The sequence below is a fragment of the Caloenas nicobarica genome, chromosome 3 (assembly GCF_036013445.1).
Source record: "Caloenas nicobarica isolate bCalNic1 chromosome 3, bCalNic1.hap1, whole genome shotgun sequence".
Taxonomy (NCBI): domain Eukaryota; kingdom Metazoa; phylum Chordata; class Aves; order Columbiformes; family Columbidae; genus Caloenas; species Caloenas nicobarica.
Genome location: NC_088247.1, coordinates 49,857,035 through 50,145,392, shown reverse-complemented (window position 1 = coordinate 50,145,392; position 288,358 = coordinate 49,857,035). Strand labels below are relative to the sequence as shown.

The window sequence follows — 288,358 nt, the reverse complement described above, 5'->3', positions numbered from 1 at the left end:
ACTTCTGTTAGCCTGCTCCTTATTGCTCATGTACAGAGGTGTACAAATATAACATCACTTGCAAGAATTGCAAGGAGTCCACAGACCTCCCTAATCCAGTTCATGGGCCTCCAGGTTGTCTAACTCTTCTGGTTTACTGCTTATTCACCCCTATAAAGCTGCTAGATCTCTTCTGGGCACCTTCCGAGCTTAGTCAGCTCCTTGTCTTTGAAAGAGACTGGCCTCAGCTAGCAGAAACTACTTTGGGCAGGCAGTACAGATAGGGACTGTCTTGATTTGGGACCATCAGTCCATGACAGCCCCAAACAGTTTCCTGGAGAGACTTCTGCCTCCAGCATCCCAACTTGTCTTCATTCCAGGTACCTCAGGATGTGAGAGACATTTCATGCCAAAAACATCACAGTTTTGGTGGACTGCAACATATTTCATTGTTCTGGATACTTTGAACTGAAAAGAAAAACACACAGTTATTAAAAGTTAATGGCCACTCTATGGGTCCTGACCCCCAAGAAGGATAATATGAGTGTGGCCAGTATGTACCAGAAGGGTCAGCAGTGTATGTGCAAGCCACTCTCCATACCTACACACCTACAAAGGAATCCTTAAATATGCCAAAATATGCCAAAAATATTAGTAAATGTAAGGTCCAAAGATCTCCCTTTTGTCACCTGCAAAGACAATGGAAATGAGGCATTTACACAGGGACTAGGTAAGTCACCTTAGAAAAGCCTACAGGAGGATACAGAAAATATATTTGAGCTACAGTAAGTTTGAGATTGCTTGAGAAAAATAAACCTGGCATTTAAATTACAGAAACTGATGAATTTTTAGGTGGTAACAGACCATCACTTCTGGTCTCCAAATATAGATTTCTTGAAAAAGCTATGCCTTGACTGGCTAACTTACAGATCAGAATATCCACTAGACAAGACGACCCTATTTTATTTGGGGAACAATATATGCCTTGTTACCCAGAATCCCTCTCCTCTGCAATAAACATATATTCACTACAAATCAAAATTTGATATTTTTCCACAATAAATTCATGTTTTTCTCACAGTCTTCTATTTCTGAACTGAGCAGAGCAGTCCCACAAATAAATGGTTCCGTATGAATGTTTCAAAAACATTACAAAAACAGCTTAATGTCTTTGAAAGCTTGAGGAGTCCATGCCAGAACCACTGTTACACAGCCGCCCCTTCATGCTGCAAAATAGTTTCAGTATCCTTCCCAGCACCTAGTACAAACAGTTACGGTTACAGTGCTGTTCACAGTCCTCCCACACCCTCATCTGATGTGTTTTCTCTGCAGGAGGGTTGCGATGCTCATTATGGTACAATAGATACTTGTGGAGGGCTCATCATGTTGTAATGGACATCTGGACAGATGTGGGGAGAGGCATGCATTCTTGCTGCATGGGGGCAGTGCTGGGGGAAGGTTACACTTCAAGTTGTTGGCACTGCTGTTGATACTGTTGATAGCACTTTCAATGGAAACACTGTAATTAATAAAATATTTTCTCCACCCTTCTTTATTTTTTAGGACTCAAGAGAGCTGGCAGTGAAACGAGGGAATTCCATTGCTCACATATTTTAAATGGTAAGAGAGAGAATGTTTACAAATGACCTTTTTGTAACACATTTTGAGAAGTTTGCCTCATGCTTCTTTGCAGAGTTTGCATTTTTTAAAGACTGTATCAATGTACTTTGGATTGTCAAGAAAATTTCTCCCTAGTGCAGTAGCTTTAAAAGACTTGTTTGTTTGCAAGTCTGTGTTCCAGTATTAGTCAGTATTTTCCTCCAGTACTAAGAAGTTCAAGCATGATTGCATCTACCAACTTAGTATTAAGTAAAAGACAGTAAAGAGAGAACTTTGAAATGAGAGTAGTGCATTAAATGGACCACTGCAGTTCTGCACAATAGAAAATGCCATTTTAACTGACTGACATCTGTAACCCAAGTTGCCTTGTCATCCATCTCTAAGATAGAAAAACATTTCTTACATCTGGCCTCAAAAAGGACATTCCAACCCAAGAAAAGTACTAATGAGTCTAGCCCAATATTAATGAAAAGATTTATCTCAAACAAAAAGAATATTTTTTTTCTAAAATTGTAGATAACTATCCTTTTAAAAATACATGCAGCATTCATTTTTAAAAGCCTGTGATGGCCACCTTTAGAATTCCCTTGCTGGCTGAGCTGACAAAACAAATAAAGGTTAGGAGAGAACCTAGCCATGTATCATGTTCTTTTCTAACACAATAATCTCTGACATGTCTCACTCTTTTAGTGGTCTGCACAGTTTATAGACAGCTCTAATCTGGACCTGAAGGGAAGATGCCCTATTATCATTATACCCAGTCTTCATTTAATCCAGAAGAGAGGATGTGCACCCAAAACACCATTCCACAGTTTTTCTTGTAAAGGCTGTGCCGCAATCGTCACATTGCAGCCACAATCATCATTAAAACCTCCTCTCAGAGTTACTGTTAAATGAATACCCAAAATGATTATCTGGTTAACTGTCCTTAGACTGCTTATTTCAATAATCACACAGTCTCCTGCAGTTGCTTGCAGCCTAATGCTGCATCAGGGTGGGATATAATTGTGTAGCTGGTAAACATATCATACCCTTTTATAATAACATCAGAGGTGTTTTAGAAGCACATTAGCAACTAATCTGGATGCCTTTGTTTTGAAATTCTGCCATCACTCCCTGTTGAAAACAGGATATAAAAGTCTGATCTGGTACTGAAAGTGGATTGCGATGGTTTAGCAGAGCAACTTAACAAGTAACTGAGTCTGTGCAACTGAAATTAAATGTAACTCATCACCAGTATATCTCATTATTGTATTACAATTTCACCAGAAATATGAATAGATATCTGCTATTTTATTAGATATTTCTCATAAAAGAATGGAGCAACTTGGATTCTTTTATAATCAACTTTACCCTGAGATTTTACTGTTTTTATAGAAGATTACAGGCCAAGAAAAAAAAAAAAAAAGACCCAGACCCACACTCCCATACACGACCCAAAGTTAGGCTGAAATACTCTGAAATACTCTGATCAAGGTACTGCACAAAGAGTACTGCTAATTACATCTCTAAAGATCTTATTTTCTTAGCTGCCCTCCTTCATCATAAAGTCAGTCTTACTAATGTAGGATGCTGGCACTGATCCTGACCATGTTATTTAACAAATACCAGAGTAAAAGAAAAGGGAGAATCTCTGGCATTTTGCTCAGCTCCAACTGCAGTTTTGCAAGAATCTGTAATGCTGTTATTCCTCAAGAATCATATTACCACACTTACAGCTGTTTGTGAAAGCATTCTTACTCTCCATTTGCTATTTTTGTGTTTAAATAACCATGCGTGTATACGTATGTGAATGTATGCATGTGTGTACCCATGTTTATACAAAACCATTTGCAGCAATATAAATGTTGGAGTTAGAAGTATCCTAGCATTTGTAATATTGCCAAGTTTTGCAATGTTGTTAAAATCACATCCATTCATACATAAGCTTTTCAAACTAAGCATCTATCTCGAGTTTCTTTATTTGCAAAAAATTTTGTGGCTTTTGCTACAGGGATCTTTCTTTGTTGTTTTGGTGATAATGAAATATAGTGAATAAACAGATGAAAAACAGAGCCTTCAAAAATAATAAAGATGCTGACCTACTTAGCACAACACAGAGAAGTTTGAATGCAGTCCCAGGATAGAGTACAGCTATTACTTTTTGTCAGGGAAGACAACCAAGATGTCTGAGTATTGTGAACAAAAATAAACTTCAGTTCTGTTGAATGCATGCTATGGGGGCCAGAGCCAAGAATCAAAGCTCACTGACTCGGTTGTCACTGTTGCAACAACCCCCACACGCTCTCTGATGGGCAGCACCCCCAGCAAGTTGGGGGATTTCCAGATATCTGGCAAAGGCAGCATGAGCTTGAGGGGAAGAGCAGAAATCTCATTCCCTACAGCTTGATGCCCCAGGCAGCTACTTACTTTGCTTATGTTCAGACCAGTTGTGCAGTATAAAGGGGAAAAGAAGGACATGGACATCCTGACAAATTCATTAGATCTGTTGTGCTCTTCAGGACCTGCAAGTAAGAAAGCCTTGCCTGAGGCGTAGCACTGAGTGGGAGACAGAGATATTGACAGTGCCGTATAACAGTAGAAAGATCAAAAAAAGTAGAAGGTTATGCTAAACTGATTTGTTGTTGGGCACTGTTATTTATTAACAGAAACATTAAAGGCATAGCATTGCAAGGTAATACTCCCAGTTTGACTGAAGGCATAGAAAACAAATATAGCAGGACACAGGCAGTCCAGCATTCTTGGAATGCATTACAGACCTTTTTTTTTTCCATTCTTTTTTTTTTCCAGAAGGCTAGAAGAGCAGTTGTGCAGGCACTTTTTCTATAATTGATTCTTGATGGGAGAGAGAAATGAGTTGAAAACATAGGTGGCAGAAGGCAACTTGTGTTATAGAAGCCTCTCACCTCTCCTAGGAGGAGAAACAGCAGAGTAAACACCACAAACTTCAAGTAAATGGACTTGCCAGCAATGATGTGTGTGCTTCTATTTGCTTATAAGGAAGATAAAATAAGGCAGAGAGACGGGAGTTTCCAATTTTCTGCCTAATACAAAACAGGGAAGCAACTCCATTGACAAAATCATCATCTCCAGCCTCTGCCTGCTGGGCACAGCCGCTGGGACCAAGCAATGAAGGTGGAGTCTTTCATGTGGAAACCGAGGTGCCTCATGCCATGTGACCCAGAAGACAGCCAAAAGCTGCCTCATATTCAAAGGCTCATCTGTAATTGCAAATCAGAACAGATCTATTTTGTAATCTTGGAAAATAAGCACTTTTTCTCCTGTCCTGGAGAGCAAGTTTTTTACAAGAAAACTTTACAGTCTTGTTTGAAGCTGAACTGGTCTTTCCTTTGCAATAAGAGTAATTGAGTAGAAGAAACAAAGACATCAATTTATTCTTATGCCTCCTGTTAGGTTTTTTGTTTGACTAGTCAGTTGTCTAAGTGTTAATGACATAGATGGCCCACGACTACTGCCAAGAATTTTCTAAATATTTTCGACAAGTTGAAGGGCAACATGTTGTGTGGATAGTGGGTCAGACTTAGAGAAACTCAATTCCAGGTTTCCAATGCATGTCTGCATTACGAGTGTCAAGTTTTGTAATTCAAGTTTGCCATTTATGAGTAACAAAATAACAAACATGATTTATGAAAGAAATGATAAACAGAATCATTTTGGATCTTGAATAATGATGATGAGAACTTCATGGAAATTAGACTTCAAGAACCAAAATCAACCACTATTTTTGGAAGAGATAAAAAATAAAACCTTTCTTTCTGTACTAAGGGGCAGGAGGTACAGGGGCTTATGCACAAAATGCGAGAAGTTATGTATTTTAAATATGGCATCTAACCAGCTTTTTTACCTTCAGCTACAACTTCCACAAATTATCCTTTGTTGTCTTCTTTCCCAAGTGGAGTTTTTCAGCAGTTGCAATAAGATAACCAGATAACACAAATCATACACTACCTCAAGAGCTTAAAAATTTTAAATATTTTCTTTTCCTTCCTTCCTCTCCCCCAAATGAACCATTCCTTTAAACTTATTAAAATCTGATTATTTTGTTGTTCCATAACAAGAAATGAAATTGGGTGAAAGACAGGTAACCAATATTTTGATCACCTAGATGTGAAAAAAAACTGTTTCTTTTTTTGAAGGGTCCATTTGTGAGGAGCTTCCTATACATCTATTACCAGAGTTGCAAGGGTCTGCTACCTTTTCCATGACTTCACCGGATTATAAAATTTGGAACACAAATGTGAGACCGGTACCAACGATTCATGTAGCAACTTGTCAAACTCCACCTTTTCATCAAAAGTTCGTTCAGGAGCCTGAACTGTGACCTGAGGCAAAATAAATCTGTCATAGAATATCTCCTGTAAAATCCACTCTAAATATGTCTTCCAAATAGAAATAAATGTTGATTCTCTCTTGCCCCACACTGGTGGGGGAAAGAATCATCATTCTTGGGAACTAGGACAAAAGAGGATAGTAAATGGTATAACCTGGATATTGAGACAGTCCCAGCAGAAAGTATAAGATATTGAGAAAATGCAAGGAAGTTAGCACTATGCACTGTTATATTTGGTGAATAAAAAGACTGAGGGCAGTCAGAGGACAATGGAGATGCAGAAAGAGAAGGAATTTTAATAGCTTATGAATAGACTAGGAAATGATGAGAGCTATCAAAAGCTGGCTGCACTGAGCAAGGAACAATGAAGATACAGGTTTGTATAAACCCAGAAGTCTGTCCGAACTTTACACCAGAGCAGTAGCACACAGTGCATAATAGCAGACGACTCTCTCATTTTTGCCCTTACACAGTACTGAGAGTGCAATCCACAGTGGTGGAAATCCACCATACTGTGAGTGGATGAAGGCCCTTCCTCACTTGGTAAAACTGCTCTGTGTGCCCTCAGGCAGACTCTCAACTTCTAGAACATACACCCAAGAACTCAAAGAAGCATCACCAAGTTTCTTTGTGCATTTCTGCAAAGGAGAGATAGAGGTAAATAAGAAGCCATTTATTCACTTTTAACTTCATTGTTAACATACAATGAACACGGTTAACCTGACCACACCAGGTGAACATGATGTGGTTGCAGATCAACAGAGTCACATCACACAAAAGCAGGGCTGGTCATGCCAAACACCTTTCCATGACACCACATGTTTGTGCATACCACATCACCCAGGCCATCTCAGCAGATAAATGCATTTTGTGTTGCATTAGCACTACTTTCACACTTTTCTCTTTGAAAATTCACACTGTCCCAGCACCATAGACTGCCTCTGTTTCATCCAAGAAAAGACAAAACTAAAGAAATCCAGAAGATATTAAAAGACTGTTGTGACTTGAATGCTTTGGATCTCCAGTTCAGAAACACAGGTTGCCTGTCTCACTTGTAAGATGGAAGAAAACACATATGTGCAGAGAATCACAGATATGATACTAAGCCTGAATCACAAAGAAATCTTGCCAATATTGGCTTCAGAACTGTGTAGTTTTTGTAGGGATACTGAAACAGAGTATTTTGCATGCAGATGCCTTTATTGAGAAGGTCCATCTTGTAATACATAGAGGATCACAGTATAATCATAGGTTTGTGTCCATTTAAAAATATATGGAGAATTCCCTAGCTCCATGGTATTTCCATAGACTTACACAGGCTCAGGAAAAAAACCTCCGTGTTTTGAGGAAAGAGAAAGGGTTTTCCTCTCTCCTTCTTTAGAGCATAATTTGTAGCTCTTTGAAGCTATTTAGGGGTTTGATATGTTACCAGTTAGCAGAACCAGTTACTGGTGCCACACTATAAAAGTAAGATAAAGAGAACCAAGGAAGTAAAACCTGTCACTTAAAAATTTCTTTCCGAAGATATGACAGGTAGGAGTAGACAAATGTATCTTTTAGATTGTGCACGAAAGAGAGTGATGAGTTCCTTCTACTAGTCATATCTTGCCAGAAAATGTGTCTTTCCCCCCCACAAAAAAAAAAATCCATCCAATCTGCCCATCAACATTTGTATTTTACTGTTTTCCTATTATTGTAGGAATAGAAGAGCTGGTCAAATAATAAACTGTTTGAACATCATTGTAGTTGTTTGCCAAATAAGACAGTTGATCCACAGCACTCACCCACTGAAACCAAAATGTTGCAATTGCAAAATTCGGTAAAAGCTAATTTAACCATGAAAATTAATGATGGTATTATGCCTGTTAATATTTGAAGCATTGCAACACAAAAATGAAAATCCTTTGAAGAAGTCCATGTTTACAAAACAAGTGCACAGAAAATGTTATTTTGTTGGCCCCAAAGCAATCTAATGAACAAGGCTAAGGCTTGCTTTGGCAGTTTCTTACGGTACACAGTGACTGACCAAAAAGCCCTCCAGGTTTGGGGTTTTTTGCATGCTCATGTTTTCTGCACTCTAGTGTGTCTATGAGTGCTCAGTGTCATGAACCAGAAAGATGCTCTAACTGGAAGAGGTATCATGAGATCTCTACCCTCTCAAACTACTCTGCCACAGTTCATTTGAAGTGAACAGGACCAGGTTGGATTTGGACTGGACCTGGGCTGACCTGCTAAAAGTCCACTCCCATGAATAGTAACACCAAACAACTTCCAGTCATTTCTAAGTGAGCATTCTGCTCTAGCAGAGATGTTGCATTGGGGCTTGAGGCTCCCCCCTTGCATTTACTGGACTCCAGCTATTTTCTCAGAGTGATTTCCTGTCAACATCTAGTCTAACTACCTATCCGACTTTCAATGCCCTGAATATATATCCTTCCAGAGGCAGATGCAGAGAGGTAGCCCTCTTAAAAGTCTGTAGCCACTGGAGCTGAGCAAATGCATTAATCCTTGCAGAGCTGGTTACATGACTACTTCCACAAGCAGTGGAGCATGGAAAGAGTTCTCTCCCACCGAGGAATCCCACTGAAGCCAGACAAAGTGCGAGTGTGAAAAGCTTCTGGCAGAGGGGAGACAGCTTTCAAACATCTTTTGTGAAGCCATCTGGTTTTTACTGATATCTATCAGAGAATTTATATGCCTAAAAGAAAAGATATTGCAAATAAACCAACAGGTTTCATACTACTTTGCAACAGTGAAGTAATTAATCATGCCTTGAGAAAAAATTATGAATACATATTTTACATATACTCACACAGAAAAACAAATTTATAAACTATCTCCTAAAAATACCAGTCCAGTAGTTCTTCCTTAATGAGTTAATCTTCTGCAGCCATGCATGATCAGAGGGACTTAGAATGCTTTCAAAAAACCCCAGGATTGTATCTTGAAAGTCAAGATATTTTTTTTTTCTTCTTGTTATTTATTTGATGGATTCAAGGACTTTAAGTTTCATATTTTCAAACCAAGATCATTAAAGTTTCTTAAAAAAAATAAAGCAAGTATTTTCATGCAATCTTATGATTCCCGTAGACTGGGCTTAAAAGAAAGTGTCAAATATCACAAATTTCAGATGAAATCATCTTATTTAACATTAAAGAAAGAAAATCTTGACATGTTTTCTAGGGCAATCACTGGAATGGGGCTTGATGAGTCCAGCACATACAGGAGAAATCAGAATTGAAGGCCTATTACTAAAAAAGTCCAGGTAAAGTTGCTCCTGAAGAAGTCACTTCTGTTGTGAGATGAAGTCTTGGCTCAAAAGAGAGGTAAAGACCATGATATCTGCAAGCCATGTGAAGTTGCTCACATTCCTGCCTGCAGCTTGGCTGCATTTTAGGCTCAGAGCAGCCACCTTGACCTTGGGAGTAACTGAGGTGGCCTTTGGCGGTGTACCCCAGCTTCACCTGTGCCTGGTTCTTCCAGACTGTACAAGAAGCTTGGACGTACCCCGTCAGACCTGAAACGATGGGAATAGTGGACTAGTAAGCAGTTCTGGACTTCTGACTGGGCTTTGGCATGTGCTTAGTTGGAAGACTAAAATTATAACCAGTAAGGCGTTTTGAGCATATTCGTTTTGGAGGGTTTTTTTAATGTTTTAAGGTGATTCCTCACTAACAGATGAAACCTAAAATTAAGATACATCTCTTAAAATGAGATAATTCTCCTCTAAATCACTTCAGGCACGAAGGCATTCATGAATTCTATATAAAAATACAATTTTGTTGTTATTCGTAAGGAACTTCGATGTATATGCTTACTGTTATTCACTTTTGTCATTGCAAAACCTGAGAGCCTCAGGATTAAGGCCCTGTTTGTATGGAAGGCAGTAATAAACAAAAAGGCAGAGTCCTACAGAGTATATGCACATGCCCTTGGAACGTATTATAGTCAAAGGAATTGTCTGAGATACTAAAAGGAGCTTTGTTTGCATTTAGATTTCTCTCTTTTCTTAAGCCGTTTGTTTAGAAATAGGTCACTTAGCCTAGCAGATGTTTCCTCAACATAACATATTTGTGTTATATATGAAGAAAACTTTCCAACCAACTCCCTTGTTTTAGTAATTATAATTTAATAATCCATTTTATTTATTTTTAGAACAGACAGAGCAATTAGCTAAAAATTCCCATTTTTCCTGTGTTTTTTCCCCACCTCAATTTGTATAGACAAACTGCTATAGAGAGTTTTAGTTCTGTCCTAATAAAATAATATAAACTCCACATGAATGTGCAGTTTCAAGCCACCAGAAATTATTCAGGAAACATCACTTAGCCGGTTTATGCACCAGAATGTAAATGAGGTCTCCTTTTTTCCCTGCTACCAGTAAAGCTGAGGCATTCACCGCTTTCATTTCACTATACTTCTTTTTTTTGGTTGCCATAGCAACCAGGGTGCCAGTCAGTCTGCAGAAGAGGCTGCCATTGCAGGTGGTTTGCAGATACTGTATTAATAAATGAAGAAATAAACAAATAAATAGGACCCACATTTTCCTCAAAAAGACAGCAGGAAAAAGCACATCACTTTGCATTCATGTTGCTGGCTTGTGTGATTTGGCTGTTGCGACTTTATAGAAAACATTTACTGCCTTAGAAAATAAGCATGCATGTATTTCTTGTACCTGGCAAGGCCATTGTGTATATTTACTGCCTTCTCTATAGCAATCAACTAAAATATTGAAACAACATAAAAGAATTGAGTTGAACAGAGTGAATCCTATAAAGAAAGGGAGAATAAGAGGCAGAGTGTGCGTGCACACACATGCAGCTTTTGACTTATTCATGTGCATGTTCAGGTTATATACCTGGGATTAATAACAACTTTGGATCCTATTTGTACAATGATCCTGCTGTTCCGAATAGATTAAAATTAATATAGCCTTGATCTAAGAAGTAAAAATCAAGCAACGACAACCAAAAGAAAAAAAAAAAAGAGTTGGTTTAGCCTGATTTTAAACATGAGGAAAACGGCCTTAAGGGATCCCTTCACCAGTCCACCTGAGAATTGGTCGTAACCTCAGAAACCTCAACCAAATCTTAAAAACAGGTAGAATTTTGCAGGTAATTATTAATGTGAAATAATTTGTAACCACTAACAACTGGAGGGGAGATCAGTGCCTCCAAAAGGGAAAGGGAAGAACTCCTTTTCACGTTTCATTGAAACAAAAATCAAGTACACAAAGAAGTGTCACTTCAATTCTCTTCACCAAAAAAGTCACATTTTACTAGCTGTAGGAAGTGGAGGGACAGTGCGGTTTACAGTTGTACCTATGATGTGTCCTAAGCCTTTCCAGTGTAGAGAAAGCTCTACAGTTATTGCTGATTTAGGTGTTCGTAACCTTTTAATAAAATGTATACATCTTTTGTCTTTTATCTCAACAAAATTGATATTAGTGTTAGTCTTCTGGGGAATGAATCATCTGTCGGAGCTCTCCCAGTAGACTATTTGTCAAACCCATAGATTTGGCGTTTCAACTCCAGCAGATTCAAGAAGATTTAAAACCAAAAACCTCAAACATGAATGACCCACGTTGCAGACCAGTAGGAGTCTGAAGCTTTGCAAATACTTACATTCCAGTGAATGTCCTTGGCCTTCGCTGGTGCTGCTCTGGTGCCGGCAACCTAGCTATTGTCCAAACCACCACATGAAGTGTTGCTTTTTGTTGTAGTTATTTGTTACATATATAACAACGGTAGTGAGAGAGGCTTCAGCCTCATTGTTTTAAGGACACCAGAATAGTGGAGAGAAGCAAATGTCATTCCTATCTTCAAGAAAAGCAAGAAGGAGGACCAAGTAATTAGAAGCCTGTCAGCATCACCTTGATCCCTGGGAAGGCAGTGGAGCAGCTAATCCTGGAAACCATTTCTAGGCACATGAAGGACATGAAAGTCATTAGGAATAGTCAGCATGGTTTTACTAAAGGGAAGCCATGCTTGATCAACCTGGTAAGCTTCTGTGATTAAATGACTGACATGTTAGATGAGGACAGCAGTGGATATTGTCTACCTTGACTTAAGTAAGGCTTTTGACACTGTATCCCATAAGATCCTCATAGAAAAGCTGTTTAACTACTGGCTGCATGAGCAGATAGAGAGGTGGATTAAAATCTGGCTGACCAGCCAGGCCCAGAGTGTGGTAATGTGTCACAAAGCCTAGCTGGAGGCTAGCAATGAGCAGTGTACCTCAAGGGTCAGTATTCAGTCCAGCTCTGTTAAAAATTTTCATTGACAATCTGGACTATGGGGCTTAGTGTACCCTCAGCAAGTTTGCTGATGACACACAACTGAGAGGAGTGGCTGAAATGCCAGAGGGTCATGCTGCCATCCAGAAGGACCCAACAGGCTGGGAAAATGGACAGGAATCTCTTGAAGTTTAACAAGAAGAAATGCAAGGTCCCACACCTGGGGAGTAAAAACCCCATGCATCACTATATTCTGGGGGCCACCGAGCTGGAAAGCAGACATGGACAGAAGGACATGGGTGTTCTGGTGGGCACCAAGTTGAAGATATGCCACCAATGTGCCTTTGTGGCAAGAAGACCAGTAGTATCCTGGGTTGCTTTAGGCAAAGTGTTGTCAGTGGGTCGAATGAGGTGATTCTTCCCTTTTACTAAGCACTGGTGAGACCACACCTGGAGTGCTGGGTCCAGTTCTGGGCTCCTCAGTACAAGAAAGACATGGACATGCTCAAGAGAATCCTTAACAAAGGACCACAAGATGATGAAGATACTGAAGCATCTGTCTTATGAGGAAAGGCTGAGAGACCTGGGCCTGTTTAGCCTGGAGAAGAGGAGGCTCAGTGGGAGATCTTATTCATGTGTATAAATACCTGAAGGGAGGGTGCAAAGAGGAAGGAACCAAGCTCTTTTCAATGATATCCAGCGACAGGGCCAGAGCCAATGGGCGCAAACTGAAACACAGGAGGGTCCCTCTTGAACATCAGGACACACTTTTTTACTGTGAGGTTGACTAAGCCCTGGCACAGGTTCCCTAAAGAGGTGATGAAGTCTCCATCCTTGGAGATCTTCAAAAGCCATCTGGACATCGTCTTGGGCAGCTGTCGCTAGGTGTCCCTGCTTGAGCTGGGGAGTCGGACCAGATGGTCCTTCCAGCATTTATCATTCTGTAATTTTGTGACTGTAACAAGCATAAAATCAAGACCTCTCCCTGAAGAGTTAATAATTTCGGGCTTCAATCCAACAAAGTGAAATAGCCATTGCCATTAGAATCAGTGGCATTCAGCATCTCCTACAAAATTGGACCTATTAGGTAAAAAAAAATGATTGAGAGAATGTCTCTTAAGTTTTCATTGCTAGGATATGGGACATCTTTGTCATCTCCTGTAACCCAATACATCAGCAAATTTATGAAATTGCATCAAATAATTTTTGTGACTATTAAATCAGTAAAATTATAGTTATATGCCTCAATCACTTCTTAACTACTATTATTCCAGAAATTCTCCTGGATTTTACTCTACCATTCTGAAAAGGAGGAAAATAAATCTTTTCTACTGTGCTACACATGAAATGGTTTGAAATCCTGCACCAGCTCATGTGAACAATTCAAACCACAGTAGCTGGAGAACACTATCATCAGTCTGGAATGATCACAGCTTTTTGCTCAGAAGATGAATGGAAATTTCAGCAGGGGTTTGACTGGATAAGGCAACTTTTCTTCCTCTTACTCTTCTTCTTTTATTACCTTCCAGCCTGTTCCAGTTCATGCTCCTGAGACTCCCATTGAAAAATGATTAACAGGGAAAGTAAATAGGGGAAGGTTTGCTGCACACGTGTCCTTGTTCTCAGAATTGGTTCATAGTTTATCAATAGCACAAGCATTATATTTTCTTGTCCTGAAGCTTAAAAAAAACCAAAACAAAACAAAAAAACCCCAAAACAAAACAAACAAGAAAAAAAAACAGAACCTCTTACTTATCTGCACCCCTGAGGCACAAAGGAGAAAGGAGGCCAATGGAGATCAGAATATTGCAGGGATTATAGATATCATGCAACTCTGTGCAGAGTTAGGGGATCCCTCTGTCTCTTGCTCTCTCTTTCGTTATTCACTGAATCCCCAGGGCAATAGGAAATGCTTTCAGCCCACCTCACTCCTAAGGTGTCCACTCCTGAATTACAGGAGCACAAGTCTCATTCTTCCTCTCACCGTACTGCCCTTTGTAGGCAGCTTCCTCCTCTGCTAGTCTGCTGCCTAGAGCAATAGCCTATTTAGCTTATGATTTCTTATTTTCTTTATATTTGGTCCCTAAGCAATACATTGACAACTGTTAACATAGGATAATGAATTTCATGGACTTCAGTTATGACCCAGCATGGATCTTCTCATGTCAATAATATATTTATTAGAAAATTTTTAGAAGGAGAAGCACTGGGTTTAGGGTGGGGTTTTTTTAGGAACTCATTAACCAGAAGTCGATTTTCAGAGCTCTAGTATAACCTGCTTAGCAAAAAATAGAGCATACAAGAAAAGCAGTGGAAACTATGAATATCTCTCTCTATATATAATTAACTGCACACCACAAGCTGTGCCCATGCATGGATTTTCTACCTTCTTATTCCAGAACTTATCCAAGACTCACTACTTTTAAGGGCATCTACAGACTCCTGTGTACAGGAGATAACCCAACGTGGCTACAGAACTAGATGAAGAAATGCAATGAACCTTCTATAAATACATGGTCTTTCATAACTCCAACCATTAGAGAAGAGATTTGACATCACTAGTTGTAAAATACATCCTAGAAATGGCCATATATATATCTGAGATAGTTAAATAGGTAATTTGTCTTAGCAAATTTCCAGAAGTAATATTTACATTCTAGTGAGGAAAAAGAAAAAAAATTTGTAAATTGAATCAAATTACATAAATAAAAATGTTGACCTTGTATTACTTTTACATAAGACTTTTTTTTTTTTAAAGCTCTGATTTGGAGTTGCCAATGGAGGGCTTCTGGAAAAGGGAAACAAACTGTTGTTTCTGTTTTCATTATTTCTACCTCATTTCAGTCTGGAATTTCACTTGGATGCTGAGATCATTGCACAGTATGAATTCTGCAGAAATCCCCTCATTTCTGTAAGATAAATGTACTGTTATATTTTTAAGCAGGCAAGCACCTACAAAATTTGTACATGTACATGGAAAAACACTTATGCTGGTGGAGAAATCGAAACCACATCCTTTTGTACTCTAACCATCTAGCCACTAAGAGAGAAGAGTTGTCAGAGAAGTATTTTAACTCTTAGACTGTCTGAAGTTTCAAAATAAACCGTTCTTTTTCTCCTCTAGTGACCCCATATATAAGCAGAATATAGGAATTCTTGGAAAGAAACCTCTACTGTGCACTGCTATCTAGGCACAAGTTGAATTAAAAGAATGTCATGTTGCTAAAAAGAATGAGCGCCAGGAACATCTAGAAAAAAAATTGAGACAGTGCTGAGTGGCTCTGAAATATATTCGTGTTGTGTTCTAATACTTTCTTTTTAGCCATAAGAAAAGCCTGAGCACTTGGAGCAAGGTAATCCAAACTTTGATTTAATTTAGATTTGGATTCTCTTCAAGTCCATCTGTACTTCATGTAAATGTTAAAGAATCCAGAAACAAATATGGATTAGAATTGGCAATCCTCATCTGGGCAAAGCTCCCCTGAAATCAGTGTAAATGCGCCTCAATTAAGTTTCCAGGCTGAAACTTACTTGGAATTAGAGATCACAAACATCTGCTGAATGTTCTGTAATATTTGTCCGTATAATTTTCTCAAGGGACAATCTTGAATATGTAGTGCATGTCTTAATGAGAAGAGAGGAAAACTTGGTTTTGATTTGTTTTTATGGTAGTAAGAATACTGAAGTCATAGCCTAAAATGGAAAAATATTCTGTTATGTTATATAGCATTATATCGCATAATTTAACCTCTTGCTGAGATGGAGCAGAAGATACAAGGGGCCCTTGGTGGTAGTTACTGCACTATTATATTTTCATGACTTGTTTTCTAAGCCTGGTAGAACTCTGGAAAACAGATGGAAGGGGACTGTGTAGTTCTGCAATTTCCAGGAAGCCTGGTTATGTAATTTATATGAGTCCACCAAAAAGCCAATTGCTACTGAAGACCAAAACAATACAGAAGAACCTTCTGAGCATGTGAAGGCAGAGGAAATGCTCAAAGGGACACGATAGCTGGTCAAGGGTGGGGGTAGCTATGGAGAAGTGAGATAACTGAGTAGCAGCCACCGTGGGACTAAAGGCTCTTTACTTTCACTGCCTCACACCTGGAAGCTTTAAAAATTAGCTCCAGCAGAGAATCTGCTATTTTGGAAATGCTAAATCTTGATTTAGCAAGTGGGAAACACATATAGTTCCCTGGGATTTCCAGCAGGAGAATGTCTGCTCACTGAGCAAGACCAGTTGAGGAGATACAGAGAGAACACTTGGTCATATCAGCTGGCTGTGGGTACAGCATCAGGCCTCAGCAGAGGTGTACTGTGGTTTGATTTCTCTTCAGAGCTAGTGTTTTGAAACTGTCAGCCTTGTGTTTTGATTGCTCTTCTAACATTTCTTGCCTGTACTTTTTAGTGGGCATTTCCAAAGGCAGCTTTGAGGGTAGTAGGGTAACTTGATGCTCCCTTCCTACAGTCCCCAGGAGGAAAGACTGTTCTCCAGAGGAAGCACCAGATCCTACTGTACCTAATCTGAATCACCCTCTGGAGAAGTCTGCTTTCCCCATGGGCTATCAGGAGACCTCAGGGACATTTATCTCATTAGTAGTCTACAGTGGCCTTTCTGAGAATTTCCCTTCTGTGTTTCCATATTTCTCTCATGGATTTGTAAGTTAAATAGAAACCGTGGGATAAACGGACTCCTGCTCTAAGCTGACTGATGCCAGTAGAGTTTTCTTCCAGAGGGAAACTCAATCCAATTACTTGTATTTACTCTAACTCTGGAATAAGTTTATTTATTTGTTTTCATCACCATGCCATGTCAGTAGCTGTGTTCTTACAAAACATGCTTGGGGCCTTTTCCTTTCTAAAAGAAAGAGGCTGTGTGTTTTTGTCAGAAACATCCAAGTCACTTAGAAGTTGAAGTCTCACTGAAAATCAGTGGCTTCTGAAATTCAAAATAATGACCCCTTGTCTGGTAGTTAAAAGGAACATCAAATACCCACAGCCTCTACATTCAATAGGCAGAATGATGTCAGTCACCATATCGCTGAAGCCCTCCCTAGGCAGGTAATATATTCAGGAGCCAATTTGATGTATTTTAATTACAGATCATAATAATTTATTAAAGTCTAATGTTGGTTTCTGTGAAGAGGCAGGTGAAAATCTTTGGAGGTCCCTTCTAATCCCTAGCATTCTGTGATTCTGTGTGATTCTGTGAAAATGGCAACACAGCAAAACTGGAACACAGTAATCCTGTTTGCTGCGTCTGCCACCTACTTTTACAGCCAGCTGTGAAATATATTTTTGGCAACTTAGCTGCACCATTTCACTTACATTTGATGTTCTTTGAAATAAGTGCTAAATGACTTCAGTATTTCCTGGAAACGCAGCAGCGGTGAGCATGGATGGCTCCTCACATGCAGTAGATGGCACAGGACCATGAATATCAGTGGGAGTGTCTGTATGGCCTTCCATAGGCTTTGGATAGTACCTACAACAGGCGCATACATTTGGAAAAACCTTTCCATGGCTAACTGGGATTCACATGAAACACAACAGGAAGAGAAAACAAGACGTGTCTGAGTCTGTGTTTGAGGATGGAGGAGACCACCAGCCTTCTGCATTGTGGGGGCCTGGGAAGTCTCTTCCACCCTTCCGCTGGGAATCCATCTGAAAGAAAGCAGGATGCAGAACTTGACTGTGTATGTGGAGCAGAAAAACTGAAAGAGAGGCTGCAAGAGCAGAGCACCATTTTGATATTTTAGAGAGAAACCACAGGAATCAGTGTATTTTTCCTTTCATGAACTCAAGTATGAATGAAATTTACAATCTCTGTTGGAGAAAAACCCTATAAAAGCAAGACTGTTAATTTGAGCATGTACAGAAGCAGCAGATTTCTGCAGGCCTTGCTGCCTTGTCCCCAGAAAACACCTTTTTCTTAGTAGCAAATGGGCAGCCACGGCCATACCCAGCTTGATTTTAATTATGTGCTGCTTACAGTGGTTTGACAACAACTTTGTTTCATTTATTCCTGGATTCCAAAGTGAAATAATAATTTCTTCTTCCCACTGAAGCAATTCTTATTCTGCTTCTACAGCTACAAGTAGAGAAAAAAAAAAAATGAAAACACATAAGCCTCAGTGTTACATGTAAAAATGTTACAAACCAGATTTGCCACGGCTAAACCATATGAAAAAAAAATCATCATAAACAAATACAATAACAAAAGACTGGAACTGAAGCATAGTGCTGATTGAGCCTCTAAAAGTGGTGCATCAGCCAGGCTCAAAAGAAAAACTCATAGCCACATGGATTACTTATATTTTGTCAGAGTTAACAAGGGTCTTTACCTCCTGGATGCTTTTATGTGCAGGATGAGGCAAGTCTCCCCACACACAAAATAGCACATGCTGCAGAAAAATGCTGTTGTCTGCTGTCACTGGCCACAGGGGATGTGCATGCTGCAGGGTCTCAGAGAAGTCTGGTGCATTGAACCGGACTGGCTGAGGTTCATCTTCTGTTTGTCAAAGACATTACACACCTCTGTAGCCATGAGCACTTAATAAGGAAAAGAACCAAAAGGACTTTAACAGCCTGTTCAGACACACTACAAACCTTGTAGTTAAGTTAGGGTCAGATAGTCAGAGGACCACAGAGAACATGCATATGCTAGGTAAACAATCATACCAGAGCCTATGTTTTTAAGTGAAATATGCATACTTTCTGTGACAGCTTTGCAACACCAATTATCATGTTTGCATTGAGAGTATGTTTTGAAAGCTAGTGAACTGGCTCCCAGTTTCAGGAGAAAACCTAACACTACACAAATGAAAATAAGAAAGGAAAATCTATTGCAAATGTTTCATGTACCACCAACTGACTGCTGTGCTCAGAAAGGCATGAAGGACAGGCAAAATCTGCAAGTGCAATTGCCACTTATTGCGTATTATTTGAGTGAGTGAATTGTGAACGGTTCAAGGATGTGTTTCATGTGCAATTAATGTCAAAAGGTTTCATTTCTTATTTTAACATCTTAAAATTAAGAAATCTATCAAGGATCTAGATTTCTTGTGACATTCCTGATACAAAACTCTAATAGTTGCAGCTGATTCAAGGATGTTTTTACAATGCTATTTCTTTTCAGTCCTGCACATGGGCAAAAATGGAAAGTAACAGTGTTTTCTGTAAAGTGAAATAAATGTATTTATTCCTTCAGCACTACATACGTAAAATACGTTTCTATATAAATGCCTATTCTTTAATGTGACATTATTGCTGTTATTAATCTCTTATTTGCATTCATTGATTATAAAACCACAAATGACCACTATATTATTTTGTACAATTAATCATGAACTCTGGAACACAAAGTGAATAGAGGTCAGAAAAGGTTTACTACAAAACTTAATAAGTTAATCATATACAACTTAATAATGTAAATAGGCACTAATTTGTGTTGCACTTGCAGAGTAACTGTCTGCCTTGAGGAAAAATTAATTTCTCTTCAGTGCCATACAGCGAAAAACAAACACTACCAAAATATCTTTCATTTCAAACATAAATTCAATATCTCTACACTTCAGTACTTCTGAAACTACCTTTTGTATCCTAATAATTCCCCTGCAAAAGACTTCTGAGTTTTGACCCTGCTTGTTGTCATAAGACAGCATGGCATATAATTGTTGAGATGAATTGTGTGTCTGCCTATGAGTCTATCCTACTCGTAACTCTTGAAGGTTTAAACAGAATCACAGAAGGGTCCCCATAGGAGGGGCCTCCAGGTGTCATGTGGTCCAACATCCCTGCTCAAGCAGGGTCACCCAGACGTGATTGCTCAGGACCATGTCCAGATGGCTTTTGAAGATCTCCAAGGACGAAGACTCCACCACCTCTCCGAGCAACCTGTGCCAGTGCTCCATCACTTTCACAGTGAAAAAGCGTTTCCTCATCTTCAGAAGGAACCTCTTGTGTTTCATTCAGTTTGTGCCATTTTACCTCGCTTCAGTCCCTTGTGGAAGGGGAGAAGTCTGCAGGCTTCTTGAAGCTAGCCAGGAGAAGGGACAGCTCAGGTGAGGGCAGTCAACCTGTGAACATAAGCCAGAGCGTGCATACTAGATGTCCAAGAAGGATGTGCACAGGTGGCTGCCAGCACTCACCCTGGCTCCTGATGAGTAGAAGTACCATTCAGAGGCATTGGGAAGAGCTGGGTTTATACTGTGAGTGGGAGGCTTAGAGGTCCCAGGACATTAACTTATAGGAAAGAAAATTTATTCCACTCCACTGCTCAAAGAAAAAAATTGCTTTCTGTGGGCAGCTTAGTTTGTTCTCTGCAGTAGCTGAATATTGCAAATAAAATCTGTGTCCTCAGTGGCTTTGGAGGACCCAGTCCTGTAGGGCAAAAGGTATCTCCATCTATGATTGAACCCAGTCTTGACAAGATCTATAAGTATATATTTATGTATACAAATTTTACTAGGACAAGGTTGATTTCTTTCAGTGGAAGGCAAGTGTGTAACATAAACATCTTTATTCTTCACCAAAGTGGAAGCTTTCTTCATTCCTTTTGGTCTCAACATCTCACAAGGAAACAATAACTATTTCAAGAACTATTATAAATGTTACAGGATCATGATCCACCAGGTAACTATGCAATGAACAGCCTTCCAAGTCCTGAGAAAGTGAGCAGGCTTTGAGTCTTGGGAATTTGTGTTTTTCTTAGTTTTGGTTAGAGCAGGAGTTAATGCAGAGACAACTTTGACAGTCAAGTTGAAGGGAACTTTATTCCTGTTAAAGTCATATCTCAATGCAGCCTTGCTCCGTTGGAACTAGACAATGATAATGTGCTAAGATTGTTCGTATGAACCCTGACCATCACATTTCGGGGCTTGTATAAACTGAGAAAGTTACATGACCAGAGCTCCAACGCCACTGATTTCTTCTCAGTAGAAATCAGCCTGAAAGATATTTGCAATAGCTTAGCAGAGAAGCAAGGGTGGTCTCTGAGTACAAATTTGTCTAAAAAGTAAATGAGTACCTGTAGTTATAAGATGGTTCACTTGTACCCTTCAATATTGCTGGTTTGGTTAAAATGAGTAGGTGGACTGCAATTCGTATTCTGTTGCACTTGAATAATTATTCTTTGCACTGTGCATATGCACAGAGAACAGCATGATTAGGAGCTGTCAGATACAGTTTTTACTTTCTATCATCCTCTATCTGAATATTGGCACTCAGGTTGCACAGGCAAGCTGAGGTTGCCCCTGTATTTTTTTGGCAAAAAATTGTGCCTACCTTTCTTGCTTAGTGATTAGGACAGACGACGAGTTCACGAGAGCCTCAGGTTTGTGCCTCTAGTCCAATGAATGTTCACTTATTCAGGAAGGAGACTGAGAGACACAAACTCAGGAATTATCATTGAATGATTTCACATTATCGGATGGGTGGGAAATTTATCTGTGTAGTGGGAAAAAAATGGAGAGAATTTGAATGTGTCTCCAATCCAGGGGAGTCTCCTATTGCCATGCTATTGTCAATTTGGAGTTGGTTTTCTGTTTTTTAAAGAAAAAAATGTGAAAATTCTTGGGCTTGTCACAGTGGAGAGTAGGCATATATATATATTTTTTTTAAATCCCAGATTCTCTGGAGACATGAAATCACTACTGGCAGCCATTAATCGGACAAACAGAGCACCGCTCTATTTTTTAATCTCTTGATCATTCAGCCCAGCCTTTTGTGGAGACTACTTGGTGTTAGGATGCACTGATGGACTTTTCAGATGCTCCACTTGGAACATGTAAGGCAAAAAAAAATTAAACCAGCAATGATATCACTTTCCATTAAGGAAAGTTCACTGCTACATGCAGTGAAAAAGTCCAGAAGTCAGAAAGATCCAAGAGTTCAACAAAACCACCGTTCTGTGACACAATCAGATTTAAAGAACCTTTTAAATAAAAAACACATGTATTTATTTATTCCTTTGTTCACTCTGTCTTTGGGACAAAAACGCTTTCGGGACCAGGCATCTGATGACCTCCATGGGAGCCACTGAGGACCACAGGCCAGCAGTAACAGTTAGTCCTCTTTCCTAACAGCATCTCCACACAGATTTAGTGGAGACATCCAGTCTATAATAAATACAGTCCAGAGAAACAGATGCCTAGAACTGTCTACCGGCTCATTATTAATACATTGGGATAGTCTGGACCTGTGACTTCTTTACTGAATCTTCCTCCCTCCCACACCTTTTTCCATCTGTGCCCACAGCAGGAGCCCTCCTGGACTTTGCACGAAGACAATCACAGCCACAGTGTCCCACCTTACACTGTCTTTGTCACCTGTGCCCCAGAGTCCCTCGCCACAGAGACAGCACCCTCCAACAAGACAGAGCGGGCAAGAGAAACGAGCCTGTGTGTGCCCAGCATGCAAACACTATCCCCAAACAGAAGAGATATGATTTCATCTGGTACGTAGCGCCAACTACGTGTGGCTTAATAACAAACCAAAAATGCAAGAAAACTGTATCAATCATGCAGACACAGCAGGGAAAAAAAGGAAAGTGGAGTACATTGGATCTTTTTATTATTTTTTTTTTCCCCTGTTACTTACAGCCACTAAGCAAAAGACCGGCAGATTTAAGTGCTATATAAAAATGAGTAGCAAGGCAAGTCCAGTGAACAATACATCTGAAGGAAAAGGAGTTCCAGAAGCAGACTCAGGGTTTTTTTGTGTGAGGTCTGCAAGCAGTTAATCTCTGCTGAGTAAAGATAGCCATTCAACTCAGATCAGTCGACTATGCTGCCGGAGGAGGAAAACCAGGGAATCGTTTCATTGTCGTTACTGGGGAGCCACCAGATGCTTGGGATTCCATATATTTGGGGGATAAACCTTTCAAAAGCTCCATTGACACTGGGGTATGTCAATAATTCAATGTATTAGTTGGATGCAAATACTGCACAATAAGGTATGGAAAGAAAACTGTAATTGGGAATGCCAGGGCAAAGGGGGCTCTATCTTCTGACTGAGCCCATTGTTGAACTGCAGCCTGAACCTCCGACCCTTTACTTTGGAGGTACACAATAGGCTTTGATATGAGATGGTGGGAAACGGGCTTGGAGGCTCATTTCACATTCAGCTGCAATTCATCAGCTTGGCTGGGACTTCTAGCAGCTTTAATGACCACTGCAATTGATGGTTAAATCAATTTGTGACGGTGACAGCATGGCTGGCCCCTAGACTGTAACAATCCAGGATTACAACAGGCAGAAAGGGCCCCGTTATTCAGACATGCGTGGTTTCTGCTCGGCTCAGACTGGGGACAACAGTGGGACAAAGTCTCACAAAACGAGGCCTGGAGAATGTACACATTCACTCCAGTTGACTACACACCACCACAGCTTCTTTGTAGCACGATGAGGCGGTTAAAAAAAAAAAAAAAAAAGCATTGTTACACATAAAAATATACAGTAGGGCACAAAAGACCCTGATATCTAACTATATCTTTAGGGAAGGTGGCAACCCGGAATTTCAGCTTCGTTCCTCCGGAGACAAAGTGGGTGGTCTGTTCCCCCTCCACCCTCGACCCCAAACTCTTTTGCCGCTTGCCCCCACAGTAAAACCCAGCCGTGTCTGGATTATGATCGAACAGGTTTGCATTTGGCAAGAGGGGCATAGGCAAGGGGGATGGGGGCCAAATGTATCTCTCAGAAAATGAGAAGGAAGAACTGCTCCCTCTTCTGTTACTGAAGAAAAAATGCATTTGAAACATGCTACGATTTATTTTTCTTGTTTGCATTATTATAATTACCTCTTATGCCGAACAGATATTACAGGCAAAGAAGAAGAACAAAGATCACTCTGGTGGTCTTGCACTTGATGATTATGTTACAGGAGATTCCATTGTTTTGGACAAGGGTCTGCAAGTTCAGTGCTTCCTGACAGAAAAGGAAAAATGCACTTTCAAATCATCTTTGCTCTCCCTTCTCTTGCATTTTGCTGGCGTAATATGATATTTGCACCCAAAGGCTATGGTGTATGTTAGAAATAGACAGTATTTCTGGGAAATATGTGGTCGTGATTCTGGTTTTCAGTATAAAATTTTACATAAAGTAACAGTGGCTAAAAACTCTCAAACAGATGTATATACCTGTGTTGTAGTGTAGATATGACCTAATGTTATGTGTGTTTTGTTTAAGTCAAATTACACTTAAAATACGTCAGATGATTCAATGAAAAGCTATGTTCTCTGTCATGTTAATTGAAATAATTTATTCAGCCTAAATAGAAAATTGATAAAATTAATGTACAATGTTGTGTATCTAACCAAGCATAGATTCATTTAAAAAATCAATATGATATGTAGTCAGAGAATCAAAATACTTAAAAATGTATATGAGGAAGTTGTTAATGTGAGCATTGCAAATGATGACAATCAATAACTTGGAAATTATATAGTAATTAATTACGTCTTTCTTTGTGGTTAGGCGTAATCAAGTAATTTCTGTGTATACTAAAGAAATATTTTGAAAATGAGTACTAAAAAAAAATGAAAATGTGAGACACAGTACACTGACCTGTTACATAAATCCCTTCATTCACGTTCTGAGTTGAAGTCTACAATCAATAACCAATTCTGGCATCTTCCTTACAAAATGTCATGGTCTAAATGTTGCAAAAGAAAGAGCTGTCTAGCTCCTTTAAGTATGTGAATCAATTGGTTGATGTTAATACCTGAAAATTTGTATCCTGAAATAAAGTATCACATCTTGAAAATGTAAACAACAGATTTTTTTTTCTAAAAAAATCTGTCCAAATATTGAAAAAATATTATTGCTAACAGTAAAGAGGTCTGGCACTAGGTCCAAACCCTGACAAGGGAGAAGGGGGAAAAAAAAAAAAAATCACTTGGTTTCTATGGTAACAGTGCTAGTAGAAATAGTTGTGTGAGCATACTGAACGTGCACAAAAGCCTTCCCAAGGGAGGCCAGAGGATTTGAAGAAAGGAAAAAAAATGGCAGCCTCTGCAGAAAGCACAGAAACACAGAGACCTTTTATGCTGAATAAGTGTTTCGCATTTTTATGTGATCAATAACAAAATGTTGTTGTTAAAAGAATATTCAAAAATGTGTAATATCTATCCAGTTATACTCACATCATGTGTTTGTGCATGCTTGTTACTATATGAGACATATACATATGCAAATTTGCTTCTGCACACGTGTGTATAGAAATCAGTATGTGAATAAATAGTACATCATCCTACACAATGGAAATATAACGTTAGACTATAAAAGACTCTGTAATATGTGCATTATCATATATAAAGCATCACATATGGATGACTTTATCAGATACATTAAATGTATCTGTGCACATTCAAAGAATAAAATATAAATATCAGTCTGAAATATTTGACAATGATTATCCTTGAGAAAATCAGCATACGAAGTAACTCACGAGGAGCAACAAGAAGCATCTAGTGTTATTTCTGGGTGAGCTGTTTAGTTTTGGCAATTAAAGCATTTTAATTAAATTTAATTTTATTAGTGATGATCAAAAAGACAGGAATTAGTCAGAGTCGGTTGTACAACAAGCACACTATTTGTGCCAACTAGGCTCTGCGATTCAGCCTGTTTAGAAACCAAGTGATTACGGTTCATTCTTTTGAGCTAAAAATGTTCTCTAGCCCTTTATTTACATCTGCTTCAATCCTCTCTGTTCATTGTTGGTTACTACAAATTCACTCCATGGGGGATGGATTGGCACAGAACGAAAACGTGACGGAGGCTCCCATGCAGAGAATGAGCCATCACTGCAAGTGAAATCCCGTATCCATAAAGCCAGTGAGAGGGGGAGAATTCCCAGTTACAATCAAAAGCTTCATTTTTGCAAGCATGAAGGCAGAATATTTTTGGCAGTGCACGGTGTGTAAAGCAGGTTTGGAAACATGTGCATCGTTCTCATGAATTTGCAGAGCAGTACAATGCACTAAAATTTCCAACCAATGCACTAAAATTTCCAACCAATAGATAACCTTCTGCGATATGGTGGGAGAAGACTTTTATCCAGAAAAGATGGCTACTGAAAGTGAGGAGGGTCTATATCCATTGCTGTATCTTTACAATTCAGTAGAAGCAGCACATTATCTGGGACCAATGCTCGCAGAGACAAAAGTGACACCTAAGTCTCCCTTTCCTCTCTCGACCCCCTTTCCTCCCTCTCCTCTACAATCTCTGCCCGCCCCCCACCCAAACAACCATCAAAGGGGGCCCCAGGAGGAGAAAGTGGCTTTCTCCTGCACCAGCCACATGGCCAACCTCTCTCCTTCCCTACGTCTGGTAACCACTATTATTCACTCGCAGCATGTGGGGTGTGGCGTGGGCACATAGCCAGCAAGGACTTTGCCTTGGGGACCTCCCCGGCAAACTTGGAAGCAAGACAAAAGATGCACTTCGGACACCAGCTGCTAACATGGGCTCAGCCTGTCTGATGTCGGGTGGAGGCAACGTGCTGTTCTGGAGGACAGGAGCTTTTGTAAAAGGTGTGTGTGTGTATGAGGGAGCTCTAATGTCGCCAAGCTTCCTAGCTTGTTTACAAAATCACAACACTGGCCACACTGGCCCTTTTGAAAATCTGAGGCAGCACCACTACCAGTTTCAGTGTGAAAATGCATTTTAAGGAAGATAGTTTCAGTCTCCCCTATATGAGGATTGTGCTGTTCACATTAGAGAAAAACTGAAATTTAATCGTATCATGATCATACTTCAGCCAGTTTCTTAAATTTCTCTTGCAAGTCAAAAGTACCTTGTTAGTCATTAATTTTCCTTCATTAGACCTCAGGTTAACATTTTCCTGAAATGAACAATGATTCTCTGCACTTCTCAAAGCTAATATTTCTATCTGCCCTTGGAAATTCACTTAGGTCACGCCTGACTGGCACCTAATTAGCAAATGTCCTTGTTATTGCCAGAGCTTGGGTGGGAAGAGGAGGGAACAAACAAACAAAACAAAACAAACAAAACAAAACAAAACAGAAGAAAAAATAAAATCAACAACAACAAAAAAGGCAGACTATTAAAAAAAAAAAAAAAAAGACAAAATCAAAGTATGACCCAGCCAAAACAAATAGATCCTTGCATTATGGTTAGGGAAGACCTCACTGCTGGGTTCTACAGCACTGGTGTGACAAACATGAAGCTATAGTAATCGTATGAATTATCCAGAAATGTCACAAAGTCAGCTGCCCAAAAGGGTTGAACTCAAGATTCTCTGTGTGCTTATTTTCTTCCTGTTCTCAACTGGTAGCACCCCTGTCTTGAGAACTGGCAGGATTGTACCACGCTCTCTATTTTGACAATGACCATGACTTTCTCACATAAACTCCAGTTCTTTCCAGAAGCCCTGGTGGGCCTGACTGCATTTGACTCCAGGACTTGGGTTCACGCAATTCAAATACGCATTTCACTTGTCGTCTGGAACTGGACAGCCACCAATCCAGCATTATTTTCTTGTATCTGCAATGACTTAGACCCAAGATGCTGAATCTCAACCCATATTCATGAACACATATCCTACCCACTCCCTTCACTGTTCAGCAAACCTGCTCTTTTGTCTTCTGTCATATGAATGCTTTCATTTGCAGTCCACGAACATTAATACCAAAACTCCTATCCTCATTCTGCATGCTAGCTTGCCCTCTTGCCTGAATTTGCTATGTAATAACTCTGCTTTTTACTCAGCAAGCTATGTGAGTGAGAAAATTTCCATCTGGCTATATGATGTAATGGTATGATTGCACCAATTTATTCTACTCATGGTGTATCCCCACCAACATTACTGTTTTTTGGTATTTTTTAACCTCTTCATGATAACTTTAGCAGGTATTCCCAGCTTAGCAGCCAAGTCTTGTCAATACAAAGGCAACATTGATGTGCTTTTGTACTGATGGACCAATATGGATGATTTTAGTATAAATGATAGCCAAACAGTTAAGGCAATGACTACATAGCAATCAAAGAAGTGACAGCTGTATGAAGTTCAGATACACTCTTAAATCAACTTGTTGCCCAAACTATATTATGGAGGTTGACTGATTTTACCTCTAGCCTATCCAGCTTAAAGCTAGTTCAGAAATCACTACAGTACACTGTAGCAAACTCTGTGACTGTACATTAAACACTCCTTAAATCAATCCTGAGTAAAGATTTTGAATAGCACATATCTTTCAACATGTGTGTAAATTCTAATGGGGTAACAGCTGCCTAAGGAGTTGTTCGTTTGTTTTTATCAGCCTTATAAACTGCAAGTCTAAACTTCACTTGCTGTTGTATAACCCTTCATCAAACAAGCTGTCCTCTCAGCATCAATGAGCAAACATTGGTCTTTGTTGGAAGGAGATGTTGAATTAGATTGTAGTAAACACACAAAACCAGCATTGACACGAAGTATGTCCTGTTTTTTATACATGTTTTGATGAGTTTATTTTTGTTGTTGTTTGCCTTATCTATCTAAAGAGTGACCAGCAGAATATTTAATAGTTCTAATATTTACAGCACTCTGGTCATTTGTGCTTCTTTGGTGGCCACAAATTGCTAGACATACACTTTTGTCTTACTCTGCTCCTTTGTAGAAATTCACAAAATTCTCCGTTGGTGTCCCTTTACAGTCTTAAGTGCCTATACAACCCCTTCAGAAAATTTAACATGTAACCGTGATGTCCCCATACATGTCCACCTGACTGCCTTCTGTGCATCAATAAAGCTGGCCACCCATACACACTACCTGGTGGAGATGCCCTTCGTCTCATCAGAGTGGCTGCAATTGTGGCCTAAGCTCAAAGCCAGGCACTAGGAGAGTAGTGACTGCCTGAGTTGGATTAGGACAAACCGCAACACTTGTGTGTAACAGGTAAAGTACATTAAAGTGTTTCTTGTCAGACTCTCATCATCAGCTGAAAACTCATATTCAACTACTGAATAATCCTGTTTATAGGTATATGGTATCCAAGGAAACAAGTGTACTGGCTAGGTGGGCTATGGCAGATAGCCAGCCGAATCACTTATATCGGCTCTCTGTAAAGGCCTATATTACAGTTCAGATCAAATGGTCTTTTAAACCTGTATAAAAAAAAAATCCACTGTGACTTCATTAGAAGAATTTACAGTATCAAGGAGAGTGTGATAGTCAAAATGTAACAGTTGAAAAAGATCCAGGTCTAGAAAATTACTTTCTTTCTATGCACAATCAATAAGAATGTAAAATCACAAATGCTTTAGATATGCTTAGGTCAGTCTGTACTCTTAAATGAAACAAAACCCTATGAGGCTTGAACCTTGGAACAAAAGCACTCAAGTCTCTACAATGGTATAGCACATTTAGGTATTAGTTACTGGTCACTGCAGGGATGACACTGCCAATACTATGCTGTTATCTTGGATATTAATATGCTACCGCACTATAAATCTGGTGTCACAAGAACAGTGTCTCAGGGTTTCTTGCCCTTTCTTACTGGTCGATTTGCTCAAATAGACATGCAAAAGATCTGATCATGCATTGCTCTAGAGTTGAGACCACAAGCCAAAAATGCTGAAGACTGTGGAAATTGCATGAGCTCAATCTATTACATTCAGCCTGAGCAATTTGCTGAAAAATTATCTTTTTGCTCATGCTGAACCTGTTCACAATAGTAAAATAATAAGTATCATGTCTTAAGTACATATGTGACCTGAAATCATTGCATAACTTCCAAACAGCAAGCCGCAGTCTTACTGACAGACACAAATGTAAAGTGAAAGTGAAATGAATTCACAGAATTATCACCAAACTTCAGAAACAGCACTAATTTTTTCTTTGAATGATCACTGACTTCAGAGTTACTGTAAACTGTGCAAATTCGCACATAGTATGGGCTTTGTATGGCTTTTCCATGAAAAACATTGTTTACTTTGGGCCAGATTCTGACACTCTGAATAGTAATTCTCTCTTCGAGTAACCAAACTGAATTCAACATACCTGGATACAATAGACGACTTTGCTTCTTGGCGCAGAAAACGATGTTCATTCCACTTTTATCAGCTTTCAGGCTTCTTCTACTTCACCAAAGTCTTAGGAAATCATTCATGAAGATTAAAATCTGCTCCACTGGGCTGCTTGCAAAGATTCTGCTCAGCACAAGCAAACATGCCATGATTTGGTTCTTCGTGTAAGTCTAAAAAATTACAGTGGCTATAAAACAATGATATTTGTGTAATGAGAATTATATGCTGATTTTGTCACATGCAGTTTCCCATGGTGGTTAAGTAAATAAAAGGTTTACTTTGCATACGTTCATTAGAAATTGTAAATCTTAGATCATAAAAACACCCCTAACAAATGCAGTGTTGCACTAGCCAAGGAATGCAGAAAATAGCATCTCATTAGCTGTAACTCTTGGCAGAAAAGAGAAACAGAGCCCAGGAGTCCTAACAACAGCTTCTGTGCACCAGCTATTAGATCATACTGAAAAACACAACAGGTCTAAAATTTAGTTGCATGATTGCCCATATAAACATTTTGGTATTATACGATCATTTAAGTACTCAGAAATCTATGTTTATAGGCTTATGCCAGCCTTTAAAAGATTAAAGGTTGCATTTTAGACTAATGAATTCCACTTACTTTTATTTTTGAAAACTTTATTAATCTGTTTTAACGGGTGATATTGTACTTATTCAGACTTTCATTGCTTCCATGTTTGGCATGTTTTTGGTATGATATATGCTAAGTAGGCATAGTAAGCATTTTGATATGTGACTGAGAACAAGATCCAGGCTGGTTTATGAAATTCCCTACATACCTCATCTTGGACACCTGCAAGTACATAAAGGCAGCCTTGTCTGAGTTGCTAGGTTGCCTCACTCCTGCCAAAGTTCTCTCATGACTGACTGACGTGGCATGGAAGGACCTTGTGTTTTTCCCATAGCTACTTAAAAGAAACGTAAGCACAGCAGGCAAATGCCTACCCTTCTATGAAACTCAGCACCCTGCATACCATATGATGCGAATCATGCAATACGCAGCTCTGATTCAATCTCATGAGCTCCAGAGAGCTGCAGCTACTCTGACGCTACCCTGTCCTATTCCTCTGGTGAGCACACACATCAATCTAGAGTATCTGGAACCATCTGTCAAGGCTGGAGGCCCTTTTTTCAGGCATTAAAACGTCTGACCAGAGCACCTAAAGTAAGCTGTCCAAACCTAGTCCTAAAAGGCAAAAACTGTGGTGAAATTTTTGGGTTTCCTTCTTGCTTCTGTATTTCTTGAAACCTTCTTCTGTAGCAGTGCCTCCTCATTCCAGAGAATGAGAAAATTAAAACCAGACAGGACACTTGTTTTATTGTAATAAAATGGAGACGGTTGAAAATAGCAAGCATTAAACCGACAGTATGAGGTAGCACCATTTGTTTTGCATAAAAATACTCTGGAACTTGTAACTCCAGAAGGCTCTCACCATAAGCTTTCCTGCTTTTTGCTTATGTCGCTCTGAGACCTCCTTCAGCTGCTGAAGATGTGCTAAATAGTAGTCAAGGGAAACGTCTGGATCTTCTTTATGAAGCGGTCTGGGCAAGAAAAGAGGGATTTCTTTCCTATATAATGAAAAAGGCAAAGAAGTAAGGCTCAGAGAAAATCACCAGAAAACAAGATGTTAAGTCTCCTCCAATCCCTATGTTAGTGGTCTGCATTTGCCATATGCCTTCATCTTAACCTGTGGAATAACTTCAAGTACTGTCAGCTGGGGTGTTAACATACTGCTTTTTCTCATGACTGGTTTCTACATGCTTGGAAAGGCCCACCAGTAGAATCAGCTGGAAAATGAGCAGACAAGAGACAACAACATGAGGAAACAATACCATCTAGGTCATATTTCCCAAAGTAAATCTTAGTAAATTCTGACTAAGTAAATTGCACCACACAGATTCACATCAGATTGGGAACTAGACCAATTTTTTAAACTTTTATACAGACTCTTCCATATATATTTTTCTCACAAAAGCGTTCTGAATAATCAGTTAGTTCCTTATTACTGTTACCCTACATGCAAGTTTTCGTTCTGAAGTGATTAAACATCTTTCCTTATCTAAGGGATACCAAAGTAGCGTCATGAATCTTAGCATTCGTTCACCAGGGTCACACACACATAGATAGTATGGTGCTCAAGATAGTTGTTAATTATTTTTTTCTGCCAAGAAATGTAACTAGTCAACTGCATTTGCTATAAAGAAAAAAATAATATACCCTATAATTAGCTCTCAAGTAGCATTTTTCAATAAATGTGTCCTCAGCTTTGCCATCAACATAAAGCAATTCAAAACACTTGGGAAAAAAGCATATTCAGAAATCAAACGCATGAAAGATAATTAAAACCAATCAGGAATGTGGTTGATGGGATTCTGAAGCAGCAATAACCTAAAGACAGAAGCAGATTCAATCCCACGAGGGAAAACAAACATGTCTGGTGTCTTTATAACAAATGATAGATAAAAGCGATAGCCAAGGTTTGGACTAGGTCATACATTTTATTAAAAACCTGTATGGCATGACGAAAATACATATAGTGGTGGTTTATTGCTGTGGTTTGTAAACTGACAAAATTTTCATTTACCCAAATATCTTCCATCATATTTAGCACAATAAAGTATTTATAACAATCTCCTGTTAGTCATTATTTTGGCATTATGATATTTGATTTAAAAAGCAGCTCAGTACAGCTGAAGTAATGTAATTTAATAAGATGTTCTACCTGATGTTTGGTTTAGGACAGGTGATCCTTACCCCCTGCTAAATATCAGCATACCTCATACTGGACAGTTGGAAAATTTGACTGGTTGGCCAATGCAAAGTCCATTCTCAAAGCAGTATCAAATGTGCTACTGTTCTGGGGCAAAGTGGCAGCAAATATGTTAAGTAATAAAGAAGTAATTTTCTTCTACTTTTATGGGTGCTAGTGGGATCTGGGTAAGAGGGTTGGACCAAAAAATCCACATTTCCACATCATGTGATGAGGAAGATGCAAGTTGCATGGGTATTTATGAGTCTGCGCCTGTCCTTCATACAGAAAGTTCACGGTGCTCTGGGGATGAAACCAGGGAAAGTTTACAGATCAGCAGCTTGTCAGCCCTGACCTCCAGCTGAAATTAAATGCAGATAAAACAAACAGAATGTTTTAAGGAAATGGAAATACCAAGTGCTGGAATTTCCTGGCTATATACAGCTGGATTTACTTCAAGCTCTGTGGACATGGAAAAAAATATGAGCTCATACTCCCCATATGGGAAATGTGATGTTGGTAAGGGAAGAAAACAGAGTTATAGTCCCTGTTCTATGGCAACTGCATGATTATCCAGGCCAAAGACAAGAAAATAGTCCCATCAAGAATAGCTGCCCAGTCATAGCTTGAAGGATAATGTGGGCAAGAGTATGCACCCAGCAAGCAATATGGAAGAGGCTTTCTGGGGATGCTGGAAGGGATGGAGGGAGAAAATTAAGACAAGTGAAAGCAAATTGTTCTATGACCCTTGCCCTGGCTGTGTGTAGTTTCCTAATATAGGGGTAGATGATGTGATTATTCTGCTGTACTTGGTGCTGGTGAGGCCCCACCTTGAAGACTGTGTTTAGTTTTGGGCCTCTCACTACAAGAAAGACATTGAGGTACTAGAGAGAGTTCAGAGAAGGGCAACGAAGCTGGTGAGGGGCCTGGAGCACAAGTCTGATGAGGAGCAGCTGAGGGAGCTGGGGCTGTTTAGCCTGGAGAAAAGGAGGCTGAGGGGAGACCTTGTTGCTGTCTACAACTACCTGAAAGGAGGTTGTAGCATGGAGGGGGTTGGTCTCTACTCAAGTAGCAAGTGATAAGACAAGAGGAAATGGCCTCAAGTTGTACCAGGGGGGTTCAGATTAGATATTAGGAAAAAATTCTTCATGGAAAGAGCTGTCAGGCATTGGAACAGGCTGCCCAGAGAAGTGGTAGAGTCACCATCCCTGGAGGTGTTTAAAATGCACTTAGATGAGGCTCTTAGGGACATAGTTTAGTGCTAGAGTTAGGTTATGGTTGGACTCAATAATCTTGAGGGTCTCTTCCAACCAAAATGATTCTATGATTCTATGATTCTATTCTATTTACTAATTCTAGTGTGCAGTGAGGGGTCAGCGTAAATTACAACAGGAATGAAATGCTAAAACAGGAAAATATCAGGTCCACAGAGTCTGTGACTGCAGCAAAATACTGTCAGAGAGAGGATTAGAGAAGGGACTGCTGGAAGTGATAAGTCTAAAGGGACTAAGTTCTTTGTATCTCACATTTAGCACTCAAAATTAGTCAATGCATTTTGCTGTAACCTCCTTGCGCGTGGTTCCTCCATCTGTAAACCAGATGGTCTTCTCACAGGATGTGCCTACCATAGCCTCTTAGGTCTGATCTGCAGCATGTTTTTGAAGAGAATCTCCTTGTCATCCCCAGTCACCATGCTTCAGTTTGCATTCCTGAGGCCTCCTGGGGCACATAGGTCGGGTTTCTTTGGGTGCAATTAAACTAGACATTGTTCTGCAGGCACCTCCACCTAATGCACTCCAACTGCTCACAGGTGTTCAAAATATGCTGCCAGGATTTGCAGCAAAACCCCTGCAGCGTGAGAATCAGGCCCTCAGCACCTCTCTTCCATGGAGTAGAGATGGTCCTGCAGGGCCTCACCACTTGCTAACACAGACACAGACTTCTGCAAAAATGATGCTACAAGGTGCTCAGTTGCAGTAGTGATGAGCAAGAGAAAACTATCCACAAGGAAATAAACAATTTTTTCTTCAGAGCAAGGTTTGTATGGTGCAGAGTAAAAGCATCACATGCTGTACATGAGAAAGAAAATATGTCTTGTATAACTGTTCCTTAAATGGGCAACTTGCATTTTCTGTACATTGACTGAGGTGGGCATCTTGGAGAGAAATCATATACATTCATGTAACTAAAGAGTGTCTTGAGGCATACGTTCGTGAGGTCAAATTAAAGTTGCACAGACCACCTTAATTCTGGCATTTCCTAAGTCTCAAGTGTTTGACTTTACAACCTTCATAATGTTCTTTTAACATAGTTTTTTTATGTGTAATAAATTATATACACTTCTCACTTTCAGTGCTCTTCTCACCAGTAATGCTATTGGACTCTGGTTCTTCGTTATGAAAACAAATATTGGAAATTATTGTTGTTATTGAAACCAGATGTGCTGCTCTCTGTGGCATTTATTTGTATAGTGTCAGACTCTGGCACATTCAATTTCGGGGTAGTTATTGAATTAAAATGAGTAATATAGCTGATAGCGAAATGTAAGTGCTGGGAAGGCCGTAGAAGATGTCTCTTTTCAGGAAAGTTTATAATTTTCATTTCATATGCAAACATTCACACAAATGAGTATGAGCAAAAGTGACAAAATCACATACTTACATCAACATAGAGTAATGAAAAGTAACAGAAAGTGAAGATGAAAGAATCTGGGCCTGAATATGTGAAGCACTAAATCAGCCCTAAAGAAGGAGGTCTCCTTTGCCTCATGGGAAAGAAAAAAAAAAAAAAAAGTTATGCCCCTGGTAAACTCAAATGATAAACATGAAGCAGAGACCTCACCCTCTTTTCATCATATATCTCAGACAAAAGGCACCCAAAAGACAACATTTCTTCCTGTCTGCTTCCAAGGCTATGCATGATTCAGCTTTAGAGGTCTAGCTTTTGGATATGAAGCATTAGGCAAGAAATACCTCATCTTGTCTTTTCTGTGCTCTCACTGTGCCTTCTGACCCCACCTCAGAGGAGCAAGCTGCTTGACTGTAGTAGAAACTGCTGGGTGGAGAAAATGTGCCTGATCACCTTACAGTTTTCCTATAGGATTTCTACCTGAGTTAATGCACATGGCAGGTCATGTTCTGAGAAGGAATCTGGGCTGTGCTGCTAATTAGGCTTTATTAAAGGGTTAGATATGCAGAATTACTGAGCAATCATAGCTGTAACTGCAGTCAAGGAATGTCTGTGTCCTGGATGTGTATCATGACAAGCTAAAGACTCTGTAAATTAGTCCATGGGCTTCTCAGATTGAATGATTTGTCTCATACAGCATGAGCTTTAACTTATAAGTCACTTAGATGATATATCACACAAGCCTGGATACTAGTATGCTTTTGTCTCGGAGAGCTGTCAAGAAAATCAATTTATTCGCAGTTGTATCTCCGTTATGCACTGTAGTAAGAATGATGCAGTAAAAACAATTGAAAGATTAAACACACATGGAAGACATGGAAAAGTAGATGCAGAGTAATATAGTTCCATGCTCTGCATGAAGACCAAGAAAAACCTGTTTTACTGAGAGGTTTTGCAACTTTGACACTTCTCTTACATAGGTTCTTTTGCAACGCAACTATCTGTGTAATTCCCAGGCTCATGCAAAGCACCTGCAAGTACTAAAAATCTTCCAGTTTAAATAAACAATATGCGTAAGGAAGGCTGAACAAAGCTTTATATGTATGGATCAGCATTTTTTCAGTTAATGTATGTTAGCTATTGCTACAAAACTACTCCCAACTTCATTATTCTTTAATACCTACCGATCATTTTTACAGACTTTGCTGTTCCTGGCCAGGGCTCTGCCAACCAGTCTAATCAGAAGATTCACTGACCAGCCTCCCACATTGTGCCAAGGCAGCAGTGTTCGATGCCTCTCCTGCATGCTTTCCTTATTTTGTCAGCTTTCCATCTCATTCAGGAGAGCAAGGGCAACCTATTGATTGAATGATATCATTTCCATTCTCCTGACATTCTTGCAGCGAAAATCAGGCACCCCTTCAGAAAGCAATTTGGAATTTTAACAAGACTTCAGAGAGAGACAAGCTCAAAATGGCATGGACTTCTACCAGCAAACTGATCCCTGAATACTTCTGTCAACTGTAAGTGGAGGCAACATTTGAAACAGGGAAGAATGACCAGTTATTTTTTCAAGAAAAATGTAATCTTCATGGCCATTTCAAAAGCATTTTACTATAACCTAAAATGTTCAGCTGTGGGAAGGTTTGGGAAAAAAAATAGCTTTTTGAATACAGGCATAAGAAAAATGTGCTTTGTTAGTTTATAGAGTTTTTGACAGTATTGTGATTAATCAGATTTATGCTGCATATATAGTATATGGCCTAGAGTTACAGTATGGGGGGAACCCTCGTAACAAAACACAGTGATTTTTTTTTTTTTAGTATTGCAAAATGATACTATTTTTACTGCAATACGCAACTGTGCCAATGGAAAATAGAAGGAAGAAAAAATATATTGTCTGGCACTGGTTGCCATAGCAACAAGCTGAAGTTCAAGGAGAAGTGGAGAATCTGAATTCTGTGGCAAGGTAATGAATTTAGCATCTACAGGAACAGAAATGGATTTACTGTCACAGCCTGTAAATCAACTGCAGGAAACCAACATGCAGGAGATATTTTGGAATGCTTTAGATCTGCTTCTGATGTATGAAAAGTGCATCAAATTAGTTCTCAGGGCTTTGTCTTTCATGGTCTTCCCTTTCTTTCTGTTCAGACTAATGCACTTAAAAACATACTCAATGAAGCTGATGTTCGCTATTGAGACAAAGGCAAAACTCTTGCAGTTTTCTCAGCAGCCCCCTGAAGTCAGCAGGCATCTCCCTTCTTCAAGACAGCTGTTTTAACACATTCATTTTTTGCAACGCACCAGTGTTTCATAGGTCAACCACGAGTCGCATCTTTGGGGAAAGAGACGAAAAAGTTCTACTAAATTTAAAAAAAAAAAAACACACACCATAACAATACATTACAGTTAATTATCTGTAATGGGCTTCATTCCCAGTAAATCATACCCATGTAGCTCAGATGTAATTCTTCCAAAGTCAGTGAAGATAAAGCAGTGTAAAATCACTGTGAGCAGAGAATATAGATCAAAATACACTGAAAAACATAAAAAGGTAAGAGAAAATGATATTAGACAAAACCCAAGCAATTTCTTATTTGGATATCTTCTGCATAAGACAAAGGAATGTACTCTGTCCCTGTTATTGTAGAGGCTACATATAGAAGATCAATTACCTCTATATATTCTCTTTGCCTACCGGCCATTCAACTGAATGCTTACTAAACATGGAATACCAGTTCAGGAGTTAAAAGATTTCAGACAACTTTGTATAATTTGCTGATCTTAACTAGTTTTTGTTCAAATCTTCATTTGCTTCTAGAGTAAAAGCATAATCATGGACAACATAAATTTCCCTGGATGTGTATTTTTAACTTTCTCTGAACAAAATATCTCGAAAATTGTGAATTAAAACACTTATTATCAGAGCTATTTTTTTAACTTTTTTTTCATTTAGATTGCAAATTCCAAAAGGTAAGCCCACCTTCAACCATCTGAAAGAAAATAAATAGTATTTCCATTCGAACTGCCACATGCTTTATTCTGTTTCTCCAGATTCCTGTTCCATTACAACTGTGTAATTTTGGCTCATCAGTTGAATTTAAGTGCACCTCCCAAGTGAAAAGTCTAAACTCACACTTAACTGTTGAGAGCCTTGAGCTTAAATGTAAATGGTTCCAAGTCTTTTGGTGATCTGTGGACATTTGGAAAAGAAGAGGGGAAACACAAAGATACAAATTTCAAAAGCACTTCAGTGCTGGTTTGGAGATCTGTAGAATTCAAGATGTGTTAAATCTCATAGCCACAGTTATTCTTTTCTTATTCTTCTGATAAAGATCTCTCAGAAACTTCAGGCTTCTTGTCCTTTAATAAATATTTGAATAGCTGGTAGCTTAAGCTTCAACTCTGTCATCTTTCATTTAAAACTGGAGTCCCTCTGGGCTACAGAACAGGACAGCATTGCCCAGCATGTGCTTTCGTACACCAAGCAGGTTTTTGCTCAGGAGTCCTTGGGGAGAAAGTCACTTTGCTATTGAGATGAACGACTCGAGTAACAGCTTGAAGTTTGTGGGATTTCCTTACAAAAATCAGGCATTTGTTTCCCTTTAAAGAAGAGAGTCTTCTAATCCAAGAGACTGCTTTTATGCGATAATGCAGTACCATGTTTCTGTGGATATTGTTTGAAACTGTCAATAAATAGGAAGATAGTAGGAAATCATTATTTCAATTACTACTCCTGCCGTGAATATAAGGCGCTCTCTGAGAAATAGTGCATGCTTTTCATTTATATAAGCTTCTCTCAGAGTGGAAAATAATAAATCAATACAGATAAAGAGACTTTTGATTAGGGTTGAGGTTGTGAAGTATTAATTACCAATAAAATCCGTTCAATCTTTCTTGCTGTCTCTTCACCTAGGTGTGCTGTGAACCACTGTAATAAACCCATCTGTACAAGCTGAAAAAAACAACCAGGTACATTTTTTTGTCAAGTCATTTTTCTGCAAAAGCCATTCTTGATGCAGATCACAGTATGACTGTAGAAATTGGCTTGGGTCAACTGCTGGAGCAGTCGAAAGGCTGGCAACATGTGCAATATTGTCACCAAACCCACTGTAATGTCAAATCGTAGCCTCAAGCAAAAGAGTGGAAGATCTGATTGCGACCCAGATCTCATCATGGTTGAGATTTCCAAGAAGTGTGGAGGAGGCTACATGCCTTCCTCCAGCAGCTTTGTGAATTGAGCCCAGGATATTCTTTACATATCTGTGACAATAAAAAAGAAATAGTTTTGTCTGGTTTGGGGTGGGATTTTTTTTTTAATTATGTACATTCCTATCAGTCTTAACTGAAGGTTTTATCACTTTTTTTTTACTTCAGTTACCAAAGAAAAAGTCTTGTTTATAGTACCTAAAAGATATGTGACCTCTTCACTGAAAAATCTGTCTTTGACTAGCTCTACGACAGTTTCCACAGCTCATTAAATCTTCTGTGCAAATTTATTTATGAGCACAAACTATTCCCCCTCCCTATGAGTTCTCTCCAGAAAGTAGGGTAAGAGAGACTAGCACTGGAAGGACTCATTGGATGAATGATTGGGCTCTATTTACAGTTTGCAGAAATATAACCTGCATGTTTGTGCTGTCCTCATTCATCTGAGAAATCTTCATTTGCGCTAGTAATTCCATTGAAGTAATTACTGTCTGAGGAGCCAGAGCATGTTATCTAGCCAATTCCCCTCGCAAGCCACAATGCACAGCTGCAAAGCTCCAGGAGAGTGCTGAAAGGCATCCTGAAACTTCATGCTAGTGGCAGCAGGGAAAAGGAGGACACCTGGCCCTTCTGGCATTCACCGAGGAATGACTGGTTATGTGCAGAGAGTGAGGAAGGAGGAGGAGAAACAGGGTTGCAGTCAGCTTGTTTATCCTTCCATTTAATCTTCAGTCACCTCAAAGGAATATTCATGATCTGTTGATTTTTTGAGCTGTTGGAGATGGTAAGGAAGCCATGAGTGACTAGTTTTCTGTGTTCCTTTAATGGATTCTGGATGTCAAAGAAAAAGTCTGCTTTCCTTGCTCCTTTCCATGGCTAATTCCTCTCCTCTGAAAGAAGTCTTCTCTACAAGCAGACCAGTTTATCTCACTTTCCATCAAGACTGTTCCCACTACACAAAATAGTTAAGGCAGAGGTAGTTCAGCTGCATAAAACACAGCACTGTAGTCTGCAGCAGGAGCCAATCTTGCTCCTGAAGATCTCAAAGCCATGCACTTCTTGCCATTCCTAGAATGGCAGAAGCAGATTGGAAAAGCTCGATGGAGCTTTATCCCAGAAATTCCTTCTAAAAAGAGTCTGTCCACACCAAGTTTGCCCTAAACTTAAGCAGAGCTGCATTAGCCTGGCAGAGCCACATCTCTGCAGAACTCATTATCAGCAGTACCACTTGTGACTAGTTAGGACTGGCTTATAATCATTCCCTTATTTGTCAAGGACTGTATAGGACCATGGCACACAAGAAGGGGATAGAGACCCAGAGAGGTGGTAGATCCCCTGTCCCTTGAAACATTCAAGGCCGGGCTGGACGGGGCTCTGAGCAACCTGATCTAGTTGAAGACGTCCCTGCTCATTGCAGGGGGATTGGACTAGATGACCTTTAGAGGTCCCTTCCAACCCAAACTATTAATCTAATATTCTACGACCCCAGTGCTACCCCTATGGGTTCAGTTCTCCCCAGAGAAGCTGAAGAAGGTGATCCAAGAGATGCTGTTCAGGTTGTACAAGACCAACAATCAGAGAGGGCAGATAACCCTGACCTACAGACTGGAGAATAAGGGACAGGAAATGTGTGCAGAGGTAAAAAGCTGAACACGCAGCTTCGGTGTTGGCATTTCCTAACATTTTAGTATATGGCTTTGAAATATAACAGTCATTTTATCTAATTCATGTACACAAAGTAAATTGTTGAAGATAACAACACTGGTTTGAGGTTTTTTTGGGTTTTCTTTAAGCATCTTCTGTCATAGTTTTAAACAGCATCTTTTAGAAAACAACATAAATACACCTTAAAATGAGCTTCAACTTCCTAACTCCTGAACTATTGACAACCACATATAATTCAATGAGAAAACAGATCTCTGACCAGGTTCCCCCTGTAGCACTCTCTGGATGGGACGACCTCTTGAAGGAAGGCTGTTCAATACACTATACCCGAAAGCATCAAAAAACAGTAGTCCAGAGACCTCTGCTCAGGAAGCAGCATTGACACTCTCTCATACAAACCCAAAGCAAGCCATGTAGTGAGCAGACGTAGTAAACAACATCAGATGATTAAACCATTGCATTAGAGGAGAAACAAGGCAAGATCCAGGGTATCTCAATCTCTACTTGACAGGGAAAGCAAGAGCTATTAGTTTAATCTACTAGCATAAATCTGGAGCACGTCTGCTCGCTTACTGCTCTATAGACTAATGGACTACAGCTGTTATCATGTTCTAGGGGAGCCCTGGGCAGAGATCAGAGAGTATGTGTAGTCCCACCAGTACAGATGTTGTGTGCAGTCAGCTGAAACTCGGTCAAATACGTTGTAATTGCTAAAGTAATTAAAGCTCATTACTGAAAGTAAACATAACCGCCAAAGTTACTGCTCCTGAAGGAGTGACGTGCCTCTTTCGTTCACACTGGAACCAAAAGAGGTCATTAGGGCACAGAAGAACTTCAGGCTGACTGGGGAAGAGCACTTGAAGAGAAAGTAGTTACAAAGTAGTTACTATATAGGTAAATTGTGAAAATAATTTTTAAAAAAATACATTACTGGAAATCGAATGCATTTCCAGTAATGGGAAGAGAGGGTAACAGAGGAGAGGAGAGGAGAGGAGAGGAGAGGAGAGGAGAGGAGAGGAGAGGAGAGGAGAGGAGAGGAGAGGAGAGGAGAGAGGGCTATCAGCCTGGACATGTATACAGAGCAGGCGATCTGTTACTGCATGAACTCATTAACTATGATTTCCTTCCCGCGTTCTGGACTTCTGATTTGTTTTCTTGAGGAGTGCTAAAGTTACTATCTCTTGTTCACTCTGTAGAGGACATGCCATCCCCTTCCCATCTCTGATCACTACAGCTTCTCACCAAAAAGGAAGGGGGAAGCTTTAGACACTCTTGAAAACCTCTTGACCAATGAACTGCTCCAGAGGGCTGTTGCACACTTGCAACTCCATTGTGATCAACAGTGGCTGTGTGACCCTCACTGAAGACTTTAGTTTAAAATAGTTTTGGGAGAGGTCTACTTTCTTTCATGGTAGCAGATATGATGTGATATTGTAGTGTAATACATAGAGTCCAACTGAACTGCCCACTCTCACTGCAAACCTAACATACTAATGTGGAGAGCAGGGAAAGAAGTCTGATGGATCTGCAAGGTACCGAGCAGCAAGGAGCTGGGCTGCCAGTTTCAAAACTGTGAATTCATACCAGTCAATATTAGTAGTGGCCTCAAAGTAGTTTAGCTCAAAGTCTTCTTACTGTTAGACCAGAATTTCCCTGTGCTGTAGCTTTTTGGCCAGTCCCACTGTTACCTAGTGAGAAAAGTGAGATATTAGGTGGAATTTTCTCACTGTACTAAACATGCTTCATTGAAAGAAAAAAACCAGCCATTTAGGATAAAGACACATAAATTTAATCTGTCCGTGTAAAGGTATATTAGTATATGTACACATATAAGTACATATAGGTTCACATACATGTACAAGTTTATACTTCAAATCTACAACACATACAGAGAAAAACCTATGTATATACATACACGTCTACATGTATCTATATCTATAATTATGCCTATCCATACCTATATACACATCTCTATTTTATGCTACGTGCATAAAGACCTGTATGTGAAAGGATGTGTGGGGGTATGTACATGATGTGAGGTGTATGTCTAAGTTCCTATTGTGATCAATGAAGTTAGGACAGGTGCCTAAACATAGCTGTCCACAATGACCTGAGATATTCACTGGTATCCAAGACAACAGCACAGATCTGGCAGATGTAACACAGGATCTCTGGGAGATTCATGACCTTGTGAATTGATCCTTCTGGAGGTCATAGACGATTATTTTCATAAGTCTCAAATGGCATCAGATGCATATGTTAGACAACTAAATCCAGCTCCTAGTTGATTGATTCTTCAAAGCTGCTCAGCTGAGCTCAGAGCAAGCACCATTTATTCACCTGATGAGCTCATGAAACTCCATTGACCATACTGACTAAATTGCCATTGATTGGTAAGGAAGCCTAGGGAGCCAGCATACATATTGACACCTGTATGAAAACAGTCTTAACCTGGAGCGGAATCCCAGCTGTTAATGCAGGTGTATGAATTCTATCGTAACTCTAACTTGGAAAAGGCTGTAATCATTTGCCCAGCTGCTGACATTGAAAACAGCAGAAGTGGAGACCACTTTAGTTCTGCAAAAACTGTGCCTGCTAAAGATCTAAGTAGAAAAACAATTTCAGCTATTTTTACATGTTTTTCAGTGATCGACCAGTTGCATACCATGGCTGATTTATGTTTACGTATTATGACATGCAGGCAAAAGGCAATCATCTTGTCACAGCTGAATTTATCCCACTATTGCCCTATTCTGGATTACTAGTTCTTTCACATCTGTCACATTTTTCACCTCACTATGTCTCAGAGAAAGAACCATTTTTGTTTCTAAGAGAAAATTAAGTGTTTTCTGAATACTTTATTTACGGTAGTCAGTGAAGTTGTTGACATTTTCGGATTGAATATTTTCTTGTATGCAAATTCCCTCTCAACCTCAGAAAGCTCTCTTTTAAAAACAAAGAAAATTCATCTGAAATCAGTCCATTCAAACCATTTATCAAATTTACCACTTAGCATTTGGTGTGGTTAATGCACTAACAGAGGGCAGGGGTGCACTGTCCCTACACCACTTGGAAATGCAGGGCCCGCTTTGGCAGCCCTTCCTGGGGGACGCAATCCTCGCTGCCCCAGAGGCCGGGCTGACCGTAGAGGCTGCACAGCACACCTCCACAAGGAGACATGAATTCCTAGTGCTGAAAAGTCACTGTTGCACCTCTGGAATGAGCATTCTGCGCACTGCCATTTTGCTACTTGTAATATAAAAAAATATGCCATCGGTGCAGACAGTTGTTTATTCAAAAAGCAAACCTGAAAAATCACATAATCCTCATGCAATTAAGCTGAATCTGCTTTCATGATTCAACAATGTAAATGTAAATTTTGTACTTGCTACTTATCTTGCATAGCTGAGTCTGAACATTGTCACAGGCTTGTTATAGGCTTTCTTTTGCACCAAGTGGCTGGTCGGTTGTGATATCAGTCCTACTGATTTCCACCTGCTTTTAAAGCTTACGTTTAAGCACATAGACAAAATTAAGAATTAGTATAGTTTTTGTGTAAAAAAGAGCATTACCATGCTATATTCTGCAAGATAACATGCTGAGAAATGCTGTGTTCCTGTTGACAGCCTGGCAATGCCAATGTCAGCAACAGAGTCACAGCTGGAAGCCTGCCCAGATTTTCCATCAGGAGACAAGCCACGAGCTTGGTGGCACCTGTGGATCAGAAACAGGTGCAGTCCTGTGTGAGCCATTAATTTAGCAAAGCAGGATGTTTTCATTTACTGTGTTTGTCAGCTCTGTAGTTTGGCATCACAGAGACAAGAACTAGGGGTAAGATAATGTGTTCGAGGAGAGTATCTACAGAAATCACCCACCAGAAATTCCTATTTTAAGGTGGGGGAGATATCTTTCAGAGTGAATGATAACAGATTAGTAGTTTTTCTTTCCTAGTCACTGTGTTTTTTTCACTACAGGCAGAATTCCTTTATCTGGTAACTGCAAACTCAAGGAACTTTTCTACTGTAAAAGCAGTGCTGGAAATAAATAGTTTAGTTGAATCACTGGATCACCTCAATGGCTGAGCAACAAAGAGAAGATTAAATAAATGCATGAATAATTAATTATCCCTTTTTTGGGCTGCTATTTCAGCTTTTTAATTATTCTTATATAAATTGAAAACCAAAACAAGTCATTACCCATCCTTGCTCAGATGAGATAAGGAAGTGGTCAGCAAAACACAAGGAAAAAGAGATTGTAAGCCATTTAATCAGCCCTTTCAGCATTTTTTTCTAAATATGTAGCTCCTCAGCAAACCGCGGTTTTGCAATTGAATCACACTGAATTGAGATATTGCCCAAGAAGGACAGCAGACATGAGGGAGGGTGACATAATCTTGTTTTTACCCATAGCCAGGGTGTCAGAGCTGAGTGCCATAGGCGAGGACTGTTTGCATCCCAGGTTAGCAAGGGGCTTAGGGACTGTGAAGTATTTAACTGCAAAATATGCTGTACTCACAGATTCTGTAAAAACATGTAATGTATGAAAACAATGTCTCCTCCCTGCCTGCTAGTCTAGCTATCTGGTCACTTTTTTCTTTTTAGATGAAGAATGGCCTTATGATGCATTGAATTCAGGTCATAAGTCAAAGCAAAGATTTTAAAGCAGTTAGTTATTATGCTCAAGAAAAGGGCTTGGGTTTAGAAGGAAAATATGGAAAAGGGGCATGAGAGGCATGAGATCAAATCTCACTGATTTCAGTGGAAGTACAGACAGCAAATAACTCCAAGCATTCAGGGTTTTTTTCTATGCACCCTCTTACTATCTGCATGCTTCCACTCTAGAGCTGCTCTGGAGACAGGAAAAGCAGCACAAAACCTTGTAGCACATTTAGGAGGTGGGAAGCAGAGACATCGCAGAGAGTGAACCACATCCTCAAATCCCAGAACCTCGGCACTGTCTCTGGCCCATCTGCATGTCCCTCCTTATGGTATTTTTCCCAAGCATCTCCTCTGGGAACCACACTCCTGCTGGCTGACTTGGTTTGCAGCTGCAGAAACACAGCCCTGGGAAGGGGTTTTGGCAAATTATCAGCTTCTGGGCTTTCCTGTTCTTGATTCCCAGGGTAGCTAAGGGGCTGTCCACAATGACCTGAGTTGAATAGTCCATGAGCAGCATCTGTTCTCTCCTTCTGCAATCTGGAATACCCAGGGAAGAACAGATAGGATAGAGGTGGGATGGGGAGGATTAGGGAAACCAAGCGGAGCAGACAGGCTCAGTTGCAGGCAGTGTTTGTAAAACTCATACGGTTGAGTCCCATCCTACATGCCCTGAAAGTAGGCCTGTACCTCACCCACAGTATAGTCACAGGGCTTCTCTCTGTGACAACACAGAGAAGTCATGATCTGCTGACTCGTTCTACTTTGAAGCTGGGGGTCACAGAGCAAAGTGGGTCACTGATTTTCAGAGATGCTAGGGATGAGCCACCTCTCATGTCTCCCATAGGTGACCTTCCAGGTGTTACACTTCCCTTGCACCCCTTCCACTCTCATGTACCCATACCTGCTCCTGTCCTTCCTGGAGTGTCCTGCCAGCATGGTCCCAGGCATAGGAAAATATTTTCTTTGAGTGATCTGCCTGTGAATGCTGATTTCTATTTTTTTTTTCAGAGAATGAGAGTAAAGCAAGGATGACAAATGCAGGGGATTTCTCATTGCATGTTGAAACACAGTTAAGATATTTTTAGTCTCCCTGATGATGAGCCACATTGTCAATTGGTTCATTTGTTTAAAAAGTAGCAATAACAAAATCTCATCTGAGAAAGCAATTTGGCATCAAAATCTTAGAAAGCAGAAGGAGACAGAAGAAAATGCACCAGAACACATTTCATCTTTCTCCATTGACTTTAGTGATTGTAGTTGCAATACCCAATTCTGATGCAGAGCTTTTTACCCACATAGCTAAAGCATCTTATGAAAATAGGTCCATACATAAGATGAATTGAATTTCTCTTCTGGTGGTAGATGGCTTAAAACCCAGGTGATTCCCATCCAAAAGACCTATTCTCTGGCACTCAGTCTAACAGAAGTCAGTCTTGCCCACATCTCAGTGAAGATGAAAACAACTTTACCCAGACTGACTAGCAAATCCGTGCTCGGTTTTGTACAAGACCTGATTCATTTTGCCCAAAGTAATCAGGCATTGCAGTTGCCTATCATTGCCTGGCCAGGCAGGATGTGCTCAGCTATGCATTTGGAGCATTGTACAGATCTGAATTTTTCTGCATTGAAAACAGACTTTCTTGTGATCTGAGGGGCGGACTGACCCTAGAAAAGTTGGATGATCTTCTTTATTTATATAGAAATATAGTAAGCCGCTTACCAGATGGACTTGTTTGCAAGCTTGCCCAATTCTGACACGAATCAATTAATTTACAGGGAGATTTTCTGGAAGCTAGTAAACCCCCCAAAAAGAACCTATGTGATACCAGTACTGCCACCTTGTGTAGGCTCTGACCACTGCCGGTGTTTCATACAGGAGCTTCACATTTTAGTAGCACGGAGTATCACAAGACTTATTAAGAAAGCAAATACTTCAAATGGTTGCACACTAACATGACACAAAGGATACTACTATCCTGTTACCTTTCCAGAGTCCATCTTTTGATCTAAACCTATGCAGGAACAGAAATACTCTTCAATCTGATTTATAAGTGGACTCTCATATTGCATAGCCACGATTTCAATGCTAGGTATTGGAAATGAAGGAATAAAACACTGCAGGAAAATGGGGAAGAAAAGGAGCTTTAGAGAGTGAGTGTTGCCCCTGGAGGAGAATGACCCAGGCAAAAGGAGCAGAAAGCTAAAGCAGCAGGCAAAATCACCAAGTAAATGTGTAAGAAAGATCAGCAAGTCCAAAACAAATAAAATATCATACAAAAAGGAAATGGTAAAGGCTTAAAAATTGATTCATATTACTTTTTGTCACCTTGGGGGTCCTCCTAGGCATTGTTTTCTGCAGTCAAGTAGCACCCTTATATTCTTATTAGGAAATACTAACACCATTGCGTCTAAAAGCAGAGATGGTGAATAGACTGCTGATCTTCCAAATAAATGTCTGAAGACTTGTTTGCAGGGCTGAGCACTGCTGAGGGAGACAAGAGGGCTGTGTCATTGTGTGACCAGGGACATGCAATCCACATTACTGCAAAGGTCTGCAACCCTCCCACCCTATTCCTTCCCTCTTCCCCTATCCCACACGCTCACAGGGGTGGGGAGAACCATGAGCTCATTGAACCAAGGCTTGTTGCCAGCCTGGCGTGCTCTGGAGTACTGCTAGAACAGTGCAATCCTCTGTTTTGAAAGGATCGCACCAAAAATTCAAGCAGGCATAATGAATTCAAGAAGTAGAGAGCATCAGACCATGTTAGTAGGATCGGTGAAAGCAGAAACCAAGGAATAAGATAGCAACTAATTGCTCTGTCAATGGATATTCAAAGTTTATGGACGTTTGAGGGCAGACTGGATACATATGATAAAGGAAAGCCCTAGAAATGACCAGATACACACAAAACATGCAGGACACATCAAAATTAGCAAAGCAAACTACCACATTCTCCATGCTGGCCAGTCTGACACCTTGACTCCAGCATTGTATAGATGCTTTAAGCATAGCTCTCTGAAATCCCAGCAGAAACCTGCAAACAGAGTGGAGCTAGTCAGTCCTCTGAAAAATTAAGATAGATATACATTTCTTCCACATAACAGAGACATGTTTTGGTCATGGGCCAATCTTTTCCATAAAATTTGGAATAACCATCATCTTAGAAGAATTGTTTTTACTAGTTTTGAATAGAAAGATTGAATATTTTTTCAGAAAATGAACCACTATACCACAATTTCACAAAGCCTATTTTGGATCATGCCTCCCAAGGCTTCACACAGGTTGTGCCTGGAACCTTCTCACCTCCTCTCTTTCCTTCTTTTGCTTCCTCCCTCCCGGTAACATTACACACAGACAGCTGCCCTTCTACCTCTTACCATCCATCAGTCAAACAGGAGTGACACAGTCTGGGCAGAAGCTGCCTCCCATTGCAGCCATAAATGTAGTGCAATGATCCTGCTGGCTGTGAGAATGACAACATAAAAAGAAAGAGTGAGAATCGTGACACCTGCAGTCATGCATAACACTCAGAATCCTGACAGTCACTATTCTGCATGTTCCCGGACAACAGCAAAAATGCTAGGGGAAGCCCACTGTTACCAGGGGTTCAGCTTTCAAACATCCTTTTCATCCTGTCATTGTGAAACAAATTGTTTTCTCTTTCACTTTGGGACTTTTTTTTTTTCTTACTACATTTTGCATAATAATGATCCCCATTACTTCAGTTTTGATTGATTGATGTCTACATATCACACTGCAGAATTTAATTTAAGCAAAGTTGTCACATTATGTTTGTCAGTATAATACATGGGGACAAGGCTAACCGCTTGGCAAGTCTTAAAGCAGGTTCTTCCAAAAATTTTGCTTTACCGTGCTTTTCTACAGAAAGCAAGGGAAATATTTTATCAGATAATGCATGGAAAATAGAAACTTGAGTACAGAGAAAAACAGAGAGACCTACTAAATATAAGTAAGTGGTTTTGACCACAGTTCTTAAATTGTGTTCATCTATATTGTCTATGTGTCTGTCATTGCTGTTTAAGAATAAAAGAAAAAAAATATTCTGGAAATATATGAAAAATCATGCTTCAAGTATAAACAAGTGTAATTGATAAAACATGGAAGTGCTGTCCAGGGACACATATTTGAATGACTCTTTGAAATTATAGAATTATGGGCATTGACATATTTATTGCAAATGCTTATTTGTTGAGTGCTATTTGACATGTAGAGTTCCAGTTCAGATCAATTTGTTCAACATCACTAATGTGTCCTGCATATACATTTCCTACAGAGCTCCTAGATCCATATAATGTGGCTGCATTGATGGGAAGCGGATTAAGGAAACAAGGTTAGCATGATGCTAATTCCCAGTGTCTAAATAAATGACTTCAGCTTCAAGACATCAGATGAGATAACAGCCCAGCCAAATTACATCATGCTACAGTATATGTTAGGCTTTTCAGTTTAGGATATAAAAGGAAACAGATGAATGTAGTAATGTAATCTAAAAATCTCTGAACATTTATGCTTTAAAAATTAAATTACTATCTCATTTTCCCATTAATCAGTATGCCATGTCTCTTTCTGATCTTATAAATCAGACGTACAGTGAGACACATTTCCAGATATCTCTAGCAAAAACACCTTATTCTGTGGGAAATGCAGAAACATTTTTCTCTCCATCACAGTCTCTTTTTAGAGATACCCTCGCACTATGTGAAATTACTTTTGTTTGAATTAGACACGCCAGTGCAGGGTAACACAAACACTACAAGCATCTGCTGTGTAGGAGCTAAATCTGCTTCAATCATTGCAATCAAAAAGAGAAAGATATCCTGTACGGGTCTCCATGACGTAAATTGGAAACATCTTTAGGGGCATATCTAAAAGTAAGAGCTTCACAAAGCCAGTGCAGACTGAAGTATAATATAAAGGATCTCTCACGTTCTTTGTTGTTCCATCCAATGAGCTAAGACCACTACAAAAAGAAGTAAAATGCAATCATTAGAGTACCAGGCTTGCAATATTTTTTAATCTCTCTATCTCCAGTTCTCAGGCACCTTTTGTGCCTCCTCACACAATTTAAAACCCTATTAACACAAACAATTGCTGCAGCTTTATCCTAGGAGGACGGCATGTGGCTGTGAAGCAGCTGCTGCACCTGTATTATAATCAGCAAGCCAGTAGGCTGTGACTTAAGCCAGTCCCCTGAGAAAAGGGTTTGAGTGCGGGTCTGTAGCCCACGGCTTCTAGCAGGAGCAACTGGAGCTCTGTGCCCCTGCAGCCAGGATGGAGAGTGCTTTGACCACTCTTCCTCTTGCCTAATTTAGGTTGTCCAAAAGGGAGACATCTAGCCTGAAATCACTTTCCTAAGCTGCTTCTATAACCAGCGGAGAAGGACAGACACCACCAGAGGATACCTCACCTCATCCTAAAGTGGAAGTCTGCTACATCTGGCATCAAACACTCTTAGGAGGTTGTAAGTCTGACTATGGAGGAAGCTGAAGGATTGCCTCAGATCAAACCTCTAAGCATTAAGAGATAAGAAGATGAGATACATCTTCTTTCCCCTGCTCAACTACCTCCCAGAACCTGCTCCTCCTGAATAGAAAAGTTATCTGCAAAGCAGTAGACTAAAAATAATTATAAACCTACCAGAACTGCAGAGCCTAATAGCTTCCATTAGTAAGACTGTATTGATTTACTCTAGCTAAGCCTTGGTGATATATGCCTGACTGAGAAATGGCATTACATCACAGGACTGTTTAAAAATTACTGTATGAGCATTATCTGTCAATCTGCCTTTTGTTTCCCTTTGGAATTGCTTATTTATTTAGGCACTGCAAAACCCTGCCCCACGGATGGAAATACAGACTCCCAAGTCCAAGCCCACAAAACATGCCAAGAGATGTCATAGTTTCCTGAAGTACTGTAGCCACATCAATGCAGTTCTGCTCTGAATTAATTTTCTCCATGGAATACCAGGTCTTGTTAGGCGAGAAAGAGTGGCAGACAGAAACAACTATTTTGTATTTTGGATTGAGATAACATCTCTCTGTATTGCACTGGATGGTTGTGCACACACAGCTCATGTTAGCTCTGGTATGAGTACGTTTTCCTTTATCATAGTCCTTGGACTTGTCCTTTGAAAGCCAGGGTTTCCAAGGCGAGGGGAGGGGGGGAAGACAAAACAAAAACAAACTAACAAAAATAAATAAAAACACAGAACTTGAGGACAAGCACTGCCATATTTAAAGTCCCGCATTTCTCTTTATACTAGAAATACTGACATAAAAATAACAAAATTGTGAAGAAGGGAATAGAAGAATTTTGGTAGCTCACAGCAAACACTTTCTGGGTTCAGTCATCTCACTGTGCTTAAACATGTGCTTTAATTTTTAACAAACTATGCAAAACTAAATGCAGATTCACGGCAGGGAAAACAGATTAATGTCTCTACAAGAAGGCAGGGAGGCAAAGGAGAGGACAGGGAAGCAATGCATTATGGCAAGCCAAGACATCACAAAGGCACTGCTGTGTTACCTAGCTGCCAAATGTCACAAGGGAAAAGCCAAGGGGAGAGGCTGTTTATGATCTATCAAGCCACCAAGAAGGAGCATAATTAGTGACAACTACAGAATTAATTGCTCTCCTTTTTCAGCCCCATGCTAGGCAGCACTGGATAGGTTGCTGTGACTGAGCAGATGCAGGGCCAATGAAGAATAAATATATCAGTGGTTGAAGTCTTTGAATAATCAACACTTCAGGAGTTCACACTTGGAGTTGAAGCCTATGTTTATATGTGATAGTCTTGTGACAGTAATGTCTATAGTTTAATTCAAAGGATTCAGCCCAGATCTCCCAATATATTTAAGTATCTAACTCCTCTTATCATTCAAAATTCCAGACTTCGTCCCTCTACCTGTCTGCTCTAAGAAACGCAACAACATCCAGTGTGGACCTCTTAGAATGAGAGGGCAAAGCCTAATACTCCCTTTGCACAACATGCATGAAACAGTTTGTGAGAGCACAGGATTTGAAAAATACCAGGGAAAGGCACCAAGTGGTCATTTGGCTCACAGAGCAAATCTTCCTGGCTTATGGACTCCACGTTTTGCAAATGTAGGCTGTCCAGTAGATTTGAAAAAACAGCCCTTGGTTTTGTACACTCTCCTGCTACTCAGACAAATACTAGAGTAGCTTTGCGAAATGTTAAGCACCATATAGCCAAAAAAACAGTTTCTGAATTACCCCATCTGCTCTTGTTAAATCTCCTGTTTCACTGAAGTAAATACGGTTATTCCACGGGTGGTACCCACACACTGATCTACTGAAGCAGATCTTACTGTTTGAGGCTGAAGTAGAAAGTAGTACATCTGTACACATGTCGCACTTTCATCAGGTGAAGGTTGCCACAGAAACAGCAGCACAAAAATGCATATGACTTACTAATATCACTAATTAATATAGATATTAGTAAGGTCTAGTAAAGTAATAGTAAATCATGATATCAGGACATAATCAAACCTTCCAAAGTTACCTCAGCCTTTGGCACACAAATTTTAAATTTTAAATTTTAATTACATCCCACAGAACATACAACAAATTAAAAAATCAATAGGCATGTGCATTATGCGTGTCTGGGAAGGAGAGAGTGAATTTCCCTTCAAGCTGTGCTAATGCTGCTCAGGTTCTGTTATTCAGATTGTGTTGTCTCTTAATGTTAGCAGCACAATCCTTTTGTGTTGGATTATAATATTTTTAACTTCTTTTGACTCTTTAGCCTCCTCTTCACCCTCGTTTCCATCTGTTATTCAACAAGCATGTCTGAGTTAGAACTGCCCTGGAGATGACAGAGGGAGGAACACAGCAGACTGGAGAGATGCTTCCCTGGTGGGAGCAGAGCTGTGCTGGTCCTGGAACTGTCACGCAGAGTTCTGGCACTGCCTCTGCCTGGCAGTGTTACATAGCCACAGTTACATAGGCATTACATAGCCACAGCGACATAAGCATTACATAGCCACAGTTAAATAGGCATTACATAGACACTGTTTTGGTGTCCAATCCATAGGCTAAAATAGAATAAAAAACACCTAGCCAAGAGTACTCCAAGGGCAAAGAAGACTTGCTCCTGTGAAATGCTGAGAGAATCAAAATTCCAGTAGACAGGTTAGAATCATAAGTGACGTAAAAAATGATGGTGAAGAGGTCATTAATCACAACAAGAATTTGTATGAAACTGTTACCTCATGCTATTTCACAGAGAGAAAGAGGATGAAGCTCAGCTGCTTTTGAATGAACACTTTCAAATTTTGGTGCATTTCTGTTATACATTAGTAAAAAGACTCAAGGATTTATTCATTATGCTTGCTTCAAACTTAGTTGCATTCATCTGCCCTGAACTTCTTCACCAGAATGCAAGAGCTTTGATCTCCAGATTGTTTCTAAATCCTGAAATGGGGGAACTGAAGTCAAATCACAGCAAAAAGGCAAAGGTGTGAGTACCACTTTGGCAAATACCATGGATGACCTTTCTTTGGTTTTTGTACATTTTGATTGAAGATGTAGGTCATCTATGAATTTAGTATTGTTCTTTCTAGAAAGCTTTTCAGTGCAGAAGAGTGTGTGTATCCTCTAGAAAATGCTCCCTGTGACTGTTTTCTTAGTCATTAGTTTAGCTGTGGATTCTTCATTAAATTCAAGTTTCCTCAGTCATTAATTTGCAATACTTTCAAAAATGCACAAAATGGATTCTTGCACGCAACTGCACCAATCTTATGTCTTCTGAAAGATCAAAGATAATTTTACATAGTAGGTTTGCAACTAAATTGCTTCCCTTCCAAAGTCATGTTTATGTCCTTCACACTATTCTGATCAGTTTAAATATGATAGATATAAATTTTCCTTTCTTCTCACTTTATGATCAGAGGGAAAAAATGCCCTTGGAAAAGATGTAATTCAAGAAGCATGTAGACTGCACTACTAAGCAGCTAGAAATACAGATACAGACATCCTATAATTATAAACTAGAAATGATACAGGAGTTATTTTTTACCTAAAACACAACCTAAATTCAAGAAGAAATATTGTGTCTAAATATACACTTTATACATCCATACAATCTAGCAAAATCTAAGTTCCTTGTCTGGATATCAACACTGCAGAAGTAATGAAGGGTTCTTACATAGCCTGCAGCATGCTGAATCCCAGTAAATTTTACTTTTTTCCTAAGAGGAATATACCTTGACTTGGCAGTGAACAGGTGCTTTTAACACCTGCTCTGAAACAGAGCCTACACACTGTAAAATTAAAAAGTCGTTTCTCAGCTAGAATTGCAGTGACATTTTTGGAAACTTACAGAAGGTCAGCTTGGGCCTTTTTACAGAGTCCAGCAGCTCCTAGCCCATCCCAGCACCCACAATACTTTTTACCTCATCTTTTTTTACCCCATCTTAGTAAGAGCTGTGGCTCTCAGCTCCTAAACACCTTTTTCTGCAGTTCCTGGTGAGAGCACCCGTGACTACACAGTTTGGGGTAGAATTATTCCATTGATTGTATTGTAGAATATAAATAGACTTGTTATCATGTGAAACCATAATGTCTTTGCAAATATACCTTAGTTCTGTTCTTCAGGGTTTGGAGGGATCTCAGCTGCCATAAGGGAGACAAAAGGTGGAACCAGGTATTTCTAGAGGATATTTTTGAAGGCATTTTAAGGTAAGCACTAAGACGAAGGAAGGTTCAGAGGGGTTACAGGGAATTTCTGTAGGCACTAGCAATATGTGAAGAGGCTCAAGTCCGTTTTGCATGCAGCAGATCTTCCTTACTTTGTTATGAATTTCAAACTGTAATACTGTGCAGAGATGCCTTGCACAAGAGAAGGGGGAAGGGACGAGTGTCTTGGCTGAGAGAAACTCTCTTTAAACTGCCCTGGACCTGCACAATTGTGAGTTGTACGGCTGTATTTATGTATGTTTACTTTGTCTGACACCACATTGTAAAGAGGTAGCTCAGTCAAGAAGAAATGAAATGCCATCAAAAGACGTACAGTAAATTTGCAAGCAATGAACACAGTCTTTTCCAAGTCTGGATGTTAGTGATATTTCTCAGATTCATATTATATTTGGAATATATTGTCTAAACCTACCTAAATTTCCTTTTTACAGTGGTCATGGGAGAAAGACTGAATGAGCTTTGGCTTAATCTGCCTGTGTACTAATTACCAAATGTGTCAGGCTTCTAGTTTTTCCTCGATATAAAATGTTTTATGGTTGAGAGAATACGGACTGATTATTTTTCTTTTTGCTGTTTAGCTGACTAATATAGAGTGGGAATATGGCATTTTTTTCTTTTATTTTTATAAAATTAAAAAGAAACACTGATGGTCCTTCTGACATGTTTGCTTCTTTTAATGATGTAAAATCCATTCAGCACCAGTTAAATTCTGTGACCTCATATCATGTTTGAAGTACCTTCCCACTGCTGGTTAATAAATCTCATGATGAAAGAAAAGTACTAGTCATATCGTTATCATGGAAAAAGCAGGGGAACAATGACAAATAAAACATCAGATATTATCAGTCATAGTCTTTATTTTCCATCGATAGAGCTGAATGCCTCAATCTGTATGATCCTATGGGTGTCTGCCTATGATTCTACTCCCATCATTCTTTATTGCCATTGCTGGAAAATAGGGATTCACAGCCTGAATCACAGATCCTGATTCAGCACAGCAAGTAAACACATTAGCAAATTGGAGTGAGTCTCTTTTAAAAATGACCCTTTGCAAGAAAGTATGGGCTTAAGTCATATGGTAAGCAGCAGGGCTGCATGCTTAAAATCAGACTTTTGCACAAAGTACAACAAAACTGATAAACTAGTGCCAAAGATCACAGCTCTCCTTACTTTTTCCCAGGTGTCCATGGCACAAGAAACTTGATGTCCTAAATGACAGGGAAAGAGTAAGGGTTACATCTCAATGGAATAGTTGTTCCAATCCATTTACAAAAAAACACCTAAAAGTCAGTGACATTTTTCAAACATAATTTTTATTCCTGTTCTCAAATGAATGTAACATTGAAAGAATTTAGCAGAGCACTAAGTTGTTATCTAACACATTTCTCTTTCTTCCACCTCCAAAAATTCGCTATGAAGGAAGCAGCAGAGAAAGAGAAACATCTTCTAAAAACATTCAGTCCCAACAAATACAGGTTGTAGATGTGCTAAATATTAGTGAAATACTAAAAGAGTGCCTGTGAGTTTTATTTTAGGAAATAGAAATTGCAAATAAAATACATATGTTAGGCTAAAATTGCAAAGCTTGAAAATACTCATAAAAGGAAGTGTGATACCAACACTGGGGAACTGAAAAGCCACTGAATTTAGGTTCTTCTCAGCTCATTAATCATTCACAGATTATTTCTAACTAAGTGAAGAACTTGGAGCCTTACAGGAGGAAGATACTAATTCGTCAAGTATCTTGGATGGGTGCTTGTCAGCCAGCAGCCCAGCAGGGGTTGTGGTGCATATTTGGTCATGGGACACGGTCTCTGTTCCTCAGCTGGAAAACTGACACTGTAATGGGCGTGAGGAATTTCAAAGAAAAAAGAAACACTCGCAAATTTTACCATTGCTTCAGTGGATCAAATGCAGACCCCTTACAGGGTTCAGTGCTGTTGTGCCTGGTTCATTTGCGACCTTTCCAGTCTCACCTCCCTGGAGCATCTGCCATTCAGCCTGTTCTGATGTCGTCAAAGTATCCAAGGTGGGAAAATTAGTACATGGAGAAAAATAATTCCTCATTCTGGATTTGACAAGAGTAACATACTGCAGGCTAGTGATGAAAAATATGTTTATCTCTCTCACATCCTAGGAAAACTTCTTTGTCAGTAAAGTTGGTGGAACATTTTGACTAATGATGTAGCTGTGGCACAGGCATTCTGTATCTTTAAGGAAAGGTTAGATGAACACAATGAACTGAGTACTACAGAGCCCTTCCCTCCTCAACGCAAGGGGCTGGATCCAAGTAGTGCCTTGATCCTTTCAATCCCATCATCAGTGATTTATCACTAAAAAGTCTTCCTCCCAGAAAGCTGACAGAAGTCCAGTTTTGTATGCAGGGGGAGCTGCAGGGACCAAGCTGTTATTGTTCTGTTATTGTCTAAGAAGCCTCTGTGTGTCAGTAGATATTTATAATCTGGTATGTTTTAGAATAAGTGTGTTATCTCCTAGAGAACAGCATGTTTGATATAATTCTAGTGGGATACATGAAACACAAGTTTCACGTGAATGGCAGAGCCACCAGGGAAGGTACGTGACAAGTTGCGTTTGCTATGCTCAGTCTGTTCAGGAACACACTAGAGAAAATAACCAAACCGCCACCTTGATTGGTTCTCCCCCTGCTAACAAATTAAACAAATAAAAATGAGAACATTAAACAAAGCCTTCTGGATGCCATGAATTGTGAGAGAACTATTGTGCCTGCACATGCACGTAAGTATTTGCAGTAGCAAAATCAAGGCAGTTTAGTCAGTGCAGTGCCAGTTGCCCTATATAAATTTAATTTGGTCAGGATCACATAACACATTGAGCTATCAAGAGGGCATAAAAATATTCCTTTGAGATCATTTTCCTACAACACAAGATTTGCTTTGGCTTTGCATATGCACTGCCACAATCTCACTAGGAGCAAAATGTCACACAATGCACAGGAGAAAATTATCTGTTTACAGCATAATCCAAGGAATTATAAACCTTGTGAAAAGGGAATCTTTCTCTTTCCTTCCTCACTCCTTCCCCTGAATTCCTTTCTGTTTCATGCCATGATATATATGTAAGATTTTTTTTTAAAGCCATCTGTATATTTCTTCCAATAAACAAATGAGAGAACATGCTGTGTTGCTGGAAACATGATAATTAGCTTTGTTGCAATATGAGAGCCTGCGGTGATGCCGTGATAGATTAGGGCACACACACCATTTCTCTTTTCAGCATTCAGATGTGGAAATTATGAAATAAAATACTTCTTCATAGCTCTCTCATTGCAACCAGAGCTCTGTGTGTTTTACTGTACAGTGATGGTATATTTCCTTTTTCCTGCTGCTGAAATGAGTGGCTCCTTGATGTTACAGTTGGAGATTCCTCTTGAAACATTTCTATTTCAGTTAAAGCACATTAACACTTTCAGATAAAGAGAGATAGACACAGCAGCGAGCAACAGCAAAATGTTCATTGAATATTTGAGCAAATGTTGAAGTATTGTACTAGACCTACTTCACCACTTCAGTATCAGTTTTCTTGCAGGTCAGCAGAAGAAACAAAGACAGCACTGAATCAAAACATACAGTTCAGAGCAGCTGGAAGCCAAAAAAAATAAAACACAGAAAAGAACAGGAAGAGACATTTCTCCATTTAGCTTTGATAGTGAAAGGAAGTATCTTCTCTATCATAGTTTATTAGCTTCTGCAGAGCTAGCTTATTAAAACATATAACAATGAAGAGGTATGGGGCACTATTTTATTTTCTTGAAAGGTCGTGTTAGACCCCTATTAAAATATCATTTATTATAACATTAGATCCCCATGAGGGATTCACAAAGGCCTTTTCAGAGTGGAGATGGATGTGGGTAAACTTTTGGCTAACAAAATCAATGGCATCATGCCATAGTCCAGAGATTGGGACAGTAAATTGCATAGGTCTAGCGTGATAAATTCATTATAAAATATCAGTATTTCCTAGTATATCCTAGAAGAACATGCACAAAATTACCTTCAGGGAATACTGACCCTCATGATACCTTCTCATCTTGTACCCAGGTAACAACAGACCTATCTGTCAGTGTGCAGTTTTAGGAGATATACAAACTGTTGGCTAATACAGAAAAGTTAAGAATTTCAGAGCACATTCACAGGATGAATTATTCAGCTTCTAAAAAAAAGTGTTGACCCTTCACTGAAGCCAACAGGCTTTGCAAAGTGACACTCAAGCGAAATATAAACTGAGATAAAACCAAAGGTATAATCACCATTATTCACTGACTTCTCAAAATGAAACATGCTGGAACACCATTATGCCTTCTGTGGAGTGTTTCCTCACTCAAGAAGGACAAACCACACTTTTATGTTTGCTTCGTGGAGCTCTCACCAATTGAGTCTAGTCAACTTTGAAAACAAACTAAGTCTTGTAATTTTATTGACTAAAATGTATGCACGGTTTGATATCAGCAGTAGCCTTCAAAGTGCTGTACTTATACTTTTGAGAATGGTTAGGTTATGGGTTCATGACAAGCAATTAAAAAAACTAAGTGTGCTCTGAATGGAATCTATTTGATCAACATCCCCAGTGAAAATATTTAAAGAAAAGTAAAGAAGGGAAGGGAAGGGAAGGGAAGGGAAGGGAAGGGAAGGGAAGGGAAGGGAAGGGAAGGGAAGGGAAGGGAAGGGAAGGGAAGGGAAGGGAAGGGAAGGGAAGGGAAGGGAAGGAAAGGAAAGGAAAGGAAAGGAAAGGAAAGGAAAGGAAAGGAAAGGAAAGGAAAGGAAAGGAAAGGAAAGGAAAGGAAAGGAAAGGAAAGGAAAGGAAAGGAAAGGAAAGGAAAGGAAAGGAAAGGAAAGGAAAGGAAAGGAAAGGAAAGGAAAGGAAAGGAACAAGAGGAAAAGAACAAGAACAAGAACAAGAACAAGAGGGAAAGGGAAATGGAAAGGGAAAGGGAAAGGGAAAGCAAAGAAAAACAAAGAAAAGCAAAGAAAAGTGAAAAAGAAAAGTGAAAAAGAAAAGCGAAAAAGAAAAGCGAAAAAGAAAAAGACCCATGAAACTCATAAGCCTGCAATAAAATATATTTTGGAAGAATGCAGTGAAGAAGCCTGTTCCTAACTTGTTCCAAGAAACCACTTCCTTTCATTAAACTCTGGATATCCCTGAACATATCTGACAGGTGTATGCTTTCCAGCACATGCATCTTCTCCAGTATGTATCCAGTGTAATCTCAAGGTATTTGTTGATCTCAGTGAACACATAGATGAGGTTCAGCAGTCTTTCTGCATTATATATTCTCTTATACATATATGTCTTCTCAGAGCTTTCAGGGTTTTTGAGAGGATGAGGAGAAAGAGAAAAAAGTGGAAGGATATACCTTGGTTTTATATTATCTTGTGAAACCTTTTTTTGGATGGAAATTTTATAATTTCCTTTATAATTTTTTCATCACAAACACAGGAGTGTGAAAGAAACTCAGCCTACCCAGAGTGACATTCACATGGATGTTCCATCTACCACCAATTCTCTCTCTCCCACTAACTCGGTCTCTCTCTGTCACTGTCCTAGAACTGAGCACTCTTAGCAGCAAAAGTTTTAAGTTAATATATACTGCAGTGATACTCCTCATCAAGAAGGAAAAAAAGAAAAAGACGTTGCAAACTTTTTGAGCATCCCTTGTTCTTTACTACTGAGAATATATTGTCATGTCATTCTGGAAAATAAGATGTTTCTTTCTTGGAGAAAGTTGCAAAGATGCAGTTTCATTTGTATATACAGAAGTCTTTCTGGAGGTGCTAGCTTTAATTTATTCTTTTAGCCCAGGCGTTATATTCACAACATTGTTGATGCATGACTTCTCTGGTGCACAATACAGTAACCCTGACATGTTACGCCTCTGCCTGTGTAGGCTGAAGTATTTTCACAAAATCAAAAATCATGGATTTTTTTTACAAAATTAGATAGTTTCTGAAATCATTTAATATCTTCTGGCATGGGCTTTGCTATATTTTCTGGATTGAATGACAGCCCGGTGCAGGCCAATAGGTGTCTCATGGAAGGTACTTTAGAACCATTTCTCTTTATTTCTATTCGAATCTGTTTCCCTGAGTCTTTCAAGTTGACAGGGCAGGACATGGTTGCAGCACATCTGCCAGGCCGGTTGCATGTCCCTACAACCGGAGACATTCATTTTGATGCAGATCTTTGCAAACCTGATTACTTCTTTCTGGCACTGTTAATACTGTTGTGCAACTGGTTTGATCCCCAAAAGTTTGCCAAGACACCTCTACTTGCTTGAGAAACCAAAGGTGCCTAGAAAATACTTCTTTATGCAGCAGCACTTGCCAAGATCCATCTTCAGCATAGGACACCACTCTTGCCAAGTCAAATAATTACAAGCATTGGACAAAGAGTTCTCTTATTCAGTGCTTTACTGAAGTTGTTTGGGACCACGTAAATGACTAGTCACTTTCTCATGCTTTTACCTAATGTACTCAGAGATATTTTTCTGCATTGTGTTGGTTTCTTCTCCTTTGTTGTTTTGAGTTTGGTTTTGCATAGTGCTGATGTTGGGGTGTCTGTGCTGTCATTATTACCAATGGTTTACCTCTGAGACTGCTCCCCTTCTGCTCTGCATTTACATATGAACTTTCAATTTGCTTTATCTGCCAACAACTTTTGACAGAGTTAGCGTGGGATGTCTAAGTATTTCTCATTTAAATACCTGCATTTTGCATTCCATTTACTAACCTATCATGAATCAGTTTCAAAATGTGTTAACTGCATGAGCCAGGTCACCAAAACACGCATCCATTGTTTCTTCAGTTCTTTATTAGACTCACAAAATAGGCACTTCTCTGACTGCTAGTTGAAAATACTTTTAGACTACTTTTAGCACTTTACATATACCCCCCTTATCTGCTCCACACATGGACAAACACTCTTGAAATAGGGAATATATTAAACTGAAAAATATAAGAATCTGGTTGGGGTCTTTTTGCTTCTTTCCCTCACACATATACTTTTCTCCCCTTTTTTTTCCCCTTCTTTTATTCTTTTTTTAAAATTTATTTTAGTTTAGTTTAATAACCCCATTAGTGTAGCATCATTTATCCAGAGTTATCTAAAGGAAGGCCAGCCCACAGACAACTTCAGCTCTGCCTCCCTATATTCATTTAAAGATATGCAGGCATCAAGACCTGACCAACCAACCATGTAACAGGAGCCCTCTCTCTCAAGTGGGGCAGCTCCTGCCACTGCTATGGCCTGGGGGAAGAGAAGGGTGACAACCAGAAGTGAGGCAGAGCCTTCTGCTCTGGCATGGGGAGACACAGAAGGACAGAAGGGTGGGGACAGCTCTGAAGCAACGTGTAAGCTCTACCACATCTGCACGTGGCGGCAGAAAGGGGCAGCACACCTCAAAGTGTGACAGGTACACTGGCATCCAGCTCTCATTGCTGCTGACTTCTCCCTGCTGTGAGCTAGAGCACTGAATGCATCACCACCATCTGCTCAGGGTCAAGAATGTGATGTGTTGTTCAAACAGTCTGCTTTGATGAGATAATTTTTGTTTTCCTGCTTGCTTTTTTTTTAAATCAGCTTTTTGGTGGGGAGGGTTGGAGAAGTTTGGAAATACTCATCGTTTGTGATTTTACAAGTCTGCAAGAGTCAACTGACTTCTGATATCAGTCAGTGAAAGGAAGCACCTAGACAACATCACATCCCAAGACAACACCTTCATAGACCTTTCTCCATGTGCCATATTCTTTCCTATCAAATCCTGTCCATTGCTTTCCCAGTCAATGGCTCCATGGAAAGCTTTGTGTGCCAGTCAGCTGGAATGTGGGTGTTAAAGCGTTCTGCTTCCCTTCAGAGAAAGCAACCTGGGCATGAGATCGGAGAGGGGAAACGAAGCTGTCAAGCAAGGCAGAAATAGCTGAGCTGCTCTTCCATGGTTTGCAGCGAAATCCTTCCCCTTGCGCTGCAGAGATAGCTGCCTGGGCTGGGTGGAAGAAGGACAGCCAGATGCTGCAGAGAACACAGGCAAAAGGCTGGACATTGTACATGTCTTCTCTGTGTAGACTATAAACATTATTAATGCAGTTACTGCTTAGCTGCCAAGATCTGCATCGCATGTAGCACATGGCCTAAAAAGCAGCCCGTATACACAAAGGTATTTCCTAATGTCACTGGTAAAAATATTTACATGCAGTGGGTATCTTCATACATTAAAAGCAACCTCAGTAAAACTTGGGCAAATTCCTGAGAACCTCAGGCACAGGCAGCCTGCAGAAAGGAAGCAGCTAAAGCACCAGTATAGGAAAGGGGTGACCGTGGCTTGGATCCAAACTTAGTCACTGCCACCTTCCTCGGCTTGCAGCTTCAGTAGAACTGCATTTGGCCTGGGCCTCTGAAGAGCTAAGGAAAATAAGGGCAAAGTTTACCAGTTCCTAAACATGAAAAAATAAGAAGTGGCTAGAGCATATAATTTGAATCTTTTTGATCCATTGGAAATCTATCTTCTTCCTCTTTAATAATGGGAACAATATTCAGTTTCTATTAAATATGGTATATACACCTTATTTAAAATAAGTAATGCAAACTTGGACAGAAACAATTCTGTTACAAAAACTAAGCATAACCTAAAAAAGAAAGTTTGTCTTCCTTTTCTGTTTCAGCTTTCTGTCAAAACCATTCCATTGTATTCCTTATTTCACACTCCTCAAAGCTAAGCAGGGATGAAATACCTAGTGCGAGAGCCTGGAAGACGTAAGGACAAACACAGCCCACTCCACAGAGGTTTACTCAGCCTGCCTGCTCCTGGCCTCAGTCCAGTCTCAGCTGTGCGGGGCAGCTAAAACATCAGCTGCGCCTTTGCAGTCACACTGACAGGTCCCAAATCCCTGTACAGAGAGACTGACCCCTCATCCGTACTTGGATTGAAGGCACGGAGTTCCTCTTTCATGTCTTCCTCCTGTCGTAACTACTGCAGGACAGGACAGGTATCTATCCCCGCCACCAGTGCACCGAGGAGACATGTTACCAGAAGGAGAAAGACTGAAAAGGGTGTGTTCCTATCTCCATCAGGGAGCCCATCTCCTGGCCCAACTCTCCTCCATCTCCTCCCATCCACTCAGTTGCTCCCACTTCCCTCCCATTCCACTCCCAACTGGAAAAGTGCTGATCACTCTTTTTCCCAAAGGGGCAGTGGCACCAACCGACTGTGAAGGAAAGTATTATTAGGAAAATATTAATGGAGTTTAACTTCTTCTAACGCAATTTAGAGCTGGAAACAGTGAAGCAAGCCTGAATGAAGCTCTCTGCCAGCTCCCCATGAACAAGCAGCCAGTGCTCCCAGGAGCCCTGTTCAGGAACCAGTGTCCTAAGGACAGGAGAGAGAAGGAGGGAGATGGAAAGGGCTTTGGAAAACATTACAGCATGCACAGGAACCGACTTCCCGGCCTGAGAGCAGCCTTAACCGATGCCAAAGGAAGAAGTAATGAAAGGCATTTGTATTGACAGAAAGAGAAAGGAGCTGACAAAATGACATTTGGAATCTAACCCTGAGGAAAGTGTTTAATGAAAAAAACAAAAAGATGTGCTGAGAGACCGAAAGGCCAAACTGAGAATGCTGAATGGGTCTATCATGTCCAAATCCTCAGTACTCCCAGAGGCTTTGGTAATGTTAGTTAGAGAAACAGGAGACATTAGTAACTTACACGAGATCTCTATGAACATAAATGAAGTGCATTTGGCCCTATACATTGACAAGCATACAGCTGGAATTCAGATTCATTAAAAATGTCGGGTCAGAAATACCTTTATAAATACTGCCACAATTAGCAGAAGGAGGTACAGATGAAAAGAGAGACAGTACTAAGGATTCGGTACTAGAGAGCACATAATACTTGGTCGGTGATAACTAAAAAGCTAAGTGACTCTGGACTTGGTCATGGAAAAACCCTCAGGTGAAGAAAGATAGGCCTGGGCACTGTTTTTCTGTGCCTTTTCTTCAAGTTATCATCAGAAAAGCGTGAAAAAACCATTTTGGTAAACTCTTTTTTTTTTTCTTTTCAGGTTCTGTGGCCAGCAGAAGTCATGGACATACGTTATCTCAGATGACCTTTAGGAAAACACTTCTCTGTAATGCCAGTGTATGCCTTCAGTCAGTAACTAAAAGCACTTGTAAAATCAGGTAATTTCCCCTTGCAAGATTTTAATATCAGCCAGCTACTGAGAGGTCATAACCATAAAAGCAGTACTGCTCATAATTGCTGTAGCCTTGACAAAAGTAGTGGATCATATATACCAGACAGTCCTTTCCTGTTGCAAGCTGTTGCAAGGCTAAAGTATGGAGTTATTTCCCATGAAACGACAATGCTTTCTGTGATAGATTATCTACATTTCATAGCCAGGGCTTGTGCTTCCAACATTGAGTGGAAACATTAGAAGTAAAACTTTGAAAAAAATAGTTGAAATACATATGCCATTGGATTAGATGCTCTTGAAGGTCTTTTCCAACCTTAAATGATTCCATAACTATTTTTTTTGTTTGATTGGTTGTTTTTTTCCCTGAGAGGAAGAGAAGCTGAAGACGTTGATTTCTACCCCTAAACATGTAACTGAGATGCATGTCAAGATTAACCCCTGAGTTCTTACTGAGACATATGAAGTCAGATTTACTGTGGCAGATATTGAATAGGAAAAGTTGAGATAAGTCTAGAAGTTCATCAATATTTTTATTTTTCTCTTTACAAAGTTGGACAAAAAGATGAGTTTTCCCCTCCATACAGGTTTCTTTCATGGTACATTTAATATCAGTGGAAACGTTAGTCATCTCCAGTACAAACAGCTAGACCACTCTTGTTACCCCAAAAACAGACTTGCCCTTTTAGGTATCTCCAGCTTCCTCCCCTCAGCCTCGCTTCTATACATGCATTTTATCACCAGGCTGTTACTGGAGGTGGTGCTGCTGCGGGAGACATGGCACATAGTAACAAGAAACTCAGCATCACAAAGTATTTATTGGTAGAAAGTCCTGCTTCCTTTGCCTCCCTTGCCACTGCCCAGAGGCAGCTGTCCCAAGGCCTGTCATCTAAAGAGAGAACAGGGGGATGGTTATAGCAGAAACCTGTGCTGTGTTGTCACCAAACAGGGGACGGGCCAGCCAAACAGGATTCCAGTCTTCAGCTCACAATTTTATGTAAATGCACTGATAAGTGATATTAACTCTGACAACCTGTTCTGGTAGGGAATTTGGTGACAGATATACACTGATACAGCTCAGGAGCCACCCTAAGTGACTACAGATATTTTTATTTTTTCAAAATCAATTCAAATCACTTTAAACCTCTTTATCATTATTTCGGGCCTGATGCTAGTCAGTTCTATATATTCTTTGCATAGGAACAACAATTTTTTGACATTCATAAATATCATTGCAAATATGCACTGAACATTCATTTATCATACTGTAGTAGTAGAAATGTATGATTGGAAGCAGGATGAGCTGTAGTAACTTCTGAATATGTTCCATGTTTTGACATTCCTTTTTTGTCAATTTACATTTGCTATACTGGAACTGGAATTTATTAAGGTAGATCAGGAACAAGATGGAGATTCATATTTCAGATTTTTGTGCCATTCTCCCATGTGAAATCAGAATATAAGTGTGTAATTGGAGCTGATTATTCCCACCACTGCTTTCTTCAGTTTCACTGATTTCCCGTCCAGCTGAGAAAATATTTTGCTGTGAAACATCTGGCTAAGGAATGCTGGAAGATCTGAAATGGCTAGTGCATCCTCTGAAGTAGACAGCTTTGAAGCAAAGTAACATAATTTTAAACAATTCCAATAGACTGAAAAATATTTAACAAAAACTCGCCAGAGACTATCCAAGATTCTGTAGCTATTGTCATAGACTTCTCTGAATATGTTGCCCTGGCCCATGAAGATATGACTGCGACTGCGGAGATATTATGGGCATAAAAGTACAACCCCAGCAGAAAAGCTGTGAAAGAATGCACACTGGAGCAAAGAAGGGATTGTAAAAATAAAGGGAGGTGGAAAATCAAAAGCAAAGAAAATCTGTTTTGTCCAGCTTGCAGTTTTTCTCTCATGAATGTTTCTCAGAGGTGAGAATTACCCAGGTTTAGTGCAGTTACACCAAAAAATGATAGAAAATTGTCAGAGAAGTAGAAAATAATGACCTCTATACCACTTCTGTGTCTAAGTAAAAAAATAAATCAATGAAAACAGAAAATAAGTAATCGAAGATAAGTCCAGAATTTATTTCATTAAGGACAGTCTTGGAGCAAAAGTTAGGGCAGAATTCAGCCCAGCGCTTAACCATACATATGATTACAGCATCATCATCCAGGGATGCTGTTGAACTTCAGCTGTCTGAGCAGCCCCTTCCTGCCCTGTCCCTAGTTAGTTGGGCCTGGCTGAAAGAGAATATTCATCCTTTCTTGAACTCAAGATTGTGATTCTGATTGTTATTCAGAAAATAAATGAAGTTTTTCTGCTGTTGTTCTAACACAGGTGCCATTAATAGGAAGGATCAATCATTGTAGCAACTGATCATTTAGAAGCACTTGCAATACAGTGGAATGATCACAGACAAACTCCAAAGTCAACAAAGGAAGTAAAAAAACTGTCATGTGAGGTTTCATGAGAGAATAGGTTAAGAAGGAAAGGGATTCCTGGAAAAGGGCACCAACATAAATTACACCACCAAGAAAGAAAGACATAAACTGTTGCAAGGAATTAACTTGGCTAAGTGAGGCATCCTTCGTGTATCCTACACATCACAACAAAGTATGAAGACAGGAGAAATAGGGTCAGGTTACTAAAGACAAGATTAAAAGTACAACATGTTGAGGCAAGACTAGCATGTAGGGACATGGAAGATGTTCTATTAATTGTCAAGTTTATAAATATGTTCACAGATAAGAGGAAGGGCAAAGAAGAGCTTGATCCACTAAGCAACTGATGCGACAAGTTATTGAGACATTGCTCTAAGAAGGTACGAAAGTCATCTGCAATTGGACAGAGAGTATAATTAGTCCTAATAAACAAGAAAACACATCTCCCTTTGGTAGGGCAAGAATAGGTTAAAAAGCATTTTTAGAAGACAGATTTTTTTCAAATTGACCAGTCTTGACACAATGCCATCGTAGAGAATTTTAAAGAGCTGGTTGATTGCATCTCCAAGTCATTAGCAGTTATGTTTGAAAAGTAATGGAAAAAGGTGAGATGTCTGAAAACAAGAAGAGGTCAGATATGGCATCTGCTTTCAAGGAAGAGAAAAAAAAGTAATCAGGGAACTACAGACATATCTAGTTAGTTCCTTTTCCAGGAAAAATAATGGAATGCCTAAATGAATAAATGATTACAGGCATGTGAATGGAAACAAAATTTTCAATAATAACTCATATGGATTTTTCAGAAGCAAATTCTGTCAAACCAATCTCATTTATTTCTTTGACAGGACAGCAGGTCTGGTAAAGGAGAAACAATAGATGTGATGTAACTTGACATTAGTTAGTAGTTTGACTACTTTATACAACTTTTTTCCTAAGCAGACTAGGGAAATATAGCTGAAAAAGCTTCATTCTGATGGTACTTTTATGCACTGAAGACTAAAATATACAGTCAGCCGTTGATGTGATCAAACCAGTGGATCAAGGGACCAATGGTTCTATCCCAGGTATAAAAGTGGTCAGAGATGAATCCCTGGGAAGGAATGGAAGAAAAAGGAATAAATACTGTAATGCTTTACCAGAATATTTTCCTTCATTCAACGAGCTTGTGGCTCAGGAACTGTCTAAGCAGAGAGCAATCTCTTTATACTTTTTCCTTGTGAACTGTTTGGTTGCTTTTCTGAACCAGCATGTTTTTATGATCCTCAAAGCATCCTGCGGCAGGAAATACTAGGAACTTAACTTTGCAGCGTATGGCAAACCATGTCCAGTAGTTTTGAATCTGATTCTTGCTATTTAATTTGATTTCCTCTAGTTCTTATGTTGGAAAAGATAAAAAAAAAATCAGTTTTCCCCTTTTCTATGGTATTTGTGATATGACAGACCTCTATTGTATGCCTGCTTACCTGCTCTTATCCTACCTGAAGTTTCCTAATAGGATCAGTCGATTTTCACACAGAACCCACTTTTGATCATCTTCTCTCAAACTTCTCCAGTTGTGACATACCTTTGCTTTGATGGGAGATTAAATCTACTCTCAATGCATAGAAGTACTATCAGAATTTCTGCTGTTCTGAAGGAAAGCATTTGGGTCATTGTTAATCAGAAACTGGGGATGAGTCAAACAGGACCTGTTATTGCAGAGAAAGCAAACCCATACAATATGTATAAACAGAGATGTAGCTTGCAAATCATGTGAAGTTGTCTACCCATTCTGCTCTGTTCTGGTCAGGATGTAGCTGCAGCACTCCATGCAGCACTAGTCAATGATATCGGTGATGGAGAAAAACAAGAGGAAAATATGAATTTGCTGGACAAGACTGAGAAGAACTCAGCAAGAATGATTAGAGTCTACACAAGTAAACAAGTTGGGAGGAAAGTCTAGGGAAACTGCACTCGGTTTTACTACTAAGCATAGACCAGGAGGTAGGCAGGACAAAATGTCTTCAAACAGACATAGTAAGGAAGTATTCTTGTATCCATTTCTGTGACAGGCAGGACAAGAGGTAACCCGCTTGCCTTAGAGCAAGGACAAGTCCAGAGACGCTAGGAAAAGTTGGTGGGTTGTAAGGAGAATGAAGCACTAGTGCCTGGAGAGCCTGTGGGACTGCATGAAGAAAGACCACAAAAATAAGGTGAGAATAAGAAACCTGATCCTGCTCTGGGACAAGTGGATGGATGGAGAAGATAAGCACTCCAAATTCCTCCCATCTCTGGAATTTTCTGAAGCCATGAAAAGTAGGAAATTCAGAGAACAGCTAATACTTGAAAGTCTTTTTCTTTAAAACATTGCTAAATTACCTTTACATAAAGTTTGTCTGTTTTATGCAGCTTATGTGTTGAGAGTTCGTTTACATCTCAGCAAAGATCACTGAAAAACTCGCTCACTTAACTAGACACTTCCCATATTCCAGACAACAAAGCCAAATACAGTCTTTCAAGGTAAGGAATATTGCTCCCCTTACCATTTGCTCTCTTGGAAGTCGTTAATCTGGGTTAGATTATATACCTTAATCAGCACTATTTATAGGATTTCGTATGACTTGTGGCTTCTGTATGTAACAATTGGGAATGATCCCACTCTGATATCATGGCTAGCAAAGCTGTCAGGCTTTGCAGAGAAGGCTCAAAAGCTCATCCTCAGATTTTCAGCTCATATCCTTCTCTAATAATGCATAATTGTTGTTATTGTTTAGCCACCGAAGAGATAAAACAGTTTAGAGCTATCTAGTAAATCTGTTCATATTTTTATTTTTATCTTCCTCTCCTGACTTTAGTTTTCCCTGGGGAAATCTGGTACAGGATATGCATATGCTTTCTTTTCACTCTTCAGACTGCTCAGCAAATGAGTGTGTTTTTTTTGTTTGTGGTGTTTTTTTTTTTTTCTACAAGATTCCCCACCCAGTGTATAATCCATTAATAAGTTTTTTTAAGAAACAGGAAAAAAACCCAATTTTTGACACTTAAATCCAGCAGTTTCTGCAGAGTAAGGATTAATAATACAACCTGTCTTAACATTTATTTTTTAGAACTTGCAAGTCCTTGACTGGGGAACATTACAGCTTCATCCAGAAAATAAACACCCTTTGTTTTTATATAATATTTTATATATTCCAGTGTCAAGTGGTATTAAAATGAAGCACTAGGTGATGGCACAAAGGGGTTAATGGCCTTTCTTGGGGAAAGTGTTGCCTGGGACTTTTCCCACAGCATTTGCCAACAGTGACAAATTTGGAGGAAAGGGCCTTCCTGTGGGATGAAGGAGGGGAGCGGAGAGAACAGAGAATAAAGACCAGGAGGCAGGAGAAGTGTCAGAAAGGAGTTGGAGACTTTTCTGGTTTAAGTGGCTACATGAATAGCAGTGGGAGTGTAAGCAAACCTGTCCACATGCCCACATAGCCTTATCTCTGGTGTACAATAATGACCCTGAACAGCAGCAGCTGTGCCCTATCACACCTGCCAGATTAACTGACAGACAGGAAACCTCTGGTTTTAAACCCGCTTTATCTGGTTCAGCATTTACTTCTAAGAATTTGTAAAACTAGTCACAGTCCCTTCAGGCATATTTTTGTCTTCTGAAAAAACAGTAGTGGGGGAAGCATTTAACCCGCTCCTTGGATTTATCATCCTCACAGGCATGTGTCAATAAAGCGTTTGCCTCCGCACCAGCCAACATAGCACCAGTAGCTGCCACTGATCCAGCTGAGATCCTCAGAAAGGATTGATGCGCTTTCCTCCTCAGGGTCCTGTGCAGCAGGGAGCTTGAGTTAAGCACAGATAAACACTATCTACCTTTTTTTTTTTTTTCATTTGGGAAGGAAAGCGTCTACCCTTTTCTCAGCAGCTGATTTGCCTGGATTGATAAACACCTCTACACCTGCCCCGACCTGCAGGCAGGGCCAAACCGTAATGCCTGTGTAGACAGATCCTTAATGAAATTTTCCAAAGTATGTTCTCATGACTTGCCCATTGTGCTTTGTAAGATAGGCTTAACATGCTCCACAGCTAAGGCAGGATCTTGATGAGGTATGTGTGTACAGCTTTCAGCCAGGAGTGAGGAAGCTAAAGGAGGAATTACCTGCCTGTTATTCAATTACACCACATCACTGCAAAACTCATCCACTACACAGGATTCATCCAAACCACCTTCAATTTTCATCAGATATTCACTGTACTTCATGAATATTCGAACACAGTCCTTAAAGGAAGAAGGGGAAGCTTATAAGACTAATACTCAAATTTTTAAAACAGCTTGCCATAGAGTCTTTTTGCAAGTACTAAAGGAAATGAGAGTCTTTCTGCACCAGGAGATTATATTTCTGCTTTTCACGGTTAAATTTGAAATGACTGGCTCCAAGTAAACATCTGAACTTCATATGGGTTTGTACTAAAAAAAAAAAAAAAAATGTGGATTCATTTAGGCAATAAAGAACAAGTAAATTGTGCTCTTGCTAAAGGTTACAGGTTTGGACTAATGTGTGAATTTGAAATGATCAGCTTTCTCACCACAAATAATGTATTTTGAAAAATTAAGGGTATTTTTCTTTTGATTCCTTCAAGTCAATTTAGCTCTGGTGAAACCTGCTTGATCGACAGCCATGGAAACCAGCATTCTGTGCTCATAAGCAGTCTGGGCAGAAGGATATAACATGCATAGCAGCACCACAAATTTTCACAAATTGCTTGTACACTTCAAAATGGACTGCAAGCATCTGGCTCCATGGGACATGGCCAGACTGCTCAGGCAGATGTTGGCTTTTCAGGCCTGAAAACAATGGTGCCAGTCAAGTAACTCCCATTTTGAAGGATTTCTGTGAGAAGTCCTGAAAGCAGCCCTGAGGAGAAGGACTTGGGTGTGTTGGTTGATGAGAAGCTCAACGTGACCCAGCAATGTGCTCTTGCAGCCCAGAAAGCCGAAGGTATCCTGGGATGCATAAGAAGAAGCATGACCAGCAGGTCAAGGGAGGTGATTCTCCCCCTCTACTCCACTCTGGTGATACCCCACCTGGAGTAATGCATCCACCTGTGGGACCTCCAACATAAGAAGGACATGGACCTGTTCGAGTGAGTCCAGAGGAGAGCCAAGAAGATGGCCAGAGGTCTGTAGCACCTCTCCTATGAAGACAGGCTGAGAGAGTTGGGGTCTCCAAGGAGACCTTAAAGCAACCTTCCACTACCTACAAGAAAGCTGAGGAAAGTCTTTTTCACAAGGGCATGTAGTGATGGACATAGTGTAATGGTTTAGAACTAAAAGAAGGTAGATTTAGATTAGATGTAAGGAAGAAATTCTTAACTGTGAGGGTGGTGAGGCACTGGAACAGGCTGCCCAGAGAAGCTGTAGATGCTCCATCCCTGGAAGTGTTCAAGGCCAGGTTGGATGGGGTTTTGAGCAACATGGTGTTCCTGCTTATGGCAGAGGGGGTTGAACTAGATGATCTTTAATGTCCTTCCAACCCAAACCATTCTATGATTCTAAGTCACATGGAAATACTGCTGAGAAATTTGCCCTTCCAGGGATCAGAGAAGAAAAAGAAGCAAAACTAACCCTGAACAATTTTTCAAAAGCTCTCCAAATTCCACTTCGTGCAAACTAGTGACAATTTTCAACTCTGTCCACTCACCAGTATTTTCTGTTTTGCAGAAGAGTGGAGGGAAGGGTAAGAGAGGCAAGGGTTATTTCCCATTCGCATCACTAGTGAAAAAATATTCCTGCCGCTTTTATTATTATCATCTGTGCCTGCTGTATAACTCAAAGGCAGATTCATCTCTTCCATCAAATTTAATTTACAAAGCTGTACTACATCAACACACAAATGGAAGTAGGAGTGGGCACTCAACAGCTCCCACATTATGGTATTTCCTATAGCTGCCAAACCTTTCTGAAGAAATTTCCCTGTGACAGTGCCCCAGTAAGCATTGCACTGGCCAAAACAGTGCAGGAAGGAGATTCTTTACATGTCCAAATTTCTATACCTGTCCAAAAGGTGAAGCCACCTTCATCGGGGTCACTACAAGTGGATTAGTCAATGGGAACCATTGTATCCCCTCTCCCCAATCCACCAGTGATCTTCCAAAGCGTATGAAAAAAAGTTTTCTTCAGTGCAATGGGCAACCTAAAAAAAATAGAAATAATAATAATTTCAAGACAAATTATATGTTTTGTTGCCCATAGAGGTACATATACCATTTTGTTTTCATAAAATTTAACATTTAAAAGCAATAAACAGGAGGAAAATTTCAAAATAGGATTATTGTCTCAAAAAGTTCTATTTGAAAAATTTTGAAATCAATATTTTCAAGCAACTTTTTCTTCCAGATTAATCACCAAGTTCAAGCCAACACGATATATGTTACAATAAATCTTCTGAAGTTCCTTTGCCTGTTTTTCCATTCATATTAGCAACTATCTTAGATTTTTTTCTGTGTTACCATTGATAGATGAAGCATGTTCTTCAAAAAGATCTGTACACTGGCCCCATCAATATCTACTTTTATACTGATGCTTTTAAGAAACTGGCAGTCAGGAATAAGAAGATTCTCTGATAAGCAAAGTGGAGACTGATGAAATTCTACCATAATTAAGTCAGTGCCAACGCTTTCATTAACTTCAACACATTTAGAATTTCGCCCATGACATTTCTCTCATTTCTGATGCATCAGTATATGCTTTTATCATTGGCTCCCTTCTCATCGGTTTTGTATTTTAGTCATTCACTGTACTTATTTTTCTGCTTTTTGCTTAGAGATGGGTTGTGTGCCAGTAGTGTCTTTAGAGTCCTGTTGGAACCCTGAAGACATCAGGACAAATGCATTTGCAGGGTGAGTCTTTGACCTGAAGGCAATTCAGAATGGGAAACTCTTTTCATCTGTTCCTGTACAGCACTCGGTGTTAAGGTTGCCAGACCTCATCAGGACTTGGTTACTACACAAGAATTCATTTATCATAACTACTCCAAACAGAAGAATAGTGCAACTCATAATGCATAGCACATAGCACCTCTCTAAAACGTCCAATGGGTAGTAGGGATGGGAGGTATGTAAAAAAAGGGCAGGGACTTAATCAAAGTGAGTTTATAGAATCATAGGATGATAGAATCATTTTGATTGGAAGAGACCCTCAAGATCATCGATTCCAACCACAACCTAACTCTGCACTAAACCATGTCCCTAAGAACCTCATCTACACATATTTTAAATACCTCCGGGGACAGTGACTCAACCACTTCCCCGGGCTGCCTGTTCCAATGTCTGATAGCCCTTTCCGTGAAGAAATTTTTCCTAATATCCAATCTGAACCTCATCTGGTGCAACCTGAGGCCATTTCCTCTTGTTCCATCACTTACTACTTGGGAGAAGAGACCAACACCCTCCATGCTACAACCTCCTTTCAGATAGTTGTAGAGACTGGTAAGGTTTCCCCTCAGCCTCCTTGTGTCCAGGCTAAACAGCCCCAGGTCCCTCAGCCGTTCCTCATAAGACTTGTGCTCCAGGCCCCTCACCAGCTTTGTCGCCCTCCTCTGAACTCCCTCCTGTACCTCAATGTCTTTCTTGTAGTGAGGGTCCCAAAACTGAATACAGTATTCAAGGTGGGCCCTCACCAGCACCAAGTACAGGGAGACCATCGCTTCCCTAGTCCTGCTAGTTACACTATTCCTGATACAAGCCAGGATTCTGTTGACCTTTTTAGCCACCTGGGCACACTGCCGGCTCATATTCAGTTGGCTGTCAACCAATACACCCAGGTCCTTTTCCACCAGGCAGCTTTCCAGCCACTCTTCCCCAGGCCTGTAGTGCTGCCTGGGGTTGTTGTGACCTGGCACTTGGCCTTGTTGAAACTTATACAATTGGCCTAAGCCCAGTGATCCAGCCTGTCCAGATCCCTCTGTAGAGCCTTTTTACTCTCAAACAGATCAACACTCCCACCCAACTTGTGTTGTCTGCAAACTTACTTAGGGTGCACTCAATTCCCTCATCCAGATCATTGATAAAGATATTGAACAGAACTGGCCCCCATACTGAGCCCTGGGGAACATCACCCGTGACCTGTCACCAATTGGATTTTACTCCATTCGCCACAACTCTTTGGGCCCAGCCATCCAGCCAGTTCTTTACCTAGCAAAGAGTAAGCCACACACTTACTGGGAATTCCTCATTCACGGGAAATAATTGCAGTTCCCCAGTCCCCATCACAAATGCACGTGACATGTAATGCACGATGCATTATCTCTCATTTTATCCAAATCCCCTACAAATTAGACTCCTTGCAGTATAGTATCCAACTTGTTAGCACAAATGGCCTGAATGCTTTTCAGTTATGTCTGTTGTCACTAGCATATTCTGCTGATAAAACTGTTCTGTTATACAATTAACCACTTTAACTGTCAGATCAAACAAGCGAAAGGAAAGAACAGTTCTAGATCATCTAATGCTTATATATCTCGCTATTGCTTTGCTTGCTTCTCCTTATAACACTTTTTAAGTTGGCTCTCATTTTTCACTAGGAGACTACTTAATAGGTTTGTTTTCCTCTGCAATATTGAGCTTCAATGTAAAATATTTTCCCATTCACTTGTGATCTCCACCTGACACCTCAGCTCTTGTTGCCAGCAAGGCTCGGGTGCTGGGCTATGTACCAGAACATATTCTCACAGGGGCAGATGGGAGAGAAAGGGATCATCGAGTCTGATTTCAGAAATTATTCTCTATTCCTTTTAAAGTAAATAATAGATTCAGCCATCATTTCAGGCTTGCCTGTCTGAGACTTAACTGGTTCTCAAGTGAGCAGGAGTTATAACCATTAAGAAAGAAGACAGTTTCATGTCTGTTGAACCTTGCCGAGGTTCGGTAGAGAGAAGCTTAATTAGTAGCAGTAGCAGATCATTTTACTTTGATCAAGAGCTAATCTTCCAGAAACACTTCACTGATTTCAGTGGGATGACTTGCTCCAATGAGGTGAAAAGGATTAGGTCCTAGAACTGTAAAACAGACTTAAATTGACAGACACTTCTGTATTTGCTTTCTGCCTTAATGAAAGCTAAATGATACTTTAATGAGATCACAATAGGGCAGGTCCAGGGGGATGGCATGTAGACAGTCAGCACAATTTATTTGTAAGGTTACTTGCCTTCAGATACGTACGTATCCACCATACATTATGCAAACAGCAATGAATCTTGGCTCCACATGCATTTCCATAAGAGATACTCTCAATTTTCAAAATCCAGGAGGGAAAACAGGTGTCTTCCACCAACTACTATTCATCCTACGCTCGCCTCATTGTAAAAGGACTAGTGTAATAACCTAATCTGAGATGCTTATTTTCTGGGGCCAGACCATAATGAAATAAGCAAATCTAAGCTATTACATGGGAAGGTCAGGCATTCTCTATGAAACATGAAGCAAACAGAGGCCTGCCTGAGGACAGGGCAGACTGTAAAAACTTAGAGTGGCACATGGAAACTAAAATGCAGCTGGATTCTGCGCTCATCATGCACTGACATGGAGCAATTTGCTAAGGATCTCTTTTGGAGCATCTCCAAACAGATAACATACCTGAAAATCAGACAGTGTCAGAAACAAGGCATTTGGAAGCCATCTGCCTCAGTATAGTGATGATGCAGTGTAAAAACCAGTGCTACTGCAAATTAACTGCTTCTTACTGAGCTTGTCATAGCTCAGTGCTGTTCTTCAGGGCCTGCTGTGGAAAAGCAGAATTGCTATCTCAGCTTCGCATCTTCTCTGACAAGATGATACCAGCCTGAAATGTGTAAGGAAAGCAAACCTCACCTGTATTCCACCTCTGCCCTGACATGTGCTTCCAGGGTTCATTTTCTCACTCCTATAAGTGAATTGACAAGACGCAACCTGTGAATCAGCAGAAAAAAATGTCTAAAATATCAATAACTAACTAGATTTGAAGCCAAGGGTTGGCACAGTGTGCTGGTTTGGAGGTTAATAGGTGCCTCTTTCCCATATAGTCCCTTTTTCCTCTATCAAGCCATGCCATTGCAAGTACTCACAAGTTCTCTCTATCTGAAATGGCTAATATTTTATATGAAAAGAGCCACCTTTCTTGGGATATGGAACCCTCCTTAGTTCTCTCTGAAATCTATTTCTCAGTATTAATTTCCTCTGCCTTTGTATTTGAATATTTTCTTTAGATCTTCTATTTCATATCAAGCACAATGATCAGCTCCCCCTGAAAACCGCTTCTCTCTTTCCAGCCTTTTAAAATCATCAAGTTCACCACAACTGGTTACTTTCAATACCTCACAAAGAAAGCCCTTTCTCTGCCTATTAATTTTGCCATCAGCAACTTCTACCTTTCCTCTGTTCAACTGGCTTCAAACCTGTAATTTGCCTCCAGGCATTTCTTATTGGTAGGTGCTTTCTTGCACAACTGGGTGAGATATTCTGCTTGTAGCCTCAATAATACTTTTTTTCTTTTCCTACTGACCCTTTTTCAGCCCTTCCAGTCTAAAACAGAAATTGATTTCTCATCTCAATTTAGCAGACTTTTTCCATTAGTCAAAGAAAAATTTTGAAGTAAAAAATGCCTATATAAAAAAGTTGCAGGTCAGTAGAAAGATATCTCTTATTTTCCATGGGGAAAAAAAAAAAAAAGAAAAATTAACTTAAGAAAAAACATCTATGTATGTATCTGGTTTTTGTCTTCTCTGGTTTTGTTTTTTGTTTTGGGCTTTTTTGTTGGTTTTTTGGGGGTTTTTTTGGTGGGGGAAAGTGATTTTTTAACTTACTGTATCCTCAGCAAAAGAAGGTAAATTTTCTAAAACTACCTTGGATATTCCAAGAAATGAACACTTTCATTGTGTGGAGTTTCATACTTGACAATAGTCCATATCTTTTTAACAAAAGAAAATCACCCGGGATTGCCAAGACACAGCCATTCCCACCTCTCTATTTAGAGTTGCTGTGCCAGGCAATGGAATGACAGTCCCCATATTCTTACCTGCAAGCGCTGTTCAGCTCCTCACAGCTATCAGTGGGAGATGTCACATAACTGTACAGACGTTTCTACTCACCTGTAAATTTTACTCTTCTGTCCTGAAGCACCAAAGCTTTTTAGAGCAGAGGTTGTGCTTTTTCTATGCATTTGGACAATGTTTAATATCACCAATAAAGCACATAATTTTCTACATTTCAGAAGACAACAGGTTAACCTGACATTTTTTGCGGTCTAAATTTCACTCTCAAATTCCCAACAAACACTTCTGTCGTTGCAAAGATTGTCTTCAGCCAAATCCCATGCCACTTGAGGAAAACACAAGGAAATTGCATTGAAATAATAATGTAATATTCCTTACTAGGTAGCTTTCAAATTTGTACCTTTCTTAAAATAGAGGGCAGAAGTTCATAGAACAACGCTTCCAGGCTTTACAGAGATCAGAAACTACACTGATGTCGCTCAGAAAATGCTGCACTCTAGGGCAATCTGTGGACCACTGCATTCACAAGCTTAGGGCTTTAATTTACATCCCTGTTTGAGTACAGAGCTTGGTGACCACAGAGTTCAAACTGAGACTTGCTGACAAGATAGTCTGAGGAAGTTTGACTGCAGACCTTCACAGTCCCTTTTTCCCACTACTCAAAACTAACAGCTGCGTTTCCCCATCTTCTATGAGGAAAACAATGACAAACAAAAAAAAGTCTACTAATTGATTCAGTCTAGCCTGAACTCCTGCAATGAGATCTATGGGCTGTTCTGTCTCAGCGCTATGCTATGTAGTAGCCAACACTCAAGTAAGTGCATTGGAGTACCATTGGCTAATTTAAAAGGTAGAACCTGCTTTGTATAAATGTATAATCTTTATTTTTTGACTCCATTTGAGCACAAACTCTTCTTTCAGATCCAGAGTCGGCTTTGAGGAAAGAGAGGAAAAAGAAGCAGTACTGGTCACACCGATTCGTATTGCCCTGGTCTTGACTAGGATAGAGTGAATTTGCTTCCTAGTAGCTGGTATAGTGCTGTGTTTTGGATTTAGTATGAGAATAATGTTGATAAGACACTGATGTTTTAGTTGTTGCTAAGCAGTCAAGGACTTTTCAGCTCTTCACACCACCCCACCAGTGACTAGGCTGTGAGTGCACAAGAATTTGAGAGGGGACACAGCCAGGACAGCTGAACCCAACTAAACAAAGGGGTATTCCATAGCATATGACATCATGCTCAGCATATAAAAATGGGGGAAGAAAGAAAGGGAGGACATTCAGAGTGATAGTGTTTGTCTTCCCAAGTAACTATTACATGTGATGGAGCCCAGCTTTCCTGGAGATGGCTGAATAAACACTTGCCTGCCAATGGGAAGTAGTGATTGAATTCCTTGATTTGCTTTGCTTGCATGCATGGCTTTTGCTTCACCTATTAAACTGGCTCTATTTCAACCCACAAGTTTTCTCACTTTTAGTCTTCTGATCCTCTTCCCTATCACAGCTGAGGGAAGTGAGTGAGTGGTTGCATGGTGCTTAGTTGCCAGCTCAGGTTAAACCACAAGAACTATCTTCCCACAACTGGATTATAGATACTGTTCTCATGAGTTTTAAGTAGGGAGCTTGCTATATTTGTCACCTTTCTCTCACCTTGCATTTGCTACTTCACATGCTTCTGTCCAATTTCTATCTGGCCTTGGTCTACAATGAGCCCAAGATCATGCATTTCTGGGTAGGGTCCTGGAACTGGCCCTTTTGCAAACCCCCTTCCCAAAACAGTCATGTTTTCTTTTTCTCTTCCATTATAGTCCAAAAAGATAGCCATTTCCCAAGCCAAACGTCAATGCCAGCTTCCCTGTAATCTGAGGAATTTCCCTCTTTGTGGCAACAAATACCTCCTACAGCATGATCCCCTCCCTCTCACTCTTCCATAATCCAGCAAACACATTTATTTCCCAAGATAATACAGCACAATCCTGGGCAGGATATCCCACCAAGAACCATTCATTCCAGCCCTTGCATATTGGAGGTCTGTGGCCAAGGGGTCTGGTGGGACATAGGCAGCTTCATAGAATCATACAAACATTTTGGCTGGAAAAGACCTTTAAGATCACCAAGTCCAACTGTTAACCTCGCACTTGAATGCATTTGCCTCCCTGAAATGGCAGAATTCACATTAACCCCTAAATCTGTTCACAAAACCTACAAAGCTAAAAGTATACCTGATACTCTCTCTTTTTTTTTTTTTCTCCCTAAAATTCCTGGAAGCTCCAGGTTTGTGATATGAGTACAGTATCCTTCTACATACTTTCCAGCAGATATCTTGCTTCTGCCTACATAATCCAATAGAATTATTGAGGAGAACAGTGACTCCTTCCATTTCTTCTAGATGAGACTCATAGAAAATATCTGCTATCAGACCCCAAGTTCTTACACTACTTCAAAAAGCAGGTCTTCTCGCGGCCTCTGCCTCCTTCAGTACCATATACTCATCATGGCACTATGAATCTGCCTATTAAGTGACAGAAATTAGCTGCTCAGGAAGCGAAGAGCAGGCTCCTATGTCATTTTTAGCTCCCATTTGTTTCATATCTTCCAGAACTTGTTTCTGGTGCTCTTTCAGTCGTTTCAGTACATACTGCATATTGCCTGCCAGGGCAGAATAAGCACAGCCCTCTACATACGCATGTAGCACTCCCAGCCAGCTCTGAGCAGAATGTACACATTCGCTCTTCTCCATATGTCTCCTTGTCGCATTTGTTTTCACTGTGAAAGCAAATAATAACGAACTGTAAACCAAAGTGTCGAGCAAAACATGGAGGTTCCTGCCATTCCTCTAAAAAGACCATATTGTTCCCATTCTATTTTCAGCTGAAAAGAGACACTCTAGTCTGTACTATAACCTACAGGTGGTAGGACACAAAACTGAATAAGAAAAAAAGTAATAAGATTTCTACTCAGTGTGCAAGAATATTCCTTCTGAAACAGGAGAAAAATCTAGTTGCAATTACTTTGTATCAGTAGATGGGGCCAGAACTAGACAGCATACCTCCAATTGGCTTGAGCTCTTAACTGAAAAACTAATCCAGGAGAAACCATATCTTTAAAAGTCTATAGCACTATTTTCACTTAAACAATCCTTCTTATTAATAAGCTGAGTTAACATTTGAGATTTACACATGCTGAACGGCAGGAACGTTTTTTAATGATCCCAGCTAGATACAGCTGCAATGTGGTCAGAGATGGGCAGTAGTGAATCATGTTGTCCCTATTGAGTATCACTTTGTACAAAACAAAAACCTCCATGTTTTGCTTATACACTCACTGTTAGCAGAAATACTGCAAAATAACTAACCTGCTTATGTTTAAGATACTGTGTTGTGGCCATTATTAATAAAGTAAAAAACCACATGCTCTTCATGACCCACAGCTGCACAAAATATTGGTGTGTAGATAACAAAGTTTACTTCTGGTTCAAAAATACCAAGCCCTTTTTTGTCGTTTTCTTTCTGCCTATGTATTTTACTTTGATTTGTTGCTCTGACATATTCTGGCTAATTGTTGTGCTTGTACCTGAATGGAATATAAAGTTACAAATACAACTAAATTATTTTTACATGTATTACATGACAAATACTGTATATTTGTTTTTAGCAACTATGTCAGAGAATTCTTCATCCACCTAATTCATTACCAGTGATATCACTCCAAAATCATTTCTAAGAAAAAAAAAAAAAAAGGCACTCTAAAATTGCATATAAATTGCAGCCACAATTGACAAAACATATATTTCAGAGACAGACTGTATCTCTCGTTAAAATATACTCATAACTGCGATGATGTACGCTAGTAAATCAAACTCAGAAACGTGTGTGCTAAGATTTGAAATGCTTCCATGAATAAATCTATATTCTGTCTGTCTCCACAGTCTAGCTGCCTTTAAAAAATACTTCAGTGAGCTGAATGTATCTCCTTAGGATCAATTTGCTTAGGGGGTAAAGGCCTTGGCCACTGCATTGCAGCCACTGAAACAAGTCAGTGCATCCCACGCATTCATGAGCAGTGAATGAATGCAAGGAGGTGCCTAAGGGAAACAAAAACCTGGAAAGTTTTCTTTACATGTGATGCCATTGTGCCCAGTTCTATCTAGACAGAATGGTAGATCTGGGAAACAAGACTTGATGGAGATTTCAAGATGCAAGTTTCTGATCTATCTTATAAAGTGATGTGCAGTCAAAGTATTTAGCTTAGTATACAAACTTTCACTAAGGTCAAAAGTTTCTGCATAGAAGATTTTGAGTTTGACTAACATACATTTATTGCTGCTTTTCATTTAGTTAATTTTCATAAATAAATTACAGATATGAGTGCCTTGAAAATCATTTATAGTAAGTGCTTGCTAGCATGTTGAGGGAAATGATGGTTAGTGGACTATCACTGCAAGTGGATCAGAAGCATAAACTTCCCAATAAAGGTGTGATTTTGCTAAAATCAAAGCAGAAAGAGAGTTGATTTAGTCCTGCAAGCAGGCTGGGCCAAGTTTGGGCATGTAGCGGGCTGCTGAGAGCAGTGAAACAGCGGCTGCTTATTTCTGCCAGTGCCGGAGCCCCAGGAAGCCAGGCTGGCAGGGTCTGTCCCTGCCCCACGCTGCTCCATGAGGGGTAAGGCAGCCTGGAGCAAGCAAGACAGGATGAGAAACCCTGCAGCCCCAAGCGGGTAGCATCTCTGCCTCCTCCTCATGGCCTCTAGCCTACACTTTGGAGAAATTTGGAGCCACATTTGTGATGTGACAATGGCCATGAAAACAGCTCGTCTTTCAGATCTGAAAGTTCCTAAAGATCTAAGAAAGCTCTAAAGTCCCAAATAATATAGATCTGTAGTCACTCTCGCATGACATTCATGTCAAGTCAGCCCATTTTTCCATTTGAAATTAACAATCTGTAGCAGTTCTAAATAGCAGCTAGACAGCCTCCATCTCAGGAAAAGCCAAATGTCTTTTAGGTTTCATATCCCATCAGGCACTAAGGTTGGAAACACTTATTAACAGCAGTGTGATAACAATCAGAATGGCTTGGTTAATTAAAGGGATTTAGAGAAAGACCGTCCAGCAGCTGACTCTTAACAGAACTAGGGTGTTTCTTCAAAGGTGAAAGAGGCTATTTTGAGTACAGTTCTTTAAATACATAGAGTAACTCCTTGTTTGCAGTTAAATAGACTCAGTGTAGTCATAAGCAGGAGCACAAGATTTAAGAATGGTTTTCGTGATGTTAATGAGAATTCATGACTCAGATAGCCTGAGGTCCAGATATAGTCCTGGCTGCCACTGCCATGGTTTCTGGGACTGTACCTATACAGGGGTCCTCACTTTGTACATGTCCAACGTGGCCTTAAGTGCAAAGCTGTGTAACCTCAGTTTTCAGGGGTGGACATATGTAAGGGGAGCTTGAGTTATCTGAAAAGTCTCTCTTTTTGTACCATCTCAAAACAAAGCAACCTGAGTCTCTAGCTGTCTGGGGAAATGGCGACTCCTAGATGATCTGACAGATTCTTGAGCAAACGCCCAAGGAGTGAGGACACGTGTAAACAGTTGGCTTAGACAAATGAGAATCTCTTAATGAGGCATCATCACTCACTTTAAATTCTGTACTGGGAAAGCATTTAGAAACTCAGCACTGCAGCTCAGCGAGGTCCACAGTGAATCATGCCTGACAATTTTTATTTCTTTTCTCGCATAGCTTCTCCACACAGATCCTCACTTTCTCCAGTGTATTTGTTATACTGAATGGTTTATTTTTTGCCTTATACCTGATCCTATAGAGGAGGAATCTCTGCTTCATTGTTTTGCTCTGGTTGTCTATGCTCTCTAGTTCAAATAAAACCCCATTTATTCTTAGATTTTAGGAAACATTGCATTTAATAAGTAAGCTCATTTTCCCTAAGTCACATAAGTCATGTTTTCCCTATGATCACAGCAGCATAAAACTTGGTTTCTATGATCATTCATGCTCATAAAATTCAATCACAAAATTCTTGAAAGTAGCAAATACTAAATGAGTGGAGAAAAAGTCCCTATGAACTCTCATTTACTTTCAAACAACTATTGGCAAAAATGCCTTGTGCTACAACTTCCATCATAATGTGAGTATAAATTACCAGAATTGAACATATTTTAATTGAATTTGCTTTTGACCATGGCTGTGCCTTTATTATGTTCACATGAACCTGTAAAATGAGAGTTTGTGTGAGTACATATAGGCCCTGTGAGCACAAAATTCTCATGCATGTGTTGCAAAAGCTGAGAGAAAACATTAACACATGTTGTGATGAACACAAGTAAAAATTTTCAGGTCTGTTTTTTACTGATTTTTTTGACTACTGAGTTTCCATAGAGATACCAACCTCTGCAAGACATTATGCCGTAGTCAAACTGTCACTAATTAACTTGGAAATGTTTGGGCTCCAGAATCTCAATTTGAAGGTTGAAACAATACAATATTTGACTGTACGATTCTTAAATACAATTCTTAAATGTATCAGAAATTTACTGCTCTTCTGCACTTGTTAAATCAGTTCCTACTGAGAAAACAAGAAATATGCCTCTCCAGCAAATCACTGCAAGGAAAAATCCAATACTTGGCTTATAAAATGGTATCACTTATTGATTCCTCTCTGACTTGTCTTGATCTAATTTACTGTTCTGCATTCAGGTCTAACTGCCTTCAGACATTAAACATATTTATAGAAAAAAGAAGGCTACAGATTTGTCTTATCATTTGATTGCGTTAACTGCACATTAATAGATGAAGAGCAAAACACCCCCCACCCTGTGTGCATGCGAGGAAACAACCAATTGTGAGCTGCCTCTGGGCTCAGTGACCTAGAAATCAGGAATAAGGCTCATAAAAGTCAGATGCTGAAGAACAGCATCAGGGACAGCCTCAGAAAGGGGAGGATAAATCATTTGACAAGGCTGAAAGATGTAAGTGCTTCTGAAATTAAAAAAAGATAACTCTTCAAAAATATTTTCCAGCTCTATTTTTTTTCTGTCATCATTGGCTCTTTGAACATTCTCAGAGATCCCATCCTGTGCACAAAAACACAGTGAATTTCACATTTTTCATTGCAGAATTAGACTTTTTACTCCTCCTAACTCATCTTCTTTCATTCACACTACCAGGAATAGCAGTTGTTAATGCACAAAATCCATGAGAAAATCAAGATTGTGGAAGTACACAGAAGAAAGACACTTAGCTGTTTTGATTCAAGACAGCATAAGTGGTTCACAAGACAGTTTTCAATCAGTGAGAGTTTCAAGGATGGAAATGGACATACTCCTGTCAGAGACCCTGGAAAACAGAGAAACTAATTAATTTGAATACAAGCAACCAGATTTTAGCATCCACATAAAATCCTGCTGCTCTTAACCAGTTTGGTCCTCTGAGCTGGGTCAATGAGACAGATGGTGTCCATAGGAAACGATCTATAGCAGCTGAACAGTCATGAACCTCACCTAAACTAAACTAAAACAGAAAAATGATGTCATTTTGCTTTGTAATTCAGAAAGATGCATTTCTACAAATACACAGGAAACCTGAGGAGATTGATTTGGAGTTTTGAGATAGTTAGAACTCTGACAAAGACTTATTTCTAGGCTGGTCTGGCATTTTTGCAGGTGGGAGGTATCTTGTGATTCCAAAATTTTACGCTATTTTAGATGAAAGACCAAGAAAGAATGAAGTAAAGGAATTATGTCAATATGTTGTGTGGGTACTTACTGCTAATGGATTATCTCTTCACTGTAAATTGCTTAGACCTGTTATGCATGGATCATCGTTAGTACTGTTGAAATCTAAAAAATAACAGCTAACTGACAGGACAAAAATGATGTGGTAATGACAACAGCATTACTTGAAAAAGAGAAACACCAAGCAGGCACACTTGATAATGTTTTAGATGCTTCACACACAGTGGTAGCGATGGTGCTCGTTACCAGAAACCCCAGGCATAACTCAGGACCTCACTGCGCTGAGTGCTGCACAAGCACAGAATAAAACAAATTAAGTCATTCTCACGCAGGAGGCAAATCATAAGAAAGCCAGTTTTATATCAGATCATAGCTATACACATGTGTCTTTTCACATATATGCATGCAAAAAAATACAGGTAAGAAAAATCCAAGGATCTGACGCTTTCAATTCTAACAGCTTAACGAGCCAATTAAGTAGGAGCAAACCTCGGGCTTCTGGCGTTTTCTCAGTGTGATTCACATTTCTCACCAGCATGTGCTGCCCTTAACCTGAGAGAATCAAGTACATTCTAAAATGTCCTCTTTCATGGCTTTTTCCTGTGTGCTTTGTTTCTGTCCTACCCAAGACAACTTTGCACCACAGGAGGTAAGTAGATAAAAGCTCCGACAAGGTACTGGATAAAGGCTCCAGCTGTCCCAGGAGATTTGCTTTCTTCATCTCATATCACCTTCATCTGAGAAGGTCTCAACAACAGAAACACAACCAGCACTTGTCACCATCCCCTGCCATCTTTGTGATTCACACTTTCATCTGCTTCATAGTTAAATTTCCATTTTCTGGAATTTTCTAATGTAGACACTACTGTCTGTGAACAGGATGGAGTAGGAATGCACCCTAGAACCCAAACTTATGTCACCTTGCCTTGGCCATATCAAATTTAAAATAAATAAATGAAAACAGGAGGAAATAGGTGACAATTGTACCTATCTTCTCTTGTTTACAGTAGTTGTTTTAATTGTAACTGTTCTGCAGCTCATCCTGCAGTGTAGCTGTCTGCCATCAGTTCCATGACGGTGGCTGAGAAGGAAAACTAAGAAGATCAGACCTGCCTCTCCAACCCAGTGCAGACAAGAAGTAGGTCTCTGGAAGGAAACCCAGAATTTCTCAGCTGACATATTGGCTTTGTAACTAGTAATGACATGAAGAACGAGGGGAAAGCAGGAGGGAGAACTGGAAGAAGGGCCTTTTCTTCTCCACTTTTTTCTGCATCTCCTGGCTTCTGTAACATGACATACAGAATTGTTTCCATTTCATGGAAGGGTTTGCCATGTGTTATTGCTTTCTTGACCAAAATCAGCAAGTGTTCAGAGTTTTCAGAAGCAAATTGTTTCAGATTTTTCAGCTTGTTTTGCAGACAAAGAATCAAAATCATTTGAAAGGAGGTCAATAGGAGTTAAGTATATAATCCGTTTAGGATTTAGCAAAGCCTACATAGTCCTTTTTGCATTTCTAGGAACCTAACTACCTCTGCAAAATGGACCCTATACAAATTTCTGAAATTTGGGTGCTGAAGAGAATCACACCATTGACTCACCGAGGTTTATTTCTCTGCTCCTGCAACTGTGGAAAATGTCCCAAGAGACTGGGATGTCTACTGGGGGAGAAGTCAAGGAGAGGGAAAGCCTACAGAGACTATGTTGTTTTTGATGAAGAAGCTGAAGTGTCTGTTTCATTCTGCATATGTAGGATAGCAGTGGCTGTAGAAGAGTGTCATAACGTAAATGAAAGAAGGATTTTGCGAGAGACGCTAAAGAAATGGGATGCTGTCATCAGTTTTACTGATCTCACAGTGTCCTCAGATCTTTCCATAAGATGTTGGACTTGGTCAATGTATTCGAAGGAAATAAACATCTGGTCAAAATAACAGCAGTTTGCTATGTAAGAATTACTAAGGCACACTGCTGACAGCTGTTAAATGCAGATGGCACTATCGTAACAGCTATGACAATATGACAGTAAGTTATGACAGTAGCTTAGCAGTTATGACAGCACAAATAGGCAAGCCTTTAATCACATTAAAGAAAATACCGGATGGAAAAAAAAAGTAGTGATTCCAGGCCAAAGTGAAAACATTTCCATGTGTTTTCTAAAAAACAAAGTCACTTATACAGACAAGTTAACTAATAGAAATTATTCTAGTTGTGAAACGGCAGCCCACCCCCAGAGTGCTGATGAAATCACAGCCCCTGAACCAAGGCACAGGTTGCTGCAGAGGGCTATTGGGGTCTGCTTTTTAAGTAATCAGCATCTCTTTCTCTTAGATGAAAAAAGATTAGCATCAGCCCCTAGTTGCAGATATCCGTAGCTCAGCTTTCAAGGTATAAGAGGAAGGTGCCCATTTCTTCAGAACCCAGGTGAATAGGCGGGTGTACAGCAAGTCCTTTCTTTTCTCTTAGGGCCATATCCATGCACACACCGAGCAGCTCCAAGTTGCTCCCAAATGAATGAAGGGACCCTTCCAGTAGGTGAAGGCAGAGCAGAGATGGAAAAGAGCCATAGCTACTCCTGTTCTGCTGCTCCTCCCACTGGCTGAGTGCCATGTCTTTATGCTTGGCAGATACCTTCAGTCCCCCACAAAGGCTTGTGTTTTATCAGAGTATAGCAAAGAAAACCTCTGTAAAGTGGGGTTTGGGGGTTTGGGGGTTTTTTGTTTGTTTGTTTGTTTGTTTTTGGTTTGGTTTGGTTTTTTGATGGAGGCTTAGCAGAGCTACAAATCCAAAGCTTGGGTTGGTGGGACACTGCAGCCTGGTGAAGGTCCACCCACAGCAAGTCAGAGATTTGAGATCCCAGCCTGACTGCCATCCTTGTCTCCGAGGAGCTGCAGTTTATAACACACAAACAAAATGAGTCACTTGATAACTTCGGCTGCAGGTTACAAAATTATAGTCTGTGAGGGTTCTTGCTCATGTGAGATTAAAATGTGTAAATTCAGTGAAATGTCAATCAGAAGATGAAAATATTGTTAAAATGGGTTTTCACTGTACACTGAAATTACCTTGAAGAGTGATTTATATTTCATTTCATCCTCCTTCCCTCCAGCCCTCAAATAAATCAAGTTTCTGTTATTTAAAGCTGCTTTTAATATTATATATGTAAAGTACACATAGAAAGTTCACCCTGCTTGTTGCTTGCACACAGATAAAAGCATATAATTCAATATACACTTGACAGTTTTGAATGAAAGACAACCCAGACAACTGAAACAGGTCAGAGAGGAATCACAATTATTTTGAGCAGCGCCTCCATAGCATCTGACTGAATGAGCATGGCTACCTTTAACAACGTCTTTCTTTGCAATATTCTACCCAGAAAAACAATCCCAGCTTTTAGCTGGTCCCATAATACTCTATAATTGACCACTGTTTGGGTCAAAGAGCAAAGATTAGGGTGAATGCAATATGAACACAAGCTTGTAATTTGTTTGGTTCATTTTTTCTTTCTGCGTGGAAACACTGAATGAAACTCTGTGGCCTGTCACACCTTCCTTGTTTTCTGGAGATTTGCCATCATCTATCCTTAGTTATTGCTATGAAGTGAGAACAGGAGCCACAGTGGCCAGTGCATGCCAGGGAAAACATTTCCCATCTTTTGACTTTGCTGGGGGCTCCAGGCTTTGCTATGGACCCAGGAGCTTCACCATTTGCCTGTTAAGAGAACAAGATTTTCTCTTTGATAGCTATCAACTCCTAATTTAGCCCAGACATATTTCTGCTTTTAAGTCCTTCTCAGAAGTTTGTGCTAGCCTGATGATAACCAGAGTCTGGTGGCCAAAAGGTCCAAATTTCTACCATGTCAGCATAGCAACTTGACTTCAGGTTGCCCCTGATTGTGTTTAAGTTGAATGGCAGCAAAATATTAGCAGCTGCTTATGCTTTGGATTTGGCATCCCTTGAAAAAAAACACTTTATAAATGGATAAAGAAACTATGTAACCCAATGCTGGTGACATTTCTTTTTTTCCATGTATATTGTATTTACAGCCTAATTAAAAAGACTACCCTCAGGCCACGCTTTGTCAGCACCCGTTCCTTCAGACATAAGTTCACCACAATAATAGTGAGTTAAAGCTCACGGGTAACACAGGGAGCAGTCCTGGTAGAGTGAAAGGGTTTTATCTTCAACAAAAGAAACAGAGACACAAACATTTCTCTTGCCACCAGCAACTAATCAGATAAACTTTCTAGTAATAAGTTTTGAAAGGAAAAATACTATTTTAAAAGTTTGCCAGAAAGCAAGGGCAAGCACAGCAGTTGAATTAGCTATCTACCTGTGTCTTTGCACAAAATTTCTACTGAATTTGAATGTTATTTGTCATTCCTGTTGTTGTTAGCTTCTGTATGGTGGGTTTGTATTTTTCCTATGAATATATGCATAAAATTGTCTTAATTAATGTTCATGTAAATGTTTAGTATGGGAAGGGAGAAACTGTTTATACTGTATTTCTAATGCAGCTAAACCAAATTTCGGGCATCTTTCAAACAGAAAAAAAAAAAAAATCAAACATTTTAGTCCCCAAAATTTTAGAATTGTTTTGAGTAAACACATTATGTGATCTTGAGGATTACAGTCACAAGGCTACCTAAAAGTTGTTTGACACCTTTGCAAAAAATTATTGTTTTTGACATGGGAATCGACAAATAAATTTGGTCAACATTAGAAACACTTGTAAACATTTAACCAACTCTTTTAAGGCTGCAATAGTATGAACAGGAGAGAACTTTTCTGGGAGCCTGAAGAGTTCTATATATTCTGCTTCTTTAAAAATAATAAGAAGAGCAAATTCTGTTTATTTAGACCCCTAATATTGAAAAAGTTTTGATATTAAATTTTTTTAGGCATTTAAGTGGCATGGGAAACTATTCAGATTTCAAAAGTGAGATGGAGAGTTTGTGTGTTTTTACAATATTTTGTCTGAAACCCTCATTTATATGTAAGCTGTTTTGACTTGAGACTACACACAGATATTACCACTTACTAACTTCTATTTTTTTCCTGCTGCATCTTGCCAACAAAGTGCTTTACCTATAAGAGACACTGTGTAGCTCACACTGTGACCTGAATTCAAAAAAGCAGTGTTGCACTGTCTATAATTAAACATTTATTAAAGTTTTAATCCAAGTTAAAAGTAATACTTTATAAAATCTCAGACAAAACATTTGTATCACATCTGAAAGAAATAATTGCTCTGCTGGTTTAATGGAAAGGAAAATATCTCATGTTAATTTAGTCATTAAGAAGCTATTCAACAAGCTTAAAGAATAAAAATGTTAATTTTAAACTAAATATTAAGTTAGTGTTTCCAGCATCTGGAGCACATTTAAAGACTGCAATGAGGCTAACCAAGTGAACAATTTAATTCCTTCTGATATATTCAATTTGATTATGGATTTAAGAGGCAATAAATATATAGTTCACATTACCTCCATAAAACTGTTCTTTTCAGCTGAACAAGAAAGTAATAAAGTTCAGAGTTATTCAGTTTAGCACTATTGAATAAACATTTATGCTCATATAAGAGGACAGATGATGAAAAAGGAAAAGAAATATTCCTTTCATCATTCCCTAAAATGGACATGATGATCACTTTAAAACATTTCTGGTTTTACCTGAGATGCATCTATTGCCTGGGAAAACACATATGTTAGTTGCAAGTATTAATAGCCATATTCACTGTCTTCATAGAAGCTATTAGCATTAAGTAATTCTGTTGCTCCTCTGGTGCTATCATGAGGAAAAAACGAACAAACAAACAAACTTATTTATTTTTGTCCTCATATTTGTAGAGGAGTCTTTTTAAAATAAATGTTGTTAAGACAAAGATACAGAGTAATATGCATCAAGACACTGCACACAACATTTCTAGGCAGCATTTGGAGGTAGTTTAGCAAAAGCTTTAAACCTGCCCTTGAGTCTTATTCCACTTTGTCATCCAATGTCAGGAATAAGACAAAACCCAAGAACACACTAGGGGAAGGAGCACAGAGCAGGCCATGTGAGCCTGTGCCCCATGGTGGCTGGAGCTCATCATTGGGTCCCCTCCATGGGCCAGAGCAGAGCCGGAGCTGGAGACCCTTCCCAGTTTGCTCTGAAACCACCACAGCACTCAGCTACAGCGGTACGTGGGTTTTATTACTTTTCCATAACTTCAATGCTTTAGGTAGGTGTCTGGCCCAAACGCACAGTTTGGTCTGTGTCTGACATCAAAAGTAAGAAATAAGGACACGAGGGGGCAAAAACAGAGCTGTGATGCCAAGCAGCTGCTTTAGGTTGGACAACTTGTGCAGGATGGAAAGACTTGCTGAAGCCGTCAGCAGCATTTGATGGTCCCTTATCTGCCACCTCCTAACTAGTAGGGCCAGTGGAGTAGCCAGGTCATGTACAGGTAAACAGCATTAACCCATTTCTATGTAAAATGGCATAACATTCATCTACTTTCCTTACTTGCCATCTGATGGGTTTATTTGCTGCTCTCCAAGTCAGTGCAATTAAAAGGAGATAGGGCAATGTCTTGGCATTTTATCATTTTGCAATGAATCTCTACACCACTGGCAAAGATAATAATGTTCTGTTGCTTCTAGTCACGTCAGCCCTGGTAGATCACCATGTGTGGCCACTCTGCAGTTCTGTCATCTAAACAAAGCATCTTGCTCTGCCAAAACCAAGCTTTTCAGGCACAGAATCGGCTGTGGATTCAATCCTATTCTACTGAAGCCTCAGGAGTTGTCAAGCAGCTCCCATCCTGCCTGCAGACTTCAAAATACTTATGTGTAGATAGACCAATATACAAATATAGGCCAATAAATGGGGATCTATAAGCAAAGAGTTGTGCACTAGGAGTTGACCAGTATATAACCAAGGAAGCTGGCTGCAGCCCAGCCAACAATCTAGAAAGAGGTCCTCTCTGATGCTATATCAAATCCTGGATCCAGACCGAGGTGCACACCATAGCCGTGTGCCCACCATATGCATGGGATCAACTCAGGCAGAGATCTGTCTTGTTCCCTCTTGCACTGTCCCTGCTAAATTGCTTTCATAGCAGGGACTTGGACACCTGGATCAGAAAGGAGCCATGGCATATTCCAGCCATACCCCCAGTTCAGAGCACCAGGACAGTCGGGTGAGCTCAAGCACGCTGTTGCCACACATTCTAGATGTAATCTCCTGGGCCACGTCTGGAGCACCAAAAGAAGACTAGTCATCTCTCAGATGTGCTGGATAAAGGAGCCACCATTCCTGTCCTCAGAATGAAAGTCAGTAAGGCAGTAGCTTGCACTCTGGGAGCACTAACAATAAAGTCAACCAAATGTTTTAACTACCTTGAAGAGAATGTGAAAAATTTTCCAGCCCTTCAACTCCTTAACTTGGGAGCATGTGTCTTCCTGAAGGGACAGCTCTTGTTCTCATTTCACACCGTTCCTCGGTAACATTTTGAGTGGGACTCTATGAACCACATAAGGCAAAACGTCAGGTCCTGCCTGGTCCCACATTTATAAACTAATATATCATTCTCAAGGATAATGTTCAGCCACAGGAGAAAGAGACTGTCGATTTTAAAAGATAAAATAGTAAAGTTGTTGATTTTTTTAACTGCTATTTCCTTTCCTCTCCACCTCCTGAGGTATCCCAGAATGCTACATATGGTTCAAGCAGATGATACATTTCATCAGGAGAGATGACAGAAATGAAAAACACACCTAGACTCTTCAGAGCTGCAGGAAAAAAAAAATCAAGCTCATTCCATAAATTTCCCTTCTAGAAGACACCTCTATTAAAATGCAGAAGTGAAGCCATGAAATATTGAGGAAAAGGCAATGAAATGTGGAGGTTATCATAAACTGAGGGATATAAAAATCTTGGAAATACATAGTGGAAGCAAAGTTCAAAATGTATTAATGCTTCCATTATGTTTTACTGTACATTACGAAGTCTGATTTGAAAAATGCACAACTCCAAACCTATTTCTGTGAAGGACTTAAAGACTGTCTTGGTAAATACGATTCTCAGATATTATGCAAAATGGTTTGCACAGTAACAAATATAATTTTACATGTATTTAGTCAAACCCTGGTATAAAGATAATAACAGTCACACGATAATTTCATTTGTCTGGATATATGGAAGTAAATAAATATTTGGAAGTAACTACTATTCCTTCAATTAATGCAGAATAATTCTTCCTTTTCAATACTTTAGTGAATGATTAATATGTAACTGACGAGAGAAGTCAATCCTTCAGAAAACCCAGGTACTAATGGAAACACTTGTTATTTTGTTTAAATTCTAAGACAGTACCACAAAGGGCAAAAACCAAATACATTATATTTGTTCAGGTTGTGCTCAGGCAATTCCCTCATCACAATTACCTCTCTCCAAGTTGTCACTGAGGCTGGTTGCATGGGAACCATCCATGCAAGACTCGTCCCTTCACGACAGTAAAAGCACAGGGAAACTGCAGGGGCTAAAATAGCCGGGGTGCGGGGGGAGGCACCACTTTTGTTATCAAGCCTGTGTGCTCCCCCACTAATAATATCATGTAGCAATTAAACAGATTGATACCAGGCACTATTACCAGTACAACAGCTAACCTTTCCTTTTACAATTACCTTCCATTTGCTTTTTGCATTAAGCCTTCCCTTACGTGATCTTACATGATTTCCCTTATAAAAACATGACAAGTCATTGTTTGGAATTAGCCATTGTGCTATAAATCACAGATTTTATCTTTTCTGATATTTTGACTACCTGAGCCTTCTCTAAATAACATTTAAGATTTCTCATCTCCTGGTGACACATATTTGTGAAATGTCAGAGTTTCAAACATTTGATCACGTTGTGAGAGGGGTCGTCTTGACAGGGACTTGATCTCATCAGTCACTAAGGGTGTCAGCTAACATCTCTCAGCATCATTATTTCTATTTCATCTGAAATTCTATGGTAACAAGTCCTTAAATACTGGCAGTGGGGAGGCAGAATAATGTAATTTGTAATTTAAAAACTATGTAAAATAGGACAAGTTGTAGAGTATTTGAGGGGATATTCTGATCTCAGTGCACTGGGCTAAAGCAGGTCTTTAGTTAACGCAGGGGAATGAAGAACGCATGGGGCTGAAAATGCAGCATTTGTATAATGCAGCCATTCTCAGGTGAAAGCCACAGGGCACCAGAAAGGCTTGAAAGCGGAAGACAGTGACATCCTCGCTGGTGGCACTACTCAGTGTTGCAGTGATGTCAGCATGTCCTGCCAACAGGTCACAAGCCTAGAGAGACCCCAGAAAAAGCAAGTGTTGGTGGCTTTTGGACTGGGCTGCAAGGTTCCTACCTCCAGGCTCGTCCCACTGTGCTCCACCTCTGGAACTGTTAAGTGAGGATGGACTGCGAATCTGAAGCAAATTTAGCTACATCACACCAGCCAGCTTCAGCAGTCATAGAACGTCAACCCATCACAAACCTACTGTTTCTGAGTTCTGAAAGTATTTGTTGTTTGTGTTTTCATGTTAAACAGCTTGCCAGTTGAGATGGTCAAAATAGTCATAATTCGTTTGACATAAAATTAGTGAGGAGGAAATGCCATCAAAAAAGTTGTGGTTTTGATAAAAATGTCAAAACTGAAAAAATAATATTAGAAATTTCCATAACAAAACCACATTTTCCAGTTCTAACTGGTAGTGATCGTAGGCATGCAGTGTAAGCTCTTGAATCATCTTCAATTAAAATAAAAAACAAATGGAAAAAATTCTGATTAGCAGTAAATGTATTCCACAGATGTCCATTTAGGAATAATCATAGTGATGAGGCTATTAAATAGTCTCTTATGAACTCATTGATTCCAGATATATGAAATATATTGACAAAGCATCATGGTAAACTGAAATGCACTTTTCTGCTGTGTCCTTTTATCTGTTTATTGTGAATATTAGATGAAACAATAGATGTGAAATCTTCACCTCAAACCATGTAGCTAAGGAAACATTTAATTATGTGGTGTTTTAGTTTGGACTTGCCTTATTGTGTCATTGTTAAAGCACCATACAACTTACTATTCATTAGTATTCATGCATTGTTATCTCTTAAGGTTTATGAATATTTCAGCAATGCATTCTGAATGCCTATTATAAATGAAGGAGATTGTGGGACAAACATCTGTTCTGTTTTGGATGCCCTTGCTCAAGAAAGATATAGTCAAGATTAAAAAAAACCTCCAGACAGGCACAACTAAAACAGTGATTTAAGTTGCAATTACTTAGTCAAAAAAAAAAAAATTAGGCTGTTCTAATCTATAAATGGGAGAATACTTGACACCCCTCTTCTTCTCTGAATGAACCCTCAAAACTTGGAGTAAAAGAATGAAATAAAAAATGGTGCAGTGCTTGAAAATAGGTCAGTGCAAGAAGGAATTGTAAAGACTAGTGAGGCAAACCTGGAAACCCAGGTCCCTGTTTGTAGAGAATTACCACCTCCCTTACTTTTACTAAGTCTATTTGTATGCTAGGCAGTAGGACCAGGCAAGACATTCTTGGAGAGGTAATGTACACAGGCTAGCAGATCTACACTTCCAGTTTCACAGTAAATCAATAGAGATGGGAAATTCACTTTTTCCTTTTTATTTCACTTTTCTCCAGAGTGACTATTCATCATAATAATTAACCAGTGCCCAGAGTACAGGAACAAACCATTAGTAGACAAACAGTAACCAATAGCAGCATGTTCCAGGAAAACCAGGGAACTTTCAGATGTTCCTTGGCTCAGTTTGGAAGGAAAATCACAGCTTTCTGTGACGGCTGCAGTGGAAAACCAGGACTCTGAAAGAATTTATCTGGCCTGAAGGTCACAAAGCAGCAAACTCAAGGCAGAGTGAATCAGAAGGGAAGAGAGTCAGAGCAGAAAAGAAAAAGCAGCTCAGCTAAGCAGGAGAAAATTTTGGATTTCCTACTGTACCTCAGCTGCAGTGCAATGTTTCAGGCTTGCAGGAGTTCTGTTTCTCTCACTATAAGATACTCTGTTTTGTGACACTGTCAGTCAAGGTCTTTTCTTCTGGTTACCTTATTTTCAAATGAGTTTAAGCAGCCTGTCTTACTGGCAAAGGAATCCCACTCAGTTTCAAAGCCTGCAGACTTGGTGTCAGGGGTATTAAACTGTGTCAAACAAAGTCAGGCCTCATTGAAATTTAAGAACTCTATGAGGGATATTCTTGTGACTTCGCAGAGATTTCTCACTGATACTGTTTTGTTTCTTAAGCATGAGAACTAGTGACTGTCCTGGAAAATACACAAGGGTGTGGTGATATGGTTGGTGATATGAGGACTGCTGAAAGTTATCTGTGTTGCTTAATAGCAGTTCTCCTTCTAAGACAAGCAGTAGAAAGATTACAGTCAAAATTTGCTCTTAGTTTCTAAAAAAAGATGGGGGTCTCTGAAGTGCTAATGTTATACATTATAAAATCCTAAGCTAATTCTATAAAGAGAATTTGAAACGGACATCAGTTGCAGGATCCTTGTTTCCCAAATCAATTACTCCAACTGATGAGCTTCTTCAACAGTTCACAGATGTGCAAATGTCCCTACAGTGCTTTTTACAGTTCCAACCATTCAAGCCTCTCCTGGATCAATAGCACCCAGGGAAAAAGAAAAATCCAGTCTTTTTGCTTGTTAATCTTTTGGCCTTTCCAATGTGAAAGTCAGAGCCATGTTGTAAGTGGATGGTCATGACGTGGACATCTGTCCACCAGGAATATTGTCTCAATAACACTTTGGGGAGCACAGGGTAGCTTTTGCTGCACGCATCACTTCCTGGAGGGATTCCTAACCTATTTCCCAACCAGCAGTCCCTGCAGAGACCTGTTTGAAAACAGGCTTTTCCTCTTATTTAGTCATTCCCGAAAGAAAGCACAGACTTTATTAAGTAGATCCTAAATTAATCTTCTTGTCCTTTAATAGAAAGATCCTAAAGTAATCATCTTGTCTTGTAACATTAAGAATCAAAATTTTCTTCTACACCTTCCAGTACGAAATGATCCAGGTTAGAGGGTGAACAGTCCATGCTGAATAACACCCTGAAAAAAAATAATTCCACATACTTCCACACACGGATTCCTATATGTTAGTCATGTCTTTGCTTTTAAAAAAAAAAAAAAAAAAAGTGACTCTTTCAAGAGGATTAATAACACAGTTACAGATTTTTTAATTTTCATTAAAAGATTCTGTTAGCATATCAGTTTATTGAAAACAAATGCTATTTTTTCCCAGATTGCTATTCTAAGTAGCACTTTTAGTAATTAAATTTTTTCCCATGTTTTAGAATTTTTGGGTTTGGATAATTAGAATATTCATCACATTAAGAGAAAGAAATTTCTGTGTCTCTTGGTTGAACAGAAAGAAAAGACAGTCAATACAAACAGAATAAGATTTTTCTTTCATTTGAATTCCAGGTAATGCAAGAATGATGTTACTTGACTGCTACTTGCCCAGGTGCAAAATTGGTAATAAACAGAAGAGACAACGTCCTGTATTTTCCTAGCATTTTGTCACTTCACGATTCATTTGAAAAACATAATTCTGAAAAAAATAACAATCAGCATATTTGCTGAGGTCTTTTGGAAAATAACACTAGAGTGGCAACTTGAGGGGCTCAGGAAATCCTCTGAAATTTGAATACTGAGACCACGTTGGACATTGGCTAACACTAGTTTTCCAAGTGTAACTCCAGATATTGATTTTATCTGATAATGTTTAAAATAGTTTTCAATGAAAAATCTGACATTAGAAGGCACCATAACATAACAGTACAGCTACCGACTCCAGAAGTCCAGGAGTTGGTATCCATTTGGGTTCACAGAATTACAGAATGAGTGAAGCTGGAAGGGACCTCTGCAGGTCATCTTGTCCAATCCTCCTGCTCAAACAGGGCCACCAAGAGCCACTTGACCAGGACTGTGTCCAGACGGTTTTTGAAGATCTCCAAGGATGGAGACTCTGGAGCCTCCCTGGACAGCCTGTGTCAGTGCTTTTTCACTCTCACAGTGAAAAAGTGTTCCCTGATATTCAGAGGGAACCTCCACTGTTTCAGTTTGTGTCCATTGCTTGGCCTATTGCCTCTGGGCACCATTGAAAAGATTCTGGCTCCATCCTTTTTCCACTCTCCCTTTAGGTATTTATATAAATTTGTAACATCCCCCTGAGTTTTCTCTTTTCCAGGCTATACAGTCCCAACTTTCTCAGCATCTTCTCCTCAAGGAGATGATCCAGTCACTTCATCATCTTAGTGTCGCTCCACTGGGCTCTCCCTAGTAGCTCCATAATTAAATGTTTTGATTGAAAAAAAATGCTTTCCATTTAAAGCTCTCAAATTCAAGGATTTCTTGTTTTGCCAGTACTTGTTAGCAAAGTAGTCCTGCATTTATTTCCTACACATTCAGAGAAGTCCCGTTTCCTCTCTTCTCCCTCCATCCTCCTTTTTCTCCAACTTCAGATGGTCCCTTGCACCAGCTGAAATTGATGAAATACATCACGACCTGGTAAGGGATCTTTCATTTAATGTCATTATTTTTATACCAGATACTAGCTCAAATGTCACAAAGTACCAAGAATGAGCACTAACATTTACCCAAAAACAGAACTATGAGGATAAATAGCAAAAAAAAAAAAAAAAAAAAAAAAAAAAAAAAAAAAAAAATTCAACATGCAAATTGTCTAGATTTTGAAGCAGCAAAGCTATTATGAACATAAATCAAGGTGTGGGAGACAAAAACATGGGTGAAAACAAAAATATCCTGGGACTGCCTTCTGCTGAAAGCTTCAGTCTGTCGGGACGTAGGAGGCCTTCAGAGTCTCCTACCAGTGCTTAAATGGGGGACAGTTTCCTTTGCCGATTCAGCAGTCTTGATCCGCCGAGCAAAAGTGATGCTTCAGTGTGTGCTGCTCTGCAGAAGCCTCCTCCTTTCCTCCGCAGGGAGCAGGAGGTGCCCTCCCGCGTAATCTCATCGGCTCCAGACAATTACCGCTGGGAACAGGAGTGTGCAGCAGAGGTAATTTGTGTTATGCACTGCCATCTACTGTGTCTCTGCTCGAACTACGACGTGAAACTCAAGCCTGGAAAATGTGGAACTTCAAACAAAATTGTCCCTGCATGTGATTCTCGTCGTGCTTCAAGAGGGGACTGCATAAGGGTACTGAAAACAAATCCAGACCAATGCGCAAATAAATACACGTGGCATATATGGCCACTAAAGGTCCCAAGTTGTGCACAGTGAAGGAGACTGCCCATATTTTTTCATTGTGAAAAGTAAGAATTTGATGTGTATTATCACATTAACAGCTGATAGCATACAGAAATAAACTAGAACAATCTTCAGTGTCATAACATGTTTGTAAGAATATTTGGATGTCTTGCTGACTTTTATCCTATATTAAAATTTATGTTAACCCCCAAGAGTCTCAGAAAACCTGTCAAATATATTAGTTTATATTCCAGCTCAGAATCTCCCCAGGGCAGTAGCTATACTGTATTTATAGATAACCAGCTGAAAATCTGAAGGAGCAGCTGGCCTTTTGAAGTGCTAAGAGCAGACCACAAAGTGTTATATGGCAATAGCAGAGTGAGAAAATACATAGAATCAGCACAGTGCAGGACTTTGTGAAAGAAACATGAGATTTTTCCAGGAAACTTTGGGGATATTGGCAGCCCTGTCATACTCCTGACAGCTTAAGCAGAACAAGTCATGGCATCATATTCTTCTCTCTGCAAAACAAGTATAATCCAGTGGTACTTTGGTGCATTACATTGTAGATCTCATCTGGAAAAAAAAAAAAAAAAAGATCTGTTCATTTAAAAAACTGGTCTGTTTTCCATCCAAGTACTGTATCCTCTCCATGCATACCAACATGTATCTATTCCATAACGTGATCTATAGCCTCGTCTGGTTTTGTTGTGGTTTTTCGTTGTTGTTTTGTTTGGGGTTTTTTGTTTTGTTTTGTTTTCTTCTTCATGGTATTTTTCTTGACCTGAACACTGTAATGCTATATAAAGAGGAAGAATTTATACTAGAAACCAAAATTTCCTTACCCACACTACCTACTCTGCCTGATTCTAGCAGTTCTCAACCTTTTTTTTTTGCTTCAAGGCAGGAGAGTGCTGAAAGTTGTTTCATCACATGTCCACATTAGAGATGAATAACTACACATTCAGCAACACATGAAGTTAGAAAGAATTATAATTTTATGCCCATTTTAGTTTCATGATTCTTTGTAATATCTCTTCATTATGCCTTGGTACCTCACTACCTGAAGTTTTCTACAGTTTTACATTATTTGCCACTCTTATCAGGGGTATAGCTTAATAGAGGTGGGTTGTTTTTCCTTCCCTTCAGTGCAACTCCTATGACCCTGTATGCAATAATATTTCCTATGATGTTTGTACTTTTTTCAGATTGTGGCACATGACGCAATTAACCTAGAGAAATAAGAACACATGAAACTACAATCCAAGACTTTAAAATGAACTGGCAAACCAGTTATATGCAGCCACTATCAGGATGGAGTTATGTATCATACACAGTCCCATAAGGTGTACCTAGAGTCTAGTGAAACACAGGATTTTCACAATTGCTCTGGGTGATGGAACAGAGAGTGGGCTTACCACACTTGCAGTCATGGAAATACACTGCAAGATATATATATATAATTCAAAATTATCATCACAAGATGCACAGTCCAACAGAAATACAATATTATTTAAAGGAGATGTGTACAATTTGGTGCAGTTAGGTAAGGACAGTCAGCTGCACAGGTGCTGGATGGTGGATTACTAAGCAGCAATTCTGAAGAAAAGGTGCTGGCGGTTACTATGGATCACGAGCTGAAAATGAGTCAACAACATCATGCTACTGCAAAAAAGAGAAAAATCACACTGAGGTGAATAAATAGAAATGTAGTCTGCAGCACTGGCAGGATCATCTCTCCATCCTACGCAGCAATGGTCAGACTTCAGCTCGAGAACTGCACTGGGTGCTGCTCTTAAAGAAAATTTTGAATTTGTTGGTAAGAGTCCAGGGGAGACTCGTGATTGAATGAGGTCTGAAAAACAATGTGGGAGGAAGGAACGAGGGTATTTGACCTGTTCAGCCTGTAGCAGAGAAGACTGAGAAGGAACATGAGAACAGCCTGCACATGTAAAAGACTGCTTTTTAGAAGGGACAAATTTGTTCTTTGTACCCATGTTGGAGGAAACAGGAGGTAAGGGTATAAAATTTCAATGAGAAAGATTAACATTGCACACTAGAAAATTATTTCTGACAGTAAAAAATAATGAAGTGCTGCAGAATTCTGGAGTCTCCATCCTCAGAGATCTTCAAAAATGCATTAGGCAAATCTCAGAGAGATGGCAGTGGTATAGCAGATGCTGATTTATTAGGTCAACGTGACACTTTGAAGCTCCTTTGAGACCTTCTCTGCAGTGGTCGCTCCAGAGAAAAGATCATTTCAAGAAAATTATTGAGAAGTAGTTGAAGGTAACACTAGCCACTACTAGAAAAGAGAAAACAAGAAAATGTATACAGTCACTCTCATCGGAATGCAATCCTTCCAATATAATGGAGGAACAAACACTGCTGACCTTAGAAAAATTTGCCTTTAAGGAACAGTGAACAAAATGGGGTGGTTTTGTTGTTAGGGTTGTTTTCCGAGTTTGTTTTTTGTTTTGTTTGGGGGTTTGTTATTTTGGTTTTTAATTCAGGATGAGGCAAGCTGCTTCTGATGGATGACTGGAGCACATGATATACAAGGAGTGGCTGAGGGAACTGAGTCTGCATAAGCCTGGAGAGAAGGGAGCTGTTGGGTGACCTAACTGCAGCCTTTCTGCAGCTTAAATAGGGTTGTAGAGAATATGAAGAGAGATGATTTAGAGGTACCTGGTAAAAGCAACGAACACAAGCTGCAACAAAGGAAAGGTTTCACAGTGATAATGGTTAAGCACAGCAACAGGTGCTCAGGAAAACTGTGAAATATCCACCCTTCAAGATTTTCAACACTTGATCAAATGAGGCTGTGAGTCAGCAGGCAGTCCAAACAACTTTAAAATCCTGCAGGATTTTGGGAGGAACAGCTTGGTTTCTCTGAGTTTTGCAGTTGTTTGTTTTAATTTATTTTGGCAAGGTAGAGGAGTGTTTGGTTTTTGATTGCTAAAGAAGAGCTCTGGTGTCAAGAACATCTCCCTTGTAATACAGGAGCTTTTACAATAGAGAGTTATACCAAATTACACAAAGTCAAATCTATGCAAACACTAGCTGCAGTCATATGCCAGCCAGGGAGTTTACTGAAAGTACTGGCTGCAATGCACATGAAATGCTCCTTATTTCTACCTCAGGTAGTAAGCAATCTTAGCAGTAATGGCATCTTTGCCTTTATCTGTAGGACTTGACACTGGAAAGAATCCACCACAATGGATTTTTCACTCCCTTCAGGTTGTTTATTTGGGAGTTTTTTGGTTTTGTTCCTGTTTGTTTGTTTTGTGAGTTTTTGTTTTGTGTGATTTTTTGTTTCTTTTTAGTTTTGTTTGAGGTTTTTATTATTGGTTTGGTTTTGTTTGCTTTGTGGGGGTTTTTTGTTTTGTCTTCATGGGAAGAGCTCTATTTTGTCTTATTTACTGCTCTTCACAATCTTTATCTTTAAAGAAATCTGTTTCTTGTACCCAGGGTATTTAATTCCATTGTGTGCATGCTGCATTCCTCGTTGTCAAGAGTTTCTTCTAAGGACCCAACAGCTGGCATTGATTTTTTCCTTTTTTAAGAGCATTGCAAAAATATTTCTTTGGGGGCCGTGGAAAGAACATATGTGAAGAATTAAATGAACTCTAGAAAAATATCCAAAAGCAGTGGTCGCCCAGTGCTGGCATCATACCAACCTTGACACTATCTCTTTAACTCATTGGTAAGCTGTTTGCAGGTATATTTCTGATATCATTTCCTTACATCCATTGAAAAATCCTTTTTTACAAGGTGTAAGGTTCTATACTGCAGTTCTGGGAGCTATATTAAAGGATCTTGTTATAGTACAGAAACAACAAGGTTGCTAGAAATCTGGAGTGGAAGCTAAACACTTACAGCTTAAGAAAATTTCCAAAGGGATTCCACAGAGATTGTATTTCAGTGGTTTAATGTATTGTGTATGTTTAGGGAAAAAAAAGGTAAAGAATTCTATCAAGCATACCAAACACTATACCATAAGTGGGCTAAAGAAAAAAAAAATGGAAGGAGTAATGAAAAAGGCAAATTTCTCTGTATAAGCTTCCCTCATAGCTGCTACAAGTCAACATCAAATACTATCTTGTACTCACATGTCTGGGCCCAGATTCAGCTCTCTTACCTGAGAGCTGTATAGTACATAGTCACTACAGACTGCTTTATACGAATGGGAAGAGAAAGGCAGCCTCATAGGGTCATTTACTTTGAGTGGGATGAAGATGCACATAGATCAAGTATAGAAAGATCCAAGAGAGACACTAAGCTCCTGTTCTAACTGTTGAGTTAGATGCCCACAGGTGGTGAGAATAATCACAGCCAACAGGCCTATCTATTATACAACATATGGAACAGCCTTTAAGGAGAGAGGACATCCATGTCTCAGTAAATGCAGCCACTTGCATGAGCTAAGCTCTCAACCAGGTTTTAACCAAACCTGAAGGATACAGTTCAGGTCTTCAAGACACTGTAAATTAGTGACAAAGAGATGCACATTTTTTTTAATTGTTGTTAACAAGAGCGAAAAAAAAAAAAAAAAATAACAAAAAACTCCTCCCCAAACCCAACAAAAAAAAAGGAAAAAAGGAAAAAAAAAAAGCTAGGCACTTCTATACATTAAAACATTAAAATCGAAGTGCAAAGCAGAATAACTGTTTCCCTTCGGACTCTCAGCATCCTTCTTCAGCTGTCCAATTGTTTCAAATCTGAGAAAGAAAACCTTCCTCCATTTATTTATATAGTTACACTGATGCCTGGACTTTCTACAAAAACTCTCCTCTTGTTGCCTCTGCATTCCAGCTGGGTCTGCTTAAGCCCATTAGTAAGGAATGATACCCCACAGGGCAGGTCCCAGCAATGCAGATCCTTTCCTCACATAGTGGAGCCAGCTGCTCTCCTGCATCCTTCCCATGCCGGGCATGCTGCCGACTGGGGACATGGTGCTGAATTGTGACAACTTGCAAGAATTACAGCTCACAGTTTTTTCACTGCCCTCATTTAAAACATCCTCAGCATGGACACAGTACCTCTCTGAGGTAAAATGTGCTGCCAAATCACATAATACTCCTTTAGTTATTTTAAACTAAGAAGACAGACTCCGAATAGCCTACTTTTTAGCACTGTTCATGTCTCTTTACACTGTAATTACTGTTTTGAGTACCACAGAGCAACTGAAATTATGGAGATAACATCAGAGAAACTGAAAAAGAAATATCAAGGTATGCATTAAAAAAATACACTTGATATATTTGCAAATAGGCTTTCATAACTGTAACATTGGTGGTATTATGATTGTTGACTAATATTAGGCAGCATAGGTTTATCCTGAGTCGTATGATCAGAACTAAATACAGCATTTTCTAGAAGTGAAAATAAAAAGTGACCACAAAATACATCAGGACAGACTGATTCTGTTTTCAGAGAATGGTTTCAAAGAGGAAAGGCATCAACTTGCTATTGATTTTTCTCACACATGCTCTTAACTGGTGGGAAACACAATTATTTGATGTAATTTGGTATGCAATGGAAGAAAACAAAGTTAAGCCACAGACAAAACACACAGCTGAACAGACATCGCTCTTGCTCAAGTCAAGATATCAAACCTGAGGGTCTGGGTCAGCAAGGTAGAAGTCCAGGATCAGGCATGGCCATCATGCAGTTCAGGCAGGAACAGCTTAAACACAGCTTCCAAGATAAAGTGTGGGAAGCTGCCAACAAGACTTGTCTTGGAAGAATCTGGGTCACATCTCCCGCAGCTGTCAGGCAGGATGCACACTGTGCAAGCCTGCTGCAACTGCTGAAACCTCTGCTATCACAATAGACAGGAACAGACTGTAGGGATGAGCACAGCATATTGTAGAGGTAGATGAAGCACCTCAGGTTGCAGAATAACGGTTTCCCAATGGCCAGATCTCAGCACAAATATATTTTTGATATATTTGAGCTGGCATTACTTCTTTTCCTTAGTTTCTTGTGCTTCAGCAAGAAGTTAAAGTATTCTCAGATACTGCAAGGAAGACTGCTCTAATGCTTTGAACAGCTGTGGAATATATCACACTGTTTTCACAAATGGCTTGTCATGGCCTTTGCTCAGAAGATTTACAAACTAAATTTTGCACACTCATGGGTCTTTGATAGGCATCAAATCACATAAAAGCTTATCTCTAAGGAGCAGATGAGCCCTTTGATATCAGCCAGTTTATTACCTGATATAGGATTTGTGGAGTACTTCCACAAGGGTTCTCCTCCCTCCTTATTCTAAATGCATTTATATATCTTTTAATATATAAAAGCTGGGACAAACTGCATAGGAAGTGTTTTGCTGCTTCATCTTAGAGAAAAATTTTCAGTCTTCCAGAAATCCTTTTGTCAGTTCCCCAGATCCGTCAAGAGCACACAGAGTTTCATCATGACTACTGCTCACTAGGAATCAAGTAATAACAAATTAGTAAGACCAGAAAGTGACACAGAAAATGAGTTATGGAAAGCGAAACTGCTGAAATCTCATGAAAACAAACAAATTCAGTGCAACTCTTCTGCCCTTTGCTGGCCACAGCTTCCATGAAGGCAAAACGGAGACTTACATGTAAGAAGTGCTTTAGATGACTTTTGAATTTTGGAAATATATTGTGCTCCCTCTGTTATTAGCATTGCTTTGTTAGACCCACTGCTGAGTCCTTACCAAAATGTCAGTCCTATTTTACTCTTGAAGCAAGGGCCACACAACCCAGTGATCTTATCTTTCTCTTTGTTTGTCTACATAGTGCACTAGCGGATTGGGTCAACTGCAACAACTTCCATGTTACTCTTTAAGCTGCTGACAGGTATCACTTTGGTGCCTGTGCATGATAAACTATAGACTTGGCAACATAAGAAGATGAAAATCTCATAAAAGAGAGGGATGTATTTCACCAGCATGTCTGATATGACAGCAAGATGGAAACAGACTCAACAGGACATTTTCACAGGCTGCTGCTGGTGAGAGTCATCTCCCCTAGCTCTGAACACACAGAACACCAACATCTATGTCTGAGGTGGTCATTAAGCCTCATACTCTGAAAAAGAGCTAGGTACCTCCAGAGAGGATCTCACCTGAACCAATTTACATACTGGCTTTAGGATGGGATGAGTTGCTGCAGTCCCATTCCATATACCTGAAAACTTGTGCCCTTTACATTTGTGTACTCTGTGAGCTGGTAGAAGATCCCAGTGCTCCTAAGCAACCCTTGAACTACTGCAGCCAGGACACCACCGCTTGACATACAACTAGCATTTTGCACATCGTGGACACCTCCCCCCAGTTTCCTCACTGCCAGACTCAAGCTGAGATTGCCTAATGCTAGGAACAGGACCATCTCCAGCCGTGCCGTCCCTGGTTATCAAAGGCATCTACCTCCTCTCTCTCTGGTAGCAAAGGCCTTCAAAACAAAAGCACGCTCACAGCTCATCCAGTACGCAGCCAATTAAGTAGTAGGAATTATCAAAATCTCATATTTCCAGAGCTCATCTATCCACGCTAGCTCCCCACGGGGCCTGGTTCAAAGGCCTGTTCCTGATGGCATCAACCCCGCAGACAGCTTTGACAGCCCATCTGAGCACAGCTCCCCCGCCAGCCCCTGGAGCTGTCAGCCCTCTGGGAGATGAGGGATGGAAAAAGGTTTGGCAGTACAGACAGGCACCGGCTGCACGTGTGGAGCTCACTTGCAGACACGCACGCCCTCACGTCACAGTGCCCTTACAGCAGCACATCAATCTCTTGTCCCTGCTGTCAGAAATCCACTGTAATTTTTCTCTTAATTCTCACATCTTCACCCTCAAGATTAAGAAATCACTAGTGCTTGGGAATTAGCAGTTAAAGTCACAGAGAGTGTTCCTTAGCTGATGGTAAAGGCTGTCCCAGCAAGACCTTTTCCCTTGCCCAGGACTCTTGCCTTGCCCCCAGCTCCACAGACACCACCTGCCCCTTTTCCTTCCTGAGGAAGGCAGGACTAGACCTCAAGGCCCCTCCACCCCAAGCTGAGTGCCTGGCAGCACCCTCCCATGCTCGGGCAGCACAGTCCCAGCCTCCTTCCTTGTGTTGATGGACTAAAGACACTGCAGAGGTACAGCCCATACACCCCACTAGTACCAGGGTCTACCCACATACCTTGCTAGTGGACCACGACTATCTAACCCAACAGTATCTGATAGTGCTTTTCTTTCATTTTCAGGCATCATTTCACCTTAATTATGATTCTATTATTTCATTAACAGCAGTAAACCACTTTGATAAAGTCACTTCACATAGTGTCTGTTTTGGCAAAATACTGAAGAAACAGAAGTCATTAAAGGTTCACAAGCATTAGCAATTCATACCAGGGGAAACTACTATTTTCTCACCTCCCAATGACCACCTTTGCCTTTCTGCTGGTGTCTGTTCTGTTATGGCAGACCAATACAGCCTTACACCTCAAGGCAATGCTGTTGAGACACCAGCCTACCTCCAGTTACAGTAAGACCTAGTGGCCCAGGCTGCAAACTGCACAAGTTGAGCTGCTGGCCTGTAGCAGGGTAGCTGCCTATCCTACTACAGAGGCAATAGCTTCCAGCAAAGAGGCAGGGAAAAAGTTAAGGGCCACACCACAACATTTTTAATAATCAGCCAGATTTAGCACAGCTGCCCTGGAAGTTAACAATGTAGAAAACTACAATGTCATTCTATAAGATACTCAGGAACCACACATGTTACTGCAACTGCCTTTAGCCCTCCTTCTGAAAATAACAACTAATTCAAAACTCCCCTCTAGCAAGCTAATTAAACAAGAGTTTTTAATACTTTGCAAGATCTAGATCACAATTCACGTGAGGTGGCTTTTAAGTTCACTGGTGGTTCTTCTGTGAAGACAAAAGCTCACACAACTCGGGGTTTGCGGCAGTGGCTCAACTGAGAGCTATAGATCTACAGACAGTCACATACTAATTTTGCATTATGGGAGAGGGTGAAAGAGCTCTGACACTTGCTACTGCTAGGTCTAAGAAAAAAAATGTAAACTGATAGAAAGCCAAAAGAAACACAGATGGCTTCTGTTTAATATGATGCTGTATTGCAATTTAAAAAGGTCTTGTGCTGGGCTGTGTGACTTGCTTCACTTGGAAATGAAAACTTCTGGATTTCTCTAATTTCCTCTCCTCTAAGCTAATGGCAGCAAACATTTGAAAGAAATTGCTCCCACTAAGCTTCACTCACTATTAAATTACAGACAATTTGCAACGGAGGTCAGAGCCCTGGAAGGCTGTTTCCGTGTAGACATTAGATCTAACACCCAATAAAATGTTGCAAAAATGCATCAACAAAATGTTGCAAAATTTCTTTTTATTAATTTATTTATCCTTGTTTTTTCTGGGAAAAAAAAATCTAAGTCCATGCAGACTCTTTTCAAGGGGAACTAAATCCTTGCTAAAGGCATTCTGAGCTTAGGAAAAAAGAACAGATGAACAAACTTTCTAACAGGTGTTTCAGAACTGGTAGAAATATAAAAGCATTTGCCATGTTTGGAGATTTATGCTCCTGTGCTCTCTGCAAAGTACATATATTATTCCTCCTGATCTTAGGCAGGATCTAAAAGCCAGATTAAAATCTTAATGATGTTTTAGTTATCTGTATCCAAGACTTCATAGCTACACTTAGCTACTGCCTAACCATTGAGATATTGAAACTGCCTTCTCAACACCTTCCCCTAAGTTTTATTCATGGAGGATATATGCTTGTCCCTAGCTGCTGATGATGTGTTTTGTACCTGATCCCTAGAAAGGTTTTTAGTGTTTGTGACCCCTCTTCTGTTTCCCAAGGTCCAATCTGCAAGGCATTTTCAGAGTATGACCAGTCATTTGGGACATGCCTACAACACACAGGAGGCATTGTTGACCATTCTTTCCACTGAGCAGCCCTGTTGATGAAGTACTGACACAAATCAAATAAAAGTCTAATGCCTCTTTTGCAGTAGAGATTTTAATAAAAAATTGTTTCCTTATGTTATTCTTTGCAAACTAGCAGATAGTTTCCTGCTAGTTATCTACTAGCTGTTCACAGTGCTTCTCAGTCTTCACTGGGTCACAAGCATGGTAATCCAGAGCTGAGTGGGGAATATGTTTCTCAGAGTCTTGGCTTACATTTTATTCAGCAATGAACGTTTTGTAAAGATGGAACATCCTCAGCTGAAGACCATGCAGTAGGTCACCTTGGGATAGGCAACCAAATCCTGCTTAAGAAAAGTCTTCTGTGAAGTAATAAATCCTGTTCCAAATCAGACAGAGAAGGAACTTGAACTCATACAGTGTCATAGGTGGGCTCTTTAATCCCAAAGGCAAAGGAGGAAGATTTTCTTAAAAGATCAAACAGTTCTGTAGGAGATTACAATAGAATATCAAGGAGACATGCAAAGCTTTGCTACAGTAATTTAAAGAGTAAAATTCATGCAGTATATCCTTTGAAACCAGGAGCAAAACTCAAGTAGTAATAGAATTAGGGATGACTTTAAAAGTTACATTGGAGGTTTTACTGTTGAGACTTGGAAGGTTTGTATTTGTAGCACTAGTCATGGTTCTGGAGCATCAGGTTCAGGGTTGCAGAGCTTCAGGCTGAGCACTGACACCGAGGGCTGATCTGAGACCAGCCAGACATTAAATCAGGGGAGACAATCAGACTTCCTGCAAAATAGTTCACAGGACAGTGACATTGCTACTGTTCCTGTTCATCCTATTTGGTAAGGTTCCAGTCAAGTTAGCTTGGGCTGGGACAGCTCAGAGTTTTTTCCCAGCTCTAACTGCCAGCTAGTGACTTGTCTGTCAGGTTAACACTGACACTGACTGTCCAGATTTGCTGATAGCTGCAGCACTGGGACATGTACTGAGTCGGCATGGGTGACTTTAAATAAGAGGCCAAATCCTAACAAATTTTATTAAGACCCTGAAATCTCTCTGGAGGGTAACACCTACATTCGTGAATTTGTGTAAGATTTGCAGGAAAAATTAGATGCTGGTTTATGAAGACATTTATGAAAGGTCATTAGGAATTTCAGTTATTGAGGAAGTAATTTGACTGCAGAAGTTTGAGAGCATTTCATCAGAGGCAAATAAAGAAGGAATATTTAACATCAGATTCAAATCAAATGAGACCATTTCACACAATAGGGCTGCCATTTGACTGCAGTCCTAAAGCACCGCTGTGGGCAGCTCACCTGAGAGGAACAGCCATAAACCACTATTCACTGAAAAACCTCTACACCGTGAAAACAAAAGAATGAGTTTTCACCCATAAATGAGAATCATTTGAGAGGCTCCTCACAATGAAGAGAAGATGATGTAACGTAGAGGGAACAATATTATGAAAACAACACAACACATTTGGAAAACGTTTGCTGATCTGAGGCAGAGAAAGGAAGGGTTACAGTGGATTAACTATGATACATCAGAACAAACTGGATGACTTTAACTGCTGGAGAGAGTCCAGCGCAGGGCCACAAAGATGATGAAGGGAGTGGAGCATCTCCCTTATGAGGAAAGGCTGAGGGAGCTGGGTCTCTTTAGCTTGGAGAAGAGGAGACTGAGGGGTGACCTCATTAATGTTTATAAATATATAAAGGGTGGGTGTCACGAGGATGGAGCCAGGCTCTTCTCGGTGACAACCAACAGTAAGACAAGGGGTAATGGGTTCAAGCTGGAACACAAGAGGTTCCACTTAAATGTGAGAAGAAACTTCTTCTCAGTGAGGGTGACAGAACACTGGAACAGGCTGCCCAGGGGGGTTGTGGATTCTCCTTCTCTGGAGACATTCAAAACCCGCCTGGACGCCTTCCTGTGTAACCTCACCTAGGTGTTCCTGCTCTGGCAGGGGGATTGGACTAGATGATCTTTCGAGGTCCCTTCCAATCCCTAACATTCTGTGATTCTGTGATTCTGTGATTCTGTGACTTGGTCCTCCACTAAATGAAAAAGAAAGCTGGTAGCAGATGGCTTTGGGAAGGGCAATTCATTTAGTCCTTTTTTTTTTTTATTTTACTCTTTCTGTTTCCGTCTTCATTAAGGAAGTGAACTGGGCTCAGATGGCTGACACAATTAACATAAGTGATAAAGTGGTAATGGCTCAGGCTAGAATAAAGACAAGTCAGAGATTACTTACCTACCTTAGACGAACAGCCAGTCCCCTTCCCACTATCTCCAGCATACTTAAGGACCTGAATGAACTAATCTTTAGACTTTTCAAAATTCATGGAGAAAAGGAGAAGTTCCAGAACAATGCAAAGAGCCCACTATAGTGCACATCTTTGAGAACGGGGGAAGGGCACTCCCAAAAAAATTGTACAATAGCTTCCTTAAATGCCATGCAAGGACAAGTACTGGAAAATATAAACAATCTTTTTCAGGCAATAGAGGGATAACTATCAAGTTGATACACATTTTTCAAGGCCAAACTGTGAAAAGCAAGAGAACATGAATACTCGGTAGTGACTGGCAAAAAGGATGGATGTGATTTTTGTGATCCCTTTGTGTAAAGAGAGTAATGAATAGTGTAGTAAGTGATTTTACTTTTGCACACAGCCTGTACAGAAATACTGCACATAATGCTGGTATCCATATTTTAGAAAGGACGGAGAAGAAAGTAGAGGACTAAAAATTAAAAACTAATAGAATAATCTAAGAACTCAAAAATTCTTTCTACTAAGAAAACTAAGGCATTCAATCTACAAAGCTAACAAAATTGCCCCAGAAGACTGAGCTGGCTTGGTCACAGCAAACACTTTCACAATGACAAATAGCATATTAAAGGGCCCTATGAACTAACAGGAAGGAAGGAATGAGAAAAATTAATAACTGGAAGATAGGTGATAAAATTTTCAGATAGATAAAAAATGCTCTTAGGAAAGACTCACCATCCTTTCACATCTTCAAATCAAGACTAGCTACCTCTGGAACTGCCACAATTTTAAAAAATGTAAAAGTATGCTGAAGCTCAGTAACTGGTACAGGGAAAAGTATTTTCACTGTGTGATTGTCTCTTCCTTTTGACAGAGTGTCAAAATAAACTAGAATTATTTAGATAGGAGCTTCATTCATATATGCAAACAAAAGCTTAATTAATTTAGCAAGCATTTGAGGTAAAATTTACTTGGAGACAGAGAATTCAACAGTTAGAAAATTAAACAATAGCATGAAGTTACCAAGGCATAAGCCAAAGCATCATTTCTTTGTAAAACACTCTCAATACAGCTTTCTCCTCTTCCTCAAATGTTACACCAAATAGTCTTTTATGCCTCAAAACCAGAGTGTTTATGCCTCAAAACCACAAGCTTCATGAAAGATTGTATGCATACACTGAAATGGTTAACCCATTGATTCAGATAATGCTGTATTTGATTTGTAATACACTGGTACCAGTTGAAGGTTTGATGAAGTACAGTATTGCACAGAGTCAGAGTCACATTCTAGTTTTTCTACTGCTATACCAACAGACAAGACCATCATATAAACTAATCAGTGAAATTAAAATGATACTGGTTGGTTGTGTGTCATGATGGCATGGTAATGTTTGGCTTCTTCTGACAAAAGGCAATAGAGGTGGTATACCATTCAGTTGTACAAGAACCTCATGTAAGCACACACCAGAAAGAATGACCCCGCCTGTGGCGATAAACTACCTGTATGTAAGGGAGGTCTGAACGTGAAATGTGTGCCTGCCGAAACAGAGGACATTCCTCCGAGCCCAGAGGCACCAGTGGTACAGAAACATGTACCACACTGGGATGTCCATGTGAGCAGAGAAGAGGCTCTTCTCCCATCTGCAAACATACACCATGATAGTGGTCCAGGCTTTCAAAGCACTAGATGGTAATGTGAAAGAAAAAGTATAACAGGGATCTTGACAGAAACTAGGGTATTTGTGTTTATGCTTTGTCACAGGACAACCAGAGAAAGAGCAATGCTTCCCTCACTGCTCTGCCTCCCTACCTTAGGAGAAAACTGAGGAACCATCAAAGCAGGTGGGAAATAGAGTGCAGCCTGCACAGTCACACACATAAATCCCTCCACAAGTCCTATACAGACTGTTCAGCCATTGTAAGCCTGAGCAGGCTTTAGATTGATAAGCTGAATGTCCAAGATTTCATAGGTCATTGCCAGTCTCCTGAGTGTTCCTCACCCGTAAGAGTGATGTGTGGTCTGAGGGTCATAAAGACTCCAAACACAACTGTATGGAGCTTGTAGGTTTAGGAAGTCCATATTCTATTCCTAGTTCGGGCTTCAGTCTGTGCAGAAAAGAAATAAAACATGAGGAAACACAGTGGCGAATTCTGAATCGTAGTGATTTCCACAGTTTTAATTAACAGTAATAAGTTAATTAGACACATTAGAACGAAATTATGCCATTTATTTTGGGGATAATGTAATGTATAGTTTACTTTAAAGTCTGAAAAGTTACATAACTGATTTAACATACAAAATCAGCTAAACAACTGAAGGATTTCCATGTGGAAAAGCAAACATCTTGCATTGTTTTTACTGGTTAGCTCCAGTAGCTCCACAACCACTTATCCCTGGTGTGCCAACACTTCGGCATGGAGAGAGATTATTTTCCTAAATTCAAATTCCAATTAGAAACAGTGAATGCTTTTATTCCCTTTCCATCCCTTTTCCCATTTCTTGGTCCTTCACGCATCTGGGACATCTGTGTGCAGGTCAGCAGGGGGAGTTCAGCCTCAGAAATAACCCACTCTAGGTCCACTGCCATTCCCATAGCAGAACGGTCAGGAAAAAGGCAGTGTTTCACTGCATCCTATAAAACAAAGGAAAGATGCTCTAAATTTATAATACCTACTTATAGGTATTTTAGAAACCAACTGTGTTTGTAGACCACAGTGTCCTTCCTTCAGAGCTTGTGGAGGGGGAAAGAACCTAATCCAACTCACACGGCAATGCAGACAGAGCCTTTGCTCTGAACTAGAGCAGGAGAAGGTTATTGCACTGTGGGAGCACCTCATGGGAGCCCACGCCTGACCTCCACAGAGATTAACACATGTCCAGATTTCCTTCAGTAAGGTCAGAAGAGCCTGGGATTTCTTGATGACCCACAGTTCCAGGCACACACGTCTTAGACTGGGCAGCTGATCATCCATAAATATCAAGTGGTTTATGGTATGTGTACAGGAGCCATAAAGCACCGAATTTTCTGCATGGTGCTGCCGAGTCCCTCCCACAAAGCAGGCTGATGCGCTTGTGTTGCACAACCTCTAACCCTCGTACTCTCTCAAAGTCTCACATGTGCCACAGCACACAGCCTGCTGCCCAGGACCCCCCAGACAGAGGAAATTGTCTTCACGCCCCTCTCCCCTCAGTAAATGCTGTACTTTGGTATGAGTTACATCACAGATGGTAAATTATGTACATGCTGAAAACCCTCCTTCCTTCTGCCCAGAAGGGATGTTTCCAAGAAGCTGAGCATCTCTCCAGCTGCCAGATAGCCCTGGGGCTGCAGTCTCTGGCTGGATCTGTCACAAGGCTACACAATCGCTTATTTTCAGCAGCTCTTCCAGTCTGTGCAGACTAGCAGCTGCCTTCATGGCTTTTTCCAGCATGTTGCTGGAAGTATTGCTTTATTCCATTATGAGCATATTTAGAGCCATACTCATTCTTAGCAAAGGGTTTCCAGTGACTGCCTCAGGCTAGGTTGTTTCTTTCCGTGTTAATACCATTACAGCTATCTAGCCAAGAGAGAAGGATAAGTGACAGTCTTCAAACATGAGCTGGTGTGTAGACACATAAGCTTGAATCAAGGAGAAGAGATAGTGACAGTGAGACCCCATCTGAGTATCACTCTTTCTCTCTGCCCCCAGTCATCCCTTTCATGAAACCAGGAACATGCTTTAACCTGTCTTTGCAAAGCGGTTTTCACCCAGCTGAGGGGATGCTGTGGAAACATTGCTAATGGTATGGTTTGTCTGAAAGCACCTACACAGATCATACATCATTTGGGATAGTCTCAGATGAGCTAATATGGAAGACACAGATGATCCATTAAATTGGAGTGAAAGAGGAATGTATTAACCTTTTGACACACTCCAGCAAACCTTCCTCAACAAGACTCTTGTTTAAACAATAAGGAAGCAGGTGTGAGCGCAGGAGTTTGAGACTGAACATGATACAAGAAAAATGATTTATTCTGACCTGTGTGTCAAGCCCAGTACAAAGAGTGGGAAAGAAAAGCTGAAATCTAGTTGTATTAGGGAGAGTGCTGTTGAGCAGCAAAGGGCATAAATTCAAAGTTATCAAAAAATATCAAGAATATGCATGCTACAAAAATCTCACATGACAGAACAGGTGATACAAAACTGTATTTATAACCTAACCACCATCACTTGCATGCCCCCCTTTTCAAAACTGCCCATCTCCTCTTCCAAGGAGTGTAGATACAGAACCAGTAGCAGAAGCAGAAAGATCAGCTCAGCAGGGGAAATGGCAATCCATTATTAATTTGGTTGGGCTACTCACCACGTCAGAAAATAAGAGAGAAAATACAAAAGGAAAAAAGATCCTTAACACAAACGAAACAAAAAAGTAAATATTTAGCAGTTGTCAGTTGAAAGTCTTCACACTTGCAGATGCAGCTTAAGGAGCTTAAAGAATCTATAGTGCAAAGAAATTATTACCAGGTCCATATCTGGGAGCTCTTAAATGAAAACTCAACCCTCGAGAGCATAGAAATTAAAGGATGCCAGATGTTACAGGGATTTGATATGGTTCAACAAGGGTAAAGATACAAGTTTTTTAACTACACCAGCTGGTGCTGGAGGGTTTACAGTTTTTTATGTGACATATAATTGGTGAATGTAAGCACACAAGGGGCACGAAAAAAATCTTGTGAAAGACCAACAAAATGAGAACTCATAAAAGGAGAACTTACAGAAATGTAAGTGTAAGATGTTGTAATAAATTAAACGAACAGCAGAGGTCCTTGTTAAACTCCCTGCAGCCACACAAAGATGAAGAAATGCAATTAAGGATCATTTATTTAGTTAGCCAGCAAGGAGTTTTAAAAGCTTTTCTGAATTGCAAAATCTTTTCAAATTATAGCACTTGTAATTAACTCCATCTCCTTTGAACTAAATAGAATATGGGCACTGTAAATCTATCCCCAGCCCACACATCTCTGCAGAAAAGGCCAGGCAGTGAATCTGAGCAGGAGCTTGTGAAGTGTGTAGGAAAGGACTCTTCTCCTGTCATGCTCTTGGGCCCATCCTTACACTTATTGAGAAAACATTTACATGAATGTTTAACTTATATTTATGCAGTTTTACTAATTAGTAGTGGCATATATAAGGAATTTGCAGCATTAGATTCACAAGTATGCTTTTCCAAAACAACACAAAAACACTTTATGGTGCTTATTATTTTGTGGTTTTGTCTTAGACACTCAAAAAAGGGGGCTAAGTAAAATGGCTGTACTTCAGAGTGGGCGGAGTTTTTCAGTTAGTAGCAATTGCGGCCAGTGGGTTTTGCTGAGGCATACTGCTGTGCAGATGATGTCCTTCAAAAAGTACTTTAAATTAAATATAAAGGGGGAAAAAAAAGAGCATATATTTGTTGGTACTACATAGACTATAATATATTCCATATATCTGCATTTCATGTATGTGCAAATAGATAATTTTTTCATGGAAAGGCATATGTAGGTATATACATTCCTGGCATAAAAGTTCATTAAGCATAGTACAGTACAGAAAATACAAGAAAATCACAGTAGAAGTGTAATTAAATTATGCCAGCAGGCTGGAAGCCTGCTGTCAGCCTACAGCACTTCACGTTCTGCAGCCTGCATTTCACTTAACGTCTTTGCCAAACTATCACCATTCAACGTTCAAATTTTACATGCTGGCTGGTATGGCTTTAGGATTTATCCCTCTCAGTCTTCTCTGGGCCAAAGAAAGAAACAAGTAACACTCACTCCTGGTAAATTTTGGCAACTTTTTCTTCAAGGTCCTGAATATCAAAGCACATGCTTCACAGCTGGCATTGACAGCACAGCTTGTCTGTAATTGTTTTTCCTACCCAGTGAAAATCTGAACAAATTTAGCTAAGTTATAGACCCTTCAAAAGTACAGTTTGTGCATGTTCAATAGAAAACACGTTGACTTTTGCATTTCAATGTCATGGTTTCATGTGCAGTGATTTCTATTATGGTGATACTCTGAAGGGCTAACTAGGAGCAGAGCCACAATATGCTGAGTGCTGTGAGTGGGATTCCTGCTCCCAGCTGGATTAATTCCTGCTCCCAGCTGTGCTTTAGACACCCACCCAAAGCTAGGCTGGACTCCCTCTAGAGTCAAAGGGAGAAAATAGGCACCTCCAGAAGGTGATTTGCTCTACCTCACACAGGAGGAATCACTCCCTGAAGGTACCTGCCTCACCCTATTGCCTACAGAAATAGTCTCAGGGACCTACCTCAAATCAACCAACCATCTCTTTGACACCTAACAGAGGTGAGCTGAATCCACCTCAGAGAAGCAGCCCTCTAACAAGTCCTTTGTGTACATTTTGTCACTTCACATAATCAACAGTCAAAAGTGAGGCACCCAGACAAAACTAATCACTTTTTCTCCATTGCAGTCAATAGGATCACCCAGGGGCTTCTACCTCCCACCTGAGACAGCTGGTTTGAATTTCAGGCTCAACGCTGTGATCATTCACGTTAAATGAAGTAGTGACCTCCCTTCCTGTTTTTCTAGAGAATACAAAAAATATCGTAATCACAACCATCTTTAAAAGTGGAAAACAGATGGCATATGTTCTCCTACTACTGTCGCAACTGCAGGACAGTGTAGAAATGCGTAAGATACACTTACACTACCCAGAGAGGTAAAGCTCGCAAGGAGATATATTAACCAGCAATTCAGTACACATGGCTGGACCCTACTAAAAACATACATAAAAGGTCCATGGGTGGCAATGGGCTGTGGGGAGCTAGATACATCTGCTGAAGAAAGGCAACGGTCCTCACACAGCCTGGAAAGGCAGCTACTTTGGGCAATGGTAATGGCACATTGCAAAAAGGTGCAGCTCTCTCAGCCTTTCTTACTAAACCTGATACTGGTGCTACAGCTGCATCAGCTCCACTATGAAAGCTACATGCTTCAAAGCCCAATTAATCTTTACAAGTTCATCATCAGATACTCTTTATCACTGTAAACCATATGTTAAGAGTCAACCAAAGGTCAGGCTGGAAATTTGGAGCAGAACTCTTCTGCGTGCTAATACTCTCTTTTACAAGGCTGCATCTCCTTTGAGATTCAAATGCATTTCATGCAAAGTTCAGCTATACAGATAATACTAGGTATTTTTAGCAGTGTAATTTTTTTCTTTTGTTGTTCTCGTTAGGGGCAAAATATTAGGCCATATGTGACAGCCTAAGAAAGGCCAGGCTGATTCACATCAACATCCCCAGTTCCAACCAGCAACGAGGCTGGAAATATATTGCCAGTAGGCATGCTTACACCGAGCACACGTGTGCATGTGTACATGGCTGGACACAGATCAGACAGACATGCAGAGCTCTCACACAAACGCAGACAAAACCAATGACTTCATTCTGCTCCCCTCTCTGGCTGAGCAGGATGGAGATCTGAGAGTAAGAATATATGTTTGTACATATATGTATGCACATGCAGATGCATGCACACAGATGGAGAGTCCCTCTCCCAGGAAAAGCTTAGAAAGCAATTTAGCAGGCAGACAGGACAGGCTGCACTGATCAGGTGCAGGGCATGGCCAGACAAGCATTCTGTTTATATGAACCGGTCCTGTTTATCCCCTAATCCCTGCTATTTTCCCATACTCGTTCCTCCCCAAATTACCTAAGTCCTTCCCTGGTTCCTCTCTTAAACATCTCATAATAAGTTCTGTACAATCCTGAAACGCTTTTCCCCAGCATGCCCCAATGTGTCCCAAGGCACTAATGCCCCTCCATCCCAAAAGTACCCTGGCATTGACTCATCCTGATGGATGTCACACCTGGGTGGTGGGGCTGAGGCTCTCCTGAGACAGCCCAGGGAGGGACTGGACAGAGTGTCCCCTCCTCTGGGCCTGTAGCCTGGGTTCCCATCTGCCTTCACCCCTGTGCTCATCCAGGCATATCTGTATATGAGTTGGTGCTATCAGGGCTGAAGGTTCCTGCCGTGGGCCTGGGAGGAGCCAGGGCAGGATGTTATTTGGGCTTCTCCCTCCTGCCATTGCCTCTCTGTGCCCCTTGGTGGGACTGCAGATGATATTTTATTCAACAATTCTCATTTCCATTTCTAGGCCCCTTTTCCTCATGTCTTCACTGCTCTCTAAAACATCACCCTGACAGCTGTAAATTTCATAAGGATGTTATTCACTGCTTTCCAGGCCAGGAAATTTAGAAGTGAGGAGCTAATCCTGACATCGGCCAACTAGATATCTTTTCCCATTTAATACATTGTTCTTTTTACAGCCTTTCTATAGCCAGCTAGCCAGATTTTGATCCACATGATGGTGTTCATACCACAGCTGGTTTGAACCGACTTTGAAATATTATCTAATACGAAAATCCAATTACATTTCAGCTTACAGTCACTTTATTTATTGATGTGGTCATCCTGTCATTAAATGATACTGAGTTTACATGATAAAACGTGTATTTATAATTTTTTACTACTTTAAGGTCATGATCCATTACCATATTTTTCAAAGCATGTCATATGAAAGCATATGCTTATGTTTTCCTTTTTTCCTCCCTATAATGTTAGCAGTTAGAAGACTTCTCTATTAATACCATATTTGCACTTCTCATATCCTAGACCTATATTCATTTCAAATGTGGTATGTCATTGTATAAACTGATGATCAGCTGATTCCCTGACAAAATAGTCTCCCAATCCATTCAGACACATTTATGCCTAACTTTGGCAAAGTGTGCAGACCCAGTCCTGAAAAATAGTTTCTCACATGAATTTGAGCACACAAGTTTTCAGGCATAGGTTCTACGATGAATCATAGGTGATGATTTTACCAAACTTGCAGCAGCTTTTGATAGAGACAAACAAGTTGAGGAGACCACCTTTAGCAAGGATGCTTCTGTGTACTTGAACATGAAATAGTTACAAATTCATTTAACTTTCTTTTTGTTTAATATAATTCAAGAGAGAGAGAAAAAACATGTAAAGAATTGGAGTGATATTACACAGGTTTTAGAATATGTGTCAGTGGCATCCTCAACAGTCACATTTATCATGCCTAAGTCTGGAAAGTGTTTTATATTCACCTGCACCATATGCTTTCCAGCAGAGAAGTTATGGTGAACTGTCTTCCTGAAGTATCAGCTTCATTGGTTACCCAGACAAAAGGAGATAGGATTCAGAACATCTCAAGTGTAACTGCACCTCTAGTAAGCAAAAATATGTAACAAAAGGATGGTCATACGTCTTTCCCCTCTGTTTGCATACCCTAACTGTGGCCATTGACTCAGTCATTTGTGTTTTCTGTTTCCAAAAATTCTGTCACTCCGCTTTTATATTAAAACCTCACTTAGAAGATTTCTTAAGTGATCGATTGGTTTCCAAGTGAAAAACTAGAGATCTTAGTTCTGCATTTAGTATGGATTTACCAGCCCTATACCAATATATGTTCTGCTAACTAATCACATAGTGATTTATGGCCATTACACTTAAACATCAGAAACTTGCCATGTATGGTTTGTGACCTAGAAAATTTCAAACAGCTTCCCGTATAGGTTTGTGGTAATCCTTCCAAATAGTCTGGGACTATGGAGTTTGAGGAAAGATGAAAATTTCCTATTTATCCCACACACTAAGATTTTCTAGAAAAACTTTATTGGTAGCAAATAGTTTTCTTTTGGATTTTGGTTTTCCCTTTCAGAAGTAGACCCATTTTTATATGCAGTACCATCTTCCATACCCTCATTTATCCATGACTGTTGGAAATCACTTCAGCACTTCCTTATTTAATGTGAGCAAGGATGCATGGTGTAATTTTTCCTGTTTCCAGGATGACTGCTGGAGTTTTCCCCCAGCTGGACCAACAGGAGATGACGCATCCAGCCCTTCCGGGAATTGAATCCCATCCACTGAAACATTTGCCGCTCTTTGCCCCACATGTATGGTATTCTCCAGCCAGGGCTTTCTCCTGTAACTATAAAGCTGTCTGGTAAATCAAGGCAGGAAGGGTCTTCATACAAGGGACTGCATTTGTTACCAAGGAGAATTACTCACAAAGGCAGAAAATTCAGTTTGGCTTGTTTTTGTTTTGATTTGTTTGTTTGTTTTTGTTTGTCTTTTCTTTTTTTTTTTATTTAACCAGGTTGCACTGCCACAAACATCAACAACAAGAGCTGGATTTGAATTTCTCCTTACTGTGTCATTTTTTCATCCTTAAAAAATAACCATCTAACACATGTTTTCAAAGAGAAGAGCATTTGGCTACGCAACACTGCCAGAGAAATGATGAGAGACTATATTGTCAACTAGATACCAGATAATTAAGGGGGGGATAATTTATTTTAGCAAATGGCATCTCTCAAGTAACTAGACATTTATTAGTATGGCTGTTTTTACTGAACATAATTGAATCAACAAGTCCCCATGTAAGCTTGCACAGCTGTATTGCTTTCCTGCAGTTTCAAATATTTTTATAATCTTGGGTGGAGCGTGGGATACCAGGTGCTTCAGCAACTAACTCTGGAAAGAGCTGAATTTTTTTAAACTATGTTATACTCCCAAAGTGGAAATAAACATCTCTGCATTCCCATGACCAAAGAATCCTCTTTTATTCTTTACCAAGCGGCAATCAGAATACAGACTATTAACAAAATAAAATGAAACTGCAGGGTAGGGGAGGGAATTTTTAATGTTTCCTGGAAATAAGTAAGCTAACAATTCTTCCTTTCTTTTCCCTATGTGAATAAAAAGAATGCTGAATTTGAAATTTTTATCATACATCAGCTTCTCCCTTGATGTTAAAAAGAGACACAGGCATTTTAAAGCAAGTAAATATGCTTTCATTTTTAATTAGATCACTCTTCAAAAAGCTCAGTATTTTGGGAAGGGAGAAGGGGAGAAACAAATGGAAGATGGGGAGGCGGGGAAAATGCTGAATGATTTTCAAGCTGTTTAAGTCTAAATGCTAATTACATATACCCAGATGGATTGCAATACTAAATAATACACTGGTAAAGCACCTCTAGAATTTGCTTTTCATTTCTTGTTATTTTCTCAAGGATCTCACATTTAAAATAAATGAGTAGCTAAAAATGAAAGAAAAAGAACTGCTAGACACCAAACAGGCTTTTGCACAGTGTGTGGTAAAAGGGATTACTATGATGATGGAAGAGAAGATGACGCCTTTCCTAACAACAACAAATCAAGGAATTTGAGAAGCAGTGCAGGCGTTGGGAGTCAGCTGCCTCTTTGCTACTGCTTGATTCCCTTCTCAGTAAGATCTGTGACCATGCTACCAGTGACTCCCAGAGTGCACCATGAAGACCTTGTGCCCATGAGTCCTCCCTCCTGAGCAATTTTTAGCAACTCAAATATGACTAAATTTCAGCTGTCAAAGGCCGGTCCTACAGCATCAAACACACAAAGATGCTGGGAGAGCGATAGAGTCATCCATAATTTCTTTTCACATTATTCTTACTGCTCATCTTTGACATTTTCTGTCTTGATTCCAAGCAAGATCTCCCATTACTAGAACACGCACTCCGCCCAAGTCAGCATTTTACCCTGACATGGGTGGCAGGTGAAGAAGGCGGCATTTTCTACCTGTGCAGTAGCAGGCGAACGACCCGTCCCTGCCGGATGACTTTGCTGGCTCCAGGGTTTCACTCTCACACATTCGCTGCAGACAGCCAGACCATTAGTGCGAACAACAGCTGTGCAGCCCCAGGCCAGCCCAGGAGGCGGTTTATGGCCTCATTTGGAGAAGCCGCCAGTCACTTGCAATTCCAATTCTGTAGCTGCCATCAGCCCTCAGCCTTCCTCCACCTCCAGATACCCACAGCAAAATTAGTATTAATAGGCTGCCAAAACCAGAACCTCACAGACAGCTGCCGTCAAAGCCAAGTGGTGAAAACTGCTGAAGGAGGCAAAGTTTTACACCGTTCACTGCCAAAATCTGGATGCCTAATATCTAGGATTGGGAACATAGTCTTCATTTTCTGCCACCCGGCAGAATTAGGGATCTCAGAAGGCCAAACCCAAAAACCTATGTGTCCCTGCCTGGACGTGATGCCTACACAAGGGCTGTACATGTGGTTTGCATTCAACTGTCTCAGGGTAGACAGGCAAAGAGAAGAGGAGAAGCAGAGGCTACGGACCACAAAGCGACTAAGCAGCAGAGTCCCTGTCCCACTGGGTCCCTAAAGTCATACACTGTCAGTGATTTCTCCTTTCGGCTTCATGTATCTTCCTTTGCCTTCTGTATAATCACACAGCACATTTGGGTATACAGCACAGACCTGCACTGCCGTGCATGGGTAATGCCACAGCAGGGTTGTGTGACCTTACCACTTACTCTGCAACTTGCATCTGGCTCCCTCAGCATGTGCAGAAGATTACAGCTCCTGCAAGAAAGAAGTTATAGAGTAATGGCTATTTGTATTAACAGCTAAAAAAACAAAGCTCTGAGACTTTGCGTTGGCTCACATTAGGTTTTCCTCAATGTGTTCCCTTGTTGCTGAGAAGGTCAGCTTCTGTCACTGAGAAGCTGACTATACAACGTCTTCAGTTCCAGGTTGTGGCCTAAGAGTAACCATTCTAATTACTTTGGCTGTGATGCAAATTTAATGTAAAAAAGCCACATCTATCCCAATACCTCCTATTCTTTAGTTCTGCCACTCTAGACATATGGCTGGCACATCTTTCTATGCCTGCACTGGGAAGTGTGTCCAAAGTCTGATTTATATCCAGAAAACTTGAAACAAATTAATTTTTCACCAGTTATATTTACTTAAGATTGCTTCACTCATTTATTTTTATCTTTATATGGCATTGTTTTTTTTAATCTGAAACTCAAAAGTATTTATTTCCCATCCTTTTTCAGACCATGGTGGAACACTGCTTCAGTTAGTTGCCACAAGATACGTATTGTAGAACACAGAACTATTGAATTTCCGTCTGTCTGTGCTTTTACCTTCCACCTCCATTAATAGTAACTTCCACCACTACTTCCTGTGGCCCGCTGATAGCTGTGGAACAGTAATACCTCTTTTACCCACAGAAAAGCAAGATTTGGGAAGGAAAAGGGCAAGCTTTCGAACATCACCAGGAAGCTTATGTCAACTCTAACCCAGAGGTAAAACAGCTGACAGAACAAGGAGAGTTTACTTCATAAATCCACTTAGACCTCTTCTGGGTCTGTTCATTCCTGGTTCTTTGCTGAGACAGCTGGACAGCTGGCATCAGTATTTGACTCTCTCCTAAATAGTTACAAAAATACTTATTGATCATAAATGTCACAGGATTCTGCTTCAGAGATGTTTCTAAATCCATCCCTTTTGTATTTACCAGCCTGGGATGTTTTGCAAAATACCTCTGCCTATACAAAACACAGTTTAGTTGTATATGGGAACTGCCAGCTGTGAAGAACTCAGTGTGACTGAAGAGCAGCTGGTTTTCATTACCAACATAAGCCTGATAAATATTCCAGTTAACCTTAGAGCATATGATCTATACAGGTCACAGTAGTTACCAGCAGTCTTTTCCATTTACAGAAACAATATTTGCACCGGCCTATCCATAATGCAATGGGTGGAATGTGAAAGGAAATTCTCAGAAAAACCAACTCAGTTGTTCTCAAAACTTAACCTCTTGTGTGTTTTAGAACTTAAAAAGACAAAATACAATATTGATTTTTAATAAACATCCGTCTTACTTTAAGTGAAAGATGTTATCTTTGATGTGGGAAATGCACAGGCACAAGCTACACTAAAACAACTTTTTAAGACTGCAAAGTCAAATGTGAATCACCTGAATTCAGTGTATTTCTGCATATCTGTTAGGACACTACTTCTAATTACAGAAGTGGATAACAAGCTGGTCTATGCTTGTCCAGTACACTAGAGGATGGTGTTCAGTTAATGAGCATCCCACTGATAATTTGTTTTCTCGTCATTATTCACTATCTGGGCCTCAGTTTCATGTACAGCCTGCTGTTCATCTGTTCCTTTTCCCAATGGGTTTTTCCACAGCCTTGGCACAGCATCTCAGTAATTCAAAAGCAACATTCTTACATGTTGTGGGAACATGGCTGTATTTTACAAAGACAAAGCTGAAACAGAGATAGCTACCGGAAAAGTACCTGCTGATTTTTCAGCCCTTGCAACTGGAAGATAGTTGCATAAGTAAGTTTTAAATGAAGAAATCCTCTAAGAATCAGGAGGTATCCGATGTCACTGGCTGGTGGCAGCAGTTCTTTGGCACAGGGTTCTGTGGAAGCAAAAAATTAAGACAAGTTCAAAATGTGACTAGAAAAACTCAAGGAAGAAAAATCCATTGAGGACCATTTGATACAAAGATGACAACGGTGGCCCAGAATATTGTTGAACGCTAATTTTTGGAGACTAGGAAAATACAACAGAGAAGTATTACTATGTGACAGTCTTGTTCCTATATTTTTTCCAAAATGTCTGCTATTGGCAACTGCCAGAGACAGGAAACACGGGGAGGTAGATTATTGGTCCTGGTCTGGCACAGCCATTCCTATTTCTGGTCTTAAATAAAACTTGGTTTAAAAACTGTTACGAGTTTGGCCTAAGACTCCACATGGTTCCATAGAGCAGTATCAACCTTCAGGAGGTTTTTAGCCTAACCAGTAGAAACACGTTTGGCAGGAGGTGGATGATGTATTTTAAGATGTTATATGACTTCAAAGAGGCAGCCAAATACTTCTGGTTCTTAAAGTCTTGGCCTAAATGATGCAGGTGACTAATTGACTTTGACTTTCAGAGCTGCTCAGTTTCCTCAGTGACACCTCTGCTTTTGAAAATATCAGGCTTTGGCTTCCTACATAATCCCATAAAAACACAGTAGCTTTCAACCACATAACTGGAAAATTAAACCAAAAAAGGTATACATGAAAATGTCAGCAACTTTTCATGCTACCTGAAACATCTTTTCAGTACTCCTGAGAAAATAAAACCAATAGATCCAACATATGTAGCTTCTTCTGGGTAAGTCATCCTGATCTCAGATTTTTCCTGTCAGAAATCACTAGATTTTTTAATTATTATTATTTTTTATTTCTTTGTAGGCAGAAAAGACTTGACATCTAGCTATCAGCATCAATCACACAAGGAACTGAGAATCCATCACCACATACTGGCAGAGTGATCTGTTGCCATTCTCTTTGAATGTCAGTGTGTTACCTTGTGTTTAGGGAAAAAAGATTTTAATGCTAAATCTCCTAGTCTGCTTTGAAGCATATATATTTAGGAAAAGCATCTGTATATTTCTTTGTCACACACCCTTAGAACCTTTGAAGAACAAGGACATTAGTAAAATTTCCCACAAATAGCTCTCTATTCTCTGCAGATTTGTAAGTACAATGCAATAAATGTCTGACTTGAAGTGAGAGAAGATTTTCTAATGACTCAATGTTGTCTCTGTCATTGCTGAGAAACATCACTGTCAAAAGCATGTTGAAGGAAGGATTTGCTGGCTTTGAAAATAAGTTAGTCAAAAAAGGCTTATAAGATTCAGAATAGGATTTTAGGTCTGAGAAGTCTCCATCCCAGAATAAGCCTGTCCTGGGAGTGAGGAAAGAACAGTAAGGAGGCAGTAAAGACAGTAAGTAGCAAGAATAGGAAGGGTCCCACAACCTGCGTAAGACCTTGGATGTGATTACTGCCTAATAGAGCCTTCTCTCCTTACTGGAATTCCATACTGTAGAAATCATTACGTAAGCATGGGCCTGAGGAGGCACACAGACTTCACAGCTTTCTGGTTCCAACTTGGAGAACCTGTAGCAAGTCCAGTTCCTGATCACAAAGGGAAAGCTAGAAGAAAGGCCTAAACCTGAATTTTGGGTGTCCCAGATGAGTGCCCTGACCAGAAATTTGTTTGCTCAGGTTGGTGTGAGTAAGGGAGAGAGATTTTGTAGAAAGAGTTTCGGGAAGAATCGATTTCTTTTAACTTTTGAAGATCTCTGAACTGTTTCTGTTTCATTTTTCCTCTGAACGATAGATGTTCAGAAACCATAGGAAGTCCTGCAAGATGAGAGGAGCATTACCCTCTTCTGCTGGCTTCCCCTCCGCCAGATTTCCCCTTCTCTCCTGGGGTCCAGCAGGTCATGACTTGTCCGTGCAGGTTTATACATGTAGAAACCTCTTTTTCTTGCCTGGAATTCTGATGCGTGGGCACACACACTCATTTTGGATCAGGTTTTGAAATTAATTATAACACAGTCTAGAATCTTTCATATAATTTCCACCTGAAAGGACTGATTGAGATTTGCCTTTCTCCATCACTAGGAAGAGTCTCACCTTCTCAAGTTATAGCCAGCAGCCGTTTCATGTAAGCGGTTTTGGGACAAAGGGAAGAAACCAAGTGCCCTCAGCTGGGCACGCTAATCCCCAAGGACTCCTCTGGACCAGGAAAGTGAACAGGGCATGAGCCCAGCCTCTGGAGCACACTCATTCATTCTCTTAAATGATTATAAGGGTTCCCGGTCCAATTTCAGCTCACTCGGCACATTTTTAAGGATAGCACAAGCTAAAGACTGTTTTCGATTAGCAGTTTTTATGCATTCTCCTTATTTAAGGGGAAAATACAAGTCTCCGAATGCAAACTCTTTATTGTGGCTACATTGCTTTAGGGATAGGACTAAGTCCAGAACTGTTCTTTTTTTGTCTAGAGATAGCATGTGACCCATGTGGTTTGGGATGAGGGGCATGGTTGGCCTACAAATTACTAAATTCTCTGACCATCTGATAGTTAAGGCATTTTCCTGCAAGGTGGGACCTTTAGATATGAGTTCCATCAGGCAAAGGAAAAATTTAAGCTTAGATCTACTGTGAGGATAAATTCCCTGACCAAGTCAGAGAGTTTGTGCATATACAGTCCTGCAGTCAAAACATTAGCATTGGGTTGTGCCATGTGGAGCCTGAATTCACGGGGGTTTGACGAGTGCTCCCTCCCAGGATGGGCAGCATGGGATTAGTGACACAGAGCTGACACAAAGACAAGTCTAAGTCAGAGAAATGTAAATGTGTTAATGCCTCACTTTTACTGTCTACAACACTGAATCTTTATTGGCGCTGGAGCCCAATGCTGTTACGTTATCACTGGACACTCTCCGGCAATCATTTAATTTTCTGTCTGCATTAGAGACTGGAGTGGATTGCTAAAATGCAGTACGTTATAGCTCTGCTTATGAGCCCTATGGTCACTCCTCCTCAGCTTACCTTGACACGTGAATGTAGTCTGAATAACATGATACTTCTGAAATATGACATTCATAAACTCTGAAGAGCCAAACTGTGGGTATGATTCCCCCACCTGCTATGCTCTCACGCATATGTTGGAGAAGAGCTTTCTTTGTGTTGATATAATAATCCACTTCACAATTACCAGCAGCACAGCGGGTTTGTCTAATTGAAGAGATAATGTCAGCGCAATAGCTTCCTGCTATAAAATATTGTAAACAAAACTGTGTAGATAAAATAGTCATTCTGATATTTTTTTTAATGACAGCATTTTACGCTAGTAACTCTGCCAAAGTATCTGCATAAAGAAACATAAAGCAGATGATGCTGATTTGTTTTACAAATTGACATTTAACTGAAATAGTGAGCCTTTAATAAAAAAATAATAATAATAATAATTTGTGCCAGTGGTATCCCTATCTCAGATAAATTTCTTTTGGAGCAACAATAAAATTCAGCAGAATAAGACCTTGATCCTACAGAGCTTAAGTACAGTTCCTTGTCTTATTTCTTTATTACCAACACTGCTATTGAAATCAATAGTTAATCAAACTAAGCCCAGGCAAAAGCTTTGCGGGATTGAGAATAAGGTCCAATTTAAGGTAGCCAGAAGTATCAGTCTGACTCTGAAAGAGCAGATGTCATCTCTTATTATTAAGCTTTGGCAAATTGCCTCCCTTTCATTCTAGGTAGTTATTTTGACAAGGTGACAATCTTCTCCTTAATTTGTAAGTTATGTCAAATTTGTGGAAACACAGAGCAATGCTGTCACTTTATGAAATTTTACCTTCCTGAAGGTCTCATGTAATCCCATTTTTACCGGACACCCATCACAGATCAAAAATAAATTAAGCTAGTTCTGCACCACAGAAGCGTAGATGTAAGCATCTGAGAAAGCTCGATCTTGGTAATTACGTAAAAATACATTTATTTTATTGTTCAGTAATTGTCCTTTTGCCATCTTTTTTCCCATCTATACATTTATTTCTCTTTGTCAAACATCTCACTTGCAAGTTATGTGATGTGAGCAGCTGCAGACATCAACCTTACAGGAAAAACACCATTTAATGATATACAAGCATAAATTTAAAAGCTGATCTCTATGGCTTTGTCCCTCTTCTTAGTATTGTAACCCATCAGTGACAGAGACTTTCACTTACTGCAAGGTACGTGCAGGTACTGCAGCAGATGGAAAATATGAACCGATTCATTATCTCAGAGTGGGTGATGCTAAGAATGAAGAGAGCCTTGCTGTTCAGAAGAGAGGAAGACTAGCTGTTACCCAGCTATCTTTCGTCAAGAGGAAGAGTGGAATAAAATATTTACTTAAGTGTCCATAACTCTTTCTTGCTGTTCTAAACTTGTTATAGTCACTGCCCTGCTGGGGTTGTGCTTACAGTCACATTACTATTTAAATTTCCTTAAATAAAGACCAGATCCTGGATATGAACATCGCGAGGACCTTCTCTATATCTTTCGTGTGTGTGTGTGTGTGTACATACTTTCACAACAATAGTGTAGAATCACATAATCACAGAATAATTAGGTCTTGAAGAGACCTCTGTGGGCCACTTGATCCAACCTCTGCTCAATGCTGGGTTACCTACGAAGTTAGATCAGACAGCTAAGGGCTGTGGCCAGGTGAGTTTGCAGTATCTCCAAGGATGGAGACTACACAACCTACTCTGGCAACACCTACCAGTGCTTGACGACCCTTGTGTTGAATGGAATTTCCCTTGCTGCAGCCAGTGCCCACTGCCTCTCTCTCCTGTCACTGTGCACCTTTAGGAAGAGTCGGGCTTTACCATGTCTATAACCTCATTTTGGCAGCTGAAGACAGTGGCTCTCTTTCTCTGGCAGAACAAAACCTGCTCCCTCAATGTGTCTTCTCATGCCACATACTCCTCCCAAATATGTTTCTTGGCTAGACTTGCTCCAGTTTGAGAGTATCTTTCTTATACTGGGAGACCAAAACCAGACACAGCCTGTGGTAATGTAGCCCAAAACACAGACAGCCTTCACTGCCACAAAGGCTGGTTCATGTTCAACTTCTTGTCCACCAGGACCCCAAGGTCTTTAGCTGCAAAGCTGCTTTCCAGCCATTCTGCTACAGTCCCGTTCTCCTTCCAGCCAGGGCTGAGCCACTGGTGCAGCAGCTGAAGTTCTCCCAGGCTGTCTACTGAGACGGTGGGATCAGCTTGTCTGCATACATCAAGCTGTAATGTAGGAGAGGCTTTTTGGTGATCATTCACAGAGGTATGTTTGTCACAGGGCATATAGGTTGGTGTTTCAGATGCAGCAGCTACACAGCTCACTGCACAGTGGTGTGAACCAAGCAGCAGCATCCTTGGTCAGGCAGTCACGTTGGGTGTTGCACTAGAGAATGAACTTCTTGGCACAAACACATCACATGGACATAGGCACTTTGAGGTCCTCACAGCAGCTACCTGCAGGCACCATTGTGAGGCCAGTGCAATCCCTTCGTATTATTATGTATATCCTGGTAGTCAACACATGAGAGAAACCACAAAGAGGCAGATTTAAGTTCATCAGGAAGTATTTGCCCTTTGACTAGGAGCACATCACATCCACAAAAGGAATGTACCCTTTGCCTGTTTGAGTTTGACCTCTGCCCACCTCCTTCATGGCTCTTCCCCAGGCCCTGCAGTTGCAGGCAGCCCTTCCTCTGGGAGCAGAAAGGCGTCTCAGTGCTGAAGTCTCCTTTTTGTGTGAAGCTAATGAAGTCTTTGTCCACATAGTCCCTGGGGTCTGGATTTCTGCCAACTGAGTAAGGAGTTCTCTACTGACATAGGAAAGAGAAGTTAAGACCCAACTCAAAGCCTGCTAACCTAGAAAAGAGAGATATAAATTTAGTATGAAAATACCTTTGTCACCACCTTTGGATGAAAAAGCGAAAGTGCAGATGCCAAGTTCATCCACATGCATTTCTCCAGTTGGGAAAGTGTTACAGAATTGGTAGTGTGCTGTTAAGAGGGTGATTTACCCTCCAAATATTTCATAGCCAGGCAAGAAAAATAATTTAGACAAAGATATTGAAGGGAGACCGCTTTTTATAGACTTCATTTGTGTCAGCAGAGATTTTTCCAAAGGTGATGCTGTGCTTTTTTTGTCTCCAAATAAAAGTCGTCTCTGTTTTTTCACAGCCCAGTTTTGTTTGTTAGGCAAACTCAGTGCACAAAATCAGGGAAACTTGCTCGTTAAAGGTAATCAGTAGCCTTGGGGTCATTCTGGGTAAAGTTGAAAACAGATGTGTTTTTTAACTTCAAGAGTAAACACAAGATATCTAAACTAAACTCCTGACGCTGCCAGTACTTTCTACTGTCAGAGCTAGACAAAGCAATGAGATCTGCATTGCACAAGGAAATGAACTAGTGAGTCCGTACTATCTTTGTATCCATGTAAGCTCCTTTCTTTCCCTGCCTCAGGCATGAAATACAGTATTTTAACAAACCTTTAGTCAAAGATGTCTACAGTCAGTATATTCGAGTTCAAAGATTCCAAAGCTGACTTCTTACATTGCAAAAAAGAACTTTTCCATCCTTTAGTAAGACATATAAGCCAAAGTATTAGAAAACACCCTATAAATTTATGTTGATTTTCCTCTCCCTCACAATGGAAAGTAAGTAGTTAAGGAAATACATATCAACATATCCCTCATTTTGCTTTTCTTACTAGAGACTATTTGAAACAGGGATTTTGTAAAGGTTATTAGAAGACCTTTGACAACTAGAGACAAGAAAAAGACAAACTACACCCAGCATCTAAAAGCCAGTCTGGAATTGCATCATCTTGGAGATCAAAAATATTTACACTACCTACAATGCAATCCCTTCCAAATAATTTTAGCATGCTGGTAATTTCTGTGAATGGGTCAACATGTTTCCCTTCCACATCTCCACTCAACAGCAGGGAAGGAATTCAGAAATATGCAGAAGAATGCTTGCTTGGGAGGAGTAAACTCTGTATTTCCCATGGTCTAGGGAGTGTGGTGGAATCACTTTTGCCTGAGAGATGTGGGAAAGATGTTTCCGGCCAGTTACTGCCACTCCTTACTGGTATAAAGGACTGCAGCTCCACTGATTGCAGTGAAGCCCATCATCCCGTATCCCAGCATTCCATGTACATTAAATAATGGCCATTGAGGAGGAGACCTTCACTGAAAGGTGATCGATTCCAGTTCTTGCCAGATTTATTTTCTCTGAATTCACCAGAGACCAGAGAGGAGTAGCAGATAAAGTCCTAACAATGAAGCTATCACTGCACTTGAAAAATGCATCCAAATTCCAAGACATGACATGATTCCTCTTAAAAAATTTTAGAGAATGTTTCAAAGGTCATCACACAGGGATAATTTGGGCCTTGAAAGAGCTATTGTGCTTTCAGACATGTGAAGTCTCTTTCTAGTCCAAATGAAATTCATAGCATTTTTATGTGTTGACTTTTTCATCTTCTTCCTCCTCCTTTCTCCCCCTCCCTTTTCTGGGGGAATTAAGTCGCAATACTGATGAAAGGAAGTGAATGCACTCAGTTGGAGGGGAGAAAAAGATGTAATCCCAGATCTCTGTGATTCTGTACATGGAGCCTACTGTACAAGAAAAACAGCTGCCAAACACTAAGCCTTTTAAAACTGCAGTGTTGCATACTGGCACACTCTCTGGAGTGAATTACTACAGGGTGGAAATCAACAATACAGTTTGTTAAGTACTGTGTGAAGCCAGTGTGAAACACAGTTTTTTCTTTCTGTTTTTTTGTTTGTCTGGTTGGAGTTTTTTAGTAGAGTCACATGTATGCTGAGGCTCAGTTTTGCTCTGGCTTTCAGTATTGACAACCAAACATTTCATAACTCTGAATTTTCCTCTTTTATGTCAGGTTATAGCTTTGACCTTTGAGAGCTTTTCCCAGATTAAGTGCTGGGAAAAATTGTTCATATCCAAATAGACACAGTTATGCTGAAAAGGATGTTTTCTCTCTGCCCAATCAACCACTGCTCTGTCAGAACTGACCTTGACAATGTCCCATCTGAGAAAGGGATCTGTGCTGTTGTCTTGTAATTTCCTTACACATTTTTGAATCTTTCAGTGATGTTTATGAACAAATAAATGTAAGAATACAGGAATGCAACTTCTGGGCCTTCTCACCTGTCTTGGGTTGTATCCCAGCAAATCACCTGGTAAAGTCTCTCACTGAAACAGACAATTGATCTAGCAGGTAAAGAATAACACTGGATGTTTCAAGGTGTCACAACTGTAGATATCCCACTATAACATATGGTATTAAGGCACTACTTCGAAAAAAACACTGTTTATTAAATTACATTTATTAAGATTTTTCAAGATTAATCAAATGCTTGCTAAAGCATTCCTTCCCTCCTAAATACAATTTTTTTCTTTGACTTTATATTGCAACAATAAATACGTATGTGGACAGTTTCTGATTTGATTTTAGAGGTTTATCCCTTCTTTTCTGTTTTCAATCCACATTGTGTTTCTCCATCTGTGAGCTTCCTTTTATACAAACAAATATATTTACATATTCAAATATGTGGCCACTGCAGATGCAGAGAGAATAAATTCTAATTTTCTGCTCTCTGTTGTAAGAGAAAAATATTTGGGGTCAAATCCTGGTTCAAGTAAACCAAAAAACTCTTACAGATTCCAAAGGAGTCAAGACTTCACCTTATCTGCTCATTCGGCAGAACTATGAAATGATGCGACTGGCCTGGTTAGCAAATTGCAATCTTGTTATATTTTGAAATATTTTACTTCAGTTTTCTTATTGGCATGTGGGTAACTCCTAGGTCCATAAGCCAGTTCAGTTATTTGTTTTACATTTTATTTCAAAAGAGAGCAATTTCCCTTTATTTTTAACAGTTTTGGGGACTTTTACTATCCCATACAATTGTATAAAGGAGATACAGGTATATACATAATTTTTAAGAGGTTCTAAAACAGCCTATAGAAATATCCTTATTTTCTTTCATGACACCATTTTCTATTCTTGATGATGTCATTACAACTACGTGGCAAATTTGCAATGAAACCTTAAAAGCTTGTTGGTTTGAGTTTTATGATGTTTTTTCTGCTGCCTAGAGCAGCAGATACGTGAGGAAGTGAGAGGGCAGGTACCACTGGCATCACAAGAAGGCAAAGGAATCAGAAATCAAAGACTATCTTGTATGATGAACACTGTTAAAATTATCTACTCTGACAGAGGAGTCAGGCTATAGCATGTCAGCCCTGGAATCTGGCAAACAAAAGGTTTTTAGATACCTTGATTTGATCCACAGGAAAAGCCTGTTCTGCCTCAGCAAGCACCAAGGACTCACAGTATGAGTCCCACAGCAATTATTTTTGTCTTTCTGCAAATGCAACCAATAAGGGAAATTTCCTTTGCTTCATTTGATCGTCTGTATGAACAATCGAGCCTTTCATGCAAATCCAGTGTTCATCAGGGACTGTTTCCAAAGCAGTGAAGTGTGATGTTGGCTGCTATGGATACAATAAGCGCAGTCACTGAAGCAGCCATGAATTCTCCCATCACACAAACAAAATTTAAGAGACCACTGTGCCATCTGAGACAAGCATTTGCCAACCCTGATAAGATCTGGAGCTAGGGAAAGAAAATCATGAAAGACTGTCATAACAGAAAGCAATCTAAACCTCTACCTGTGCTTGACAACTAAGAAAAACAGAAAATAGAAAATAGGAGCTCGAAGACAGTTTTTGCAGCTGCACGTAAGAATAAAACCTAAATGAGAAGCGAAGAAAACTTTCTGGCAGCTAGCAGTAATTTCTCAGCTATGGAAACTAGTGATATTCACTAAAGAAGGTGGTTGGTTTTCTTGGAAACCACAATGGGAATGGTGTCAAAGTGTTAGTGGGTTTACCGTTATCTCCATACCAGGAATTTTGACAGGATGTATTTTTTACGATTAGATTAGTGGTAAACAAAAATATTTAAAGTGCTTTGCCTCCTGCAGCTTTGGCAAGAGTTATCAGAATGATACAGGCTATACAAGCTTCATTTGGCCTTCCCATCAGTTAACAGGGCAATGGGTGATGCTATAGAGACACATTGTCTATGATGGAATGGTATAGCAAACTCCTAGTCAGGAGGACCGGGATATATCCCCTGGCAATGCTTTTAAAATAAATATAGAACCTGAAAAGTCTGAGTATACCTCACTGTGTAGAATTAAATGACTGGTGAAGCGGCTGGTTTGTTATTTCCTTGCCTCTGTATGGGTGAGTCAACTGGTCATGAGTACATCTACGCTGTAGATAGTAGCTTGACTGGATTTCCTTCATTCACACAGCCCAGCACAACACATTCTCTTCTGTGGGAAGAGAAGGGGGCACTGAAGGTGGAGTCCACATGGGACCCATCCACACTCATCATAAGTTGCAAGGCTGTTATGCCAGCCAGCCAGGTAGCCTGCAGTTACAGAACCACATGGTTGACCCATTTATTAGGGTTTTTAAACACTTTGAACTCAAAAACCAAGCCTAAAAACATCCTTAATTATGAAGAGCAATTTCTCAAAAAGGTATTCTCAGCTTAGCCAGAAGAATCATCTGAGCTTAGTGCAAAGCTTGGAGAAATTCACGGAGACATTTCCAAAGGTATCTAAACAGTCCACTATTTCTCCAAATGTCAAGTATCTAGCAGTGTGATCTTGCCAGGACCCCTGAACTTCCAACACACAATTGAGGAGACATCACAGGGAGTTTTCTTCCAAAGCAGTAGCTTGTACCATCAACACAATCTTCAGCAACGTGCAGTAGATCTGCACATCGTAGAATCATAGAATCATTTCAGTTGGAAGAGACCCTCTTGATCATTGAGTCCAACTATAACCATAACTTAACTCTAGCACTAAACCGTGTCCCTAAAAACCTCATCTAAACACTTTTTAAACACCTCCAGGAATGGTGACTCCACCACTTCCTGGGCAGCCTGTTCCAATGCCTGACAGCCCTTTCTGTGAAGGATTTTTTCCTAATATCCCATCTAAACCTCCCCTGGCGCAACTTGAGGCCATTTCCTCTCATCCTATCACCTGCTACTTGGGAGAAGAGACCAACCGCCTCCATGCTACAGCCTCCTTTCAGGTAGTTGTAGACAACGATAAGGTCTCCTCTCAGCCTCCTTTTCTCCAGGCTGAACAGCCCCAGTTCCCTCAACTGCTCCTCACCAGACTTGTGCTCCAGACCTGTTATGTTTGTGAACAACACGATTGAAGTCAATAACTTTCTACTAAGAAAAAGCCAGTAAGTTTCTGATTCTTGTCAAAGGCAGACAGTTTTTCCTGTTTCAGATAAAGTCTGCCTAAGATACCAGAGAAGAAACAGCTGCTTCTGCTCATCCACAAAGCATGTGTACCTAAGGGCAGTGGCCTCGTAGCACTATTCTGTTTGGAGTTTTACACAATGCCTGTCCACATGCGTACACATTCAGATCTCTGATAGCTTAATAAACGGGGACAAAGCAACATGGATTTCCTCCTAGCTATGAAAGAAAATGTCTAAAATTGAAGGGACTGGCTTAATCTGGAGCTGCCTGTGTAGCTAACAGCTTGGCAATTAAGGCACTACCAGGATTCGTTTGTACGTGTGGATAGGCAACTAAATCAGCCAATTTTCAACATGCATGCACACTGCTCTGTCTGTTGGCTCCACTGTGGCTGGCTGCTCTCATAGCAAAACACTTTGTGCCAGCTGAAAGATACTGATGTCTCCTAAACTCCTTTTTCATTCTGCTTTACCTGAAAACGCAGCATGGTTGATGTGTGGTACCACATTATGGAAAGTCACCACAGACAGAGCACGACCCACACACCAGTAATGAAACTTTCTGTGATGCAGCTGATGTCCCAAAGCTGCTGTTCTTTTTCCTCAGATCCGGACAGATGAGGGTAGCGCTTACGCAGTTCATTAGCCATCGAGACTCGCTATGGAGCCAGTCAGCAGCTGAAATGGTGTAGCTGTTGCTGTCAGCATTTCTTGGCAGTGGGACAGGGGCCAGCTGCTCAGCCAGCCCTGTTGCTGACAGACAAGCCGGGTTAGCTGGTATTGTGCCTCCTGTCAAAGGGAATTGCTTTGTTATTCTACTGCATCCATCAGTTGTCCAGGGTGAAAATCACAAAAAAATTACCAAAAAAAAAAGCAGAAAAACAGTGTTTATTGTATGTAAAAGTGATTTTCAAACACCCTTGCTGTTGAGAGAGGGCATGAAAATCCTGCAAAACTGTGAGAATTTATTTTTTCACCTTATTACAAGTCTTAGTTTCATACAAATACTTTTAGCTTATTATGCAAATTAAAACTCTTTTTGATTGAAGTGAAATCAATGGTACAGTTAGGTTCATTTGTGGTCAAAACTCAAATGTCAAGGACAAATGGGAAGTATAATAAACACAAAAATCTCAGAAAATCTAATTAACTGTCTTAGTTCACTGCCTTTCTCATTTAGAGAGCTTTTATTATTCTGATGCCTTTGACTAAGCTCTTTCAGAAAAAAAAAAAAAAAAAAAACAAACACCAAAACACCACAAAAAAACAAGCAGAGAGCTCCAGCTGTCCATCATAATAGATGAGCTCAGCTGATCGCATCATACTAGCCAGTGCCCTTCATCAGGTAGTCAAGACTTTCATGAGCATTTGTTTAGTGCCTGCAGACTTGACATTAACAAATTAAGCTGTCAGGAATACAGGTGGCATAGTGTGATCAAAATTTATTCCTCCTGCTTGCTTACTGGGCCATTCAGGAGAAGTAATTTCGACATTCAAAACCGATAAGCTAAGACAGAACACATTCACATCTCCCTCCACTTAAATGTAAAGCGGTATTAGAGAAACCAAGGATTTGAAAAATTCCCAATCAGATTATCTGGCAATAGGTGTGTTACAAAAGCCTAGACTTATAAATGTCCTGAATCTGCCTTGCTGAGCTGTTTATGTTACAGGGTAACATTTATCTTTCCCATCACAGTAGATTAAGTTATTAACTGCATTTTAGGCCTGCTCTGCAAGCCAACTAAGGCTTTCAGCTGCTGGCACAGAGCAATTTTAAAACTGGTGCGATGCTTAAAAAGGGAATGACTGAGCAGACAGATCTGGCTGGTGTTGAGATGCCCTCTTATGGGACACACAGGGTTGGAAAAGACTGTTCTTGCAAGACCAAACTGCTATCTCTGCTACATCTAGCAAAGGGGAGACGTCAGGGTAAGTTCAGAGATCAGTAGAAGCTACAAAACCCACCTAACTTGCCAGAAAACAAGATGCACCGAGTGCTTTGATGCCCTGGTTAGATGCTAGTGTTCTGAGTTTTACTTCAGTTAGGTCTGTTAGGTCACATTTTTGCTGTTAACTGTATGTGACATACTCCTTTCTGTCCATCAGCATAACTTTGGAATGCGTAGGATAAATTTGAAAGGATCTGAGACAATTTCTTCTTTGTGCTGACCAGACTGGATCTGTGGGAAGCACTTTAACAGTGAGCTGGAATATCTACTTCTGTGTGACTTCATATCCAAGGCTAACTTAAGCACTGTTGGACTTGGGAGAGCTGTTAGTATTCCAGGGTCTAGGGTTTCGGGTGGGGTTTTCTTCAGTTTTGGAAACCTGTTTTATGGGGACTTCTAGAGAGGACATAAAGTTCAGTGTGGATTTTTATGCAACTCATTTTCTTTAGCCAATGTTCTGTTATTATGATCAAACAACTCATAAGGAAGGGTGGGGAAGCTTCCCTGGAGGGAGAATGGAGAATTAAAAAAATTTAAAAAAAATAGAGATATGCAACTCGAATTAGACAAATAAGTTGAGAGAGAAAGGGAAATGTCTGAAGACTCCAGAGGGAGAGGAAAGCGGTGAGTATAGGTCAAAGCATAATGCAATGGGAAATGCTGCACTCTGTAGGAATGCAATAATTAAATATGCCAGTTTATCAGGATTTGAGTACCAAAACCACATTGAGGATGACTGATTAGAAATAAAGCAATGAGGGTTTGGGTTTGGGTTGGTTTTTTTTTCTTTAATCTTCCTTCTTGTTGTTGTTGTTGTTGTTGTTGTTGTTGTTGTAGTAAACTCTTCCTGACTTGACCAGGAAGAGCCGCTAGCCCAGCATTTCAGTGGACTCAAGCTAAAAACAAGAAGAATCATTAGACTAAGAGGGTAGCCTCACAAAGAAACTGTTATAGCTTTGAGGACTCTACAATAAAGAAATTTTCAGAGGCAGGAAGGACTCAAGTGAAATCACAAAGGATTTACAAATAAGGATCTATCTTTCTGGAGATTTGAAGAAGATTTGCAAGGAGAAGAAGAAAAGGAAAAAGACATAAGGAAATTTGAGTTTTGGACATGTCTCCACTTCAAGAGAAGGATTTATCTGAACTAGATCATTATTCACCTATCATTAGGCTGAACATGGTTAAAATGTGCAACAATATTCCTCTCGTTCTATATACTGTTTTTTCAGAAGTAAATGAGTACACAATTAACAGCAGAAAAGAATACACCATCCACGTTCTAGACTTTCTGCTTTGTGTTGGAGTGACCAGTAATGATTTCTGTCTTCATTTATATGCAACTTCAACAATTATAACAAGACATCAGTTCCCTATCTGCCTATAAATAAGGTCAAAATATGTGGCTGTCTAACAATTAATCTCTATCCTTTGAGTCTGACTTTGAAGCCCATTCCTATTGATTTCAAAAGAAGCCGTTGACACTTTGTTAATCAGGGCCATCCACTCTCTTCTCTATGACGTGTTGCTGTTATCAATGAGGTATATCAATAACTCAAACACATTCCTGCTATGCTACAATGCCACGTTTTTCTCCATCAATGTATCTACTCATACTAAGCGTCATCATAATTTGTAAGCAAAATATAGTTGTCCTATTCCCTCCTAATCAAATTCCCTCCAGACTCACACAAACGTACAAGTATATCTGGTAAAATCAGGGACATTTCTGTTGTAGAAATAACATCTTTTTTTTTCTTTTAAAATTTCTCACGTAACATTTTATTTTGTTCTAGCAGAAAGTGTCACTTTCCTGGCTATAACAGACTGAATTGATTTGTCTTGGCTTATTCTATCTCAAAAGATAAGCAGACATGTCCGGAACTGTTACAGGAGACCATCTGGTAATATTAGGTGCTGGATGTGCAAGCCAAGGTGTCAGAGCCAAACACTGGGTCACAAGAAACTGAATGACTGGAATATTACATTAGTCTTCTTGCCACAGCCAAGATGGTGCGAGAATTATAACAGGAAATTAAAAGATTAAACTGTTTATCCACAGAAGACAGGAAGCACAATCTTGTGCTTGCACCCTCATCTCTCCAGCCCCACGTCCTCTAATTTACTGTAGTTCAATCACCAAGTCTTTGCTATTTATGCAACACTACATGTGATGGTGATTTCTTTTCTCATGCACCATTCTACAATGGGACTCGGGCTAACACCTCTTACCCAATTCTCAGCAATTTGTGTAGAGAGTCTGTCCCAGAAGCAGACAGAACCTTAGGATCCATATGGAATAATGTAGATGATATCATTAATACCATACTATATTAATACCATTAATATAGCACTTCTATAGTTCAGACCATTCAAAAGGAATAACGACATATCAAGAGTACCAGAAGGTTCAGATATGAGTGACAAAAATGACCAGAAGTACTGAAAGACTTCTACACTAAAAAGCTATGAAAATGGTGTTATTGCTTATTGGTTATTATTGGGCAGAGGATACTGGCTTGGGAACCCCATTGTTCTAAATCTGATTGACTTTTAGCAGCTAGTGTAGGCTGGATTTTTCAAGTAAGTTATCCAGTATTACATGATGCTATAGTCCATTTCTAGTCTTACAAGGTCTATTGTCCACAAGGACAATGCTTTTAGCAAGAAAGACGGGCAACACTTTCCCTGTTGCACTCTGGAGGTGGAAACCTTGAGAAATCTTTCTCCATAAACGAGCTTGCCTTTAATACTGTAGTACTAAAGAATAATGGCATTTTTATAATATTTGCAAGATTTTGGCATGCTTAATTGAATTTGAAGAGTTTTACAGGGGAAAAACTTGGGCAATAGCAAGTATCATGGCAGAAAAGAACCACTATGAGGTTAGTTTAAAGCGGCTTGGAGTCAGACAGATCCCAGTGTCGCCAGTAACTAAGAACATGAAGGATAAGAGCTGTTTGCTTTAAAATGTTGTCATGTGGGAAATTTGTTTGATGACACCCTTAACTAGTATGGCAAAGAAGCAAAGAACATGCTCATGCTTCCTTGCACCAGATCTACAACTTGAAGGCTTTGAAGGTATGCTGTCCTTGAACCCCACAGCGTAAATTCTGTCTTCTACCTGCAAACCTAGACATTTCCTAGTATGACATAACCCAAAAAACATTAAATAAGTTAATGAAAGTGCCTTTTTGCTTGTATATCTGAGATTTTATTAGCATCTCTCTCTGGCATAAACTGTGACAGACAAATTATTGCTTGTCGCACCTCAATTGACATGGGTTTCTAGTGCAGATTGTAGATGGCTGATTCATTTGATGATACATAGACATATTGCCAATTTCTTCTAACCTTTAGAAAGGTGCTTTGAACACTGGTTCCAGAACATTTTGGATCGCAAACATCAGTCATCTGTCAACATTTCCATTGGACCACCATGCAACACTATCAGATGTTTGACTGGTAACTCTTGGCACTAGAGCTGAACAGACTGCTTGCAGATCTCCCACTGGGACCTTGCAAACCACCAGTGGGCCACATACAACAGCTTGAGGTTGGTTAATTTGGGATATGTTATTTGTAATAAGCCTTCCACTGGATTCTTCCTTTTGTCTTTCACTAATCCTACTGTCTATCACAGTGAATCAAAACCAAATGTTAAAGATGGGGGAAAGAACTCGTAAAAAGAACATAAGATGATACTGTGAAAACAGAAGGAGAAAATTCTGTTTCTGTACCCTGCCATATTGAAGAAGTCCTGTTCCAAAGCTGAGACTGCTCATATAACACACCCACATCATCTCTGCCAAGGATAAAGAAACTGGAAGTCCATCACAGCACACGTTTATATTCAGAGGCTTATGTTTTTATGAGTACCCTGTGCACCATTTTAATTTTTCTGAATTTCTATGCAAATCTGCAGTTTTTGAAAAGGAATACAATATTTTAAAATATTTACAATTAAACGTAGGAAACAGCTTTTGTAAGCAGTTGGTGTTTAGCAAGCTATTCCACTGTATAGCAATATTTAGGGAAATTTTTGTATATATATATATTATATTTTCTACTCAAAAGATTTTTGTTATTTTTCTGGTATGGGACTAATACATATTTCTGGAGAGACTTTGATCTTGTGAGCTGTAATGAGCTGTGCCTTTCTTAATTTCTTGTATCTCATAAGAATAAATTATTTATTATTTAATGATTCTACCATTTGAAGTTATCTGTATTTCCTTTCCTATATAGATTCATAATATGAGATTTTCCAGATTTTTAATGCCTTGAGACTGTCTGAGATTTTTTTAAAGGATCTGATTTTCCAAAGACATTTAGCAGACATCTTCTTCCTTTTAAGACTTTGATCTTGAGAATAATTATAATATTACCTCTCGCGAAGTGCTGTAAATTAGCACTGTTAACTCTTTTACAGGGATATGAATATCCTTGTTCAGATTTTACATAAAGAGATGTGATAGGTAACAATGTTGTTTTCATTTGGCAATTTTTGTCCATTTCAAAAATGGTATTTTCTGTTTTCTGTAAATGTGTTTCAGGGTTTTTGCATTATTAAAAACCTACAAGAGGGGATGTCTTCGTCATATACTGAGATTCATTTTGTTACCTGCTACGTATGTGCAATAAAAATCAAGCTTTACTTAAAGAACTTGTTATCTAAGCATCCTTAATGATATTTCTAACGGTATTTCTTGCTCTGGTAAAGCAAATGCATATTTGAAGAAGAAAGTCCTTCACTGGAATGCCCAGGGTGCAGATGGTCAGTTTGCTGTGCTGGGCAAGGCTCTTGAAGCTCACGGTTGCTCTGGTTGAATAGATCTTATTCAGTACTTCATTCATAAGACTTCCCTATTCACTACTGTCTGAGGCAAAACAGCCTTGACTCAAGTAATTTCACGTAATTTAGTTTATTGGAAATAAATAAAGAGAAATGGTTAATCACCTGTTTAGGTACTAAGAAAAGAGTAAGAAAAAAAATTATTAAATAAACACTCAGAAATTCTTTCCTTCCCTCCCTCCAGGCTCAACTTCTGTTCAACACCTTCCTAGCCCTTTCTTAATCTGCACCCTCAGGAGTGTCCCTGACCTGCATGGCTCACACACAAGCTGCACTCCCTCGGGGTGTCCCTGCTCTGGCCCACCCTGAGGTGGGCACCCTACCCCATAACAAGTGTGTCCTTCCAAGGCTGCATCACCAGCCACCTCCGCACCGATGTCCCCTACTACACCTCCTCCATTTTGTTTCTCAAAATGCATCTCTTCACATTTCTCTTCATGAGCCCCCTTTTCGCATCCTCATATCTTTCCTTTTGTGTGTTCTCAGTGTATCCTCATGTTTCTTCTCCAGTATCTCATGCCCCAACAACTACTGCCCTTTTAAGCATCTGTCTGAGCAGAGAAGCCATGTTTTGGGGCACTGTGGGCTGTTTCCATCCATTGTTGAGCCAGCTGGAATGGTCCAGAGCACCCTGAATCTGCTGCCCCCCAAAAGCTCCCAATACAACTACTTAGTTAAGCCCAATTGTGAAAATATGGGAGGCCTGAACTTTTCAAAGTCATTATGTGACCTATATAAACGATTGCAGGATCTTAATTAAGTATTCATGAATACACTGTTCAACTTCCTTTCAGTATATCTGTAATAAAAAGACTTTTAAAAAGAGCAATTATATTGTCAGGGTTTAATAATTCAATTAATTTTAGTTCCTTGAATTAATTAAATGGTCAAAACTATGAATCACTCAGCATAATGACTCATACCTACCACTGGTCTCCAATACCTCTTACATACTGATACTTCTTGTGACATACTCCCTAACAGTCCTAATCCCAAACCAGGTCACTAGGCAGCTGAAAAGACACAAAGAAACCCTATAGCTCTGTGAATTACTTTTTTGAAAGGAGCCATTTAATAAGAGTCTTCTATTCTGAAATTTTGTTTACTGAAATTCTCCCAAAATGTTCTGAAAGAAATCTGTTATCTCATTGTTATAATGCAATCCATGGAAAAAAAAAAAAAGACACAATCAATTGTAGAAAAACTGAGCTACACCCTATTTTTGTTCCACTATAATTACAAGTCTCATACTCCAGAGCCAAAACCATAACAACTAATGACTTCCTAGGAAAACTAAAGCTCACAGAGTTAGGAAAACCCTCAAGCTCAAGAAGCCATTTAACACGGTCCTCCACCTTAAACGATTTCCCTTCTCAGACTTATGCTTTCATAATTTTCTCTCTTTGATGGTTATGGAACCAAGCATCTCCATATCTTCCTCTCAAAACTATCATCTTTAAAATTACATCTCATTTTCTGCCTTTACCTTTCAGCTTTTGTCTCAATATGTTCTTACTGTGTTCAGAGGTAGTCTCAGTTGTCGCTTCCCATGTGTTTCTTTCTGGAACTTCAGGTTCAGAAAGAGCTCACAGTTTGGCGAAATCTTGTCTTTCTTGTGTTTCTGGTTCATGTCATTTCTTTACAGGCCACTTGCTTTCTTCAGTTCCTTTTTCTACTAGGCAAGAGAACTTCCCTTCCAAGTCTATGCATTTATTGAAGAATAACTGCCAGAAACACTTAGATTTAATTTTCTTGTTCTTCCCATCAAAAGGTTTACAAACCTTAAGTAACTATTCTCCAGGTTACCTTTCTCTGTTGCTTTGTCAACAGGTCCTCCCTAATGCCTGGGAACAGACACAGAAGATTCGCTAGTAGTTGGTTTTTTTCCAAAAAAAGGTATACAAAAAATCGTCTCACATATATTCCAGTAATTTGCTGCACAATTCATTAGGTAGTTAAAAATCTCTATTGCTACCACGGGAGTAGTGATTCTGACACTTACTGCCAAAGGGAACCTTGTGGTTCATGTCTACTACAATCTGCTCGATCAAGGGGAGCTTATTGATGAATCCTTCTTACTCCAGTTACAGGAGGCATCATACTCACAGACTCTCGTCCTGCTGGTGGGATGTCACCAGAGCAGAGTAGAGAGGCAGAATCAGCTCCCTTGACCTGCTGGTCATGCTTCTTTTGATGTAGCCCAAGGTACAATTGGCTTTCTGGGCTGCAAGCGCGCATTGCAGGCTCATGTCCAATCTCTCATCCACCAGTACCCCCAAGTCCTCCTCCAAAGGGCTCTTCTCAATCCCTTCATCTCCCAGCCTGTACTGATACCAGGAGTTGCCCCAGCCCAGGTGCAGGACCTTGCACTTGGCCTTGTTGAACTTCATGAGATTCACACGAGCCCACTTCTCGAGCTTGTCCAGGTCCCTCTGGATGGCATCTCGTCCCTCAGACATGTCAACTGCACCACTCAGCTTGATGTTTTCTGTATAGTTGTACTCGGTCCCACTGTCTGTGCCATTGATGAAGATATTAAATGGTACTGGTCTCATTATGGACCACTGAATGACACCACTTGTCACTGGTGTCCATCCAGATATTTCTTCCTACAAGCCTTGGTCCTGAATCTCATAGCCTTGGGTCGCACAGCTTTTTCTCCTCTGTTGTTGTAGTACTTTGTCTCACAAGCTTGAGTGGCCTTACCTCCTCAGCTACAGCACTTCTGAATCAGGCAGAGTTTTTTGGAGGTTAACTTCTTTATAGTGACTATATGACATTTGTACAGCATTTATGGGCCCAATGCTGTGCCTACAGTTGTGCAGAAGTTAACAGATCACCAAAACACTTTATTTTACCCTTATACTGACTGCCTCCTTGGTTTATAATATCTTCGATCAGATAGGAGAGAGGGGAGGGAGGGAAAAACAAGGAATCTATTCCCAGAATGAAGTTTGATAAGCCAATTCCTGTTAGGATTTAAGAATGAAGCCTGACAGGCCAATGGTGCTACAAACCCTGGCCCACAGGACGGGTGAGGGACGGGGTGCTGACCCCTTGGCTGGAATGGTTCACATAGGTATAATTATACCCTGACTTTGTCACAAAACCTTGCGAGGGTTACTGTGTTGTCTTTTTGAGATTGTAGTCATAAAATTAAGTCAGCTGTGGGCAATATATTCAGCTCGCTTTCATATACACACTGCAAGCCTTGTTACCAGGGCCTCACAAAGCATCTCTTGAAAAAGGAATACAAGATGTTCTTTGTAAATAAAAGTTCATGAGTCTGAGGAATGAAGTCATTTTCCAAAATCGCAGTGAACTATATTCTTTTGCACGAGTCAATGAGAAGCCGAGAGGTGGGCTTGAGGGAAAAGGTCTGAATGAAGTATGTTAGAGACACCACTTAGCCTTATAGCCCATGGCACAGCCAGGCTGCCTCCCTCCTCCTCCTCCCACCCCCAGCCTCCCCTCCCCCATGCCAAAAGAAAAGGGTGGTCTAGCATTTTTTTAAATAAATTTGGCACCTTTCAGCCTTCCACTGAATAAACTGGAGATGTTAAAAAATAAACAGTCACAAGAGTCAATGCTCCGTGTGGAGCGGTCGGATGGAGTTGTGGGGGGGTGGCGTGGGGGTTGAGGGGAGGAAAGTGTGACCTCACTTTCTGAACAGCAAAGTTTGAGTGGGAGGGTCTCAACACGAAAGGTAAAAAAGGGAACGATGTGAACATGTGAAGGAAGCCAGAGCACGGAGCAGAGCGTCAGTCTGTATCCTGACAGGGGGAGATAAGGTGGCTGGGGAGCCAGCGGTGCTTTCCTGGAATACAATCTCTGTTTGACACTCTCTGCTTAAGCACTGCCCATCTGTATGTTATTGAGCTGGAGCCTCTGGGGAAAAATAGGAGCCACAGCCACAGAGAGTGAACGAGGGAGGCAGCAAAAGCGTTTTTCTTCCCTTCTTTTACTTTTTTTTTTTTACTTTTTTTTTTTTTACTCATTTAAATCAGGATCTGGTTAGACGTCCTTGAAGTGCCACATCTGGAAACTGAATGCTGAGAGAAAGTTAAAATAACTGAGGCACCACTAAGCCAAGGGGGGCTGATTGCAGAAGAGGGTAAACAATTACTGAGCCGCTAGAAGACCACTGCTGGATGTAAGGGGAGGAAATGGCTTTGATCTCCGCCTGGCCCCTCGTTTCTCCTATATTATTCTTTTTGAGATGCTTCTCCTCCAGCACAGCCTCAAGTGGGGGAGGCGTTTTTCAGTTTGACATTGAAGGTAGCTCAGCGGTCAGCGCGCAAGAAGCCACTGTTATCAGAGGGCAGCAGCAGGCAGTAGCTACTGGAAGTTGGGTGCCTTTTGCTGAGGTACGGTAACTCCCTTCTCTCTCTAGTGTCTGCGCTTTTCTGCTTTCATCTGTCTGTGTTGAAGCTCCCATCTGGTTAATGTTAGTTTAATCATTCGATGCTTAAAGCGATACTGGAGGATTTTTTTGCTGGGGGTCTGAGACGTTGCATTTCGGGACTGGAGAGATACAGTTCAGACTTCAAAATGTACACATGCCCTGCCTGCTGTGAGCAGACAGCTGCTGTACTTTGCGGTGAGGCTGGCTTAGCACGTCTCTGACTTCCATGCCAACATAACTAAACAGGCCTGTCCAAACAGACCTATTTTACAAGGGTTAATTGTCACAACACTTTTCTGCTTGCCTTGTTGTAGTTCCTGCAATTGTAATTCACTTACATTTCCAGAAAGAGTCTGTCTTTTGGTGGCAAACTCTGTACCATAGTATTTTGTGCATTTGCCTCTGAATGCCACAATCTGAAGTTCCTTTTTGCAATGAGAGCAGGGATAATAAATCAAATGCATGAAGGAAACTGCCTGCAGAGAAAACACCTGCAGAGATTTTAAGACTTCCAAAAAGTATGAGGTTAGGATTAGGGACAAATGAAATTAGAGAGGTCTGAGAAGAAATTTGATGGTGGAAAATTTCCCTGCAACCCCTGTGTTTTGGAATTGGTTGATATTCCTCATTCTAGCAAGGCTGCATTGGGAATAGTGTACTGAAAAATACAGCTTGAGAAAACAATAAATTACTCAAGCATACACTGGGAGAGGGAGACAGTAATATCTCATGCGTGGGAGATGCAAAGTAGGAGGCAAATTGAGTTACATAAGGTCATGGGAAGGGAAAGAGTAGTTCTTCTGGCATAACATCTAAAAATCAGGAGAGATTAGCACAGCGTGTCACTGTGACAATATCAAGATAGCAATCTCTGATATTGCAAAGCTAATTTTCCCCCTACACTCCAATTGCCAGAACTAACAGCCATGGAAACAAGTGCAAAAGCCCTTCAGACAGACAGGGTTACCGTGGGTCTGGGCAGAGCTCATCCCACCACTGCAGCAGGTCCAAGCAGCTGGGCAGCCCTGGGTTTCCCACCTGCCTGCCCACCCTGCCAGGGTTTCAGCATGAAACATGACCTGTGTGAGAAAACTGGAGCCTAAACTCTGCTCTGCTCAGCACAGGGGCTCTCAGGAGCCATCCCAGGCTTGGATGGGCTCCATGTCGTGGGATGTACAGCTCTTCTCCTCTGGCCTGGGATCAGCCTTTGGAAGCTGCATTGCCACCTGTTGCTTACAGCATGGAAAGTCCCTCAATGAAATGCATGATTTAAGAGCTGGATGGGTTTCGTAGCTGCTTTTCACAGGATAATGGCCTTAAGTGATTATTAGCCTTTCTGGATATGACCGTGTAGTATGGTTTTCCCAAAGACACTGTCTCCATTGCTTCACTTTAATATAGTAGACTTCACCTTGGGAAAGTCATGCTGAGGAATGAAACTTTAGTCTCCTCTACCCATTTCAGTCCTCCCTAAAGGTTAATTTGTACAGTCCAATATAATAGCCTCACTAACTGGAGTTTGCTCCAGCAGTTTACTTCAGTCCTGGCAATGGCAGCATTTAGACTCTGGATCCCATGTTACAAATGAAAGATGCTGGCTGCTCTCATCACACCAAGGCCCTTGGCTGTCAGATGTTATGGTTTCATAAGGAAGGAGCCAGGATTTCAGGCCCCTTTCCTAGCTGCAGGTTTACCTTACTATTGCATTTCAGGGCCCAACTCCACGGCAATTTTCAAGGAGGCCCAGAGGATGCTTTTTTGGGATAGAGCTGATGGCTGTGTCACAGTGAGAACCTGCTTACCTATTGATCCATGTACATAGCTGGTAACAAGAGCTGAAGAACCATCTCTAAGCCCAGAGTTTGATGTAGGGGCCCGAGAGTGATTGTCTGGTAGTCTCTCAGCCAAGGAAGGAACATTTTCTTTGGTCCTCAGAGAGCTTCCCCCTCCCACAGCCCACCTCCCTTTCCTCAGCCCTGGGAACAGGGTTTATCTCAGCAAGTTTGAATTAGCCTCTTTCAAAGCCCGAGTTCTTAACCCGCAGCTCACAGTGAACCACAGAGTAAACTCCCTTACACAGTGTGGTTTGATTCAGCTCCTTCATCTAAATATTGACTCAGGCCTATAGCTCTCCCAAGCAGACAGAGGCTGTTAGTCACATTGAATAGTGCCAAATTATACAAAGGAGGCGGATTTACAAGGCAGAGTTACAGAGCCAGGGATGGGGCTTTGTGGTGGACTGTGGTGCCAGTCAACCTTGACATGAAATACGTCGCTGTAAAGCTGGAGCACATATCAGGGCAGACAGAAATCAGGACGTTTCAGCATGTGGGGCAGGTGCTGGTCAGGATTTGCCTCGCACGTGATTCTGCCCTACGCAACATCTTCGGAAATGTGCAAGGTCTGAAACAGTGCTGGTGGGGGTTTCCAAGCTGTAACTGGTGGCATGCTCTTAAATCTTTGTAAGAGTTTGATATTATGAATCTATGGAAGAATAGGAGGTCCCAATTAATGTAAATGCATATTAGTGAATATTTCTCAGTTTTCCATTCCTCTTCCTTTCCCATGTTTGGCAACCCTAAACCCAGAGGAACCGGGAGAAATGGTTTAAAATTTCAGGTTTTTTAAACCTCTAATTCCGAGCTCTCTTCCCTGGAGGCTTTCAATGGAGCCGCTTCTTCTGTAAAGTCTATGTTGGATACTCTCTTCAGGAGAGCTTTATTAATTAGCTAAACATTGGGGCACCAAATGTAAATTTTAAAATAACTGGACTAGATTCCACTCAATGAAATGTAACGTTACCTGCAAAATGAGCACTGGTAGTGACTATCATGGAATAATGTATCTAGGTTTCTGCCTCTGTTTCAAGAAGAATGCTTATAAATTGACAAAAAATATTCAGAAAAGTATCGTGAGAAGCATTACTGTATTAGGAATTGGAGGATAGCTGAGAGATTCCACAATCCAATCTGCTTAGCTTAGAGGGAGGTTAAGGAAAAACTTTGAACTTATTGTGTAAGCACATACACAGGCAAATAAAAAAAAATAATTATAGGCTTGCTAGTCTAAAAAAGAAGGTCTCATCATATGCCACAACTGGAAACTGAATGTGACCCACTTCAGACTACAAGCTAGTTAAAAATTTTAATTTCAAAGATAATTAAGCATCGGAGACTTTATCTGGTTGTGTTGGATTGTCTGTCAAGAGGCAGATTAATATGAAAAGCACTCTCAAGTACTCAGTTGTTTGTGTGCTATTTAGGATGATTAAGCTCCTTGGCTCATAAAGACAATAAGGGGGTGTGGGGGACATGTTACATTGCCGAATCCTGGTGTGTATAGAGAGACAATAAGAAAGAGAGTGAGCACTAAGCGCTAGATCAAGCTCACCAGCATAACCCAGCTGCAGTTGGCAGCATTAATTCAGAGGCTGATTTTTCCAAATAAGGATAGTTTAAAATATTTTGCAAGGAAGATTCATCAGAGATGGAAGCAAAGGATTTTAAACTGACAGACATAAAAAATGAAAGCAAATGAGTGAGTGGCAAACATCAGAATTCTTTGGTTTGGAGTTCCTCTGTTTGGACACAGCAGAAAGGAAGAGGGTGGTGAGACGCTTGCAGTTTTGTAGAGGCTCAGAGTTAAAACTGAAAACCAGAAGTAACTTCTGAGTACAGTTATATCCCACTGTCAAACTGACAACTTTAAAATAAGAAGCAGGTCATACATTACCATTTGGGCCTGAAGCCTGCCACTGTCAACATTTGTGTTTGTAAAATCCACTGACATTATGGTTTTAATTATATGGGTGTAGAATTTGTTTCCCAGTAGGATGAAAGTTCCTTACAGAGACCAAGGTGAGAATAAACAATGGTACAAGACTTCAAATACTAGAGAGGGTGGCAAGTGATGACCTGCGAGTCACATTGTGCAGTCACTCACTTAAATGCAAAGTTAATGTAAGGTGACATCCAGAAAAAGACTCATTTCATTCTGATGTAAATGACTACATGAGGTCAACAAAATAGCAAGGAGAGCCCAATACAGGAGACAAGTGTGGGAAGGATTAGTGGAAGAAAGGGAAGACAGATATTCCGTGGAGACACTTGCCAAGCAAGGAAAGATAATTTCAAATGTTCTCTATGGAAAGAAGAAGTGAAGCAAATAGTGCAGCAAATAGTGCAGGGAAGGAAGAAAACTAAAGCAGGAAGAAGACAAACAAGAGGAAAAAAAAATAGAGCAAGAATGAGATAATCAAGAGCCTTAAATTAATGAAAAAAATGGAGTAGTTGGAGCAGGGCAGGAAGCCAATTCCCAGAGTGAAAGAAGGCACAATGTTGTTGGACAGATGGAAGAGGAAAACTGTTTCCAGCATCAGTGTTTTTGGCTCAGGGGAAAGGCAGAGAGGCAAAAGAAGTCCTTTAAAGGAAATTATTATCATCGTCAAGGCAAAATTAACCATTTAATGTAAGAGAAAGCAGGAGGCAGAAATTATCTGTTGGAGCTTGCCTGTTAAAATGACGTGTTTGACAATCATTTTTCCCACCTGATTTCTACCAGCAGCTGCTGATCTGAATTTTCAGAAGCAAGAAACAGTTTTTGAGGTGCTTTCTTTCTGGTTCTCTAAAGCAAAAAACGATAATTCGCACAGGACCTGTGACAAACTCACCTCTCTAAAGCAGATCACAATAAATATATAAAATGAGAGTAATCGTAAGTCCCAGCTACTTGTTAACAAAGACTCAAGCTATCATCAAATTGCCTTCACCCCTTCTCCTATGAAGGTTGGAACAGAAAGTCTTGCAGAATGTTCAGAGAAATCACAATTTGATCCTTACTTGTGGCATTAATCTGTTCAAAACAAACTTGCATTAAAAGAAGAAGCAGAAGACCTAATCCTGAGGTGTGAGCCAAAAAAAGTTTTAGCTTGACAGAAACCTTTATATTCTTTTAAGCTAATGCATCTACCTTTAAAACAGTAGATCTTTAAATGAATTGATTTCAGACCCTTGAGGTTATGTTAGGTTAACTCCCATAATGGGCAATTTGGATTTCTAACTGCTGGGTTTTTTTGGTACAACAAGGTTGTGTTCTGAGAAATGTCTATTAGTGGAGAGGAAGTTTTACTGCAGATGTTTGTGATTCCAGCTTAAGTTTCTCATCAAAACTTTAATGAAAATCAGCTGTTTGGAGTAGAGCCTCCAGACCCCAAACCTTTTAAATCATAGGAAGGTGAAGCAAATGGAAACACAGGACAGAACAGATGGATAGTGGAAAATGTTCTCCATTTCAAGAAGGTGCATAAAGCACCCGCTAGAACAATGCAATTTAAAACCCACTGCAGTGAGTTCCCACAAAGTTTTGGGCAAGTACCAACAAAGTGCCCCAAAGCTTATTCAGGGCTGTGAAAACAAATAAAAGGCGCTTCATGCCCACTCTTATTCATGACATGGGAAGCAAAGAAGGAATTAAAAGTCTAGTTTTTCCAGGGAGCTTGAGAAGCAATAAAAGAATTGGTTTCTGAAGGAGAACTTGTGCTGATTTAAACTGATAACAATTAGAGCTCCCAGTGTTCCAGAACTGTGCAAAATGGGTCTAGTTTCTGGGTAATATATAACCAGCTAGTGAAAATATATAAATTGCTTCTGGAGTTATATTTCAAACACCAAAATACAGACACTCTTGTTTTTTATATTTTAATTGGTCTTCTTGAACATTTGGATCTGATCCCAGTTCATTTTCAGACACCACCATGAGCTTGGGATGTTTAAATTATGCGTCCCAATGCAAGATTCAACAATTGCTGAATAGTACTATATACAAAGCTGTTAGAGCTTCACAGTTTTTGAAATCCAATTCTTTCTCATTAAATGATCTCAGAGAGATTTCCTTAACTATCACTCAGGATGCATACAGTGTGTATTTGGCAATGCAAACAGAGATTGACTAAAACACCAGAAATGCAATCTGGCTTTGTCATTCCTATTTAGCTGTATTGTGCAATTCTTTAGATGGTTATTTTCTTAAAATAAATATTTCAGAAATACTAGAACTCCTTTTTTTCTTTTAAGACAAATCACCAAGAAAAAATGCTAAAACCCCAGCATTCGAGAGTTACTAAGACACAAAATATGAACCAAAGAATAACACAGGGTAGTGAAAAATACTTTAGAAATGTCTATTCCAAGTTTACAAGACCATAAGAAGAACTAAAATGTTATTTTTAAAGTTATGACATATGGAAACTAGGGAGCATGGGGAGAACTGGCACACTTGAATGTTAATTTGACACATAATTTAACAATTACTGAATAAAAAACTCTATGAAGAACTTCCAATATGATCTGTAAAAATAGCCATTTTAGCTGAAACTGCAAGGCTCTGAATCAGTGTTTGACTCTGTCTTTTCAGCAAAAATGAATAAAAATTAACTCCAACCTTTCACCATTGGCTTCAGGTAAAAGAAAAAGCACAAGGAACCAGCAACTGAACTGGATCATTTCTAGGCTGTGTTGTACCTTGTTACCACCTAAAAATGCATCCTGTTACTGTTGTATGAAAGGCCTTCTAAGCAGCAAGAGATGAGCAGCCTTCTTTTCTGCAAAGGCTAATGCAAGGCCAATATGTCCTGGGGTTTCCCACTGTGGTTTTCCAACATGGAGCCTGAGTGACAGCCCATGGAGAGCCACAGAGAGCCTGCCATTCATGACTCCTTTGTGTTGCGCTCCCGCCTCCTGGCTCCAGGGACCCTTCTTCAAAAGCGCTCTGTGGAAGCAAGCATTTGTCCAGAGAAAATATGCCTCAGCATCCAAAAAAAGAAAAAACGAAAAATATCTGGCAGGGCAAAACGCAGTGCAGCCCTTCCTACTCCACCTGCTAAAGTCCTACGTACCAAGGTGCCTCAGCAAAGCTAATACAGCCTGGTCCATTGAGGGCTGGCAACATCTCCAGAGCACCCATACCTGGCACAGATCCATTCAAGGCAGGAGACGGGCAGGTGTTGAAGGTCTAGACATGGTTTAAGGTCAGGGGGATTTTGAGTGCCATATTCAGCTTTTTGTAGGTTTGTGGTTTTCTGTGGCTCCCTACTTCTTGTCAATGGGGAGGATTGTCTGCAGAGGCTCCACAGCATCACTAGAGCACCAGCTAGTTACTTCCAAGTCCGCTGGAAGCAGAGGTTTGAGCAAGGGATTTTTGTGAGACACAAGGAAAGAGACTGGATGGGGTTTTTTCTCTTGATGCATCTACTCTTCACCCTCTTTGAGGCAACGAGAAACTAATTTCTTCATTATCAGACCATGCCTGTGATGAAACAAGCCATGGACAGAGAGGTAGTGGGAGATGAGGGCAGGTTATACCTTCTCCCAAGCTCTGGGCTTTCCTCTCTCCTTTCAGAGCACAGCCTCTGCCTGCCTCCATGCTGGAGATAAGGCTTGTAGTATAAATGTTGAGCTGTTTCCCTTCCCTCACATTTACAAAGCACTGTCACTCCCAAGGGGGAAACTGTGCTGGGAGAACAGCCCAGAAACATGACATCTTCCCGTCAGCCATCCCCAGCAGCTGCCTGTTTTGTCCACAGTTGGGCCACCCTTAGGATGCAGTGGTGAATGAAAGCTCTTTTTCCTATCTTTCAAGTTTTTCACACCATGGTTTGTGTTTCATGCTAACAGGTTTTAAATTGATGCCTTTGCTCTTGGTCAAGTGGGTCGCTATATGTCTCCATCATGATTCCAACATTTCAAAGAGCTGCAAGATCAAATGAATAAATACTAGCAATCTGGGTTGAGGGGGGTGGGAATTGCTGTAAAAGGGAAGTCAAAGGAAGCTTCAGATTTACCTTCTCAGCTTTATGTGTCCCACAAGCACAGTCGTACCTACTTTAAAGACCACTTTTATTTTTTAATCCCTTGAAAATTTTTATCTCTATCTGGAAATCTCTCAGGGAGCACTGTAGCTTGTCAACTGATTATTTGCCACTTATCAGAGGAACTCAGGAGGAGAAAGTATGACTCAGTACCCAAATCTCATGTGAACGTTTTGTGGGGACTGGGTGGAGGGTGGTTAATGAGGAAACTATGCACAATTATTTATCCTTTTTCCTGCAAAATGTTCTCCTTGAATAAAGTTTGCATTTTGTTTGAAAGAGGAAAACCAAATAGCTACCTTTCCAGTTGCAGATTTTCTATTTCCAACAGTGATCATCTATAAAAGTAAGTTTTTACTTAGTGTCTGCATTAATAAGCACTTTAGAGCAGAGGGTAGTATTAATCTCTAATCCTTAGCCAGCTTGCAGACAGCTAAAACATTTTAGCCCTCCCCTTTTTGGATAAGAATGCCTTTTAAGCAGAGGCTTTGTCTTTCCCACTGTATATGGAAAAAATGACTCTGCACTTCTATGGAGAATGCCTAGCTGAGAAATGTTTATGTTGGATCCAACTCCACCTCTGTTGCTGAATGGCATTTTGTTTTCCACTTGGACTGGGGAAGGGGTAACAGTCTGGAAACGTTTTCAACACAGGAAATTTTTTAAAAATCAAATACAATTACTTAGTCAAGGTACTAGATAATGTTGTTGCTCTGCGTAAAGCCATCTGGCTTTCAGCTACTCCTTGTTTTTCGGGAGTCATCATTCCTCTGTCACTGCTACAGTGGAGGCATACACAACTCCAGTCAAGGAAAAAAAGCACAGAGTGTCAATGGGATGAAGAAGGGGGAGGCGGTCCTTGTCATTTTTCCCTGTTGTCCACACTCTGCTTTGCTTATTGGTTTGGAGATTACCCCTGTGCCATTAACCATATTAACTTTCCCTCCATCTCTTAGCTCTGCTATACAACAGGGAGAAACAGAGGTAACTTTTGTTCCATGCCTTGCCCACCAGTGGGATTTTACTTAGGACTGGAGCAGCTGGTTTAAGTCTTGATAGTTTTAGTTTTAGCAGTCTCTGAGATCTTTGTCTAAAACTTCAAGAAGATGGTCTCCATCAGCATAATAATCTGTTCTTTATTATCATCAAAAATAAACTTCTGTTTCGGAAGATCCTCAGGTGATACATAAATATTCCCAGTTGTCAAGGATAAGAAAACAAATTAAATTTTCAAATTAGGCTATTATTAAGTTAGGACCTTTACCCACCTTGCTTAAGTCAATCACAACTTTTTCAGTAAATTCTCAGGAAAACTCAACATCTTCGTATATATAAATGATGGAGCTCCTATAGTGTTAAGTTGTTGCTTAACACAGCAGCAGTTGGAAAACCAGACTAAATTCAGTCATCAGATATGTTCTTTAGCAGCTGCAGACTGGCCAGACTCTGTGTGCACAGCTCCAGACCAGCCATAGGCTTCTGCTCTGAGGTGGGAGCATCACAAGAGATGCAGACAAAAAGGGACAAAATTGAGATCCACACACAGGAGATGACAAAAGGACACTAGTAACAGAAGATAAGGTTTAATTTGTTTCATCACCCGTTGCACAGTTCATTTACTTTAAAAGATTACAGATTCAAAACCAGTGTCACTGCTTTATTTTTTTTTTTATGTTTGAAGATTCAAATTACTGAGCTTCACAAAAACACACCACTGCAGCCTTAATGGGCATTTCATATCACTTACCTAGAAAACCCCATTATTATATTAATTTGCCCAGACCTGTGGCAAATGCACTCAGTGAGGCTTTAATTTTCATTGAACCTATCTCATCCTAGAATTTAATTTAAAAAATAAGTATGTGCAACAATATTGGGGGTTTTCACTGAATGACTGTTTCAGTAAGAAAGAATTTTCCTTAACTTTGCAAGCTAAATAACAAAACAGAAAGCTTGTTATTGTGTAATTCACATAATTGCTTCAGTTTGTAATCTCATTAACTATAATTAGAACTGAGATACCTGTCAGGATAAGTGGATAAAAAAATATTACCAGTATCGTGCCCAAAACTCTTCATCAACTTCTGGTTAATTCCTAATTTGCAACATCAGCGGAGTACTGGAAGTAATAAATATTTCACAGTTAACAATGTCAGAAATCTAAGAGAACGACACAGGAATTTAATGTACTACACCAGGGTACTTATTATAAAACTATCATGAATATTGATTTGGAGACTAAGCTAAAAAATATGTTCCTCTCAGAAATGTTTACAGTTTTAAAAATAAATTTGAAATTGCAAATGGTTAATATGCATGAGGTTTCTGTCCTTGAAATGGTGAATAATACAGAGTGCTTTTTGCATGCAGACAGCTCTCCAACAGCTGTAGTGTCCTATTAAATAAGGTAATTAACTGTCTAGCTATGATGTCACACACTGAATTAATTTATCCAGTAATAATAGTTAGAATGTGACCATTCTAGTTCTGAAGAATTTGATACTGTAGACTAGAGGTAAAGAAGGCTCATAGAAGTTATAAATAGAGCTTGGAGGCCTAAGGGGAAGCTGGTGAGCAATCTTGTTTGTTTTTAATTCTCTAGGTTTGTGAGGCTCCAAAGCTCAGACAAATTTAGAAAAAATCAATGAAGAAGAAATAAAATTTCGAAGCAGATATCTGCTTTTCTCTGCATGTTATGGAGTACTTCACAGTGTAGAGCAAGACTTCTGCCTTTCTTTCCTTCTAATGACTTTGATGGTCAAGCATGTCTGGCCAACATGTCAGTCACTAACTTCTGAAAGCCTCATTCTCCAGGAAAAGACAAAAAACATTCTGAAATGTCCCTTCATAGTAATTTATAGGTTTAAGTATGAAGACAGTCTTGAATTTGCTGTTACTCAAGGTCTGGGAACTTGAAATCCATTTATTTCTTCAAATGACAACTTAAGATAGAGTGAAGTATGACAGCTCTTAGAAAAGGCATTCACAAGGACATTTTATTTTTAAAATTAGTTATAGTTTAGCACAATGGTTCAAAGAACTCACAGCAACCTCCTCCATAGTCAAGACCTAGTCTAGGAAGATGTGTGTAATGAACTAAGAGAAATGAGCAGGGCGGGTTAAAAGGGAAAGTTATCAGCAGAACTAATGGTATTGGTAGCTTCAGTAAGAGCTCCAGGTCTTCATTTTTTTTCAAGTAGATGAAAATGGTTTAGTCATTGTATCTAATAAAAACAAATACCCTGAAAGATACTTTAAAAAAAAAACTCATATAGATTTTTCCGTATTCATATTTTCTTCCTCATGAACTGAAGAAAACAGATTTTCTTTAAGTATCTTAAAAGCTCTCCCACAAAGTTAGTTTCAACTTTTCATGTGAAATGTTAACACTGAAATATAATTCTTTCTCCTTACCCTCTTTGACTATTCCTTTTCACATATCTGGTATGCTTTGACAGTAAGTCCTCACAGGTCACTGATAAAGGTTGCCCTCAAATACCAGAGTGTGGTCTATCCCTTAGAAAGGATGGAAAAAAAGAAAAGGGAAAGACGGGACAACTCCGAGTGGTGCTGTGTAAATATACAAATGGCTTTAAAACATGACTGTTTAGCTGGAAGACAAAGAAGTTGTTTCAGGACCAGATTAAAAATACTGGAACTCTTAGGTCCAGAAACAGCTTTATATTCACCACAGACATCTGAAGAAAGCAAATCCCATGTGAGGATATTCATTATTCCTGGTGGTTCTGACTGGTTCCCTTAAAAGACACAAAGCTGTTGACTTGTGTCATTGCTGTGGATTATGTTGGGTACATCTGGGACACTGTAATCTAGGATTACACTGGGTACATCTGGACACAGTCCCAGGCAACCAACTCTAGGTGGCCCTGCTTGAGGTCCCTTCCAACCTCAATCATTCTGTGATTCTGTGTGACCATGGTCATTATTTCATTTTACAGATAGAGAAACTGAACGAAAAGAGTAAGGTTCATGGTCACACAAGACATGAGCATAAGCATGAGTTTTGTTGAGACCCAATATCCTTGTGAACATAGTTAAGGACAGAGGAGCTCATGCACAGAAAAAAAGGTGACAAGTTTCTCATCTGTTCAGTGGGAAGGAATATTTTTCCTTATGTTAATTTCAACTAACGTAATGAAATTGTTGCTGTGAAGACGTTAGTAGATTAGAGGTGAAGGGTAGATCCTGAAGAGGGTGAGTGACTAGAACCAGGTGCAGGGAAAGTCGAAGTGGAGAAGGACAAATGGAAAGCAGGACAGGGAGGACATGAGCATGAGTAGAGAACAAGGCAACAGCAGAAGGGCTGTGGGAGCCAATGGAGGCAGGTGGAGATCCACAACCCATCAGATGCTCCATTAATAGAAACAGCCAAAGAGAAGTACAGAGGCCTCCCCCAAGAAGGGCCAATGAATGACCATCTCATCTGGTTGGCATTTACTGTAAGACTCTAAATGACATTCAAGCCTCATTGCCAACAAGAGAGACACATAATATAGACAAGACTAAAAGGTAACCTATAAATAAAAACTAGAGTGAATGTGTACTATAAATATAATCTGAGGAGCCATGGATTTAATCAATACCTCACTATATATAAATTGACATATTGGAACATGCTGTCTCCAGCAAAGCCTTTCTTGCTACAAGTACCTACCATGTTTTTTAACTGTACAAATCTCTATCCACATGATTATTCTTTCTCCCTTGCCAAATTCAAATCCGTCAAATTTGGGGGACAGGAGGACTAGAATAAACTGATAGGCAAATGATTTGCAACTGCATAGTTAAGATCGTAAAAAACTGGCAGGGATATGAATGACAGTTGGGACAATACTGAGGCTGTCATCAAATACTTGTATATAAAGAGCACAAGCACACCTTCTAGAAATATCTCTCTCCTGCCTCAAAGAATTAGAAGAAAACAAAGCAGAGAGAAAGTAATCAGACAAATTTTACCCCAAGTCGTACACTTCACATAGGATCCATCCTTTGTCCACATGGTCTACTGAAGTTAGATCAAATGTAGTTGTAGAGATGGATCCTTTTGGCGGGTTGGAAGAGTAACAAAAATCAGTGTTTAAATACAGCAGTCTGTTATCTCAGCCATTTCAGCTGTTGAGAGACAGAGACCACCCTTTCAAGCTTCTCCTGTAGTAGGTATTATGGGAAAAAATGCAGAGTTTAGCTCTGCATTTCTTAATTACACGTTGCTGGTGATCTTGTGAACAGTCATCTAGTGTTCATGTGTGGAACAGATGAGAATAAAAGCTGTGAAGAAGAGGAGAAATGTCAAATAATTTACAAAACAGCAAATAATATTACAAGCACCGTTTTCATGCAGTTATTACTGCAGCCCTACCCTTTCAGAAAACACAAATCAGGAGTCAGATCATACAGGGGTGTCTGGCAGTATCTGATGCTGGGTTCAGTGGTTTGTTATCTTCTGGTTATGAAGTGTGGCAAGACAGTCTTTCATGGTTAGTTAGGTCAAATAGGAAAGGCAGATTACCTGCTGATGCACACTGCTCAGGTATCTTACATGAGCTGCTGGACCTGTAAAATAGGTACTGTCTCCTGGAGACATAGTTCTACTCTTTATCAGTTAAATTCATCCCAAAACTTACTTAACAGGTTTTCTCAGCTGTAGTCAATATTTGGTACAGAAGTGTTTCTAGCAAGAGCTGGTGAGATAGCACCAGAGAGTTCCTTACCCACACCCTCCAGCATGAAGTAGACCTGAGCATCACGCACTGTGTGGATGAGCGGAATGTTGGCTGGGTAAGATGTGAGATGGGAATAAAAGCTTTTGGTGGTTCATCCAGTGCCAGAAATAGGTTTCCATTTCCATAACTTAAAGGCATGTCCGTGTAGACCATTCAAACCAGAGCACTAATTAATAAACACCCTATCAGTCTGGCAAACTGACTCTCTGATGGGCCCAGTACAGCTGCTTATGCATTTAGAAAAGGGGGAAATGCATACAAGTTTTCCCATCTTCTGACCCTACATAGTAAATGTAGTTCATAGGTTTTCTAGTGAACACGCAAATCCATCCGGTCCTCTGGGATCAAGGCAGCAACCAGCATGGCTGAGTCAGCACTAGGGTCCTGCAGAACAAATCTAGCTACATACTTTTCCCCCACTTAACTCTTGCCCCTCCCGTGTACACACACATTTTTGAGACCCCCTGAAGACATAAGATACTCCTAAATACTACACATGCTGAATGGTCAAATCAAAATTTAGTCTCCAGCAGTTAAGCACCTTTACCGTGGTCAGTGAAGTGCCTGGTGGCTGTATAAGAGGCCAAAGGGCCCAGGACTCCTGAGCGTGTTGTTCACCAGCAGCACATGCCACCACTGAGCTGCAGTTGCACACAGTGCATACTGTACATCTTTTGGATTTTGTGTTTTGGCAACAAATGGAGGGGGTTTCTCCTGCAGATCACCAAAGGCAGGAGAGTCAGGACAGTGGAGAGCAGTGTTATCATAGCTCTTTTTTTTTTGCATAAAGTTCCTAGCAAATGGAAGAAGAATTAAATCTTTGTGTCTATGTTTATGAATAACATGTCTTTGACCTAAGGAATTTGAAACGTCTGTTAGCTTGCTCCCAAGGAGTAAGAAATGATCAGTCTACAACTGGTAGTCTGGATTTTAAAAGTCGATGTTTAAAGGTACTGGAAGTCAATTATGTCCTGAGCTGAAAAGCTGATATAGAAGTCATGTTGGTGTCCTCAGTACTTTCTTGCTGAATGGAACACCAGAAGTAGACTCATATGTCTGTCCAAGGTACAGAAGATTGCTTTCTAGTTAATGCTTTCCAAGTATGATAAGTCATACAGTTTGTGCCTATCCAGAGCGGGTTTAAGCTAGGATGTCCACTTTGTTTACTTACATCCTAGACTGGCAAAGTAAAAAGTGTGCCTTTTGGAGGGAACCAGGAGACATCCTTAGAATGGGGTGATGCTCCTTTCTGTGCTAGAGCTTAGCTGCATAGTTATTCAGGGAGTTTTACGCAAGTCACCAGCTCTGCAAATTGTCAAAGTCACTCACAGCATCAGAGCTCCTCTTCCCTGCTTTATCTACAGTGCTTAATTGCAACTTGTGTCAGGAATGAACACAAGAAGACTAACACGATGACAGGATCAGTTTTGCTCTCTGTAAAATGGGATAATCTTTATCTCACAGGCCTGTGTTAGAACTAAAGTCACTGTTTGCAGTGAGCACCGAGTATTTTGGATGTCAATAGAAAGTCTTAATAATAATTTCTTACAGATTTCTTTCTTAAATATGTTCTATGCTGTCCATCAAGTTGAAGCAGGACTGAGCTGCTAGCAGCAATAAAATCGATTTCCAGATAGTAAATGTCCAGTGGTATTTTAAAACTCTTCCTAAGAATTATAGCTTTATTAAAGGTCCTACCATCTATGTATGCTGTCTGCCTCCCAAAGCAGGAAAATCTCATTTCAGAGATGGGCTGATAATATTTTGTTTACAGATGTTCGAATGCACAAGTACTCAGTGGGGAAGGTTGCACCAGTACAGGGTGATATAATAGAGCTCCCTTGGCTGGCTACCTGTAAATATCAGAGAAGACACTATCTGGACAAAGGGAAGCATCCCATGATCACTCTCTGAACTGGCCGGAATAAACCTAACTCAAATGTGGAAAGAGAATCATTGGGACCTGTTGGTCACAAAGGTTTCCATCCCCTTTCTCTACCTGAACATACTCACTGGCGGACCAGACCATCAGAACCCTTTGTACTTCTCCAAAGGTACAGGGTGTCCACCAGTTTGGACAGATTGATGTCACAGCAGCTGTAACCTGGACACTTCTGCACAGCATAGCACACCTGACATGTGCGAAAGGTTTCATCTCCTCAGACTTTGTATGCAGCACAGGCACGTGAGCTAGCCCTCCAAGCTCCCCTTCGCAGTCAGTAGAGAGCAATAGGCACAGCTGACCTACTTTAGACACGTTATAGTACAGAAAGAATTAAACCATACAAAGAGTGTCTAGCTGGCTTCTTCCCATGTGGGTGTCTCCACATTGATGACTCCCAGCCTGCTGTGGTTCGGGCTGCCTGCAGACACAGCCCTGCCGTCCAGCTGCGGAGGCTGCTGGCCAGGATGCCCCTGCACCAGCATGGCCACAGCTGTGTTAGCCCAGCGCTGCATCTGGGGCAGGGAGGTCCTCTGGGGTTCCGCCTGGGCCTGTCTTCATGGCTGACATAGACATGCCAAGTGGGATCTGACGAATGCTGAAAATTTGGCGTGCTTTCTGTGAGTGCTTGGCTGGGGATGGAGTATTTCTGAACGCAAAGACCCTACTGTAAGTGACGAAGACCAAGATGCTCTTCAGAAAAGAGTCCTATCTATTCTGAGGAAATCAGAAAAAATGGGAGAACATCAAATGTACAGTAGAGGACTGCTTTCCCAGACTTGTTTGTCTAATGTTCTTATTCCTAATAAATAATTACATAAATGAAAGTACTGGGAGATATTCAAGCAGGAAAACATCTTTATTTTTGGGAAAGGCAGTAGGCTATTTATCTCAAGTTGGCCTAAGCAAACAATCTTCAAAAAGGCCTCAGAACTGTGGCTGCCAATTCCAAATACTGCTCGTAAAAAAAAAATAAACAAAAGCAAGCATGTTTTGGTTGGGTTTGGGAATGTCCCCAAGGAGCAGAGGGCTGTTGTTTCCATGGCAATGCCATGCACTTCCAGCAGACTGGTCTCTCTTTCAGACACAGATTTTTAAAATGGGTGAAAGATGTTTAGAGTATCCGCTCACCCCTGTAGAGTAAAAGATGTAGAGTTTCAGGGATTTAGCATTATGTGGAGTCCTAAACTTCTGTTTGTTGGAACCATACCTTCCAGAAAAACATTACTGCTTGATGTGAGACTGTCAAGAAGGGGCATTGCTCCACTCAATGTGTCTGATGGTTTTCATCAACACATGAAAAACCTGGGGTTTATTTACCTGTGTGTCCTAGCTTGACGGGTATCTATGGCTGATATGATGCCTGTTGTATCAGAGGAGCAACATTTTTCTATTTTCTTTTCCCTGGGCTTGATAACATTCAACTAGAGTTTGTTTTTTATTCTTCTTTTCACTCCATAAGAGACAGTGGGGACTTCCAAGGGTCTCACAGTTCTGAAACTGTTAATCAATTTATGTCAAGTGATAAATACTATTCTGCAAATAATTCATAATATCTGTCACAGTTCTCCACAGATGTTTTGACTGAAAGATAGCCTGTCACACCAGACTTTACAGTTCTCAGACTAAAACTCTCTTAAGTACAGGTCATCTGACAAAATTGTTACCACTTTTACAGAACAGGTCAAACTGCAGAAAAATGGAATCTCAAATGCATAAAAATCTTTTCAAAATGAAACTATATGTCTAATGAACTTGCTACACCATCAAGATAAAGCAGGGGAACAAGTTGTGGTGTGTCAGCTTAGCCAGAGGTAACTATGTATGTTCTTGACCATCAGCAGATAACAGATAATGAGAATTAATTTCATTCTCTTCCACCAAAGGCATGATCAGGAACAGTTACTATGACTTGGATAGCACACCACAAATCATGGTACAATCATTTACCTAGCCTCTTGGCATATGAAAAATTAACGTGTGGGGGCTGCCAGAAACAACAACAAAAAAAGTGCAGTTTTGCCTCTTGGCATCAAAAAAACACTCGTCTACACAACATACAGGTCTTTATGACACAGGATAGAACTTCTTTATATTTTTGCAGATAGATTTAGGATATTAGGTTAATTAAGTTAATTTTCATTTCATCACAAGCCCATGAGTTTAGAGAATTCAACTGTGCCCAGGTTGCACTCACTTTTACTATCTTTAACAGACCTTTGAAGTGAGAATCCACTAAGTAATACTGTCATGTTTGATCTTTGCCCTGATGTCTGAACATCCATGCAGCTCACTGAGGATCCTTTTCAGACCTGGAAGGAAGCACACCTTGTGACTCTATCAGCAAAGAGCACAACACTGCCGGCCACTACAACCAAGTCTCAGCTGACACTAAAGTTAGCAGTGACTTGGCAGGTGATGTGCCACGACTGCTACTTCGAGTGCTGTTCTTCAGATTCAGTTCCCCAAGTGCACTAGCTTTCTCCTCTTTTACAATGGTCCGGGAGGAAGGCACCGTCTTTTTCCTGTGGTTTGTTTTGGATCAAATGTAATGAGATCCCTGGTCCAAGACTGGTAGGCATGAGTATAATGAATATAACAAAGGCTGAAATGTCTTAATGAAGACCATTTAACCCTGAATCCACATCCATTCATGTACCTCAGCACTCAGGAGAGAACTCTGGAAATAACAAACACTGGTGTGAATCCAAGGGAGCCACAATAAAATGTGGAAGAGAGAGATCCTTTGTGTGTTTATGTATTCAAAGAAAGTCACAATTTCCAGTTCTAACTAAAGAAACATGCCATGTTTTGTTACCATTAGATGAGAGAGTCAATGGCTACATCTGAATTACTGAATAAAGCAGTGCGGGGACCTCCTAGTCAAGTAGTGTAACACAGTCTATGTCCACATGCTGAAGTTCTCTCCACGTTTGCCCAGAAAAGAGCAGTCCTATGCAGACTGCCATGTGGGAATACATCCTAACAGAAGCCATGCTCTGAGCTATGCCTGGACATTGCTGGGAAAAATCACAGTCTGTCAAAGAGCAAAATCACGGCAGAAAATGAACCATCAGTCAGCATGGATGATCAGAAGCCAGTGCCTGAAACCATGCCTTGCCCTCCTTCAGCTGGCTGATGCAGATGTAACCACAGAGAACACTCTGTGCATGTTCCCAGCACGGCACTCTTCTGTTGGGAAAGCAAGCCAGCAGAGGCAGGGTCACAGCAAACATACCCACCCCAGCACGGTCACACCACTACTGCCAGCCAGCAGCACAGAAAGAACAGGGACCTGATTCTGCCCTCGGTTACCTAGGTGCAAATCAGGAGCAGCTGCAATGAAATCAGTGGAACTTCTTGAATATAATATGAGAGTAAACTCATACCCTGTGTATGTGGATTGTCTTCCACCTTCAATCCCATCTTGCACCCATACCAGCAGAAGGGGCTGAAGAAGCAGAATATGACTGCAGGCTCAACAGTGCTTTCAGCACTGCAGCTGGTTCTTGTTTTTAAGAAATGTAATAATTAAATCCAGATGGAAGGGGACGGGAAATAAAGGCACCACGGGTGTAAAAGATTTTCAAGAGCTCAGCAAGATCCACATTAGATTGGAGTTTTTAGCTTGAACTGGAACAAACTTTGTCCCTTGGGCAAAAAAAAAAAAAATCTAATAATTGTGAAGACATAATTGCTAATGCAGACCTAGCATTTTGGCCTACTAATTGTCTTCACCTTTCAGAAAGAGACAGTGGATGGAAATGTTCCTCACTCAATTGCCTGCATAACGATTTTTCAGGGAGGGTATTTCCATTTTGTTCCAGACCTGTTTGTGCTTGTGTGCAATTATTTTGTACTCCCAGAACATTCGGCCTTTTGAATCCCTCAATTAGCTCAACACTCTGACACTTCTTTTTATAAATATGATGTTGGCTCATACCCTGGAACAACTAACCAATCACTCCATTATCACTAGTAGGGCAAGGAGCAACAAAAATATAACAGAATAATTGAGAATGCCTGAGAGAACTCCTGAACCCAAAAGAGAAAATCTGGATCCCATTTTCCCCTCATTCCCACTTCCCTCATAGCATTGATTGTCAATATCTCATTTTTGGTTTAAATAGATCCAACCCATGGTTTAAAATACTGTATTAAAATGGTAAGCATCAGCACATTCCAAGTTTTTGTGATGATTTAAATAATGTGGGGAAAAAACGTTGCCAGTAAATAACCAGGTGACTTAGGACCTTGCACCTCATTTGCAAGAAAGGCTCTGATAGCAAGAATAGCAGAGGCAGCCAAAACTGAGGCAGATGTCTTGAGGAACTGGGAAGTGTATCTGCTCAGAACAGGAGGTAAACTGGTTCCCAGTGGACTTCAACAAAGACTGTACAATCCTGCCCGTACATCTGGCACCAGTGAGGTTGCACTGAACTGCACCTGAGTTGTTACTGCAGGTGAGTGGACTAGATGAAAGCCCACTCACTGCTGCAATGCATGCATTCCCTTAGTTAAAGTATAAAGGAAGTGATCTTTATGGCTGACCAAAGGATTTGCACAGACACCTTTACATGCACTCAAATATTTCCATTGCCCATATTCACTACCATAAGTAAAAAATGATTCTGCTTAGACCTGCAGAACCAAGAAAGCTTTTGGGCAGACACAAATGGACCAACTAGGACCACCCACCAGTAGAGGGGCATCAGAGAATGTAACATGCCTTAGATCTGTATGGGTGGATAGAAGTATTGCCAAGACAGACTCTGGGATAAGAATCTGTTTTCAATTTAAAAACTACATATCTCCCTTCCACAGTGTGTGGCGTAATCATTCAGCTGAAATCCTCAGTCTGGTGGGACCCAGTCCTACAGCTCTGTGTTGAGACTAAACAAGTGAAAGAAACAAGCAGCACAAATAGATAGTAGTTCTGCTGTCCCAAAGTGGCTATGATACGAAGGCCTTTCCTCCTAGGAGCTATTATGTAAGAAAGTGTTTCCAAAGCAAACCAAATAAAATACTCTGTGTAAGAATGGTAAAGGCAACCAAGTTTTCCATTTATGTTCATCTCAGCTTCTCAGAGCTCTCTGGGATAAGATTGGATTAATGATTCATTTGTAAACCTCATTTTTAAAGCTTGCTGTTAGTCATCTCATAAGACACATTATTTTCTAAACAAGCAGCTTATCTGGCTGGATAGAAGTATCCACCCACCCTTGAGAATGGAAGTTAACATGCAGATGGATCTCGGGATTGCTGGCTCTTGCTACAAGTGCTCCACAGCTTCAGCACCCTGCAGATGTACAAGTTCAAGTCCCAGATGCAATATGGCCATAGCACTGTGCGGGGGTTAATTAGCCACAGCCACCAGCAGAGCCATTTGGCAATATTACTCACAGGCTAGTTTTTACAGCTAGTGGAGGTATCACTGTGCAGTGCTCCATTTGATGTTGTAGATCTGCTGTTCATGTCATGGCTTACAGTGGGCATGAGAAGCAATGGCTGGCTCAGTGCAGAAAAGAAATCATCCTTTATTTCAGGGCAGCCCAGGAAAATGAGGAAGAGTGGGATATAAATCAAATATAGTCCTAACTAGATCACTACGATATAATAAGAAGACTCATAGCTCATACAAATGGAAGAAGAATCATATCCTTCTGATTCTCTTGATCTTCCCACTTCTCCCACTTTTTGCAAGGGAAAGTGACCTCAAGAGCCAGACAATATACAAAGTGCTGTAGAGGCAGCACAAAAATTATTCCAGGAGAGCCTGGCATTTCTCAGGCCCTGACAGCCACCTCAGGGATAATGTTTGTAAATGCTAGCAGAAACGGTGTGTGGCAAATAATTCCTGCAGCTCTGCAACAACAACATTGCAAAAGTTAATCAAGGGTAAGAGATTCAGGATCCAAAAATTCATGAGTCTGCACGGATCTAACAAAATACATGTGACACAGGGAGGCTGCTCAGGTTGAGCAGGTGCTGCCTGAGTAACAGAGGTTGCTCCTGAGGTCAACCTCTGCATCTCACCAGCTTTGCGTAATGAGGTAGAAGTTCCTTAGTGAAGAGCAAGAATTTACATGTAACACATAAAACAAAAACTATCCTATTTCATTTTATTTTATTTTCCAGTCTTAGAGGGACATATTAATAGCTTTGTTTGTGTTTCTGATTCCTTATATTATTGCTCTAACTAGTATTTTAAAGAAGGTGGTTTAGATATTGACAACCTTCTGTTTAATTTTGGTAAGCTTTGGTAAGTTATCAAAAGTACTAAATTATATACACCAGGCACAGCCACACATTTAAGAAACAAGGAAGTTTTATCTTTCATGCAGTCTTTCCCGCTTTATTTATTATGTCACGTGAAGAATGATTGAAGAATGGTTGTACCTCCCAGGGACTGGTTACTTCCCGGAATGATAACAGGTTATCACTGGCACATCTTGCCAGCCTCACAGACAGACAGACAGACAGATAGTCCTGCTTTGGCAGGCCTCACAGCAGCCAGCCAGCTTTCAGTCAGAACAGCATTGATCTTTGTAGATATGTTTCTGTCTCCTCTAGGCTCTTCATCCAAAGCTCATCAAAGCTTTGACGTAAATTTTCTAAAGCTTTTCTTTTTTAAGTGAAAGTTATTATTTTCCTACAAATACACCTTCTTTACTGAATAAGGACCATAATTTCTAGTTAAATCATCTTCTACCACAAAACGCCACAAGAATCTGCCAGCTCTTCACCCCCAGGCAGGCACCCATTGCTGGCCAGGAGCAGGACACAGGCAGGAATGCTGACAGCTTAAATACTGTAAGGCAAAAAAGCAGCACCAGGGCAGAGAGTGAAAGATCAGACTCGAGTTCAGCAGCGCGTGTGTGGTCTGTGATGATGGGGCTGTGCAGTATGCTCTGGGGAGACCTGATGGTTGTAATTTTTGCTTTGTCCTGCCTCTCGGCCAAACATAACTCTCTGAATACTTGTGCATAGGAAATACTTTATTTTTATTTTTTCATTGCAGAGATGCCAAGAAGGATTTTACCGTACCAGCTCAGGAAAATGCTCTCCTTGCAACTGCAATGGTAATGCAAACAGATGTCTTGATGGATCTGGAACCTGTGTGGTAAGGAATTCCTGACTTCTCTGCTGATCCCTCACTAAATAACAGTACTTTTTTCTTTTTTTTGATAACATGAACCCTTTCACCTTCTTTCACTCTTGCATGAGGCTTCATGCAAAGGAAATATTTCCCAGGCAAACCCAACAAACTATGGTCTGACTCTTCTATTAACACCAGTGTTCAGTTTCAATACACAGCAAAAGTAGTGCCTGTACCACAGGAGCTTCTTGCTGAAGGGCAATTTTAAGTAAGGCCAAGATCAATACATTAATAAGATTATCCTGGCCAAATTTCATTCTCACTTACTTAAATAATCTCTGCAGATTCAGAACACTTCCTGCATGCAGTATTTGTGAGAGTCAGTATGCTGGAGAAAATTTTTAGTCCATCAGAAATATGGAAAGAGTTTTGTATATCCCTGGAGAAAAATGTATAAATTCAAACACATTTCATTCTCCCCTTTATGAATACAGTGCTGTATATCATGTAAACAATTTACAATGGTGAGTGACCCCTGTGAGTGTATATACATGTGTTATTCATAGTAATTCTGCTTCATGGCAGCCTCCTGCTGTGAAGGAACAACATGAGGAGGTTGAAATAATACACCAAGGGAAGAGTGTGTTGAACTCTGAGGTAGTATTACAATTTCCCACATGTTTGGTCTCACTCAGTATCAGCTCGTTCAGAAATCTGTGACTTAGTATTAGCAGTTGATCACTTGTAGCTCCAGAGCAAAAATCAGTCCAGTAAAATTAACTCTAATTACTAGTGGGCAATCAGAGCAGTAATACACTAAAAAAAAAAGGTGGAAGTTAACAGTGTAATTTATTTGAAGCACATAGCAGGAGCTAGGCACTAGTGTACTCTTTACAGCCTTGCAAGCAGGAGTAGAGCCCAGAGCTCCTTGCTCTGCCATGTGTTACATTTGACAAGTCATAAATCTTTGCCCTCAGTTTGTCTCTTCATAAAATGGCCTGATAAAATTCTCATACTTTGCATTGTTGCAGCCTCTATCAAGTTATTTTCAGTTATACAAATACATAGAGCCGTGCTCCATGGCGTATTTCCCACCATTTTTATTCCCGTGGGAGGAAGACAGTGAGACAATTGTTACGGCTTCACCACTGCAGTGTGCTTAGGACTGGCTGGTTTCTGCAGAACACATAATGGCTTAGTGGTTTAATATTAAATTTTAGAAGTGGTTCTACACTGCCAGGCATTCCCAGCTATTCTCCATCACATGCACAAGACTTTTGCTCATGGGATGATTGTCCTCTTAGTGTCAACTCACAATGATGCCAAAGAGGAAATGTCCAATGGAAGACCTGGGAACAAGAGAGAGAGCTTGACAAATGTCTGCTTCTGGTGACCAGAGAGTTTCTGGAGTATATGAAGTAGAGAAGTGCTTATATCCTTAGTTTGCAAACACAGCAGAAGACTTGTTTCCTGTCTTCTACAAAAATAAGGCCAATGTCAAGGGTTTGGGCAAAAATAAAGGAAAAAAAAAAAAAACCACATTACTGTATCAGCAGGAAATAATCTGAAATTTTATGTTCATTCCTGACTGGTGTTTCTCTGGGATACTAAACTCTCAGAACCAGCCAGGTAGTAAAGAACAAATGGAAGAGCTAAACTCGAGTTTATTACTTCAGTTCAAATAAACCATTTGATAGCTTATCTGAATGATTTAAGAAGCCATTAAGCTCAGGTCACTTACGTCTAAATACAGAGGAAGAGTGAAAAGGCTTAAGTGAAATAAGAGTGAAAGGGGAGAGGGAAAGAACAGAAGGAAAAGGGGTTTTGAAGGTTTGATAGCATAAAACAGAACCAGAGATGCCCATGGGAACTGCAGTAACGGGACTTTCCTGAGCATTTCGAAATTTCCAGGAAAGATCGGAAGCCTGATGAAATTGGTAAACTGCAAAATGTGACTGAGAAAGCCTTGGAGAAGAAAAACTTAGAGAAATAAAAATATAACTTGAATTACAGCAGGAAGAAGCATGTTAGATGAATGAATGCAAGTAATTTGGGAAAAGGAGACTTGACGGTTGATAATGTTATTTGTATTAGAATCAGTGAACAAAGCAGCCTTCCCTAAGGACTATTCTGGAGAAACACAGGAACGGATCTGGCCAAAGCCTGCTGGGGCTGAGGCTGGGGCAGAAAGGAGTATGTACCCATATGGCGGGGAGTTCTTTAGAAGAACCGATGTTCCCCAAAGTTAAAAGTTCCTATGGCTGCATGTTTATTCACACAACAGAATGATTTAAACATGAAAAAAAAATCATTTTGAAAGTTAACACTGCTATCAAAGATGGAAAACAACATGAAAGTTATAATAACACTGTGTTCAGCGGTTAGATATTTTTTTTAATAGTTTAAATAGTAACTAAACTATAAGAACTGAATAAATGAATGAGGTAGTAGGAAAATGAAAAAAGTACGTGAAAAGGGATGAAATGTAAGGGTCAGATTCCATACAGTGCTCTAAGACCATCATATTATGCAAATCTCCCAAATCAATTTGGCAAATGTATTTCCCACAGCATACAAACTAATGAAATTTTCATTGGCCCCTGCCCTGAATTTGAAATCAAATAAAATCAAACCCCTATTAACAATACCTTAGAGTAAAGTACGCACATCTTTAATTTCTGCTGACATAAGTATCCATCTTAGGGTTCTGTTTCAAAACTTCTCTCAGCTTATTCATAGAGTGTATATCAAATCTGCAAGTCTTTAAAAGCTTATTGAAGGACATAATCAATGAATCATCAATCTCATTAGCTAACGAGACAGAAGAAATTATTGCAGACAGAGCCCTTCTTGCATAGACATCCACATAAAACAGGTGCAGAAATCAATCATGTGGTCCTGTGATTAAAAGTGAAGAGCCACTCAGTCCATTTTGTTGACATAGAAAATCACCCAAGTGTTAGAAGAGCAGCCAGCACAATGTAAGCTCCATTTATGACATAATACAAAAGAGATGGCAAATAACACTTCATTTCAAAGACATTATCTGGTGATGCATGTAGAGGAAGTAGAGGAAGAAACACCAGTTCTTTGTAATTATTTTAGACTTCAGATTTTTAATGTAATTTTCTCAGTCCTAGCTAAGGAGATCACTTGTAGGAACTTCTAGCTTTTGATTTTGGAAGCACGCATATATGTGATATTAACTGGGTAAAACTGTAACAGCCAGCAGTGGCAGTCTGCAGACATTGATGTGCATTTCTTCTGCATAAAGCTCATTGGGTTTTGCTGCTAATAAGTTATGAAGTTATGAAGGGAATGCTTTTGCCTCCTTCACCACCCCTCAAACCGTACCCCACCAGCAACCTGTAGCTGAGCTATTTCTTTATAGCATTTCCATTGACAGTTCAACATTTGAAAATTCAGAGATGGAAGTGGGCTTCAAATGACTTGACAGCTGACCAGAGTGTCACAGCGGCCGTGATGGTCAACTCTGAACTGTGTGGCATATGGAGATGAAACAGCTTGTCTAAAACAATGAGCTCTCATACCATATAGTAGCATATAGTAGCATAATGGGCAGGGCTTTACCATGTTAAAAATTTGTTTGCCTACACTAGAAAAGGAAGTCGGTTGAGGTGTACTATGGCGCTGACTCCAGATGAACGCAGTTAAATGGATTGGAAGGTTGAAAGGATGATTTCAAAATTATGAAATTGGATATCCAGACAAAATTTTTGTTGGACTGAGTTATCAATGTCCTTTCCGAGGTTTCTACTATTAAGGGAGGTTAGATCTTCATAAATGCATGAAAATGAATAGAGCAGAATAGCATGTCTGGAGAGAGCATTATAGCAGAAGGTAAAGCGTAAATTTGTCAGTTCCTACCTAAAAATGTCTAAGTGCTTTGTTATCATCGCAGTACTGTATATTTGATCAGTATGTATTTAAGGCATCTAAAGAGCACTCAAAAAATAAATAAATAAATAAATAAATTGTTGCCTTTTGGAACAAGAAATACCAAAGGATCATAACAGTGTGGAGGATAAAATCCCTGGTATCCTTTCAGCCTTTTATGGATTTTTTTTTACAATAGAGTGTATTGTGGTATAAGTGATTTGTGTTTAAGCATTGGGGTTTACAGTTGAGTGGAAAAGTTAAAATGGATTTGGCAGTTCTGCCCAAGAGGATATGTTCCACATGATTGCCAAGGCAGGTCTGGAGAATGGCCAGTGGATCTACAACCATCCATCAAGCATGAGCAAAAAGCAGCAGGGAGCTAGCAAAACTCTCCAGCTTATTAGGTACTTCTGCCTTCACAAGTACTTCTGGCTTGACAAAGAGCCTTGCAGCTTGCAGATCACTGTTTCTTTCTGTAAAGATGGACCTATAGGGACCTTGGTGATACAAGTTTGGAAAGCAAACCAGAACTACAACAGTCTGGTGCTAAAAAGCAGCTCTTCTCCAGAGTGTTTTGGTATCCAGTAGTTGCCTAAAGCATTAGTATTAAGTCTCAGTGCCTCAGATGTAGATAATCCCCTTCCTTTTAGCTATGTTTTAACTTAGTAGCTGTTGTCCAAACTGTTCTACAATCAAAAACTTGCAACAGTGACCTCAACACTCAACCTCTTCACTTCCATTCCCTATGCAGCGGGTATAAGAGGCACATAGGAAGTCAGGACAAGACTACGAGGAAAAGTTATGGTTGCTCTCATGCCAGCACAGCCACATTTCCAACAGTTAGCTAAAACAAGTGATGGTTTGAGAAAGAAGAGGGCCAGGTGGCTTTGGCAAGACATCAGCTCCCACTTCACTCATTAATACAGGACAATTTCAACACACAAAATCTTTGATGTAGAGGGGGTATGTTGACACAAACTGGATCAGGAAAGGAGTTTTGTTGTTATTCTCATTATTTTAGGTTGACAGTTGTCTTTATTAAAAGTTGCTCAGTACTTAGTGTTTTCTTTTGGTACCTCATCTCCTTCTTCCAAAGGAAATTCTGAAAACTAACACTGCATCTTACAGTGGCTGGAGAGAGAAAGCTTGAAATCATAAACCTCAAAGATTAAAAAGATAAACATGTACATCTCCTGCCTTTCAAGTCATTATGCTGAAATACTCTTTTCACTATTATTATTTTGTGACAGCAGTGAGTTCTAGCATGCTGGCATGGGCAATGCTATGAAGTTCTGTAACCTCAGATATGAAGGCATATCCCAAATTTGGTGGTCTAAATCTACATCCAAATGTTATACTTCAGGCCAACATCCACTGGCTCAGCAATAAATACATACAGATTGCACGTCAGTGTAGAAGAGTTCCCTAGCTTTACCTATATTTATCCTTGTGCAGTCTTTCTGCATTAACAATTGTTATAAGACTATCAGAAGAACAAGAAATAAGGGGGGAAAAATGAAACAAACAGCTCCTGCTATATTGTAATTATGACTGTTTTCAGCTGCAAACTAATATTCAGAATTCCTAACCAGGGTTTGAGGACACTTCCAGATTTCACAGATAATACTTGAGAGCCTAGAATTCTTTGGGTTTTTTTGTTGTGCTAAGTTCACCAGAGATACGGCTGAGTACTAACTTTTGGTTGCCCCTGGAGAGTGCCCATACCATCCAGTATTATGTGCCTAGCACAGGTGCTCTACACCACTCTGTGGCAGGTCATGTCTTTAACTTTAAAGGGTATACGGAAAACCAGTCTGCCACCTGTTTCCTATGGAGGAGGTTCAGCTCGCCTGAATTATACTGAGTGTTAGCCATCCAATGAAATAATTTCCCTAAAACTGCCTAAATGGTACATTTAATGAAGCCGGTGCCTTTGAAGACCATTAGAAGGAGCTATTCTCTCCTACATTCAGGTTCCTAAATTAAGATGGGGCAGATTCTCATCTCTCAGATTTTCACTTATATTCATTTACAGAAAAGCATGTTTGTCTTATGCTGGGAAACTTGTCCTAGTACAATTGCCTGAATAAAATCAATAAACTTTTCATTATTATTTGTGCACAAGTGTATTTACTGAGCAGAAATACACCACATGAAGTGCTCTGTGGTCTCAGAACAGCATTTCCAGCTTTACCTTCCAGACAGATGAGTTCAAGAGCTCAGTGCTGACAATCAGTCCCAAGTCACCCACCCATAGCACCTTTTCATGTGCTTTTCATATATGTAAAGTATAGATAGTTACAGTAAGGGACAGATAGAAATGCTCACCCTGATTGATGGCACTCGGTGAGAGCAGAGTAGTAGGACCAGCTAAGGCATTTTCTAACACAGGAAAATACACTCCAGCCACTCCATCTTCTGACAAGCTGCTGCTGGTGTACTGATGGATTAATTAGCATATGCCATATCCTCAGATAGAAGCTCTTAGAAGCCCAGCTGCTATTACCTTGGATTACATCCTCTGAAGCTGTGTCCATAAGGAAGGGACACTTCTGCCTTGACTTTTGCTTTATGAAAATAAAGGTTGTATTAGCATGCTCATATGGAAAGAATTGAACTTAGAATTTTAACTTCCTGTAATTTGAAACATAGTTTAAAAAAAGCAGAGCACTATAAAGCCTAGTTGCAATACTTCTAACTGCATTGTTTTACCTGTTTTCATGACCTTTACCATGTCTCACTCTGTTCTTTACAAAGACAGGCAGCAATTTTCTGCTAACCTTCAGTGTTTGTTGTCCTAAGATACATTTTCTACAGATTTCTATTTCAGCCTTACTCGTTTTTCAAAGGATACCAGAGCAAACTTTATATTGAGTTTCTTCGTTTGAAAAAGTAGACACCTATATCAGTAAATGTTTCTGCAATTTTTAAGTGCATTTGAAGAAACCACTAAGACAGGGAAGCATGTGAACAATCATGTCTGATTTATGACATGAACCATAAATGATGCCTCTCATTCTAAAGCATATATGAATGCCGGCACCAAGAATAGCACTTGCAACTCTTACAGCAAAGCACTTTTTTAAAATCCAATTTCACAAAAATTGCCATGAAAGGAATTCCACTTTTTTTCCTCATCATTACTTCTTTGTCAGAAGTGACCTATTCAGAAATAGAACACTTTTCTCAAACTAGCAAAGCGGTGCCACTCAGCACTGAGAATCACCTGTGAGCTGCAGGGTGGGTATCCTCCCTGCCTTCAGACATGTCTCACAGGCTTATTGCAGTCAGCAGTTCTATTGGAGATGCAAGCTAATGGAATGCAAAATATAACGACACTTTTTATCACTGTAAAAATATGATTCGAAATACCCAGAGGAGTTCTAGCTTGTGAAATAAGATAAAGCCACTTTTACATAATCACTAACCAGAGAAAAACTGCAAAAGTGCCTCAAGCACTCGGCTAACAGGGTCTTCGGGGTAAAAGGGCCTTTTAGCCCTTTAAGATGAAAAGCCTTTAAGATGAAAAACACTGCAGATTTAAGGAGCAACATCAGCTCCCCTGCTGCCCTGCTCTGTTCATCACAATAGTATCTGAGCTTTGGAAACCAATAACAGATTTATTCTGATAATACCCATGTGTTGTTTGGCAAGCTGAGGACAAGAGAGGTGAAGTGAATTGCTCAGAGCAAAAAAGAAGACCGTGATGAAGGCTACAACTGAATGCTGCCCACCTGAGGCCTCCACCAGTGCTTCAGATAAAGAATTGCTCTTTTCCTTTGAGCGCTCAGTGCCCATGCTCTTACCTTTCTCTTGTGGTACAGTAAAAACACTTCTTCATTGAACAATGACAAACGCAGACTATTTTTAAACCTCTATTAGCGTTCCAGTGCCTTCTGGCTCACACTGTGTGCCTCGCAGCTAGTGCACTCTCACCAGAGAGGAGTGCGAGATCTGGACATCTCCCTGGTGATTGCTGCCGCTCTGCCCTCCTGTGCTCTCAGTTTCTCTGTTCTCACCAAGTTTCTTTCCTCCTCCTCTTCCTCCTAGTAAAGCTTTTTGCATTCTCGCATTTTAGAACCTTTTAGTTAAAATAACCTTGTTTTCTGCATTTTTAATACTGCAGTCTGTACAGCAAATATTGCCATGAAAAAACACCTTTAGCACTACAACTATTGGTGTTTAATCTATTTAAAGATCCATGGAAAATGATGTTGGCTTTATTCCTTTCCTCATCATATGCTACTTCTTGTAGTATTCTCTAGCCAAATTACAGCCTTGTGGGAATAAATAGTTGTTGTGCAATGGGTTCTGTATGACTATAAAACATGCAGCAAGACAAGTAAAGTCTTCTAGAATTAAAAAGGGTCTAAGCTAAACCAATGAGTTCTAACCAGGGGATTTAGTGGGATTCAAATGAGGAAAACTGGTTAAAAATAATCAGATGTCCTTTCACAAGGGTGGATGTCATTTACTAAAATGACACTTTTCAATGTAGATTGATAATATCTGGACATGTTTATGAAAATAACAGTGTTTCCAGGACAAAATTCTGCACTAAAGTTATGGTGCTCACATGCAAAATTCGTTTAGCAATGCCTGTGCCAGTAAAACTTGACTGTTTTCATTAAATGTCTTCCCTAATCACATTCCTCTTTCCTTGTACTCTTTTCTTCAAAGACTACACCACAATTGGAAGAGAAAGTGAGTTTTGAACCTATAGGGACTGGCTCAGATTAAAAATCGGTGAGCTGAGCTCACCCACCCCCAGGCTGGTGATGCTGAAGCAGCTCAGACCACAGAGGCCAAGGTGCCCCTTGCCCCATGCTGAGCAGCTCCCTCCCGCTGCAAGCCCCCCTGAAATCCCACAGCCAGCTTCCCTGCTATTCCCAGGAATGCCAGCTGCTGACAGCATGGCGAATTCTGTGATGGGATTAAATGACTACTGGAGAATTAGGGCGCTGTGGTCATTTTCCAGCACCTGTGCGTGGTGATAACACAACCCTTCGTGCTGTAACTCTTTTAATCTCAGGAGAAAAACATCAGTCTCTGATGTATTTGCCACCATTTGCCTGCAGATTCCCCCAATGCTGTTTTCCAGCCATCAAGTCCAAGAAGCAGCCTCGCTGAAACCTGTATCTGGGTTGAAATCTGTTGATAGTATTTACCAGCAGATATTTTTCACTTTGTTGCCATCTCAGTAAAAGGGAATTTTTCCTCCTGGCCCATGCAATTCAAAACAGAGCTGCCGGCTACACCTGAGTACCCCTGACATCTCCGATGACAGGCAATACTGCTTCTGCTCCAGCACCTGGCAGGCACATATGTCTGTTTTGTCCTGTACCTCACCTTGCCAACACTTGCTGGCTGGCCAGTGTATTCATTTATAGCATTGTTACTTGTAGTGGTGCTAGCTGGTTTGGCTTCATCTGTCAATGCCTTCAAGGGTCAGTGTCTGGCATCAGCACATATTCAGCTTGGCTGGATCTTCAGCTAAATGCTTTTTCTTTCTGAATTAGGCAGCACCTCTAACTTTCACCACTCTCTCTTTTTCCACTTAAGGACTGCCAGAGAAACACAACAGGAGAGCACTGCGAGCAATGTCCAGATGGCTTCATCGGTGACATTGTCAGAGGAGTGCCCACGTTCTGCCAGCCCTGCCCCTGCCCCCTGCCAGCGCTTGCCAAGTACGTACAGTCCTTGCTTCTCTTTGATTTGGGCTGGCTTTGGCCCTTTCCAAGGTGGGGTCAGCATCCCTCCCTGGATGCAGGAGACAAAGGCTGCTACCCTTGTCAGCCAGGGGGAAATGAGGACTACCAGCTGCTCACATTTATAACCACAGGAAACAGTGTCTCATTTAGGAGATGTAAAATAACCTTAAGTGCTCATATCAGTTCTTACCAAGAGCTAAGAGAAAATATTTGACCAAATTCAAGTTCACCCTCTTTTACATAGGAGAGAGATTATTGAGCTGTCTCGTTACTTTTAAGAATCCCTTAAAGACCCGTTCCCAAGGATGGTGGCATTAGGGATGTATGTGGCTGAGACGGACAGAAAGATCAATCCATGACCTCTGGAAGGTAAAACCAACCACAAAAAGCATATCCTGGTAGTCTCCTGAGGAAACAGCAGCTGGATCTGGCTAGTACAGGAACAGTTAATACCAAAGGGCTGGAGGACACTGTGACAGGTACAGTGCCCTTCAGCTGATTCCCAGATACCTTTGAGTAAGAAACTCTGAAGCCTGACAGAAAACCAAGACCAAGCCAAAGAGCTCCAGCTGTTACCCACTTTGTGCCTTCAGAAGAAACAAATCATTACGAACCATGACCAGCTATTAGAAACTGTTAGTGGTACATCAGTAATGCAGATGGAAGAAATTATCTGCTTCATCTTGCTTCACGTCCCTGCCCTAAGACAGAGGCATCTATGCAAATCCCACCACAGAGCACAGAGGAGATGCTAGTAAATACTTGCCAATGGGATAAAACTATTTTTTAGTGAAATACCTACTCCCCTTGTGTTGTTTCCCATTTCACTTTCAGCAGGACTTCTCAGCAAAGGGGAATTTCCTCACTATATTTGTTTGCTGTTGCTATAGGATTACTCAAACCGCCTTAAGGTGGGATGAGCCACATTTTGTTCAGCTGCTCAGCGGCAAAGACTCAAAATGGTAATGGAGCAAAATCTCTACAGCCAAACTCCTGCAGATCATGTCCTGGCTTTCTCAGTGAGCTGTAGACATGAGAGGAGGGCCGTGGGGTGGAGAACAACTATTGTTGAAAAACTGCAGCTTTGCCTGCATTCCAGAAAAATCCTCCAGAGACAGGGGTAGAACCTGGCTTTGCTCACATGTGAAAAGGTTTAGGAATGAGTGAGCTCACAGATGAAGCAAACTGCTTCCTCCAGTTTCAGTAGCATCTGTAATGTGTAAAAATAGAAATACAACAGTTGGAAGCAGTGCTTTTTCCTTAGCAAATGAAAGTGAAGGGGGTTTTAACCTGTCAGGCACAGAGCAGCCACTTTGGTGTAAGAAGCAGCTCTCTTAACCACAGCCTGGGTTGCACACGCCTGAGGCGCTACCGCACAAGACCCAGTTTCTGCTATGCACCGTCAGCCAAGCAAGGTCTAGTCTGTCCTCCCTACAGAGTGATTTGACAGAGCATGGCTGGGTCTGCATTCACCCAGCCTCCTGCCCAGCCCTACAGCCTGCTGGGCTCTGCGGCAGTGTCCCCCCCCAGAGCAGGGAGCTGGGCACCCTGACAGTCCAGGAGAGCTTGGTGTGGTGGGACCAGCAGGGACCTGAGCTCCTGAGCTGCAGGCTGTGTCTGCCAGTGCTATGGGAGATGGGCACAGAGGCCAAAGAGCTTTTCCCGCTTTGACATCTTCCATAGCCCTTCTGCTAGGGACACACGCCTCTCCCATGCCAGACCACCAGAGCTAAGAAAGCCCTGAACCCAGAAGGACAGCAGCATGGGCTCTGGAAGACAGAACAAAAGTTGCAAGGAACCTGAAGGCAGATGCCCTTCAGCTGATTCTCAGATACCTTTGAAAAAGAAACTCTGAAGCATGACATAAAACCAAGACCAAGCATTAGCAGTGATATAGGAGTCAGACTTGACAATCTTCGTGGGTCTCTTCCATCTCAGGATGTTCGATGTTCTATGATATGTCATCCACTTAAAACTATGTCAGTAAAAATCCACTTCAGTTTTTCAGTTTTTTCTCGGGAAAGTCCTGAAGGCAATAGTTAAAGGGATATCCAATCCAAATTTGCCTCGTATCCCTATTTAAACAACATCCAGGAATTGCCTGTTCAGCTTCTTGCGTGAGAGAGATCTGACCAGAGCAACAGCCTTCAGCTGGGGCTGGAACACGCAAATAATAATGATTGAGCAACATTCAGCTTTGCATAACTAAATTCAAAGAACAAGCATTCTTTCTTTTTTTTTTTTTAATTGTTTTTCCTCCATTAATCCTGTTCCATTTATATTAAGGCAAAACAGTAACTACCAGAAAGCAGAGAAGCATTAAAAGCCTTAAATAAAGAACATCCAGAGGATGTTGGTTTGTACTCTGGTTTACTTTGGAAATAGCCAGTAAATTTATAATAGCTAGACAAAGTGACCAAATCTGCAAACTGACAGACTCATCAGAGAGATACATATTTTTTCTTAGTATTCATCTGTGTACTTCTAGATTTTCTGGCCAGACTATCTTCATATCTGCTATCCTGGGAACTTTTGGAATAACTTTTGGACATTACACATGAAGTGTAATGTCATCTCTTTGGAATAAAAAAAAGGAAGGAGATTGCTTCACAATCCAGCAGATGTTACTTCTTTTCGAACCTGAGGAATTTCATGGACTTTTTTTCCCTTAAAAGATCACAAAAAATATAAAACCTCAGGAAGGTTTCAGTCTCATTTCATAACTTAAATCCACGATGAGGTTTTTTCAACTACGTGAAGGAATTAGCCTCTGTAAAAGAAGAGGAAGGCTGCCAAACCGTCATGATTTTCTCTATATGTTCTCAAAAAAAAAATGCTTTACTGAAGATAATTTGTGAATCCTGTGACAAGAATCTAATTTTCTGTTCTCTCTGGTTATATGAAATATTTTGAGGCAGTTGCACATTTATTTGAACCTGGTTGTCTCACCAGCTGGTGGGAACTGAAATTATGCAGGAATTCTTGTCACCTTTCAATACGGCTTGTTCCTGGAACAAGCAGCACATGGATTGTGCTCTTTCCCATCACTCTGAGTCTTTGGTCCTCTGTGCAAAAACCTGTCCACAGCTGCCCAGCACCATATGACTCAGGACCTACATTTTAGCAACCACGGTCCTTCATCTGCCAACTGTTGCCACTCAGTACCCTGGCTGTGCTCCAGTGCTGGCAGGAATTCCCTGACACATACTGCAGACTAACTGGAAACATCTTCAGGACTGTATGTCTTTTTCCTGCAAAGGTATTTAAGCCATGTCCATCACTGTGTTTGAAGAGTATACAATTTGCGCTTTCCACATCTGGCTGCTGATGTTCCTTGAGTCTCATATTTAGTTATACATTTGTTAAATCCTGAAAACATAAGAAGAAAAGGAATCCATGATCTAGAATTACAGCAGTGAAAACTGCATCCTAAGCCACTACTGCAAATAGTATCACTACTTGTCATGTTGGTCTTGGAAGAAACGCAAGACTCTTTCCAGCTTACTCAGAGAGACGGCAGAGCAGCCTTGGTTGTTGTAAATGAGGATGGCATCACTGAGGTCAGGTGTCACCATTTGGTATTTCCAGATTGGCTTTGAGGAGTACTGTACGATTTGCACAGGAAACTGCTGCACCCATTGCAGAATCTAAATTCCTGAGGTGCTCACTGCAGTGTCATTCATGAGCAATATTTCATCTCTTAGAATAAGCAACAAGAAGCAATTAGATTCTTATGACATACACATTTATCCTAAGTCCCTTATCTAAAATGTGCGTATCAAAACTTGCAGAAAGGAACTTTCATATATATATATATATCTATCTGTATTTATGTAGCTCCATAGTGCTATACACTAGCTAGTGCTTTCTACACTAATTAAAAAGACTAAACAAGGGGTATAATGTGAATTACATACAGAACTTAAGAATACCTATTCAGAAATGAGTAATCAAGAGCCAGAGCTCACACTGACAGCAAATGCCCATAAGGTAATAAAGAAATATTCCCAAGTGTTTGCCTTTGCCTGCTATTCTAACTATTCATTCTAATGAAATTCCAGCTTTGCAGTCTCCTGTTACAGAAAAAGTGGAAGTGTGCGCTGTGTCTGTAAGGAAAACTATGCAGGACCCAACTGTGAAAGGTAAGAAACTGATAGGATGACTTACTGGTCAACAGTATTGAAATCCAGAAGTCTTCGAGTGAATTTTCCCACATGGTGGGGGAACCCTGTGCATGTGTTTTCACCAGGTTGAATTATGTCTGTTAAAGAATCTCATTCACTTCCTACTAAAAGCCCTAACAACTTACTGTGGGGACATGTCAGGGTAAGACAGACACATACATCTGATGTATTTTGATCAAGTTCTTGCACTTTTTGTACCTTCATGTGGTGATCTTTCCAAAAAGGAAAACAATTTACAAATCAAAATACAAAACACAAAACATATAGCAAGTTTCTAACAAATAAAGTTTTCAAAGGCAAAGGAGAAAATGCATTATCTAGTCAAATTCTTAATGAGCAAAGGCAGGTTTTTTAGTTAAATTTTAAATGTACTTCACAGACATAGTTCAATAAAGTCAAGCGAATAACCATAGGCCAGTGTTGCTTTTCAACTTTCCGTTATACCCATAAACAATTTCCAGTAAATATCTTCTAAATAAAAAGTACACAAATAAATGGAGCTATACAGCAGAAATATAACTTACTCTCCTACTTCACAAAACGCCATCTTACTTGCTATGGTGATGTTTCAATGAATGTCAGAGGCCTGATCATAATTCAGAAACTCTCCTTAAGCAGCCAACAAATTAAAACAGCTCTAACACAAAGACTGAGGGGTATAGGATGTCTCAGACACTGGCTTCCTGAATACCTCATTTTGTTTTTACTTAAAGCCCCTGAAATATTTAAGACTTCAGTCCACACTCATTAACGGGCAAGTCTTGCTTTCACATGATATTTAACTATCAGAGAAGGGAGAGAGGGGATGCTTGAGATGCAAAGAGAAATCAATAAGAAACAGGTAAGATGGAAAAAAGATTGAAGGCTTTTGCCCTTACAGATGATACAAAAACATCAGCAAATTACCTCCACATCACTAACATGGTGACAGCAATAGTGAAAGACCTTTAGACAGATGGCACAAAAACTAAAAAAAAAACCCACTCTTGTTTCCAGGCCTATGGCTATATTCTTTTGTTCTTCCAAAATGTCAGATTTATACACAAAGGATAATGCAGACAATTAAAAGGTCAGTGAGGTTTCTTAACGGTTATTAAAATGTCAACCTAGCCTACAAGCAATTCAAATCCTATAGAATGAATAGCAGATGCACAGTAAGAGCAGAAAATAGCATTGGCTTTGTTTTTTAATAGCCACTACCCAGCCTGACACAGTGCATCTGTCTCAAGGAAGGCAAAGCTGCATAGATGGGTTAGAAAAAGCTACAGAAAGAAACCAGCTTGTCCTGGTCACTGTGTTAAGTCCTTGACTAGCTGCTGGGGTAAGTGGCAAGCAGTGGCAAATGGGGCTTTCCTTCTGGTAGGCTCCTGATTCTACTCCCATTTGTGTCAGAAATGATGAAAAACATTTTGAAGACTAATAAGAAATGTGTTGCTTGTCCCTATCCACTTGCTAAAGAGCAAGTCGCTGCCACGTAGACGCTGCTGGTGGGCACCACCACTGCTCCCTGCTCCCTCTGGCAGCCGTTGTGCCATCAACATGCTGGCAGGAGGACTGGGGGATCCTGAACAAGAAGGAGCATTGTCCCTGTCCGTCTCTGGAGCCCAAATAGCATCTCCTGTCCCCAGAGAGAGAAAGGCTACATCCTGCTCACTGCCCTCCCTCCCAGCTCTGCGCAGCGGTGGGTGATGGGTGCTCAGGACACCCCTCCACGGGCAGCCCATGGGATCCCCAGAGCAGCAGACCGGGAGGAAATCTGCTCTGTTTCCTCTGGCGTTCGTGTAGGAGGCTTTCTTATGCTGCTTCGGAGGCTTGGTACAAACCAATCCTGTTCATGTTTGCCAGCAAATGGTGTTGCGAAATCACGGAGGCCTCTTCTAGGAACTGGGAAATCCAGCTGCCCAATTTGAAAATTAGGGATGAACCATTTTGCTCCTGGACTCCAGCAATAAGGCATTAAGGTAGTTGTGGATGAAATCCAGGTTTTGATAGCGCCCCAAAAGATAAGTGAAGAAATTGTACTTTAGTGTCCAAAGTAAATAGAGGAAAAAGGTTCCTTTGGCATTGCCAGGGAAGAGGAAGCTAATTTCTTACTCACCAATAATTACAGGAAGCAAACATGGTTGTAAAATTAAACAAAGATAACTTAGCAGCTTTATTACAGGAGAGGAAATATTCTCTGTTAGCAGCAAAGAGCCATTTATTGATACAACAGAGGAAAAGACATTTACTGCAGACCTTTGCTTTTCCAGGCTGTAAAGCAGAGAGATGGAGCAGGACATTTCCATGCAGCTGTCTCTGCTCTTCTCACCTGCTACCAACTATTCAATAGAGGCCAAGTGCAGTTCTGCCCTATGAGATGCACTGAGTGGCAAAGGGAAAGGGAAAGTGAAGGTGGCATGTTTATTTTTAGCTCTAAAAGTTTATATTTGTTTTAGACAGCCACTCCAGATGAGGAGAAATGGCTAATAAAAGTGAGTGAGATGGTCATAAAAAGCAGCACTTACAACGTATATCTGTGAAGATGTGAGAAATTGTCCACCTTGTTTCTGGCAAGTGAATTGAATGGTGTATTTCAGAAAAAAAAAAATCACCTTACCCTGATGAGAGGGCAAATGTTTTGGGCCTGATGGGAATAGTACGCAGTCCTTGGTAGATACTGGCTAAAAGCCACTTTAGACAGATGAGCATTTGGAAAATGCCTAACTACAGAAAACTGAAAAGAAACTCTGCAAGATTTTGAGAGTTCAGAATGAAGGAATTTTTTTTTTTAAATCCAAAGGGGTTTTTTTCTTGTTCAAACTTCACAGACATACTGAAGTTTTAAAATTTGGAAAAATACTACATTCTCAGACTGGCTGAAATATTAGAAAATTATAGCAAGAATTTTGGCATGACTAAACAGTAGCATTAACCATCACTGCCTGCTCTAACTCCCATGTGAATGCAGAATGACTCCACCAAAGTCAGCTAAATCACACCGTTATGCTCTGTGTAGCATTCACAGTTCTTCAAGGGGTGCACAGGACTCCAGGTCACACTTTTATTCTTTATATCTGGGTCACCTAAGTGATAACATCTGTACCAAATATCCTGGCAGTGCTGCAAAGAGACAAACAGTGTCTTTGCCATTGGCAAAAACGGTATTTGAGGCAGCCAAGTGGTTTATATTAAGATGCTTAAAATTTTATGTGTTTTTACTGTGGGGGTTCAGGACTGGAACATGAACAAAGCACCACTGAGGAAATTACTTTCTTTATTAAAAAAAAAAAAAAGCAAATGTAAGAACAGATCAAAACTGGAAGCTGTTATCAGATCTCCCACATTTTCATTGTTCAGACATAGCGGAACCTGGATTTGGCTATGTTCAGATTTTAGGAGACAACAGAACTCAGCTCAGGTCTCCAGCCAGAACCTGGGAAAATTAAATTAGACTACCTGACAGTTCACCCTCCCCACCCACAAGCAGCATAACAGTGTCTTAAAACAGGACTTGATGGATGGGAGAAAAAATAAAGACGACAGGGTGATAAAACAGGATGAAATCCAACCACTGCTCCTTACCTAAATCACTGAAACAACTATTCAACCCTCCGATTTCTTCAGTCAGCAATTGCCATGCCAGCTAGTTGTCAACCTCCCTGTAATAATTCTTCATTCCAGTTTGGGGGTATGAGTCCCTCATCTCTGTGCCCCAGGCTGCTGGGTCATGGACCCTCCTGCCACCCCGCAGTGACATGGTGAATGGTGTGGGTTGCCCTGTCCTGCCAGCTGACCCCACCAGTCCATCAGCAGCTGCTCTGCGCTGCTCCAGCCACCAGCTCCTCCAGTGATGCTTTTGCTCAAGGATTTACCCCTGCAAGGTTCTCCATCCCCACTCTGGTGCTGCCTCTGTTCACCTCTCTGGTCGTTTTGCAAAGGTTCCTCTAGCTCATAGGATTAAGCACATTCTCTGCTACCAGCAGAAAGTCCTTTAACTGAAACTCTCTCCTTTCCAAACAATGACACCAAATCTGTTACCTTTTGCCTTAGCTTAGGGTCACCGCTCACACAGGAAGGTTAGGTACTGCTGGTTTGCCTAGACTTTCAAAAACCACCACAGTTTCAATATTTTAATATGTAGCAAGTTTTCCACAGAAATGCTTCCCAGATGTGACAAGACATGAAAAGTAACTCAGAACCATTTTGGGCCTCCCCTGGAGCTCTTGTTACCCACCTGCCTCTCACCCTCTGCGAACCAAGAGAAGCCTCCTCCCCTCTGGGGCTGGTGGCTGCTCTCGGCCTCCTGCCTTCAGCCAGCAGGCTAACATTGAACAATCTGAAAAATGGAGGTTGTTTCAGTGCCTGTTTTGTTTTCCTCACCACGGAAGTATTTATATAAACTTTTTCTGGTCAGTACTTTGTTATATGCATTATTATGAAAATAAGGTCTGAGCTTCCTCTGACTCGCACCATCATGAAATGCAGTTTCTTACCCCAGTTTCCTACGTAACACAGTATAGCTGGTGAGATCCAAAGCTGAAAGAGACGAAAATAGACACTAGAGCTGCCTCTCTGCCAAGGTCATTCTGTCACGAATTTTAAAATGGTGAGGGGAAAAACAAAATTACTGCTAAAGACACCCAAAAAAGTAATGCAGACTGGTGTGATTGAGATACCAGAAATGTTCAAGAAGGAAAAACATATAACTGTGCAGACTGAGATTAGAGCACAAACAGCCTCTGCAGGAATACAGCTCCTAATTTGCCTTCTGTCCATTAGCAACTGCAGACCATCATCAATTCCTGGTGACATAAATAAGGTCAGAGAAGAAAATGGTACTGCAGATGGGAATGGCATTGCTCGTCATCGCGGGGTTTGCTCTTCCTTTCAGGTGTGCCCCCGGTTACTATGGGAACCCGTTGCTAATTGGAAGCACTTGTAAAAAATGCGACTGCAGTGGCAACTCGGACCCAAACCTGATTTTTGAAGACTGTGATGAAGTGACTGGCCAGTGCCGCAACTGCCTGCACAACACCACCGGGTTCAAGTGTGAACGATGTGCTCCGGGTTACTACGGGGATGCCAAAGTCGCTAAAAACTGTACAGGTATCGTCTATAGTTTAGTACAGTACAGCCGAGCAAAATGCAGCGCAGCATGGTCTACGGACGATCTCACAGAGATCAGAGATGCCTGAATCAGTTGTCAGACACTTGTGACCCTGGGAGGCAGGGGATGCTCCTGGCTGCTGAGGTGGTGGGATAATTCGGATAACTGTTTGGCTGAATCACCCCAGGCAAATCATAGAATTATAACATGTCCCGAGATGGAAGAGGCCCACAAGGATCATTGAGTATAACTCCTCCACTAGCCCTCTTTCCATTGCCCGTGAGAAAGTTTCAAATCCCAGACCCATACATCTCAAACACCTGGGCAGGATGAAAGAAGACACTGTTGTGCCCTGTATCTGGTTTTAAATAAGAGTCTGTAAGGTTTCCTTGGACAGAGACTTCACTTCTGTGTTTGTTCACACTATACATTGCCCAGCATGACCACTGAGACTGATGCCACTTAAAGACTTGAAAGCAGGTTTTATGGGAACGGGGTCATCCTTCCCGTCCCAACTAAATCTCCACTCAGTTTCTGCAAGATTTTGGGATGATAATGCATTCTGCATTATCCACGTGTCTTCGTAATCTTGCCAGTTACTGTATTTCCACACCAGAGATGACTGCACTTTCAGAGTCTGGTAAAGTGCCATCCAGACAATCTTACCAAAATATACCTATGCAGAGGGGTCACAAAGTTTTATGTCCTCTAATATAATTATTCTCCTAATTTGCATGCAGTTTGATCCAAACAGGAGTTTGGCCTCCTGTCCTTTCTCCCTACTTTGGCTCTGGGAGACAAGATTACATCCTTTTTCAAAGCACTGAGGAATTGCCACTGCTAAAGGCAAAATGCAGGTGCTCAGAGCAAGGACCTTGGGGGTCCCTCCCAGCATCTTTGCCAGGGTCCTTCCCTCAAGGAGCAGAACACAAGTGAGGTAGATGGATCACTCCTAGCTCTTAGCTGACCTGAAGGTAAGATACAGCCAAACCACACACCCAATCCAGACATTTTAAGTGCTCCTGGGTCTCCAGATACAGAGCGACAGGCCTCAGGGCCTTAGTAATGTCTTAGGCAACATAGGTCCTTCTTGCAACTCCCTGTATGCTTGGACTTTGGTTTTTACTAACTTACTATAAAGTGCTAAGGTGTGTTTTGAGATCTCCAGGATGGAAGTTGTGAGGATGCTCTGTACTCAAGTGCCCTTTGTGCTGCTGTCTTTATTTGTAGGGGGCCACGTATCATGCCACTTGTTGTCCCTTCTGGTTTTATGTTCCGGTGACAGCTAGGAGTTGAGCGTCCAACTCCAGGATGTCATCCACATCGCTAAGTCACATGCTCAAATTCCATTTATGCTGAATGGGGAGAGATGGTGCCCACACATAGTAATTCCAAGAGCAAAACCCAGATATCCAAATCAAACAAAAAGCTGCTGTAGGGAACAGCATGATGCAAAACTCAGATCCTGCCTGGATTTGGTCACCCAAGGTGTTCCTGAAATCCAGCATCTTTGTGATTTTGAAGTTGCAAAAGCAAACCTTATTTATGCCCTTCACTGACTGCCTCACTCAGTTCACCAGAGATGATTTAACTGCATCTCTGCCATAAAGAATGACAGGATCCAGTTTGTTGCTGCTGAATGACATGAGGCAGGAGAAACACACCCAGCACTTCAACTCAGCAAACTGCAACAACTGTGCCCTGGCTGGGCACAAAAACAAAGTTTCAAACAGCTAAGAGTAGCTTTGCCAAAAGTCTGAGGATTACAGGGCATTCCAAGTGTCTAAACAGATTGTGCAAGACATAATTTTGGAAGGTATCTCCGAACACACAGTATCTAAACTGAAGTCATACTTTCATCACCTCGGTATAGTTTTGTTTTGCACCCTTAAGGAGTTGCAGGAATAAGAGATGGATACAGGATGCCTCAGTATTATTTATGTTTCTGAGATACAATTTAAGTGGTTTTTCATGGTGCACAGGACTTCTCTATACAGGTTTTTCATGCAGATTATAAATCAGCCTGGTAATCCTCTTCATTAGCAAATTTCCTTGTAGTGTTTGATCTTTGAGTGAATTTAATCTAGCACTCAGAAATAAAGGTAAATTTAGAAGATTTCTCCACCAGTAAACCATAGTAGTATTGAAAGTCTTAATTCCCTACTAAAAATGTTGTACCTCCTAAACAAGTAGATGAAAAATTGTCAGGACTGCTTTTGAAGTTAATTAGCTATAAGTATTTGTGTAGCAAATTAAGAATTATCCATTTAAACAAGAAGACACCTTTGATTTTCTTGATCACCAGTCTCATCCAAATTTTAATCTTGTAACTGAAATCTTGCCACTTGTTTTGGGGACAGCTTAGATCTTGTGATACAGGTAAAGAAAAATCTCTGCTTTTCACATCTTAACAAAAGAAACAACAAATTTAAAAATTGTGGATCAAAGAGCTGAGAGACACCCAGTTCATACAGATTGTTGTGAAGTCAAAATAAATTGCCCCACAAAATTCATAACCCATTTCTCTTCTCACAATGGTACAAAAACTGAGTAGTTCCATTAACGGTGGTTCAGTTACAGAGAATTATTCCAACGTTGGTGCATCATGCTGACTTGGAAGCTTTATTACACATATTCCCTGATAATTCCTCGAATGTGCAACGTGGAATGTAAATACAAGAGTAATTCACAGAGAACAATGAATGGGCTGCGATGAAACAGCAATAAACAATTTTGTTATATGATATTATGCTGAAACCATGAATCACAAGAGAAACACAAATTCAAGATAAGTCACTGCTGTTCTTATGTTCTGCTTGAGTTTTTGTTATTCTACCAAAGTGTTCCAAGAATATTTTAATCCTTCAAATAATATATTTTAAAAGGCCAATTAAACCTTGAAAGAGACACTTTAGATTAAAAATTATACTTTTTAAAAGGCCATGTGTGCTGGCAATAAATATGTAACTTACTCAAGTTTAAAAAATGTAAAACCTCATTTATTCTTCATTTTAAGTGGTAGGACATATTTATTTTTTGATATGCTCAAGCTGCTGGTGGAATTGGAGCCCACTATCAAACCCTGATAGTTGGAAAGCTTACTTAGGAGCAGCCTGATACAGCATGGATAAATTCCACAAGGCTGTGGAGAGATTTGTAACTAATAATAAACATCAGGTGTACTGTCTTCCTTAGCCCATCTCCTAAACATCACTCTCTCTAGATGGTGAAGCACAACGGCCAGCTGGGCAAATCTGGCCTTGCTGCTTCTGCTTGTGACCAGCTGGAAGCTTTGAACGAGTCTCTTCAGCACAGGCTTTCTGGTTCTGTTTCCCACCTCATATTTTTTCTGGTCCAATTTGACTGCAGTGTAAACAATACACATACTGAAACAAAATTCAGCCCAAGAAGCCCTCAATTTTGGTTTGACTACCCACGCACAATCCCATGTAGAATTATTTCACTAGTCTTGGAAACAGAAAGGCGGGTTGTAGGTTTTGAAGATTCTTCTTTCACAAATCCTTTCTTTTTCCCCCAGAATGTAACTGTGGAGGGAGAATGTGTGACAGCCAGACTGGAGAATGCCTTGCAGACAGTCCTGAAGTTTCTTCTGGCACAGACTGCCCTACCATCAGTAAGAAGACTATCGTGACAACGCCAAAAATTAATATCGCTCTTGTATTTACATGCTTAGAAATACTAACTTAAAAGCTTGATTCTCCAGTGGGCTCAGCACTTCGACCTTGGTCCCACAGGACACTTAAAAATGTGAATATGCACAATGCACCACTGACTATTTAAACATGTTCTCACTTGCTTGGCTGAGCACATGCATATGTCCAACTCTGTGATACAGACTGAATGCTTAGGGACAAATGGCAGAGCAGTAGGGAAGTATCACCAAAGCCACTTCTCTAGACTCTGAGATACGTTGCCTGCAAAAGAATATTCTGGCCCTAAAAACTGCCACCACAACTTTATCTGTGCCATCCCGCATATCATTTCTGGGTTTCTAGTTGTACATCTAATATGAATTGTTACTGCTGACAGTTTGACATCCATTCATCAGTCAGTTGCTTTTCCACTATCAGCTCCCCTATTCTAACTATGGGAAGCCTGGGGAGTTTCGAGAAGCACTATGTTGTAACTACTGGTAACTGCTGAAATTTTTTTAAATGTTAGTATAATTATGTCTGTGGTATAATGCAGACCATGTAGCACATATGGCTTCATAAACTGACTCCAAAGAAGAGGGGTTGTGTGCCTGAAAGTGCAATCAAAAGGAAAACATATGGGAGATGCTGCCATCAAGAATACAGAGTGCACAATACTAAGCAAAAGTTTCTGTAGGAATCTGTGTTTCACATTCACCTAAGTATCCTGGTTTCGGTGGTGGCACCAATGTCACTAAAACCAACGTGGTATTGCAAGCACACAGCAGGGACCAGAATATAGTTTTGCACAAGCATATTCCAAACATGTTATAACTGGTTTTTTAGAAGCTGCCTTCCTAATCAAATAGGCAGCTAAGATCTCATCTGCTGGACATCCTTAATTCTGACACCACCAAATTTTAAATACAGAGTTCTGGCTTCTGACAGAATTAACTCGTTTGGGTTTTTTTGACCCCCATCTGTTGTTCTTCAGGCCACAAATATGCAGACCCCCTAGGGAATATCCAGGAAACACCTCCTCTCTCGCTCCCCACCGATCAGAGCCACTGCAGCAGCCTCTCGGAGTAGTCCCGTCTGGTGCTGCTCAGCTGGAAGCATCATGACTGTCCTGTGGGACCTTGGAAGTGGGTGGATGAAAGTGAAAGAAAAATGGGTATCCATCAGGATCCATCAATGACAAAGAGAGGGAAAACCATGGGGCAAGAGCACCATAAAGTGAATTTAAGATATTTGCTGTTCACTGACACAAACACTAAAGAAAAATGACACTCTTATTTTCTTATCAGGTTGCGATAAATGTATTTGGGATTTGACAGATGACATCCGATTAGCAGTTTTGGCTATCGATGAAAGCAAATCAACTTTACTGAGCATTTCCACAGGTGTTGCAGCTCAAAAACGCTTGAATGACCTGAACCTCACAGCCACTCATCTCCAGGTATAAACATTGATGACATTTTATTTTTTAATGTATGAATTTCCACTCCATTCCTTGCCCTCACTAGGGAAATAATTTGTTTTCAGCTTAACTGACTTTTTTCCTGCACACACAGGCAGCAATGTCTGAAAAAAAGAACCATGCCGTGCTTTGGACGGTCCAGGTCGATGATGCTGAAGATGAAATGAATGATTTCCTGAGAGAGGCAGCAATACTTGATGAACAGGTTTGTTTATAGCCCCCTACAAGAGCTCCGAAGGTTTCTAGTTTGTCATATTCACGTGCTGGCACAGGAGGTTAGTATAGAATAGTTCCAGTTGGAAGGGACCTACAACGATCATCTAGTCCAACTGCCTGACCACTTCATGGCTAACCAAAAGTTAAATCATGTTTTTAATGGCATTGTCCAAATGCCTCTTAAACACTGACAAGCTTGGGGCATTGACCACCTCTCCAAGAAGCCCATTCCAGTGTTTGACCACCCGCTTGGGTAAAGAAATATTTCCTAACAACCCAGTCTGAACCTCTAGGTTCACCTACCCCCTAACACAACATGTAATTTGATCTGAGAAAGACACACTGCCTTCCTATTTGAAATTTTGATTTCTAATTAAGCAAACACTAAAGTAATTCAGACTGGCTTTGGGAGTGTTTGTACTATATGTATTTTACCTGTATGCTCTCATAAAATTAAATTAACCTTGATTAGACACTTCAAAATATGTTACAAAACTGCCATTTTAAAAGGTTTTTTTGCATACTCAACTGAGATGGGAGCCTGATCAGCACTCAAAATGTGTTTTAATACAGTTGGAATCTAAATGTTGTATCCACATTCAATTGCCAGGCTATAAAATGTTTTCTGCTCTCAGCTCACATAGCACTTTTCATTGCACCCTAGATGAATACTGATATATGTTTAAAGAAGAAATCAGGTTCAAAATTCCTTCTCATCTATTTTAAACAGACTTTATTAAACATCTTTCTGTTGCTAAGATATAAATACATTAGTGAGGTACATCACTCTATGTTGTTCCCAGAGATAGCTAGAGCTGTAGTATGACTAGAGCATATTTCATGCTTATTGCAAAATGCCAGGCTTTATATTCACTTAACAGTTCCTTCATAAGACAGATTAAAATTATACCTTTGACTAAAACTAAAATACAGGAACAAGTAGCAATAAAAAAATACATTTAAAAAAAAAAAAGGAGAAAGCTGTAAAGAGAGGTGGAAGAGAAAATTTGAGCTTAGGTGTTCTAATCAGCACTTACTTAGCAGAAAGGTCACTGCAGAATTTCACAAACTATGTCTATGTTCAAAGGAAAGTTTTGATTAAATCAGCTCACACTCCCTCACAGTTGTACCTGTGAAAATCTGGCAGCGCTCACACCCCTCAGTATCCCTCTATGTAGTTTATAGGCAAGATGATTAAGGCATTAGGTTTTCTAGGAACATCTAGTGAATTTGGGTAATAACATTTTTGTCACTTTCAGTACTACGTGCAGATTTCTTAGCTCAGTTTGACTGTCCCTGAACCAATAAATTCAGCATTTCCTCTGGTCTTTTCTCCCTGGTTATTTCTAACGCTTTTCCATGAGAATACTTGTGATTGACTGTTAAGGCAGAGAAATAATGACTGCGGACTCTCACAGGGGAATGAAGACCACAGTCATAACTCTGAATATATTGAACCTTTTGCTCTTTCAAGGCACTTTTTTGGAAAATAGGGGCTAGAGCCTTGAGTGGGTTTTGCAGAGGTGTGTCGCATCTTCCGTTTAGAGCATTTCATCTGCACATCCACCTGTCTGGGGGGTCACTGCAGATTCTGATCTAAACCCCAAAGGCAGGATGAATGTATCAACTGTAGGGAAATCCTCCTGCTAAACGAGAATAGCAAATGTGACCTGCAACTCCCTGAGTCTGCTTGGGATGAGGTTAGAGTAAAACAGCACATAGCTTGATACTGAATGTTTGGCAGAGACATGGGGGAACCAAGCACCTTTCCTTCCTAGACTTTTGGTAAATTGTAGGATGACCCTCACTACATTAGCTGGAATTTGAAGTTCCCTAAGAGCATCCCTCACTCATGCTTCTGTGTTTCCCATCAACCTTATGGCAATCAGCAAACCTGTCTCAGTAATTCCCCACGTGTTCAATAGTTAAAGAAAAAGAAATCTGTCAAGGAAATAGCATTATGTAAAGCAAGAGTGTATAAAAACAGTAACAAGTTGCTTAAAACAAGTATGAAGTGGAGATGCTAAGCAACAGAGTATCCCCAAGAAACCCTGATAGCAATAAAGGATTAAGAATAGAACAGATAATGTGTTATACAGAAATAAAATTAAAACCTTTCTATAAACACATTTATTTTACTGGGTTACACATCCACCTCCATGGTGCTGGCCATCTCAGCCCTGCCTCCCAGCACCAGCTGGTGTCTCTGCAAACCCCAAATAAACATCAGGTTTGTGGGTCACAGCTACTGACTGGTAAGTGTGTGGTGTGGAGTTAACACATGCACACACACATACACATACACACACACATACACACACAGGGCCCAGGAAAGGTGGGTGGCACAGCAGGAATTTTTTTTTATCCTTCCTGGAAAAAATCAATAAAAACTAAATCTAAGGACTCCCAAAGTCAGTGACCTTTGAGGAAATATGATAAGTATGACATGGTAACTCTTCATTACCCTTATATGTAAGGGAACACAATGCAGAGTACAGCCTCCAACATAATATAGTATAGAACTGTGGCTATTCTCTTCAGAGTATTTGGAATCTTCATGCTGTTTCTTAATTTTAACAACTTGCAGAGCTGGGAACTTCACTTGAGGGAAACACTGATCTAAAAATGGTCTATGTGCTTACTCAGGAAATGCCATACCCAGCAAAACGAGCCAGCCCCACTAAATGCCTTGGAGACTCAACAGATGGGAGTTTTAAAACTGTACATAATTCATGGCAATTTGATTGCAGCAAATGATGGATAAATATGGGACAGATTTTAATCTCTCACTCTGCAATTCTGAAAAGACCAACAAGACAGCTCTTCATTTCAAACACCTCTGTAAATACCACTTTATATGATAAATGGACTTTCACATGCTCATCAGGAAAAAGCAAAATGTGTGTTTACACTGCTCATCCTCATACATGCATATGGATCTGAAAAGAAATCTAATGTCTATCTCACATGGTGTATTCATAGGGAAATGAAGCATCAAGCAGAGGCCTACTGGTACAGAAAGAAACCGTAGAGACCAACAGCCGTGCTACTCAGCTTGTGCAGCAGCTCGGAAATATGAGGGACAACATTCAAGGTAAACAGATTTCTTTCTGGTTCATCTCAATGTCAAGCATGTATTAATCAAACCTTCAGAAAAAAAATGTCGTAGCACCTGGGCGCTCTCACAAAGCAACCCAAACACAAGGCTTTTGCAGCCTGCAATTCCATGATGAAAAGTTGTCTCTCAAAAGACAGCTGAAACCACAGGCTGACTTGCTCTGACTCCCATAACAAGAGCTTCTCTTTCTTTTTTGTCTCTTTGACAGAGCAAAATTATAATAAATAGGTTTACATTGAATAATTCAATCTAATTCAGCTTGGAGCCTTTGTTTGTTTGAATAGCTGCTCAAGGTACTTACATAAGATTGTGGTAAAAAAAAGTCAATATCAGATTGGGGCTGGATGAAGCCACACACACAAGCATAGGATGGGGGATGAGAGTGCTCCATGTCTTACTTGTCAACAGTTTCATGCACATGCAGTTTTCCCATCCTGATGATAAGTAATGGGGGCCATATGAATAACTTTTTTATAGATTTTTTTTCAATTCTACTTTCCCTTTTGAAACCATGGCAGTCAGGCCTGACTAACTCTGGCAATCCCATTGGTGTCTGTTATTTTAAATCCAGTTTTCACCTTTTAGCAAGCTGTTGCTGAGTAGGATTGTACTGGTTCGTACAACTTCATGTAGATGCCTCTAAAAAGAAAACGATGCTGAATAGTAAATAATTTGGTGAACTCACTGCTTCCCTAAGCTCAGCATGGCAGGTGTTGGTGATTTTCTCCTCAAGCTGCTTATTGCTACGTCTGATGAGTTGAGTTTGGGTCCAGACACATCTACGGAGCATTACAGACTAGCTGTTGTCCTCTTGTTTGTTGTTTGTTTGGTTTTTTGTTTCTGAAATACGGAAGAAGAATTGGAAAAAACTGCATTTTCATTGCTTTTTTTTTCCCACAAAGAAAGCATGGCCTTTAGTAAAAGTGAAAGGCAGAATTCTAAACTGTGTGGCTAGTGCAGATCATTAGAAATGGTTATAGTGATGCTGATTGACAGTAGGAGAGTAAACATGATGATGTTGATCTTCTCAAATTAGGAAAAGAGTGAAAACGGAACTTTTTCATGTTAAAATGTAGGGATAAACTGTAAACTATTGTCTCAGTGTCCTGCTCATCTGTTCAGATGACATGAGGGGATGCAGACAAAACTTACTAAGTTCATTTTTGGACAAAATGATAAAGCAATAAAAGCATCTCGAGAACTAGCATAAATTTCAAACATAACTTCTGATCGTAAAAGTGTGTATTTTACACCTTACCAGATGAAGATTTTTTTTTTATTTAGACCCTGTTAAACCTCCTGCACCTTCAAGAATTTTTACTGCACTATATATCAAAGGATAAATGACGACAGTGAGCACCTTCCCAAGCACAATTGCTCTTAAAAAAAGTTTCCTAGTCAGAGATTATCATCTTCATCTGGAATATCTATGACATGTCATTATCATGCTGATATATATAAAACTGAGATTAAACCAACTGCGGCCTCTTCTTCTGTACCTACAGAAAGCAATAAAACCCCAAGTGAATGTAATCAGAGGCATCTCTATCCCCTGCACACCTGCATCTTGACAGCCTCCATCCTGACATAGATCACACTGATTTTTCCCAGTCCTCGGCAAAGCTAACAGTATAAGAAAGCTGTATACGGCACTGGAATAGAAAAGCTGACTGGCAGTTAAGGTCAAACAGCCTTTTTTTAATTAACAGAAATACTTTATTAACAGACCTGAGCAGTTCTGTCTTAGAGCAATTACTGTGGCCAGCTGTGTAAGGAAGAGCAGTTACATATCAACTGTTATCCTTGTTTATCCTTAACTCCATGGCTGCTTCAACTTACTTTATTTCAAAAAACATAGTTAACATATTCTATCACACAGAAGAGGCAAGCTGAGACCATGCATATAGGATGTTACATTTGTACTACCTTCTTACACCTGTGATGCTAGATCACCTTTGACTGTCTGGCCACGTGTCACATTTCTACAATTACTGAGCAAAAGTGTCATCATGAGCCTCATTGTATGTCACCAGCAATCACTGGCTGACTTCTGTGTGCCAGCACACCTGTGATGCTAGATCACCTTTGACTGTCTGGCCACGTGTCACATTTCTACAATTACTGAGCAAAAGTGTCATCATGAGCCTCATTGTATGTCACCAGCAATCACTGGCTGACTTCTGTGTGCCAGCATGAGATGGAAGAAGAAATCCATGGAGCCTCTAGTGGTGATCAGTTACTGCTCAGTTTGAGGCTTTAAAGCTTCACTGATGAGCTGAGGAGCCAGCCAGCAACTGTGTACAAAGACACTCTGCCAAAGAATCGGTTGTGCCACAATTATACATCTAATTTTTATAAAAATCTTACAGACGAATAGTGCTGGCTTTGCCAGCTCTGGTTATCCACAAAAGAATGAGTAGCCAAAGCTACTCACATTGTAGGGCATAAAAGAGGAGGTGGTATTTGAGACACAGGGAGCGAGAAGTGGGTAAACTTTGTAAAGCTTACACTGAGGATGGGTAAGCTCAATTTCAGTATCCAAGAGTGTTTCTTGAACTGAGACCAAAACCTTGAAATAGCATCTATCTCCAAACTAGCTAGGCAGTATCAGGCCAGAAGCCATAAGTCACCTCTTTAGGGTGCTTCAAACTTCTTCAGATGAAAAAAAGGTTACTTCAATCTCCTTGCCATGGTTGTTATTTAATAAACATAACTTTTGTGCAGCAGCACTTAAAAACCACAATCCTGGACAAAAGCCCCAGCCTGCTATATGCAACAGAACTCAGAATAAAATGATGACTGCAGCCTACAAGAACTGCCAAGCCAAATAATGCGCACAAGCCATGCCTGCTTAATCTCATCCTCTTCTGATGAGACCCCCACATATGCCAAAAAGTGTGATTTATTCACAGGTTTAATTTAAAATCTGGATTAAACATAGTAATTAGCTGCTATAGAGTTGAGAGAAAATTTCTTTTACCATCAACATGATCTGGAGTCACAAAAGTAAAAGTACTCCACAGTATTTACTTCTCTGTAGCCATGCTGGTTTGACCATCTGTTCCTTTTTCCCACAGAAATCAGCAGCAAGATGAAATACTATGCAATTCAACAAGAGCTGAGCCCTGAAGAAATTGCCCAGAAGCTGAGTGTGGCTGAGGAGATGCTGAAGGAGATCAAACACCGTAAGCCTTTCACTAATGAAAGGCAACGTGCCGATGAGGAGGAAGATGCAGCAGAGGACTGTGAGTTTTAAGCCTGTTTTCCATTCACCCACACATTGATGTGCAGCTGGCGGGGGCCAAGCAGCTCTGGATGTGCTGCTGAGCCCCTGGGGAGGAGCAGTGGGTGCTTGTCAAGGTGCACTGAAGGTGCTGCTGCTTCCAAATCCCTGCCCCAAGTCTGCTGGCGCTTGCTGCCCCTGTGGCAGAATGGGCAGAAAAATACGTGTGTCTGTGTGTCTGTGCGTGTCTGTGTGTCTGTGCATGCCTGTGTGCTGCAGTACCTCAGTGATAGCTGCTTAGGAAGGTTGGTGCCTGGGCTGGAATTTCTTGTGTGAACATCTTCCTCCCCCACTGCCAGCTCTGCCATGGGGACAGTAAACTCCAGCAGAGAGAAAAACTGCTGGTATGGGAAAGAGCAGCAGCTCAATTCTCACAGCTCAGTCAACATGAGTCAACAACCCTGAGACAACAAGGACTGTCTTCTCCAGAGTAGCCTGGTTAGCTGTGACAATGACAAACAAACAAAGAGGAAGGAAAGCCAAATGCAGCTTCTGTTAGGAAAAGCTATTTGAGAGGGGGGATTAATGGGGTTAAAATGAGATGCTAAAATGAAAGGCATCTTTCCTTGTCTAAAGAGGACAGAAAATTAAAATCTAGGTATATGATATCTCAACTGAGCTTTCAAGAAATGTGTCTCACTATCCCCTGAGTAACAGCAACAGAAATTGTTGCATAGGTAAGTTTTGTCAGAAATCCAAGCTCTGGATTAATCAGTGGTCTCTGATTCTTCTCCCAGTGCTACAGAAAGTTGAAGAGTTTCATGAGAGGTACAATGACACCAGATCTCTAGTATCTGATGTGCTGGAGCAGCTCAGTGATCAGGATGTGAAGCTGTCAGACCTGGAGGAGGCAATAGACCAGGCGCTTGACCGCGTTCTACAAACAGAGGATATAAATAAGAAAAACACAGCCAGTCTTCAAAGGCGTGAGGTACTATGCAGTACATTTATCTCAACTGTGGTCTGTGAACATTCCATCTCTGCCAGTGCTTAAAATAGCAGATTGCAAACCATTTAGATTCAGGAATCACCACACCAAAAACTAATTTCTTGGACCATGCAACAGGATGAGTTTGACTCTCCAGTTCTAAGAAACAAGTTGTGGAGGTGCAAGGTATGATTGCTTGTTCATGGAGTGACAAGAAACAAGTTTGGGCATGGTATGTCTCAGCAGGCCAAGGAAGAGATGGATACTAATGCCTAAACTAGGTAGATGTATTAAAACAAAACCCAAGAAGCTTAAAATTCCGTGTAGAATGGTTGCTACAAATATTGTGGTGGGATTGTTTCACTTATTATGTATTGATTTATAATATGGAAGGACTTCATGCTCACAAAAGTGATTATATTCTATTAAAACAATTGTTTATAAAGGCTGAGCAACTGCGTTCATGCCCTGGGCTGTAAGTGCGTTTACACTGTCTCATCCAAATTTTCTCTCTGGCCTTCTTGAAACAAAATGCATCCCCGTTTTTTCAGGAACAGCAGATGATTGTCCTTGCATCCAGCACAAATACATTCTCTGACTGCTCAACAACAGATACCTTGAAGCTGGATTTCCTACTTGCTGCGTGAACAGCCTAGCTATAAGGTTACAGCAGTTTTCCCTCATGCTCTGTTCAAATGAATAGTTTCAGTATTTCAAACAAAGTAATCACTCCTGGGGACAGATCAGAGGGGACCTGTCCCCTACAGCACAGAAGGGGCCATGTTTGCCTGTAAGTGGTGGTATTAGATTCCAATCCCATCTGGCTGATGAGGAAATTGAATTTTCAGGTCTCTTATCCCAGAAAAGTACCCAATCCGTCAGCCATACACAAAGAACACTTTTTCTCCTCCCAGCAGTTTCATGATTCTTTCTCTGTTTCTTTGGTTTCCTTTAAGAAAGCAAAACCAGAATGTCCCACCTAAAACATTTCATTTATTTTTTCAGCAAGGAAGAAGATGACACAGAGAATAATTTGGGACCATTTGAAGCAAACTGCTTTCATTTCAATGGCTGAAATTGTTTGGATTCTGGAGGAGAGAGGTTTAGGGAGAAATCCTGTAATCTGAACAACTATCTTGCAAATTCAGGCCAACCTCTGGGCTTCTTAGCATCAGTGGCTGAGCTCTTGAAATTTGCCACCATAGAAGTTCATGCTGATGTGGAAGGTCTAACAATTCAACTGAGAAATCAGGCGTGCTGTTCTCGTGAATTCTTCTATCAGCAGCTTGGGATCCCTCTGTACAAAGCCTCTTCTGTTGCTCCATTGTTTTATAATTACAGTGCCAAGCTGCAGCTCATCTTACATTTATGAAGCAAAGCCTGAAGTGTGCAGTTGCAATTGTTCCCTCTTTTTAACCAGTTGGACCTTCATTATTCCTCACAATGAAGGCAGATGCTATACAAAAGATTGTTCATGTTAGCTTTACTATTGACAAGGAAAGGAGATCTCCGTATTGTAGACTTCAAAAACCTCTGGAAAAAACTAGCCTCCAGAACACTATGAAAAATCCCTGTTTAATTTGTCTCTGCTGGCAATGCACTGAATAATGCTTCATTACAATAATTGATCATGCATTAATAGAAAATGAAATGAATAAATCTTAAAAAAAATTTATTGCACAAAGACAAGGAAATGCAAAGAGTCATTATAATATGCAGCTATTAGAGATGTCTGGGGAAAACTTAGACTTCAAATACTTAGACTTCAAATTTTTCTAAAATCTATTTCATTCATCACTTCATCTTCCATTTTAACTTTAATAAATCTAACAAAAATGGTAACATTCTATTTTAGCAATGCATAGACAGGTCTGGATATGATTTAATTCTTCTTTTTTTTTTCCAGGAACAAGATGAGAAAATAAAAGAGCAAATAGATGAAGTAAATGACATTCTGCTAAGTGCCACAACTATTTTGGCAGGACCACAAAAGGTCAACTCAGAGTTAAGTGAGGTAATAAAGGTAGGTGCTTCAGTGACTTGTTTATATTGTATGTCCTGATTTTTTGAATTTTCAAGTCATGTGTTTAGATCACTAAATAAAAACCTCTCCTTTTTTATACTGCTTCAGTTAAATACTGATGAATATTCCCCCCCCAAAAATTATAAATCTTCCTGGATGAAAAGCTCTGTAATTCCATTTTACTGCCTCAGAAAAATAATTATATTCTAAGGACACCTTATTGTAGGTAGAAGTGAACAAAGGATTTTGCTGTAGACTTCTGAATCATTTCATTACAAGCAGCTGCCAAAAGATGCTCTGGTAAAAGACTGCACTATATGCTAAATTCCTTTTTTTGTGCCTGCAAGTGAGCATAGGAGAAGGCTGAACATCCCAGATATAAGTGTTAAAACCAGCCACTGTCAGAATGTAAAACACATATAAGCAGATTGTCTTACAAAAATCCTCTTCTGTAACTCTTGACTAGTATCCAGTGTTTTGAATGAGACAAGATGTTCTAGGAGATCTTTAGAAATTTTAGAGTTTTGGACTTTTAATGAAAAATGAAGAAACTAAAACTGGGCTTTTGCTAACTAAAGTATTTACCAAAGCTGCTTTTTTTTTTCTTTTTTTCCATGTTTTATTTTAAAATTTTGAGATAATTTAAGATTAATGAAAATTCTCCACAAACATTAATTTTGTTCATAGTTACCCACTTTTTTTAACACAAAAGCAAATATCAAAAGCCATTAATTTTTCTTTGATAAACTAATTCGAGAAAACAGAAAGCAGACAGCTTGCTCTATAACCATCCGTGTGTGACCAAGCAGTATGATTTTTTTTCCTCCTGTGTTTTGTGCAAAACAAATTGCTGCAGTTTATCATTTCGAGTTCCCCACTTCTGTGGATCAGTTTACACATAGGGGACGTTCACACTGCAGGGAAGGAAGCAATATGCCACATCATACATCTTCCATCCTCATCAGCAATAAGCATTTTCATGCTTCACTCACTCATTTTTTTTTTCTCCCTCCATTTCACCCTTTTTCATGCATTCTGAGGCCACATTTATAATCCTCTAACATATCAGCAAGGTTTGCTAAGGCAAAGGGATACTACTTCTCCTTGCCTATACATACGTATAGGCAGTATTTAGCGGACTGATTCACAAATTAGACTAACCCAAGATGTCTTAGCACAAGAAACGTTTCTGTGCAAGGAGACAGAAAGGGGTTTTCTACAGCTCACAGCCATATAGCTAAAATCTCTGCCCCTCTCCAGCAATCACCAGGTTGCTCCTGGAGTACAGGCACTGCCCTATGCTGCTCCCCGAGGTGGCAGGTTTGGGAGGGTGTCAGCTGGTCAGGGCTGAAACCATCCCAGGGACCAGGCAGTAATGGGATAATGCACAAGACCACTCACTCCAGCGCTACTTAGTTTACTTGTTCAGATGTCATTTAGAAGTCCAAAAAGCTAATTTCTGACCTGCAGTCTTTACAGAGAAGAGGTTAAAAACAAACAAATAAATAAATTAGTCAATAAATAAATAAATAAAACAAAAACAATTATGCACTCCACCTCCAGATTTAAGAACCACAGTGAGGAGATTTTCACAAAGACCTGGTTTAATTACTTCATCTATTAGCGCTTCACTCTGAAAAATTTGTCATTGGCACCATTTGGGAACAAACATAAAGGATAAGAAGAAATTTCTCAGCTTTTTTTGGTATTTTACATATATATCTCTAATATCTTTTTAAGGGATTCCTGGAATTTTGGTTGATTTTTGTCTTCCTGCATTTCTCTTGTCCTACTGACATTCATGGGACAGACTCTTTCTGATCTTTCCTCTTTTTTGTCTGTTAAAAATATAACATCAAAGAAATACAACATGAAATAAAAACATTATAATAACATAAAAGGTAAAATAAAACATAATCAAAATACAGACTTGATTTTTTACAATTTTCACCTTCTTTCCTTCCTTCCATATTTTGTCTAGAATGTGTCAGGGTTCTACGCAGAAATAGATGGAGCGAAAAAGGAATTGCAAGAAAAACTAGCCAATCTGTCTCTCTTTGACGATGATTTGGTAGAAAAGGCTATGCAGCATGCACACAACCTAAGAAGACTTGCTGATGAGCTGGACTGGTAAAATTTAACTTCAGCAGACTGTTCATACAAATGCCTCTGATGAAACAGCTGAATAAACTAAAGGACAAGCAGAAACGAAGTGACATTAGATATACTGTCTGTAAACAGGCACTGAACAAATCACTGTTAAGTCATGTATGGACGTACTTTGTCAAGGTCCAGAGAGAACAGATGAAGTTGAGCTGAGCAAAATCTATTAATCTTTCCAAAGAATAAACAAATGTATATCTTGCATGACATTGTTCCCTTTCTGATTAGGCATGTTCTTCTCTTCCCATAGCAAGACAATAGGAAAGGTAAATCACTGAAAAGTAAAATCGTACAGGCGGATTAACTGGGGTTTGCAGAAACAGCTCATATCAGTAGGTTTATTCACATCAAAAAATGTTTAGCATTATAGGCCAAAAAATGGGATCATTTTTGTTCAAGAAGTGGTTTACAGATGAAGTAGTTCTGATACTCAGTATGTTGTGTCCTAGTGAAACTGGCCCACTGTAACACCAAAACTTACTGTAAGTCTTCCTAGTTTGCTGAAAGATATTAAATGCATCAACTTTCCCCCAATTTACTAAAAAGTCCCTTTTAGACAGATTTGAAATATGACCTTATTTGCAATTGGGTCTACCCATGGAAAAATTATTGTCACCAAAAAAAAAAAAATCAGCAAGTTCTACCTTAAGTAACATAATGGACATATGCTTTTGGAAGATAAGCTGTAAACTACTCTTCGAGTATATTATCTAAATACCAGTTGTTTCTTAATAGTAGATAGGAGACTAAAGGATAAGATAGGATAGGGACTAAAGGATAAAAGATAAAGATAGGAGACTAGATAGGAGACTAAAACAGAGAAAAAAATAACAGACAGTCTTCTTTTATACAATTGTATAAAGCTGACATCTGAAACTCTGTTCTATAATACCACACAAACTACAGACAACCTAAAAAACAAACAGTATGTTCAGTCTAAGACCAGCTAACTGGGGGCAGCAGAATCACTTCAAAAAAATGCCCCATATGACTAGCCTTCAGCCCTTACCAAAATAATTTTAAAACTACTACCAAGTCCAACACATTAGGAATTTAATAGAAAGTAAACAGAAATAATTATGAAATATCCAGATGGAAATGTGCTGACACTTTTATCTGTTGAGAAGATTGTCCTGCAGTGAAACTTCAATCCTTTAAAAAATGTAGCCTGTCTTCAAACAATTTTATTTTTATGAGTTTGCTTTATAAGCCTGTTATGCTTTTATTTGGTAGAGTTTCTTTTGTCTTGGGGAAATATAGCAGGAAATTCTTGCAACAACATTGAATCTGAAAATTTAATAAGCCCTCGTGCAAACTTTTTGAGGTGAATGCACACGTGTATATATATATATTTCTAGTCTATATCTAAGATATAATCTGAATTCTGTTTATCACAAAACTGTAAAAAAATAACATTTATTGAAAGTTGCTAACAGCTGAAGGTTGAGTCCTAAACCAACTGCTGTTTGGAATCTCTCCTGAAGACCAGGCACCGCCTAATATGCAAATCAAGCTCTACCATGCCAGCAAAGCTATCCTGTATTTTGAAATCTAACTTTTGCAAATTTGCACAAACATGGGCAGTTCTTCACCTGATCCTCCCCCCTTTCACACCTACTTTTTGAAAGTATAGACTGCCAAGTGACACAGCTGTCCTGATCCCTGGTGCAAAACAGTCTTCCCATTCACAGCCAGGAGTTATCCCTAAGGAAGGACAACCAATAGATGTTATTCTGTTAATTTATGGAATATCTAATCTAGATTAAAAAAATATATAATAACTCAGTTGTCATTTGTTGCCGCTCACGTAGACATTAAGGGCAAAATCCCCAGAGTTAAATCACTGAGTCTATCCACATAGTTTTCGCCTGCTTCAGACTGACATAAGTAGTCATACACGATGAAGAGAAACTTAGGACAAGTGTATTTATGTGCATGATTATGTAGTCAGAATTCACAGAAAGTAAAGGGAATGAATCCATTTGAAACTACTTTGATTCGGTTTGGTTTCTTCTTTTGCTCTCTTTTTAATAGGAATTTGCATGGTGTTGATGCCAATGGGTTGGTACAAAGGGCAATAAATGCTTCAAATGTGTATGAAAACATCGCTGGTTATGTTGAAGAAGCTAATAAAGCTGCATTGCTGGCACTGAACACAACAAACCGGGTCAACGATGTAAGTAATTTTCACAAGATCAGCCTTTATTTTGTGATGCTTCAGGGACTTTGGACATCTAAGTATAAAGAAAAAACAAGATTTAGCTTAACTGTCAGCATTGAACTTCTCACTGCACATTTTGCTTTATCTGCTATTTTCTGAGTTAAATCCTAGGTGGTTAATTATTCTGCCAACCTAAAGCCCTCTGGTATTTGAAAAGGTGCAACAGATTCTTCTGTCCCTAAGCACAGGGTGATGCTGCTCTCTGTTGTCACTCAAATTGAGGCATTTCTGCAAAAGTCCAAACAACTCCCTGGCCATGCAGGAACCTGAGCTGGCATTTAGCACTTGAGTCTTCCTACTCCACACAGCACCACGTGGCAGAAAAAGCGGTGAAGAGATCTAACAGCAGCATCACTCTTTCTCACAGAAAGTCAAGTTAACATGGGGCAAATAGCAGACTCGCACACTCAGTGCAGGGATGAGGATGCTAATTTTGTATCTGGCCTTGCTGTTCTAAAATATTTTATAGGTATTTTTGTATGTATATAGTTTGCAACCTAGATACTTGCTACTTAACAGCAACTTATTAGTGGGATAGCAAGAATATTTGGTTACATTACACTGGCCCGAACCCTCAGGAGCTGTGGGATTTTGAGTCTAGTGCTTTGCTTCCAGCACACTACTGGGGACTGCAAGTGCAAGTGTCCATCATCCACCTGGGGTGACAGAAGAAATGAACAGTCACATGCCTAACTAATGTGTAGCACGAGTATCACATTGACCACACTGGAACTGATAATTTAAGAGGAATTTTGTGCTTTCTGCAACTTTGTTATTCAGCATTGTTGTGTGGGAAAGCATACATTTCTCTAAACTTGCATTGCGATCTACAGAAAATTTTGTTTTCCAGAGATTTTTTTTCTGATCCAGGCACCTATCTTAAATGTTAACAAAGCAAATGAAACTGCAGTGACTTGTTGTTACATTTATATGAAGTAATATGTCTTCCACAATTAAACACAATAACAAGGAATATTTGGTAAGCAAGCAATGATAAGACAAGGAGCAATGGGTGCAAACTGGAACATAGGAGGTTCCACTTAAATATGAGAAGAAACTTCTTCAGAGTGAGGGTGACAGAACACTGGAACAGGCTGCCCAGGGGGGTTGTGGATTCTCCTTCTCTGGAGACATTCAAAACCCGCCTGGACGCCTTCCTGTGTAACCTCACCTAGGTGTTCCTGCTCCGGCAGGGGGATTGGACTAGGTGATCTTTTGAGGTCCCTTCCAATCCCTAACATTCTGTGATTCTGTGATTATTCTGACTTTCTTTTTTTGGAACATACTTGTAGGCTGCAGTGGGAATTGATACTCAGATCATTTACCATAAAGGTAAAAGCAACGAACTCCTCAACCGAGCCATAGAGCTACACCGGACAGCAGATGACCGTAAATATATATCCTTTCTACTTTCCCAGCCAGTTTATAACCATGCACATTAAAATAAATTTCAAAAGTAAGGCAGAACTGCTACTGTAACAGAGTAGTGTATTGATCAAAGTTACCACACAAGGTACTTGAAATGGCCGCAGGCCCAGTTTGAGCAGTTCATGTGTTGTCACCCTGCCAGATGCTGAAAGTTTATTTCATTTACAAAAGGACCATTTCAGATATGACTGCTGTTTAGATACATAATCCTTCGAACAGTTGTTTTCAGGTAAACATAATCAAGTGGTTCAACTGAAATCAATTCACAACAGCTGAAGTGTTCAGAAAGCTGGATTTCACCAGTGAAGGATAATAATAAATGTTAAAGGATTTTGGCCTTTTTGCACTGAAAATGAAAGAAAGCTCGAAAATTACAGAAATGACGTCTTCAATTTTTCAGTACCTTTTGAGTTTCTTAAAACTTCCTGTGTACTTGTTGCAGCTATTCTCAGCAGTTCTGGCAAAGCAAAGAGAGATAGCACTGACCGAGACACAGGTCTCCAGATTTTCCTAAGAAGCCCTGTGGCAGGCAGCTAATGCCTGGGACCTTCAAGGTTGCTTTTTCCTTTGGATTATATGAAGTTCAGAGTGCTAGTATGCCCTATACTAAAAGAAGCTATAGCATACTGCCTATGGTGTATTAAATGCTTAACAACATGCTTCCACAGGACAAAATTTAGCTTTTTAAATGCTACTTTGATGCCACTCAACTATACCTCAAATTTTTTCCCCACAGGTAACGATTTAACCATTGCAGACACCAGCCAGTACGTTAATGGCACTCTTGCCAGAATGAATGCTCTGCGAAGCCAACTGATGAGAGCCATCACAAAAATGCAATCAGCAGAGCCAGGTTGTAAGAGGAACTTCATGATGCTTTATCTTCGTACATTTAAGAGCATATTTTATCTTTGCATATGGCCTATGAAGTTGGTATTAAGATTTCAGTCCCAGGAGGCCTAAAGGAATTTGACTGAAACTACAGACCCAGAGAGCAAACATCCAGCTTTAACACATTCATAATGAAACAGTATGTTTTGCCACCTGAAATTATTAACATTCTTCTTGGTCCTCCTTCCTACAATTGTCCACTCCCACGTTACATTTGATCTTTTCAGGGCTTGAAGAATCTATAGGTCTGTGGATTTATTGTGTTGATAGTCAAAACCTAATTCACATATACATCACACATGGGAAGTAGAGTATTTGGGATGTAATTACTGGCAGTCTTGATTCACAAAATCTCACCTTAGGTTTTCAGAAAAGAGACATCATAAAGCATCAAGAAGTATATCTGAAGGTGCTCAAAATCAACATGGTTGAGATTTCTTCATTAACTTCTACTAAAAATGGCTGGATTTTACCCTCAAGACATTATCATCTGCAAAATGCCACAGGTTTTACAAATACAGTCATTAGTAACTCAAAAAAAAAAAAAAAAGCCAGGTATGAGAAAACAAAGCCTAAAACCACTTTAGTTTCTTGGGTGTCTGTCCTTCAAAAATAACTTTCACGAAAAATATTCAACAAATACATGCATTTTCTTTTAAAAACTTGATGAAGAATAATGTATTTTTTCATCTCTCTACCAACTTTCTTGGCCTTATAACACTCATCAAAATCCAAGGACATTGAAAATTTCTAACAATCTAGAATGGAAATTAGAATTTATTAAATTTTAAGAATTAATAAAACTGTAGACCAACCACAGGAAGTTTTGAATATTCTCTGTGGAAACAAAGTAAAAAAAAAAAAAAAAAAGAAGCAAGGTTGGGTCCCCATTCCACAGAAAGTAAAATCCCCTTATAGCTTGCTTGAATCTTTGAAAGTGTTCCTTTCTTCTCATCCCTCTTTATTCTGTAGTGGAGGCCAGAGAGCGTTTGGAACAAGCTAAACTGAAGACTGCAGAGGCTGTAAGTGCTACCATGACAGTAACACAGGCTACAATCCCCATGGATGAGAATGTGAGGCTATGGTCTCAGAACCTGCAAGACTTCCAGCACAATTCAGCGGCGTACAACAGCGCTGTGCATTCAGCTGGGGATGCAGGTACGGTGACCTAAATTATGCCATTCCTTAGCATTAAAAGGTCAAGGAATCTTGTATAAATTGTTTACATTGCACGTTAATTGCATATAATCCTCTAGCATTTTACCTCCATGAAAACATTTCAAAAATTAGCCGTTGTCTAGAGACTTGACTGTACTTTAAAACTTTTGGATACTTAGGCATTTCCAAAAATAACCTAAACACTTAAGGTCTGAGGTCTTACTGGCTTTGAAGTCATTTTACCAGAGTACTAAGGTCACACTGAACAATAGACAGCTTGTTTAAATACTTCTCGCTATTATGATTGGCAGTTCGGTTATTATTTTTTTAACATTGAGAGGCATTTGCTAACAGGGCTTTTTTGTCTTCGGTAGTACAAACATGGAGGAGAAACGGTGCCTGACTTGATGAGTGTAAACAAAGGGGGCAAAGAGGATTAGGGAAGAAATATAATATTTAAGCAGGATGACTGCTGGAAAAGCTTGTAAACATCACATTAATTCCTCTTTTGTTATCGAGGAAGGAGGAAAAATAGAGAAAAAATTTGAAGATCTGTTATGAAAAAATTAGGGTAAATAAAAAGACAAGAGAAACACTGAGGAAGGCTACAAAACTGAAATGAAGAAGGTAGAAAACAGTGGAAAAAGAGGCATTTTAGTGTACAGTAAGCTTTATATAGAATATCTAATCACTGACCCCTAGCACAGAACGTCTTTCAGGACTTAATCGGAATAACTGGAGAGTCTAAAGTTCTCTATGGCCCACTCCTACACTGGACTTGGAAAGTAAAATATGAGTGAAAAGGCTCGAAGAAAAGAGAGGGAAGGACTGTGGAAAATATAGCTTTTCGTTCTGTCCAAAGAGAAGCGGGACTTGTAGGACTCCATGGGATCTTCTGACACTCTGGGTTGCTCTGAACGAGGCTGAGAGATGCTTCAGCCTTTAGTAAACACAAAATGGGAAGCACAGAAAAGTTACTGGAGGTTACTCTTCCTTCTTTCCCTTCTATACATTCCCAGTACCTCTGAGGATTAGCTCCTCCACCTGTCTCTCTGCTGTCTTCTCAGACAAAATTAAGAGGGGAAGAGCACAAAAGCAGGTGGATGCAAGTTGGCAACCTCTAAAATATAACTGCAAACACTAAAAATCTTGTCTTAACCTTTATTGTGAATCCATGTCATTAAAAATTAACTATGAATACTGAATCTTTCTTATATGCATGTAGCTTGTGGCTAAAATCACATTTCATTATGCTCAGCTAGTTGTACCTACATCTAATTAAAGATGAAAAATGATGTGATGTGTAAATATCCTTCAAAGGGCAGCATGTCATTGGAATCTGATGTGAAGAAATTAGATTATAATTAGGGGTACTTATTTTTCTTTCTCGGTAATTCTTCTGTCTGCTTATCTTTCTGGGAAAGGACTTCTCTCCCTTTGAACACACCAAAGAACCTGCATTTCCCTTTGATAACAATCCTATTTGCACACGTACCAGAAGACACAGCAGTGAAAGGCCAAAGGTCCAGGACTCTGACGACTCCTGGCAGTTGTAGGCAGGAAAACTGAAGAGATTAAGTGCTAACTCATAAGGGCTGGGATAGGTAGTAAGCACAGTTTAGGTGCACATGCGTCATCAACTGAGGCTCTATACCATTGTACAGTACAGGCCTATAACCACAGTCTGAAGGCAGCAGGTGTTTCTGTCAGCAGAGTGGACTGTGAACCACACGCAGACACATTACCTATGCAGCCTTTGCTGCTACCCGGGTGATAACCCTTGGGAGAGATACACAGCTGAGGGATGAAGGAGATAACCTGTTCATAGGACAAGAGGAAATGGCCTCAAGGTGCACCAGGGGAGGTTTAGATTGGATATTAGGAAAAATTTATTCAGAGAAAGAATCGACAGGCATTGGAACAGGCTGCCCAGGGAAGTGGTTGAGTCACCATCCCTGAAGGTATTAAAAAATATGCAGATGTGGTGCTTAGGGACATGGTTTAGCGGTGGCCTTGGCAACGTTAGGTTAACGGTTGATCTCTATGATTTTAAAGGTCTTTTCCAACCAAAATGATTCTGTGAGTCTATCTCCCCTAAAATGAATTTGAAGAGCTCATGAACCATAGCTCCCAGCTGCAGTTCCTATGTCAGCCATAGATAGCCAGTGAGATGCTGAACAAATAATCCTTCTGCTCCAGTTGCCATATCCGTAAAACTGGGTTTAACATTTACTTTCCTTGAAGGAAGATGGAAAGGTTAAAACTATTAACATTTGCAAAGCTCCTTGAGGAAAGAATTACAGACGTACAACACCATGGTAGTACCTATGAGTCCCATGAACAAGTGGTCTCCTTTGTGCAAACTTCTCTGCAAAAACTTCTGCAATACTAGATTCTGACAAATCACTACCCTTTCCAAAATCACTGCCTCTCACACACCACAGTCAGGGGTTGTTCTTAAAGCAGAAAGAGATAGTTGAGTTAACCTAAGAGGGTAAGGAAGAATTTTCCTGGTGCAAAACTAGTGTTACTAAGAGGGGAAAAAAAAAAAAAAACACGCTGTCACTTCTTTTCTAACTGCAGTGAAGAAGCTTACAGAAGTCTTCCCTCAACTCCTGGACAAACTGCGCAGAGTAGAACAGAAGGCACCAGCAAACAATATTTCTTCCAGCATTCAGCGGATCAGAGAGTTAATTGCTCAAACCAGGAGTGTTGCAAGCAAGGTAAAACTTTTGGAATGGACGTTCGGTTACTAGTGCTAATAATCAAATGTATCTTACTAGGAGCTTCATTTTCTTGGGCTATGTTAGAAGCCCAAACCTTGACCTTATCACCTCCCAACAAATGGATAAACAAAGTAACTGTGGAAGTCATTAAAATCTTTACAGTTGCTATTTGCAAGCAGTTAACATTACCATGGTATTCATGGTAGACTACTGCTACTGCATTAGCAACTTTAATTAAGTAATTGGCAGATTGTTAAAGATGGCTGCACTAACAAAACCATTTAAAGCTAAAACTAATAGGTCATTACTCAGCTGGCAACATTAGTTACAAGCAGTAGTAATTACAGCAATTTAATGCAAACTTTTCTGAGATGACAGTATTTCTTTTTTTTTCTTTTGAATTAATTTTCTGTAAGCTAAGAGAATCTTTGGTTCATACATATTTAATAGAGAAAAACACTTTCATTATCATACATAAATCATGAGGGATTTTTCTGCAACAAGAACATCAAGGTCAAAAATTAAAACAGTATGTTTGAATTCATTCAGAGAAATCAAAAATTCGGTGCATTATTGTGTGTTCATAATGCTGGAATATGCTGTGTACATACAATATTTCAAAAAAGAAAAGGAAAAATCAGTTAGCGTGTGCACAATGCTTGACTGTTCTTTAAATGTCTTTCATCATTCAGGTATACTGTGCTTAAACTCGAAAGCATTATTTCAGTTATGTTGAAGGCATCTTGAGCTAAAATGAACATGTTTTACAATTTTATTAGCATCTCATATATATTGCTGTAAATTCAATAATATAACAGGATTACTCATGAGCAGAAAATTGGTCATACTACTCCCAAACAAAAGAAATAAATTATAGGTAGAAGTTTTACAGCTATGTAAGAATTTCATTATGTGCCATACATAATGATGTAGCCCTGATTCAAATGAGCACGCATCTGTGTCACACTGAAATTTAATTTACTTTATGAATATGCTTAAGCACAGTTAATTAGGAGCTTTAATTAATTTCAAAATTCATTCCCTTCATCTTCTTTACAGTGTCTTCCAGAAGTGATTGTTATAAACATACAATTTTGCATGGCCAATATATAGGTGCCAACTCTGCTCTTGCAGTAAGCAAGGCTGCTGGCGAAGTATTCTTGCAAATTTACCTGAAATCATGTCCCCAGGCAGTAATAATGTGTCTCACTTAGCACACTTGCAATTGCAGGTCCAAGTTTCTATGATGTTTGGAGGCCAGTCAGCTGTTGAAGTCAATCCAAAGATCAACGTCGAGGAACTGAAATCTTTCACTTCCATGAGTTTGTACATAAAGCTTGAGAAAGACAACCCACAACTGGCAGCATCTCCAGACAGATTTATTTTGTACCTCGGAAACAAAAATGTAAGAAAGAGAATAACACAGTTAACTTACATATATATACTTTTTAAAAATGAAATAGGTTTGAAGTTTATTCATGTTTCAAAATAAGAAGTGTCTACTATATAACTGTCACTGATTTTGTGACAAGCAAAGAGCAAGAGTTTCTGAGATCCTCTGCCCTTGAAACTTCTCACCCCAAGCAATGAAGGATTCTCTCTAAGAAGCAAATGAGGCTGCCCATGCAGAGTGCCCACACTCGCTATCTCCACTGCTGTTACTGAGGTGCTCTGAAGCAGTTCATGTCACCTACCTGGCTTTTGTGGGCCACATTTGAATCAGGTTGACGCTGGTGACAGTGCCAATTCCAAACCTCTGAGGTCAGAGGCCCACAAGATAAGCAGGTTTATTTGCCTGTAGCTTGTGCTGCTGTTGTGCACTCTGTACATCACTACTTTCACCTTGAAAAGGCATATATTCTCACCACCCGTGACGTGTTGTGAAATAACTGCTCTTTAAATTGTGGTTTCTAAAAGAAGAAAAATCACATCTCACAAGCCAGATATAATCCTGGCAAGCTGTTAGTTGGGAAGGGTAAAGAGCCAAGCTTCTATTTTTAAGCTTTTCTAAAAAGAATGTCTACTGAATATGAATCAAGCGAAACCCCTCTTGGCAGAATATTTAATTGCAGCGTAATACCTAGGCTTTAGACAAATGTTTCTTCCCATTTCCTGCATATGGCACTGCACACTAGATATTGATGAACAACTTCCCATTGAACATGACCAATTTACAGTCAGAAGACCTTGTATTTACCTCAGTCAAAATGGATATAAAGTAAAATATCAGAGACTTCCTCTATATGGTTCTATCTGGTGAAAGAAACCAATTAAAGAATAAAGCATTTGTTTATTAGTTACATTTAAAGATATAACTTTATCAAAGCTCATCCTTTACTAATGTTTTGCATTAAATCTCTTTCAATGTTGTAGCTCTGACATCTTTCTCCATTGGTGTTTTAGGCAAAAAATTACATTGGTCTTGCAATTAAAAATGACAATCTTGTGTACATTTATAATCTGGGCGACCAAGATGTGGAGATACCTCTAGATGCCAAACCAGTCAGCACTTGGCCTTCTTATTTCAGCATCATCAAAATTGAGAGGTAAAGTGATAATGTACATCTCCCCCAAATCAAAGAGTTAATAGAAAAAAAAAATCAAATAGAAAAGGCTGGGTCAGAGCTTCTCATCAGGAGTCTCCAGTGTCTGGTTCTACTGTCGAAATAAATGGAAATTCTCTGTGCTTTTAAACAGCCAGGACCCAAGGGGCCACAGACAGGAAGAGAAAGTGTCTGTAGTTTCTCTCTTTGTTTTCCCCCAGAGTACCCATCTTCTAGTAAGGAAATAAAAAAACGTTCCTGGAGCCTGGCCTTGTTAAGTCTAGCCAACACAAAACTCTCTTCTCTTACAATTCCCTTCTACAGGGTTGGAAGACATGGCAAAATGTTTTTAACTGTGCCCAGTCTTAGCAGCACAGACGAAGAAAAATTCATCAAAAAGGGAGAGGTTCTTGGTCCTGGATCTCTGCTGAATTTGGAACCTGAAAATGCTGTTTTCTATGTTGGTGGAGTGCCTCAAGACTTCAAGGTTGGTCAGTTAAATACTGTATATTCAAAATTAAATAATGCAGACTTATCTTGCTGGGCTTTCCTTTAAACACAGAAATGGTTAATAAATAAAAGATCTTTATTTAGTCATGTATCATCTTACAATTCCATCTTCTAGCCATGGTGAAAACTACTGTTTTCTCTAGCATATCATGTCATAGAGTAAGATGATCAGATTCCTGATAGCTGTCATTCAAATTTTCTGAAATGTAATAATAAGAAAAAAGCTTGCTATCTGTTAAGTATAATGCGTGAACTAAGGCCTATTAGCCCAGCTTAAGAAAATTTGCAGGCTACCAGTTTTTTTCAATGTTTATTAGTTTTTAGTGTTTACAATTTCTCTTTTACAAATGTCACAAAAATGAAAAGTAATATCTTGTTAATATTAGGACAGTGTGGGAAACTAGCAATACAGTGATTTGTCTGAATTTAAATTATCATTGGTTTAAATCCAGCCTTACAACAGCATGAAGCATCACCTGTGCAAAACATGTCTGAAGACCTGTGTGGGACAGTTGCTTCACTCTAGTTCCTCGTAGTCAGCACGAATTAGCACCTCACTGACCTGCCTCTGTGAACAAACCAGGTCCTCTTTTTGGATTTAGAAATTGTTATGAATGGTCTTGGCTATGAAAATTGCATGGCTGAATGAAAATGTACTTAGAAAGACTTTAGAGAATGCTAAATTTTTTAAGCTAACTTGTAGGTGCTAAAAACACCCAACAACTGTTCCACAAGCAGCACTCCTAACAATATAAAAACAAAGTTTAATTCATATGCTTATGTATTCCTGAGCTTTTGCATTGCTGTGATATATGCCATGGTTTGAATTTGAGATTACTGAGCCCTGGGTGCAAATTGCCTGAGAATGGGACTGAAGACTGAATAATACTTGCACACACAAACAAAAACCAAACAAACAAACAAAAAAGTAATCCAGCAAATGAATCCTCTAGGTCTGTTCCACAGCAGTGCGGAGGAGAAGGAAAAGAGAAAAGTGAAGAAAAATGGGAAAGAAAATGGGAAGAAAAGGATTCATTAAACTATTTGATAAACATATGGGTTTCTTCTCCCTGAGGAATGGACACCTCACATTTTCATTTATTAACATACAGTCTTATTGGCTAAAAGCTTTTGCTTTTACTTCCCTGTTACATATTCTGTAAACATGAAATGTCCCACTTAACCATTAGAAGTCTCATGCTTAACATAATTTAACAGAATAGTAGAAGAAACAAAGAAAAAAAAAAAGGAAACATGATCATTTACCAAATGTACCTGTGCTGCAGTTAAGAACCTCATTTTCTCTTACAGCTACACATATTCTGCACTGCTGTATTACCATTATGATTACATCAGAAGCAAAATGGAAATAATGAGAAGCTAAAGAAAAGTCACTAGCAGTGATCAAACTCTGAAGTACCAGAGGTGTTCTTAATATCACACCTGTTCCACAGGGCAGAGTATTTTAATATTAAGAGAATGATTCACAAGTGCTGTCATCTTATTCCTTTGTATTTTTCCCCTCACCAACGTGGCTATTAAAATTCCATTTGCACTGACCTCTGTTAAAAGAAGGACTTTCTGTATCCTGCTAACTGTTCAAAATAATACCTACTGAGGATTAGCCACTGGTACAGACTTTGGATTCAAGTCTCCTGGGTTTAAAGAGCTCTCTCATTTCTCTCTCTTTTGTCATGGTGTGAAGTTATTCTTCTGACAGTGAAGGATGTCTACACATTAGATATGAAATATCAACCGAGAGATTCAAATACATTGAGCAAGATCTGTGATTAGTCAAATCTCAACCCTTTTCTCCTTCTCCAAGTGCGCTCCCTTCAAAACTACAAAAGAAGTTTTTGTTTGCAGTTGCCTTACCTGGCTTATTGTTCTCACTGTGAGACCATTTATGTGCTCCATTTTAACTTATAGCACAACGGCCACATCATGATAAGGACTGCAAAGACTATTCCGAGGTAACATCATTCCATTTGTTTCAAAATATGAAGAGCACAGAGACTAAACTGACCCCAGGCACAAACGCTTTCATGATACCCAAAGAAAGTGACCTTTCTCCTTTTGCTTTTCCTTGCTCTCTGCACAGCTCCCTCCTGGCTTAAACCTACCCGGCTTCATCGGCTGCCTGGAGCTGGCTACGCTGAACGACGAGGTGATCAGCCTGTACAACTTCAAGCACGTCTATAACATCGACACCACCACATCGCCACCTTGTGCCAGGTAGGGGACAGTCCCACCGCCACTCTGCTGCTCTTTCTTGCAACTGCCAGTCCTGGTCGTTCATTAGTGTTTTAGATTAAGAATGTGAAGGTGATATTGAGTTGCCCAGAAGGACCTTGGCCACTTTTAAGTCCTGCTTATGTCAATAAGTTGAATTTATGCATAAACAGGAGTTGGACTCGATGATCCTTATGGGTCTCTTCCAACTCGAGGTATTCCATGATTCGCTGCTGTCTCCATTAACTCTCTCACAAGCTTGCTTATTTATGCCTTTGAAAGGGAAACTGCCATGTTAGCTGGGGCATGGTCCAGGCTCCATCCTTACCCCTGCTGCTTGCCTAGGACAGGATTGTTCCTGACTCGAATCCTGTCCCTGCAAGCGACAACAGCCACAGCCACCTCGCTCCAGTGGGTCCAGTAAACCTGAGTGCAGTCCCGTCCCCAGGTAGCAAAGCCAGCATGAAAGTTATCTTTCTGTCATATGCTCTCAAACCCACAACAGAAATTCCTCAGATAAGCCATTTACAAACTTGGAAATGTGGCCCCTAAAGTAGAAGTGAACATCAACCGCAGCGTTCCTTTAGCACCGACATAGCAGGCATTTTGTTCATACAACAGGCAGCAACAGCAGAAGCTCTCTACACAAAGAACAGGAAAGAAATTTTCAGTTCTCAGTGGGAAGAAATGAGGAGGTGCTGGGACAGAACAGCTGATTGCTCCCCATGCCATTCCTACCAGGAACACAAGGTGCTGCTCCCCAGGACAGTGCAGCAGAGCCCATGCTCAGTTAAAGAACTCAGAGAATTAAAATAGGTTTCTGCACAAAACAGGAAAGCACTGAATAGAAATGTATGTGTTTCCTTATGATGAGGAGGTGTTGTGGGCCTGCTGCTTTACAAAGATGAGCAAATTTTCATGTCCTCTACACACCATACAGGATAAAAGCATGATGTAATGATGAAGGACTTAGGTACACCTTCAAAGCTACACATTATTTTTCAGAAAAAAAATCCCAGGAAGAATTTGAAAGAAAAAGTCATCATTCTCACCACTGCCAGGAAGAAGCAGCAGTTCAGAACAATTATTTCAAGAAAATATTTTAATTGTAAAGGTCTTTAAATTTTCCCCAAATTGAAATGAGGGTATGCCAAATATTTCTTCTCTGCTTGTTTTTTCGTAGAAATAAGTTGGCTTTCACTCAGAGTCGTGCTGTGAGCTATTTCTTTGATGGCTCTGGCTATGCCTTGGCAAGAAATATTGAAAGAAGGGGAAGATTCAGCCAGGTGACTCGGTTTGACATAGAAGTTCGAACACCTACAGACAACGGATTGATCCTGCTGATGATTAATGGGGTGAGTACCAAATCCTGCTGGCACCCTTTATCCATGAGCGCCACAAGCTCCCCAGGAGTTACACTATCATGGAAAAGCCAAAATGCTTATGTCCTCACATTTAATTTCTGGAAAGAGGAAATACTTTGTGTTTGCCTGGTGCATGCATACATTAGAAGCGAACTGGAACTTGCTCTGCAATGGGCCCAGGAAGCCGAAGCCCTGAGCTGGACTCTGCTCTCATCCAGGGACAGTCAGAACTTCAGAGCAGTCATACTCTTGTGATTACATTTTGAGGCAGACTGCAATTAAGCCCAGGAGTTGCACCTTTATTTAGATATGAATGCACAATCAAAGCAATAGGAGATTTCTGTTAAGTAATTCCCATAAAGCAGCCACTTTGTGGTAGCTGCCACATTATAACTGTGTCTCAGGGTCCACTAGAGTTAAATATGTATTTAAGTTACTGAAAATAGAAAGAGGCCCAAACAAAAAGGCTTGATCCAAATATCACCAGTTTTTCAGAAGTTTGAGGGTGATACAAACTCTGTAAGGGTTTGAAGAAAGTAGACTCCGCATGCAAATATTCTCTGAAGGCAAACTCAGATTATTTTGTCTTTCATAGAATCATAGAATGTCCTGAGTTGGAAGGGACCCACAAGGATCATTGAGTCCAGCTCCTGTCCCGCTTATGACAACCCCAAATTCACACCATGTGTCTGAGGGCATTGTCCAATCGCTTCTTGAACACTGTCAGGCTTGGGGCCGTGACACCTCCCTGGGGAACCTGTTCCAGTGCTCCACCACCAGATGTCTTTGGGCATCTCCACATCAAGCTCCCAAGTCATGTGTGAATTACAGCTTGATAAAGCCACAGAAAACATTTTACTATGTAGATGCAATCCACAGACATACACTTGTTTAGACACCTACATGTACCACCACACTGAGCATTTAGAAGATAAAAAATTCCACTCTCATTAGAAGAGCTACTCTCTACTGTTTGCCTTTAGGGTAACTTCCAGAGGAAAGTTGTGGGGAGCAATTTGTTCTGCAGCATGGCATGCCACCACAATCTTTCATTCTCAGAAGGTTTTGGACTAAGCAACTGCTGTTTAAAGTTTAGCAGCCTCTATTGCAGAAGAGTCATTTTTCTTCCAGGTAGAAGTGCTCAGAGGCTCATTGGAGATGTAGGCACTTCATATATTACAGTGGAAACTGTGATCAAGTTGGATGTTAGCTGTGGAAGACCATGCCTGCTCACAGGCACTTTTAGAAAGACTGTGGAATGTGGCCCATTATTCAATTCTGGAAAGACAGCTCATAAATATTCTGAAAGTAATCCCTGTTTCATTTTCAAATTTAAGCTGTTCGAGACAAACCCAAGCTGTAGTTTCATTTAAAAGTGCTAGATTAAAACCTGCTTTTACTACTTTAAGTAATGACTTCTGAGGGTGGACTCATTTGTGTCAGAGATAGCAGTTCTTGGCCTGCAGTAGTTTTCTGAGAATTATTGTTCCCATGCCTATATTAGGCATGGGAACAACAGCATAAACGGTAGGAGAGAAGACAAACATCAGCATTAAAACGATTAACCCAAATGCACAGTTGCTGTAAATTGTCCTTTCTGCTTCTTTGTGTTCGGAGTTGGAACACAACTAATTCTATGGTACAGATCTTCATTTCAAGCAGTCCCTAAAGGTTTTCTAAGGTAGAGCTCCTGTTTATAATGTTTATGTCACCCAGCCAGAGAACAGAAGTCAGAAAATGAAGCAAGAATAGTCAGGAAATCCAGAAACCAAACACACAGTAAATACATTCTATCTATTGCTCAGACTTCAGGAAATATATCAGTGCTGATGAGGGCTGGGAAGAGAGACAATCCTGAGCTACTACAGGTGTCCTGATAGAAGCTGCTAGTCCAGATACAGCCATTCTCACACAACACTGCTTTTACCAGCTGTACTGGTAAATAAATAAATAACTGCTGATGACACCAAACTGGGAGGAAGGGCTGATACACCAGAAGGCTGTGCTGCCATTCAGTGAGATCTGGACAGGCTGGAGGACTGGGCAGAGAAGAACCTAATGAAATTCAACAAGGGCAAGTGTAGGGCCCTGCACCTGGGCAGGAATAACCCCAGACACCAGTACAGGTTAGGGGCAGACCTGCTGGAAAACAGCTTTGCAGAGAAGCACCTGGGAGTCCTGGTCAACAACAGGTTGACCGTGAGTCAACGATGTGCCCTTGTGGCCAAGAAGGCCGACAGTATCCTGGGGTGCGTCAGGAAAAGCGTGACCAGCAGGTGGAGGGAGGTTATCCTCCCCCTTGACTCTGCCCTGGTGAGGCCACATCTGGGCAGTCCAGTTCTGGGCTCCCCAGCTTAAGAAGGACAAGGGATTACTGGAGGGAGTCCAGTGGAGGGCTACAAAGATTATTAGGGGCCTAGAGCACCTTTCTTGTGGGGAGAGACTGAGAGAGCTGCGTCTGTTCAGCCTGGAGAAGGTTGAGAGGGGATCTTATCAGTGTTTATAAATATTTCACGGGTGAATGTCAAGAGGATGGGACCGGACTCCTTTCAGTGGTGCCCAATGATAGGATGAGGGATAACGAGCACAGATTGAAGCATAGGAGGTTCCATCTGAATATGAGGAGAAACATCTCTACTTTGAGGGTGACAGAGCACTGGAACAGGCTGCCCAGAGAGGTTCTGGAGTCTCTTTGGAGACATTTTAAACCTGCCTGGACACATTCCTGTGCAATCTGCTCTGGTGAACCTACTTTAGCAGGTGGGTTGGACTAGATGTTCTCCAGAGGTCCCTTCCAATCCCAACCATTCTGTGATAACATCTGTGGGGCATGTCGTATTACTTTGACAGTAAACAGATGTGTTTGCATTAAGAATACTTTGCTAGTAAAGAATATTGGCACTACTGTGCTACCAAATACTGTTCCTACAGGGAAACAGTTCATCAAGTCTTCAAGTCAGTGCTGTTTATCAAATAATTATGTGTGCATGTGTATATATACAAATATATTATGTCCATAAAAATAATCCAGAAACTGTGTTATAGTTTTGCAAATGAAGAGATCTTTTCCCAGCATGCTTTTCACAATATCAGACACTCTCATAACACCTTTTATTATTTTTTTTTAAATTGCCGACACTATCATAGTGCTTTCCTGACTGCTGTTTTGTTTTATATAGAGTATGTTCTTCAGTCTAGAGATGCACAACGGTTTCTTGTACCTCCGCTATGACTTTGGCTTCAGCACCGGCCCTGTGCTTCTAGAGGACTCCATGAAGAAAGCTCAAATTAACGATGCTAAATTCCATGAGGTAGAGACGTGGTTACAATCACAGCTATTTGACCAGCTATCCCAGCAGCAATAAAGCAGTAATAATTTGCTTCAACACCAATGAGAGCAGCAAAGGGAAGAGGGGCCAGGCAGTGTTGCAGTAGAGCAGAGTAGAGCATGTAGAGTGCGTCTGCCTGGAATGTGAAAGAGCACATGCCAGTCCCACCACCACTGAGCAGTGGAAAGGGCAGGTTCTCCCTAAGTCCTGGTAAATCAGTGCTTGTGGACAGATTCTGGATGTTACTAGCCAAAGATGGGACAGTTCACATGGGAGAAAAAGTGTTACTAATTCAAAATGTGATTATATCCAGGACAACTATATCCTTCAAATGCACAATTCTTCTCAACTAAAAACATGTCATTATCCTAACGTGACCACCTTAGTTGTTATGCATTTTATTACAAGAAATACTGCATCTTCCATTTCATTTGAAGGGAGAATTAATCAGGTAACGGTCTTTTATATCTGCATAGTATTTTAGGGACTTGGGCAAATCAAAAATATCTAGTTGTATTTGTTTTAAGAGAATTTGCTTTAAGCCAGTGTAACTGTGAGAGTGACAGTAGCAAATCCCACTTTGTGGCTTGCTTCTCCTACCACTTACTTGACGTAAATTCAAAGTCTGATTCCTGATCCACAACTACAGCTACAGTTCTGTTCAACCTGTTTAAGTAAAGAACAATTAAGCCTTTTATGCTTTAACAATTAAATAAGATTTTTAAGAAGTATGCCTTAATTTCTTGGATAAATCAAGAAAGCACTCTGAAGCTAATGGAGCTTATCTGTTTGCTGCAGTGTAGAATTTGACATAGGGTACTTTCATGTGGATTTATTCATAAGTGAAATATCCTAGGTTTTCAGTCATCAGAGAAATTGTGACATCAAAATAAGCTCCCCACTAGTAATTGTTGTCAGCCTCTCCCAACCTTCAAACAACTTTTTTGATAAATGAGAGTAACTTTTCAAACAAAAAGATATAAAGATGTAATCAATTTTGCAAAATCACCATGACAACTTACAAAAGGTGACATTTTGGACACTTCTAAGCATGTTTTTCTTTTCAGATTTCTATTATATACCACAATTCTAAGAAGATGATCTTGGTAGTAGACAGGCGACATATAAAAAGCGTGGACAACGAAAGAACAGCAATGCCATTCACAGACATCTACATCGGAGGAGCACCTGCTGAGATCTTGCACTCCAGGTTGGTTTACAACTGGGATGTGATCATTATTTTCAAGTAATCACCATATTTAAGTTATGTTTCATGACCTGTGCTCAAGGGCTTACAATAAGACATTTTTCTCAGCCTCAACACCTTCTGTAAAACAACCCTTCGGACACTCTTTTAAGTGTCAAAGCTCTAAAGTACCAAGGATTAGGCTTAATCCAGCACAGGTAAATTCTGCTGAAATTGGTCTATTTTTAGTAAGGGTAACATAAACTGTTGTCTTCTAAAACAAAAAGGCATTTTCAAAGAACACATGGATATATGGAATCACTATTACTCCTTGCTCTGCAAAAAGTGGTCTTTGTAAAACAGCAGTGCACTAGCTGAGTGATCAAAACCCTGTACCAACTGCATCTTCAAATCTAAAGATGGTTTTTTTTTGACTATGCACTCCAGTCCTGATTCGTCTCAGTTCCTCTCTAGAACCAAGTCAGTTGGCTCTGTGTGGGCATGGGAAGAAAATAAGAAGTCTCATTTTCCCATCATACCATTTGACAGAAGCCAAGTTTACTCTCAGTACACTGTATAACTCTCACTTCTTGCAGTGGGAATCTGCCGGACAAGGGTCACGCTTTGGGAGAGCGGGCTGGCTGCTTGAAGAAGGGTACGCTCTTCTGACAGGCATTATTCATTCCCAGGATCAGGCAGCAAGGCCAGCGTTTTCAGAAGGGCCTCAGCTGCGGTTTTAAGCGTCACAACTGCTAACAGAAAAAAATAAAAAGGAAGATAGCAAATGTTGCACAATAGTTTCTAGGAATTAGTGGGACATCTCCTGAAACCTTACTTTATTGTCAAGAGAGCCTGTTGAATTGATAAATAATGTCTGAGATGTAAAACACTTGCAGATCAGGCTTTTAAGATAGGGACAAACTTCGTGTAAAGGAAAATTATGCACTTCAATCCCATGTTATTATCTGAACATGCAAACAAAATGGTGGACAAGAGGGAAACAGAGTATATAATTTATCTGGCCTTTCAAATAGTTCTTTACAAAGGTCTGTCATAAGGGACTATTAAGAAAACTAGTGGGGTGGAGCAGGGAAAGGCTGCAGTGGATTAGAAAGCAGCTGGGAAAGAGAAAATAGGACATAGTAGTAACACTTCAATTTTCACAGTATAAAATGTCTGCAGCACATGCCCAAAGGATGTCTCTTAGGGCTTGTATTAAATACACTAATGCTCTATAAACAAAGGACAAAAGGATGGTGAAAATTACTTCGGTTAATCAAGCCTACAGAACACTGAAAGAGCCCAGAAGGACCTAGAAATCAAGGCAATTGAGAGCTCAATGGCACATGAGACTTGTTCACAAATGTAGGATACAAGATGACTCGCATGAATTATGCTTTATGGGTGAATTGTAGTTATGCTGCAAAACACCTGTAAGGTACTGTCAAAGCAGGAAAAATAGCATCTCAATAAACAAGTTGTATCAGAAAAAAAAAAATAGGTATTTTTAAAATATGATCAACTGTAACATTGAAAAGTCCATGCAGAAATTATTTAAGTGGAGCTACACCCTTGCCTTTGATATTGTACTCAGCTTTTGTTCTCAAGAAAAGGGTAGACAGCAAAAAGTATGGTCCAAATGTGGTGACATTATTCCTTTTTCATAAGTCGAGCATAAGTAGGTATTAGAATTTTATCATCTACTACTATCTCTTTACTACTACTACCTACTATTGATATTGATGCTCCCTTTTTCTAGACAGACTTACATTTAGCTGATATTGGGGGCAGCAGCAGGAGGGGGAAACTAGGTCTGGTTTTAGAGGAGGAGTTTAATATTCTTTCAAAGCAGTCTGCCTTACAATGAGGTAAGTCATAGACAACTAGCAACAAGCTGATGTCAATGCTGTCAGTAGCATCTCATGTGAGCCGAGAAGAATCCCACTGCCAAGGTCCATCTTGTAGAAAGCACAAAGACCGCTTACAGGTAGCCAGGTCAAAACTCCAGAATTCACATTCGGTCCTTCAGTTTATTTGTTCCACAGTTATCTCCTGGACTAGTACCCAGTAGATCCCATGTCATTTCCTTGTCCTGCCACAGACCCTCTGTGATCTTAGGAAAATTTCTTCTTTTTCATGCAGCATGAGTACTGAGAGGATAAATTCAATTATATTTGCCCTGTTCTGTAATGCTGTGATATCTTGGTGAGGAACAGTTGAAAAACTTAGAGCAGTGAGCAGAAGGAGTTGGGATACACTGCTGTTCCATCCATCTCAAATCTGACATAAACAGAATCCTGGAAGCCCAACTGCTGCTCTCGTCTAGAACTACATAAACTCACTCAACAGCAAGCAGACTTTACTTACTGACCTCTGTTACTATTATTTTTTAAGAAATAGAGATCCATTTGCTTCCCAAGACAAAAATGGAGCTTGCTATTAAAAGCAAAACACAAAAACTAAACCAGAACTTTTCTAAAATAATAAAAAATGGAGATAGAAATACAGTGATTTTCACTGTAAGTGGGTAGAAATATATTTTTAAATGTCTTTTCTTTGCGGCAGCTATTTTTATCTTTTTAAAGTTAATCTATACAGATCTCCTCTCTGAACTCTCATATTCCCCACCCCCGCCATAGCATTTATTACAACTGGTGCATCCTGACTTTTCAAAACACATAATGTGGTTAATTACTTGTTTTACATAAAGATATAGGAATAGGGCACTAGTGAGGCAAATGATTGAGGCTTTTCCAAGGTTTTTAGAACACCGTGGAGATAAAGGTCTGTTCAGAAATGCAAGGGCTATCTAACTGCAGCTTGCTTGGCATCATTTTCCAACAGCATTAGTTCACATCTGGCAGGAAGTATTGGCTTTAAAGGCTGCATGAAAGGTTTCCAATTCCAAAAGAAGGATTTCAACTTGTTAGAAGAACCAGGAACCCTAGGAATCAGCTATGGGTGCCCAGAGGATTCACTGGTAAGTGTAACATCATTTGTGTGCTATATTCTGAAAGGAAATATTCCAATCTAATTCATTTTTTCTCAAAGAAACAAGAAGTGTCTTTGCATCTTAATATAGATGTGTGAAATGAAAAAGACAAGAAGATTTTCACCCTTCAAATTACCTCTCCCCCTGAGTCAGGCCAGCTCTTCCTCTGTGATGCACAAACCAACAGCATGAGCATCAACACTAAGAAAATTGCCATTTTGTTTCTGATCACTTCCATCATTCATCATTTTTTCATCACAATGCAAGGCTGGTAAATCTAAAGAGTGTTTCTGGTCTTTCCTCTATGGCCATGTCTATCCAAAGCCATGCTATGAACCTGCAAAGATGAAGGAACCCACCACTTGTAGAACTCATCACACAATCTCACCCCCTGTCAACAAGGAAGCTAGCTGCAATTTGTCCTAATTTCTCCTACCTCAGACTGGATTTTTCTTCCGAGACTCAGAGGGTTATAGACCATCATGTCCAACACCACCCTCCGTCCCCCACTCCAGCACACAGTCCAACTCATAAAATAATGCATCACACGTTGGGACGGTGACGGTGCCACACAGCTGAGACAGGGGCTTGAGCCCCCTCTGCTTCTAGTCTTCATAGTCACTAACGTCAGCAGACTTAGCATTAGGCCAAGAATCCCACGAAACTGAGAATAACTTGACTTACACTGCCTAAAATGGCTACACTCTCTTAAGAATTTCACAGCATGTGAGGGAGAGTATATAAATTACGTTAAGACATACAGGAAAAACTGACGTTTTCATAGAACTGAACTGGCTGCATCTTTGAAAAAAAAAAAGCCTCATTCTTTTTGTGATTTGAATGTTTTCTGCAGTTCATTTGTAATTTTCTTTTATTTAATACACAGATGTCCCGCAAAGCATATTTCAATGGAGAGAGCTTCATTGCATCAAGCCAAAAAGTGTCTCTCTTTACTGAATTTGAAGGAGGTTTTAATTTCCGGACATTGCAGCCCAATGGGTTGCTGTTCTACTATTCTGAAGGAGTGAGTATATATTTCTCTACAGTTTGCTTTATTTTATCCTTGGATTGTTTCCCAGGAGAATACTAAGGGAATAATACAATTTCTCACTTCATCTTTTCATAATAGAGAAAGCAGTCTGCAACATATTATAGAAGCAATCATTGATTACTTCATTTTTACAGTTCACATTTGATCTACAGATGAAAACCAGCAACGCTTAGACATTATTTTGATGTTGAGAAGAGGATTTGATCAAATGCCTAGAATTAACCTACATCCATTTGTGCTTAATAAAGTCCTTAAGGCAGAAATGCACAGTGGATCTTGCTGTGCTCAGCTGCACTGCAATCCCTACTTGGACCTGTGGGTGCTACCCGAATACAAATAGTATTAGGGGCCTGATATTTTCCATCCCTAGAAGTAAAGACCAAGTTTGTTTGAATTAGTGAGATGGTATTTTGAGCACTGCTGAGATGACAGAAATCAGTCAGAAAGCTCCCTATATTCCCAGATGATACTTCAGCCTTCCTGTGTGATTGGGAAAAGCTGCACTTGATAATGACTCCTTGCATTTAATGGAAGCCAGGCTGCTCTAAATGCCCCCTCAGAAGTGTGACATTGGCAGATATATGGACTTGCACTCCCAAAATGTTGTGTGAGCCAGAGTGATTCCAAGATCATGCAGCCTCAGATGACAGAACATTTGCAACCACCCCCAAAAGTCTGTTCTGCTATACCTGCAGAAGATCATCAGCAGTGCAGCAGGGCAGGCTGTACGACACTGATAACCGCTCCTGAACTTTTACATTTTACAGCCTGAAGTATTACCTTAAATTGAAATCAGTAACCATGTCAGTTATCCACATCATTTGCATAAATGAGGCCTTAGACACACCACTTCTGGTTTTAGCTCAAAAGCTCTAATCCTATGAGATGCCAAGTGCCCTACTTAACAAATGGAGGTTCAGCTTTTTAGCACTTGACAGAACAAGACAGGATGGTTCCTACCAGTGCACAGGGGCAGTGCTTGCTCTGATAGAACAGATAATATTCCTGCTTTGTGGCACAGTGATCCCATATGCTTGACCCAGATAGCAGATCTTATCTGAGATAATTTTGAGTGATTGAATGGGTCTGATCAGAGGGAATTAGGAAAAGAAAAAAAAAATTATTGGTCTTATGACAGCAGGAATCTTGCGGTAACAGCTGCTCTATACAGTACCAGGGGTACCAGAAACACAAATGAAATGTAAATATCATACATCCATGCTAGTGGAAGGAGCTCATGTGACAGATACACGAGACATAATCAGCAGCAGAATTCCCAGAATTCGGGCTTAAAAAGCAGCAAGAATATCAATTCTAACGAGATCATCTTTTTTGCAAATAAAGCACAAATGGAGAAAAGAGTGGGAAAGAAAAGAAACACAACAGGAAAATGCACAGAAATGTTAATTTTTCTGTGTTACAATTACTTATGAAGATGTTTTTGTCTGTATTTCAGTCAGATGTATTATCCATCTCTATGGACAGAGGTGCTGTTGTATTAAATGCAAGTGGAACCAAAATTCAGTCACCAGACCGAAATTACAATGACGGAAAAACTCACTTCATCATTACTTCTGTCACCCCAGAAAGGTAAAGCTGTCCAGCATCTTTTATTCTCTACCTCCAGAATATATATATTTATTGTAAAGCACATTATCATTTAATATTCACTTTCAAAATGATGTTTAAGTGGGGGTTTTTAAGTTATATTTTTACCTGATCTATTCAGTAAAAAAAATACAAAGCAAAAAATCTGTGATTGAAAACTGGCCAGCTTGGCCTGAGCAGGAGATGCTAGAAATTTTTACTAAAACTAAAATAATAGTTTTTCTAAAAGCTTAGTTCTTTTTTGTCCTCAGGTATGAAAGCAGTTTAACAACATTTAAGACTAGCATGAGATTCATTTTGCAGCAGGATTGAATGTTCTGATTTGTTAAAGCAATCCCAGATTGACCCTGAAGTAATTTAGGCATCCTCACGAAAAGCATTAATTTGGGATATATACAGTGAAACATGTTCAAAATACTTTTAGCACTGACAGACACAAATGTAGGACTAAATGCAGCAGTTTTAGGGATTTACAGAAGGAATAAGAATCTCTGTGTGCCGCTTAAAAAACTTGAAAGCATAGTTTTATTGGTTTTACTGTTGTTTTCTATGTTTAAAATTTTCTTAGAAGGTCTAGTAACCAAAGCATCTTTCTTCAAGAATCTTGCCTATGCAGATATAGCCAGGTCATTTTCAGTTTTCTAAAGGAAATGGAGGTTTGTACCTATGACTTCTGACATCCAAGATACACAGTTTGAAAAGCTGAAGATGTGAAAAGATGCCTCGGAATAGCATTGGGGACTGTCATGTTTTGCTGGGTATTTTGAATTCTTAACTTTCCAAACAAAACCAACGTCTGATGCTTTAGTAATACTCAGTTTCTTATTAAAGGAATAGAATCCTTCCTGACTCCTGCAGCAATTAATGTGTTGCAAAATGAGGTTAGGTAAAGAACACTGTATAAGCTCAAACATCAATGTACTGTGATGACAGAGAAGTAAAAGGGGATAGGGGCACAAAGAAGAAGAAGTAGCATGTGCTTAGATCTTATTTTTCCCAAATGGTGGCTCCATCCATTTATTAGCAATCCCTTACTTTGTCTGTTTTCACCGGGCAGACTGGTTTTTTTAGACTTCACAATTCACCCCAGGATATTATGAATTCCATGGGCCTCTGGACTCAGCTTTGCCAGTGGGTTAATTGCACTGCTGCTTGTTGCACAGCTGGATGCAAGAAGGTCTTCACCTGGCTTTGAGCACTGGGATGCTTGGTGACGTATACACATAGCAGAGCATTTTGTTTGATGTAATATACTGGTTAACCACAGACATTGACGTTTCTGAAAGCAGACTACAAAACGGATGCTTTGCCTTTTTAGATACGAGCTGACTGTTGATGACAAGAAACAAAGTAAGAAGAACCCAGCAAAGGACAGAGCAGGGAAAAGCCTGGACAGTAACAAGAAGTTTTATTTTGGTGGCTCTCCCCTCAGAACACAGCAAGCCAACTTCACTGGCTGCATAAGCAACGCTTACTTTACTTGGTGAGTAGCATCTCCCCAAAAACACATTACCAGGCAGTCACTGCCTGACAGCTCGAATAGTAGCTCGAGAGAACTGATTTATTTTCACAACAAAAATTCTTCTCTATATTTTGTGAGGCTAGACAGTATGTGTGAATAAGTTTCTTACCTGATTTGCCATGGAATCTGTTGACACAGACCTTCTAGGATAAGATACTGTTAAAACATGAATAACTTGATGTAAATCAGCTTTCAGTCCTGCACCTGCTAATGCTGCTGGTGCAATGTATAATTTGCATAGCTGTAATTTACATTTATATTATGTAGCTTTCAGCTCTGCCGTTGAAACAAAATTATATTAAGGCATCTTGCAGAAGCTGGGAAAGTTAGGAGTTTGATCATGTGAAAATGGTCAGAATTTGTTGATCTTAATGGCTTTATGAAATGTTCTTATACAGAAGATTTTAAAGTGGTTTTGATGCTGCAGATTGATACTCTGTTTATGCAAGCATGGGTACAACAGGCAGAGGTAGTATAGGCTGCCTGCATTACACAAACATTGACTGATAAATCTGTGCTTTTATCCATGATCCAAGAACGAAAAAAAAGCCCATCCAAACATTGTTTAAACTATAAATGTAAAATTCTGTGGTTTTTATGAAGACAATTCCAACACTTGGAAAAAAGCTGTATTTGTCATCCCCTCTTTGAAACACAGGTTGGATCGAGAGGTTGAAGTGGAAGATTTCCAGAAGTACTCTGAGAAAGTTCAGGCTTCTTTGTATGGATGCCCTGTTGAATCTCCTCCAGTTGCTCTTCTCCATAAGAAAGGAAAAAACTCATCAAAAGCCAAAGGAAACCGTAATAAAAAGGTTTGCTACAAACTGCCCCAGTACCACCCTAGAATTTTCCACAGTTGATACACAATGCGCCATGATTGGGAGTTCTCCAAATCATGGATCCAAAATGTACCACATGAAGAATATTTCAGATATATGAAGGAAAGGATACTGTTCCTTTACATATTCCATCACTGCAAATGACTGCCCTGGCCTGATCTGTCTGGCCTACACTTGCATCATTCTCTCTTGCTAGAACTGTAGATGAAAATTTATGGCATCTTCAAAAAACTACTGCAGAAAGAAGCCTTCTTGATTTCTTCTAATATCCTAAAGGCAATAAGCTTTGTTCTGTTCTCAGCACCTTCCGTGTGGCTCTCCCCACTGTGTACAATTAGCATGCATTAATATAAATGTGAAAAAATGCTTCTTCCAGCATGCAGAACTTTTAGTCCAAGCATGTTCTCTTATGCCTGTAATGTAGCTGATATCATCAAAAAGCAGAGCAGAAGAGATTCAATTAGGAAAACTGCAAAAGAATTGAATTGTAATTACATTAGCTACACAACTGTTCAGTTCATCCCTTCTTCTGCCCTAAGTCAGCAGCTATAGCAGATCTGTTCAAGGAAGATTTGACTTGGAACTGTTTGTAAGGAAAAAATATATTATTACCTTAGATATAAATCATACTGGTATTTTTATTATGTCTAATATTAGTTTAAATTTCTGGTTAATGCTTCTCTTTCTATGCAGGTGGGAAGAGATAAAGACAAGATCTCGCAGCCTTCATCTGGCCTCAAAAAACTGTATCAAGAAGTGAACATGCAAAGAGACCCTCAGTGCCATTTGCCCATGAATCCCAAGGCAATTGAACACGCATATCAGTTTGGAGGAACAGCAAACAGCCGGCAAGAATTTGATCACATACCAAAGGATTTCAACGAAAGGTAAAGGGACCTTAGAAAGAAAAATTCAATATCGGTGGCTTTTTCCTTTATATCCCAGGACAATTTTTGTATAGAGCATGTTGAGCTTGTTGTTAGGATATATTAAAAGGTGTTTCAGTTGAGTAAGAGCAATAAATAGAATGTGTTTCCAGTTACATCCCTTTTGTGGAATCTTCATCTGCATTGTATATTAACAAAATGCATCTCCTTGCCCATTTGTATGAAGACTTTGAGGATGTTAGTTCTGTATAAGCAATGCACCATCAGTCTCTTGGTGCAAGAAGCAATGGCACTAGAGCAGAGCTGGAAAAGAACATGACAGCTCACCAAGAAATGAAGCAGTTATGTGCTGAGTGGACCTTGGCAGCTGTTTAATGGTTAGGAATCTACACAGTCCAGCAGGACATAAAGCTATGAAAACCATGTCCAATTCAAGCTATAATGGAAATACAAGTAATTAATGAGTCCAGATATTGTGGACATTCAATTCGCAGGCTCCCACAGTATATGCCATATGGCATGTTATGACCAACAAAGGATTTTGGTTCAATACTTTCCATGAAAGACTATAAATTCAACAACACAGCACTTTCTGGAAGCATACCATACCGTTAACTCAGAAGAGTGATATTTCCTGACTTAAATAAAAAAAGCATTATGTTCATTTTAATTCAATAGTGTTTTACTTAGGGCAGTCCTGATGGTGACCATATGAAGAAGGAAAACCCAAACTCTAATACGTCTCTTCATCTCTACAAGGAATGTTTGGTTTACAACTGTTATTACAGCTTCAGCATTGTAACGTGCATTTTAAAAAAAAAAAAACAAATGACTTGTGATGTTTTAAAACAACTGATATTGGCAAAGGCCTTAGTGCATAAGGAATGTACACATATATGCAATGTGGAATGTATAGATCCTTCAGGCAATACAAAAAATGGAAGCTAGGCTAGTCGCCTGACATGAGAAGCAGGACCAGTCTGTTCTGGCTTTGCCATTTTTTAGACCCAAACTGATAATATAAATCACTCAAGAAATCTTCACTGTTCACAGTGCCAAACCAAGTCAGTATAACTTGCCATGTTGGCTTGGACTTCACAAGGAAATACAAGGAAGGAGAAGCGTAGCAGTGAAGCTGGAATAATATCAAAGATTTGTGAACTGTCAGGCCCCTGTGTCATCACAGTTAAAAAGTCCCGCAACATCACTGTTCGACAGGAATGGCAATGCAGTGTATACACTGTCAGTTATTGTTGCTTTGTACTGATTTTATTCACTCTGGATATTTTAATTTTTGGACATATGTTCCTTGCAAGGTAGCTGCTTCTACAATTTTGACTTCTACTCCAAAAAACATTACGGAATGTTTTTCAGGAACACCACCTCCATAAAGGACATGTATATTCCTTTGGATGAGATTAAAATCTCAGTCTTCCTCTGCCTGCAGTTTGATTTAAGTCAGTTAAAACTGCTCTAATTTTAATATTGTGTTTTTATGTGCCAGAGCTCAGTTCTCTATCAGCCTGAAAACTCACTCATCTCATGGAATGATATTCTATGTCTCGGATCAAAAAGAAAACAACTTCATGGCCCTTTTCGTTGCTCATGGACGACTTGTTTTTATGTTTAATGCTGGTCACCAGAAGATAAGAATTAAGAGCCAAGAGAAATACAATGATGGCCTTTGGCACAATGTAAGTAAAAGAAAGCAATCATTGTGATTGTACGTGCTATTACAGCTGCAGTAAAGATACTGCTGATCTAACAGCTCAGAAGTTTCCATTCATGTATTCATAACCACACTTATGTGTTGAGAAACTTCTGCCAAGATTTTTAAATCTTCCATGTGGTATTTTATCAAGTCATTAACTTGGGACAGGAAAGAGAACCAGTTATAAAAATCCAGCAATTCCCAACACTAACAGCTGAACAAAAGTGACAGAAGCAAGCAGAGCAGTGAGGCAATAAAAAGTGAGGCTAGCTAGGAAAGGAAGGACTAGGATAATTTTGTTCAGCAGAATTCTTTGAAGTGCCTAAGCAAGAAACACAGCTGTTGTAGATGCCCTCTGTAGACTATGAAAATAAAAAGACGATTTTAGGGTTCAAGGTGAATTTCCCTCTGTAGGTAACTCTCTCTCCTCACTGACTACAGAGGAAGTCTACAGTTACTAAGCTTTTAACTTGGGCACATCAGTGTTTAAAGCAGGTTGGATGAATCCAGACCATAAAACCAGAGAAGATTGTGAAATTGCTAACAGTGGTAGCACTGTAGCCGTGACTCATCTATGCACATAAAGATGAGCAGATCTCAGTAGACCTTGTGACACCTTGATTACCTCTGCTTTGTACACCAAAATGTAAGAAATACAGCAGTTTTACCAGCTAGCCTTTACAAAAATCTGAAAAGAGAGGGTTGTCCAGCAAATAATATTGACTTAATAAAAGAGATTTGTAGAATATGACTCAAAGGCTTTTCTTCTCAAACTTATCTTCTTCCATTACATAGGAGTGTTCCCTCCACAGATGAGAGTAATCTTCCAATTTTTTTTCTTCCCTTTCTAGGTGATATTCATTAGAGGCAAAAATATTGGTCGCTTGATAATTGATGGTCTCCGAGTACTGGAGGAACCTTTTGGTGGTAATGCTAATACCTGGCAAGTCACCGAACCACTCTATATTGGGGGTGTAGCTCCAGGAAAAGCTGTAAAAAATATCCAGGTAAAGCAGACACCCATTACATCATCCCATACCACTACATACAGCTAATGCAAAATCTAACTGTAGGCACGAGTTCAGGAAGAAGCATATTATGGTCTGAATCCACAGTATGCTGAGGAGCACACCACTGAGTTCAAGTGGATGGCAAAGCTCCCACAGGGCTGGGCTGGTGGCCACTGGTCTAGACTTCCATAGGCTTGCAGCAGCAACTGGAAGGCCAGTGGTCTCTGAGGAACAAAGAAATCCTGATGAGATCCAAGCTTAGATGAGACAGGTAAAGTTAGGTGAGATCGGTTTTGCCTTAAGGTCTGAGATATAGATGACTTCTGGAGAGATCTTAGTGTTGCGTTAGTACCTCTGTTTTAAGACAGTAGCTAGAAGTCAGGATTCTGCGCTACATCTTGGATAGTGAAGCATAGGGAAAAGAGTGTTAAAGCAAAAGTGAACATAACCAAGTGTCCTTCAAGGTAATCTTATTGTTATGTGCCTAACAAGATAGATACACTACTCAGAAAAAGTAGACCCCTGTCCTTCCTTGAGGGTATGAGGTATGTATAACAGTGCCTTGCTCTAGCTGTGCTTTGTTTCTCATGGTTCAGTAAGGTTTGTTTGAGAAACAACACAAGCTGGAGTTACCTCGAACTCATGAGAGAGATATGAGAGGCTACAAAAAGTATTTGTCCTGCTTCTCTTCTCTGGAAACTTTTTTAATTCAAAACTGGTGCACCAGACAATCACAGCCTTACAGCTCATAAATAAGTACAAATAAGGACCAACGAGTTTATTTCCTTCCACAAGCAGTTTATCTACTAATCATGCTTTTTTTCCCCCCTCAGATTAACTCTGTCTACAGTTTTAGTGGTTGTCTCAGCAATTTACAGCTCAATGGAAGATCAATTACTTCAGCTTCACAGACATTTAGTGTAACACCTTGCTTTGAAGGCCCATCAGAAGCAGGAACATACTTTTCATCAGAAGGAGGATATGTCGTCCTTGGTAATACAATACTAAACAAATGTATCCCATAACGAGACTGTGGTATTCACTGTGCTTCAGAATGGCACATTTCACTAAAGGGTGTGGTAATTTCTGAGGCTGTGAGTTGTAAGGATTATTAGATACAGATCATCATTGTGGTAAGCAGCTGATGTTCACAGGTCACAATGTTACCATGAAATTTAACAAGTTGTTATATAAATACATCTGTATGTATTCCAATTAATTAGAATAATTTCACAATGGAACGGATTATAACATGGTAGAAATTATTGCAGGCATGCAGAAGTCAATGTGGCTAAGACCAAGTATGCCAGCAGTCATCCCTTAGTTTTTTAATTAATAAAATAACATGTAATTCAAAAATCCTTGGGAAAGGCTTTCTGCATGTCTTGGTACTGAACAGCATGACAGAACACATCTTTTCTGTCATTTAAGCCTGCTGTGTTCCAGGAAATGTTTTATGAGGAGGTTTTGGTCACACAGGCTCTGATCTGAACAGGAGAGGAAACTGCACAACTCTATACATTGGAAACACCGAGAAGAACTGATGTTTCTAATTTGCTCCCTGGCCTGTCACCAAATTGCAAAAAGAGGTTTCTTCTACTGAATCATCAAAGCTCAAGTGAACTCCCACTCACTGTAAAAACTGCTGAATGTCTAGTAAATTGCACAATAAGAAACTGCCAAAAAATACAATTTACTTTCTGCCACCCATTTAATTGCTAAGAAATATTTTTAACAAAATATTTTTTTAAATAATGAGAAAAATAAGCAAACCTTTATTAGTACTTCAAGCAAACATAAGCAAAACAAAAGCTGAAATGGGTCAATGGCACACCATGCCATCTCTTCAAGTATGTGTGTACTGGCAAAGGTTCCAATAGTTTTAAAGACAGAACAAATAAATTCCACCCTGGAGCTTTGAATCTTTGAAGAGATGTCTGATTTCATCACTAACTCAGTACAAAAAGAATGTTCTTCTTTTTCCCTCACAGATGAATCCTTCAGTTTAGGCCTGAAATTTGAAGTTGTTTTTGAAATACGTCCTCGAAGCAGCTCAGGAATTCTACTGCATGGTCATAGCGTGAACGGAGAGTACCTGAACATGCACATGAGAAATGGACAGGTATAATGAAGGTCACATTTCCTCCACTGCTTTGACTGGTTCCTCCCCTACCTGCTTGGGCTCTGCTATTTTTCACCTTTGCCATTATTTGATTCTTATTCCTCCCTTAACTATATTAATTGTGTAGGTTAAGCAACCCAGATATTTCTTTTGAAATACAAAAAACACCACCTAACACGAAATCAAATCACTTATAATGATACTAACTATAAATATTTAATGAGCAGCTAAAAAGAAGCAAGAGCACTGACTCTTTGGTGCTGCTCTTTCATCCACTCATTAAAAATGTATAACAGCTACAAGTAAGGTAACTGTTGATGAATTTTTATTTCATGTTTGTTAAAAGAGAAGTTAGAGTTCTGCTTAGTCTCTTCTTTTTTAACATACAGGTGTCTGGCGGGGAGAGTGAGGGAAAGAGAAAGTTTTGATTGTTGATCTTGGTTTCTGGATTTTTGTAAGGCTGTCAGTTGAAAGAGAGAGGTTTGAAATGAACTTACCAGATAGGTTCTTGCTGTTGCTATTTTTTTTATTATGAATATGTTCATCGCTGAAATCTGGGTCCCTTCATGCTACGCATTGCATGCATACAGAAATAAGCTGCAGTCTACATAGACAAAACAAGCAACAGTTTAGAGCAGGGGGAAAATAAATCCTTTTTGCAGAAAATAAACTCAGGGCATAGTCAAGAGACTAAGCAGTGTGGACATTTTTTAACTACTGCAATGCACCACCCAGTACCTGTCATCCAAAGTGGAAGAATATTCAAGTGAGGTTGGCTGTACCTCACTTAGAAATGCAACTCCTGAGGAAACATGCTGTCACCTCTCTTATAAGAACAGAAACACGGTGATTCATCCTATCCTAAAGCAGGTGTCTAATATAGGTGACTATATGAGCTGTCATTCAGAGAATCTGCTTTTCTATAGGGACTATAGACAGGCCAACAGGTGCTTCACTTAGGCACCTAACTTTTGACAGCTGATTAGGTAAGATGATGCCCATTGTCACAACTATAGCTAGTCTTTGATAAATTAACAGAGAACTTACAACACACTGCAGCAGTATCATGCCACACTTAAAGGTTGCATCTGTATGCAACTGGTCTAGCAGAGCACTGCTTATGTAAAGATCTGATGGAAAGTTTGCATGTCTGTAAACTTGTCTTGTTTTCCAGCTGTATCAGTTGATCTAACAAAAGACATTGCCTCGCTTATTACTTCAAACCTCACTTACCATATAACAAATACGCAATTCATAAACAAAATTCACCCTGGAAAAGTACCTCTTCCCTGCCTGTCCCTGCAGTAGGTATGCCAATTACCTTCTTAGTAAGCACCTCTGCTTTTTAACATCAACTCTCTGCTCTTTTTTGAATGCATTACCAAAGACCTGTTTTGTGAGAACATTTTTGCTGCACAAATAAGAACAATCAGCACCTTTAATTTACTTTTTAAATGTACGCATCTCTATCAGTACAGCTTGTCTGGGTGATTTATTAAGGAGCCACTTTCTCTCGTGATACTGCATTTGCTTTTGTAGCTCCTACATATATTTTGTCCAAGGGTGACAAAAAACATAAGGATCACTTCATTTATGTTTGCTGGAGTCCTTGTGCAAAAAGTTTAAAAATTTCTTAGTTGCAACTATATTGAAACAGGGATTCTCTAAAATTAAATATAAATTGTTTCCTTGCAACATTTTCAGTCAACAAGGTGTCAGCATTATCAGGGGCAACTTAGACTCTATTTGAAAAGCCTGAGTGACCAGACTGGTTTTTGGAGTTCTCCAGCATCACCAACTGGGAATCTTGTGCCCTGCAACATGGACACGAGGCTGCTCTGCCACTGCTGTAGCATTCTCATACAGAAAAATATCAGTCCACGTAACTAAAGCAGAGATGAAAAATTCAGAATTAAGTTCACTTTCTAGCTCTGCCAGAGATTTGCTGGTAAGCTTGAACGAGTAACTTAAAAGTCATTCTTAAATTCCCTATTACTTTCTCACATCTTGTCTGTTTATTCATACTTGGGTTTTTCATTACTGTTTTATTTATTAAGTGGCTAGCAAGATGCCAAAACCTCATCTGATGCCTTGAAACACTAATTTACCACACAGGAAATTATAGGGTAGCAGTACTAGAAAATTTGAGTAAAATTAGCTGTTATCTTTTAATCTCTTTTTGAACACTTCCCTGAGTTCAAATCAGAAATGCTGCAGAACTACTGAATCTTTAAAAAGTCCAAACAACTAAATCTCTGAATTAGGAAGGTGTTTTATTTTAAAGAATTTAATGAAATAATGTTTTCCTTTCACTGACATACTAGTCATGTTTTAAGTGGGAAATACAGCATCGTTAAAGCTGAAGGAAAAAAGATAACAGGAGGGAGTTTACAGTGATAACTACATTATTTTCCTCAGGTTACTGTGAAACTGAATAATGGAATCAGGGATTTTTCAACTTCAGTGACACTGAAACAGAGTCTCTGCGATGGCAGGTGGCACCGAATTGCAGGTCGGTAAAACATGATTGTCCCCTAAGCGGGGTAACAGAGGCCAGTTTCCCCTCCCCAGATATCCATCTCCACAGGCTAGTGCACTGGGAAGGGGGTCATGTTTTCAGTTCTTCCTTTTCACCTGTCAAGATGCAAGTTTGTGTGAAAAAGACAGTTGTATTCCTCCCTCAGACACAGGAACTGTAGAGCTTCATAGGAAGAACAAGCAAAGATGGAAGCTCCTTGTTCAAAGAACACGAGAATTGCTAGCAACCTTTCCTAAGTTGTATACCAGATTATATACTTCTTTTCCCAACTAGAGGTTAAATAAGTCGGTAGAATGTAGTAGGCACAAATATATGCTGCCCTTAAATGTCAAATAACAGGACAGATCTGGGGAGCCACACATGGAGATGTCTACTGTCAGGATTTTGCCCCTGTGCCAGCCAGCCATCCTTTTTTTCTGGGTTTGAAAGTCAAAAAGTATTTCTAAATATCAGGCACTTTGAACTCCCTTACCTTCCTGTCTAGACGCTTTCTTGGGGTATCTCCCAGCGCACATCCAGAAAAGACCTCAGTGTGCACCGTTTCTCTATGCATTCTGGTTTCCTTTTGAAGGAAACCCAGGGACACACACAGGGAGGAAACCTCACTGTATTCTAGTACATCCCCTATTAGCAATGATTTGGCAAAGTTTTTCTAAGCCACATGCCATTGTGTGCTCATACCATGCAGCACAGACCCTGCTGCCAGCAATCAAGAGCCCCACTCAGCAGCGCCCTTGCTCCTACACTGTATCTTCCACTGGCCCTGCTCTGTGCCAGAATCTGCCCAGGTATTATCACTGGTATTGATGGCTCACACCCAAGCTAGCAAACACTAAGTCAAACTACTCAGATCAGATAAGTCCTGTCTGTCGTAGAAAACTCATGTGCTACTTCTTACAGTCTTCTTGATCACTGTTCCTTCTCCTTTCAGTCATTAGAGATGCTAATGTGGTGCAGCTGGATGTAGACTCTGAAGTCAACCATGTGGTAGGGCCACTAAATCCAAAGGCAACTGACCACAGGGAACCAGTGTTTATTGGAGGTGTACCAGGTAAGTTTGTGGTATGTTGTCAAATTTCAACACAGTTTCCAGAGAAAGCATAGACTTGGATTTAATTTATAAAAATAACAAAATATATCTCGTGTGAACAATGTGTAAAATCCCAAGGCTCGAGAGCTGATCAGAAATGTTCTGCCTCGAGTTCTAAAAGAGAAAAGTGCTGCTTCATTGAAATTACAACATTCACAGTTGCTGGAGGGTCAGGTATGGACTCAGTAGAGAAGTCAGCTAGCTAGAAAACAAATAGCTGTTTTCCACTTTCCAGTATGGGCTTACTGTTTTTTCAAGAAGCGATTGATTTGTTTATTTATGGGATTGGAAACCCATTGTTACTGGAGTCCCAATGTTTAGTTGCTGGTAAGCTTCCTTCCTCTTCTTCAAGCAATAGCATCTTGGAACACAAGACAAAACATGAAGATTCTTTTTCTTACTAGCAATTTCTATTGCACAGATGTCTGCTAATGTGAATTTGTGACTCACAGACCATCTGTGTAGCGTGGGCCAAGATTACTACATTTACTTCCCTTATTCAACACACAGAGCTACTCTGTTGGGCTTCATATACAAACTGTAATCAACACTACGTGATTTAATTTTTAAGTCATCTCCTATACATTTCTCACTGGAAACATGCAGCATTATTTCTCTGTGCCTGGCATGTCAATCATGAACAGCTCCAACTACAAAATTTAGTATATTGCTTATCTTGGATTAGTGGCTTGAGTGCAAGATGTTCTCACCCATCCCACACTAGCAGGAGGAAAAATGAGCCTAAAAGGAATAATAAAATCTATGCGCAGATGCCTGTTCATTCTTTAAATCCAAACTGGAATTTTATTAGGTCAGAACTTTTCCCAGAGAGGTAATATAAAGTGCTGATTGCAAATGCTGTTCTGCTTCATAATAGAGCCTTCTATTTCTACATTAATTATAGAATACTAAAGCAATGCCATACATTAGCTCAATAATGCTGTTATCACTCTGGCACAGCAAAATCTTATAATGAACTTCATGACAACAAACAAAATATAACGCTAACTAATACAATGTAAATACAGTAAACTAAATGCAGATTAACAAATCAGACACAGATGACAATACATGTAATGCTAAAAGAAACTACTAACATGCACCCTGGGATTCATCTAGTCTGTTACTTAAAAGAAAATGTAGTTGTCAAAAAATGCAAGATCAGGCTTCTATTGACTAGTTAGTATCAACAGTTTTACGTGAGTATAGATAACTCCTCATACCTATTCTAATGGCCTCTAGGACACTGGCAGTAGTCCAGACATTCTAAAAGACCCACAGAAGATTCAGCAGAGCTGCAGTTAGTATCAAATTGAAAAGATTTTGCCACCAAACCGATTATTTGGGTCATTGTGAGCTCTATTTTTTTTTTTCTCTTTCTTTAAATCTGCTTCTTCCAGAGTCTCTGCTAACATCCAGCCTGACTACACGCAACTCCTTCATTGGCTGCATTCGGAACTTCATGATTGATGAAAAACCAGTGAGTTTTAGCAAAGCTGCTTTGGTTAGTGGTGCTGTAAGCATCAACACATGTCCAGCAGCCTGATAGTGCACTGCATCAATCCTGTAAAGTTCCTTAGACCACAGAAAGAAAAACAGAATAAAAGAAACCACATTCATCAGGAGAAGAAGAATGAAAATACCAAGGATCAATCTACAGAAAGCAGTATGTTTAGGGGTCACTTGTAATTTCTGCGTGCAAACAAAAATCACTGAAGAATAAAGGGCTGTTGCTTCTGCACTTCTCTTACTATACCACAAGAGTGAGCTTTACCACTTCTAATAGTGTATGTGTGGCCAGTCTGTTACATGAAAATGTGAGATTATAAAACATGAAAACTATATTAAATATGTTACTTTTGAGATAGATCCTCTACATCATTTCATTCCATACCTTAGGAACTCTTTGTTTCACAGGAAAAGATCTACTACTGCACATTAAAGAATAAAGCTAGACAATAGACTTACATCACAAATAAGTGTATTCAAATTTTTTTAATTATTTTTTCATTCAACTCATTTATAGATTCCTCAATTAAAATGGGGGGCAGAGAGCATACCAATTATGTAAGCTTACAAACAATGAAAAACTAAAATTTTTATTCCACTTCTAGACTTCATGGATATATTCTAGCACAATGTGAAGACAGGATGTACATATTTTAAGACAGACACTTAATATAATTGATCATTTACCTAAACTAGGTAATTTTAGAGCAATACTTGCCTTACATAGGAAGGGAGAGAAAAGAGAAAATTCAAAATTTCAGGTTTTTTCTCTGAATTTTTAAATGCACTTACACACAAACACAGCACTGAATCCACAATCTGATTGTGATCTCATTTGCAGTAATATAACACAAGCAAGCACAAAGCATAGAAAAGAGAATCATAGTCACAGATTCAGGCAAATCCTTTATCACATAAAATCATCGCTTCCTTGTGAGACTGCTGCAGGACTTCAGTTTACAGCAGTAATTCTTAAACTAGGAACATGTTCCTATGCAATATATCCCAGAAGATATGGTGCTGTGGAAGAACTGGGGGTGAAATAGGAAGACATAAACAGAAGGCAAAGGGCTGCAAATCTGAGCTATGTTAAAACCATAGAAGGTAGATGTAAGTTAACTCTAGGCTTTAGCTCACAGTAGGCTTGAAAAAATTAGTCTCTTCAGTGATAACCTACAAGGCATCCAAGCCATTTAGCTTCCTTTTCTTTAAAGAATAAACTACTGTTGACAGAAAGTTTTATGATCGCTGGGCAAATTATGGTTGGAATCAATATGCAACAACCTCCAGACTAAAAATAAATAGGAGCTCATCTGGAAAACACACAAGTGACAACTGGAATCCAAAGATCTTGAATCTATGGACAGCTGGAGCAATCACCAGAATAAGATCCATGTGTCAGCACTAATCAGTAGCTTCCCTACTACCCTCTCAATAGGAAGTTTTGACAGATTGAAGTGGTCTTGGCTCATTCTGGGTAAAGAACCGCAAGCTGTAGACAGACAGGTACAGGGACTTTCTGGCAGCTGGGACCACATCATTGCCTCTCCACTTCTCTCTGGAGTTCAGTGTTGGGTGGTGAGTGGACAAGAGAAGATAGTATGGCTCCAGCAGCCACTGCTTATCCTTCCACCAGCCTTGTCAGCTCTGCTCATGCTTTCAGCCCCATACCTGTTTTAACTGCCTTCTCCTGGACATGTCTCCCATTCTGTTCCCTGCAACTCTTGGGCAATACACTCCCAGGACTGATTCCCTTCCCAACGGCAGAGGGAAGCCCCCTACTTCTGGGAGTGGTATATAGCCCACTCTTTTCATAACTCCATAGGCCACTGTTCATAGTTCAGAAGCAATCAATATGCGCACCTACCCCTCTGCAGTCTCCCCAAATCAAGCACATCATGGGTCCCCAAACCCAGTTACCTTCAAACACCATCTTTGTCTCAGATACCAAAACCAGTATGCCTGCTCAACTCCTTCCTGCTCCCAGCTACTACCTACTTAGACTCTGAACAGAAAACATTTAGGGCTTTTGGTTTGGAAACTTTTTATTATTGGGGTTGATGAGTGAGCTGGGTTCCCAGCGAGTACCAGAGGCCGTGGTGTCAGCACTGTGCAGCTGGGAGTAAGGGTAAAAAAGGAAGAATGAAGTCTCTCTCCTTCCAGTGGCAGCGAGTTGTTAGATTGGCTCAATCAATCTCATGAGACCACAACCTGAGCTAAGCTTCCTCAGGCCCCAGTCTCCAGGACCCTATTGCTGGAGAGGAAAGAACAGCAGATTCTCTGCTTAGATAGGTTCATTATAAAGATTACTGAAATTCCTTTCCAGGTTGTCTGCAGCTGCTAAGCAGAGATAGCCAGGAATAGCATATGCTTGTGCCCTCTAAGAGCATCAGAGTTTGGTAAATTCCGGTATTAAGTGGAGCACTGTATGTTAACTGGTACACACATATTCGGAACACTTTTCCATCTTACACCTACTTCAAACTAAAGTATATTTTCTCATAGCCACATCCAAGCTCTGTGAATAAACAATATTTTTCTTAGACATATTTGCTGCAATGAGATTTGGGTTTATTCGGTGGATTTACATTTAAGAATTACTTTTCTGATTAACCAGTCCTTTGCATACTTTTTATATGGAAAACTAAAAATACAGTAAAATAATATGTGAATAAAAACCACATGAAAACACATAAACTGCTACCATTCAATTTACTTCTCTTTACTATATCACCGGCTAACCAAATGCAAGATACCTTCCTCAATTTCCCTTTCTGGGCCTCAGAGATGTAGATTTTCCCTCTGCAGAACAGAGTTTCCAAAGAAAAATACTATAAATCATAGGATACTTGCAGACCTGAGAGAGAGAAGAGAATAATGCAAATTTCCCTGCCTCAAACATCCACATGGACCTTGAAATTACCATTACATATGCACCAAAGAAAGTCTGTATGTGATGCGTTACATTATACATACCTCTGCATTTATTTCAAAGCTCCTGGTGCTTAAGAGAAGGCAATTGCCTAAGCAGAAATCTTCCTAGAATTCAATTTGTCTTCTGTATCTATCTTAAAACTTACAGCTCCGAAGTACAAAACTCTTCATCTACAAAGATTTGGGAAAAAACTCCAGGTTCTGAGGTACATTGTCAGATTGTCCATTTGCATTTTCAATATAAATATAACTACCTCAATTCTGCAGAAAGCCTACAAAAAATGAGTGCTGACCCTAAGGAGATTATACATTTTCTCTGCCACCTTCAAAGTTTTGGTAAGTGCTGTTAGAGCCATTATCTAATTCAGGGCTACAGCTATGCTGTTATTATATCATGGAATACTCTGAAATTTGACATTTGTGTGGCTATATAAGAAAGAAACCAATTTCAAGTTTAAATACTCAACAAATTGCTTCAAAATAGAGATTTTAATTAGCATTTCTGGCCCTTCTGTCTCTAAATTCTGAAAATCTGTAGAGATCTCCCATAGTTAAAGGTTCTTATCAACCTTTCCTTCCCCTCAAGGATCAAGATTATGGACAATAGCCTGAATGAAAAATGAAAGATGTAGGGTTACAGGTCTGACAGTAATTCCTCGAAAGTCAGCCATTCTAAGGAAAAAAAAAAAAAAATGTGAACTAAGCTGTGATATAAATCAAAGACTAACATTAGCTCAAATTCCAGTGTACTCTTCCTACAGCAGCATGTGGCCGAAATAGTCAAATGGCTGTCATTAAAAAGATGCTGAAAGCATAACACATGTATTTAAGTCGGCTCTTGCTGTGGTTGGGATTTAAGGGTTATTCACAGATTCACAGTGGTCCATGTCAACTCATTTCCTCTCAATAACATACTAAGTTATTCCTACAATTCAATTATTCAATTAGTGTTCCAAAGCTGTGGAATGCCTTCACTGTGTAGCATCAACAACATAAAGTTACTGAGAAAATCAAGGTAAGAAACACGCACTAGCTGATTAAATGATTAACATAGGCAAAAAGTCTCTGAGGGGACCCGACTAGATTCATGCATTTACGTTATAGTAGATGAAGTACAGTTTCATCTACAATGAAACATAAAGTCAGTGTGTGATTATTTCTTTCATAGTTGAGCTGCCTGTTTCACTAAACCTCTGAGCACACGCATCAAGCCAAACCAGTTATTACGCTTCTACCTTCTGCCCTTGGACCTCCTTTAGAAGCTAAAAAACATTCCCACGTGAATACGAATCACAGTTGCATCTCTGATTCACAGTGTTTCCCAGCTCGGTGAGAATAATCACTTTACATTTGCCATCACCAACCTCTTAATGGCATATTGGAAGCCAAAGCACAGGATTTCTTGTTGCAATCTCATGTTCAATGGAGCAAATCCCATTAAGTTCAATCTTGATGGGACGTAGAGCACAAAACTACAGCTAACTGAAAGTACAAGTAGAAACTGTAGCTAACTTAAACAAGAAAGCTAGCCGGATACAGTAATATTAGGAGACTTCTGTAGACTTTAAATCAAGCTTTAGAATGCTTACAAGCAATGTCGTACTGCTTTTAGCCTACGTAAGGCCAAAAGGATGTGAAGGGAAACTTTAAGGACATGACAGTAGGCAAGAAGTATATAACAGTTTCACATCCAGCAGTCAGAACAGACCACAGCCTACAGGTTTGGACCAGTTCAGGTAAGCAGAGGGAACAAAATCAAGCTATAGGTTACATCTAATCTGTCTGGAGAGAGGTAGGAAATTACTATCTGTTTTCCTGATTAATACTGATGTAGTTTTACACTGGTGATTAGTTTATAAAAGAAGTGTTTGAGGCAGTATTACTCTATTCATGCTAAACTTTCCACCTGCCTGTAACACTGAAGCCATTGGCCTTTTGCAATTTCAAACACAGAGCTTGAGTAAGCTTGAGCCACTTATTACTTTTTCTTAAGAACAAAACTAATTTTCAGCACATGGACTCTTCTCTTTCAATTAAGATTTTAAAAATTAGTCTTGAGATGTATTTCTTGTATATAATGCATTACTGTTATTATATTTGCTGCAATACATAGTTAACCTTCCCAGGGAAGTTTTTTAAAATAGTCATTTGGGATAACTTTGTTAGGAACGTACAAGGCATCTCTGCTGGATCCTAGGTCATGCCCAGGAATCAGCACCGTGGTTTCACCAGAGCAAATAAAGGATTAAGACACACTTCACATTTCTATTAAGAAATTCATTTAGCAAATATTGTTCGCACACTGTGGTGGGTTGACCCTGGCTGGATGCCAGGTGCCCACCAAAGCTGCTCTATCATTCCCCTCCTCAGCTGGACAGGAGAGAGAAAATACAATGAAAGGCTCGTGAGTCAAGATAAGGACAAGAAGAGATCACTCACCAATTACTGTCATAGGCAAAAGAGAGCTGACTTGGGGAAATTAATTTAATTTATTATCAATCAAAATCAGAGTAGGATAATGAGAAATAAAACCAAATCTTAAAACACCTTCCCCTCAGCCCTCTCTTCTTCTTTAGCTCAACTTCACTCCCAATTTCTCTACCTCCTAGTGGTACAGAGTGACGGGGAATTGGGGTTGTGGTCAGTTCATTACATGTTGTCTCTGCTGCTCCTTCCCCCTCAGGGGAGGACTCCTCACACTCTTCCCCTGCTCCAGCCTGGGGTCAGTCCCACAGGAGACAGCTTCTCCAACATGAGTCCTTCTCCAACAGGCTGCAGTTCTTCACTGACTGCTCCAGTGTGGGTCCCTTCCACAGGGTACAGTCCTTCAGGAACAGACTGTTCCAGCGTGGGTCCCCCATGGGTCACAAGTCCTGCTAGCAAACCTGCTCCAGCCTGGGCTCCTCTTGCCATGGGTCCACGAGTTCTGCCAGGAGCCTGCTCCAACATGGGCTGTCCACAGGCTCAGAGCCTCCTTCAGGCATCCACCTGCCCTGGTGTGGGATCCTCCATGGGCTGCAGGCAGGCATCTGCTCCATGTGGACCTCCAAGGGCTGCAAGGGGATAGCCGGCCTCACCATGGTCTGCCTGGAGCACCTCCTTCCTCCCGCTCCTCCTTCACTGACCTTGGTGTCTGCAGAGCTGTTTCTTTCGCATATTCTCACTCCTCTGTCCGGCTGCAATTGATGTTGCACCAGTTTTTCTTCCCGTTCTTAAATACATTATCATAGAGGCACTGCTACCATCACTGATGGACTCAGGTTTGGCCAGCAGCGGGTCCATCTTCAAGTCAACTGGCATTGGCTCTATTGGATATGGGGGAAGCTTCTAGCACCATCTCACAGAAGCCACCTCTGTACCTCCCCTATTACCAAGACCTTGCTACACAAACTCAATATACACACACCAGCACCACAAATAAAATATTTGGGAAAAGCGTATTTTGTTGGATAGTTTTAGCCATAAAACCTAATGAACTGGATTACATAGAAGTACTTTTGTTCTCCCACAAGAAGCAGAAATGCCATGTGTCACATGAGAGCTCTCTGTGAGTCACTGCTTTGCATATCACACATCCTTCACATCATTTTGCAGTGTAGCTATGCTGTGATCCAGTCTCACTATGCTGAGACAATAGCATCTCTGCATTTCTCATTTCTCCTTTTTAGTTCCGAAGTTGCCATGTTCAACACATAGGCTAAAGCAGTTCCTAATTGCACTGTGAACAATTATTTGCAAAAGAAATATGAAACCGAGCTTAACAAAAAAAGTTACAAGCCTGATGGGAGGGTACATCGTTACAGCATTTCCATATGACCATTTTTTCATTTCATTTTTAATTCGTATTTTCATATCATTTGGCACATTTCACACCACCACTCAGAATAATGTATTTGGGGAAAATAAAACGTATCACACATTTTTAGCCATGGGAGGTAATGAACTGGGTTGTGTGTCAATTTTTCTGCTCCCCCACGGACAGATTTCATTTTAGGTCTCTGCTGTGTCTTCAGTATTTGGGCTTTAGCAGAGACCCTGACCGGTTCACCCTCAAGGCTACACCCGAGTACCTCACCACGTACTGCCATACTGCCAGGCAGGCGAACGGACAGCTTACTACTCCCTCAGCTGCTCTCCAGCGCACACCTGTTCTTATACCAAACCTTGAATCTTTTAGAAACAGCCGCGGCCACCAGAACCAACACCCCCACGTCGCTGCCTCGGACTGGCGGCCGTTGGGCGCCGGCCTCAGGCTGCAGGCGAGGCAGACCTCCCCCCGCCTGCCTGCCCAATGGTACGTTCCACTCGCGACGGGTAGGCGGCGAGCAGCTTAAACCAGCGGGTGGGATGTTCCACCGCCGGAGCAAGGTGGGGGAGAGGAGTTGGCGCCGTTGGAAGAGCCTTCCCGCCGCAAGGCACCCCCCTCCGCCGCGGCCGCTAAGGGGGCGTGGCTTCTGGGCGCCGAGTTCGAAAGGGGCGGCGGCGGGCGGCCGCCCGGCCATGACCCAGTCGGTGGTGGTGCAGGGTAAGGGGTCGTGGCGCCCAGAGCCCTCCCCGCCGCCCCCTGCCCCGCGCTGACCCTTGTCTCTCCCCTTTGCAGTGGGCCAGTGCGGGAACCAGGTGGGCTGCCGCTTCTGGGACCTGGCGCTGCGGGAGCACGCCGCCGTCAACAAGGTAACGGCGCCGCCTCCCCCCCGGCCGCCGCTGGCCTGAGGGGAGCGGAGCGGCCGTTGGGCCGAGCCGCCTTCCGCGCTCGGCCTGGGGAGGCCGCGGTGGCCCTCGCCGCGTTCCCTGTTCTTTCCTGCGGCTGCAAAGCGCTGTACTTGTAAGGCTGCTCCGTTACCAGCAAAACTGTCCCCAGGTTTTTATGCCGTTTAACTAAACGTCTCTAGTTGGGGTGTTGATCGACAGCCGGCTGAACCAATATAAGCCAGCAGTGTGCCCAGGTGGCCAAGAAGGCCAACAGCATCCTGGCTTGTATCAGGAATAGCGTGGCCAGCAGGACTAGAGAAGTGATCGTGCCGCTGTACTCGGCACTGGTGAGGCCTCACCTTGAATCCTGTGTTCAGTTTTGGGCCCCTCATCATGAGAAGGACATTGAAATGCTGGAGAGAGTGCAGAGGAGGGTGACGAAGCTGGTGAGGGGTCTGGAGCACAAGTCTGATGAGGAGCGGCTGAAGGAGCTGGGGCTGTTTAACCTGGAGAAAATGAGGCTGAGGGGAGACCTTATTGCTGTCTACAACTACCTGAAAGGAGGGTGTAGTATGGAAGGGGTTGGTCTCATCTCCTAAGTAGCAAGTGATGGAACAAGAGGAAATGGCCTCAAGTTGCATCAGGGGAGGTTTAGATTGAATATTAGGAAAAAATTCTTTACAGAAGGCATTGTCAGGCATTGGAACAGGCTGCCCAGGGAAGTGGTTGAGTCACCATCCCTGGAAATGTTTAAAAGGCATTTAGATGATGTTTTTAGGGACATGGTTTAGTGCTAGAGTTAGGTTATGGTTGGACTCAATGATCCTGAGGGTCTCTTCCAAATGAAATGGCTCTATGATTCTGATTCAGATCAGGTTTCTCAAGCCTTTCCACTTTGAAAAGCCCAGGGTGTCTCCTTAATGGCGGACATTATCAGGGCGAGTCAATGCAGGTTCTTTGCCACTGGCAGCAGAGCACACCAGAAACCCATCAAAGCCCATCCTTTCTCTCCATGTTAGCGCGTTACTGCACAGCTGTGCTGACCAAAACAGCAGCATAAAGAGGGCAGAGGATCGTGCTGAGTACCCTGAACAGGAATGCACTCTTCTTGCCATGACTGTGAAGATACTATTTTCTGGTAAACACTGTATATGAACTAATATATGATAAGATATTATATATGTATCTTATAATATATAAGATAATGATGAGCAGCCCTTCTCAATGCCTTCTGTTGGAGCAGCTGTAAAAAGGCAGTGGATGAAGTTCATATGCATGTGGAGAGTCTCTTGGTTTTAGTGTTGTAGCAAACAGTGACTTCCAAATTCTGCTTCATCAGGTTCTTAGGAGTATGTTAAGCAGTCTGTAAAATAATGATATTGAAGTATTTAAACTTGTCAGGTCTCTTTAGCTTTATGGTGGGGTAAGTAATTCCAATGCCATCCCTCAGCAGGAAGTTTGAGTCACTGATAGAGTGTGATGTGTTTTCCTTTCCACAGAACTTCATGGACTTAAGTGCTATTGACGTGGAGCTGTCACAGTGTTCTATTAGTGATGAGCTGAGTCACCTAAACAGTAGCTATTTGGTTTAATAATTGAATTGGGATCTTCAGTAAAATCCTAAATCTTTAGAAGTGAAGAAAGACTAGTTGTTTAATCTTGTGCTGAAAAATTAATTCCCTAATTACATCCTCATGTCAGTTTTTAATATCAAGCTGGTGCTTCAATGAAATGTTCTTTTTAGTGCTGACTAGAGCTAGTTGGAGTCAACATAGATGTTCACTCTGTTTTGAGTGGGAGGTTTGACAGGTGGCCTTCAGAGGTCCCTTCCAACTTAAATTCTCTGTGCTTTTTCATAGAATAATTTCTTATGTTGCACATCATCTTATGTCATGTTGTTTCCTTTTAGAAAGGAATTTATGATGAAGCATTAAGCAGTTTCTTTAGGAATGTAGATACAAGGTAAGTCTTCTTGTCAAGCAGCTCAGGAGTTTAACATAGTAGATCAACAATTCTAGTATCTTCTCTTAAGTTACAGTTTTCTTTATTTCAGGTCATATTTAGTTTGTGCTAGAAAAAGGCTTTGCTTTTTTGTATTCTCCTCAAAACACAATCTCTACTTTTCCATTTTAATTATACATACTTAGTAGTTGTCGAAAGTGCTTGGGTTTGTTTTCCTTTCCTTCTGTCCCAGAAGTGGACAGTCAGGTTCTGATAGTTTTTGCTGTTGTGAATCATGATCAGACTGCAAGCCCTCTGAATACCAGCTTAGCAGCATTTATTGAAGAGTTGTAAGAGGAATTGTACATAAGGTAGTCAGAAAAGGTCATGTCAGTTTTTAAATCCCTTTTATATGACTAGTTTATTACACGAAGAATGGTGGCTATGATTTATTAATGCTCTTAAGAGCATTCAGTCATCTCTTATCTGTCCAGTTCCAAAAATCCTTGCAGTTTGCAAGAATAAAACAGCTATGCACTTGAACATTGCTGTTGCATTTTAATTAATTAAAAAATATTTTACTAGCCTGTGTTTCCTTCCATCGTATGATAAGGCTGCAGTACAGCATGCAATTTTAACTGAAACGGCATTTAAATACTGATGGTTTTGTCTCAAATTTTATCTCTTTGAAAGAACACGCAAGTGCATTGGAGTTTATCATTGCCGTTCATTGTGGTCATTTCCCAGAATATCGTTCTTTTTTTTTAAATCAAGAAAATTTGGTTCTAAGCAATGTCTATGTTTCTGTATGTGCCAGGTGAAACCACCAAATTTATAATGGACAGGTTGGCTGCAATAGAAACATCTGTTTTCTCTCTGTAAAGAGGAGGGACTTACCATACTGAATACTGTAGAAGTATCAAGGAAGATTTACCTACCTGTGAAACAGAAGAATGATCATTCAAATTTCATCTTTTCTTGGAGCTGTTCATTTTCCTTTGTAAACAATTTCCACTTTTGACTGTAGGCTTGAACCATCATTTAATTAGGGGAAATTATTTCAAACTCTTGCTCAGGCTGTGAGGTTTTGGTCTTTTGTTATTGTTGTGGGGTTTGTTTTAGTTTAATGAGAGAGAATTAGTTCACCTCTCAGGTTGGTGAAAGCATAAAACTCTGTGTCATAAAATTGACAAACTTCGGTCTTCTATGTGATGCTGTATCACTGTTCAAAATAATTAATCTAGGTGGGTTATTCTGTCAGAATGCCTGTAGAATTACCACAGAGCAGAGGCTGTATCTGAGAGTAAAATTTCAATGCTTATCTTGTCAGCTTCTGAAGTACTGCTTAGGACAATTCTCATTGAGATCATGTCCTGTAATTGCATTTTTTTAGGGCATTATGAGATCTTTCTTAGCTGCATGTTCAGGGTGTTTCCATTTGTTTACATTCTAAGAGTCCTCTGAACACAAAAGATTAAGTAGGGAATCTTATTCTAATATATATACTGCCTTAATTTCTATTATGATTCTGAGCTTGGATTTTTTTTTTTTCCAGAAGTGGTAGTGATGGTCCTGATATTTACAGGGGAAAAATCTGCTCTTTAAAAGCACGAGTAAGGCAATCTATAAAGGTCTTTCATTTTACATTGCAAATTTATGTCCAACTGTGTAGGATTTTTCACAAGGTCCTTATAATTCCGTATGTTTTTAAATACTACTTTGAATAGTAACATTCGTAGTAGTAACTTTCATGGTTCAGTGGAGTAATGCAGTTCACTGCCAGTCTTGTTGAGTAATTTAAATTATAATTTTAATAAAATGATTGCAGACATTACCAACCAAGGTTTTATTTGAATTTTCCAAGGAGTATGTTTGTTTGAGCCACCTAAAGTAATTAACAAGCAAGAAAACTTGAAGCATAAAAATGTTTTAATGTATTTATTCCTAAGTATTGGGGCAAAATATTATAATTTTCTTTTAAATTGCATTATCTGAAAAGCTGTCCTGTTGAACGGCTTCTGGCAAATCATCCAAGGTGAATCTAGTTGGTCTCCTAGTTAACAACTGAAAAAAAAGGTTTCTCTGGAGCTCAGTAGAAACAACATACCTTTTATATTGTAAATAATTTTATATTTTTTTGTGTGGTTACTTTGAAGAGTTGTTTGCTTACTGACTAAATTTTTATTCTTTCTCAAAGGCACTGTTGATTGACATGGAGGAGGGTGTGGTAAATGAAATTCTGCAGGGACCATTGAGGGATGTGTTTGATAGCAAGCAGCTTATCACAGATGTTTCTGGTTCAGGAAACAACTGGTGAGAACCTCTTCAGAAAGCATTTCTTAGCAGCTAATTAGATGGCATTTGAAAAGGGAAATGATAACAGTAGCTTTCTGGTTTGTTCTACTGCACCTGGGGAGCTGCAGCATATTACTAGTAAACTTTGGAGTCACTGTTGCCTGGAGGAGGGCTTTGAAAAGCCTTTTACAGAAGGATAATTCTGCTGATATATCATTTTATCTATTTTTTTTATTCCTCTTTTTTAAAAATTTCCTTTTTCAAAAGAACATGCTTTTTATTTTTGTTTCTTTGGTATTCAGCTGCTTCCATTGCTCAGTCAAAGCCATAATCTAGTTTGAGACTGTGTAACTAGTGTGGAAATGAGATATATGAACAAATGCACTTCTAATTTCTGAGGACCACAGAGTCTGTTGTATGTTGTATGTATAAACTACATTACCAAAAAGAGAAAATTAAAAAAAAATTGATTAACATAATGAATTCCAGATTTTCACCGAGGACTTAATGCACCTCTAATAATATTCAGTGCACTACAGACTGGAAAGCAAATCATCAGCAAATGTAGCGGGAGTGCAATATAGGGAATAAAGCATTGTGTAACTTCACCATATAGCAGGCCAGGACACGTGTTGAAAATGAGCTGTTCTCATTTTTTCTGTTGCTGGTAATTGATGCACATAGTACTCAAAGGAAGATCTGTATACATATTAGATAAGGATATCCTTATCATTAAGGGGTGTATAACTCTCATTTCATAGTTGCAATTTGATCATCCAGTGTGGGAGCTTATTTCCTTGTCAGTACACAATAACTGCACACTGCAAAGCTGTGACCTTAGTGCTCCTTGCATCCTCAAAATTAGAACTATAGCCTGACCACCATATTCGCATGATGTAGTCACAGCTTAGCAACTCTCACAAATTAGGTGTTGCACCTAGCTCTGGACTCTGAACTCTAAAAATGTCAAATAGGATGAGGTAAAATAAAAGAATTGAAAGACCGATTGTTGGATTTTTATTTTTTTAAAGTACTTTTCATATCTTCAGGGCTGTAGGTCATAAGCTATATGGCTGTCAGTACCGAGAAAACATTGTGGAAAAGCTGAGGAAAACTGCAGAACATTGTGACTGTCTACAGTGTTTTTTTATAATTCATTCTATGGGAGGTGGTAAGTAATTTTTTTATGGTTGGTATGATTGCAGCAGCCACAGGTGAAAAATAATAACTTGGATATTGAAAAGAAGATCTATCTAATAATCAACATCATTCAGAATGCAGAATTAAAAAAATTAACACAGTCCAGTTAAGTGAACCTATAATTATTTATTATTTGTTTTGTTAAAGCATTGAGGAGCCCTAATCATGAACTAAGGTAAGTGCTACCCAGAACAAAAATACAGCTAAAATTTTAGATATGAGGCAGTGAGTGGATCAAGACAGGTACCAAATACAAGGAAACACTGAGGTATTACTGATCAGAAGAAGGGACAGTGGCTTCAGAACAGACATAATTGTTGTAATCAAGTTATTTTTAATAGTGAGGATAGAGTTGTCCAAAAGGCTTTGAAAGAGACTTGTAGTGTTGCTTAACTTTAGAAAAACTTTGGTTTTCTGTATTCCTTCCATATAATTCTCTTGAATCTGGTCTGGCTACTTTCTTAATAAACCAGAAGGGAGAATCCCTTGCAGTGACAGTTTTGTCATTACTGTATTGCCACTAAGCCTTCCTCCCTCAGAAACATTGGGTAGAGCATCTATTGTAAGTGGTTATGATGTTGAAAAAGACACAGAAAATAGCTCTAAATATGAAGTAGGAGTTTTATCAAGGGTCTTTTTTTGTGACCAGTTGCTTAATTTGAGAGACCCTGCAGATATTGTTTCTGTTATTGCAGAAAATTGTTGTCTTGTTTACAGATGAAATTTGCTGCTGCTGAGAGTGTTAGCTGCCCAAGACAGAAAAAACACAGTTCAGTTCTGTGATTTGAAGTCAGTGCTACGTGCTTAGTGCTAATGAGGAAAAAAGTGTGTGTGCTGGGGGAAAGGAGTTATTGTGTTTTGACTAGAGAAGAAAAATTTCTAAAACCCCAAAAGGAAAGTAAATAATTGTTTAGGGCAGTTCAATGTTTTTAAACAAATGTTTTATTTCAAAATTCACATTAAATATTTTAAAATAAGAAATAAAAACACTAGGTCAGAAAAATGTTGGTTGCACAATAGGACTTTCTGCTTTGCAGAAATTTGAGATTGTATACTTTGTCCTGTCTGGTATACTATGGGAAATACTTCTATCACTGAATCATTTTCCTCTCTGGGAACAACCTTCCTGCCGTTATTTACATCTGAGTAGTCTCCACTGTCAGCCAAATGCTTCAGAAAATGTTCGTTAATATATATAATTAGCGTTGTATGTTTCCAACATAGGAGGCTTAAGGCTTGTGATAACATAGAGAATCTTTTCTCTCATTCTGTCTCCATTCATAATTAGGAACAGGATCTGGTCTTGGAACTTTTGTGCTAAATTTGCTTGAGGATGAATTCCCAGAAGTATATCGATTTGTGACTTCAGTTTATCCCTCTGGTGAAGATGATGTTATTACTTCTCCATATAACAGTGTTCTGGCTATGAGGGAGCTTAATGAACATGCAGACTGTGTGCTACCAATAGAGAATGAAGTAAGAAATAATATTCTATTTCTGTCAACTTTTTTATTAGACTGTACATAGGAAGTGTTTCTTCCTTCTGTGTATTGATTTCCGTGCCAAGTCTTAAAAAGCATAATTTCATTTTTTAAAATAATAATTGAACTCATAAGTCACTTGCAGGCTTTGAAATTAATATGGGTATGACTAAAAAGTTGCTCTGCATGTTCAAAGTAGTCTAGAGTGATTTTTTTTTTTCATGACTATTTCAAGGTAAACAGTGAAAAGCTGCTATTTACTGAGGCTGAGAGTCTCTTATTCTTTTGGCAATCAATTTTTGTGCATAGTATTAGTAGAGTCCTGCATGGGAAGTGGCTGACCACTCAAATTCTGACAGAATATATTTAGAGAATATATTTTTGCTTTCCAGGAATGATGAGAATTTAAAATGTAATTTTAGAAAATGAGTTTTGAATAGTAGAATAAAATTCAGACTTCTGAGTCAAGCTGTGTTCATGTTTGTGACATGAAACACTTCAGTCAATGGGAATTGGTCAAAAGTTGGACTTGCATATATCAAAGGTATAATCTTTCAACTATTAGTAACAGGTCTAAGCTTTTTCTTTAAGACTAATTGAAATGAAAAATTGGCTTACTGAATTTGAAAAGTCAGTGCTCAAGACTTTTTATATGCTTTTTTTTTCCCTCTCTCAAAGTCTCTGTTTGATATAGTTAATAAAATTCATCAGATGACCAATTCTGGGAAGCTGGGGTCAACTGTGAAGCAAAACAGCTTGGTAATGTCAAGTGCGGGAAGTACAAAAACTGTACAAGAGAAGCCATTTGACGCAATGAATAATATCGTAGCCAACTTGCTGCTGAACCTGACAAGGTAAAGTTACAGGTTATTCCTCTGTAAAAGGAGTATTGTTAGAGGTGGTGTGCGCTGCAGATATGCAGGCCTACATCAACTCAAAGAATATTAATTGTTTTCCATTTGATATGAGCCTCCTCTCTTTAAGAGTAACTAAATGTTAAAACTATTTGGAAGTATTTGGGTTGCAGTGGTGTTTCTCTAGCCACAATAGTTTTAGAACCAAAGCGAGAAAACGTTTATAGGCAGAAGGATATTGTCTTCCATTAATGCTTAATGGAGCTCAGTGAGTTTTGCCTTTCTAGGTCAATTGTATTATTTCATAAATACCATCAGACCATTGTTGCTCCTAAATTGTCTATAGCTGTGAGAAACTCCTGGTAAAATATACTTCTGGAGTATTGGCCTGCTTTTCTTTTAAACAGCTTGTCAGGAATGCTAAGTCATGCATGCTTTATTATAGCCTGTTTATTAAAACTAGTATTCAGCAGCTGTGTGCACATACTGAAAAACAGAGCTAAAGACTGCAATAGGGAAACTTAAGGCCTCATTCTTCATGATTAATTGTTCTATAATGAGAAGTATAAGGAAATAAGATATAGCACTGTTGCTGCCAAACATGAAAGCTTAGTAATTATACATGAACTGTTTCTTGAATGGTGTGTTGTTTTACTCTGTTGTTGCAGGGAACAATTGAAAAATAGATTTAATGAATGTTTACCTTATAGAAGTAATTTACTTAGTTTATAACAGTTTTATAATAGGTGGTTAATTTTTCAGCTCTGCCAGGTTTGAAGGTTCCCTTAACATGGATCTTAATGAAATCAGCATGAATTTGGTTCCATTTCCTCGACTTCATTACTTGGTTTCAAGCTTGACTCCTCTGTATACACTGGCTGATGTTAATGTACCTTCTAGAAAGTAAGGAAAAAATATTATGAAAGCTTTACATTTGAAGCTTAATTTCTGATTCTTCCATAGTTTTCATTTTTAAAATTCGGTTCTATAGTGAAGTAGCAGTTCTAAAAGTTTTAAGTCTGCCACATTTTCAAATTTGTCCTGCATGTTTTGAGAACATCCTTTGTCTCCCTTTTCTCTGTAATGGCTGAGCAAGTAAACTTGAAATGTATTTTTGTTCTCTGCCGGGAAATGTTTCTGTTGGAAAAATGTATTACTTACATGGTAGATAGAACCTACACCACAAGTTCCTTTGAGTAACAGTTTGCAGTTGACTCACAATATACTGTAAAGACAAACAAGGAATTAAACTAGATTCCTTGGGAAGTAATGGCATCTTACTTCAGTCTGGAGATAAAGTGAGCCTATTTAATAGCTTATTGTAACAAGAAGCTGGTGCTCGCCAAATTTTACGAGATGATTTATCCAACTGAAATGGCAGAAAAATAATAATTTAAAATAGATTTCACTGGTTGTAGTGAGTTTAAGTCAGCATAGCGATAGAGGCAGCTAAGGGTAAGTGATGGAAGTAGGCAAAATGGAGAAGAGGGCAGGACCACCCCTTTTCTGTGGTAAGAAGTTGTGACAATCAGTTGTATCTCTTGAAACAGTACCCTGAGGAGACAACACAGTGCTGGAGGGAAGGTGGCAGATGCTCAGGCATTCGTGTTTCAGAATGAAGTGGGAGCGGTAGTATTTTTGTCTCCTTTATTTAGTTATTTTTTAATAGGCAAATTGTGGTAGAGGTGATTAAAAAAAAAAAGTAGAGATGATAGATCCAGCTAATTTGGAACAAATGGAAAGAATAGCTTAGATGTTATGTGTTCAAAGAGACCTCCTCAAGACACCGTCTTTGATATCCCACAGTACAGTGGAATTTGCTTAAGGAGGTAAAAAGAGGAAGAATATGATCTGCTGTATCATCTTCTAAAGCAGTCATACTTGATAAAATTCTAGTAAGTATAGTCTGTCTTTTCCTAACTCTTTAATTAAAATCAATACAGTTATGTGATTCATTGATCTTTTAAAATAGTAAAGTGTAACAGACAATCAGTTCTGTAGGGGTCAGCAGCACCTTGGTATTCCTTGCTAGGTCCTTCATAAGCAGTGAGATTTTTCTGCTCAAATTGTCATATACCCAGAACTTCAAATATTTAAGTCATTTTACGTATTTAAATACCTTGTAACCTTTGGCCTAAAATTGCCTTAATAAGGGTCTCTTAGTCTGTCCATTTCTCTGACTTCAGACTCAACAGTGGGTTGTAACTTGAGGGGAAAAATGGATCTGGTCTGTTTTTAAAAACTTCTAGTGCCAACATAAGTACATATAAAGGTTTGAATCTTTTTTCTGTCATTCATGGTCCCAGGTTAAAATTACCTTTATTTTCAGGATTTTGTGAACTTTTAAACCCTGATGGTGGGCATTCTGAAGAACTTCAGCAGCCTGCTTTATTAAGAGTAGATAACTCTTTTTCTTTCCACCCAGGTTGGATCAGATGTTTTCAGATGCTTTTAGCAGAGATCACCAACTAATTCAAGCAGATCCAAAGCACAGCCTCTACCTTGCCTGTGCACTTCTCGTTCGAGGAAATGTGCAGGTTTCAGACCTTCGCAGAAATATTGAAAGGTTTGTAATTCCACACCAATTAGTCATGGTAATTGTTATTGAAACTGTTATCAGTTGTCCAGAGCACTCCCACTTTTCACCTGGAGCATTTCTATACCAAATCAGTTTACTCAGAAATATTTTTCTAAATTTCAGAAGGGACAAAAATAACTTGCTTAATGAGTTAGAATAAGTCACAGCATTCATGGATTTCCAAATAAAGGGAGCTGACTAAATGTTGTGTTTTGTTCCTCCCATTCTCAAAAATGCAAAAGAACACAAAGCCCAACCTTCCCGAGGTCTCCTGCCAGTAAGCATGTTGGAGGATTAGGTTCTGTAGTCCAAGTTTGTTTTCTCTGAACAGGAGCCCTCTTTCTTAAATGGTTACTGTTGTGTCGATAGGCAATCATCCCTATTTTAACAATTCTCTATTGTTAGCACTGTTTTCTACCTTTTACACTATTGGTGTACATAGTTATAAAAGGAAAGGCAGGGAAGCTTCATATACAGGGTGGATTTTACTGGCAGACAGGGACATGGGGAAAATTTCTGAGAATCAAAAGCATTTTACTTCTAAACTATAGGTAAACTGATTGTCCCTACACAGTATTAATCTGCCCCTCTCCTAAGTCTTGCAGTCTCTTTTGTAGAAATAATGTACTTCGAACTTTACCTTTCAAACCATGATACATCAACAAAACAAAGTTAGTGTTTGAAGTTTAAATTCAAAATAGATATGCTGTTTTAGTCTGAAGTCTAAAATGTCTATTCAAAATGCTAGTTATAACTGTCTGTCTTAGTCCTGAAAGCCTTAATGTTAACATTTTCAGACTATTTGTTAGCTAAGGGATATTGGGCTTTGTGTTATTTACTTTCCTTGGGTAACTATAAATTTTGGTATCACAGGTTGAAACCTTCCCTGCACTTTGTCTCCTGGAATCAAGAGGGCTGGAAAACTGGTTTGTGTTCAGTACCTCCTGTGGGCCATTCCCATTCCCTTCTGGCTTTAGCAAATAACACCTGTGTGAAACCAACTTTTATTGAACTTAAAGACAGATTTATGAAGCTCTACAAGAAAAAGGTACAGCTCTGTCATCACTGTAACATCCATAGCCACCTATCATTAGCATCTTGCATTATTGGGAAACAAGCTTTAGTATTACAAAGGGAGTGCTTAAAAGTAGCAGCCCAAGATTTTTTATTTGTGTTGCCTATCAAGGAATCATTCCAACAGCTGCTTCTTAAAAAGAGTAAACTATTTATTAACCTGTACCTACCAGGCAATATACTCACTTTCTTCAGCAATGAGGCAATATCTGACAGATCTGCCTATGAGTTCACGGTGGATTGACCTTAGCTGGCTGCCAGGTGCCCACCAAACTGTTCTCTTGCTCCTACTCAGCAGGACGGAGGCAGAAAATATGATTAAAAGCTCCTGAGTCAAGATAAGAACAGGAATGTCACTTACCAGTTACCATACTGGGCAAAATAGGCTTGACTTGGGTATTATTAATTTATTGCCAATTAATAACAGAGTAGGACAGCAAGAAATAAACTCAAAACTTCTACCTCCTCCCCACCCTGAGTAGCACAGGGGGATGGGGAACGGGAGTTGTGATCAGTCCATAACGTTTCATCTCTGCCCCTTTTTCCTCCTCACACTCTTCTCCTGCTGCAGCATGAGATCCCTCCCACAGGGTGCAGTCCTTCACAAACTGCTCCAACATGGGTCCTTCCCACAAGGTTCTGTCCTTCAGGAAGAGACTGCTCCAGTGTGGGTCCCCCATGGGATCACAGGTCCTGCAAGAAAACCTGCTCAAGTGTGGGCTCCTCTCCACAGGTTGCGGTTCCTGCCAGGAGCCTCCTCCTGCATGGATTACCCCTTCTTAAATAGGTTATCACAGGGGCACTGCCAACATCACTGGTGGACTCAGCTTTGGCCAGCAGCAGGTCCACCTTGGAGGTGGCTGGCGCTGGCTCTGTCCAATATGGGGCAAATCCTGGTGTCTTCTTGCAAAATCCACCCCTGCAGCACCCCTTTTCACCCGCCCACCTTGCCATGTAAACCAAATACCCAGTCAGGTGTATCCAAGGAGAGAGAATATGAAAAGATGTCTAAAAAATGAGTAATATCAACTGTGATTCCATGGGGGATTGCTACTAATGTTGCCAAGTATTTGAGCAAGGGAAGTCATGATATAGGTCTTTAAATCTACTTTCTACAGTGCTTGCACTCCCCTCTTCAGTGCAGGCTAAATGATACTTATTAAGCCAAAGGAATTAGGTGCCAAAAAGAAGGGTAACATTGAACTTTTTATTCTGATAGGCTCACCTTCACCATTATCTGCATATAGACGGGATGGAGCAAAGCTTTTTTGCTGAGGCTATATCATCTTTGTCTGACCTAATAGAAGAGTACAACGAACTGGATGCCACAAAAGATGGGCCTAGAACAGATCCACCAAGACTGAAGATAGCTGTTTAAAGAAGGAAGAACTGATTTTAAAAAAAAAAAAAATCCCTCAAGCAGCCAACAACTTCAGTTAACCAGAATGAAGTGCAACGCACATAGTTATTGTCATTCCAAAGGGAGACTGGGACAACAGCTTCCTCAGCTCTCTGAGAGGTGTCATGTTAAATGACAGGCCCAGCCTGTAAGAAGGATTTGAAGGCACCTAATTAGGGCGGATATCCGTAAGAGCATTCTTCCGAACTGTAGAGTAAATTGACATACTGTATGCTGTAAAGAGAAGAGAGATCGTAGTAGCCAAAAATGCAGCTCTTTTCTCAGACTTGCAGTTTATGGTAAACTAAAGGCAGGCCGTCCTTCAAAGAAGGATCACCGTTGCTAGATTTTTTTTTTTTTTTGACAAGCGACTATGAAGAGAAGAAAGCAAGATGAAAGCAAGTCTCTGAAAATGGTCTCAAACTTGACAGGATACTTGTCACTTCAGAACGCTCTAAGCTGTCTTCATAGTTTTAATATTTCTGCTTCCATGTTGTACTTAACTGTATAAGAGTATTCTGAGTTGATATTAAAATTAGCCATATCATAAAATTCAACAAAACACATTTTGTTTCAAGTATTATACTCGGAGCATTAATTAACATATTATTTTAATGATTCATATTTATGAATGCTGAGTTGCACTTGACAATGAGAATACAAAATACCTCTGAGCAAAACATGCACTTATTATGAAATTATAATGACTGTTTGAAGAGCAAAGTCTATATGCTTAAAAGAATGCAAGTAAAATAGATTTTTAAATATTTATAATTACGAGGTTAAAGAGATTTTTATATTACAGTAAGATTTTTTACAAAATAGAATGTACAGCTATTTCCAGTTGCTTGCCAGCCTTGGCTGTCTTGGAGCAGCAAGGCTAGTTACAAATCAGAATGGATCAATGCGATGATTTCTTAAAGCATGAAGTTCTTCTAGCAGAGCTGGAGTGGGTATGTAAGCACAATTTTCAATGGATAAGTCCAGGAGTATTCAATAAAACATTTCGACAATATTTGTTGAGAGCATTTTAAGAAAACACTCTAAAAATAGTCATTTCCTTGAAATTTTGCAGTTCTGTTATCTGCAGGTGTCCACTTATTCATCCTTTACAAGTGTGCATTGTTGATATTCACAACACTAGAGGAAGATTATCTGCTGCAAAAAGCAATCTGATCTTAAAATTGACTTCTCATTTTGAAACAGCGTTGATGTGTTTTACTCTTGCAGTAGTAGTAGAAATGTTAATTTGAGAATCAAGAATGATAGATGAAGTATTACAGAGTAACCTTTTTTCTAATAGGCTAGTGGGGGCATCTATGAACTTACATGTATTTGTCTTTGTGGGCAAGAACTTGTTACAGTGGGGTACAAAGCTGTCTTGCTGTGCTTTTACAATTACCAAAAGTTCTCATTTTGACAATACTAGTGTTATATACATACTTCTCAATAATGTGTTTCAATATAAAAACAATTAAGTTTAAAAAGACGCACTCTTACTTGCATTTTCCATGTGCTATTTAAAAAATGAGCATTCACATATGTAGTTCCACTGTAAACGTTGCTGTGGTGGGGGTTACACTAACACTTCAGGATGTGAATGTGCTGTTGCACTTGGAGTACATTACAGTCATTGGTGTAACTTGTCATAAAACTGTGAGTTCAGAAAATACATCTCCTGGAGCGCTGCAGCTCCTCTGACATACACATGATGTTATCCACATCATCTTCCACTTGAAGAAGCCTTCACTGGGACACTCAAACTGTACAGTGATCATTTTGGACTTACTCGGTATGCAGCACCTCTTGTCCAAGCACACCCCACAGAAAGTTAGTTTGTAGCTTTGAGTAGTTGAGCATCCGGAAAAAACTATTTTTTCTGCTGTAGGAAGCTGAAATGTTGGTTGACATGTTTTTCCTTTAGGAATCTTTAATATAAAAGTAAAGAAGAGCCTGAGTTTTTACACATCAAAACACAATGTGTAAGAAAGTATTGTAACATTTACATAGAAATAGCTTGAAAATTATTCCTTCTGAAAGCTGTCTTAGTTTTCTTTATCAGCCAACAAATAGAAAATATTTTCTGAGTAAGCATAAGGGCAGCACTTACTTCAGGATATTATATTGTTTTGTTTGAAATTACACTTCTGTACTTTACTATTGAAACCTGAAGACTGAAGGTAGAAAACAGGGAAGAATTATTTTTAAACCCTTAAAAAAGGAATGTCATTTTATGTTAGTAGTTGCTAATATGTCCGTTTTTTTTCCATTCCGCTATTTTCATTTTCTATTAGGAAGTCCTTTTATATTAGAAAGTACCTTTATTGCCTTCAGTATATTGGTCAGGCAAGGCTGGATGAAGCATAATCTCTCTTCTTTTTTCATTTCACATTTTGTGTTGTCGTTGGTCACTCTGCTGGATATGCCAATGCCGCAGGTCCTGGAACAGGGTGTCCAGGGAGTCGCCTGTACCAGGCACTTCTTCTTCAAAACTAGTGGTAAGCTTCTGTAAGCTGAGACAGCAATGTGTTGGTTACACAGCACAACAGCCCCAAAATGATTAATTGAAAATAAAAGAATAAATGTTTGATTTCTGCTCCTGAAGGTACTTTTGTAGTTAAGTCTAAAAATGGGGCATGAACAAAGTTATACAGAAGTCTTAGGATTGAGCTGCCCGTAAACTTTACTGACACTGGATACTCAGATCCCAGCAAGGACTATGCAGTTGCATGTGTTGTATGACCCTCCAGTGTAACATGATGGAAATGTGGAGAGAGTTACTTGTGGAATTTTTATGAAATGCCCTGAATGGAAGAGAGATTGAACATTACTGAAGCCCAAGCATAGGGGTGCTGAAAATATGAATATTGATTTCTTCGTATATACTGTGGAGGCTTTGGGTTTTATATTGAGGAATAAAATCCTCCAGTCACTTCTAGGTATCACCAGAAAGCCTGTTTTCCAATGGATTAGGGCTAGATTAGATGGAAAACACTTTAAAAAGAAAAGAAACAAAATTGCAGTGCAAAAGTTCGTGGTGAAACTCTGCAAAAAAAACCTGTGGAATCTCTGCATTTAAGTAAGAACATGCACAGAATTACAAGGATACTTGAAAAGTAGACAGCAATTTAAAGATCTCATTGCAGCAAGCAGATTAAAAGCCTGTCACAGATCTGCAACAAATTAAGGTAAGTTAAATGGTTGTTTATACTTGGCGTGTTTTTAAAGTATGACCTACTACATCCCTATATATCTAAATTAGGTAAATAGAATTGACAAGGAAAGCCAGAAAACAAAGGAAGAGCATGAATGAAACTTAGCACTTATTATCCACACTAACAAAAAATAGGCTTTTCAAAATGGGTATCGGCCCTTTGAGCCATTCATGTGATTTGCGCACAAGTTGATATGGTAACTCGCACTGTGCTGGGAAAGGAAGGGGGAAGATCTTACTCTCAGAAAAATTTCAAGGTGCTTTTCTTCAGAGGGAGACAGGGTTCTTTTGGGGGTTTTGGACATTTGCAGTTCCTTGTTTTCTGTGTTATCTGCTGTTTCCAAATACTCGCTTGGGCCCAGAGCTTCAGTTTGTTATGTAGCTCAGGGAATCTCGCTGCAACAGCTGTGCCTCTGCTCTGTCCGGGAGCACCGTCCTAGTTAGCTGGACTTCTCCATCAGCTGCATCTTGGAGAAGGAGCAATTAAGTGGGTTTGTATGGCCTGCAGAACAGAATAGTGTCTTTCAGCAGGTACAGCCACCACGGGGGCAGGCTGTTGGGTCCCTGAACTGAGTCCAATAGGAACTGTGCTTTGCAAACTGGATATCTTTTCTCAAGGTTATGTTGTGCAGTTGACTCAAATTTCTGAATAACACTATGAGGTGCTGTCTTGCAGTCTGCTCACTGAAGGAGTTACTTAAAGTTTGGATTCAGCTTTTGGATCCATTGAAGTACGACAAAGTAAATGTCTTAATGCTGCTCTCCAAGTATCTGAAATACCCACAAACCCAATTAATATATTTTATGGGGTCGAATGGTTTGGTTGCCATTGTTTTCAATGTGTTATATTCTCTCTCTGATCAGATTAGCATTTGAAGTCAGTTAACTCAACAAGTGTGTTTTTATACACAGCATTAAGTATATTTCTGTAAAAAGGCTTCGATGTTATAGGTTTTGTATCGTAATTTTGAAGTAAAGATGAGCTTTTTTATTTTTGCTAACTTGCATAATCATTGCTAGCATGTTAGAAGTCGTCCAAACTGTACTTCAGATTTTGTAAGTGGGTCTATTTATCTGCAGATTGACTTCTGCGCATTTACCTGTTTACTCAGCAGTCTTTTATGAAGGTTTTCTGATAAGCTTTGCAATCTGTTTAGTTTTATTTTATTGATCCATGATGATGATTCAGGCCATGATTTCCCCGTAATTCAAGTTGCCACCAAGTAAATGGCTCAGCTTTCTGGTACCCATATTAGTTACACTGAAAATGAGTTTCACTATGGAAGTTTGCAAGTGCACAGGGAAGGAGACAGCACAAGCACAAGCAGCTGTGGCCAGGGAAGGGCTAGGATAGCTGCTTCTGGTGATTGTGCTTCTTTAGAGTGGAAAAAATAACCACAGTATTAATAGCAGAGCAAGGATGACATTAAAGAGAGTGTCAACTGACCCTGGCAGAACTGCATGGGTAACTGTTATATGATTTTCTTTGACAAAATAGAGAGTAAATTGGGAGGAGAGTTGTCTTTGCAGTGGCCTGGAATTTTGTGAGTTGATTAAAGCTGGAAGGCAATCTTTATCATTTTCTGCTTTCTATTGAAAGAAGAGGACTGCAACATGTTCATGCATGTGTGTGACAACTAAGACTCTCTACTGCCACAAAGCAGGAGAAAGTGAGACAGCTCACAGGCTGTGAAATGGCTTTTCCACCAGCAGCCCTAATTATTCTGATCTTGATGAGTAGTAAACCCCTGCAGAAAGATGGGTTGAAGGTAGCTTGGGCCAATTGCCTGGGGACAGAAGCCAAAAGTCTTTTTGCTTTTCATATTCATCAGGCTTAGAGAAAAGAGTCTGTGACCTAAGAGTAAGAGGGGTAATTGGGACAGACCAGTCACTCTGGCAATGGCCTTGAGCAAGAGCTGAGAAATTGCCAGTGCACTGCCAGGCTGGCTGCTGGAGCCAGCGACGCTAAATGCAGCAAGAGTCCTGTACAGAAAAGTTTACCAGTGTAGCCAGGCACACCTGACATCAGTCTGTAGTTTGTTGATTGAAGCTGCTTGTGCTGTCCCAGACCACAGGTGGGTTGTCCAGGCTTCTTTCTGTCCGTGACCCTGGTGCAGGGACTTGCTGCTAGTTTTGGTGTGAATACAGGTGTACATCCAATTGCACCACTGACACACAGGCATTTATAAAGTGGGTTAGGTTGGAAGGTCTGCCCGTTAAGATAATAAACTCCATTGAGCTCACATCCTACAGCTATCAGATCTGCAAATGGTAAACAACAGTTACTAATGCAGGAAGAGCGCGTGGTTCCTGCTTACAGAGCACTAAAATGTTATCAGCCTTTACTGCACCCACAGCTTTGAGTTCTTCCCAGCCCAAGCACATCTCTTTTTGTTATGTTATGCCCAGTGGTAACTACAGCCACCTAGCCTTAAATCAGTCATCAAGAGGTCTGCAAATAACAGGTCTGTGCACAATGAACTGGTTTCAGTAGCAGATATGCAGGTAAGTCTAAAGACAGTCCCAGCTCTGCTCTCAGATTCTCTGACTGAGCAGTCAGGGGACTAAATTAGTATAAACTGCCTAGCACAGAGCTCTGCAGCACCAGCATGCAGAGTTTTCCTCCAAAACCATTCACCTGTGTGGTCACCCGTGTGGTCCCCACCCCTCCTGGATTTCAAGAAGAGAATGTGAAAGAACAACTTACGTGCACACACGCCTGTTTGATACCTAGGCTCATCTTCCGAGTAGTCACAGTAGAGGCCTTTGTGGGGATCACAGATGTCTGCTTCATTGCAGGTCTCTCCTGACTGCTTGGCACAGACCTTACAGCAGCCACAACCATCCTTCACCAAGCTTACCCCAGGGGTGCAGGTTGGCACAGGTGGGCATCTGCATGGCCAGTGACAAAGCTCCTTGCGTTCGCGAACTTCGCTGGTTTCTGAAGGTTTTTCTCGAGGCTTCACTGGGGGGCTGTGGAAAAACTTAAGACACGGGATATTTTGAGAGCTGAATGCATTATACGTAGCTGGGATAGCATAAAATGAAGTTGAGATGGAAAAAACTGTTGCATGAAGTCACTTAACATTTCTCATTTCACAGGATCCAAAAAGTGTGGTGCTGTGAGATTTAGATAGGAGACAGAGGACCAATTTCATCAGTCACTGTCATGCACTGAGGTGTCATTCTACCAGTGAGCACAGTCTACTGCTTGTTTGAAACACAATTCAGTGGTCTTTCCTTTCCCTTCAATAGAACAAAACCTGTAGTAGAGCTCAAGTAGGAAAAAAGTGTTTTAAAGTAGATGACGGATTTATTTTAAATATGCATAGAATCATAGAATTATTTAGGTTTGAAAAGACCTTTAAGATCACTGAGTCTAACTGTAAACACTGCCAAGTCCACCACTAAACCATGTCGCTAAGAACCTCGTCTAAATGCCTTTTAAACACCTCCAGGGATGGTGACTCAACCACTTTCCTGGGCAGCCTGTTCCAATGCCTGACAGCCCTTTCTGTGAAGAATTTTTCCCTAATACGCAATCTAAACCTCCCCTGATGCAACCTGAGGCCATTTCCTCTCATCCTATCAATTGTTACTTGGGAGAAGAGACCAACACCCTCCATGCTACAACCTCCTTTCAGGCAGTTGTAGAGAGTGATAAGGTCTCCCCTCAGCCTCCTTTTCTCCAGGCTGAACAGCCTCAGGTCCCTCAGCTGCTCATCAGACTTGTGCTCCAGGCCCCTCACCAGCTTCACTGCCCTTCTCTGCACTCTCTCCGGCACCTCAGTGTCTTTCTTGTAGTGAGGGGCCCAAAACTGAACACGTTATTCGATGTGCAGCCTCACCAGTGCTGAGTATAGGGGATGATCACTTCCCTAGTCCTGCTGGCCACGCTAGTTTTGATACAAGCCAGGATGTTGTTGGTCTTCTTGGCCACCTGGGCACACTGCTGGCTTATGTTCAGCTGGATGTCAACCAACACCTCCAGGTCCTTTTCTGCCAGGCAAGTTTCCAGCCACTCTTCCCCGAGCCTGTAGCGCTGCCTGGGGTTGTTGTGACCCAAGTGCAGGACCCGGCACTTGGCCTTGTTGAACCTCATGCAATTGGCCTCAAGCCAAAGATCAAGTCGGTCCAGATCCCTCTGCAAAGCCTTCCTATCCTCCAGCAGATCAACACTCCCACATTTCTTCCCACAAACCTCCTATTAAATTAATTAGCTTTTGATTCCTCCCACTGTTTGATAGGCAGCCACTGCCCGGTGTGCCACTTCTAATGACAAACCCCTTTTAAAATCGTAAACTTTTTTGAGCGTTACTTAGGCTCAGAAATCTAAGAAGCTGTTTGGGAAGAAGCATTATTGTATTTATAAATTCTCTTATGCTAGATGGAAAAACTAAATCCTGTGAGTAATAAGGGAGACTAGTAGTTCCACTGAGCTTAATGGGTCATTTTCTAAGAGTGTAGCCATTTGCATGAGTGTTCATTGAATCCAGGACTTACAGGTCAAGGATGTATCTCTAAAACAGATTTGCATCAGCAGTAGGAAGTCAAGATCTAGCTAGAATTTTCCGCATTCTGTCTCAGAATTCATGGGGATTTTGTTTGTTTGTTGTTTTTTGTTAGCTTATTTGTTTTTAACAAAAGTCCTAAGTGATTCTTAATGGGTTTATTTTTCTGTGGCATGGGAGAAGATTAAGTCAGCACATAGTGAGAAAGGATTTGTTTGAGATAGCTACATTCTGTCTGCTTTTGCAAAAAACTACTTCTAAAACATTACAGTTTAGATCTTAGCATTAAATCTTTTCATACTGCTGATTTCAGCAGAAATGTAAATCGTGATATAGTTATTCATCACGGATGACTGGATCTATAGTGAAGCGGGGGCACGCACAGCGCTTGGCCGCTAGTACAATGTAGGGCTTGGGAGCCACTCTCATCAAGCAGCTCCAACTGCCCAAAAAGCAAGAGGGAAAGACAAGATCCAGCCTCTCATCAGGTGCCAGTATCACCATCTAGTTTGCAGAAAAAATTTAAAAATATATCCTAGATTTTTTCTGGGCACGTGAAGCCCTGTCTATCAGTTTCCCTCTGTTCCTCCAAAGTGCAGGGCTCTGCTGATGTAGAAACAACCTCTGGCAGAGATGCTAAGGAAAAGCTGGAAAGGGGTCGTTCAGCTGAGTTTCCTTTCAGTTCAACTTTCAAACTGGAACCATCTGCAGAATTCAGCATTTCATATGTCATATCCCATGAAAGCTCTCACGGCATAATTGAGCTGGCCTAATTGCATGCAGCAGTAAATGACCTTTTAAAAGGCTTTTTTCTACCACTAATTTCCATTTTTCATGGCCATTTACAACTATACTTACAATATCTTAATCCACAGCTACTAATGAAGCTCCAAAGTAGTAGCTTTCAAATTCCTTTGGCTGAACGATTTTTAAGATGCATATTAATTCACAGAGGCAATTCATATAATAAATGAATATTAAACAATGTGATCTGATATTCCACGCAGCACCCTGAAGATATTAAGAGTTTCATAAATTTGTCATTTTGTTAATAATTTGCTGGTAAATGTTTTCTTCTAATCCTTTTTACCTAAATGCAGCAATAATATAGAAACAACTAACTTTACTATAATATTTTTTTTAGGCAGCTAAACCTTTCCTATAAACCGCACTGTTAATTTGATGAACATGTGCCTTGGAGTGCAAGGTTTCTTAAAGGCTTGTTCTGGAAACAAGACACACAAGTGTTCCTATACATTTAGCAGTGTTTAAGACTCTATGGTTGCTTTAGGAAATTCACTTTCTTAGTACTTTTTTTCTTTTTAAGCAGAGTAGTATTATTAGGAGTTTGGCCATGTACCAGCTATATGAGGTTATGCGGCTTAAGTCAGGTATCACATTTCAAAATTGGTATGTTGTAGCAGGAAATATTCTGTGCTTCAACCAGTATTTTTAATTTGTATTACAAATTAAAACATGCTTTAAACCTATAGAATTCCACCTAAGCAAGTGATTCTTCTTTTCTTAGGGAAATATGTCAAATGAAAGGTGTGAGACTACAAAGTTTCCCAGTAAGAAAAACACTATCAGGCAAATATCTGACAGTTTAAACTGTGGAATTATTGAGAAGCTCGGTCCACCTGAAAAATCTTCAAAAATCTATTAAGTTACAATGAAAATTTAAAGTTTGCTTCTAAAGTTTACAGGCCAAGTATTTTTCTCTTTCTTGCTTCCCAAAGTTTCTATATCAAAGCTATCCACCTCACATGAGTTCACTGCATACTTTTTGTGATCCTATGGGCAGATCAGAAAATTGGACTATTGTGTAAGAACCCTTCATGTGTTGTTTGTTTTCTTATGTTTTAAAGATTGAACAAGGCCCGTATGGCATTAGTAAGCAAATAGCAAAAGGAGGCAATATATTAGTGCTAATGTTCACTTATCTTAGTCTGACTTTAAATATGCAGAAAGTTAGCAGAGGAAGAAAGTCATTTGAAAATTCTCCGTTTGACATTCATCTTGATTGTAAAGGAAAAATACACTGTGTACAAATAAAGTAGATTTTCAGTTTTCAGTAAATACATAATGAAATTGGTCTTTGACATAAATACCTTCAGCAAAAGCTATCACTTAAGATTTTCTCGTAAGAGACAAAGCATAACACAGCCCAGGTGCCTTTCTCGTTTGTAAAACTAGTCTGAAGTCAGATCACTCTATATATGTATCTATATATACATGGAATATGAGCATGGACAAATTTTTACTTTCTTACTGCATCAGATAACAATTTCTGCTTCTATATTAAGAAAAAAAGTCACTGATAATTTCAGCTTCCCTAACACTTCCTTTTCCCACCAAATCGTACTAATGTACGGATTAGAGAGAAAAAAATACCAAAATCAGGACTGATGCAGTAAATAAGCTGCAAATTAAATTTACTCAGGAGTAAGGAACAGCTCCTTATTCTTTATGAGGAATTTGCTTCTCTGAAATTTATTTTGTCATTAAGCAAATAATAACTTGATACCGGGACAGGGTGAGGAAGGGAAAAATCTTTTCTTTTTTCTTTTTAATGAACTTACCTGTTGTGTACAAGGGATGATGAAGATGGTGGGGAAAAGGAGCCACCGCATGTTCCTGCACATTCAGAAGTGGAACTGGGAGATAGGGAACAGGCTGAGCTGTGTCAGAGGAAGCACTGAACACAAAGCTCTCCTCTGTCTCCCTTGCCAACCCGACTTTCCCCAGCACATGCACGAACACATACACGCATTCACACTTGAAATTCTCCGCTTCATACAGAACCAGCTTCACACTGAAATTTCCAGCTGATCTTCTTTTTCTCTGCCCAGCACTAGAATATAGGTTTTCACACCCTGCTTGATCCCATCCAGCTGCTTCAGCAGATATTGCCTGACTTAATTGAGGTCAGGTAGGGTGACATCTGATTCTTAAAATCTTGCTGCTGGAAATGTACTGTTATTTTTAACTTATATTTAAGTCCATATTAGAGGACTTTCTGAAATCTGAAGGGCAGACCCTCAAAAACATGTATTTTTTGAGACAGAGAAAGCAGCATTTCTCAAAATTTCTAACGTATTGTGCCTAGCAAAATCATAGCATAAAAATTAACACCCTTTGTGCATGCTTTCTAAATAGGGAAAGGGATGCTATAGTGTGTTATGATGCTAGTACATATTTTACATTGCTTCTTTCCCTGGAATAATAATGAGGAAACCAAAACTGTAATGTGATTTTCCCTGAAGTATGCAGTATGCAGTATGTTTTACTGCTGTGCCACCCTGCTTAGACACTAGACTGTTCAAACCTCCAAATTTCCTCCTCCCTAATGCTACTGATGTGATGCGCCTGATTTTTAGGCTAAGAAATTAATGTCTCTGGGATAAGATAAAAGCCCCAGTCCTGCAACAGTGGCGTTGGTGGTGCCCTGGCGAATGCTCCTCCTTTGCATTTGTCCTCGCTCAGTCACCTCCTGTGAAGTCCATCAGTCACTGGGGGAGGCTGCCAAAGCCCACGCTCCCCCAGCAGCTGCTGTGTGTGGAAAGAGGCAGTGGTGGGAGTGTCAAGTCAAGTCCAGTCTGAGCAATTCTGGTTTTGTGCCTGACTTGGAGCACCACATGCCTTCTGCAGTCACAAATTAATACTGAACTGCCCTTCCAAACTCTGGAGCAGCCAGCTGTAAATCCCTGAAGAACTGCTCTTCTTTAGCACATCCACTTTGTCACATAGTTCAACATAAAGTCCAGACAATACCTAGGCACTAAGTGGATGCTGCAGATCCATTTATTTCAGTGATGTTACTCTGGGTATGTCCGTGCAGACCAGGTCTGACTCAAGCCTTGTGTTTCCCATTAAAAGCTTATAAACATCGCATTCAGGTTCCTCAAAAAATCTCTTCTCTATACTTTCAAAACACAGCTTGTTTCACAAGATCAGAGGATAGTTGAGGTTGGAAGAGACCCAGGAGGTCTCTAGTCCAACCAGTGCTCAAGCAGGGTCAGCTCTGAGACCAGACTCAGACTCAGACCAGGGCTCTGTCTATTTGGGTCTGGAAAACCTCCAAGGGCGGAGACTGCCCAGCTTCTCCTGGCAGCCTCTCCGAGTGATAATAATGAGCAATGCAGGCTGTCTGAGGAGATCCCAGGTACAGTTTTCTCCTGCAGACCCAAAGACACCCCTTTCACTCTCCAGACTGGAAGAAGTGAGGGACATCAGAGGACTAGAACATCCATTCTGCTCTTCGCAGGGCTGAAAGGGAGCACACAGCATTCATTTGAAATGTGTTGTTCTTCTTTTTATGCCAGAAATAAAGCATGTGGCCAGTGCCTTGCTGGGAATGCCCTGTGCACGCTGGCAGAGACTGGTCTGCTGGGGATAATTGTCCCCGTTCTTGTGAAATGGGAGAAAGAAATTCCTGTAGGATTATCCGTTTGTTTTATATGGTGCATTTTGTTGGAATTCATCTGGAGAGCATGCTATCTTCAGGATCAGAGTCAGACTGAATCTAGGGTTTGAGATTCATCTTTTGCTTAATGAGTATAATTAAGCTGATAGAAAATACTGGGTTTGGGAGGGCTGGGAGGAAGATTCCTCCCTGAGGAAGACATTCTGGTGGTATAAAACATTAAAATGTGATTTGAAGTGGCTGGATGGTTACCCATGCATGTGCAAAGCAGCCATTGTGCTTCTTCAGCGCAGGAAGGGCTTGCTGCTGGGAGCAGCGCTCCTGTTCGTAGGACTCAGCTCTCCAAAGCAATAATGTGCCTTCACTGCCTCTCCCTAACAAATGCAGTAACCGAGGCTGTCTGGAGCTTGCAGTGCCTGCCATACTGAGCCCTGAGTGTCTTTAATAAGGAGCCATAAGTCCACAAAGATGGCAACACTAAGTCTTTTGCATAAATAATGCACCAATGCTTTGAGGTAAAATTAGAATCTGTGTCTCTGCTAGTATTTGCTCTGATTTAAATAAATGGAGGCTGTGTGCCGTTTTCCTCTCCTGAGGATCTTTAGCAATCCTCCATGACTTAAAAATTAATGTTCTTAATGCCATGTCCAGACTCAGCAATAGTTTGTCTTTATGCATCTTTCTTGCCAAATCTCCCTTGCAGATTTAATTACATAAAGCATCATTCGCTTCCTGAACTAAACCTGCTCTGTTATCTGGTGCCATTCTAATACCACTCTGAAGGGAAATGTAATTTGGTTGTATATTCAGTGATCTCTACATACGGCGCATATTTCTTTCGTGCTGAAAAATCATCTTCCTGTCTGTGGAATATGACATGTAAATCCACTGTCTTAAGAGATGGAAAAGTATGGAATATAAACCCATAAATCGATACAACCATGCATTCTAACAGGATACCCTGTCTTAGACAAAAGGCCAGAAGTATTCATTATTGGTATTTGTTATGGGCCAGGATTTTCAATACTCCCTGCTGGGCTTGGTGGAGTTACTGTGACAAAATCCAGCAAAACCAGGATTGGGTTTGGTCATTCCTAATAACTCAATGTCAACCCCAGACACACACCAGAGCTGGGGGCTCATCTTTTGTCCAGAATGTTTTAGTATGTTGTCTTGTGTTGTCACTCTTTGTACATGGATGTTACAAAGAGACTCCTCTGTTTCAGTTAGTCATATATACTGTCTGTGTCTCTTTGCTCAAAAAAATAAACAGAGTGGTAAATAGAAATAGGCACATTATATGACAACGTATTGCCTTTGGCTTACCCAGTCTCACATGCTGTTTGCTCACATGGACTTTGCAAACCCAGAAAGGGTTGTCAGGCATTGGAACAGGCTGCCCAGGGAAGTGGTGGTGTCACCATCCCTGGAGGTGTTTAAAAGGCATTGAGATGAGATGCTTAGGGACATGGTTTAGTGCTAGAGTTAGGTTAGGTTATGGTTGAACTCAATGATCCTGAGAGCCTATTCCAACTGAAATGATTTTATGATTCAAAACCATCTTGCTCCAAAACTACCAACGGACTTCAGCAAGAGGTACACAACACAATGATCTTTGCAGAGGAGTCACCCATCCACCACCGACAAACTCTTGTGAGGTATCTGCCTTCTCAGCTAGTCAGCTGCTCAACTTTCGTAAATTTGGACCGTTTTTGCTTCTCTTGTAATTTTGTTTCAGACATGAGTTGCATTCAGAAAAGCTCTGTACCTCTCCTGGAGCATGACTAATAACAGCACATTCCTCCACACAGCTAAGAAACTTCTGAGATGACAGGGGTATTGCCAATGGGAGAGAAATTCTTCTTGTCCTTCATACCCACTTCAACGAGTCCATATCCAACACCAAGTTCACTGCCAGAGGGTTAGAAATGCTTTGTACCTGGCAGCTATAATACATTCCCCACAGTGTGCCACTGTTTCTATTTGAGCTGTTGCCTACTTCCAAACTAATTTATAAAGCTTCTCAGAGCCGTAACACACCACCTGATTTATGACGATATTTACACACTGTTTAAAGTTGTCTAGGTCCCATTTTCAAAATTGACTTATGCAGGTAGTTGTCTGTATCCTATTTTCTTCTATCAGGCCTTAAACACAGAAAAGATGTCATAAAGTGCCTGTATTACTAAGGATACATCTATGAAATGTTTCATCTATGCATGACAATCACCAATGTGAAACAAGAAACTCTCAGAATTGTTTAAGTTGAATATTTGTCAGCAAAGAAAGGCTGAGTTTTCTTTTTTCTTGTTAGCAGTTCATTTAAAAATATCTGTACACGTCGAATGGGATCAGTCTGCACTCTGCCCAGCTCTGTAGGGCAGACCCTGTGCAATCAATCCAGAGAGGCACAGTCTGTAATATGCAGGCCAGGAAGAGTGAAAACAGAGACAGGAATAAAAATGAAGACAAATTGGGGACCCACAAGGCAAGGCAAAGAAGTGTAACTGTGCTGAGCTAACCTATTACATGCTGGAACTGGCCAATTCTGCATACAGTGCAGCGGCTCTGCTTTCTCTTTTTAATTTGATGCTGAATTCACTGTGACAGAATGAATTCAGATCAGCCCAAATCACATTTGCAAAGCAGCTTTTCTCCTCCTAGCTTGACTCCGTGGGCACCCCGATGCCGGCAGCTCCAGGCTCCCCTACCTTTCTGCCCCGTGGCTTTGCAGAGCTGGCAGCTGGTGCTTGGGGAGAAGCACCGTCAGGATAAATATTTGAGCACGGCGGCTAATCCTGCATGTCAGGAGACATGCGAACTTCCACCAAGACTCATACAATTCTTAAAGGGTTTCCATTGTTAGTTATAGGAGGAAATAGTAAAGCAGCTTCCCGAACTCCTGGCCTATTTGCACACGCAGTTTTTGTGCCGGCAAAAAAACATTCCCAATGGAAATGAAAATAAGGTCCCAGCCAATGTCCTACCCAAACCTTCCCAAGGGGAGGGAATAGGAGAGATACAAAAAGAGATTTGTATTTTTTCCCAAACCACCAGTTGAGGATTTTTTTTTATTTTATTCCCAATACATACGTTGTTAACCTTTTCAAAAACATCTCACCTAAATATTGGTGTATTCTCACTGCTCTTGCCAGATTTATTTTGGCACAAAGTCCTCTGAAAGACAAACTCAGCTCTTCAGTCTACAGAGAAAGTATATGATGCTCTCTGCAGACCCAGAGACACTCATAAATCATAGGGTACTGGCTGGATCTGGTGCCCATTTTGTATGGCAAGTATCCCAGAGGGTGAGAATCCCTCAGCAAGGGGAAGGGAGGCTGCAGCTGCCCCTCTCCTTCCCACTGGTGCAGTCACCTCCACCTCTCTCCTCTAGCATCCAAGGCAGCTGCTCCAAGTTTCAGGGCTGAAAGAATTTGCTCCTTCGTTGAATGGGTCCATGAAAAATAGCAGAAGCTGGGAAACTGGTGGTGGAGAGTCCAAAGAGCAAACTCTGGGTGGGCATATCAGATCCGTTGACAGCCTGTCTTCAGGCTGTCGTGGTTGAGATGGACAAATGACATAGACCAAGTTCTTCCAGGGTGAAAGTAGTAGATGCCATTTATTGCTACAAATGCATTTTTATACAGTTTTACCAATTCATGTATCTCTTCACTGTTGGTTACAAGTTACCTCAGTAACATCTCATTGTCTAATTTTGCTATCATCAATGTTACTCTTCTACTCCCTTCTCTCTCATGGGTACATCTCTTCTTTCTCACAAGTACACCTTAATATCTCTGGATGCTCCTTTACTCCCATCTTTCTCATGGGTAAACCTTAATATCTTCAAGGCTGATCTCTGTTCCCATACCCTCTGTCAGGGAATCCATGGACCCGCCGTAGTTTCCCACATCAGGCTCTTGGAAGGGAGGATTTCAGAAAGGGCATTAAAGTGTTCTTGCCCCAGCCCTCAGGCTGTCTCTCTCAGGCTCTAAAAAGTAATGAAGTACCCAAAAGAAAAAAATCCATACCTCCTTACTGCAAGGGTATGGAGAACAGTGTGAAATTTCTTTATTTTTCTACATAAGAATCTCACCTCAGCATATGTGTATGAAAGAGTGCCGAAAAACATGGGAAACTCAAGTTTAAACAGCCATGTTTTGTTTCTTTTCCATTTCCTCCATATAAAAAGCATCAAAATCTACAAAACATCCAAGGAAAACCCTGCATTAACTCAAACTCTCCAGAGGGCTTTCAAGCTTGCCTAACTTGCAAGAGAACATTGCTGAGTTGTGTTGGGTTGCCCACTCCAGCAATTCAGTTGCATAGTTACCCTTCCTTTTTTGTGCCAGCCGAATTCCCTGTAAATCATCAAGGAAAATGAAAATAACCGCCTCTGTTGCAGAGCTGTGTCAGTTTGCTTCATCCCAATGCTTCGGTCCAAGTGATGTGTACACCACCACCAGGCTGAAGTAAGGAGAAGAGATGGCAGACAGGGGTCAGCTGGTAGGTTGCCCAAACCTCATTTGCCACGTGGGTGGAGCGGGGAAAGAAAAAAGGCAGGAAGAGCTTAAGACAAAAGTCTTCTATGAATTATTGCGCCTGGCTCAGTCATCTCTGATCCCAAAAAGTCCATGAGAGAGCTCAAACATAAACAAGTGAATAATGTGTCTGAGATCCAAGGCTCTCAGTCCCCTTTTGCAGAAAGGATGATTTGGTTTGCATTTTCTATAAATGAGTCATGACCTATTGATAGTTACAACAGTGTCTGCAAAACTTTGGCCTCAGAGATGTGACATTACTTCTTTTTCGCTGCATTAAAATTCTGGCTCCCCATGTGATGGGAGTGGTGGTGCTGACTGCTGGTGGGATGATGTGGTGGCAGAAAGCAAAAACGGGGAAATTTGAATAGGAAAGGGGAGAGAAACAAAAAGTTTAGTGCTGCTGGAGCCAGACCATTCATGGGGCCAGATCTGGAGCTGCTGTCCCCTCATCATTGCCCTGACTTCCTGCCCCAGTTAGGGTTGAGGGGTGCAGGCGCCTCACCTAACACCTTGCCTTGCCTCACCTGCTGACCGGTCACCAGAGGAAAGATACCCCAGACGTACCTGCACAGATACCCAGGAGGCCTCTGGATAAACCAGGCACAGCCCCACACCGCAAAGGTAAGAAGAAATTAGGAAAAGAGAAGAAAACTTCTGCAATGAAATTAAAAGCAAGAAAGATATTAGTGTTTTCTTTTATATATCCTCAATAATGTACGGATCCCTCAATCCCTGTCTTTTAAAATCTCTTGCAGACCACCTTAAATTCACTCGAGAAGTGCTTAGTCTTGCATTAGGTACTGCCCTGCCATCTGTCGGATTTTTTTTAAATTATACGCTTGTTTAATATAAGAAGAAAAAAAAAAAAAACAACTGACAGTAATTGCTTGGGGTTTTATTTCAGTCAAATGTGTGTTTGCTTTCTTAAAGGAGTTCAGAAACCAGCAGCGACCCTGACATTTCCTGAGGAGTGCAGTTAATCCAGGGCCCCATCCAGACAGCCTGTGCCCAAGGTTGCACTCCTGCTTCAGAGCCCATCTCACACAAAGTGTGGCTGGCTTCAGCAATGGCAACATCCCCCTCTGTGGGCGTTTTCCCACAAGAAAAGGAAAATACTCCTTTTAAGGGTAAAAGTTTGTGGTTTTTTCACCTAAGACTAATGGAACATTTGCCATATATATTTGTCTAGGCTCCAGAGATACTTTCTGGGGGAAGAAGACCAGGATACTAAAAGATAATTTAACCTAACAAAGACAGGGATAAGAAGACGCAGCGTTAGGCATCTCAGGCCAGACAAATTCCTATTAAACACGAATATTTAACAAAGGATGAACTATAATGCAATATATGGAGCCAAGTGAAAGGTCTCTGCCTTTTGGGGCTGAGATTTCCCTATATGTCCTCTGATGGGAACAGCTACATGTCAGCTAGGGATTCTTTCTGTTTCTGGAGACCAACAGGCATTTCTACAGTGCAGTTCAGTTCTTCAGATGGACACTTTATCCTCAGAAGGAAATTAACTGCATCCTTGAAATACCTCTGTACCTTTTTCTCTCTGGTGACCATAATGAGAGCTTGGGATGACATCTGGTCAGAGAAGTGTGCCTTCTGTGTCTAGGCATCTCTCTGGCAGAACCACTTGAATGAAACACAGATAAGGATACCCAAAGCTCGGGAGGTTGATTGCGGTGTAAAACTTGATGCTTAGATGTCCTCAGGTGATTTCATAGTCTCTTCTGGCCTTGTTATCTGGGCTTCTGGACCTGGCACCATCGCAGAACCATATGCATCGTGCAGCCTGCTGTGGGGTTGGCATAGGTGGTTGGGACCAGTCCATGCTCTGGATAACCTTCAGGAGTGGTTTTGTTTCCTTGCTCTAGGTGAGGGGTAATGGGAGAAGATGTCTCTTCGCAGTGCTCAGTGTCCGGTCACAGGAGAAATCAGCCGCAGTTATGCAGCAAGCACTCGCCCCACAGCTGCACCCAGCACAATACCCACCACCAGCTCCTGCCTTTCAACACGAGGAGGGCTTCAACTAAAAACTGAAAAGAGACTTATGAGAAAGCCTCTGAGTACAGAGGAGGTGTTCATTACCATTGTTCTGATTCAAGCCTCTGATGATTTTGAATATGCTCACATTGCTCGTTTGCTCTGAACAGAAGAAACAAGCACTCTGGCTTCTGTTTTCATACACTTAAGCTGCATTCAGCAGAGAAGAAGCCCCAAGTGGTTTTTGTTGAGGGACCCAGGTAAGGTTAGTTAAACTGGCAACTGGATCTTTTTTCTTATGATAATATGAAAAGCAGTGTTTAGAAACTGCTTATTGAAGATGCTGTTGCAACTACAGTCAATGACAGAAGATGCTCCCTGAAGTAGGCTGCTGGAAGTAGGATTTTTACAAAAGTTGGTGTATTCACAGTGGAGAGCTTGCACTGTTCTTCAAAAAGTCTTGTCCAGTTTCACACTGCAACTCTTATTGTTGTGTCAGAACACAGGCAAATTTCCTCTCTGAAAGCCAGCCGGGAGCTAAAGGAAGCCACTGCAGATAACACCATGTGTTTTCTGTGCTATAACAGAAAAAACAGGAAAAAGCTTATATCTAGTCTGCACTTTAGAGGTTTTCCTAGCCCCCAGAAATTCTTCCCCACAACAGACTCGTTCAAAACTTCTCGGGGAACTTGGCCCCACCCCGACTGCAGCTGGAGCCTGACAAAAATAATGGAGAACCCAGGCAAAAAAGCTTCCCTGGGTCATGTGTCTGATTCAAGGCAAGGTCGCAGTGTGCTGGGAGACAGCCTGGAGCAAACGTGCATGGATGAGTGACGTTGCCTGATGCCCAGCTTGAGTTATGACAGTAGCGAGAAGGTGACATTAAGCAAACCACAGAACATGCACTCTAGCATTTCACCATGGGCAAATGCACTCTCGCAGACATAGCCCGGAGGATGTAACCACACTGGTATGGAGGGGTAGAGCTCAGCTGTCAATTAAAATCTCAGCTAAGTCTCACTTAGCATCCACATTGCCCATCCACATATATGGGCAGCCTGAACTTTGTCCAGCCGTGGAGAAGGCTGGAGAGGAGGACGAAAAGACACACCAGTTCAGGCAGGGTGGCCACACTATCTAAATTAAGCAGGTCATGTATGGTTTGTAACACCTCAGCTCCATGCACAACTCACACTGTCTCCAGGTGTCTTCAAAGCATTGGACCAACCTGGACCTTTCCTCAGTGATGCTGGACCTCCATCCGCTCACACCCTCCCAGACACACTTCAGGGTCAGCCCAGGTCTGGCACCCTTCGCAGTAGTTAGGGTAAAGACACTGATCCAGTTTGGGGCATAAATTAATTTAGCAGCACAGATATGAGCTGTGATGTGCCTGCTGGCCTCAGGGCCAGGTTTTATTACAGAGGAGAGACAGCCTCTGGGTCTAAAACATACTTGATCATTTTTCCATGTACCTTCTGCTAACAGGATCTAGAATAGAGTCTCCTACCATGCGTTAAATAGGGAAATTGCTATCATTAAAAATCACTTTATTCAATCAGTTTTATAGTTGTCTGGCAGTTACCAACTTTTGGCTTCAAGTGCATGCTGAAAGTGTGTCTATGTAACTGTCAGCCCTTTGTAGGTCTCATGGAAATACCAAGTACACCTTTAAAATGTGTAGCTAGGGTCCTGCAAACAGAGTTGCCATGGCAGCGTGGAGATCTAGCCCAGCAGGACATTTTTGCTTGCCTTTCCAAAGGTGACAAACCATTCAG

At 40.2% G+C, this 288,358-nt stretch overlaps 3 protein-coding genes across 4 annotated transcripts; 2 read left to right on the top strand and 1 right to left on the bottom strand.

Moving 5' to 3' along the window:
• The first annotated feature begins 149,952 nt into the window (after positions 1 to 149,952).
• On the top strand, positions 149,953 to 250,121 carry LAMA4 (laminin subunit alpha 4). Its single transcript, XM_065630716.1, has 38 exons — positions 149,953 to 150,545; positions 173,155 to 173,256; positions 182,695 to 182,819; positions 186,905 to 186,985; positions 191,901 to 192,115; positions 195,655 to 195,750; positions 197,077 to 197,228; positions 197,344 to 197,454; positions 200,448 to 200,559; positions 203,661 to 203,828; positions 204,604 to 204,797; positions 206,701 to 206,817; positions 208,799 to 208,947; positions 211,015 to 211,156; positions 212,494 to 212,590; positions 213,366 to 213,482; positions 214,493 to 214,678; positions 217,262 to 217,401; positions 218,636 to 218,809; positions 219,808 to 219,950; positions 220,272 to 220,434; positions 222,559 to 222,692; positions 223,873 to 224,044; positions 227,233 to 227,364; positions 228,450 to 228,592; positions 231,413 to 231,548; positions 232,447 to 232,584; positions 234,068 to 234,201; positions 235,538 to 235,702; positions 236,400 to 236,553; positions 237,274 to 237,467; positions 238,972 to 239,161; positions 240,030 to 240,185; positions 241,022 to 241,181; positions 242,180 to 242,310; positions 244,729 to 244,822; positions 245,781 to 245,900; positions 247,340 to 250,121. Exons 1-38 carry the CDS (start codon positions 150,345 to 150,347, stop codon positions 247,483 to 247,485), a joined length of 5,484 nt encoding a protein of 1,827 aa, XP_065486788.1. The 5' UTR covers positions 149,953 to 150,344; the 3' UTR covers positions 247,486 to 250,121.
• A 4,732-nt stretch (positions 250,122 to 254,853) lies between these two features.
• On the top strand, positions 254,854 to 268,586 carry TUBE1 (tubulin epsilon 1). Of its 2 annotated transcripts, XM_065631708.1 has the most exons (12): positions 254,854 to 254,907; positions 254,983 to 255,056; positions 256,984 to 257,036; positions 258,571 to 258,628; positions 259,213 to 259,328; positions 260,360 to 260,481; positions 261,799 to 261,986; positions 262,670 to 262,845; positions 263,608 to 263,748; positions 265,271 to 265,411; positions 266,297 to 266,471; positions 267,717 to 268,586. In XM_065631708.1, the coding sequence occupies exons 1-12, from the start codon at positions 254,883 to 254,885 to the stop codon at positions 267,873 to 267,875; spliced, it is 1,428 nt and encodes a 475-aa protein (XP_065487780.1). In that variant the 5' UTR covers positions 254,854 to 254,882; the 3' UTR covers positions 267,876 to 268,586. The 2 variants fall into 2 exon arrangements, with proteins under 2 accessions (XP_065487780.1, XP_065487782.1); XM_065631710.1 differs by lacking the exons at positions 254,854 to 254,907; positions 258,571 to 258,628 and having other exon boundaries at positions 255,026 to 255,056.
• A 956-nt stretch (positions 268,587 to 269,542) lies between these two features.
• Positions 269,543 to 278,266, bottom strand: CCN6 (cellular communication network factor 6). Its single transcript, XM_065632450.1, has 5 exons — positions 278,204 to 278,266; positions 273,818 to 274,094; positions 273,130 to 273,372; positions 270,216 to 270,409; positions 269,543 to 269,824 (listed from the first exon to the last, which is right to left on the bottom strand). Exons 1-5 carry the CDS (start codon positions 278,264 to 278,266, stop codon positions 269,543 to 269,545), a joined length of 1,059 nt encoding a protein of 352 aa, XP_065488522.1.
• Positions 278,267 to 288,358: the final 10,092 nt, after the last annotated feature.

What these genes read in the sequence shown, in the direction of transcription:
- LAMA4 (XM_065630716.1), top strand. Translation starts at nt 150,345, where the DNA reads ATGGCTTTGATCTCCGCCTGGCCCCTCGTTTCTCCTATATTATTCTTT. An exon ending in ACTTCTGTCACCCCAGAAAG is followed by an intron (nt 234,202 to 235,537) that starts GTAAAGCTGTCC and finishes TTGCCTTTTTAG; the next exon opens with ATACGAGCTGACTGTTGATG. An exon ending in AGCAACGCTTACTTTACTTG is followed by an intron (nt 235,703 to 236,399) that starts GTGAGTAGCATC and finishes TTTGAAACACAG; the next exon opens with GTTGGATCGAGAGGTTGAAG.
- TUBE1 (XM_065631708.1), top strand. Translation starts at nt 254,883, where the DNA reads ATGACCCAGTCGGTGGTGGTGCAGG. An exon ending in TCTGGTTCAGGAAACAACTG is followed by an intron (nt 259,329 to 260,359) that starts GTGAGAACCTCT and finishes TCATATCTTCAG; the next exon opens with GGCTGTAGGTCATAAGCTAT. An exon ending in AATTCATTCTATGGGAGGTG is followed by an intron (nt 260,482 to 261,798) that starts GTAAGTAATTTT and finishes ATTCATAATTAG; the next exon opens with GAACAGGATCTGGTCTTGGA.
- CCN6 (XM_065632450.1), bottom strand. Translation starts at nt 278,266, where the DNA reads ATGTGCAGGAACATGCGGTGGCTCCTTTTCCCCACCATCTTCATCATC. An exon ending in TCATCCCTTGTACACAACAG is followed by an intron (nt 274,095 to 278,203) that starts GTAAGTTCATTA and finishes CCGTGTCTTAAG; the next exon opens with TTTTTCCACAGCCCCCCAGT. An exon ending in ATATACTGAAGGCAATAAAG is followed by an intron (nt 269,825 to 270,215) that starts GTACTTTCTAAT and finishes TTTATATTAAAG; the next exon opens with ATTCCTAAAGGAAAAACATG.